Source organism: Neodiprion pinetum, chromosome 4 (assembly GCF_021155775.2).
Source record: "Neodiprion pinetum isolate iyNeoPine1 chromosome 4, iyNeoPine1.2, whole genome shotgun sequence".
Classification (NCBI taxonomy): domain Eukaryota; kingdom Metazoa; phylum Arthropoda; class Insecta; order Hymenoptera; family Diprionidae; genus Neodiprion; species Neodiprion pinetum.
The window spans coordinates 35,244,907-35,493,233 of NC_060235.2; the positions used below are offsets into that span (position 1 = coordinate 35,244,907).

At 40.9% G+C, this 248,327-nt stretch overlaps 3 protein-coding genes and 1 long non-coding RNA gene across 23 annotated transcripts; 1 reads left to right on the plus strand and 3 right to left on the minus strand.

The window, feature by feature from the left end:
• Window positions 1-384: 384 nt before the first annotated feature.
• Window positions 385-76,894, minus strand: LOC124217706 (elastin-like). Of its 5 annotated transcripts, none has more exons than XM_046623680.2 (3): window positions 76,634-76,791; window positions 2,153-2,203; window positions 385-1,420 (listed from the first exon to the last, which is right to left on the minus strand). In XM_046623680.2, exons 2-3 carry the CDS (start codon window positions 2,195-2,197, stop codon window positions 506-508), a joined length of 960 nt encoding a protein of 319 aa, XP_046479636.1. In that variant the 5' UTR covers window positions 2,198-2,203; window positions 76,634-76,791; the 3' UTR covers window positions 385-505. The 5 variants fall into 5 exon arrangements, 3 of the variants coding, with proteins under 3 accessions (XP_046479636.1, XP_046479635.1, XP_046479637.1); XM_046623679.1 differs by lacking the exon at window positions 76,634-76,791 and adding an exon at window positions 49,946-50,011; XR_006882887.2 differs by lacking the exons at window positions 385-1,420; window positions 2,153-2,203 and adding exons at window positions 32,436-32,585; window positions 32,955-33,194 and having other exon boundaries at window positions 76,634-76,894.
• On the plus strand, window positions 24,471-241,042 carry dnc (phosphodiesterase dunce). 16 transcript variants are annotated; one of them, XM_069135689.1, is made up of 14 exons: window positions 24,471-24,713; window positions 25,640-25,826; window positions 44,429-44,854; window positions 162,787-162,975; window positions 166,554-166,586; window positions 167,621-167,641; window positions 184,293-184,394; window positions 185,140-185,204; window positions 186,193-186,305; window positions 231,984-232,077; window positions 233,936-234,165; window positions 235,594-235,857; window positions 235,978-236,077; window positions 236,429-241,042. In XM_069135689.1, exons 3-14 carry the CDS (start codon window positions 44,724-44,726, stop codon window positions 237,172-237,174), a joined length of 2,088 nt encoding a protein of 695 aa, XP_068991790.1. In that variant the 5' UTR covers window positions 24,471-24,713; window positions 25,640-25,826; window positions 44,429-44,723; the 3' UTR covers window positions 237,175-241,042. The 16 variants fall into 16 exon arrangements, with proteins under 16 accessions (XP_068991790.1, XP_046479627.1, XP_046479628.1 ...); XM_046623669.2 differs by lacking the exons at window positions 24,471-24,713; window positions 25,640-25,826; window positions 44,429-44,854 and adding exons at window positions 154,068-154,121; window positions 154,317-154,619; window positions 155,848-156,333; XM_046623671.2 differs by lacking the exon at window positions 24,471-24,713 and having other exon boundaries at window positions 25,621-25,826.
• On the minus strand, window positions 41,726-43,748 carry LOC124217707 (uncharacterized). The gene is made up of 2 exons (XR_011177011.1): window positions 42,281-43,748; window positions 41,726-41,843 (listed from the first exon to the last, which is right to left on the minus strand). It is a non-coding gene; the product is annotated as an uncharacterized lncRNA (long non-coding RNA).
• On the minus strand, window positions 127,971-133,825 carry LOC124217705 (luciferin 4-monooxygenase-like). Its single transcript, XM_069135690.1, has 7 exons — window positions 133,808-133,825; window positions 131,624-131,755; window positions 131,247-131,454; window positions 129,395-129,864; window positions 128,909-129,308; window positions 128,566-128,807; window positions 127,971-128,217 (listed from the first exon to the last, which is right to left on the minus strand). The coding sequence occupies exons 3-7, from the start codon at window positions 131,413-131,415 to the stop codon at window positions 128,056-128,058; spliced, it is 1,443 nt and encodes a 480-aa protein (XP_068991791.1). The 5' UTR covers window positions 131,416-131,454; window positions 131,624-131,755; window positions 133,808-133,825; the 3' UTR covers window positions 127,971-128,055.
• Window positions 241,043-248,327: the final 7,285 nt, after the last annotated feature.

The window sequence follows — 248,327 nt, forward strand, 5'->3', positions numbered from 1 at the left end:
ATGAGCGAAGTGGAAGAAGCCATGATACGCCTACATAGTCGTTATCGGAGCAATAAAACTTTCGATTAATCATCCACATCGTATTCCTTCGACGAAGTATCGCAACTCACTGCGTGTGCATGATTACTCCCATGCTGACAAAGGCTGACAAAGCGAGCTTTTGTGGCTTGATGGTAAAATCATTGTAATAATTTAGGTGTATTACTAACGGTTCCTGCACAATATCGGGCTAATGATTAACCCAAAATAGGTCCAAACCACTGAATGCCGCATTATGCAATGATTAATATATTATGCGTCTAGATCTTGGGAGCAGATGTACGGATTGAGAGTTGATTGGGATCAGGTGAAGGACGGAAAACAGTACCGAGCAGACAGTCGAGATTCATTGAAAAAATAAACATTTATTTAATTCATGTTAAATTGATCCGTAACGATCGACATAGATTCAAGAGCGTTGGTAACCAAGTCTTAAGGTACAGGTGGAAGTGTGTGCGCTGCGTCTTTACCACTTCTTGTGGTGTACGTGGCCCGATCCATAAGATCCAATACCGTACGAAGATGCTCCAATGCCGTACGAGGATCCCAAGGAAGATCCAAGGCCGTACGAGGATCCCAGAGAGGATACTCCAATGCCATAAGGAGATCCGAAAGAAGCTGATCCAATACCGTAACCAGACCTCAAAGCAGCTGACCCAAGACCGTAAGAAGATCCCAGGGAAGAGTATCCAATACCGGAGTTGAGGCCTACTCCAAATCCGGTGCTGATTCCACTGCTGATGCCGACGGGGACTGCGATCGGCTGAGGGACGGAAACCGGGACCGGCACAGCTTGGGGGACCGAAACTGGGACCGGGACTGGTTGGGGCACACGGACCTCGACTGGATGGGGAACGGGAACCGGGTAGGGGCGGTCGACGCGGACCGGGACGGTGCGGGTCACTTCCACGGGGTAGGGCTGCGCAACTGGGACGGGGTAGGGACGGTCGACTCGGACCGGGACGGGGTGAGGGACGGGAACAGCACGCGTCACTTCCACTGGTACTGGGTGAGGTACGGGAACGGGAACCTGGACTTCACGGTTCACGGTAATGCCGGTGATGCGCTCGTTCCTGCCGATATTTGAAACGCCGATGCCGCCGATGCCGCCGATGCCGCTGATGCCGCCAATGCCCACGGAAGAGCCAATGGAACCGACGCCGTAGCCGTAGGAGCTGCCATAGCCGAGAGACGATCCCAGGCCGTTCGAGTAGCCAGAAATGCCGGGAAGACCAGAGATACCAGAATAGCCTGAAATACCGGAGTCCAGAGCACCGTAGCTACCGATACCTGAGCTCAATATTCCACGTTTCGCCGGGTTCTTCTTCGCAGCCGACTTGGCGGTGTCGGCGGCTATGGCGGAAACGGCCAACAAACAGACCTGGAACATTAGGAGGAACGTTAGTTCGATAATCTCGGTGATGCGCTAACAATAACACACACGTGGAGGGTATAATGAAACTTTTCAATGAAGGGATCTCATTGACCGAATGGAAAATAAAGAGAATAAAGTTGGACGATTTGAAGACTTGATTTTCAATCGCTGACGCTGAGGTAGAAGCTGATTACTTACTAGGAAGCACTTCATGTCGCAGATTCGAATGGTGACTGGAGTGTGCTATCCTCTGGTCAACTCACGGTTTTTATATGAAATCTGAACTCTTCAAATACTTTCACCGAAAGTCAGAACACGCCCTGACTTAACTTGCCGTGGATTCACACAAACGTACCGCCCAGTTGATTGGATCATCCGTTATAGACCTGTCGTAACGTCAGCTAACTAATTCCAATCCTAATCAATATTTATGCAGAATTGGGATAGGATTCACTTCGGTGAATCGCTTTTACGCGATATGCTCAGCGGCTGCTAAAATTAATGCTAATTTTCGAAAGGAAATTCGCTACGGTGACCCAAACTGTTGATTGAATCAGGTTAATCTTGAACTTCTGTCACACTATTTTAAGACTTTTTTTTAACAGTTTAAAGGCAACGTGAGATTTTTATCGTTGGTTGAAACCGCTTCGGAGCAGAGAACCTTTACGATGTTCGCATTTGCTGGTAACGTCAATTAGCCTGAACGAGTAAAAAATGGTGGAAATTTATCCCGCTTACCACACTTCCGCTTCTGCTTTCACCGTTCCTTGCTATCCCTGGCATGGTTTCCTATTAAAACGAACAAAAGATTTCAGCTTGTGGGGAGGAAGGAAACATTAAGTAGATGAAATATGACGATGGCTATGAGTTTTCAATGATGTGGGTTGAGCGAAGGAAGAAAATCTCAAACTTTGCTTTGGGATGAGTATTTTAAAATCATTTTTCTGCAATGCCTTTCAATATTTCGGCTGCAACTGAAGAACGTACTTTTAAATTCTTCTCGCGTTCAAAAATTTATTTCAAACCCAAAAAATCTTGCGTCGATTTTTGAATTCTACACATAATTAGGCGTTATTTTTGGGAGCCGTTTATATTTTCATACTACGTGCAAGTTGAACGGACTTCGACTGGTTTTCGAATTGAGCTAAATTTTTATAAAACTATTGAAATAAAGCTTTTCGAAAATATTCACGAAGCGTATACGCTCTCTAAAGAATTATTTTAAAATTGTTCGCGTGATACCCAACCACACTTGAATTACGTAAGAATAAAGAAATAATGTGAACGATCAATTCGCTCCAAGAGTTCGTATAAGGAATTAGTTATTTAGATTATATTCAATGATTTCTCGTGACCATGACGATTCGGGATGATAAATAACGAGATGTCACCAATTCGTATATTTTATTTCAAAACGTTTGAAACATGGCGTAGACGTAAGCATCACGCAACTAACTTCGAATAGAAAACCAGTTCTATTTTATGATACACAACTTTTAGTAAACGAATACATTATCTAAAACTTTTCACCGTCAATTTCGAAACTCCTTACGCCTTCGTGAAACTGGGTGGTCAACTAGAGATTAATTGTTCGCAATTGGGCGTGAGAAAAACCTCAGCGGAGATTCAATCCGCATAGTATGTGTCTCAGTGATTTCACACAAGGTTACAATCCTTGTCAACGTTCGCGAGATGATCTCTGTCGTCTGTGACATTTAGGCCGTGTGTTACGTAAATGCACATTTCCTCAGAAATACGAAATCAGATAGTTTTGCGCCTAATTTTTGTGTCACCAATGTCGTGCATCTGGGACACGATTAACTGGTTTTATTGTGATGTTTATCGTACGAGCCTATTTCGAATATCGCTAAAATAATATGTACCAATAATGATGATATAGTTACTCCAGAGAATGCCGTTTTTCAGTAGCCAAATAAAGCGTCGGATACCTCAGTATCGTAACTTGAAGGTGTTTTTCGAACGCCTTCTAGGATCAGGTGTAAGTTTTGAATGGTATTCTGACGCGAATAAAATTGAAAGCGATTTTGCAGGTGATTTAGGTGATTTAAGTGATTTAGCGAGGAAGCAGAAGCTGTTTGCGGCTCGAGTGTCGGTTGAGCAATAAAATTAATGGGTAATATAACTCATTCTCGTCGATACAAGTTGAAAGCTTCTTTCTGAATTCTTCAAGAGCATTTGAATCTTTGATGGAGAACAATGACTTCCAAGCTTCGATCAAGTCGTACTCAATTATTTCTGTAGCTAGATTTTATCTAGCACGTACGTAATCACACCCATCCGATGAGCCAAAATATCAAAGGTTCATCACTGCAGCCTCCGTTATGAAAACATGTCTGACATTTCTGGTCCTTTGAACTGTTTTGAGATAGATGAATTATTATCACGTAAGACTTCATACCCCGGGAATTGAGATCGACTGTAGTGTCGAATGCCAATGCAATATAATGGCCCGCGTTATGGCGTTGGGTGGAAACAAACGTATCCTCTCGCGTCATTGTGTAACATACCATTCCTAAGCCTTTTACTTTTGCAACCTCGCTAAGGTAGTGGCCTGGGCTATTGGGCCGTCTGGGCTTGGTCCCCTACCATCGGAGAGGTGGAAGCAATATTGGATATCCGACTGGGCTGCCTTAAAAGTTCAGTGCCAAGCGAACCGAGTTTAGTTTACGGTTCGACTCAGAACAGCATGGAACTAATGCGATTTATCAGATCTTGTTTGGTAGAATTTTTAAAACGTCTACACGTTCATGAGGCTTGCGTACCGTTAAACGCATTACACTTTTCTCAAAATATAATTAACGGTACACTCATGACAAAGGGGGTGCACGCATCTGAGGTAGCCGATTTTGATGAAATTTGAACTGGTGAAACTAGATCGAATATTATCAGATCCGTATATTTTTCTCGTCCCATGGGCAACGGTTCCTGAAAAATAACATGAGGTTTGCTCTTAAAATAATCTTTACTCGTGTTTTTATTACTTTCAAGTACATTTTAATGAAATCATTTTCTTTCACCGGAGTGCGTTGGATGAATAATCACTTTAAAAAAAAACCTATATAATGCGGGTGTTATCATTTTATTACACGCTACCAGAAGCTATACAGAGTATCAATCTTCGTCAGAAATAGCATTAGTACACGTGGGTGGGTGGTAATCATCGTAAAAGCATTGAAAACAAACGTACCGGCGGCACCAAGAGCATCTTGCCAAGGCTCGCTCCCTACTTACGCATCTACTTCTTCGTATACCATTTGGAAAACATACTTCGTTGACATTCATCAAGACATTTCTCGATTCGGTTAATTTTGCTGCGAACCAGGCGTACTGCAGCGTGTCAGATAATGGATTTTTAGAGAATCTTTCCATTTGCTCAATTCGCGGTAAGAACCTAGAATAAGAAAAAAAACAAAACTACACACCTCTAGTAACGGAAGACCGCGAATTAAGCAAAAGGAAAGATTCTCTAAAAATCCATTACTCGGTCTATAATCAATTATTATCTGCTTCGGTTTTCCGCGACATGCTGCAATACGCCTGGCTCTCAACAAAATTAGTTGAATCTAGAAATGTTTTCATGAATATCAACGAAGCGTGTTTTTCAAATATCGTAGTACACGAAAAAGTAGATTCGTATGCAGTGAGCGAGCGTTGGTAAGATACTCTTGGTGCCGCTCGTATGTTTGTTTTATATGCTTTCACTGTTTCTGACGAAGATTTATACTTTGTACAGCCTTTGATTTTGATAGCGCATAATAAAATGATAATACTGGTATTGTAGCGGTTTTTTTTTTTTTTTTTAATCATTATTCATCGAACGCATTCCGTTGGAAAAATATAATTTCATTAAACTGTACTCGAAAGTAATAAAAACAAGATCAAAGATTTTTTTAAGAACAAACTACGCAATTTCTCAGGAACCGCTGCCCATGGGACGGGGAAAAAAATACGGGTCAAACGAAATTTGAGCTGGTCTCACCAGTTAAAATTTTATCAAAACCGGTCACCTCGGATGCGTGTACTCTACTTGTTGGTCTCAATTGTGTTTCAAGTTATCTACATTTTCATGTACTTTATGACGCAAAATTTTCTTGATTTTATCATTCAACCCCAGACTAGCGTAACATGTGAATTTCATTGTCAGGGATCCGAGTCACTAATATGGTAGATTTTTGAAAAAGAAGAAAGCACAACCAGAGCGCAGGAAACATTGTTAATACAATGATACAGAATCCCGGGAGGAATGCACCTTCTCGCATCTGTCGTTACTTTTACCGGACCTTGATTCGTACATCGTCAGCACTGTAAAATTTCTAACATAACCGTAAACGTACACGGTGTCAACCAAACAGCGATCTTTCGACAATACAATATATGGATGCCAACACCCGAGGCAATCGTGCGAATTTTCACGCTGAACCTTCTTTAGAGAAGAGTGAGAAGTAAAGTTAATTATAAATCTTGTATCAAATCCATAAGATTTTAAGGGTCAGGTGTGCCCGGTGCGAGGCTCAGTGTTAACACCTATAGGATCAGCCGAAGGATCAGCCCTAGGCAGGATGAAGTAGGGTACTGACTTATAATGCAGGGTATGCTACTAAAAGCTAATATAGTAGTACGGCGATGCCGGGTTCACCAATGGCCGCTCCATGTTTCGCGGCTGCGTGTACGTAGTTTATGGATGCAAAATAGGTACGGGATGCCTTGTCGTCTAGCTGCTTACCGAATCGCCAACTTTTGCAGAATGCGAATAATTTATACAGCATTCAATTTCGTTCGTGTTTTTAAAATTTTGACCTTCCGGACACGAATATGCACAATCCACATCCTATATGAGAGGCGATGCCAAACACTGTCTGTATTGAACTTCCTACGATATTACTGCGTAGATCTAGGATGTGATGCAACGTACTCGATCGATCGTATCGGCATCCGATTCTCCTGAATTGAGGCCACTTGTGTGAAGCGTCGTGCTCATACCCCTGCTATTTATCAATGAGTGTAAATTCTGGGAACACTTTTGCTGAAATATGCGTTCATTGCAAACTATCCGTAATTAAATGTCACAATAATTCTCAATATTAATATTTATGGAATTGCAGGAGAAACATTAACCTGATATACTGTGTCTCGAACGTCTCGAGTATATTATTAATGTATACATAAATTGTTTATCCGACTAATTTAAAAAACAGAGGATTAGTCCAATTCACCTTCAACGTAATAAAGGTCACGACAATTATACGCTGATACAAACTGTTACTCGAGACATATTTATCGGAGTTAATGAGTTTTGAACAAAAAAGAAATCGCTCTGAAACGAATTTACAAATGATGATATTGTTTGTACGATTTAAGTATTTGCGAGTGCCATTTGTTCTCCGAAAGCATCCCAAACAGGGGCAAGGGGTCTAATCCGCTTAACAAATGCCCTGATCCGATTTTATCCTTCATTCAAATCACCCTCAACATTCGGACAGACGGGAATGATTTAAATTGGCTGATCGTGAGCAAAAAATAAATCTCTGTTATCGGGGATTTTTTGCCAAATTCACGATCCACCGAGATGACAAGCCTGAAACATACATAGTTACGTTTTATACGTATGATATAACAGAATCGGATAATCGAAATAGAAACCCAACACTTCTGTCTTTGACCGATGTTTGAATGACTGTGGACGACGACAAGCTGTCTGCGATTTCTATCTGTTGGGATATTCCATTCGGATGCCACCTCCGATTCAATTTCACCAATGTTATATAAAACCGATTAATCGACTTTACATTTTTTAATTCGGCTAGCGGAAATACTACGTATTTTGTTAATCGATACCTACCTGCGCCTCATATAAGTTGTCGCGCGGTTGCGTAAAGAAGAGACAGCGGTAATTCAAAATTTCTTTGACACAAGAGTTTTTTTTTTTATAAACTCTACAGCCACGAGCGGCGAGTCTGTACAATAATATAATCGGCCCGCGCGATTTGTGAGACATGACAAAACCATAAAAATATGAAAAGCGTAATTTAAAATCGAGGAGAAAGCCAGGCGAATAAATCTCTCTCATTCTCCGGCTCTCGCTCCTACGGTCCCTTCCTTAGCTTCCATCAGCTGCGAGTTTTTAACAAGCAGATAGTCAGCCAGCTAAGGAGATGAATTACTCAGCGTCAACTAAATCGTTTCACGTCCTTCCCTGCCGGTTTATTTGCTTGTTAAACTCCTCTGTACATACAAACGTTCCCGTAAGCGCGAATGTGCCAGCAACGCGAATATTCAAACATTACGTGTCTCACCTACTCGGGCTTAATGATTTGTGCAAAGATAGATATGATACGGCAACGTGTTTACAGATTATCGGCAGGGACCTTCGAATGACAACGATAAGCTTTCGTCCATCTGCCTGTCATCGATCCAGCATGCAAGGGTTTATGTGGTTGATGACGAGTGTATCAAATCGCGGAGCAACGCAGTTCTACAGACTTCTAAAATATACACACTTTTCCTTCGTAGCATTGTGAACGTTAGTGAAACTTGTCGAACAAACTTTATTGCAAACAAGCGCTAAACAGCATTTCGTTTATCAACTTAATTTCGTCCCGACTCGTTGAGGACTTGAAGTGTTCCCTGGTCGCAATTTAAAATTCTAATGGGAGTACCAAATGCTTGGTTTTTTTTTTTGTAAACGTTGAGAAGATAAACTTATCTCAGGGGTGAGCTTTTCCGTGGCTGCAATTCTCTCGGAACGACCGCGAAGATTTCACCATACGTAAAACTTGACCCCACCGTTTCTCGGCAAAAAATACGAAAGCATGATGGAAGCATTTTTTTTAAAGAGGTACAATATCTTCATTCTTCCACAGTGAGGTAATATTTCACAATGACAGAACCATATATAACTGGATTCTGAATTCTTCCGATATACTCACGTACTATAGCATTGTTAAATTCGATAAATAGTTGTCATATAGTCAATATTCAATTAGTCATATAATGATATCGAATTCACGATTCAAATTTGTCTTCGTCTCCGCCTAAATGAGTGGCTGCATGATGTCGAACCAGTGGTAAATTCTGATAACGCTGAAGCATCGAGTTGGTAAAAGTGATATGTACGATCTTAAAATGGTTATAGTTGCGGTGCCGAGTAGCGGTTGGCGAATCAGTCAGCTCAGCTTTAGTTGTTCGTTCGTGGAGTGGAACTAACGCAAATCAGCCGGTTTGAAGGCTTTGAGGACCAGCGTGAACGCTCGATGAGTTGGAACGAGAGTTAGCGGCACGCCGGGACCGGAAGTAGCGAAATGGAAGGGATCCATGCTACCTGCTTTCGTCTACCCTGCTGGAGTAATTGGAAATTTTGGTTCACGCAGCTATGTGACGATCAAAGATATCGAATCACGCAAACCTACCAAAGGACCCTTAACGGTCTTGCGCCGGTGCGAAGAAGAGAAGAGAAAAGTTTTTTCACCAGATTCCTGGGTTTCCTCGGGGCTTCGCACTCCTGGATTCGTCTGTTTTACGACCCTCAAGACCTTTGCGATACTATATCATCTCGCCTTGCATTAAATTAGGAAGTTTCTGCGACTTCTGCCATTTCCGCTGGCTATGGAACCTTTTATAGGAGCACGCCTTTCTCTCTCCAGACCTTTCACCAGCAGCCTAATGGTTCCCCTCAATACGCCATTTGTATTAATGTATTCATTTTTTTAGTGAGGCACAATTTCAAATATAGCTATAATTCTCTGCTCAGCTGGTCCGTCGTAAATGGAACGTTTTTCTCTCGTTTCTCTTTCCACCACGCGTATCGGTAACGAACGGATGACAATCTTGAATTGATTAACATTTTCAAATTCCTCGCGAATTTAGGATGAACTAGTGAGACCTTACCAAAACGCGTCTTAGTTGACATCTGCAGCTGTTATCGTTCCTTTTTTATCATATTCTACTACGAAGACAAAGTAAGCATATAGACAGTTTGAACGAAAAATTACGTACAAAACATTTGAATTCGGATGACTTTCAAATATTCACGCAGCTTATGCTAATTTTCGTAGCTCTGACAAACGCCGAATCGACTTATGTATGTATATATTTTGCTTTGAGACAGGTTTTCCGCCTCGTAATCTATAATACGCTTTTTATGCCAGTCAATCCCGGCTATTACTCCGACTACCGGGTCACGGATGTCAATCCAGGCTTTGATACATATTTGATTTCCGTGAAAGATCGCAACCGAAAAACAACGCTGCGAATATACGTGAAAATCCATTCCTACCTCTGGTTGCGACTATCCCGCATTTTTTGCCCTGCACTTTCCGAGATAGCATTAAGAATAACGTTGTCCCGAATTTGGTTCAACCCGGTTGTACCTAGGTCGGAGTAAAAGTATTAGTGTACCTTCTACATATTTCACGGAACAGGCTCTAATCTCGACGATCCAAATGAAACGTCTAAGGCCTGCGATGGTAACCTGGACGGTGAAATGAGAAGAATGTACACGATCGCACGAAGGTCTTTCGAGTCTCCTCACATCTTTACCGAAAGATTCTAAAATTTTTGCGAATCGTACAGAGGGCATGTCTAGCTTACAATTAATCTCAAGTCTTGTCTTGACTACGATGGATTCACGTGTCTTCGCCCAAAAAAGTAGATACGTGCCCTAGAATCACCTTCCGCTATTGTTTCCGAAGGATGGGAAGCCAGCCAGGATTGGGAAGGAGTCTGTATTCTGTCTCGAGGATGACAAGGATGTCGACGATATTAATGCGAATATGAAACTCTGTGTTGGAAAGGTGAATAGCAGGATCGATATTGGTGTCGTAGATTATACCGATGATTTAATCGACATTGGGGGAGACCCTCACCTTTCGGTGAACTCCATATATTTTCCTCTTTCCCCGGAAGAGCTGCTGTTATGGACTGTTGCGCTAAATAGACCAGATGTGATCGCGAGCGTACCCGGAAATTGATCCCTTCGCAAGAACCGGGGAAGAGCATAGTCCATTAAAGTGCAAGTTGTATGAGATCAAAATGAGGCTTTAAACCCTAATATTCGCGAAAATCTTGTTGAATTGCAGTTTCAGCGACAAGAACTACCGCAGCATGCGGCCATTAATACTCTATTTCAACTTGTTGCCCTGCATATTCTCAAAAGATAAATCTCATGCTGTGATATAAGATAGAAGAATACTCGACACTTGCGATTCAGAGTTACGCGTTGACGAAGAATAGTTCTGGTTTTGTGAATTTAGGAACAACCGCTCACGGTATTAGCGAGCTGAAAAAGAAGAACAAAAGTCCCCGAATCGCGACCACCGAGCCAATTGAACCCCAAAAACTGGATATGTAAATCCAAAAATATTATGTCCTTCGTGCAAATACTCATCTCCCAAGTAAGACGGTAGAAAACTAAAATTCAAGATAACAAAGAAATTCATTCGTATTTATGTCTTGGTCTTCTATTATTCATTCGCCTCAACTGGTCAGCGTTTTAAATACGGAAAATGATAAACAACTGATATTCTCATTGGTTATTTTAAAAATTGCTTTCTCAATTGTGTTACCGTCGAGGCGTGAGCACCGTTTCAACTTTACCATGGTTCCGGTTTCGCCTCTTACGGAAAATTGGAGATTAGGAGAGGAGTCGTAACGATCTTTTCTAACTTGGCCGAAGGTTCGTCACCACAGAACAGTAACCCTGCAGAAAAATGGCCCAACCGTTTACAGAGAATGATCAAAAATGCTAAAATTCCTGCGAGACGGATGAATCGCTTTGGTGGTTATTAGAATTAGGTCAGTTTAGATCAACATAACTTCACAGCTGAGACGACTGGTTTTCTAGGAGATCTATGTTGAAAGACTGTTGTATCTTGGAATAAAAACTGGACCACTTCAACACCGTATCACAGTGAACAATGATGAATAAATAGAGGTACGTACTGTTGATTTGAAGCCAAGCAAAAAACGGGCAGTTGTATACTCACAACTTGTATTACTTGAAACGGCGAACGTTCCGTAAAACAGCGTATAAACAGCGTAAAATTCGACATCGTTACCTTGAACACATTCAACGAATATGCATATCAGCAAGCTTCGTTTATATTATAAACGCCTGGTTCTCATCAAAGCTTATAATTAGCCATGTACAAGTCATACCCAAGACACTCGGTTGATCTCATTTCACCGACGTTAAATTTGAAACTTATTGTCGAGTGTTTTTATTCTCCAGCACAATTCCTCTTGGCAGAATAGCCTGAAATTTTACTTTCCGTTCAGATGGATACGTTAAAACGGGTAGTTTTCAATCGACGTTAAACAAATTTAACGCTAAAAGGGGCCATGACATTACCACGTAAAGTATGCTCCACGTTGAGACGGACGGAAAACGGCGTCCGTGAATTGTACTATAGCATAAATTTTGCACAAATTTACTTTTGATACTTTTGACGACGCTCGTCGACGTGCCTGAGAGCACAAAGCCCAGGGTGATGACATTATACAGACTGGATTTTTACCGCTGAAATATATTTACTCACTGGAATACAAGAGCTGAGGCTGATTCATCGTAAACCGAATTCTTGGGTAGGCGCTCACTTATTCTGTACCGATAAATCTCGCACAGGCAAACCTCGAAAATGCCTTAACCTCACGTTACATTCGGGAATTACGATTAGGTCTTGCAGCTTAGAGTTTCGTTACAAGGCTGACGTCGGGTAAGGCGATCGTTCGAATCAGCCATAGTCGTATGCCGCATGAAATTACTAGCGAAACTACCGCAATAACCTCAGCACGTGCCGTTTATGGTTTCAATCCGTACAACCTGATGTGACAATCATACGTTTTGAAGAAGTGTATTTGAACTCGTGTTTGTTACGTAGGATAAATCTTGGACAATCGTACGTACGTACCTTTGCGTAAAAAATAAATAAATGTAAAGAACTACGTTAAGAGTAATTCGGGTCGAGGTCTGGAAGATGTTGCAAAAATATGCTCCGATATTATTTTTTCTCTCAAAGCTTCCCGTCGTGTCGCCGGCTCTTCAGCTCGTAACTTTTGACGCGCAGATCCAACGCACTAACGTATCTAGTCACGTAAGTGTTATCTCCTCGCGGTTGGTGTCCCTTTGCGACGCGAACGCGCGGACGGTAGAATGGCCGGGACGTGAGCTGCTTCCCGAATGCCCACGTGGGCTCCGTCGTCCGATGAGCTTGACTTACCACTTATCTCGCAAGGCGTTCGTTCATTTGCACGTAAACTGACGAACGGACATCCATCCTAGCGTATTGGCATCCACGGCTCGGTGAATGACAGGGTTTCTGGATTACGTTGTATCGACTGCGAACCGATCTTCACCCCTTCGAGATCTGTTCGCTCAATCGTTGCGGCAATTGAGCAGAAGTGCCGAATGGACTGCCAAGTCGGTGCCGTCGAGTCACGGTGGTGACGATTTCCCGATTTGCCGCGGTGCTAAGCACCTCGGCGAGTACTTCGCAAATCAGTGACTTCCCTGCCCACACCTCCTACACTAGTCAACGTCTATCGAATACCCCTTTGCCTAAGGTAAATGTCAAGTGAAGTAAACGCGAGTCCTCGCGAATTCGTACGTTCTGACGGTACCGCGCATTTTCAGCCTAATTTCTCTGCGAGATTATTTACGCGGTTGAATTGCGTCCGGAGTTCCGAGTGTCAGTGAGCTGAGTGCAGCGGTTAAGCTACAAACAACGTTGCTTTATCCGCCTACATTGTGTAATGGTTACATACGATCACTGAAGCCTGATATCACTTTGAAGAAAACATCGCATGACTCGTTTAATTGCACGCGGTTCATCGCGTCTGCCGAAGCTCGTTTATTCGGTAATAAAGATTTCGTGGAGATACTCTATTCGGTTTATCGTGAACACCTCGTAAAAAAACTGTAAAACGCCCCACCAACGAGCGAAACGTATTTTTAGGTCGGCCCGCGTTAATAAATGTATTTTTCCGGCTGATTGACGAGCAGATAGATTTCTCTGACTAGACTAGCTTCACCGAAAATAAGACTCACTACCGCTGCACCGTGGTACAGACTTGATTTACCGCCCGATCTTCGTCAACAGGTTGTCGTAAATATCTTTGAAGTATTCGGGCGGGTTATTTTTCATTTCACTAGATAAAATAATATCTGATTTACCGCGACGCGTACCACACATGCCATTTTTTATATTCAACGAATAAATTGGCCGGTGACCAGCCTTGGACGCAGCTAGGAATTTCGTAACTTTAATATCTTTGCGATAATCTCATCGTCAAAATATTTTTGCGATTCTTCACGCGGCGAAACTAATAGGACGGGACCCTATTTTTATTCACCTATTTTTATTTCTTGCCTACATTCTGTTTTATAAGCAGCGCATGCAAATAGTTATTAATTTTTAAACTTGCCGTTAGTTATAATTGAAAGTACAATTGGACGCTGCTGATGTGCCGTCAATCGGATCAACGTTGAGCCGCTGAAGCTGAGATTCATCTGTCTCATTCTCAATATTCCGATTTCATTTTAATTCAGAAATCAATTTACCGACCGTTAGAGTCCTTTTATTCGTAAGTAAAGACAGTTCTGTGCTTTCCTCGTTACCACCACAACCCCGTATCAATCTTTGAGTAACCTCAAAGGTCACGAAAAAGATTCTTCCAGACGTTTATCTAGACTTCAACGGAGCCGTGATAAAACCCTTGGCATTGTTTTTTGCGACCATATCTCTCTATCTAATAAAAAAGTTTCAAACAAATGAACGTAGAAAAAGATTATAATAACAATAGTAAAAAAAGATTATAATAACAATAGTAAAAAAAGATTATAATAACAATAGTATACGCATGAAGTTGGCGGTGGGGTGAGATACCGAAAACAAAACAAAAAGCATCTAGCAAACCCTTTGACAGCTGTCATCGGCTGTTTATGACAGTCTTTGACAAATATCTTTATAGGTATCTGTTTCTGACGCGCAAAAAATGAACATGCAAACGAAAATTATAACGATGATTCCCGACAGGAATTGTCTTTTTCGCGCGTTGGCGTATTGTGTATACGGCACTCAAGATCGACACGCAGAGGTGAGACTGAGTATCGTTTCAAATATAGTGGATAATTGGTCTACATTTGCGGGTTTTATTACAGGTAATGAGTCAAACGGTGCTGTGATTAGGTGACCTGGTGATTACAAATCACATATGAATAAAAATGCAATATATGCAGCTGCGGAAATTTTTAAGATATGTTAAATCGAGTATCGCGAAGAACAAATTCATCCACACCGGATCGGATCACAAAATGGAACACAATTCTCGCTACTCTTCACCGGTGACGGAGACAGTGGACACTTTGATGTCTTGCAGAACCAAAATAAAATTCAGATAGTGAGTAATAAGTATGAAAAGTAACAATCAAATAATAGTAAATCTAAATATATCACCAAACAGTCAAAAGGACAGCCAAGATTTACGATGACAATGGAGAAAGGAGGAGTTTCAAGCAGCAGACAAGGCGATGAAGATGGTGGATGGTCGGAAGTATCACAAAAGAAAGAGGAAAATAAAATTGTAAGTGCGAAGAACCAAATAAGCCATAGAATAATATCCACCAAATATTCGTATAACCAGGAAAGAGGACGACCAGGATCGATGTTGACCACAAGAGAAAGAGGTGTTTTGCGGAATGAACATCAACGCAAATATAGAGAAAAAAATAATATAAAGAAGGTGATTTTGGAGAATAACCGGCAGAGCGGCAGTAAAAATAATTCAACGGAGGGTGTCGAAGAATTAGAAGAATCGATTGCGATGATTGATTCGGAAAATAAATCGAGAGGACGACCAACCAATGTGATGTACATAGAAGAGCGAAAAATTAGACGACGGGAACAGCAGCGAAAATATAGGGAAGCGAACAAAAAATATCATACTGGCTTTTCAAAGAACGAACAGAAAGGAGGAGTTTCAACCAGCAGACAAGGCGATGAAGATGGTGGATGGTCGGAAGTATCACAAAGGAAAAAGGAAAATAAAATTTTAAGTGCGAAGAACCAAATAAGCCAGAGAATAATAATAAACAAATATTCCTATAACCAGGCAAGAGGACGACCATGATAGATGTTGACCACAAGAAAAAGAGGTGTTTTACGGAGTGAACAGCAACATAAATACAGAGAAAAAAAAAATATAAAGAAGGTGATTTTGGAGAATAACGGGCAGAGCGGTAGCAAAAATAATTCAGCAAGTCAAGGAGATAGACAGATATCAATAGAGAAGGAACACCAATTTTCAACCAACGAATGGAAGCTTAGATTGATGAAAAAAAAAAAGTAAGCACAGAAGGAATTGAAGTGGACAGCAAGTGCAGGACCTGTCATTAAATCAACATGAAGGAATTCGCCTGTCTACTAGACAATGCGTAAGGAAATAGTGAGGCGCGCAGCGCCGAGTGCCCGAGGCGCGTAGCGCCGAGATGGGGTTGGCGCGCGAAGCGCGCAGGGGCGAAGCCCCTAGTACATATAATAATAATTCGCGGTAAAATTCTTGCAGTGGCTTCCTACCTCACTTCAAGTTGTTTCTTGCGCCCTGAATTCTAAAATTGAGAATGATCGTGTGTCAATAGACCAACGTATAAAAACAATTTTGTCTAAGCTGCGACGTTGTTTTAACGACAGGCGAGTTATCTTGTTTGCAAAAATTGTCAATTTAGCTTCGTTATTTCAGGCGATAACCTTCTCGTTACTACACGCATCAAATTTGTTTGTTTTTTCTCACACTGTTTTCAAATTTCACTAGAACATAACACGTATTCATACCAGAGTTTATTTGTAGGCACTCGTGCCTACATCTGAACGTGTATAACACCATGGGTACTAAAATAGGCATGTATTATAGGCTCGAATTTGGCTGATTGCCGAAAGTCGTCTTCGCGTAGGCGTCTCGTTGACAGTTGTTCGCTGAATCTAGTGGACCAAGCCTCTGAAGGAGTTTACGTCTGTGGAAACTGGTCCTCTCTTTTATTTTTCTCTTGTCGAGCAAGTCTCAAGCAGCGAAGCTCAAATTCGTGGAGTGGAAATGGCGTAGCTACCAAGAGACGACATCCGTTAACGCCTGCAGCGTCCTTTGCCATGGTGTCCGACAGCCATAGTTATAAACGGCTGGAAAACATTGAAAGCGTGCAAGCTATTCATTTTTCGAATGCACTTGAAACTTATGGGTGACCGACTTCTACTCGAGAATACTAACGGCACTCTCCGCGATTCGTGACTTATGTTCTACGTGAAAAATGTCGAGCTACGACCGTGACCCGTGCTACGTCGATTGAGCTTGGAAATTTTGCTCCGGGTAAGGAAGAGGCAGCAGTTGGAATGTGAAAATTTTTCAGCAATAATGTGTTTTTCGTCTCCCCCAACCGCGATACCGTATGCAGTGCATGCGATTGCGGTGTAATATTATCCCATGCGATACACTATTGTTAGTAGAGTGGGCAACGTCTCTTTATTCAGCCCTTTTATTTTCCACGACGAAGAACGCGATCAACGTACAGGGATTTTCTCCGCAAGCTCATGCATTTTAGGTGAAACTTTCAGTCTGTGCACCGCATGGTAATGAAATATTCCATAGTCACGTTTCCTAACCACCTAGCAGCCCGATTTGACGGTGAATCTTTTTGCAGGCACGCATGACGTTTGACGGTTTATCATATTTTAATTTCGCTTATTTTTTGCAGTTTGACATTTCCGTGTGGAAGAAGCATAACGTACTTAGCTTAGAAACGTTCAAATCGATTCGGTGCATAAGGTTGAAATTTTTATCTGAGCCCGGGTTTTCAAAATCGTCCTTGCCTGTCAAGTCAGACTTATCTTGGATCCTAGGTCATATCTGTCACAATGTTTTACCACAACTCGACCACTGCTTCTACATCAAGAATTCCGTACTATTGATACGGGATTTATACGCTTCGGAAGTAGTAATCATGTGGATATTTTTAATTCACACGGTGAGGAACGCAGGCATTCAATCGAAAATATTTACCCTGCAACGAGCGCTAATTTCTTACACCCGCCTACCTGTAATATTTATACTTGAAATATAATATTCCGGACACGGCCAACTTCGATCAGATAGTTTCAAGACTCTATACTGAGAGAAAAATTTATTTCAGGCTGATAAATATTATTTTCACTTGGTAAGTGCGGTGAATGATTTATTATCTTTCCGTGACAGATGTGTGATAGATGGGTGAACAAGCACGTAAATGAATTCGTCAATGTTAAACACGCATCATCTAAATTGTTAAGACGTGACCTGCAAGTATACATTCATTCAACCGTAACAAAAAGGCTCGATCTATTAGTATTCGAAGACCTAAGATTGTGCCACGTTGGCGGGTGAGCCTGGACTTTACGATAATCAATTAAATAGTACGGAATATTTGGAGAGATTTCAAGAAGACAGTCTTATCCCCGCTGAACGAAATTATGAATTTTCTTTTTGCGTACGTTCCGTCGAAAGGGAGAAGATTTTCTCAAACAACCTGGTCGATAAATTGTTTATCATTAAAATGTGGAAATATTTTATATATAATTAAACATCTGTATAATTAAACACTCGCTTTAATAAATATTCACGACGAAGTTAATTTTAAATAAAGCAGAAGGTCTAATCGATAAGATTTTGAATCAAGCAAAGCACTATTTCAAAAATAATCTTAGAAAGCGTTGATCAGGTCGTTGTTAAAATTGGTTGCAATCAGTACTTGTTACCGCGTGTGATTAATGCGATTGAAGTAAGCCGCGTCACGAAATTTTTGGCCAAGTATTCAGGGTCGTTATACTTTTCCTCAGTCTCGTTGAAGGCAAAACATTATTAATATAATACTCGACATTACCGCACGCGGGTAGAGCAACACGCCGCAAATTCGCGTCACGTTCACTTTGTTTGACTCTTAATTACAACTCAATGCGCGCGGGGTGTAAAGATGAGAGATCTCAGACTTTTTGCGATTCCGGCTATTTACGCTATTAACAGCTTCGTTAACAAGCGGCGTTGTTCAAACCTGTAATCTAGTCGCCAAATAAAGTGCGGAACGAGCCGACGCTCCTGACGTCAGCAATTACCTACGACTCTTCCGTTCATTAAGCTAGACAATTTAATGTCCCTGTGGCAGACACGCTCAGCCGCGGGTGAAGAATTTAAAAACCGCGTTACTTGGGTGGCCGTAAAATTATTAGGCCCACACTCCGGCGACACCTACACATGCTTGCATCTAATTTATGCCGGTTATGCTTGCTTGTACGTCCACGTATATACCACGATGCAGAAAATTAGGTTCGCATACCGTAATCGGTGACTAATGATACGTAAATCGAGCCTAACCATCCGGCGTTCGCTAAATCAACAATATCCATGTAAAACAAGTATTTCACCTTAAAAGCTTTGAACTTGAAAGCATTCCACCAACTCCAAATTACAGAGGCAAATATCAGGGATTCGCTTAGACACTTCGGACTGGACAAAACACTCGGATTCCCCTGTTCAACTGACATCACACCTGAGAAACTCGTGACTATACGATTTTCTTTGAGAGAAAGAAAATTCAGAATCACATCGGTTATATATCGGCACATGACTCAGGCGAAGATGAGGATTGTTCGCATCGTGACTGTATACCTATACACAGGTATAACAGCAGAGTTTCTCAAGTTTCCGCATTAACCCTGTGCGGGAAATTCTCCGCGTAGTTATATTGCTCGCCATTTGTCACGAGATTATTTTAAACTGAAAACCCGGAAATGTCCGTTACGTTTTCATTTTCTTTTGTTCAAACAAAGCGTCATGTGGGTTGCAGATATGGCAGGTGTATTTACACAGATTTCTCGTGTCGCGAAATTCAAAATACGAACGATCATCGCCGTTGCCAAATTTTCGATTCATGTACGGAAGTAGATTTTGCTATGATCATTTATAATCATTATTAGTCTCTTTCTCTTTTTGCCGTAGTTTCTTTCATTCACACGAGCGTAGCAAAAAGCTCTCAAGGGCAGAAAGGAGGAAGAGGGAATGTCCAAATCGATTTTATCAATATCAACCAAAGTCATGGGCCACATAAAGGGTTTCTCTGCGATGCCGCGAGTCACGCCCAAAATTCCCTAAATTGCTAAAAGATTACGCCCGGCTATGAAACGTTAATAACGTCGCCAGATGTACCCTGCTCTTCTTTCTCCCATGTACGTCAGCCCCAAATCGCCTCGGAGAAAAGTTGGTAAAAACTTGCGGAGGGAACTTCGACCGAAATTATCGAAAGGAGGCTGAGTCGTCGTCTGCGTTAGCTTAAATGCTGACGTGGCGTTTTACCAAACGTTTTCGGTTGACGTTCATGGGAAAGATCTATCCGCGACGAAGATTTTGGGAGAAAAAACGTAAAAAGAAAAGGATCGACGAATCGGCGACAAAATTGCTCCAAATACGTGGAGGAAAACAGTGTCTATTTTTCGAATATCCAGCACTGCGGATCGAAGTAATCTCAGCTGAACCATTGAACTATGATATCGTACGGTTTCCGAAGATACAGTCGTCACATGTATGCAATGACAATCGTCTTTAAAATGTCCGTATACATATAAACATATCACAACGATGCTCGATCGGTTCATTGACTATCTAAATTGTCTGCCATCGCGCTGATAGGGTCCTAAAAGTTAACGACTAGCGACTGGGTCAACTAGACGATGTAATAGAAAGTGATTTCAGAATGATCCCAATACATTTGTGCCGCACGTATGTATCAAAGATATACCTTTCATCGGAACGCGATGCCGTCATGGTTATAATAAATCGGCAACAAGCGAGGCTGATTTTCAGCGGTGGATCGATTTCACGTAGATGTTATCCATACGAACCGCGGAGCGACGACAATCTTTGAGGCGGTATTTCACGACTGGCAACTCATGTGCAGAATGGTAAATGGGAATGCTTCCGAGCCGGTAGGTTTCCCCACCTCGTCTCACACGTCATTCTGCAAACGATTCGCCGCCTCGTGTCCCCGACTGCACGAGAACGACTTTGCGGGCTGTATACCTACCCACACGTACGCTAAAACTGTTTGTCGAAAACTGACACCTTCCGCAGACTGTTTATCTAGCAGCTGCTGCTGGGCGAGGCTGACACTCTTGTAAACCTGGAAGACCGACGCTAACTAACAATAACCCGCCTTCCGTCCACCGGCCGATGCCGCGAGACCTGCGGAGGTTTTACACCTTCGAAAGAGGAAAAGGAAGAGGAGAGGAGAGGAGAGGAGACGAGAGGAGAGAAAAAGAAAATCGCTCGAGGCGAGATTGATTCCCGGTTCGTGCGGCACCTGCCACACGGGCATGGGTCTTGCGCATCCTTCCATGAAATTACTGTCGTATTATAACGTCGCGATATTCGCGTTATATTTTCAACGGTTTTTTTTGTTTGCAAATTGACAAACTGACAAGAACCGTTGGGATTGACCGTATCCTAGACTTTCCGTCACTTTCAACAGAGATCGTTGAACAACAATCCTTTCCAATAATCAGGTTGGAACGGGTGCAACGAATCCGGGATGCGCAGAATCACAACCGACTAAGAATCCTCCGGATTCGTTTGCACTTGGATTTTGTCATGTTTGGAACATAGGTATAATTTGTGATATTTAGAGCGCAGGATTTTTTTGCGGCTAATAATTTCCTTTACCGTCCATGCGAGTCTTTTAATAAGCAGTTTCCAGGTGTTGCAGAATTTTTCTCAATATTCACCATGTCATTGTCAAATAGATAGATAGGATCTCAGGTGTATCTCTTTACGCAAAATTTACTTATCTGTGAAGAGACGGTTCAGTAGCACTCATTTTCCTGCCGCTGAGTAATGCATCTATTTTAACCCGATCACTGTAGTGCCTTTTTTGCACCACTTAAGTGTAGGGGGGTCGAATAGACCCTACGCTCGTAAAGACTCGAAAACGTCTAATTAAAAATCGGAAAAAATTCATGTATCATACTTAAGATTTCTGCTTTACGATAAAATTTTGCTATATAGGTTTTTTTTTAACAATTTACTATAAAAACAACAATAAACACATGAACTCGTGAAGAAACGTGACTTTCTTAAAAAATTCATAACCCTGAGGTAAATGTATGAAATGGAACGGTTAAAAAAGCAAATTAAAGCTCAAGACCGTGTTTTTTGAGAAAAAAATATTGTGAAATCATTTTATGAAATTGTAACCCTTATTTCTTTACACGAACACATAACTCTGTTTAGGTGTGAATGTAGGAGGTTTTTCGTACAGAATACAAACATTTGTTTGAGCTAAAACTATTTATCGAGATACTATACCTAAAAAATCAACGTCGTCTTCGCTCTCATCCTCAAAATAATTCACAGCTTCACGCGAAGTGCTCGACACCTACATCGTCCCCAGAGCGTGTCGCCATTTTTCAATCTAAATCACATACGCACAGGGACATGGTTTTGTAATTTGAGTAATATCAAATAAAATTGTACTCTCGCTAGTACAAAAAAGCGAGAAATGATGAACTTACATCAACTATTGTCTGTTGTAATGTAAAGGTTAACTGTATGGGGGGATCGATTCGACTCGAACCGAGATTCGACCACTCGCTACGGCTAACTGAAGAGGGGTGGAGAGTCGAGACTCTAAGTGAGATTTCTACCCGAGAGTATAATTAGTAATTTTATATACAGTATACAATTGTATATATATTAATTTTTAGGGGGGTAAGCGCTCGTTCCCTTGCTTGGTTTCACAATAGGGGAGGTTTGCGATTTCGGCCCACGATGATCGGGTTAAGACTCTGAAATTTGTAGACCTGTATACATGCATGATCGCCTTGACTTTGACGTTTGGTATTTGAATGTTTAGTTAAATCAGGTTCGGTCTCGCCGTACGATTATACTGGTGCGAATTTGTTTGCTGGCACGAAAATATGTTTATATACATTCCAAATGAAAGAACGCATCGCGTACTTCGATACGTTAAAGTTGATGATATGCTTTCTGAATTTCTCAAGGCTTATTTTTCTGCAATTACCTGTCCGATATTCACCCCGGACGTATGAAAGATTGATTTCGTAACGAACGAAACCAACTGTTAACCAACGCCTCGATAATTAACTACCCTTATATAATCGTTACAGAGCTTGCAATCAGGTTGCGGGAATAATCGAATTCCCGCATGCTCGCGGCAGTGTCGTTTCCTCGTCCTTTCGAAAACCTACGTAGGCAAACAATCCTGATTTAAGGGCAGCTGCTTGAACCGAGGAAATGAAACTTTCCTCGATACTATCGCAGCATTATTTACTTTACATCGCGGCAGAATCTTTCGTCGTATAACAAGAGACCCGAGAGATCGAAATCGGTGAGTTTCATTTGAAACGCAATCATAAATCTATATGTAATATCAATAGTAATCGTGTCGTGACAGCATCGGTATATTACGGAAATTCGACGGAACTACAGTTGCTTATATCTTCGTATTTTTATTACGTTGTATTTTATACTCATATTTATTCCATCGATATTATCTCTGGTCAAACAATGTGCGTTACGTAGTCTTCTAATCGTTCCCGGACATTGTAATTGGGCCCTTAAGTCTGCGACTGCTATAACAATTTATTGAGAGGACGATAACGACGATATGTAACTATCTCAAATGACGAATCCCCGGAAGTGTCGAGGGTTCAACAAACCTATTACGTATAAGCCTTTGTAAGTAGAGTGTGAAATAGAGATATGGAATACACAACGAAGTACAGCGCGGTGAAAAGAACCGAGTCGAGAGTGCTTGACAAGCCTGCAGGGTGTTAGACTAAACTCGCAATTTAATTATTTCATATATTTGGAGTTCAAGGTTGTCTTGGAAGTTTTTTACCATATTTTACAATACATAAGTTTCGAACTAAGTGATATTTTAGAATGTTTTAGAATTTCACGGCTGTACGCTTATTTGTGTGTTTCGAAGCGTAATATTCATCGACACGTCAAAGATTCGTCCGATTACATGACAAAAGTTTACAAAAAAAGAAACAACGAATCAACATGGCGAGGATCGCGATGGCGGGAATCGTCTATTTAAAGATAAACTTGGTCGGGTAGGGGCGGGGTTGAAGTTTTGAATTTCAAATGTTTCGAAAGCGCCTAATTTCGAATTATTTGGTGACGAAAGTGGAAGTAAAGAAATAAAACTTTTACGAAACAACAAAGTTTCGAACGGTCGGAAACCCGACGGCCCAAGGTTCCGAAATGCAAGATTCCAAAAATTCAAATTACAATGGAGCAAAATTTCTAAAAGTAAAGTTTCCATAGAGTAAAATTCCGACAATTAAAATACGCTCACACTGCGTAATTTACTCAGCGAGTGGGTGTAAGAAATCAGAAAAACCAAAACTAGAATGACGAGAATTCCGAACGTAAAAATATCGAAACTCCAAAACACAGAAAGATGAAAGTAATGAAATTCCACCAAGCCAGAAATTTATAGAACTGAAAATCTTGGATCATTCGGAATTTCGATGTTTCAGATTTTTTAATTTCCGCATTTCCACACTTTCGAAACTTTGACTTGTCGGCGTTATGCCCTTTCGGAACTTTGAGCGTCGGATCTCGGACCGTTCGAAACTTTGATGTGTCGTGAAATTTTAATTCCTATACTTGAAGTTTCGCCGTGAAAAAAGTTCGGAATTCGGCGCTTTCGGAACTTTTGAAATTCGGAATTCCTCCCCTGGCCCATCGGGTAGATCTGCATGTATACTATAATACGTACACCGCATCAGGACCTACCGCAACGTGCTTTTGACATTGACTGTAGTCGAGTACCGTACGTAAAACGTAGCTCTACGTAGGTATCGTACCGGTGACGAGGATAGGTAAACCTGCGTTTACAGACGTAAAAAACGAAGGCTCGTATTCGGGAATTTCCGTCGACGGCCGGCAAGCTTCGCGAGCAAAGCTCGAGCTCGGTGGCAGAGCACGCCGCGGCGTCGACGGCCGTCATTCAGTTGCCTTGCCTTAAACGACGCCACAGTCAGAGTTCGGCCGCGTGTACGCGTCTACGCCGCAATCTTGACAACATAAGAAAATAGCATACCGAAGCGGGGAGAAAATAAAAAAAAAAAAAAATCCAAAAACAAGAAAAAAAAAAAAGAAAAAAAAACGACACCAACAAAAACAATCGGAGACGTATAAAAGAGCGGCAAATTTCAGCCCCGCGTGTACATTGCGTATACACGTACGATATAATTCATGATTTCGAGATAGTAATCAAGGATCGTCGTAACATGCTGATAAATTGTTTGACATAAAAATATGCGGTTAATGAAAAGTGTTTCGAGAGAAATGCGTCGTGTGCATCGCATAACGCATTGTTCTACATGTGTAATGCATGTACAACTGTGCGTCCGTGTGCTTTTATAAACACGTGCTTTTTTCACTGAGGGGAAATAAATTTTGTTTAAAAGCCGTTCTTACTTCAGTATAACCTGAAAGCGCACTTCTGTTCGCTATTTATCAAAACCCTGTTATTGTTATTGGTATTATTATTGCTATGGATACTTGAACTTGAAACGGATTTTAAACTCAAATTATTTTTGCACTTTTCCATTAGTAAAGTATTCGTTTCTTTTAACTTATCAATCTCGATCATTCGATAACAAATATTCCAATAAATTAATCAAAACTGTACAGAAGACTGAGAAGAAAAAGACACGATCACTGTACAGATTCACATGCTAAAGTAGTTTGTTTTTTTTTTTATTTTTTATAAATCGAAACGACGTACCAGAAGTATAATCGACAGTTTTGTGTTGCAGTTAACAATATTGCAAGGCTATGGCTGGTTGTCGGCTTTTGTGGATTTTTTTCTTCTTTTTCACACCAGAGTTTGATAATTTAACGCATATTTTCTATTGTAAAAGTATTGAGTGAGTTTTCAGACGTAGTGCTTTTTTCAGTTCAACAATAGCTAATATACATAGATCCCCTGTGTACATAGTAAATATCCGCTACGTGAAGTTTTCACCTAAATTTTCACCAACCCCGTATACATATAATATACGTTTTGCAATGTATACACATATATTTATTTATTATTCCCTCGCTTCTAAACCGTAGTGCTTTGTGCCAATGATACAGTGCTAATTTAATTTGCTTGAAAAGTCACAGTGCCTGCTGCAGCATAATGATAATATAAAAGAAAAAATTGAAGAAAAACAATGAAACGTTAAGGCGTTGAAAAAAACACCCACACCCACACACACACACACACGAAGAAAGGAGAAGAACGGGAAAATGATCAGATTTAAACGGTGCATGTGCGTCGAGGATTTCTGACGAAGAAATCAAGGTAAATATTGTAGCAATGGGTGTAAAACCGTGCTGAATATACACAAGCATACAACCTACAACCCTTCGTTATATCGTCACCGCGTATCCAAGTGCGTTTAAAATTGATCTCCAATAGTTCCGCGTCAGCCGAAAAATTGTAAACCACCCTCTGAAACGAATCCAATGATCTGCGAAAGAGTTTTCAACGCGCGCTTCGTTGAGATGTATAAAGAATGTCGTACAGATACATTACATGTGGGTATAGGTCATTTTATTACATTCTGCGAGTGATGTTGACCTTAAATACGTTCGCTTCGTTGGTCCCGATAGCGGTAGCTGACCGACAGATAATAACGCGCACCGTATTACACATGTGGTGTAGAAATATACGTAACTAGTTTTTCATCTTGTATTTCATAATTTTACCAAAACATCGTTCAGAAGCGCGCGAGATCTGTGCACTCGACGCGCGAGAGTTTGGGAAGGGGGTGGTGGGGAGGGAGGCGATGATTTTACGGATGTCAAAGGTCTGCGATTAATTGTCTTCGTTCAACGTTGACGACCTTGTATACCGTAAAACATTTCGCATCGTATCTTGCTCGCCAGAAGCAGATAGTTGTGATTTTTCACGATGGAATAATTTCGAAATTTTTCGTCAACGTGAGCTTGAATTTTTCTGCAATAACCAATTAGCCGCAAAAGCTCTTCGAACAGAGATTGTAAATTTTCAGTTCCTATGGAGTGAATCGCTACGGAATTTCATAAGAGAAATGTATCGAAAAATATGTTTCATATCAGAGTCATTCGAGAGCGCTTTCGTAGACCAATTTTCGCCCGGGAATATCCGCCTTCTATAATATCATGGTTGAGATTTGGTGAATTCGGGGTGAAATTGCGAACGAGCGAAGAGGGAATCACGGTTCCGCTTGATTGCCGAGACAAAGCCCCGCGGTCTGCGGTGAACTTTGTTGTTCGACGTACGAGTTCTCGCGAATTGCGCGGGTGACGACGTTTCACTCGTGTGTGATATAACTCGCACGAATGTACATGTGTAAGTCGAGTGTCGGTATAAAAAATGAATATTAATTAGCCTGCGGGAGCCGCGCCGCGTCACATATTGCTCGGTAATATCACGGCGCCGAAACTATGCGGAGTATGAAACAATGAGCCGTTAAAACGCCCGGCGTTTTGTTATTAAACGGTTGATTAATCCGTTTATCACCAGGGCAGCCGCACGTATAACTTTCTACCATAGCGCACGCACGTTTCTTTGAAACTAATCGACTTGCGGATCGAAACGGCTCTTCGAACGAAAAATAATTCAGGCTAGCAAAATTGTGCAGATATTTACAAACAACAGGGTGTTGATAGGGTTGATTTTGAATTCCCATCCCCCCAATCTTCGAATGCTTGTAGGTATAGTTATTAATTAAAATAATTAAAAAAAATAAATAAACTCCCCGAAAATTTGAACTCTCTACGTCAACTGTAAAATAGTCCGCTCCGAGATCGAAGTATCTTGTGGAAAAACGTTTTCCCCGTTTAAAATTTCACAAATCGTTAACGAATATATCGCAAATAATGGAAAATAAATATTTTTGCAGAGAATTCAACGCTCTACAAAAAATCTCTGATGCGTAAAATTTGTAAATTAAAACGTTCGCGTGTTAATTGACGAATTTGATTAAACTTTTAACGTCAATTAAAATAAGTCGACGATGGATTCCGGTGCTTCTTGAAATGAACAGTTGTTACGAAGGCGTTATCGCGTAAGAAACTACTATACCGATATCGACTACTTCCATACGTACGTTAGCTCCGGAGCCGCGATTCGTTTGATAGCTGCTGCAGGCAGCTACGTTTTATTTTGCGTTTTCAAGTCGACGAGAGCTCTTTCCTCGCTCACCTTGACAACGAAATTTACATACCACGAACTCTGATGTCTTCGATGATATTTTCAACGGCAGTCAATTGTTTGTGTCAATTTGCAAGTGAGGTTATTGCAGGCGATCGGTCGGCACAGCTACGCATTTATATTTTTATTCTTTTATTATTTTTCCTGTTTTTTTTTTTTCCCCCCCTCCTTTTTTTCTTTCTCACCCGTTTACACCGCAGCGTCTTCCGATGACAATATTTGTACAGTTGGAGTAGGTGGATGACGAATTTCCATCGTACATTGCACAATCCCTTTTACTTTGACTCGAGCTCCGTGCGACGTTTATTTATTTATTTCTTGTATTTTTTCATCCTTCTCAACCACCCTGACGACGTGAGCACTGCGCGAGGAATCCATAGTTGTTGAGGTCGCGTGACAGGTGGTATCGTCGTTTAAAATATTCGACATTCGTTTCTCTCTTCGATCACTTGGAGTTATACCTAGATCTACGCGAAGTTTCCTCCGATCACGCGAAATTGCGCGACGACGTATTTTATTAACGTCGAAACTCGGGCGCTGCTCGTTCTTTAAAGAAAATGAGGATAGAACTTTCGTATCCATTTTCATGACTCACGGAGGCTTTTCGTGCCACAAGCCAGACGTGGAAGCAAAAAGGGTGCCGAATTTTTCCAGGGATAAACATATCACGCGGGGAAAACACGTGCGGCTGGCCGGCTGGCCGCTAATCGTTACTCCCTACGTCACCTGAAACAAATTTATGCCAAGAATATATAGAGCGTCGCAACATCTGGTCGCCGTATAAGATTAGTTGTGTTGTTTTATAGAGTCGCGTTAACTATCAACGAATTTGTGGCTCGAATTTTTATTGCCTGAAAATCGTTAGATAAGAACTATCGATGCGGGAAAAAAAAAACAACAACAAAAAACCACCTTCGCTATTAATTTCATTCCCCCGTTGACAGTCGGTATTTTCGGATAAATCTGTGTTCGTATTTTTATTTTTTTTTTCTTCGTTCTCCCCTAAGCGATACCTGTCGTCTGTGAATTGGCGATTTGCTGCAAAAAGAAGGTGATGGATGTATGTACGTGTCCTGAACCGAACTGGCGTTGTTGTCGCTGTTTTGGCGGCAGCGTCACGTCGCGCTTCACGTTATTAACATAAGTATCAACAATTAAAAAGGACATTAAGCGACTGGTCACGATCTCTTATTATCCGTTTTTAGTTCCGCACTTTACGGTTGCCATTGACGGATAATTATAATTATCCTTGGCTATGCGAAAGTGTAAAAGGCGGTTGAATGTATCTCCAATAATTCTGATTACAGGCTCAGCCTTTTTTTTTTCTTTGCAATTATTAGCTATTGGTACGATAACACTTCCAGTGTCAAGGTGACGATGCTTAGTTTACTTCGAAAATATTTCGTATCTCAAGTACTCGAAATTTTATTGAAAAATTGAATATCACCCTCGTTGCTACTGTTACGTATCACAGTCATATTGCGCCACTCACGACATGCATGTATGATGTATACATAAAATAAACGTACGTATATGTAACGGTTTCTTCTACGTCACTAAAGAAATAGAGCTTGAGTCACCTATATATATTTTTCGGGTGTACACAGGTGATTATTCGTCAATTGAACAGTTACCGTGAATATATGTCGAGATCACATGACGTATGACAATCAACGGGCGTGAAAGAACATTTTACACACATGCCAATCTTACTTCTTTTCCATCATCTTGCGTCAGTTGGGTCTATAATTTTCCACGTACCTATCACGACAACTATTTTCAACTATCGGAAAATTATTCGGGCATAGATAACTGTCCAGGAATTCTTTCGAACCGAGATTGGACCGGAAATTCATCATCCACCGGCATGGTTAGGTCGGATTTGTACATAACGATTACGCGATCAGAGATCTTTTCAATTACCTTGTTAGAAATTGAACGCGAGCTTATGACGCGAGTGAAAGTTGGTGGAATTTGAAACAGCAAAGCCGCTCCTGATTATTACAAACGCGTTTTGGCCTGTCAATGCGAAAAGATCAACGACCCCGATGTTCGGTATTCAGATTCCCTTCAAGTTTCAACCAATTTCACGCTTCTTGGAGGGTCGCTCTCAAGAACTTGGGTATAAAGATGTTTCAGTATAAGGAATTCTATGTATAATGTGCCTACACCGAGTATTTTTTGCTTGTGCGATCTTCGTTCACCTTCTTTATCTCTTAGTCCGTTCCTTTCCGTTCCGTTCCACCAATCTGCAGATAGAACTTGGTAATGAGGGATCCGAAGTAATTTTTTTTTTTCCACCGATTTCGACGGTGAGAAATAAATTCTATAGACTTGTGAGATGTTGGAAGAGAAGAAAAATGAGAACGCACAATTTACGACATAAAAATCTGAAATCTGATCAATATCCGGGAGATCCTCTTAGCATTTCGTGATTCCTGAAAATATTACCATTTGAAATTATTCATATTATACGTCCAGTTTATATAAGTAAATAATTAAGTTGAGGGAAATATCGTCGGAGCCAACCTGCATTGAATTATCGAAATTTGACGCGAAAAATTGACTCAACTAACAAAAGGAACCGTCGAAATATTTTGCGCCGCTCCTATTGATCGACCAAACGATTTTTCCCGTGATTATTTACTTTCGTAAACAATTTCATGACTCCGGATGCTCGATGCGGGGGCGTTATAGCTTCTATCTATACGCTGTACGAGCTTTTCCTGTTGGAAGGTTAAGAAAGGCCGCTTTGAACAAGTTCTGATGAATTTCTGGTACTCCGCAGAAAGGGAAAGGAGAGGGTGTCTTTGTAGGAGTAAATTTTCGAGCCACAAAGGATTTGTGGGTATTTCACACTTCCCTTCCTTTTCCGTTTCCTGCCGATCCGTTTGAAAGTTTTCCACACTTCTGCCGCCTGCAGATCACCCGACGTTCTTGAGAAGATTTTGTCTAAATTGCTCGAGAGCTTTTCACTCAGTCTCCATAGCATTACTTAAGTCGTTCGCCCCCTTCCAACTTCCGTTACAATTTCTCGGTGAGATACACTCCCGATCGAAGAAAGTGGATTATTCCGTTGCGACGTCGGTTCTTCGTCAGCTTCTCAATTTATATATCTCCAACGCCAATGCTGAGTACGGACTCAACGTTATTTCCTTCTTTTAATCGCAGTACGCTGCGATGATAAGGAAATATAAAACGCAGAAAGAGTCGAGTATTCTGTTACGGGAAAGCTCTCACTTAAACGGGAAAATCTTCTATGATTATCCCCAGCTTTTCCGCATTCGGGTAACCTTTGTAATCAGCGGAGGATTTACTTGAAAAACGGAATTTTTCCGCACAGCTTTCGTTCAATTTTCGTCTTTAATTTGCCCTCTTTGCCAATGATCGTTATTCTACGGTCCGATGGCTTCCTCAGATTGTGAAAGGAGATGCAGTCACACGTACGTTTGCGTGTCCAACTCGCCATCTGTGCCTCGTTGATTATCACTGCCAAGATCTTCTCCTTCAAATAGCGTATATTAATGATCTTAGTGTCTTCTAACTACCAAAAACATGAACATGATAAATTAACACGACGTATACCGATTAGCATCCTCGAGCCCGAATTCTTCTATTTCAAGACCTGTGACTACTCCGTGAAAAAAACACAAAGGTCAACGCGTATCTGAGATCAAACTTGGCAAAACCAGCTAGTCCTGTTTCTGTACAAGTCATTCAAATTTTTCCCTTTTTTTCTCGTAAACCGGCTGACTGGACGTCGCAATCTCGTATTCAATACTCCGTAATAGTTGGATGAGTTTCGGCAGAAGCTGCAGTTTTACTCGCGATAAAAATTCACTGTGTTATTCTCATAATATTGTTGTCGAAAATGACTACAATTATTCATAACTGGTGGGTTAATAAGCAATAAAATAGGCGGCCTTAGAAGATTAGAAGAAAAAATAAAGTAATTTCTACAGCTAAAAATTTTTCCGGAGTATTAAGTTTTGAATGGAAAAGTTACTCGAACGTATACAAGTAAAACTTATCCAACAGTTTTTATAGATTTCTTGAAAAATTATTATATTAATGCCTGAAATGAAATCGCGTCCGATCGTTAACGAAAAGTCGTTTCCACTTTTCTTCTCTTTCGGTACACCTAAATGTATGAATGCTAAGAACTTTAAACATTTCCGGATACGCGATGCTGGAATTTCAGCTTAACGACGCCGGGTTATTACACTTTCGAATCGCAGTTCGAAACTGTTCGAGTTGATTTTGCCTGTATCAGGACCGTCGGAATTGAGAATTCCCGTTCCCTCGGCTGCTGCAGGCATGCCAACGAAGTTAACTTCTCGGAAACGATGGCTCCTTGTTAGAGCTGAAAATTTCAACCATCAATGCGACATTCTATAGGAAGGAAAAACGGCTCAATCAGGCCTCTCGTTTTTTTCGTCTCCGGCCCTTTCCGCCCCCCTTCGTTACCGATGGACCGAATATACATATTATTATATATAACACCATCGCGTCGCCTTATCGTGCCACGATTTTCATGCAGAAGCACTCTTGGCCCTCCCCATCGTCGGGGGTTATTTCGGTTCGCCGATGCTCCGCATCGCTGGCAGCGTTTAATCTGTGCTTTAAGGGGGGAGCCTGCTTTAGAGGCTTCAAAAAATCGGTTTTTTCGAGGATTTTTTTGGGAAGGAAAGAAACATCCGATTAAAACGAAACTTTCAGGGTTTATTGTTATGTATTTCAACAGTCTTCTCGAATTTTTTCATTAGGATACATGTCATATTATGCCTGGTACAAGCATTTCACCGAGGTGTCTCGAGTATGCATTTGTCGTGCGGCGGGAAAGGTGCAGGTCGCAATTTCCATCTGAAACAAAGAAACCAAAAAAATTTTTACTTCTCATTAGTATGGCTTCTAGTTAAATCAAGAAAATTCCACAAAAAGTGAAAAATTCAACAATTTTTCGCAAATTAAAAAAAAAATTCATTTTTCTTGGGAAAAGAATTCACTTTAGATTGTTTAAAAAGTGGGTTAATCTTAACTTTATTAAGGTTTTTTAGGTTCAACTAGAAGAGAATTTCATCCCGAGTACAATGCAATTTGTCTCGTTTCGATAGGACGTTTAGTTTCTTCCTTATCTTTTTCGCCGCTTAGGAAAAAGCGTAAAAATGAAAAACGGAGAAATCGTGCGTCAAAGTTTTCGTGCATAAAAAATCGTAATTTTCTTGAACTTACCGCATTAATATGCTAATCAGCGATTCCTGGTCCATAGAGTTGCCCTTCAGACTCTTCAAAAAACTGGTTCAAAACTTCAAAAAACTGGTTCAGACTCTTCAAAAAACTGGTTGAAAACTTCAAAAAACTGGTTCAGACTCTTCAAAAAACTGGTTGAAAACTTCAAAAAACCGCTCGTATACCTGCTCGACGCTTGCTCACTATTTCTTCTGTAACTCCGAAAATATTTCGAATTTGCGTCTGAAATTTTAGGGACACATTCTTGGATAGTTTGGGAAGACATTTATGCAAAAAAAAATAGATTTTTTGAAGCCTCTAAAGCAGGCTCCCCCCTTAAAAGTGAGCTATTGCCGAATCCCTTTATCCCTCCTCCCACCCTGCGTACCGATGTAGCAATCACCTTGGACGATGTAATCGACGCAGGGCGTACATAAGTTGGGCCAATATCGTGCAGGTTACTGCAGACATTACAACAAGCCGGTGAACTTGTCGTTGAGTCGTCAGGAATTAACGGTGTCATCCGTTGACGTATCTGATTGCTCGATTATTCTTTTACGACCTGCAGATTATCTGTGGCTTCGTATATTTCCTGTCAGCGTGTGTGAACGGCAATTGTTTGATTACGGTTAGCTGTGTAAGGTTAGGCGTGATTGAGGTGGGAAATCCAGCTGGCAGGCCGCAAGCCATGGTCCGTGTCCCATGCAAACTTGTGCGAACAACAAACGATACGAGTAGGGTGAAAATTGTACGAGATGATCCGAAACCTCTCGAACAGCCGTCTCAAGAACCAATTTCGCTCTTCCGGCTGAATTTTCGACTGGGAAAATGGATTGGAAACGTCCCGTTCGAGTCCCGATTTTCGTGCAGAGGCGAGGCGAGGGTCGATTTAGTGTATTAGCCTCTCGAGGTGAAAAAGTTGTTCCATATCGTACTTCGGAAGTTGGTTCGATTTGGGTGAAAGAGTATTTTACAGCATCTATGCGGCTCGATGGATAGAAATTGGGATGGTTTTATCAGATTTTCATATGACTTCCTGAAATTCGATACGGTTTCTTCACACGTCATTCTTGACAAAAGAACGGTATAGCTACTCTTTGCATCATCGTCGCGCCAATTATCCCAACTAACCGGGTCAACGAAGCTCCACTTTTGGAATCCATGGTCGCAATCAGGAACCAATCAAGAGATGTGCCCCGCTTTCGTTACCGTTTTGTTTTATTGACACGCAATTTCGGGGGCTAAGAGTGGTCGTAACCCTGAGTAATATGTTGACATTTCGTAAAAATTACTGCGTCGATATGTCGTTTTGTTATACAATTGTTGCATTCGGTCGGTATCTCGATTCCTTCGGGTATTCGCTTTGGCAATTAAATTTTTGCGATCGGATCAGACACACGTAACGTAATTAATTATTGTGCACACAGCTGCTGCTGACAAGATTGGCCGGGGGGCCTTTTAAATCTCCGCAACACCTTGTCGTTCTCGTTACATGTTACACAAAGAGAACCAAGTTCGCAATAGGAGATTCTGTGTTAATGGAGAATTACTCGGTCACCGTAACGGCGATATCTCTGATGTAACCACCGGAAATTAATTATCTTACCACCCTGGCTGGAGGGTACAGAAATTTCGTTGATTGTCGTCAATGCCGTACAAAGGTCTCTCTGCGTAGGAATTTCGCCACCTTTTGTGGCTGCCGTCGATATGATATTATGTCGTGGCTGCTTGACGACACGGTCACTTGACCCATTCTTAACTAAATTTCTCAGTCGTTTCGTCTTGCAAGCAATTCCGTATCTCCTTTGATTACGATTCACCCATACTTTCTCAACAAGCTTATCGTATGCCCTGCAGTTCGAATTACTCCGAGGCGAACCCCTTGTTAATTTACCCCGTAGGCACAACGCCTATTGTCCGGACCCTTGGATTCAACGATATCTAAGTAATATCAGACTACACCGGTGGCCTTGAATGTATCAAAATCAATCGAAGGGTCTTTACGTAACAATCAAACGCAACTAATCAAATAAATTCGAGTTAAATCCAAACGGCAATCGCATCATCTGGCACCAAACTGATATCTTGCTCTGAATCCTGTTGTACACTTTTCTTGTAACTGGTATAAGTGAAAGGTTTGTTTATGCTAACATCCGACCTCAAATTGTGATCATATTTCGACGCCTTTGACGAAAAGTGGTACGCTTCAGATTTCTTACGAAAACTAGCACGTTTTAATTTAGTCATCTCGAATGAGATACAATTTTTTTACACTCTTGTAGAAAGATTACTAGTAGGTTAGGTAAGGACTACTTAATACCCGTACACCCTGTTTTTATAAGAAATCCGAAACATGCTACTTTTCGTAACAGGCGTCGATTTGTTCAATATAAAATGAAAGCGAATATCCCTGGTCTCTCTTATAGTTGCTTCCTGATTGCGTCGGCATGTCAATATTATCCATTCGCGCTCCTTTGTATGTGATAAATTGTTTGCATATCAGCCACGAGATATAACTCTACAGACTCGTTCGATTTGCTTGCCTGCGTTGCATGTTACGAAAGCTTGGAAATAATCTTTTACTCGCCAAATATCCACTTTGCTGTATTTTATAAATGATAACGCAAAACGCAGGAGATAGGAAGGAGAATTCCGTCGGTTCGACATTCGACGCCGCGATCGCGCGTTTATTCGTTGAATATAATTTCGTGTAAATAAATATTATGCAGATTGAAAAACGAACTTCCGATTTTATCACGATTGAATCGACCGTGTAAGTACGCGGTGGTATGCTCACCCCAGAAAGTGCCGAGCACGTTTCCGGTTTCATTTGAATATCTAATCGTGCCACGTTCACGTCTCGCTGATCGACTGAAAACTCGAATTCTTCTACATCCAGTTTAACTTCGATCTATCGCACGAATTCACTCAGGACTTTTGCGATTTTGTAATTTTTAGACCATAGAGTAAATATATTCTGACTCCTAAATATATTCGAATTCGAAGTTGACTTGACATTATTGACACTCGATACTGAGGCAGGTTTAAACGACTGCATAATTTGAATTTCTACAGAATCCTGCGAGACAGTGATAAAACGTCTCGATCCCTTTGATAGAGACCAGATGGAATATCCCTGGATTTTTACTGGATCTACCCAGATTTAAAAATAAAGTCATTGTGATTTATGAACAAGCCGAAGCAAAGGTTACCCAGTTGTAGGCTTTTTATTGTGGATAGTGTCCGCTAGACAAGGCGTAAAATGAAGTTACAGCCTCGTAAATGCGAGCCTAATTGTCGCATGAATCCTTATACATAATACTTTGGAAGACGTACCGGTGTAGCCGAATAACTACGTTTCATTTACACGTCAAGGTTAAGTGATAGCGTCTCGGAGACGAAAAATTCAAGTTTTTTCTTCCCGCGTTTAGAATCACTGGCTAATTTTCCGAAGAACGAACAGCCTCCTTTAGACATGCTTGAATATTTGAAGAGAAAAAACGATCGACACGGTGACTTTTTCCTATTTATACCTCAAAGCGGGGGTTGTCAGTGGTTTTAAAAATAGGTTTAAACAAGATTGCTTATTTCTGGATTCAAACTGAATTCAATGACATGCGTCATCAAGATCCTCGAAATAACTGCTGCTCGGAAATGGCATTGGACTCGCTGCAATCCGTTAGATACTGATCACAAATTACGCCTGATATTTTGCGCGCTTGTTTGCGCGTCAATTAATATTTTGTGATTAAAAAAAGTGATTGACATCTAAATTATTCACTCCAATCACAATTTCGTGACATATCGCATGTCCAACGGTATAAGGACGTGTGCGCCATTATACGAGCTCTTACAATGCGTAAGGATAAAAAAGCATATTTTCTCCCCTTTTTATTTATGCAAAACACATGATGATAGATTAAGAAATTTTTAAATTGAAAAATGAATTAATTAACCGTAAAAGGTCGAAGATACTGTTGGTTATGCCCTTTCATCTCTAACTTTACGAAAAACAATCACGTTCTTTAACGGTGTAAGGTCGCATGTGCCCACAAACCACCTTGTATCCTTATGTTCGGTATAATTTTTTGAGAAAACGTAAAATTTTTTTAATTCTTCCCGATATCGATAAATCCTTATGTTTCGAAGGAAGTTTGCGTCGTTTACGGAAAAAAAAAAAAAATAGCGGCTGCGACCTTATACCATTTATAAATGTGATGAATAAAAATATATTTTGATGCTGAAAGGACGTATCCGCCAAACGCAAGACATTTATTTATTGTTTCGGCTAATTTTAGTATAAATATGAGTTTTCGGTGCTTTAATAATACTTGTTAAAATCAACTTATGAAAAAATAAATTCCTCAGATACGTAAAAACTTATCTTTCATCGATTTTCTTCCGTTCTTAATTCTCCGCTTTCATATTTGTATTGAATAAATGCGCCGATGGGATTGATAAACCTCCTCTATCAAGTATCGTTTAAAATTTATCGACGTGAAGATAATTTGACACTGGTCCTTCGGGTGTAATTCGCGCTTTAACTACACCTCCGATGAAGATAACGTTATTACGTTAATAGCCAGGACTAAACGCAATGCATGCAAGCGTTATCGAATTTTAGATGATACACGCAAATAGTAGGATCGACGCTTGTCACCAGCTTTTGGCTGCTAGCGGTAATTACGTGTGGGCAGCGACCGATAACGCTTCCAATGGCGCTTGATTTACGCAGACGTATTTTCGCATTATTTAAATGCCTGGTAAATTAAAGCTAAGTGGGTTGACGCTTCTTGGCATAAGAAGGTCGATAGGGTTGGTTACGTAAATCTCTTGTAAATAATATCTCAGTTATGTTGGTCAGAAATTGATGACAGAGAGAAAAATAAAAAGAAAAGAATAAATTGGAACGTTGAAAAATTGCAGAAATTCATCAAGTTCTTAAGGATTTTAAGTAGCTAATTTATCTCTTTCACCGTTTACGTAATTTTAGATTCATTTTTTCGCTCTCCTCTTCTCTGTCTCTCTCTCTCGCTCTCTCTCTAACCTTATTTCGCTGATTGTATAACGTACCCACCTACCGTCCTCACCGGACAAATTATTCGAATTAAAGACAATCGTCGCGCGTATAATTGAGCCTAATCACCATTCTCGCCAATTTAGATCGGGGGAAAAATCTGAAATCGGTAATTTATCACAGGATTTGTGTTATCGCTTTACAGGATCCTCTCGCATAAGCGAGCCTTGTCGGTGATACAATTTCTGGCTGAATGCCCACAAAGTCAATTCAGTCATAGCCTGAAAAAGTTAAACTTGGCATTAAGCGTGCGTTGTCTTATTATGTCAGTGGCTCGTAAAATTTGTTGCGAAAATCAAGAACGCGTCAAAGAACTCGCGGAAAGTCGTGCATTCACCAACGGACTCGTCGAATAAATTTATTCTCATGGGTATAACGTTGGATTCACGATGTTCCATAGAGATAGAGAGATAAAGCGAGAAACGCAGAAGGGGGGGGGGGGGGGGGGGGCGAGAAGAAAAAAAAAAAAAGGAAAGAGGCACTGTACAGTATGTAATTCTTTTCAAAGTAAAACTAAATGTCTCTGGGTATACTTCGCAGCTGGGTAGGCGTAATAAATTTCCTCGTTTCACGCGACAAAGTTGCTTCACTTTTTCTCTTCTCTCTTTTCTCTCCCGTTTATTTATGTATTTGTTTTTGCATTAACAGATAAATTCGGGGTCGTTATTTTCTCGACCTTCGTTTAATATATTATACCGCCACCAAAGTAACGACCATTTTATATTTTATTTCTGCTCACCGTATCTGGATTCACATGGTGAAAATTTTCTAGTTATTCGCGGGTGGTAATCGATTCAATTCTGCTTCACGGTACGCAATTTTAGTAGTTTCGGAAGTATCGAGTAAGATAATCGATTTGCCTTTAGGAAAAAATGTGCCCCTGTAAAGGCTGCCACATAATATCTTTTCTTTCACGCCTCCATTCTATCAATTCAATTGGCTAGCCATACTTTTTGTGACACGCTTACTTCAACCGGTTGTTCTACGGGTTACATGGGGTAGAGCTGCCGCTCATTACAGTGTAAGGGGAAAAAAAACTTGATATTCTCTACACGATATTTTATCTTCAGTTTGATCATGCCGTTAATGATGCTGCACGAATCTCGGTATTCCGTTCATACGAGATTTTACCGCAAGTGTTCGCTACAGGAAAATCGAATAAAAGATGTTTATAACCTGCAACGTACGTACATGTTCAAAGCGTCCGTGTCACGTGGTTCAAGGTTAGGAATTCCGTACGGCGACGACGACGACGAGGACGATATATATGTATATATATACAGTGATGATGGTCACGATAACGATGACGGCGATGATTTTATAAATGAGCGATCCAACCGATGTGAGAACAATTGAGCGATTGTGAATGGAGGCGAGAAGAGAAGAGCACCGCTGGTTCGCTTCGGTAAAAAAAAAAGTACGCACACTAATATCGGATAATTGGCGTCTCTTAAAATTCGTACGAAGTATTGTATAATCGCGAATTTGCTATCCTGCGACTCCTCGGCAATGTAACACCGACATATCATATCACATATGCGCATATTCATACGTATTGCGTAAACACGCGGACAGTCGAGTATCTCTGGTTTGTCGACAGATACTTCGTTACACTTTCGGTTTAGACAACGTTCGGTATGGTCGGTTGGCAAGGTGGATAAGCCGCCCGGTTCCGGCAGGAATAACCGGCTTGACGTACACGTTCGCGTTGAGGCTAAGATTGTTTAAAAAACGCGAACAACCGATGAGCAGATACAGGACACGGCTGTACGTCGTAGTTTTTGCGCGACCTTTAACGTGGCTGAAAATTCTGTCTCGATAAGCCCGGACATTCGGGCACAGCACACGATGTGAATACTTCAGTTGTGTAACAATCATCCGTTCTTAACCCTGGTGATTTTAAGTTTCTACAACCTTTTACTCTGATCGAGAATTACGCGTGGAAATTCGATAGGAAAGAAAGCTCTTCCGCAGAATCGAGTAAATTTGTGATATAAATAAAAAGTGTCGAACCCTCACTGAATCCCGATTACATACTATAAGAATATTACAGTCGAACAACAGATCAAATGGAATCGGCAAGCGATGTTAACAGAATGATTAACGGTGTGTTGCGTAGTGTAATTAACAGTTTTCTGTAGTTTGCTTTCCCCCGTTTCTGTTTATCGCAATTTTCAGACGTACGTAACTTGTTCTTTTTTTTCTTTCTTTCTTTCTTTCTTGCCTTTAATCGCACATCATCAACGTGATCCAGATACACTGTAAAAAATTTGGTGTCAAAATCAACACCATTTTAACACCACGCGTAGTCCCGAAAAGTCCACTCCGTTGGTGTGCATGCTTGGTGTTAACAGACGGTGTTAAAAGTTTGGTGTTCCGAAGTAACACCGATTGCAGTAACACCCGAAACCTGACACCTTCAGAATAACACCAGAGTATTGACGCCCAGACAATTATGACACCATAAAAATCAGCACCAAGGAATTTGAACCCTGCGAAATAACAACATCGAAATGGACACCATAAGAATCCGCACCGCTGAATAAGCACCTTGCGAATGAACACCAGCGGATTAACACCCTGGCAATAACACCAAAAAACTGACACCCAGTTGATAACACCAGAAAATTGACATCCGCAATATAGCACTATACAACAACAAAAAACAACTCCAAAAAATTGACACCATGGTAATAACACCAGAGAATTGGCAAACCGACTATTTTTTCTTATATGAATATAGGTATATGCATATATGACACATGAGGTAGGGTTTAAAAATAAAATACAGTGATTCATAAGATAATCCAAGTCAATATATAATTTCTATTACATAGGTAAACACCTTACATGTGCTTTCAAATATATACATATATAAACTTATTTTTGCTTATACATATATATATAACCACATGAACCTTAGAATAATCTTACATATTATATATTTGATATCAAAAGTACAAAACTTATTTTCTCTTTAACAACAAATTGGCTAAATAATAATTAATCATTATTGTTTGTACTTTCCGTTCTGCGGGATAGGAACTTTTAAATACCGTATGCATTTATATGAACATATGAATTGAGTGACACGAAACGGCGTAAAAACTAATAGTACAATATACATATAGATTATAATTATGATAATGATGAAAATAGTAGCATATAGGTACGTTTAAAAAATATGACATCTCGGCACTACGAACGTAGTAGTTTTGTGATAACTTTGATGAAATTCATAGGCATATTTATGATCCAACAGATTGAGATCGATTAAACTATAGGTCTTTATAATTTTGGGTTCGACTACAAAAGCATGGTACTCGTCACTAAAATATTTTGTTTTACATTTGGTACAAATAACGAATGGTACATTGCGATGTACAAAGATATGAGTGATGACCTGAAATACGGGTAGATCCGTCTGTTCATCAATATGGGTTGCAATTGAAAATCCGACTTTATAAAGAAATCCAGAAACTACTTTTTTCACCACGAATATTCTATCGGATGGATTAAATTGAAAATCGCTTCTCGCTAACAAAAATTCAGATATAAAATTGTCATACCTATCAAATTTGCCTCCGCCTGTGCCAATAAAATTTCTTTCTTTTGTGTCTTAGGACAGGCATTGCGGAGGAAGATCAACTGTCCTTGCGCACTTTCCTCATTGTGAGGGTACACATTTTTGGGGGTCGAACGTTTTCTTTCTGCTCAATTTTAACTTCTTTACTTGGCACCTGACGACGTCTATTGAGGGTGCGCAGTCTCCAGGAGATGTAACCTGACCGGCCTTCAGGGTCATAGAATATTTCCTGAAATTTAAATCAGTAAATGCTAGATAGTTTTATTAACACATAAATAATTCGCTACTGTATATGATCCTGTAAAAAATATCGGGCTAAAGTTTCACTTATATATAGATAAAATATGTTAATTCAAAATTTTTTTCAAAGCCAATGCCGACTAGAATGTGGCAGTATTTTATTCCAATTTAATAATTTATTTCCAATAAATTCACCAAATGGAGATAGGTTAGTGTACACCGAGCGTTTTGGTAATTCAGTACGCGGAATGAAATGATAATGCTTGGTTGGTACTCAATTATACAAGTCAGCACCAAATGGTTTAAAATAACACCATAGAGCGTTGAAAGAACCCTAGATACTATTCAAAGAACACCAAATAGTGTTAGATGAACAGAAAATAGCATTTAACGATTTATTGGAAAATATTATTTATTAACACTTACCTGTAATAATAAAATCATTCTATTCCAAGGGCTTGCCATTGGGAGTGAGCACTTTTATCTATTTAGTCTCCCCGTTGTATCGTCCCTTTCGCAACTGGAAAGATGTCCCGGTAACAATGTCACCACTATCCGGTGCATCCTGCACATTTGCTGCTTGCTGCGCACTATCAATCAACACATTTTCCATTTCAGGGCCATCCATATTAAGCAAAGTCACGGTAAAAACATTAACAAAATCTGATTCCGACATAATTAGAACCATACACGAGGCAGACAACACGTTTTACCTGAAATGCGAAGCGACTGCTTGTAAGCGCGCGTGGAGGAAACTGAGCTTCTCTGACTGCGGGCTAAGGACTTGCGGCATGTTAAAACTTGTACGCGTAAGAGCTTTCGACATCAGATTGACACCATCGGTGTCAATTCAACATTATATCGGTGTCAATGCAACACTGTGTCGGTGTACACGCAAATCTGTGACAGACTTGGATTTTGAGGTTGACACCATCGCCGTCAAACCAACACATTGTAAACAATCGACGGTGTGAACTTCTATAAAACTTCTATAGACTGCATTTCGGTTTGGAAGCAACACTATTTGGTGCTTTTTAACTTCCCGTTTCTCCATTTTCGGAGAAAAAAGGAAATTATTGTCATCACCCCGAAAATGAAAAGTTAGGTGTTCACTAAATCTTGACGTTTCAAGATCCAGAGAATCATCTCCGACCGCTTTCGGACGGACGACTGTGTGTGTGTATGTGTGTATGTATATACGTATCTGATCAATTTTTTTATCCGACGATATCTCAAAAACGAGGCACCGCATTTCAATGATTTTGGTCCCAATCGACGCGGCTTTTCAAAACTTAGAACTGATTAGATTTTTGCTTTGATCGGTTCAGTACTTTTTGAATTATTCGAACAACAAATCTCCGAAAAATAAAATAAAAATATCCTGAGAATGGATCAACGGATTTGAATGAAAATTGGTACCATGAGATTTCTGGGGTCGTTGATCACGAATATGGGATCAGATTTGCAAAATCTAAAATGGCGAATCCAATATGGTGGAATAAAATCTAAAAATATTCGGATTTTGGTAGAAATTAGTAGTCGGAGGTTTTTTGGGTCACCGATAACAAATCCAAGGTCAGAATTCCCAAATTCATAATGGTGGATCCATTATAGTGGTTCAAAATAAAAGAAAATCATATTATCTTCATGTAATATGGTATCCAAGGACTTTCGACACATCAATCACGAATCTGAATTTGTAGTTCGAAATTCGAATTGGATATTAATATTTTTTTATTCCGTCAACTTGGAACCTGCAGTGTGATAACGGGAAGATCGAGGGCTGGCTCACGGTCAGCTTGTTAAACACACGCAACTCGTCATTTTCGACACCATATAGTGCTAAATTTTGAATTAGCGAATAAATGTTGCCCATATAATATATACTAATTTATACATACATGCGTATAATCTGATATAATCTTATTGGATCAAATACGAATTGTAATTTGTTTGTTTTTATTTAATTTTATCGTGTTAGGGCGGACTATTTTTTTCCCGAGTAATCTCGCGCACGGTGAGATATAATCACTGAATACAATTCTCAAGTTATGTACGAAGATTTCCGACATCTAGACAGTGAGTATACCTCGTACCACAGACGAGGCTCATTGTGACTATGAGAATTTTTATTTTGAAGATATACTAACTTCTGAAGAGGGTAAATCAACACCTTGATCATTCAAATTGCACCGAAATGTGTCTGTTTGAGTAAAAAACTGCAGATGGTGTTGATTCACGTAAGATGACATCATTTTTAATCCCAACAACATTGCCGGAGTATTTCATAAACTTTATTGGTGTTATTCGTGACACCGAAATTCCCAGCCAATAACACCGAGCTTGCTTACTAACTTCTGAAGAGGCTGAATCAACACCTTAGTCATTTAAATTGCACCAAAAGGTGTCAGTATGAGTTAAACACTGCAGATGGTGTTGATTTAGTTAAGATAACACCATTTTTAATTACAACAACATCGCCGGAGTCTTTCATACACTTTATTGGTGTTGTTTGTGACACCGATATTCCTAAACAACAACTCCGAGCTTGTTTACACCGCAAATTTTTTACAGTGTACATCTGTAACTACAGTGAAGATAATAGGAACATAAATAAATCCAAAACCCATACGAATTCAGCAAGAATAATAGAATAAAAATGAGAAGAAGCGAACTGTCGACGGTGTGATGCGCAATACGGACTGTACCCAGGCATTGTGCGTGTACCTATGATTAGCGATCGACTGATTATGGTTGTTCAGTGGGTGAGTAGTGGCGAGTTAGGGATTATGGTGGGCGGCTCGTCGTCGTGAGTGACGAGCCCTGGAAGTCCTGGACACCCTGGAGTTCCTCCGGCTCGAAATCGAGAATGAACAGCAGTCTTCAGGTACCGGAGCTCCGGCTTCCGGCCGGCGAGGGCGGCGGAATAGCGGGGACCGTTCCTCTGCTGCTCGTGCCTCCCAGCAGCATTCCCAGGAGACGGCATTCCTGGATATGCGGGTGAGTCCATCCTATCCTAGCCTAGCCTAGCCCAGCGTTTTCACTCGGGCTTTTGTTACGGGGCAAAAAGCGTTTGAAGCCTGGGCAGAATTTCACGAGGCCTTATGAGCCGATCTTTTGAATTCCAGATGGTATCGTCGCCGATTCGCCCCCTCAAACACTCTCTTTCTCACTATTAGGAAAATTAATTACCCCAAAACACTTAACATTATTACATGTATAAATATGTATACATGTGTAAGCACACTTGAAATTTGAAGATCTGCAGGGTGAGTCAATTGGAAGGCAAATTTATAGGTGATATCAAACCTGTCGATTTTTCTTCACCGTGTATCGGCGCGATTCGATGTTTGGTTATACTCGTCATTACCGCTTCGAACCAATAAAAGGTCAAGGTTAACTGGCAATTACTTTTCTTTTTTGTTTCATTTGAATTATACCGCCAGCTGTGATATTCGGAGGTTGCACGAAAATCGTATATTTTGGTTATCATTTGTACTTCAAGATAAAATACAGGGTATGAAACGATTAATTGAGAAATTTTACCACGTTCAATCAAATGAAATAATACAATCAATTGGATAATTCCGTTAATATATACACATACTTATATTATACCCGTACACCCTGAACTGTTAAAAGTTCTGTTTTTTTTTATTTGACTGTTTATACCGGAGCATAATTATGTATATATTATAGTAAATGTGTTTGTTTAAACAAAAAGTTGGAAGTGACGTCCGTATAAGAGGCACTTCTAATTTAATTTAAATTAGAATACTCATCTTGCTAGCACCTTGTTTATAACCTTGTAAAACAACCGTTCGACGACTACGAAGTATAATATGAATAAGAAATAAAAACGCAAAGGGAGTTTAAGAGAAAAATAAATAATGCAAGCGCCTACACTTACGGCAAGCATCGATGCCGACAAATGTTGGTGAAACTATCAAGACTAACGCTACATTTTCACAGTCAACCAAATCTGACAGCGGGATGAAATCATCCGAATTCCGATACCTGGATAATTCAAATTCCCGGGGTGAATTGCCTCTGAATAATGGATGTAAGCAGGGTGACAGAAGCCCAAATTTACAAACGAATTTTTGAACAGAGTGTTCGCTCTGCGTAGAACCGATTTGAATATCTTATCCAAGTTGACAAATGATGCCTGAGATTCTGAAAGCCGTAGAGAACCATACGTACCTACGTATGTCTAACTCTGCCCGTAGCTGCTATTACGCAATCACGCAAACAAACCACTGACCAAAGTTTCATTACGGCTGTAACTTTTTTCCGCTTCTTTTTTCACAAACGTAAATTTCTTCCAACCATACGGCTGACTTAACGTGGATATATTTATGTGAATGACGTGCTTTCGAAAACATTTAATGCCCAGTGCGTGTGTACAAAGCAGGCAATAAATGTAATTATTTAATAAAACGTTTTTTTTTTTTCCTTAAGTCATCAAAATGAACGGCGTATGTTATATCAAACAAAAATTGCATCATACGCAATCACGATAACGTCGGAGAGACGTTTCGCGATATTTTCGCAAACCAGAGGATGCGTCGCTACCTCTTTGCCCTCGCTCGTGGATTTCATTCTGATTTATAGCCAGCAACTAAAAATTCTATTTATTGAAATACAGAGTCATAAATTTTTTCCACCACCTATTATAAAACTTTGCTTATTTCCCTTTTTTCTTCACCCTGCATTAATACTTTTCCAAGGCGATAAATCGTCGCCAGTTTTGCGTCAACGCTTTCCATGCAGTGTTACAGGAGATTCAAGACCGGTGCTTTTTCGCACGAGCTACGTAAACCGCAAACGAGGAGTTCGATTTTTTTCTCCTATACCGTATATCGCCGGTACAAACCCACATTCAACCGTGTATAATACGAGCGTATGCACAGGTACACGTAATACTTTTGCGAATAACGGTAGCTCTTTCAACGGAAGCTTTGTCTGGTTCCATCGATGCTGCAGAAGCTTTTCTGCGGTTAGGGGTACAGTCGTTTGTTTCTGCATCTGCATGTGTACACCACGAACTATTTTCTGCTGCTGCGTCCCCTTCAAGAGACGCGATTTATCGATTTGCGTGCATTTTTGTATTTGAAAAAAAAAAAAAAAAAAAAAATTCTTCGCTGTAACTCAAAAGCCGACTATCTTTTCACGCGGTGTATAGAATTTGACAATTTGCCAAATCGGAAATAGCTTACGTGTGATGAATCATTCGTGATTGACAAGAAAAATATTGACACTTGTGAATTATTATAGACACAAAGGTATTGAAAAATTCGACGAGTTACCGTCCAAAACAAGTGTCACGGTATTTTTCTACAGATTTTACTTTTCTTCGAGTGGGAATATCAACGCAATACTTGCGATTCGTACACATCTCCGTGCGCATATATTATCACATACCTATTTTATATTCCAGTGAGCAATGGATTTCTCGAGTTGTTCACACCTCATTATAGCGCCTGCAAGCCATTGTCAGACGATGTGTGAATTGAACGGAATGGTATTTTTTTTCTTTTTCTTTTTTTTTTTTTTTTTTTTTATCCTTAACTAATTCACCCGACACCTCGGTATTGCATGCAACGACATTACAACGATGGCAGAAATTCCGTGTCAAAATGTTTTTGTATCTTGGTAAAAACCTCGACGACCTTTTTAAAAATGAATACAGACCGTAGGTTGAAATCTCGCGAATTCCAATCACCGGCTTATTGTCAGACGTGATTTTCGCCCACTAAACGAGCTGTTAAGTCATAAATTCAAGCGCATACCGCCACCCGGCAAATAGTGATTCGAGCCACCTCAGGTACATGCATCAAATTCAGTGGCCTGAATTTCAAAGCAGTATAAAGTGCAAGCCGCGAGGATATACATGCGGAGCAGCCAGCGTGTGCAAAGGCACAAACAATCGCTTCGATTGATTTTCATTTTTACGTTCCAAGTGCATCGTGTCTTGCAGTCTTATGCGCAGCTGTATTTTTAACTTACAAATAAACGCTGTCGCTTTTCCGCTTGCACCGTAAATGTCGTACGTGTTTTAAACGAGACCGGAAATTTTTCAAGAACACTCGAGTGTTTCGCCGCGTTTTCCCCGGCAAAGTGAGGCTGGTACTAAGACTCGTCGAGTGCACTTCTCGAGGACAAGTCTAGTCCCCTCTACTCTAATCCCTAGACTAATCTCCGCTAATACCTTCTCAACTCATATTTTCGGGTGTACTTTCGAGTGGCTGAAAAGGCGCTTCCGTGCATCTCGAGAGATCCAACAGCGCCATTTTTAGATCCTCACAAGCGTCGAGCTTAACGTATAATTCTTCGATTCGTAGGTACGTGATGCAATCAATAAAATGTTTCTTTTTTTATCGTAAAACTATTTTAGCACTGATTATGCAGCATCTTTCCAACGGTGACTTGTTGCAATGTCATTTTTACAAAGGTAACAACCGCAGTGATTGCCCAAAATAGTTTTACACGCCTAATCGATACGGTAAAACGATGATTTTTCCAGTCCAATGTGTCTTACGGTGGTCAAAAATGCAGAACAAGGTTCTTTGAATCCCGGAGGAAGATACGCGAGATTTCGTCACCCTTGAACAGGCACGATGCTTGTATAACGTACATCCGAACCGGCGAAATCAGCCCGCTGAGTAAACGCGAGTGAACGCTGGTACGGAATGAGAGGAATTAATTGATCACCGTTGAACAATCCGGGGTCGAGGGGAAGCCGCGTGACGGCAGCCAAGGCTGCCCGGATTCCGCGAGTGCCTTGTACTTTTTATCCCGACGGTTAAACGGTCCGCTGCCTCCTCCTGCCGCATCTCATTATTAACCTGGAGAATATCTTTTCTTTTTTCACCCCCAACACAGGGAGCCACGGCTACGTGACGGAGTTCAGGTCCCTGTCCGGTGAACCGTAATTAAAGACGCCGTTTATCCTGGCCAGATCCGTTCTTGTTTTGTTTATTTATTTTTTTCACCCCCTCACACCGAATAAATTCACGGCTTTTGTTTGGATATTTGCTGGTTGGAAATTTTAATTCCGTTAAAAAGTATCTCATTTAGATTATCTTTTTTATTTTATACTTTTTATGCGACGTAAATTTTTCAGTTACGCTGCAGTCGGAGCGTCTCGGGTGATTTCTTATACACCGAAAGAAATTTTATTGTAATATTTGCTTTTCCCCATACACAAAAGTACAATAAAATATACCATTTTTGGGACAATCGCGGTACAGTCGTGAAAAGTACAACAGTGAGTAACGAAATGCACAAAATTTATAACAGTGTTTCAAAGATCATATAGTAATTCTTGCTTGTCAAGATAATATTAATATATGTATAGAAATAGTATAATTTCCTATTATTCTAGGAATGTTTATGATTGTACCTCGTTTGTCCCTAAAATGCTATGCGGAAAACCGAATATTGCAATAAAATTTCTTTCAGTGTAGATTTTGCAAAATCGTCGGTTATAACAACTTGCACATTTTTCTTTCTCTTTTATTTGCGAACTTTATTTTTCTCCGTCCATTCCCATCCTCTCTAGTCCTTGAAACCTTCGCACAATTTTCAATACTGCAGCGTTATAAGTTGTTCGGTACGTGACCTGAATATTGTACTTGTTTGACTACCGTATTTCCAGGTCTTATCGTTGACGCAGTTACCTTAATCTTACTACACACGTTTTGACCATTGTAACGTTAATGGTTATAATCAGCTACACCGCAGTTGCCGTCGTTTCGATATAATTTATCAACGCTGCGGGATAAAAATTTTAAAAATAATCATTTATCTCGGCGTAATGGTCCAAATAAATTCAAACACGTGTATAATTAACTGAGCGTGACCGCAACTTCTCCATTATGTAAAAATTTCCAATCCAATACTGTAATAACGTACAACGTACGCGTACCGACATGTGCAGGTTATTATTCTATCGCGGAAAAGGATTCTGCTTTGAGTTGAATATTCGAGTTTTTGCCTGAATTACTCTTAAATTTTACGAATCCCGAACGTTGTATCTTTTTCATCAATGTTTTCCATCGCGTTGCAAATATATGAGAATGTAGGAACCTGATGCTCGATGCCTGGCCGTTGTCGTAACTTCTGTTGTATTTCTTCCATTATCCGTGATGCTGTACAAACTCGAAGCATCGCCTGGAGCTAGTGTCAACCTTGCAGACTACCTTTTTCCGTAGCCTCCTATAATACAGATAAATTGTTGCCAATTCAGCGTACGTGAGAAGCGGAGATAATTTGTGTCCACGAATCTCCCTAATATCGTTGTTGAAAATCCACTCAAACTCTATGAGTCGTTAATTTACGAGATGTTATCTTTCTTTTTTCTCTTGCCTTGAATTATTTTCTTTTCGTTAGGTGCAAAAAATTTCAAGTTTACGATTAAAGTAATTAATTGGTATCAATGTTTGTGTTTAAATAAATCTTTTTTGTGTGCAGTAATTTTCAGGAAGTATTTCAACTACGTTATTCGACATTATTTAACAAAATGCCAGACGATATAGCATAATAATACTTGTAATTGAGAATAACAAAACGTGTTTTTTTGTTTGTTTCAGGTAAGTTGAATTTGATGATGATACCCGCCTTCACTCTACTCTATGTGAGTAATGTTTAAATATTCGTACAAGCGGATTCGTAAACAGAGGTCCGATGATGGAATGGGTTAATACGATGTCATTTGATCATGTTAAGAAAGTGCAGTTGCGTCAGATTACTTTTTACTCGCGTCACAAAGGAGATTCTACGTCCAAAACTTGGAGTCAAAGAAAAGTGTTGCGGTCACAAATTTTGATACGCTTGTATGTTTGAATCTGTAGATAAGAATGAAAGATTTAGTGGGTTATTCTTCTCTTGCATTCCTATCGTTCTCATTGCCGTTCGTTCTTCGTTAACAATGTAAAGAGAATTTCGAATCCTTGAAACTATGAAAAAGAAGAAACTTATATCTAGGCACGTACGTAACGATCCTGCTCTCAAGGTCATTAAAATAGCAACGTTTGTTAACCAACTGTTATTTAAATATGTCACTCAAGCGTCAGAGTAAATTATATAATTTGAGTTCTCCGCACCCTCGCTGTGATCCATAGATCTTCGCGTACCTGCATTTATATTCATGTATTTATTTCTTCTTTTTCCTTCTGGTCCTTTCACTATCGGTTAAAAATACAGCTGCTTCCTCGCAACGGTGTGCGTATAATCTCTCCGCGATGTGAAATGCTTAATAGAATATATCTGACGAGCTATATATTTCAAAGATAATACGGTGGGCAGAGAGAAGCTTGATTTAATCGCGGCGGAAAGCGAGAGGACAGACTAAATTTTCAGGGGAACGTAAAGTTCGTTATTATTTTCGAGTTTCAACGAATCTCGGTATTATCTCATTTCCCAACCAAACGTCACCGTTGATCTACAAGCCCTCGACCACCCCGCTTGCAAATCAAAGCTGCAGATATAAATTGGCACTGCGCAGTGAATCTGCGGTGAAAACAAAATTGATAGAACAGAAGGGAATGGGCAAAACGGAACTAACGACAAGGGGGAAAGAAAAAAGAAGACTAATCGGTTTAGCGTTATTCGTTTGTTGTGATAATTGGTCCAGCTCGGACGAAACACGGATCGATACTCGCTGACTCTCCCTCTCCTCCCAACTTTCTCTTTCTCTCTCTCTTTTCATCTTCCTGTTCCTGTTCCTGTTCATCTTCCTCATCCTCATCCTACGCTCTCCACTTCACCGTTACGTAGATCACAGCGCCGAACTCGCGTACCGTAGCTTGGGACGCATGCATATTACATACCTACACACGTACGTATACATATGTAGAGATGTAATAATTTTCATATATATACACACACCTATGTACGTAGAAACCGCGCGATGCCTCTAGTTGCGGCACATTGAAAGCTAACGTATCAGATTGCAGTAGCAATATCCCACTAGATTCTGGCCGATACCACGATTATACCTGATCGGTTTATCGGGTCGATTTTGGTCCCTTTTGATAATTTGCCTTCGAATGGGAAACGCAATATTGATAGGGAGCTGAATTTCGAGGCTGGAAAAGCACGTGCTGCTAATGTGTATACTTCTCTTTTTTTGCATTACCATTCAATATCGTTTCCTCCTATATTTTTTCAATTACCAGTAAGAAAATAAAGTTTTCCCCTATGTTAAATATACTTACACGCACGAGAAAATATTCGCCGAATTCTACAAGACGATTGTCGAAAATTGTTGTTGTTGACGCATAGGTTTGAGCGAATATGGTAATGACAGCGTCACGCTTACGGACAGACCGTATAATCGAATACAGTGAGCGGACACGAATTTATTTGCAATCCATGCAGTACCGCGTGTCGCGTATAGACGTACCTTATTCATGATCGATTCATGGATTAACAATCGGTACAATTCCGTTCCATAAGTGTATAGTATAGTAGTATAAAGTCGAGTTTAGATTAACTCAAAATATTGACCCACAGCTCAACGAGAAATGTGGCGTCTGATTTAACGAATGTAGTTAAAACTAAATCTCCAGGTTCTGTAATTGGGTTTGTTTACATATATACATTCTCATTTGCACTGTCAAGCCATCTTGTCGAGATTTACTGCCTCCCGAAAAGAAGTGATTATTTTTCTCAAGATTCCGTGTCATATGGTTAAATACTTGCAGTTCAATGAAAAATAAACTAGAATGTTCGGACCAGCTAGTGCCTTGGCTTCAAGTTTCGACGCCTGGGTGGCAAAAGCAGCGAATGACTCGAAAAAAAGCAGAGAACCATCCGAATATAAGAATCGAATATTTCGTCAATCTAGGATGTGTAGAAAAAGATAACTCCGCAGTCCTCGCTAACGATAAGATAGATAGAAAATATAAGGGGCGAAAATCGCAGACTTTTTATGTAAAAAGAAACAAGTGTCTTTCACCCAGAAAGAGTCGAACCAATAGGAGTTTATATCCGTAAACAGAGCCTGCATGCCGGTTATTCGAAAAAATCTAGCCTGTTAGATTGAAACTAGTATCGGGTCAACTTCAATTATCCACAGCAATCGCATCACGAATTGTATACTTTATACATTTTCTATAAAATTTCCCGTTCAATTCAGATATTCGTTACACATCGAAACATTAAGCAACCATTACGCTTATGCAAATAGTAAAATATCTGTCAATTATAAGGACAACTTAGTACAATGTGGTTTGAAATTTATTAAAAGCCAGTGTGCGCACCTCACGAATACGTTCACACACGAAGCCAGTAATCTCACATAGAACGAACAACTTAAAAAAATGAATAAAACATTTTCTTCTATAGTTCGAAAGCTCCGTAACCAATTACTTGGTCGTTATCATAAGTAATGAGAAATTCTCAAAACTTTACGTCGGTGTTTAATCTCACTTTGTGTAATCCCGGCCGCGCTGCGGAGTATTTCGAAGTTTGTGTTCCACTGGTTGGAAAGTTTTACAGGGAGAGATTTGCGATCAGTCATGGTATATGGCACGGAATTCTTGAATGCTTTCTTACCCATACGGGAATTCATCGATTGAAAAAGACGCGATAGGAAACCTTTCCAAGTATAAATCCCTCCGAAGCGCGGTATCAAAAATCAATCAACATCCGCACTTACCATATCTTGATGAAGTAAAAAAGCCGAAAAAAACCTTTTTGACATGAATTAGCGGTGCAGGGTTCGGTAAATTCGCAATGTTCACCGAAATCTGATGCAAGAATTTCGTGTTATCGAATCATTGAAGGATCCGTGACGATTGGTGTTCACATTCGCAGTGTATCTTGTATTACGCACACCTAATACGTAACATTCTTGCCCGATGATGGATTTGAATTGCGACGCAACTGTAGTGTACAGCAACGTATGTTGTCCTAACACATTAAGGAGATGAATGGATACGTTATAGATCACGTGTGTACGTGCATACACGGTGTCAAGTTCGGGCTTTAACCGAAACTGAACCCTGGAGTTTGATGTGTCGTATGACATCGCGTTCATTTGAACATACACGCGTCGTCTAAGGTAACTACGGTTAATCCAAACCCAAACCGTTGAGTCCTGTTCAAATTTGTTCTGCTGTGTCAGCACGAGAACTCCTCACGTTCCACGGCCCGATATAGTAACCGAGCGTTTGTTTTGCGGCGATGCTCTGCATGCCTGCACGGTTGAATCTCTTTTTACCGTACACGAACTTCCTTGCAGCCAGTTTGTTCCGTATTAACAGTTGCCGTGCCGTTCCGTGTTCGCTGTTCAAACTTCGCGTTGCTTGCCCCACCGATACACGATTGGAAAATCGTGCAGGTGCATCATGCAGGGTGGAATATTTACGAATGCTGCGTTTATAACAAACATTGGAAATAACGCCTCGGTGATTTTGACGTAACGTAAACGACGCCGTACGTGTAGGTACTCGGACAGTTGTGAAACAACGTGGGGGAAAAAAAGTAGAGGTGGCAGTCGACGGATAAACGGAACACAATCTCCGTGCCTCGCGCGTGCGGAGGAAAAGGAAAAAAAAGAAAAAGAATAAAACCAGAGGCGAACCCTTGCGCTTTGCTAAAGTATAATTACCTTATCGACACAGCAGATATGTGTAACCGTTATGTCGATGTATGGGTGCGGGCAAATCTTTGCTCTTATCTAGACGCGGGTACAGCAGCATGACGTCAAGTCCCGCGGATAAATTCCTCGGTTCGCCTTTTGCAGTTTGCAAGTCGCGCGAATGTACCTTGCGCGTTTTGCAAGCGCGTGAAAGCGTCGCCCGCAAGTATAATGCATCTCGGTTAAGTGGATACGAAATGTTTTAATTAAAACGTACGTGATTTGTTTCACACAGACAATATAGTGGTTTTCCTCGACGAGATTTAGGAGAGCCTGCGAGAGCCTGCAAGTTGAGAAAGCCGTTCGTCCCTTTGTTTTCCAAGTATATGTATACACGTATTGAATGAAGTTTTGAAGTGAAAAATGGCCGTCTAGCCCCTGCTTTTAGATCATTTATTACTTCCGAACGAATCGCTGAATTTCCGCAAGATTTATGATCGCGTCGCTTGATCGGAGGATAAAGTACCGATGTGGCTTCTTAATCGGAAATAAGCGCATCTTAGAGACAAATTTTTTCACACGGATCGTATAATCGGCATTGAAATCGAGCGCAATCTGTCGTAGAAAATTGTCGACGACGCCGTCAGTGCGAGCTGACATTGTTGAACTTGAAATCACTTTCTCGAGGGAACGGTCAGCCAATTCTTCGTACTAATTGACCACTCCTCGTCAGGAACAAATCCCGATTACTCCATTTCCACTCTGATACCAGCGCGTGTTCATCCTGATTGGCCATCTTCATTTCGAGGTTCGTGTTGCCCAAAGATCTATCCGAGCCTGTTCTTCACGGTCAAAGACACGCTATCATCCTTCGTCGACGGAAACAGTTTCGTGAAGGATGATCCTGCCCAGAATTCTGGGCGAGGATTTACAGTAACAAAGGAGGCGAACTATAGAACGTATACAGCGATCCATTTACCCGTCAAACTTGAACTACTTTGCCCCGGAGGAAAATCTGATCGGTCCTTTTCCCTCGTATACTTTATCATCGAGTTATATAAAACTCCCGCATAACATTCTTCCGTCTTTCCATCCGTATCAAGAAACGTGCGCGAAACCTTTCATCAGACCTTGGTATTGGTTTGAACTGATTTAGCGATACACTCCAAGTTGTTTGACGCCTCGTGGATCCTTGGTTTCATGACCTCAAACACAAATCGCACATCAAACACCTCGGACGGTGTCGTTGGAAAAGGTCGTCTCCTCAATTTGCTCATTATCCAGCAAAGATCATGCAGCGTCATATTTTCGGTGCATATGTATGTTAATTTTCACTTATCTTATACATCCAAAGTTATCCGTACCGCAGTTATGTATCATGTATGCGTACACAAACATACCGACGTTACAAGTAGTGGTTTGAACATCATTTGCATGCCGGTCTGCGTCTGACATTGCACAACGCACTCGAAACAAGGAAGAGTTTTAAGCTTCGTCAGCTTTTCCAGTAACGTCAGCTTTCCGGTTGTCCGAATAATTCAATATTGCAAAATGAAGAAGAAAAAAAAAATCAATTCGAATTCGCGTCATTTGACTTCTACGAATCTACTTTGAATACAGCGAGCCAGCTGCTCTCGGAAGAAACGATCCATTGGGATTACTCATTACAAGAATTGCTTGAGAGATTTCCTTACAAGCCTAGATTGTATAATCCCTCCTCGTTCGATCAGTCACCCAATCACTCGCTGTGTTCCCGTTACTTCATGCTCTAAGTAAGCCCTCGAACCCGGGTATTACAATGGGATTTACCGACGAGTTGGATAAACTCGGCTGAGTGTATATACCTGTTCAATGAAAATCATCGCAACTCATGAACTATTCAGTATCCAATACTGTCAAGTTATTCACGGAGAAGAGACTGCCTCGGGGGATGGTTAAAAATGACGTGTTTCAACCATGCCCAATATTTCGATAGCAATATACGTACATTATACCCACGCGAAAGTCAGTTCAAAGTAAACAAGTGAACGGAAAAAGTGAGAAGAACGTGTCGAAGAGTAAAGAACGTATAATACAGGGCTTTTCGCGTTTGACGCGAGCATGAGGTACTTGGAGGCGGGATAATGTCAACATGGATTTTCTCAAGGACTTGGCTAAGTAGCCGAGGAAATAAAGAGGAAACTCTTAATCGCAGACACCTCATACGTGGCCTGCAGAGCCGAGGTATAGCGGTGAGTTTGGCGGTCCAGCGGTGGTGTGGCGGTCCCGAAGGATCGATACGGAACGCTGTACCCGCAACCGGGTTGCATCGTCTGGTCTCTCAGCTATTTCCCGAAGTTCGCTTGGCGAGACTTCCGCCGGGTCGCACCAGCTCGCCTTCGGCCCGACCATCGCTTGTAATCCGAGATCCACGACCCGTGACTTACCCGGTGCACAGATTGACCTTCCGGCAAATTTTGCCAGTCAGAAAGTAAAGAGAGAAGGGAAATGGATCGTGGGTCATGTTTATTCATACGCGTGAAGGTACGCGTTAGATACTGTTGGGCCGTTCACCGTTCCGTGAAATTATAGTCACTCTTGGTGATTGCTTCGAATTTGTATCAACGAGAGTGAATGTAAAATCGCGTGCGACTAAATATGAAATATCACTCGATCGTTACTTTTGCTTTGAGAATGAAAATCACTCGAAAAACGAACATTGCAATCCAAGTTTTTCGTCATTTCGATACATACGGGTTCCTTTTCATTTATATTTATTCGTTTCGATAACTCGTCGCTGTTTTCTACGACCTTGCAAAGATTTCCGGGTTTTGATTAATCAAATTTTATGACTCACTTAACCCGGTACGTCAGCGTTAAGTGAGATGTATTATCCTCAGTTAAAAATTCAAGCACCTAACCGCGTTTTGAGTATGGTCGTAAAAGTTCTCATCAAAATGTGAACGATATTTCATTTGGCAATGAGTTGCACTCTCATCCGTTCGCATTTCCGTGTTTTTATTCAATCATCATCTGGCCATGACGTCTATCCTTTTGACAAAATAGATTCTCACTAATACACTCACGTTTTTGCTAAATTTTTCCGCAAGCTCCCAAAGCGCTTACACCTTTCTTAATCAACGGTGCAAGGCTAAGATAAGTTCGGACACGGTCGAGTAACTCCAGAGGATTGTGTGAGGATAAAAGAAGGCTTATACAGTGGTCAGTTCGTGGTTACGCGAGGCAGAGGTTTGTGGTCTGGGGCAGTGATGTTGGGGCCAGCCGGACTTTAGTGTAATCGCTGCGTGAGTCCGAAAACCTCGCTGCTGCAGCCTCGATTAGGCACTATCAGTTCACCGATTACCTCATAAATCTCTCATTTGTTTTCCTCCCTGGTTTCTCAAGCTTCGGAGCATTACCGTTTTACCAAGTGTTTCGTTCCCCGTGTTAAATGAGGTTTCCTCGGGCGAAGCTGAGAGATACTTTGTTTACTATGGCACGGCGCTACGGATACGCTGACGGAACATCACCCGGTTTCCGGACGATTTTTCATTTCCCGAATGCCTAAGTATTTCAACGTTGTAGCAAGGTGTCTGGAAAAGCGAACGGACACAGCAGTGAATAATCTGTTTCACCGCCACCTCCAAGGTATATCTGCTTATACAACTTGTTTTCTCCGCGATCCAGATTGTATCGAAGCTTTGTTCCTTGCGTACCTACGTAACTGCTGTTTCCTTTCAATAATTTAGATTCAACCGTTGGCAGAATTATGGAGTAATAAAGCGTAGAGTTCCGGTGGACTGAACATTCCAGGGGACTGACGGACTTTACGCATCCTACGTGTCCTCATCCTTATACTCGCACACATTCTCACTGCCGTTGCCGTGGTTAATATATCAATTATTTTATTCCAATCGCAAAGCCAATCATTCCGAACACCGCTAAACAATGAACATTGTTCTGGTAACGATGAGTTGATTTAACAAACATCTGATCCGACTTGCACATTTTATTATTCTCGCGGGATCTGTATGTACAAGTAGGTGCAACGTGATGTTCATATATGCAAAGTAACGACCGGCGTCTGCAGTCGTATTATATTATTACGACGTTGACTATGATTACCCCCCGTATCATTACGGTCATAGCTATTATCGTTATGCATTGTGCTGAGCAGCATTAGAGTAAGTTTTCTTCCAAGCAGAACCATTCTCGATGAATATAGATGGCGAAGGTAGCCGGGCAGCAATAAACGGTTAGCTATTCGCGAAAATTAGCCTCATCTACCGTGGCCTGCGGTAGTAGAAATTGTCTAGGGTTACAAATGGAACAAATATCATTAATACTCATCAGCACCACGTACGAAAATTTTTCCACACATTGCTAGTCGTAGCAGGAGGATGAAAGCAGCGTTTATTAACATCTGGACAGTGTAAACATACTTTGCTTGCAATAATCAAAATTAAAATAACCCAACGTACTTTGCAAGAGTTGCTTAGTACGAATTAGCAGCTTTTAATTCCTACCCGCTGCGTTTGCATTAGCTAACGATGATGACTTTCCTATATATAATCGCACGCGATTGCGTGTCAAGTTTGCGCTGGTCGTAAAGCTTAACCTACGGACACACATGCGGAATCAGTTGCTGTTCAATCATTCACATGTTTGCTCATAATCAGTGTAATTGCTCCATTGTAAGTATCTGTATATATGTTGATTTGTGAGGTTTGCGAACATGGAAACAACTTAAATACAGAGAATATAGCAGACGCTTATTTTATGAACACTACAATCGAAAGTTTATGAGACAACATTCACAGTTCTTCCGTAATGTATGTCGTATAAATTTTCCTACGCAACGACGGCACACGAATGTGAAATTTGATTATTAATTTTCTGCACCACTCGCCGCATCATGCAGCCGTAACGGATATACCGCGTTCGTAACTTGGTTAGCTCAAAAAGTTTATCAACGAGTGGTCAGAATTCAGTTTGTGAATAAAAATTCACGCGCAATACAACCATCTATCCACGGATAAGGATACTCTTCGCTCAGGAATATTCTGATCGTGATTACAAATCCGCCAATTCGGAAACTCACGATCGAGTACCTACGGTATTGGCTATAAGGTCAAAGGCAGTTACACTGCGTTGAAACTTTCGAGTAGGTATTCGAAAATTCCGACCAATCGAAAGTGAAGCTTTGCAGTCTGAAACTTGACTTTACGGGTGAAAACTCGATTTAATACTTTTTTGCGATCATCAAGGACCAACCTCGTTGTTAGCTGCGAACCGTAGCCTACGGGTATAGCCTTTAATTAAATAACAACAGCTAAGTGAATTACGGAAGAGAAACGGCCCGGCTAAGACTAGAGTAGAGGTTTAAGTGCCCTACCCAAGACTAAATATAAGTCTGGGGCTCAAGACAGCCTCTCCGTATTTCAGCTTCGATGCATTCAATGAAGAGCTAGGAAAATAGATCACGTACCATATGATATGACTTATAATGTAGCCGTATAATTATATACTAGGTAAGCCGATTGACTGCAGAACCATTAAATCGAACATGCTCGAATGAAGTTACGTCAAGAAAATCTAGAAGTTGTACGCTTCTACTTGAGTACCTGCTGTTGATTTTCGAAAAGCTTGATCGAGTAAAATTAGCCATGCAAAATAATAAACGCAATAATATTCTTGCTTTCATTATTGGGAAGCCCTGAAATCGGTTTATGCCAGGTTTAAATAATATTTACATAAATGTACGAAGTAATTTCGGCTTGCGTTACTTTCTTGACATAATTATCTTCGTAGAAATTGGCACTGGCTCGTTACGATACCACGTTACCATTACTGTTATGGCAGTTATCGTTATTGTTATTACTGCAGGCTAAGGTGGTATACGCGTGAACATACAACTGGCAACAATAAACTGTAAACCTGCAGTTTGAAACTTTGAAAATCTTCGAATTGAGTATTTTCGTTAAACTGCATGAATAAATTTTGTAGTGAATACTTGAATTATGTTTGCCAAATCATATTATGACGTATGAATTATTTTTCGCCGTGAAATATTTTTTATGCCAATGCTTCGGAATCGCTTTATCGACTTCTTCGACAAGTGATTTTTTACTTAAACACCGACACCGAAAGACCACAGACTCACTGCGAGGGAGAAAATTGCGAAATTTATTGAAGAAGTGTGGTCGGGATTACGGAAAAGTATAACTCAAAATCTGGCAGCTGTAGAGAGTCAACGTGCCGGTTCAATCTTTGCAGATCCTAGTTGGCAGGTCTGAACACGGAAGTTCATTTGCCAAGAGGAAATTGGTTTCACCTGGTACAGTAGGAAAACACCCTCGACTTTATTGGATAATTACTGTCGTCCAGTGCGCGTAAACTCCGAGAGATATCCGAGAACCGATTCTGGAGTTCCGGAAGTCCCAAATTTGTTACTGTAATTCTTTGATTCGATAACTCGTGCCGCCTAAGAGCCAAGGAAAAGAGACAAAAAGTGTCTACTCTCGTTAGGTAACACTTGAACTCATGATTGATTATAAGAGGTATCTTTTCAAAATTTGCCGAGTCGGTAAACTCAGTTCGACGGTGGTGATAGTTCATCGAGGGAAAGCAGAGTGTACACGTAAATCAGGCTTACACACAAGCGTATCGTGTGAAAGTTGATCGCTCGAAGTTAATGGAAGTACGAGTAATCGATGTATTCAAAATAGCTTTTTGGCACGAGAATTAGCTTTCCCGATATTCATAAGATCCCGTGAAAGTTTCCGCACATGTTTATCAACATATCTCGTTCCACACTGCGATCCAGCTATTTGCATCTCCAAAATGGCGACAAAAGTACTTCACTGATATCTGAGACACAAACCGGTTTCAATTTATTCAGTAAACTCGTTGTAGACTGTGCAACGAAACCGAAACTAGCGTCACCGCCGATCGTTGAAACGTTTCAGACTTCACCCTCTTTCGTTTAGATCATCCTACCAACTCGAGCTACCTACTCGACACTTTAATTTCGCGAAATGAAACCAAGGAAATTTAAAACCTACGCATATTGCTCGCTCTCTCTGCAGTCACCCCTCCGATAATTAAAGCGTTCAATGTTTACACGCTCGTTTCTTCAACGGCCACGGTGTTCATTCTTGAATATAACGGACCCAAAGGAAAGCCTGACTTTGATTGATGCCAGCGGCCTCTTTGTCATCCTCCAACCGTATTGTCTGATTTCTGAACAGCATCGCCTTCCTCCGTAATATAAGCTTGATCTCCAAAAATAATCGAACGTCGTTAACACCCGAACAATGCTCTGTTGATAACGACGTTCACGTACGAATGACGCACGTAAGTTTTCGCGTTTGCCGGTGAAAGGAGTGTCGATTATTGCAAAAAAGCGTTGAAAGAACAAGTACGGAACTTTGGCGTCTGCAGGAAGCGGTTTGTCCCTCGAAAACAAATCTGATTTCTTGCGACTAATTACCTTAGTACGCGGTTGGTGTCGGATAGATTTATGACCAGCTGGGATCGATCCTCGCCTAGGCCTCAGCCGTTCACCGACGATAAGAACTTGACCTATAAAACCCGTCCGACTATTAGGGTTCTATTATAACTCTATTCGTATACAATGAGGTCTGTACCTCGATAAAAGCGAGACCATAATCGCAGATGACATTCTACACGCGTCGTTGCAATTAATATATTCATGGAATTGTGTTTAAGGTCTGCCGTGAGGGAGTCTTTGGCATTTTTCGTATAGCTGCAATCAACGCCACGTTGCTATTCCCCCAATATTATTGCTCACTGTGTAATCAATTATTCAACTCGTCGTCAAATTCGTTCCGGAAATACCGAGGTGCAATTATTTGTCATGTCGGCCGAAAATTCAATTTATCAACATGATTGACCGCGTTTGCGTAACGCGTTGTCCCGAATTTTGACATTCCTAGTGACTGTGTTCGGGCTCGGATCGTTCAGCGTACCGTCCGGACTTCCCCAAGGATTTTGGATTCCCAGTTTTTAACGAGAACGTTAGTCTGACATGCCAGCGGATAAAATAAGGTATAGAATAATCAAGCTCCCTTGAATCTTTCTGGTGACCTCCTACGTACGTATGTACGTTCGTAATTGTGCCTCCAAGCCTCCGCTGCGCGATGTTCTTGCTTCCAGAAATGCTATTCACAAAAATAATACTTTCATCATGTTTCCGTTGAGTCCTGTATTTATTAGGAGGGCTATACACGTACGGGCAACTCCGGATTACATAAAACTCGGCAAATTACCCTGCTTTAGATGTAAATCAAGCCCTGATGGTAGCGTGGATATCCTTAATTTGCGTACCGGGGTCGACGGTGTATTCGGTATTCAGGAAAAAATATCCCGGAAAAATCTCCATTAGACAAGTTGAGAGATTTTTATTTTCTTAGGTTATACTTGATGCTATGCCGCCTGTAGTTCTGAGACAAACAGGACTGCATTACCGTTCCATTCGGTATCCACAAAGGTCCTGTACGTTGAAACTTTTTGTACCACCGTCGATCGATGCGAGATGAAGAGACGCGATCGTTGCGGAATTATTTGACGATCAAACATCACTGAATCGGTTGAACACGATCTGTGAGTACAAACACTATCCTCTCGCATAAAATGGTATCCTACTTGCGATGCTTTGGTATGTGCCAGCCGTCAAAATCGGTGAAACTTGCATGTCAGCTCTGCCAACACCGGCTGGAAGTGGACCTTCGGAATATAAACGTAACAGAATTTAATCCTTTGAGTCGGTACAAGATAGACTCACAATAAGCACAAACACAGGCGTGGGTACATTCCGATGTGTTTAATTTACGGTTCAATGAATCCAATAATCAGTACCTCGTTAAATTTGCATTGGTCTCCGACGCTATTTGCTTTACTCGTATTTCGGTTAGATAAAATCAGAAGATCAGAGAATCACTTTCGAGCAATTCAATCATTGAGAATCCTGAACTGCCAACTCGCGTTGTTACATCTCAATAAATTGTATCTGTGTAAACGCGCCGGCGCCTCGTCACTGGCTAACACTTGAATAACGTTAACATGTGAAATGATTGGCCAGATTCATTCAATCCTCGTCATATCTCAACTCGAACACTCGCTCTCTACATATCTATGAACGACGATGCCTCGATTCTGAGCGGAAAACGTTCCGCTTCGAAGCAGCTTCGACGTCTTCATCTGCGGGCTTTCGATATTCCGCGAGCGGATCAACGCTGGGAATATGCTGCGGGATCGGAACGACCGGCGAACAATATCGCGCCGGGATATGACAGAGCTGGTCCGGGGCGATCCCACACAGGACGAGAGTCGGCTCGTAGGTTTTTCGATGGTTACTTTTTCGGTTGACGACCGGCAGCCTCGACCTAGACCCCGCGTTCGCGGGTAAATCCAAGGCATAAAGGAGACCCGGATGAATGCAAGGCCGGGCTAGTAGTTGCGCACGGCACGTGGTGGAAGTAGTCCGGGAGGGTTGGTATATCGACCGCCCCTAAAACTCACCCCCGGGCCAGACTGGGTCTCGCATCCTGCCGCGACCATCCCACTTATCCGAGACCAACTTTTCCTCCCTTCTTTCTTCCTTTATATACCTTTCATATGAATAAACCGTTAATTTTCATCAAATAGTGACCACAACCCTGTCGCTGCAATCCGAACGGAAACACGAAACGACGGTTGGATCGCTTCACCCATTTCATCCCTTTTCTATGTCCTTTCCACCCTACACCCACACCAATGGCTCTGAATATTGGTCAGCTTGCCATTTAGTCGGAATTCGGAGACAGCTGTGCTTCTTTACCCAGAAATATACCCTTCCTTGTGTTTTTTTTATTGTATCGTATCGTGGTCGTCACTACTACTCGTACCGGCAACGCCAGATGCCCGTTTGGGTTGATCGGTCCAAATACTTTGCATGAGTTTTTGCTTATCACTATTTTAATATTCCATACTTATGACATACGTTATACGCACTTTTCAACGTCCAGCCGTGAATTTCCTGAGCCATATTTTCCCACATCCACACGTTTCAATGTGCGAAAAACGATCGGTTTCATCAAAGTGCAAGTTCTTTCTACGTGGTGTAACCCATAATAGAACGTCAAACTGTCATTCGCAATGACTACCTATTTATAATGATACCTCTTGCTGATTGACGAATGTGCACAGCTTGATTCAGGGGTTACATATACCTGGGTAGGTAGAAAAAATCGATTGTTTAAAAAGGTGCTCGGTCGAAAATAGTATCATTCGAATTTCTACCGTGAAAATGTCATAAAGAAATTAGCAGTAATGACCAAGTTATAGCGTTTCGTAACCGGCCGGGTAAACAGCGACAAGGGCATCAAAAGAAAGAAGAATCAGGTTGACAACAGCAAAGAAAAAATCTAATGGAAGCATCGACGTCTGAGGAAGATCCGTCATATGGCCCAGGAATCGACGATTTCATAAGTTTGAAATAAACCAGTTATTTTATTGTCAGTGTAAACTGTACTCAAAACTTTAAACGTGATTTTCTCGAAACGGGTTTTTCAAAATTGGTAACAAGAGTATTGCTGTGACTACGGAACGATTGGAATCTAACTTTGCACAGTTACATATCACACAATAATCTAGTACTTTTCGAGCCGTTTTTTCGATACCTGGCATAATTTTTATTTTTTCATCATGTAAATACTCAACAATTTTGAGGTAAAAAATCGCTTGTTTTATTCCAGAGACTGCCATGATCCGAGATAATGGAATTTTTAAATTCTGGCCGGATAAGTACTAGCCAGATATCTATCTACTTTACGACAAAATTATTATTTTTTCAGATAAAAAATGGCGGAGGCACGTCTGGTACCGCAAACGCTGCCAACAATAACACGTCCCAGGAAAACGACTGCAACTTTTGTACCGTTTGAAATTTTTCAAGCAAATTTTCACACAATTTAGATAAAATGTCAGACTTAAAAAGATATATAACGGTTGTTTAATGAAATTCGGTTTTACACACGAAAAAAATTCTTAAACATAACCCTAACTTTAGCCGTCCCAGGTATATGAAAACTCTTAAAGAAACTGCGGTCGTAAATTACTTTGGTGATTTGTCAACACAAACAATGCACTTAGAGTGCGTTCCAATATTAGCTCCCGGTGCTGTCAACAATCTTTTATCTCTTTTGCGCAGCCGGGTTCGTGAGTAGCTCCGGCTCTGTCCTAGGGAGTTTTTAGCGTTGTCAGCTAATTTCGGAACGGACCTTAGCAAGAGAACTCGTTTTCTGCACTCTATTCCCAGTCCATTTTTCAAGACTAGCTGTAATTCATCAAATGCAAGCAAATGAAAAAACGACTTCAAAGAACATCCTACTCGATGGACACTGGGGAAAAATATCTGATGCATCCTGCTGTTTATCTATGTGACTTCGTGCCACCGCATAAACAGCGAGATAACACGGACGCAATTCGTCGTTCAGTGGTAACTTGTAATCAGTACACATGTGCCAATTGGAAATCAGCGAGTGACGTCAATCGAGGCTGAATTTAATGGAGCACATTTAGGGGTGTGTCGAAATCGTATCACGCATGTCGATCAGACGCGAAGTGAAATCTATTGGCATTTGTAGAATCTGGACGTGTTTGATATTTGTATAATAGATGCACTTACTTCAGAATTGGATCGATTGCACCCACATATATATATGTATACATAGGGCCCCAAGAATAACATGATCGAGCAAAAAGGTTTCGTCCTTGTTGAGCTTAACCCGGAAATACTTTTCCATCGAGGTGTTTGTAATGGTGTAGCCACGGAACAGTCTAGCTCCTCCACCTAGCTATCTACTTACCGTGTTGGTAAATTTTAAGGCGTGTATCTCAGCTAGAGAGCAAATTATCCCACCTTGAAGCCAAAAGTTCATAAAAGTACTTAACCCGCTGGCGATAAAAACTTCTTGATGGAAGTAACGCTTCAGAAATTTCTATCACTTTATCTTCACCCTTTTGTTTCACTTTCTTCATCCTACTCCATCTTCCCAGTGTCTATATCAAAAGTTCTAAAAAGATGTATTCCGATTTCTGATGGATGAAATCCTCCATCCGCTCGCGATTCGGGTAACGATTCGGTGCGACGTGGTATGGCTTTGGTGCGACTTAAAAAAGTATTCAAGTTCCGCACCAGTTAACCCTCATTGAATTTCCCACTCGGTAGCGAGGCGAGCTATTGATATGAAAAGCACGTTAAAGATTTTCGGGAAAATCTCAGCAATATTGCGGATCGTGTGCCTGCGAGTTAAACTGGCCGAAACGAAAAGAACTCGAGTAAATTCACGAGTTTCTCTTTCGGGAAGACCTTTTTCTTTTCAAAGTACGTCCTGCTATCAGACGGCGCCATCATTTTTACCTCGCCGATACCCGAACATCCTATAACCATCCATCTCGATCTCTGAGTACTGGTGCATGTATAAAAAGTACGGAATTGGAACTTGGGTGGAAATTCGAAAGACGTTAGGCATTATGGAAAACTTTGTTCTTACAGGAACTCGATTCACCTCATTTGACATTCCTAGCTTTAATGACTGCTGTTGCTAACTCGAATCATTCCATTACTGTTGTTTACTCGAAATTCGTCGAAACTTTGTACACCGGGAAAAGAATCGAAAATTTTTTACGATGTTGAGCAAACTTCGGCAAAGTATCGTCTGCAGGATACTTTTTCATCCGTTTGTCTCCTCTTACGTTAAAGTAAAATACCCACGACTGGATTTACTGGCGTACAATTTCCGCGACACTCTGGGGGACGGGTATTTGGATGACCTTAAGCATACCCTGGTCGTGTCGCAGAGAATGCCTTAGCGCTTGAAAACGTTGCGGGCACTGTGAACGTATACAGCTGCCTTGTCGTATCCACCCAGAAATTTGGGGATAAATTGGATTCGGAGAATACCGAAGAACCTCGAAGAAATGATGTACAAACAAATGTGAAGGGACGAAAATATATGTGCGCAAGTAAACACAACTGCCCCGAAGAGTTCCTGCTCAAGGCGTGAAAATTGTTTCACGCGTACTTTCAAAGTTTTAGCAGCCGGCTTTAAAAATGCAAACTTTTCAAATAATATAATATCCAGGATATATACCTGCGGTGCTAGTAAGAATTTCGGCTCTGGGATTTGGTACCTACTTGGAGAGCAGGTCGGAATTTTTTATTCTCCGCGCACTATATCGGTCATTTGATTATTGTTCGGTTACGCAAGCGGGCTCCGATAGCGTGCGAAACTTTGCGTGGCGAAATGCAATTCCAACGTTCGGGGTGTGTCAGTATCAGAAGAACCAGGTTACGACTTTAACGCAATTTGTACAGCGTCCACTATACAATCGCTAATTTACTTCCGGTTATTCTTGACTCGACTTCATTCACCCCCTTCCCAAGCTTCTGCCGTTAAGATAGAATGTTTTCTAGAGCAAGGCTGCTCGGAGACTTTGATCTTCTATTCAGGAGTGTCAAATAAGTCTACCTTACATGCATACCTAGCTCAGGAACAAAATTCCTCCCTCTGAATACCGTTGGGTGACGGTTTTATTTCAATGTTACCAAGAGCGTTTCCTCCGCCTTGACCCCGTAACCCTGAAATATGAGTCGATATTAAAGCAGGCGATCTTGTTCCCCGAAGGTAAGCTCTTAAAATTGCTCATAAACTATTTAGTTTCCCGGCAGTCAGATGCGAGATAAGGCAACACGAATCCCCGGTCGATTCCTTCCTCAGAATCACCCTTCCGATTCTCTGTTTCACGCAACTTCCCCGAAGCAATTCGACCCTGGGTCTGTATTGCAATAATCCAGAGTATACGTATAAGCCGAAGGTCGGTTAAGGTCAAGCAACGTTTCATGTCTAGGTAGGCACGCACAAACCCCTCCGCAATCTTCATCTCATCGGTCAAAGTTCATTAAACGCTATCATAAAGTCGCGACTCTCGTCTCTCCGTTTCTCTTCTCCTTATTACGGAAACATACTCCGGTGACTAATGAACATCAAATCACTTTGAGATCACTTGAGGTGTAAGTCACGGAGACGCAGAGCAGCCTCTTCCAAGCACTTGAAATTCCGCGGCCTGACATACAGTCAAATCTTCGCGTAATTCCACCCTGCAGTGGTGGAATCAGGGGCTGCTTTACGACTCGCGGGATGGTGACGGCTACAAAGATGTGCCGCGGATGGTGGAAATCAGTCCAATTCCTTTATGTATCTCACCATGCGCGCCTCGCCGCCTGCTGCCTGGTGTAACCCAATAATTCGGAGGAAATATTTAGCGGCTATAGATCCAAACGGATTTTCGGCGCGAGTTACGCTTGCCGCAGATTTATATTACACGTTTGAGTCCACCACGGGTACCTTGCTTCTTCATACCGTCTGCGCCATAGTTCCGATTCGAAGCTTTTGGACTCTATCCAAGAGTGTCTAATATAACCGTTCAACCACAAATGTTTGAATTTCACCTTGAGCGTAGCTAGGTACGGTCCATATTGTTTGCGGCGTGCGTGGGAAATGGTATTTCCACATCGAAAACGGTACGTCGTTCGTATTAGTTTCCTTGATAAGATCTGCCTTGAACTTGAAACGAGTCAGCTGCATCAGGACTGAGGCAAATACGGAAGCCTTGGTGTTGGCTTGAGCGTTTTGAAGGTTAATATGGGAGAACTCCATGTCAAACACTAAGGTAGTCACCAATTAGGTACCGTTTGCAAGATAATCACCACGCAACTCAACCCTGAATTATTTAATTATGCAATTTCATGAATGATATTCCCTTGGATTCAACTCAAATAGTTAAAGCAATTACTCAATAATCAACTGCTGATACCAGCTTTCGCGAAAATGCAGAATGATAAACTTGTATGCGCTTACTAAGAGAATCTTTCGTCCTTTTTAGAAATTCGTAAACATTCGTCTTGCTTTTTGATTGGAAGAAATCCAACATTCATCTTAGTACCGTCTTGCGGTGGATAATTTATGTGAATTCATTTTCAATAGGCGAGACATGAAATAAAAGAAAATCAATAAATATAGTTGAAATGAAGTCGCCGGCAAATCAGAAATAGAAAACAAATTACCAACGTCGAGAAGCGTCGTTAAGCTCGATATCAATCTTCAAATTGACAATTTGCATGTGCCCTCGCGGTCACGGTGTTGGACGACGATTCGTCACGTCACAAACGACACGGGGATTAACTCCGGAGAACGAGCAGTAAAATAACTCTAATTTTGAGGAGCTCATACGACCCTCGTATACATGATGCCTACATGTACGTCCCAGTTTTGTTGCTCACGTGCCAAGCAGTATACGAGACGTGAGCAATTACAGGACCTTCCCAAAGCCCAAGATATCCCAGGGGCTTAGTTTCACGTGGTACACACCCCTATCTGAATTGCTGAAACCAGCAGCCTGGGAACTGGGACAACTAGTATGGAGCTTCTGTAGTTTCACGTACCGTTTCACATGTCTCAGACCAGGAGTTAGTACGTACAGTTTATCGCAGGACCAACGCACGTCTTGGCGTTTCATCACGAGATGAATTTCCACTGCTTCGAAACAACTGCGAAATGCATATAGGTATAGAAGTTTCGGTCGAGGTTCATTTGCCCCTGATTGTTAGTTAGGAAAACGTGATTAGAAACGAACCCTGATTAAACTATGATTCGCGTGATTTTGGCATGTAACGAACTACTCGTGTAAGCACGGAAATTCGCACAACATGCGGTACGCTTACAGTCATCGGTACGTGTTTATTGGCTTTCAAACTATCGCCGGAGAAGAAAGCGGGGCTGCATGTGACAAAACCAATCGTTGATTTACCATTGGCTTCCGTCTGCGCGACATGAAGTTTATTGCCTCGGCTACTGTAATGCTCGACATCCGTTTCACACGGCAGTTAGACGGGATATTCAAAGGAGTCGAAACTTCATGCAAATATCATCTAAACGTGTTTTATCTTCTTCTAATATCAGCTATGCCAATTCCGAACATTAGTTAGTCGATGATTTAACGGCAAGCTGCAGGTCTAGGTCTCTATCTCATACCGGTTGGTGGAAATATCCAGAAGAAATTTGGTGTCAAGATGATCGTTACATAGAATAGGCTGCGAAATAATTTTGGCTTTTTTCTTCATTTTCAAACTCCGCTTCAAACGCACGTCCGCGCAGAAAAAAAATAAACCGCGGAACCGAAGTCGGCGGGAATTGTGAAAGTTCCGGTCCCTAGGAAATTAACCTCGAGTTCAGATCGTTGAATAAACTGTGGCTACTTATCCTCGAGCAATTTGCATAGAACCTACCTGACCCACCCACCTGCGAGTGCATTTTCGCGTAGAGCGCAAGTGTGTTTATCGAAGCGCGAATCTGTCCCGGAATACATTGGAATACTGTACGTCTCGCCCGTCGAATCCGCGTAGCAAATTCCGCTTTCCTCTTCTACGGTGTTCACTCTGTACCGAGGAATTCTAAACACTGTAAGGTTTGACCGAAACCACCAGAAAACGTTGAAAAGAAAATGAATCAATTGAAATGAAATTAAAGTTTAAAGTTTAGCTGAGATTATTGTTCACCTACGGAAGGACAACTTTTCGAAGCGAGGCATGCCAGGGTGAGATAATTTCTAAGATAGGTACTTTGCGAAAGTTACAAACTAAGCTCCTTATAACTTATTCCCATGCGAACCTTATTCTGATCTTCGTGCGAACGTGGTCTGCAATAATCGAATCGGTTATGGTGGTGGAATGACTGGTTCGAATTTTTACATATTTCACGCTTTCAAGGTATTCCGACAACGGTTCGTCGTTAGCAATAGAGACTTAAGTTGAAGTTTGATGAGACCCTAGGGGGACGTTTTCGCGCGATGTTTGCAAATCACGAATTGACCGTGTGGGTCTGGCGTAAGTTATTATCAGTGCACATGCAGGTCTGTCAGAAAAAGCCGCGGATATACGCGGGCGAAAAAAGAACATTGAGCTTTGTGCAATTGTCCGAACAATTGAAAGTTGAGCAACGCACAGCGTTTTACGATTATATACCTACTCGTGCTAATAATTTGACCAATTGTCCATGACGCGAAACGCGAATGGAATATTAGTTATGAAGGTACTTATTTTCGTCGACGAATTATACTTATTCGCGAACCGATGGTGAATAAAAATTGGCACATTATAATTATATTCGATGCTCTGTCGCCAATTGACTGTCTGCGATTGTTTATTTCAAATTCGGCGAATCGTCGGCTGAGAAAACTTACGCAATTACATTACCGTTTCCGCCAAATCACTCGCGACCGTTCCAATTTAGAAAATTAAATTCTCTGCCACGCGTTACCGACGTGAATCGAAACTGCCCGGTACTTCGCACTCTACGTTAGTAACGACGACCTGTAATTCGAATCCACTTCAATCACCGTATCACGGTTCGTAAAGGGGTTAAAAAAATCTGCTTCGCAGAGTGCCCACGGCGGATTGCGAAATGGCACGAATCAGTCTTTTGGCATTTCCAAAATCTCGACATAATCTTCTTACGGTAACCCCACTCTCGTAACCCCGAGTCACGCAGAAGTGCTTCCAAAAATCCCAACTCACCGGCTTTCAGGCTTATTTCGCCCCGCGAGTATAAATTTTTAGGCAGCCCTCGACGATGATATATATATACTCGTACGTGCCACTCATCTAATAAATTTCTTTTCCTTGCGCATCAATCACAATGAAATCTGAGTGGAATGGAAATCCAGATGCTACAGTTGATATTGCGGGTGAAATTGCAAAGCACCGATTGACTTTTTAGTTGGTATGAGAATACCGCTTCCGCCTCTAACCAAACAAAAGCAATTTGCAATTTATCGAAAGTGCAATGGTGGGGCTTAAATCAGATGCTAATCAGTTACATCAGTAACCTAGTATCGTAAATTTCCAAATTAATTCCCTGTAGCGATTGTTTCGACGTTCCCTGAGATGAGCTGGTTCTTTGTTCTTCATCTTTTTTTTTATCACACCTCTAACTGACTGTCGGTAAATTCTGTTCCATCTGCCCAGATACATGCATTTTCTTTGTGTACAAAATCCAAATCCTAATATATAGTAGCAAACTTTGGTGCACATTTAAATGGTTTAATTAGTGAATGGTCAAAGCAGGGCCTTTAATAAAAATTGGGAACAAAATAATAATAATGACAACATGATGAGATAATGGAAATTTTCTGTCACGCTTTGTTCGTATTTACCAATGCTCGTCTGCTGCCGCACGACGCTTCCTTGCGTACCATTCGAGCACCGAGGTTCGCAGCTCTGCTAATACCGACATTCGTTGCCTTACTTTGAGAGTTGAAGAAGGTACGAGTTACCGTTCGAAGGATTCGAGTTACCGACTTATAAACGTATACGCAGTCTCTAATTCAAGGTTGGAAAGCTCCAAAATAGATGTCATTTTTGCCCGCAATGATTAACTGCACTGAATGTATGTTGAAATTGATTTGCAACAATCATTAATCTCTAAAAGTATCGTACTTTCAACATTAGCGTTGCTGTAAAATTGTTAGTATTTTTTAGAGACACGGGGCAATTAATTTAAATCTAAACTACTTCTGATGCTGTGTTTTATAGTCATTATGCGGAGAAACAGTGTTTCGGACACTGTTGAATTTCTTTTTCAAATCTAAAATTATCCGACATCGATCAGTCATGTCATGTCGTTCATTTACGTATCTAAGACACACGGAGTAAACAAACATTCAGTAAAATATTTATTTTAACAAATACTTAATTTAACTTATTTATTTATTTATTTTTCTTCTCGAGTTTCCATTCGGTGAAAATTTCCTATAAACATTTTATACGGTAGAAGCTCAATAAAGAAAGCAATTAACAAAGCCGAAGGAGAAGTTGGACCTGAATAAAGATTGTATTCTCACTTTGCTCACGCTGTTCACTCGTGCTCTGCTATAGCGTGCCCGGCGTAACTATAAAAATTGAAGGGATGGCTGAACCAACGAACTAAAACGATTCGAGCCTTATTTTTATCGCCGTTTCAAACTACCTGTCTCAGCCTTTTCTACATCTCGTATACCAGTGTTGCTATTTTAGATAAACAGTTCGAGGCTAAAAAATAATTGTTTTACACCTACAACTTTTTCAAAGAGACATTCGAACGTCTCTGAAGAAAAATTTCTTTCTCCGATGACGCGCGTATACTCCAGATCTCATTTCCCCCGATTTTATTCAACATCTCGAGTAATTCCATCTTATACGCAATGACTTCGCCGGACGTATTCAAGCGACAAATCATAACGCAGGTCCCAATTACCTTGAACGTTGAATGCATACGATGCGTTTGCCAAGATAGCAATAAATATAGGTATCATCAATTTATTTTCTCAAAATACTTGCCTTCTACATCCTGGCAATTAACCTACCCCGTTAGCTCGCTTTATAACGACACGTGGACCTCGCGGTACCTACATACAAATTTTTTCGACTTTCTAATAAACCGCGCAAAGTTTTCTTTGTTATTTTTGCGGTGGTTTTCGCAGTGTACGTATTCAAGTGTCCGAAACGACTAGAATTCAGATAATAATCCAGGATGTCGATTAGTTATGCGATCTGAGAGCAACACCTTCGGCATTGGCAAAAGTCTGAATATATTACCAGGTATAATAAAGTCGCAACTTGCTACATACGCGCGACAACCTGATACCACCTACCTACCTAGATTCAGAACCGGTGCTAAATATATCGTCATTCCTATAATACGTTACGTACCTAGAGATAGCAGCTGTTAACGTATATTTCTATCTCTCCGTAGCGATGTGAGAATAAATTTACCTGCGTACCTCGAAAATTATATTCGCGAGCGAAGTGAACTGAACTTTTTAAAGTTCACTCGGCGATGCGTTCGTGCCCTATTTCACCTATTCAGCCCTGAACTCAATAGACGTTGCGAACAGTCGAAATTTGACACGATTTACAGAGTTTTCTTATGTAATGAAATGGATGTGCTGAATAATAACGTGAATTGCCGTTTTTTCATCGCATTAATTTCTCTCCTGATAAATATGTATCATCGATTTAGCCTCAAGCCTGCCAATTCGAAGAGTTGTAAAGATCAAACTAAACAGGTCAAACATCTCAATAGAATGTTCTAGATTTATTTGTCGACTACTTCTTTCCTCAATTTTAATTCACCGAGCAATGACCCTGGTTTGCAATTCAATGACAATATCTGGCACTCTTTGGCTGGTCCTAAGGTTTTGTACGAAGGGATTTGAGTTTATTTAACGTTGAAAAAATTCTTCTTTCCCCTCGCTCAAAAGCTGAGCAATGATGTACATTTCGCGCTAACGAACCGAAACGTAGTTAAAATCAGAGTATTTCCTGGCTGCAGGTGGAGCTCCATGGAGTTAATTTTGTCTGGAAAATTGTGCTCGCTGCCAGAAGTCAAAGGACCAGCGGCGATGCGCTATCTTGCCTCGCGCATATCGCCGCACGCAGCTGTATGGCGACGAGAGTATAAAGTTGGGAATGCCATTAGTTGGACCGTGAATTTGAATTCTGGCCAATTTAAATTTCGCATACTAGTAACCAACTCGAAGCCCATTTGCAAAGACATACCTTTTTCATATACGCAATTTGTTAACGCAATCGAAGAATGTCAAAACTGTTTTCCGAACTGCGTGCTTCCATTTGTCTTCCTGTTCGCAGGTCTACCATGCATGATTCCCCCCCTCCCCGAATATTTCTCCGAATTTTGATCTCATTCGAAAAGTGATATAATATTGCAATTAGCCTGAATTACGTCTAATCTAATCTTTCTTAATCCCTACGGCTTACTTCCGAGTCGTTGAAGTACGAAATGGCCTCGATTCGTGATCTTCGTAGTTTCGAAAAACGAAGGCCTTGATATGCAGAGAAAACAAAATGAATAAAAATCGCTCCTCGCATTATTGCGAACGTTGAAATTAACGTAGCATAGAAAAGCCTGTCGCTGAATAGGCATGGAGGAATATTCAAGCGTGCTTGAAAAACTCTTGGTAATGATGCGAACGTTCTTCTTCACCGTCGAGTGAAGTGACAAGTTTGTTGGTGCGTGAATATAACTTTTTTTCTTTTAACTTTTTCCAACAAATGTTCATATTTCGAGGAGCAATTTCGGATTTAAAACTTTGGTGCGCTCGGATGCAGCGGAAAGGAGAGATAAATATACGTCACATGCTGAATCACGCGATTATTACATCACCACGATGGCACTCTCGCCAATTTGAGACACTATTTATCTGTACCGGTTCTAACCGTATGATGGAGAATTTTCGCGATTCGTTGGAGGCTCGACGACATGTGCTTGAATAACGGAAACGGCCAGTAATGCATGTATATATATATGGATATATATATCTGGCGACGGGACTCATGAATAATATTTTTCAACCGACGTCTAATTAGCGCTGAAATTTAATTGGTCTCACCTTTTGCTCCAAGTGCCTGCCTTGTTATAAAGCTGGCAATACACTGAACCGAGCCATCGATGACGGTAGCGACGTAAAAGTTGAACGATTATACGATATAAGTAACTGCCGATGACGTATGTGAATTGAAACAATTTGTCCGACCATCGCGCCAAATATAACGATAAAGGGTTATTTTAACAGTACGTGTGTTACAAGCCACCGCTTTACTAGAAATTCACACTTTCTCGCTCAATTCTTTTTCGCGCTGATACAGAACTAATTTACGATTCGTGATTGCCGATGATATATGGAATATCGTATCGACCCACTTTCCGAGACTTTGTTATCATAGGGTTAAAACATCCTCGGTAACACGCAACAAACCTATTATACGCGTCTGGAAATTTACGATTTCTTCGCAGCATCATACCGATGATCAACTATTTCCAACCGTGCCGCTTGTTTGCGGTATTCGTCTTCGTTTTTAGGCCACAGATATTCGGATAACTTTTGTTGTTCGCATACCAAGTTGAGTCACGTTGAATTCTGCGTAACTTCTTGTCCTTTTGCCAGAATGAAATTCGTCGGTCGCGTTGATACTTCCGCCGCGCAGTCGATAAATTCAGACTTCGCTGAACATATTGTTGAAGTTACTTCGAATGTTCCGATTTAATTACGGGGCTCGGAAATTGATCTGTCAAACCAGTGTGGTCACTTACATTTTATCCCCAAAAGTTGCGTGCCGTTTGAACTCGACCCCCAGCTAGTCCACAATTTTGTCAAACCTTTCTTCTTCTACGCGGTTGCGTAAAAAAGGGAGCCATCGCCGTAAATAAGGCGTGTTCAGCATAACGCTCGGTATAATGCAGGAGAGACTGAGGTAGCGATGGCGTCGAAATTTCTGAAACGTGTCTCGTGTTAGCCGCGTGTTGCCAAAACGAAAATATAAAAAGCTTGTAGGTATACGATAGGTTTATGACAGCGGGGGTTTTCATACTGGCGGCTATGCTACGACTTACGCCGCGCTGCCGTCCCGTGGTGATATGGTTAATCCGTAAGGCTGGCAAAAACACCCGCAATACGATAACTAAATGAATATTCTGTCGGAATTCCATCTTGTCCCGATTGCATTTCGACGGTGTAAACAGGGCTTTAATGACGGAGTAGCTTGCTGTGACTGAAACGGAATATTGTCTTTTCAACAATCCGGTTAGAATGACGGCTGAAATCGTCACCTGCGTCGCGTACGCTGAATAAAATACTACGATTCAACTCTTGGAGTGTGCGCTAATTCAAATCGGACGCATCGTAAGAACTGCCAATCGCATAGTTAAGAAAGAATGAAGAAATCGCGACGAATCGTGAATGAATATATCTCGAAGATTTGCGACGAGTCAATAACAAATTTATTTCTTGTCGTGTAGGCGGGTATTGTCCGCAAGAATGTTTCTCCAAATCAATCGTACAACGAGACGAAGATATTGTATTTTTTATAACACCTAAGACCAAGTTATGTAGCGGAGATGTATAAAAGAAGGTATATAAATTTGTGCCCGAGGAGAGACAGAAATAGTTTATCGAAGTTGTTACGATTCCCTTGGCGAATAAAAAGAGACGGGAAAAAGTTGAAACGCCGACTCAAATCGTTAAGTACGAGTATTACGGGTGACAAGCCAGTTTGACGTTTGCACGTAACTTTGGATGTTGGGGAAAGAAAAAATAAAAGAAGAAACGATACTCTTCGTTTTATTAATATAACTTGTAATATCGTTGTACGTTCGCCAGACTCGGATGATCGGTATCTGCGAATATCAACTTGGCATAAGCTCGTACCTACTTTCGTCGAAACGAAAGTTCAGAACTTGAAGCACTGCACATAAAACTTACGCGAAGAAAAATTATTTTCACGAATTACCGAACGAGTCCGTTGAGAATTTTTTCACAACGCTGTAATACGTGAGCGGACGATGCACGACGAAAGAAAACGAAGTGCAAAGATTAAAAGGAAAAACTTGCCGGGGTGGGATTATGATATACCGAATCGCGGCGGCGAACGAAATTCTCGCTTGGATTTAGTACGCGAGGTGGGACGAGCTCTGGGATAGGAGGGAAAATCGAAAGAGCAAAATTGGTTGGAAAAATCGTCGACATTTGATAAATCTCTGGCGTACGCGTACGTCCAGCAACGACGACTGCAGTAAGATTTCCGCGAAGGAAGGAAGGAAGGGAGAAAATGAGAGAATAAAAGTAACCTAGGTATTAGGTACCGAGGTTGGTACGCGAGGAGAGAGCACCAAAAGAAAATCAAATAAACGTCGTAGGAACGAAAATAGCAACGGTGTTGAAAATAATCTGAGAGATTCTATAAATACAATACGACATTCAGTCTTGAGTGGTGCGTCGTGATGCTCAGATGGCTATCTGCTACGAGCCTTCTCTAAACATCGATTAATTCCTTTATTTATGCAATAAACTATCGACCGCCGATGGTTCTTTTACAAGGTAATATCGAAGCAGTATCGCCACGCGATTGTTTGCCAACCAACTTTGGGCGCAAGTTTATTCGTGCGATAGTTTGCGCTTGTTCGCCGCGTGTTCCGCATTCTGTTTAAGCCGCGTCAATTAATTAATCAGCCAAACTAATATACGACCTTGCGAACTGGCAATCAGTGGAGAATTTACCCAACGAATTTCATTACCCGTCGACAAATATCTGGTTACGTTTTTGGTGTGTGAAGTTTTGTACCGAAATGTGAAAATATAAATCGAGTTTATGCATGGAAAGTGGGTACGATTCACCCGCCGAGCGATCACGCTTACTTGTCAATCGATGAGAACTTGCAAGTTGAAAGTTTCAAGTGAAATTGCCCAATCCCACTGGTGCTGGATTAAAAGATACCACGATACGGATTTACTATCCGGAAATTCGATAGCAGGCATACTCGATCGCGACTGATTTCAACTTTTATGTAAGCTTCGCGTAATCCGTGATATTTCGAGAGTCTGCGGTTTAACGCACCGAGCGAACAAAATCAGAGTTCGCTGAGTAAAAAAATTGAAAATGGAGAAACTCAGCATGGCGGAGGTGGCGCGACGTAAGGATAAGAGACGACGAAGGGGATGGACCGTCGTCGTCGGCCACGAAATTCGGTAATGCCACAATTCTCTTTCATAATCTTTTCTTCTTCCCTATCTCGCTATCTCCCTTACTTTCCTGCAGCGTCTTTTCCGCGTTATTCGGCTTTTACTGGAAAGGACCGTTCGCTTTTCAGGTCAAGTTTGTTTTCACAGTACGCAAAAGCCAAGACTCGCGTCGACATGAAGGTAACTCCTCACCCTGGGAGGCGTGCTGTATTATGTGTTTCTGTGACGTTATTCATTCGATGTAAAACATACAGAAATATACCGATTTATATGCTTACACATGAATAGGAACAAAAAAATCTGCAATACATTCTGCAAACATGTGAAGGGCGCCCCACGTATCAACCCTTTTACTTCCAACCTCAGTCGCACCTCGTCTTCCAGTCGCATTTTATTGAAAAATTGTTCACAAGTCTCTGCATCTCCGTGAAAAATCTTCAAAACTTTTTAATTTTTACGGAAGGTCCGGAAATTGAAAGCGTAGTCTGCGATACGAATGTTTGTGAATAAGGAAGAGCAAATCCGCCAATGAGTTGAGATGCACTGCGACACTTATTTGCAGCTACATCGCAGCGATAAATGATTCCACGAGTCATTCAAAAGTTTATCCTTTTCCATCTCTCTTTATGAGAGATGATATTTCAATTTACTCGAAGTAACTTATCGTAGCGATTAAGAGACCTTCAATGATAATAATAATTAATTACTCCAACGCCGCTTATATTACCCTCTGAATATATGAATCAAAGATTAAAACTTTTCCACTTTCTAATTCTATTTTTTCTCTCCTTCTGTTTCAGGTAAGTTTTTTTCACCTATGCGCAATTTCGGGTTCCTTCGAAGAATTCTGGTCGATGGCATGTAAGTTCTCCGCCGTTTTTTCGTGTTTTTTTTTTCACGTGGTGAGTATTTTAATTACAGCGTGTAATTTCAAAATCTTAAGACAATTTTCTTCCATGTCCTACTGATGTTTTCTAAGTGAACATCAGCTCTCCAAAGACTCACTTTGTCTGGATGATGTAGAAGGGTGATTTACGCCTGGAAATAAAGAGCCGTAATGTGTTAGTAGAAAATACACACATCATTTTTACGACGCGTATCTAGATTTTTATGAGTAAACAGATTAACTTCTTTATTACGGACTTACGCGAGCCGCTATTCTCCAAATATGACCAATTAAATCCCTGCAATTATCTCTGCACACGGTCGAGTATAATGTCGTGCTCTCAGATATTTTTTACTCTACACCGCGGATTCTACTTTATCCACTATATTCCGTAGATATTGGGTAGAAATTATTAGAGTCCCCCCCCCCCCCCCCAAAACGAGAAATTATCAGCGACCATGCTGCCATCTTACCAAAGAACGAGGTATCCCGCTGCCAACAAAACTTTACCCGCAGAGTTATATTTAAGCAATAACGCGGTAACGCGATACATTCGCATTACCGTCTATATGCGCAGGCTGCTTCTAGTTCCGGTGAAAATTTGTGAAATTTTGTGTGAACCGTATCGATTAATTACATGACTCAATTCCACGGAAATCTATTTAACCCAAAAAATGAAAACTCGCTGATCCACTGTTAACGAAGTTATATCTACACTTGCAACCTTGGTAAATTTTAGCCGTTCACTTCATGCTTTGAATCTGATTAAAAATGTGGGATTCCTTGCCGTATTCTAATTAGCTCGCTTGATCAGACTCAGATTTACACAAGCGATCAGCTTGCTTTGGAAAAGTTTCGCGAATTTCCCAACGTTTTTATTCTGCTGATATCTGTGTCAAAATATTATGATCAGTCACGAACTGCTTTTTTTTTTGCGATATCAAACACTGCGGTTGGCCGGTAGCCAAATATTCATGCGCGTACGAATCTGCTCTGCGCTATTAGAGACGGTGGCAATAAACGCGAATCCACGTGTGCAGTAGCGACATTTTTTTATGCGAAAATAATAGAGTGCCGAAACTGACAAGCGATCGCGATTAATGGTATGTGATATATCGGAAAGATTGAAAGATTGTGAGATTTATGATTTTTTGAGTAGAATGATTCATTTTCCAACATTTTATTATGTTTTGAATTTTGTTTTTCATCATATTTACAATTTCATTTTGCTAAATATAACTGATTTGCCTTGAAACATCATAGTTCAAGACTATCCCAGAATTCGTTCAATTTGTTCGGATCGATATCTCCGCTTCTACGAAATGATTGTTGCCGTGGGCTCTCCAACGACCCCGGTTCGACACCAGTATCCTTACACGGCGTAAGGATTGAGAACGAGTAAGTCCATCTTTACAAGCAAAGTTCAAACGACGAATTCGAAGACCCTGTAGAAATATCAATGCGCGTCTACTTATAACTAGTTTTAACCCCGCGGTGGGGCCAGGGATCCATTGCTTATTCCGTCTACTTATTTTTGCTGTGTAAAGATAAAGTTTGAAACTGAAAGAAAAAGAAAGTCTCGGAAAAGATTGGAGACGGATGCTTTTGCTCGCAGGTCTCCTTTTCATCCTTTGCAAAAGTTCCGTACGGTTTAGGAAGCGGAACGAAAAGTTTCGTGAAAATAAGATGAATTGAAAGAAATGAAAAAAATGAAAAAACACCAAGTGACGAGGACTGATATACGTGCATACAACTCCTCGCATAAGCCATACGCGTACGAAGCTTTTTTCGCAACACATCCGAGACCAGATCCCGTCGATTGCGCAGTAAGCCCTCCATTGTGAGGGGGTTATAAATGGTTCCAGCTGGTTCCATCAAGGCCAGAAAAATCTCTGACGAATTCTGCGATCTGGAAAATTTTCCTCTATTTTTTCTCTCCGTTGAGTTTATTTTTGTTTTCCTCGAATTCAAAAGAAATCAAATTAGGTACCCTCCGACCGATTAATCACTTTATGCGTAGACGCCAGAGTTACAAATTACTCTTCTAAACATAGGCGGCCGTTGATGAATTATTTACGACCTACGACGATGTCAAGACGAAACTGCGTATCTACGGTTCAAAGTGTAGGCAACCGAACTCGCCTTGCACGCGGCAGTTCAGACGTACGTCACTGTAAGAATCTTCCCAAGATTCTAGCAAAGTGCAAGAGTTCACTCGACTCGCAAAACCCTGCAGGCTCATTCTTACAGGCGGGCGCTTCGAGGCATGCATGGTACTGTCATGTCGTAAGCGGTTCGCTCTGTTCTTTGAGAACATGCCTGATGACTGCGTTAAAAGATAAATACGTACAGCAACTGCGGGAATATTTGCGCTGCAGTTTTGAAGGCGAGGTAAAAAAGCAGGTAATTAAAGCGAATGAACGACCGTTCCTAAGACGATTCGCTCCGGTATCGCGATATTGCACTTTCAGAGATTGGCAGATGCATTTCATCGATTCCCTGTTGCGCGATGGACTGATAAATTGAATTATTCGCTTATGTAACGCGCTTGACTTCTCTTATTCTCGATTCTTTTAAAAGCAAAAGCTCCTCCAACGATGCAGAATATCTCAACTGTTCCGAAAATACAACCTGCGTGACATATTTTCAAAGTTTAACAATCCAAGTCCGAAAAAAATCTTTTATGTCATAGATCATTGGATGTATGTGAATTTTTTTCAATTTGTCCAGGCACTTTCCGAGACCAAACAGCGCAACTTCATACAACGGCATGTTTCATACAATTTTTTCGTGCATGACAAGCAAACGGCAGATGTTCAAGTCCCACACATATTGAAATACTTTATACACACATAATACGGCCTGTATCCTAGGGTTAAGGGATGTGGGCGCAATCGGATCAAAGGTTCGACACCCTCCCCTATTGCGAAGACATATCGATTTTTCGCAAAGCATTATCGGCCGCGAGTTTTCGTTAATCTGTCTTGTAATGCTCGCAAAAATGTCACAACAACGGTCACACAAACACACTCACCAGTGCGCCACTGGATATCAGCGTATAACTCGTTCCGGTGAATATACACTGGATGTGCATACACCGTACGGAGAGATTAGATACGCACAGCTGGTATTCTCGGCGATGTATTTTTCATCAATTTTCCCTCCCCTCAATTTAGGATGCTTCTCTCATTGTTCTCATCATTTTCAATCAAGTAGAGTGCACACTTGTTAATTTATACTCGTTGCTGTTTGCGCGTAATCAAATATTCGGCCAAGCGAACCCACCGTGCGATGCTCTAATATCTCGAGTTTTAATCGGCAAGCTGCAGATCGAACCCTTTTTTTTATACAAAAAATAACACGGTGCATACTTTTGGCCATGCAGCGGTAAAATTCTTCAAGTTTTCAGTTCGCAGCAAACACGATTGCCTTCACTTGAGCCCATATCGAACTATCGAATGACAACAAAAGCATGCGAGAAATGAAAACAGTACCTACCTAGCTGCGTTGGCAACGTGACCCAGAATTATACACAGCGTCGAGTGGCTGCAAGGAGAATCCCGGTTATCTTGGCTCTCATATACGTCTGGCTATACCGTCCGAGAATTTATTAAATTATCCTCCCCGTCCGTATTATTCTACAACTCAAATTGAATCATTGATCATTCAGAAACGCAACTTTCAAACATAACCCAATCATATTACATCCGGACCTTCGATCGGCCTTCGACAGCGCGATCAAAAGTCTGAAATTAGTGCAAGGTACGAATGTGAAAGACTTTTTATTTCTTTCTTTTCTTTCTATTCGTAACATCATTTCCGACAATCCTGACAGGTTTTAAGATAAGTATTAGAATAAAACAATTCTTTGTAAAAAAGAAAACAAAAAAAAAAAAACTAAAAAATTGCACTCAAAAGTTTCCCGATTCCGGTGAAAAATTACCGCATAACCTAGGCCTGTACAAATGAACTAGTTAGAACGAGGTCAGAACCCGGGGATCTACTTTATCAAATCTCAATCTTGCGCGATCTTTCCACCGAGAAAATGGGGAAGAAAAGAAAACGAGAAAGAAAGAGAGCGAGAGAGAGAGAGAAAGATTCTCGTCGAGTTCTAGGGCGGAAAAATAAACGCCTGTCCGTGGCGGGTAAAATTGGAAGCAGCATTCCTCGGCGAGGGCAGGTCAGGATCTCGCGCAGGATCCGCAGGATCACGTTCGGAATCGTCGAGGCTTAGGCTCGCGGCCTGCACCAGCAGCATCATCATCATCATCATCATCGGCAGCGGCGGCAGCAGCAGCAGCAGCAGCAAAGCCCGACTCTTCACCCACACGGCAGCCTGTATGCGGGAAGCCGATCTGCGACGGTGTGCAAACACGTCGATCCGCCCCGGCCCCCCAGCAGTGCCGTGAAACGCTCAGTTCATGAGAACGCGTCGCGCGGTTCGGGCGCCCTTTTTGCCCCTCTGTGGCGGCAATTGTACACCCTCGAAAAAACGCGAACGGGTTACCAGATTGGAAAAAGAGCTTTGCAAAATTTTTGAGGATCGCGATCGAGCCAACGCGGATGGATATAACGTGCACATAGTGATATTGAAGTGAATAACACGGATGAAAAGCCGCAGCATCCTGCATGGATCTAATTTAACGGAAGAGTGATTTGCAAGCCCATCTAGTACGAGAGAGGTGAGAATTCGCGTAATTTTTACGACGTGTGGTTTGTTCTTTTATTTCGTTTTTTTTTTGATTCTTTGCTACACGCAGAACGAGTGTCCGGAGTCATTTGCGAATTCAGTAAAAACCTAATAAAAATGATTTGACAAAGGTAGCGGAATTTTGTGCGTCGGAAACCACCGATCGATTTGTGTCAAACACAACTCGCTTATTGCGAGAGGTCGTGTAGGAATCGAAACCACGTGGGATCGCGAATAAATTTATTACCCAAATAATCAAGAGTGGCTTTTTCGTGTCGGGCAAGAAAAGGTCGAATATCCGCTAGAAATCTGCGTATCGCATCGCTGGTTATCAGCTCGGTATATATATAGGCCTTTGACAGTTACGTCTCGGCAAATATTATGTAACGGAGAAACACTCGTTGCCCGAACACCGCTGTTTTGTATCACCATACTACGACCAGACGTTTTTAATTGGCGATTTTCAAAAAGGTTATACATGTCCTCTTCGATTGTCAGACCTCAACTGAAATTATTTCCGACGACGAAGTCGCGCTGCGATCATGCTTCTAAATTTAGACGCTTCAGATATTACAAAACACCGCGATTACCTTCGAACATTTTTTTCTTCCCACCAGAATTTTTACGTTTCTCGCGATTGTTCCTCCTCGCTGAATCGCAGGTCGTTACATGAATGAAGCTCAAGCCCAACGCCCTTGATCAAAGAATACGGAAACTGCCTAGAGGTGGTTTATCATAATTCTACAATACATCCGATATTTTAAGAGAAGTCACAGCTGCGAACGTAGTCCTGTACGTAGTCGACGAAATTCTTCCGAATCTTGTTTTAAATTGTATTTTTGACCTGGTGAAAATCATAGCTTTTCACTTGTAGCTCTGCTTACTTACAAGCTTCTCTCCATTGTGGCTACGATAGACTTACAAACGGTATACATGTTTATACGTGCTTAATTACAATCTATAACAGAATGAACTCGGTATGTTTTTGGTAAAGACAAACATACGCGTTACTTTATATAGCAAATATTGCCGTACTGAGTGATACTCCATAATATTTGAAGTGATTTGTTACGCGGTTTTGTTTATACCGTAGTAAAAACAAATTCTCGCAAACAAAAATAACTCAGGAATTATACGGGCTGTGCGAAACGATGGTTTACTCGGTAATTATAACGAGTGAGGAACGCGACACGCGACGAAATAAAAATCAATAAATACTTGACTGTTTTGTTTAACTTTACACTGTGTCCGGAAATCGTTTCAAAAAAAAAAAAATCGTTCTTCAATTCAAATAAGCACGTAACGAGAACAGGGAAAACTGATACGACTTTTCCATTAAAGCAAGATAATTTGAAATCCCTTGGTTTATAACAATTAAAACTTACATTTAATTGATATCTCCAGATCCCGCAGGCTCTTGAAAATTGTTTTACGTTATATCTAAAGTGACTCTTGTTCCGTTCAAATATACTTTCTCTGCAGGCAGATTCCAGATGTACATTTTTTCATCAGAATTACCTTTATACATGCTTGAAACGTCATTTTATTCAAAATTTTGCGTCGTTCTCCAAACATGATCTGACTGCGTGAAGTTTTCATCCACTACTGGGTTTTTCGCACCTCCGCTCTTTACTATTTCACTGTCGGTAAATTCACACTGGGAATGTGGCGTAAACAATCCCGTACCCTCAATGGAATCCAATGGTAGTTTTCACCTCTCTGAGCACGGGTACATAACGTATGTATAACCTACATGCAAATTTGTCCAAATATGTGGATGTTTACCAACGTGGCACGCAACCCGCCTCATTCGTTCTTTTAATATGCAGGCGAACGACCGTCGTAATCGTTTCATTCTTACAATTAGTGCAAAACTTTATCGGTAAGAAAATAGCCAAAGTTCAATGACAAGTATCAGATATAATATTACGTCTTCATTTCTTCGCCAATGAATATATACGTATATATATATCAGGGTGGTTACAAAAATTAACTTTTTTTTCAGTGCCACATTTTTAATAGTTGTAGGAATAGGAAATAAAATGCCGGTTAAAATTTCAGTCCTTAATATTAATATTTAGTGATTCCTGAACACCATTTTTAATTTTCCACTTGATTAGCACGCGAAAATAAATTCACCTTCAGACCTTTTTTTTGTAGAGCATTCAATTCCATACAAAAACTTGCAACGGACATTTATGTACATTGCTTGCTTACTGAGCTACAAAATTCTGAATAAGAGTAAAATTATTTTCGCGTGTTAATCAAATGGAAAATGAAAAATGGCGTTCAGGAACAACTAAATATTATTATTAGAGGCTCAAATTTTAACAGGCATCTTATTTCTTCTTTCTACAACTATCGAAGGTGTGACTTTAAACAAAAAATCGTGATTTTTTTTAACCACCATAATATATACGTATACGATGAACGGAAAATGTTCAGTTAATTGATAGCGGGTTTGAATAGTTCGGTGGGAATAATTTTCACCTTCCGATTCATCGTCATTCCGGATCAAAAATTATCGTCGTTACTTTTGCATCACCTACCGTTCTTCTTTCCGCGTAGCTATCAACGAATTACTCGTGCTGCCGTAATATTGAATAATGAAATGATAGGGAAGTGGTAACTCTTTGATTCATCTTTCATACGCTAGGTATGAAATTTATTGCCCATTACGGAGCAGAGATGGTTTCTCCTCGGAACACAGTAGCTTTTGCATTAGCTTCTGTAACCTCCCTATGATCCAACGAGCTTGATGCGAGTTTGCTTGAATTCAAGGCAAAGCAGTTTTCCATGCTCGACAATTTTCTCTTCTTGACAATTTCGTTGTCCAATTATAACAGCGAGAGTTTTATTTCTTTTACGCGGTAGTCGAGGAGGCGTGTACCTTATGTCTCATGCTTAGAATATGCCCTCGAATATTGCCTTGATTCTTACATTCGCTCGAAAACACGGCGATAAAACTGCCGAGCCGTGTTAATTTGAACGAATCCGGCTATGCGTTGGCGCAGCAAAGTTAAACGATGAGTGAGTCATGTCATGTTTCCAGAAAATTGTCAGATACATATCTTCTGAAAGATTTTCTCACTGGTATTTTAACCGCGTACTCATTTTATCGCGAACATTGAATACTTCCGTGCGAATGATTTCGCTTCCATGCCAGGCTGAGAAGTTGATCACTCTTTAGTGCCTATTTTGACAGGCTGTTTATGACCCGGCTGTAGATAACGACACGCATACAAATGGCATTGAATTACAAGCGGGCGATCGATCGAAGTTACTGCTGAAATTGTGAGACGGAAAATCCTGGAGGATATTTAGGTGCACATGATTATCGTTTCTTTTCATACGCAGTTACATATTAGGCGAGTTAAAGTCGCCGCCGAGCCTGAAAAGGTTTTCATTTGCTGAAGTATCGTTCATGTTTGCCAAAGTGAGGTCGTACGAGATGGGGAAAAATATACGTATATCTCACTTAGGTAGTAAGTGCCACCTGTCAAATGCTCCACATAACCACTCGGGTAAAAAGTCGACAAAACGATACGCGAATAGATGTTCTTTTGTACAACATCCGCGGATAAACGTTGCGGAACGAACGCCACATTCCGCAGCGAAACCTGCGTTATTGATTTGTCCAATTCGTTCCTTCCCCAATCGACCGGACGATCCGGTATCGAACACGGCTTCCGTCATAGTCGGCATTTCGCAATCTCGATATCGAATCCGCGAAAGTAACGTAAGAGTTTCACCAGAGTTACGGTAATTCGTTTTCGAATCGTTGAGCCTACTTTGTTGTTCAGTTAAGATAATACACATTTAATCATGATTATACCTAATGTAAAAGAAGGTGCCGTAGGATACTTTGAATAAAGAAGTTAACATTTATCTAACCACGCGGATCGCGTTTCAGCTACGCTGCGAAGGGTATACTTATTCTTATTCATGTCCACCACCCACAATCTCCGTTATATCGCTACCGGAAAAACATTTTCTCCAATATTTCGCAGCCGTTGAGCCGGTGAATAAATGAATGAATCATTTTGGGACAGGTTCGTATATCTTTTCTGGGGATTGATTGATCAATGGGAATAACATCTTCGAAATATTACGTCACGGGTATTGAAAGGGCATTGCTTCAAGGATCACCCCCGTCAGTATCAAAGTAGGAGCTTTTTTGCCGATTATAATCTCTCCGTCGGTTCAGCGCATCGTTTTGCCTGGGATTCTCCTCTCTCGTTCCTCGAGTATTAATTACATATTAGATCTGAGAAAAGCAGGTCATCCGCCGCCGGTTCAGCTCTCCTATCACTCGTGAGTGTTTTATTTCATACATATCACATATGTATAAACAGAGGCGAGTAGAACTGGGAGCTGACATCGAACGATACCTACGTATATACTGCGTACGGGTTGTTTGTGTCCCATACGCGTGCGTGCATGTGGACAGGCATTTTATAATACACCCACTCAATAATTCATGCGTTTATAAATTTTTCAGCACCCCGTTCCTGTCCGTCCTCGTACAATACGTACTCGTATGCGTATGTACCCACGGTTCGAATCGCTACTCTTTGATACGGATTTATTTTGGCAACGAAGAAGAAAGTAAGCGGAAAAGAGGACGGTAGTCATCCCTTTGCAACAAAAAAAAAAAAATTGACTTCTTCTCAAACTCGCACTTTATGCCCAAGGCAACCAAATGCTCTTGTCTCCGGTCTTGGCAAGAGATAAACTCAACTCTCCCTAATTTCGAGCCTTCTGAAGTGGGCGTTCCATCACCGTGAAAGACTCTTACTTACGTCTTAATCATGATCCCAGCTGGGTGTTGCGTTTTTTAAACTGATATTAATTATCTTTTACACGGAGTAGCTCGGTACCTTGGAAAAGTAAAGCAGAGTACAAGTCCACCTGATAACGACCTTCCGAGAGCAACGAGATATTACGCGGAGTAAATTTTACGTTCTACGTGCGTATCGGTTGAGATAAGAATCGGAATAGACGCTGTGTGTTTCGAGAAAAGAAAACAGAATAAGAAGACGATTCATCTGCAGATCTTCTCAGCTCCTTACATAACTGACGAGTCTCGAAATATCGGTTTGGCAGACACGAGAACACGCGATGTGTTTGGCACGAGGTATGAAATAAGATGAAAGACGGCGTAATGTAATTTCATTTGTCATTCATACATCGGGAGTAATTATTTGCTGAGAAAATTTTCGGACTCTATTAAGCCAGAAGGCAATTTCACTTGCAAAATGACTCCCGAAATCGTATAATATACGTATATTTACAACGGTCGACCTTACAATAATACGAAATAATGAATAACCTTTCATTTTTTCGTTATTCTAATTTTATGCTTTTCGTGTTCTCTCATCCGACGACGAGTAGAACTTTCAATTAACGTGCTAATATTTAATAACACCCTTTTTTCCTGAAATATTCCACCACCTGACCCACGTAATTGTACAGTTCACGATTACAATGCTTTTCCCCTAAGAATTTTATCGTTCCTACCAACGTGCTTTTCTATATAAAGATCGTTATCTTGGAAAAAAAAAAATGTTCAACCTAAGCTGGTTTGTCCTGTTAAACTTTAAAGCACCGGATTTGCTTTGTAAAATTCAATCCCGTTACTTAACGAGTTTATAATACTCTGTAAAACTTATTACATTCTTGAGTGCAGATAATTAACGGTGTCGCCGAGTAGATGATTTATAACCTTTATACAAGAACGGCTCTCAGTTTCCGATGATTTAATTATTCATTCTCCGCTAGCACTGATCAAAATGTGAACTCTGCCGTCGAGTACTGATCACGTATTTCTGAGGACAATTTACGTAATTTCTGTGAGAATCATCAGTGCCTTGAAGTTCTGGAAATTGCGTCGATGGGAAGGCGAGCAACGGGGACCAATACACGTTGGTAAATTGTAACTTCGCAGTAGATTGAGCGCACGTAACACAGCTGTGATTGTAATTGGAACAGAAGCCAGGGTGCAGTAATATCTGTATAATCAAAGCGAGAATTAGACGACAACGGTTGGATAATTTCGTTTAAATTCGTCTACGACGCTGTATGAATTTTTTCTCTCCAGCGCCTCGATCACGATTCCATTTTGAACTTGTACGCAATAGAATTAACAAAGTCTAAGCCAAACTAATTGTAAGCTGTAATCTCGAGAGGTACCGTAATTGATGTAAATTTTTCATTCAACTTTTTCTTTGAACATCAGAGCTGTCGGGCCGATATATTTCAGATTTTAATTATTTTTTTTTTTTTTTTTTTGCCCTCTCGCTTTTTCACTCGTTACTTTTGCACTCTCGTTTCGTTTTGTCCCACCACGGAACCGTTGACGCAATTAGAACGGGGTTTCCGTCCTTTATTTTATCCTGCAAAGACAGTGAAATGGTGAAAATTGAGCAACGCGTTACCTCTGTACGTGCAGATATACGTGTCGAACAATGAGAATAATTTCCGTCTCTTGATTCAAATACGCGCGATGCATTCACGATTTCGGGGTGATGAACCTTCAAGCAGCAAAGCAGCGCGCGCATTGTACGCGACGTGAATATTTTTCGCCACGTATTTCACAGCCTACGTGTAACAAGTCGGGTGATCTGCCTGTCTTGCTTTTCCCATACAAGTATACATATACGTATTAGTACGTATGTATATGTATACATACTCCACTTCGGATTCGCAAAGTATACGACGGACGAATGTTCGATTTTTCACGGTCAATTACTTTTTCAATTGACGCAAAAGTTACGGTAGCAACAAATGAGTTATTCGATCAGATATCAAGGGCAAATTTTGAAGGAAAAATTAACACAGCTCCAACGAGCGAGTCGCTTAGCGTTTGTATGAAAAATTTTTTCAATCGTGTAAATGTTACTTTGCCGCACCTAAAAATATCCTCGTTAACACTCGTATTTATATAACGTGAAAATTCGTTGATGTGCGCAGTTGAAGTCTTACCCGTACCGACGAATAGCGACTCGTAACAAATTTTTACATACTCGTATGCTTCAACACCGTTAGAAGATCAAACCTGCAATTTTATATGCATATCTCGTTTTAGACGCGTGTATTACGTAGGGATTGTAAGAGGAATAGGGGGGATTGGAAGAAAAAATTTCGCTGCGACACCTTTTATCCAGTTATGTACTCTGGAGTACTTGTTGAGTGTGGAGCATCTGAGAGGCGTAGAATTCCTTGATCCCTTCCGACTGACAAGATTCCGGTCCCTAAGTAAACGGTTAAACATGCAGTGGGTTCCTCGGTTTCTGAAGGATCACCCGTCCAACATCGATCAGCGAGCTACACGACAGGAACTGAACGCGTAGTCGTGAGTCAGATTCGTATAAGATCGAAACGATGTAACAATCGTGACGAATTGCGGATAGGGACTGATTTTCTTGAAGGTGCAGCCTCTTGAAAAATCTGAAAAGTAGAATCCGTACGGTCTTTTTGAATTTTCGCAAAACAGTTGATAATGATCGTAGTACGAGAGCTGCAGAGATGTAATGAAAATAGATGAAGAACCTTTCGATGAAAATATTCCTGGCTTAATATTTAAGGGCCGCAAGTCGTCAAGTCGTCTGTTCGAAAAGTTAATTTTATTTATGAATATTGAATATCCGAGGTCGCTAATTTATCTCCCAACGAGCACCTTTGATCTCGGCTATCGATGGAAAAAAATTAAATTTGGTGATGAAAATAAAAAGGTGAAACGAAATTAGCTCCTCCCGAATCGTATCGCCGTAAGCTTGGATCGGCAATAACCACGTTAACAGACGCGTGTCAGTCGATTCTTAATCCATTCAGTGATTAATTATTTCTACGGAGAAGTTGGGTTATAGAAAAGCTAACCTACAGCGTGTGTCTGATTGAATTAAACCCACGGATCAACTCTGTTATAATGCTAATGATGCACGTAGGAGTACGAATAGTTGACAAACAATTTTGCGTTGGTTGTTTCAAACGGATGCATTGTAAAATTAAACAGGTTCATTCGCCGAACGACACAATAATTGGTATACAGTTAAGCAGTAAGGATTATTACCGATCAATTAGAAACGTTTTTGTGTATCGATAGTTTTACCGCATACATTTTATTCAAATCCTGAACTTACGAAGCTCAAGCAACTGCGGGCTTTCAATATTGTCGTCAGGTTTTTCGTTCTCGCGTTTGATTAATACCAAATATGGATCCTCTACGAGATAAGGATCTATTCGCGTGTTCCTTCATATAGGAATTTCCGCGAAGTCGAAACCTTGCTCATCGCAAAATGGAACACTAAGTTCCGTTCAATATTTAACCCCCGATGGTGTTCTCAATTTCCATCGCATGATTCGAACTCATTTGCAAACAACGTTATAGTTGCCGGTCAATACATAGAATAGATACTGCGTTCTATTTTCGTGTTCGAATGCAGTGTTGCGATGCGCTATTTCCACGAAATCACGTCGTTCTCGTGGAATTTAAATTTCTCATACTAAAAATTCGATTTCTACAAAGCGTTCTTGTGAACCCATTACGATTAGATTCAGAAATTCCAGCTGTGTGCCGCAGAACGATTAGATTCATTCCAACCACAAAACAATGCACCCTTCGACTCTGGCTTGCGAAAATACAAATATGGGAAAAACTAGTCGAATGATAAAACACGGCAATTCAAGTGTATTTTCCATCTTCGAATTAAAAACAGTCAACGTTGGCCTTCAGACGCTTGTTGCGAAGCTCGCTTGTCATTTACAATCATCGACTAGATACACGTTTTTGAATATCATTCCGCGCTTACAGAGGAGTCCGAGTTCAACTTCAACGGTATTGCTCGAGCGGCTAAAGTTCTCAATTTTGACAGTGAAAATAATGAATAAATATAATAAATTGAACACGAGTAAATGATGAACACTCTGTATTTGAGGACTGGCTGAATCCATTCTTCTGCTTTTTCTCTCCATACATACAGTATTTAATTTATTTTTCGCGCATGCCAAGTCCTGCCGTTTCGTGTATTTTGATACATAGATTACTGTAGCCCGCGGGCTAACCACGCAGCGACGTATTCTCCCGACCATCGGACGTCCTGGAGAATCCATCCACTGTTGTGGAAAATTCCTGATAATATGATATTAAACTGGCTTCCCAACTACACGAACGTCAATCTCAATGGCCGAGGGAAAGAACAGAAAGAAGAGGAGGGAAAAAAAAAAAAACAGATACGAAAAGGGAGGAAATAAAAGCAAAGTCATAGATCCGGCTTGTGACTTGCCAGTTCTCATATTTGTCGTGTAATAAGTACACGATCATTGAACCGTTGGTCTATCCGTCTCCTGCAGTGAGAAAGCTGTTATTCGAGCTTACGGATTGTTTGGATTAGTTGCAAATTGGCTTCGACGGAGCAAAAAACCGTGACAGGTGAACGACTAATGTAGACAGCAAAGGGAAAACAACCTTGGGTGTTACGTGTCTCTTCGAGATTTTGGTTTCAGCTTACCGAGTTCCTGCAACTGCGAGTGACGCGATTAGCAATTCCGATAGCGGAATCGGTGATCCCGGAGCTCGATGCCGCTAGTCGAGTACGGGATCAATTTTTTTTTTTACAAACGAAAGCTGACAGAGTTAACAAGGGATCCTGCTTACAGGGATATCGATCGACGGGTTATCGAATACGTTGATTATTCAAATGCGGTTTGAGGCGAGATGAAGGCGTAGTCGCTGCTGTGCAATTTAATCGATGATTAAAATTACTCCGTCGTATTTGCTTCCCGGCTTCTTCGCCTCCGATATTTCTATACAACGCAGCTGGCTTTACTCACGCTCCAATTATCAATAAAACCTGACGACATTATTATCTTACCTCAACGTTATAAATAGCTGCACGGCTGCGGTGTTGTACGCAATTATATCATAGCTCAATATGCATCGATCGAGGGGCTGCTGCTCGATAATTTCTACCTATCGCATAGCCTGGAAGTCCGCCGATGACTTTGTCAGGTATTGGAAGAAAAATACGGCATTAATATCTCGTCTTACAAACGCACAATCGTTTACCCGTTTCTCCGTTTCTCCATTCGTTGGAAATATTTCAGTAAAGGATACCGAACCAGCCAAAACTTTACGTCTATTGCACGAACCAATTTTCTCGCCACGTGATTCATTTCATTTTCAGGTGGTTGCGCAGGTATGCTTATCAAATTCCATTAGGTATATTTATCTAATTAAACTTTCTTATTTGACGTGACTCTCGGATTTTAAGGCGTCTTTGGATTTCATTCAAGCACGTTGGTTGAGCTCGTTTCACGTTCTTTCCTTTGACCCGTTCATCGTCGGCTTCAGCGTGGAAGGTGAAGATGTGTTTTGACAACTTGTTGTCGTAACCGTTCAATTACTGTACTGTTTGACTTTTTTCAGATGGCTATGTACTCGTAGCAGCTGAAACTTATGGCGAACAGATGAATCTCGTCCAGCATTTCAACAAGTTGTTTTGTTCTTTATTGATAAAAGATTTGACGTATTTTTAACAGTTTTATACCAATCGGTAGATAAGAGTTTTTTCAGTCGATTGAAAAAAAAAATACAATTATTCAAACTAGAACTTTGTATTTTGGGACGAGCGTGAGAATAGCAGCTTAAATTACCGTTGAAAATGATTTTCCGTCCTTTGGAATATCCTGAAATTTTAGCAAAGCTTCAATTTTCTTCAAGTTTTCCGTCGAAAGTTTCCGGGAGGTTAAAAGCATCCCGTTTGCCTGTGTACAACATTGACTGATCAAAAAGATGCAACGCTGCCGTCGTCTCTCAGTTTTATGATATCCAATTATTCCCCGAAGGCGTCTCTATCTAAAAGTTTACCTCGTGTCAGGTTCAAGACCTCCGAAGGAGATGATGAATTCAACGTTTTCAAGCTGCTGCCAGAAGTTCATAACTTCGAACAGAAATTATAAACGACACGACTAAATGGGTGGCAGTGATTAAATCAGTAATCTCCTTATTCCGGTGTTAATGAAAGTTTATTTTTCTTCTAAATCTTTCAAAAATTATTCGTATATGCGTGATTCCCATGTGTACAAGTCCTGGTCACTTATCATCGCCAAGCTTTCATGTACAGCTGGAATACATATTCGAAGTATCCGCGATGCCGCATTTCTGTTTGTCTTCAGTCACCATACCTGCGCTCGGCAGAATCTAATCAAGTTTTGAATTTGCTTTGAACACTCAAGTTTCGCAATTAGGTTGTTCTCAGTGACTTCGTTGCGGTCATGAAACTAGCTTCTGGATTGGTACCCCACATCTGCCAGCTTTTATACAGTAGACACATATGTAGACTTATATTTCGTACCGAATAAGCAAAGTTGAGAATACAACTTTGCCCTCCCCTGCGGCCTGCAATTAGAGGAAACAGTCTTGTAAAAGCTGTGTATAATAAATGGAAGAAACAAAGAAATGAAATTCCATTGGAAGCTGCTTTTCAAGAAAACATTAAAGGGTGATCAAAGTAAAGGAAACGATAAAATATTTCAAAACTTGTTTTTTCCATCGGATTTTCTCTTGAAATCTTCGAGGTTCGACGAAATGACTCGACATTTGTTGATTAAAGAAAACAAGACGCCTCATTTCTAGTACTGAGATCAGTCATGCAGAGCCGTCGCATGATGATTGGTAAATAAGTAATCATGTGTTAGATACTAAAGCTTCTGCTATTGGGTGGAAATTTGAATGCTCCTCTCACCTTTAACGTCTTATGAGAGTTTGGGATACCTACAGATAAAGTAAAGTCGAAAAAAGTTCACTGTTCTTGATAAAAAATTGATTGTGAGTAAACCTCGCTGCGAAAGAGCACTAAATTATTTTCTGTATAAATCAAACAACGGCGTCACCTGCTCAAATTTCACCCCTTACGCGCTGTTTTTATTTAAAAAAATGTTACCACTTAATCTCATTCGTAATTCCGCTCAAAATCCTGGTGAATTATTATGCAAAGATCCAGGTCAACTCGTTGAAAATATTGAAGAGGATACAGGACGACGAGGAGTGCGTTCCTCGGCAAATTGCGCCTACAAATAATTTATATTTACGCACGCATCGCTGGTAAGATAATGGAAAATAAACACGCGTCAATAATTTTGATTATAACCAGCTTGAATATACGTAAGTCTCTTTCGTCCGAGGATTCTTACAAAGATTAAATATTGCTCGCATACGTAACTATAGTTAAAAATACGAATTTTATGGCAAGTTACACAATGCTTCTCTCACAAGGCATAAATATACATATATTGATAAACAGCGGAAGAGCCATTTCATGCAAACCAGCTGTTAAACGTGAGAATGAGAATTTTATAGTCGGCTAGATATCGGGCACGATAGGGAAGACGATATTAATAATTTTCTACTCATTTTCCTCGACGAGTAAATTTACTGCCGGAATTCATATTGCGCCATACTTGTTTAAAAAGTACCAGGACTCCCAAGTCGCATCCCATCGCGCTCTTACAAAATAACAACAGAAAAAAATTGGACCACTTGGTAAGTTTTCAACGCCGAGAGCAACTACATTTACTCGAAATATATTTCGGCCGTTATCGTTTAAATACTCGAGCAACGCCTGATGGTTGCTCCGTGAATTTTAGACCCTTCGAGAAACACTGCAGGTACTCGTGAACCATTGTTAAGCTTCTTCGGGGTAATGGTCTTAACGGACTCTCGCCGAGACGTTGCGCTAAAATTTTGAATTTCCTACTTCCCATACTGACTTACCCTTACCCTCATGCCCCATTCCTACGATCCTTTCTTCAACATCGCATAAATCTTTTTTTTTTTTTTTTTTTACATAAAACTTGGATTCAGGGACGTCGGATAGGTTGGGATTCAAAAACACGGCGTGATTTCGCTAAAAATGTCAAGTCGGTTCTTGCGTATCACAGCCAATTATTTATGGCGACGCGGACACGAGTCATGCTCAATATTCTACTCTTCAAATTGGATGTGAATGAAAAACGAAAGAGGCTACTGTGCTTTTGCCCCGAAACTGCCGACAGATGATAAGTTAATCGTTCTCCATTTTTCCAATAATTATCAGTCAACAGGAATAGAAAAATTTCCTTCGAACGACTATAATCATGTTATTTCTCCCAGCGCCCCATTTTCACTGTTCTTCCCTACTACCTGAAATTGCGTTGTCATATCTTTTTGAAATCTTGTTGATGCGATGTCGTGTTTGGCATCCCGACGTTTTCATGAGATGTTTTTTCCTTGGTTTTATTCCCAGGCTGAAGCACACCTCCAGAAATCACTTTTATACGAAATCGTGGACGTGAAAGCAAAGGGCAGGCGTCTCTCGAAAATACAGCCTCTTCGACCTTTCAGCTTAACCCCTTTCAAACCAGTCGAAATAAAATTCAAAAAAAAGTTCCTCGAAAGTTCACTTTCACAACTTGAACCCAGTGTTTTACGTGTCTTCCTTTGTACCCTTAACGACCTCATCCGCTCCAGCAGTTCGTCGGCATTCGTCGCGAAGGACTTTACGGATGATATAATATTCGTGAAATATTAATGAAACTCCACGTCATTCTCACACCGCAGGACGCCTTGGGCTTTCGTAGAAATCCATCTTGTTCGATACTACTCGGCTGAACTTTGGTCGTAAAATATTAATGCCATCGACATCGCTGTATCTTCAATTTAATATCGAATCACCTTCTCGTTGACTAATGTGAAATTTTTTCCTCGCCGTCTCTGACAATCTAAAAATTATCGTCATCTCGCACCTTTTTTCATTTCATTATCTTAAAATACGTCCCTCGTCGTTTACCGGTATTTCATTTCTACTTGTTGCAAGAAAACGGGAAAAGCGCTCCCGGTATATTCCAAGTATAACCAACTCCATACATAACCCGCATGGAATGGCGCAGCTCGTTTATTCAAGCGGTAAATGTCATACTTCACATTCACTGGCTCCAACCTGCAACCCATCCTTATAATTCCTTACACAGTTTCCAACGCGTTGTACACCGACTAACGTGTGACGCGGCGGTAGTGACGACACACCGAGTGCAGCCGCAGTCCTATACGCTTGACCCAGAACTTAGCTTAGGCGATATCGCTAAGACAGCTTATGCGCCGGCTATGCTCTGCCAGATCGATAGAGCCGGTTAATAGAACCGTAGGAGACGAGGCTATAGCGTGCCAGGACGAGGCCGTCATATTTTTCCAGAAGGCACCAGGCGCATCTGTGTCAAGTTCAAATACAAAATGGCAAATTGCCTTGGCGTTGGGACGCGTTTTACCAGCGGTAAAAAAAAACAGCACGAATGTTATTTACACAAGCAGACACGAATCCATGGTTGGAAAAAAAATTCGTTTTCACCGTAGATCATTCTCCACGCCGTACATCGGGTATGCCATCGTATCTGTATTGCGCGATTCCGCGGCGTGCCGAATACGATGTAGATTAAATTTAAAACAGATGCGATATTACGCATGGTTAATACGGATATGGCCCTCGCGATACGTCGATAAACGTATACGTAAGTAATACGGGCGCTGCTCAACGTGACGAGAACAATAAATACGGCCCACGGAACACCGCAGCCATTCTACAACGTCATGCGGTCCCGTACCTTGAGCTTTGCGGTGCGCTACTGAAAAACATGGAACAAACACATAGATCCGTGGATTTTTATGGTAGAGAATGGGTTGAGGCGGGTTGCTAACGTCTCGCCGATCTCAACCCCCTCTCGGTCGCACACAATTTACGGCTTCTCCTCGGCACTTTCTCACCTCTCGACACCTGCATGTGGTCAGGTGCCAATTTTTTCCAAGGCCGTTGTTTGATCGAATTTGCGAATCACGCGTGATGTGTGCCCCTGAGGTCGAGCTTGCCACGAGAGAGAGAGAGAGAGAGAAAGGGAGAGAGAGGGAGGGGGGGGGGCCAAGGTGTTGGGGTGTCAGCCAATAACTTTATGTAGGTATCCCGTAGACTTGATGCGGAGTAGCTAGGAGTAACTTTGTGTTAAACACCCTGCACCCAAAGGCAAGTCAAGTCTCGCCTCTCCCCCAGTCCGTTCCACACGCCGCACAGATTAATTAATTTCATCGGATATCACGGCGTTTAATTACCTCAGGTATAAGCGCCGGTAACCGTTCCCTGTCAAATGCATTGATGAATGGCTCTCGTCATTGGCAAGACCTCAAGTCATGTAGCCATCGGTCCAGTCGCACCTGCAGCCTAGCAACGGGAACCCGTGCAAGGGTGGAACGGATAGTGCGGGGTCGGTATAGACGTGCGCCACGATCATCCGGTTTCCAGTTTGGCAAGAGATTACAGAGCGAAGGTGTTGGTTGGGAAACTGAATAGTACACACGGCTGCCGAACGTCGAGAGTCCGGACTTTCCGTTAGTAAATTAGGACGCTGACGTCAGTTGGCTGATTTTCGGAATGATACCAAAACCGTGTCCTATGGTCTTCCTTTTATTTGTAAAAATCATAGGTGTAACGCCCGCGTGCGTAAACTATCACGAGGGATGAATATGACAGGTGTCACAATATTTAAATGATTTATAGTTACAGCATAACGCTGCGAATACAATTCACTGTACGTTATAATTATATTTACCACTAGGTCGATTTTATTATTATTGTTTTTTTTTTTTTTTTGTTTTTTATTTTGTTAAAAAATACTGAACAAATACTACACACATTGTGCAGCCTGAAAAATATCTGAGGCTCACACGTACAAATATCAGGGTATTTTTTTTCCATCTCGTTTCGATCACCCTCCTCGTGTCTCGTGTTTGTTTTTCGTTATGCCGCAGTCCTTTCGCTCTACTGTGTATAAATTCACCGTTTGATATATTTCACGTGTTCTGTCTAGTGACGCGGTTTCGCGGTGAGTTATTCTCGTCTATGATAAAATAATTTCACGATAAATAGAGGATGAAAAATTATGCCCGATGGCCTTAAGCCCGAATGCATTGATCATTAATCCACATTGAAATTTATGCGGCTAGCGTGCAAATATCCGCAGTGACCCGAACGGTGTCTCTATCTTTGAAAACGCTTGCGCTTCCTGGAGGAAAGTTGTGTAATTGAAACAGGTAATCGTACCGCTTTCGACCAGCGTTTTCCACGGGAGGTAAATTTATCGCTCCGTTCTATCTTTTGACGAGAGGATAAATTCCATTTATCTGTACCCGATGCAATGACGGTTGGAAATTATGACGGTAACGAGAATGCTACCCTCTCGTTTCGTCCCTTTCACGAGACAGTAACACGGCACAAGTGGCATTCGAATCGATCCTCTCATAGATATCCACGCGTCCTTGGGTGGGTGGGTGGATTTACCTATCCTCGTTATTTCACCTCGACAGACAAGGACCTTGCGCAAGGGGTTGTTGAAGGTTGTCGTTCGCGGAGTCATAATTTCCCGACTGCTTTTCAAACCGGCGCAACTTTCGCCGACTCGAATTGGTTCTTGAAGCTAATTTAATTACGATTCAAGGTCTCCGATTTCTTCATTACCGCCATCAATCAAGTTGGACGATCGTTTCGTGATGCGCTATTTGTCATAATCAATTGTCGAACGATTCGACCCGATGATTATCGACGTCCATCATGTCTTACGTCCGTAAAAGCCCACATACTAGTTTTCGATCCAAGTATGTCGGTATCGTTGTCGGATTTCGCAAAACTGGTAGCCTCAAGAGACGATGAGCATACCACTGCCACTTGAGCGTTATCTTTTAATTGTATAAAAATTCATCGAGCACCCTTACCTACGACTTAATCCTGGATCTAATGAAGTGTCGGGTAATGATTGAATACCTTTTAAATTAGTCAAGGCATCGGTATGGTCAGTTTGCTGAATTGCTACTCTCAAACATCGTAGTCGGCAACGTTATTAGTTTCGCTCCTAACAGCTTGCAATTAACCCAGTTCAACGCGTGGCTTTAACTGACAATGAGTAAGAGTATTTCTACGTGTTCACAAACGAGTGTTCAGAAGAGTAGGAGAATAGAAGATTAGATTGACACTCCGTAAATATCGTGTGAAAAATTGCCCCACTTTACGCGAAAAAATCAATATCAGTAAGTATACACGACAGTGAAAATCCTGTACGTTAACGATTCAAGAGGCCGAGTATAAGGTGTTTTAGTGGATACTTTCACGATATTTCATCCAAATGAATTAAATCCAGATTCTCAATCTCTTTAATGGAAATCGATTATTTGCACAACCGTAAATGTAATTGGTATATATCTGACAGCCATTTACCCGTATATCTATACCTGTACAGTGTGTACACTTCGGTAAGCGGGCCAATTGCCAATATCGATCGATCCTGATACTCATAACGCGATGCAATCGTGACGTCTTCGTTAAGTTTCGTCACGTTAATTAGCGTTATTCTCTCCGAGGATGGGGAAGTTTATGCGCCCGAGAGCATTCGAGAAAGTCTATATACATACCGCGCCGCGACGCTCGCTACTCGCGGCTTGAAAATCAAAGTTCGCTAAAAGGCGTAATAGATTCTGAAGGCATTCTGCAAATACGTTAATTGGAGTATTTAAGAGTCATATTCCAGTACGCGTTAGAATTTCTGAGGGTTATAACGTATCAAATGCGTGGGAATTACTTGACAACAAAACGGCATGACCGAGTGACAGGAAGCAAATAACAAATACAGCGATGCTTTCGCTCGTATGGAAATAATATAAAAAAATTTCGTAATTGTGGGTATAGCTTTTTTTTCTGACGGCAATTAAATTTGTCGATAATTTCGAAGAAAACGAACAAATTTCGCATTTCAAATCAAAGCATGCTTGTACCATTTAAGGTGGGTTTCTGGGAGGGTAAACCCTCTTCCATTTAGCTAGCTCTTTCCCCAGGCATATAATGCAGTTATAGGAGATGCAGCCGTGGCGGTCTGCAGCAATCGACCGAACGATGCCCGGGTCGCGTTGCATTCAGCATTGCCGTATTTTCAGAGAGCTTGCGAAGGACGAGGCTAATCGAGTGGAATGCGAACAAAGGCGCAAAAAGTACTCGATTACTTGGCGAAAAATCTACCATTCCCTGTCGAATTCAATGCTTTAACTGGTTTGAAATATACGTGGAAGAGAAATACCGGTGCAGCGCTGCTGAGCGCGAGGAAAACCGCGACGAGTGTTTTATATAAGTGAGAATTACTTCGCGGCTTTACTGAGAAAATTAGGATTTACACGGGTCGCAAGTTATGGCGCGTTATGGTCATTCGACACTTCATGCATCGCCACCTTTCGAAGCTTCCGCATATAATAAATAACGGGGCTTCTTCGTTCGCTCATCCCATTTGGACAAGAGTGGATTTATCTTGAGGTTATCTCTTTCGTGGAAGCCTCGAGTCACTACGGCTTCGCTGCTTCACCCTAAAATATTGGGTTACCGTGCAAGGTAGCCTGGATTAGTAGAAGTGAAAAAAATCGAACCGCCCTCGAAGTAATTTACGCATTGCGTGTAGAAAAGCTCGAATCTCTCGCCTCTGTAAAAACACGTCACTCGTCGACGAGATCTAACGCCAGAGTATTTTAGACACTCCAGGCTGTTCGCGGAGCGGTTTTCGGGCGGGAATTTTTCGCGTATGTGAATATTTCAAGAGTGACGGGAAGGTTTTTCAAAATTTGAATCCTCGCTCCGACGGTCGGATGTTTGTCCGATGATACGTAAGAGTCTGCCACCCAGGTTCGAGCAGTCGCGCAGTCTAAATATAGAAAGCCTGCATAGTTGGCGTGCTTGAGCTCCGAGTTGCAAAAGATGCGTCTTTCTCGAGGCCGGGAAATCTTCTTTCCTCAGGTCGCTATACACCTGGATTGTGTAAATAAATCGCAACACCTGTTCCGAGTAACTTCCTTCCGTCATTGTAATCGCAGCCGCTATCATAGGTCGTAAGTTTGAACATGCTTAGAACACGGTTGTTTGTACCAAGCCGAAAAGACAATGGAGTCTCGGAATTAATCGAGAACGATAAAACCGGCAATTAAATCCGAAGCTAAAAAATAATGACGCACTTCCCACGACGTTTTGCTATCGGACTCGGAGATGCACGCGAGCCGTTAATTTCGCTATACGTTACACCGTGCAGAACTGCGCGGCAGGATACTAGATGTTATAGGAATTACGTTTACGTGAACGTTACAAATTAAATTACGCGTTCAACCACGAACCTAATTTACGTGACTCTCGTGGCAAAGTTTATAAAGCCACGCTAAAAGTTCAAACGAATTCCACGCGCCGTTCTTTCATCCGAAATTTAGCCTCGTTAAGAGCTCTGCGGTCGGGAATATTTCGTCACTGACATTAAATACTTTACAAGCAGTATTGAATAGCAAGTGATTTATCATTTACACCCTTCAATTCGTTGTACAGTTGGCAAATTTTCACCGGAATTTCTACCATTATGGGATGCAAACTACCCTCGAAGTGTCACCTTTTCTAACTCGGTGTCACACATTGACAAAATTTTAGGCCGCTTGTTCGTCACTTAATAATAATAAAAAAATTTACGATAATACGAAAAGCGTACCGATCGGAGACCCTATCAGAGAGCGCGTTGAAGGTATGGGAAGCAATTTATTTCGCCGAAGAGTTTTCTTTATTCCGTGATCCACTGGGGAGTGAACGGAATGAAAAGACACTCGATATGTGTATCGAGGGATACACATATCTTCGGCATTATATTAACTCTGCAAATTGAAAGGTATTTGAATTCGAAACCAATCAGCGGGCCGCAGCAGAAAGCTTCAGATATGGATTTAAACAAATCAAGCACTGAAAGTGTAAGGTATTTGAATAAAATTAGCTGATTCTAACACCTGACTTTGCCGCTCGTCGGTGAATCGATGGAAATGCGGGAAGTTGAATGGTTTCCCACGGTATACAAAAGTAGGTCACAGGATAATATAATAACGATAAGATGGCAGAAGCTTTGAGAGTTTTTGCTAAAAAGGGAATTGAATAAATGAACCAAGAAACCATACATGCCGTCCGAACGTACGTGCTACGTTAGATTATTAATCTTGTTGTCGACAATGAAAAAGGTCACCGATAACACACCCGATTAATCATAAAATTGCGTACACCGATTACAGACTAAAATTATCTCTACGAAGTTGAGGTACCTAATGTTTCGCGTTTTCGTTCCAACGCTATATTCACGAGGTCGACAGCCTGGGTCAATAAATTTTTTCCCCCTATAACCGGGACCTGGTGTTATCCCGTCATCCCCAAAGCATAGCTGGGTACGTACCTACTCTTCGTCCACAGTGACACGACACCAGCTCTCTCCGGGCGGCCTGCCACTCGACTATTCATGCCTTCAACTTCGGTGCCGAGAGGTTCTTCAGCCAAGCGATATTTATAAAGATAAAGTTAGCGGGAAAACGTACCCAAAGCAACTTGCAACGAGTTCCGAATTAAAACTGTCGTCCTTGAGGCGGTTACCTCTCTAACCGTAAACAACTGAGATACCTTTGAGATTTTTACCATGTTCAGTTTTTTTTTTTTTTTTTTTATCTCTCATGATCGTTTCTAGAATGGAAGATTTAAATCAAAGAGTTCCACCTTCGTCAAAAGTCGTATTTATATATGATACGGTTACAATTTTCCCTACGTCGCCGTGAATGCCAGAGGAAACTTTCTTGTTTGACTAGTAAACGTTCCGCGCATTCGTTTCAAGCAATGAACCGACTCACCTAACAGCACTTTGAAATATAACCGCCATATTTCTGGCATTTGACAGGCGAAATTGATGGTCCTGATTTTGGACAGCCGGTAATATAGTTTGACTAATACGCGTTCCCCGCATTCATTTTACGCGATCAACTGACTTACCTAACAGCACTTTGAAATGTAACGAACATGTTTCTTGTCTTCGACAGGAAAAATCGATGGTTCTAATTCTGGATAGCAGATTATTTCTCTGGTAAATGCCTTGTAGGTTGTAAAGAAAACCTCACTTCCGCCACCATCCGAGGACTAAATTCTAGAGTTACAGAAAGAGAGCGATTCGACCCGTGGTTCAAAACCTCTTTCTTTTCTTGTTGGTCATGACTCCGGACACGCAGTTTAAGTGAAATGAAAAACTCTGTCTCCACACGGTTAATTAATTTTCAGCTAAAGGTCTACAGGTCGGAGCAAGGAAATTCATCAGTCTCCGAAGGACTAACGAGCCAACATTCCTTAGGTACACAGTTGAAAAGTTCTAAAAAGAAGAATCGAAAAATTTTCCAAGTACAATATAGCGAAATCAAATTAATCGTTGAACGCGAAGCCGAGAGCAAAATTCTCGGGTCTGAGACGCAAACAAAAACTTGCCATCGCAAGGATATTGAGAACGAGATGAAGAGCAACGCTCAGATGGTTTTCTGACGAATTATTCCCTCAAAAGTTGTTCGAATTATCTCACCTAAATTTTCGTATTCCGAACAACACACTACGAGAAAAAAAAATAGCAGTCAAAAAGGTGAACCGATCTTTTCCTTTGAGTTTTGAGTAGCTTCGACAACAATGGAGGAAGACGACGTCGAGGGACGGCAGACGGAAATGACCAGGGTGACGACACACGTCCAAGAGACAATAGCGAGTTCTGCAAAAACGGTGACCTCGAGTTTGCTTCTAAGTCGAATATCCGGGCAGCATAATTCAGCCGACGAGTCCGACACGGTTGAATACGACTCCGAAAGCGAGGTGGAAAATATTCCAAAGGATGAGGAAAGCGTCCCAATCGTTACGGACGAAAAGGGCATCCGGATATCTGGTCCGACGCGAAAATCGCGGGCTGGAAAGTCCGATCCATCAAGGGTGTCGACGGCCACGATTCAAGTGAGCGCCTCCACCTCGAGATCAAAGGCGAAGGCTGTTTCGTCCAAGTTTTGTGGTAACAGGGCTGGGCTCTTTGTCACTTCGACGCAGAGTCCTCAATCGAGCTCAAGTCAGGAAGAATACGAACCGGAAGTAAAGATAATACCGAAGCAGCAGCTACTCACCACAGGGAGCACGAGCCTGGTCGTTGCGAGGTCCATGGAGGGCCTTCGTACCTCGAGGAATTTCTTGAGCGCCGACGAGCGTTACAGCGAGGACCGAAAGTCCTTGGAATCGCTTTCCTCCTCCTCGGAGACCCACACGACGTCCAGGAGTCACCATCGGAGTTTTTTAACATCGTCGGAAAAGGATGTGCGGCGGATCGTGACAATGGAAACGCGAAGCAGCGAGAACTTGCAGAGAGAAGAGAGCTTGAACGCCGAGGTTAGGCGCGGACTGTTTGCCAATACTGGAACGGAACGGAAGATTCCTCAACATCTCAGTCTGCCACCGTCGTCTGGAGTCTTCTCGCTCACCAGTCCCGGTGGAAGTGATCGAAGGATCACGATCCTCAGCCCCCACTCGCCTGCTCAAACTCCGGACCTTCTACAGTTTACGATGCAATCAACGCTGAAGACCAGGAGGAAGAAGGCTGTCGTACTGCCGAGGTTGGTGTTACCTAGAAGCGACTCGGAGGTCTTTTTAGAGTGAGTAGTGTAGACTTTTCAGTACTCGATAGCAAATTGAACTTCACCGCTTTCGTCGAATTTCGAACGAGCTCACGTGTCGCGTCCCTTATCTTTCGCAATTGGCATTTCATCAGCTGGCTAAACCCCTGCCAACAAGTATAAGTACAGTATACAAAGGATTGTTGCTTGATATGAAACACGGTGTGTCGCAATTACCTTTACAGAATTCTTCAACCTTCCATCGAGTATTTACAATTAGATTTGAATCGTGCTTTGGCTGGATGCGTGATCAAATTTCCCTAAAATTAAGTTCACGAATGCTTTTGTATTGTTATAAATTTTTTCTCGCATACGCGAGCCATAATTTTCTCCACTAGAAACTTGAACTAGAAACTTGTATCACGTGTTGCATTTTCTACTTTTTACGTACCTGCTTTATACCCTTATTTCCCATGAAAGCACCACAAGCATACACGCTTTTCAATTATGATCTTTATTATTCATTGCACTCTCTCTCTCTCTCTCTCTCTCTCTCTCTCTCTCTCTCTCTCTCTCTCTCTCTCTCTCTCTCTCTCTCTCTCTCTCTCTCGTTTTATGGATTTACAGCGATATTTTTATTACTCGTAATGAAACAAAAACAAAGAACAACAACTTTTCAAATTACACGCCCATATCGTATCGCCGGCTTACTCGAAGTAATTCAAAATAACAGTTTTGCTTCGTTGAAAAACTTCTTCCCGCAGTGTATTGCCCAAGGCGCTTGGTGAACGCACCAATGGTAATTGCGTTGGAAATGAAATCCAGACACGAGCTTTTTATTTTCAAAGAATTATCTAGAAATACTATTTGAGAATATCATTCTTTGCTCTCGTGTGTTTCATAAGCGCTCGCGCGCATCTGCACGCGGGGGAAATCTCATTATTACAGTTATCACCGAGGTGCATATTCCCCGTAGACAAAACTTTAATGCGGCCATATAGATGTCATCGCACTTGTCGCAAACACGAATTCCATACGGCGCAAATGGATAATATAGATTCTAACTAATTAGCTAATTCGTTGTACAATTCGCTCTCAGCTACTCAGCGTTTGTAATGCTTTCACGATAGAGTTAAAAAAAGAAAAAGAAAAAATTAAGTGTGCATCCCGCATGCCTACACGTAGACGTATTGTTTGATAATTATTATGCATGTATGCACAACAATCACAATATTCCGTTACTGAATTATTTTTTCATGGCCACAGATGTTGGCACGTATTTTATTTATCTTCAGAAACTGCGTCTCATCGGTAAAGTCTGCAATAAAAGGAATCAACCGTCGCTATTTCGCATGTTATGTATGAATATTGTTATATGCGTTCTAAGAAAACTCTCGATTGTAAGCCGCTAATCGCTTCGACTTTGGTCACGTGGTGTGATATTCATATTGCAAGATCGTTAATAGATTTAAAACAAATGTTTACGTTATCCGTTGTGCAGAGATACGTATAACGTGATTATCATTAGCGTCGAAATTCATTGAAATGAAATCCCCGATTCATCCGCCCCTCGGGGAGTCGTCGAAAGGTCAATCCAATCATGATTTAGGTGTCTCTAGTGGATGGCAAAACGAACATGGTGAACTATAGGCGAAAGCTAGAATGAGCAGGCGTACCGTGAATATATCTATAGGTATTTTCACTTCGCGGTTTGAAAACATGTTATTATTTTTAAAGTTTCACCGACATCTTATTTTTCTGAAAGCATAATGCATGACATATATTTTAACGATACGAGGAGCTGTCCCGGTAAATCTGTCATGCTAAAACATTCTAAAAATATGCAAAACATAGGACTTTTGTTTCGTCGCCTGGGCAGCTATAAGCGTGAGTGGACTCATCTGCAGCCCAGCTATAAGCTGACGTATCCAAATTAAATATTATTTTAATATTTCTATTGCAAAAGCAGAAAGTACAACGAAATATTATTACATTGTATAAGTAGCACGAAATTGATAATTTTTCAACCATCTACGGATAACGATGCAATTTGGGGCGGAGATTCAGCGACACCTTGCTTCGGTATATTAACACCTACGAGTGTAATTGTACGGAAATTTAAAACGCCGGACCCCCGTGCAAGAAATTTATACGTTCGATGCGAAACGAAGCGGTTAATCAAACAGGAGCAACGAAAAGGGTGAAAAAAGATTATAACGGATAATTTGTTCAAGACAATTTTTATGCGACGAATCCAGCACATTTTCTACTCTTATGGGGCTAGTGGCTGGCGGGTTCATCAACATACAGACAGCTTGGCACGTTCTCGGGAGTTATCTAACGATCAATCTCGTAGAAAGGTGCGATATCATCTCAATAATGCGCGTCTGAAAAACAGCGAATTTATGACCGCCCTATCCGCATATACCTACCGGTATTTAGTTATAAGCGAGCTGTTTCCAAAGGCAAAAATACATATCGCGTATGCTTATCGACCATTTAGTTACTCACAACTTTACTTTACGTAATGAAGCCGATACGGTAACCGCAGTAGTTTTGCGCCGTGAACATGTGGGTCAAATTATTACGGCCACACTAGAATCTTAATGGAATCTTTATAGTTTCAACGACAAGCGAAGAAACACTTTTGCGGCAAGGTGGTAAATGGAAAAAAAAAAAATCTCAGACTTGTAACGAAAGAGTACAAATCACACTGTTCGGTACTGTAAACCCAGTTTCGGGATCTTTTGGTGTACAGTCCTGAATTAATCATTAGTCCGTTGTGATCCTACGTAATATTATATATTATATATAATATTGTCCTTTGTCTTGATAATGTAGCGATATACCGCGTGTTGGATTAGAAACGCCGCGAGGGTTCTCAAACGCTGTCAATTTGTGTAACGTACAAAGGTAACGAGGAAATATTTATTCGCGTATCCATCGTTGACGAGGTGACCAAAGCCGGTAAAGTTTCCGGCTCGATTAGAAAAATTTCACATAAGGCAATGAGAGAATTCTGCGAGAATTATACCGCTCTTCTTACGATTAATTTTGTTCTGGTTTCAATTCTCTTGCGACAGTCAAGTGGTTCCGTAAGAACGGGCTGATAATGGCTTTAGAGTAGGTATTTACTCTGGCTTACAGCCAGAAACGCGTGAATTAACTGACACGTATTTGATAGTTGGATAACGACGAGGTTGTCGGCCATTTCTATGCGACCGGCGCGGGCGGCGCTAAAATAAGAGACACGCTAAATCTCTATCACTGTATACATCGTGCACGGTCAATACGCGCGACCGTAACTTGAACGCTAAATCGGATGGAATGATTAGAGCTTTCACGCTGGGCCGAAGCCGAGACCTACGGATGTTCGACCTTGTGGTACGATCTATTATTGCAACAAAGCTAAAATCGCCGATGAACCCATCCTACTAACCACGTTTCACGCATATCGCATAAAGCCCGTTCCAATATGATTTTGCCCCATGGAAGCACCGTGGATTTACTATAATTTCAATCTTTCACCTTATACGGCATGATTCTTGCTCGTTGTTAGAATAATTATCGGTAGAATCTGTTGTTTTGCATACTCTTATTTTTTGTTTCTCATTCTTGTGTTTCAGGTAAGTGTGTCTAAATATTGCAGTTCTTGCGAGCACTTTACCTCAACGAAAAAAGTGAGTTATTTCAAACTACAGAAATTAACTTTCAACGAAAAATTTTTGATGATTCGTCCTCTCCACTAACGTTAATTTTTTTTCCTATATACAAGTATATTCGGTTGAAAAATAAGTACGCACATTGCGACGGTAAATATCATGAATACGATCCGATTTCAACCATGCGATAAAACCTTTGCACGCGCCATGGTGAATTTTATACTTGTTTTCAATATTCGTTCGTCATAGAACGAACGGACAGGCCAATTAGTGAACGTTTTACACTTCTGACTGCACTCACCCGATAAATGATTGCTCCAGTGGCTCTGGGTAAAAATTGAGGATATTAATATTATACAGAATAATCAATAGACCTGGGATTTTGGGGAAAATATATTTTATAACTAATTGACGTTTTATTGTAATATTTTAAATACTTGTGCGTCTTGAAAAAATGTGATAGACGAATGGGGCGTGACTGGGAGTTACTTTTGTAACACATTTATATCGCTACGTCGCGTAGTTCTGCAATTTACATCAGCACAGGATTTCAGCGTCGGCGAGTAAGCTTTAACGAGATTCCAAAATCACGGTGCTTTGAGCGGGATACAGAGGAAAATACCACGCATCGGAGACGCAAAATTCCAAGGCGAAGATTACCTCGTCACAAAGAAGCAGCGGCACGCAATTAACTTTGAAAGATGGGTTAAAATGTCGCGAGACTGTTTGAAGCTTCCTAAATAGAGACTGCCGACCCCCGCTAAGGGAAATTCCTCACCGATGTTCTTTGTTGAACGTTACTCTGTCTGTAAATTTCCGCGGCGATGCCGTGTATCTTATTCGACGCGGTGGATAATCCGCAACCAGTTATTCTGTCCTCCGCCGTATCTAAACTTTGCCTAATTAATCTCAGTGAACAGGGTCATCTGCAAAAGAGATTGCGATCTATCGTCCAAAATTTCCTGGGATCCTATGCATACATATTCGATACCGAAGTTGAGACTTTTACGTGATAATTATATTTGCCTTCAGTAAACTCAATTATTGCTCAACGATATTTTGACGGACACTTTTCTAATCGAAAACTGTAATACATGAAGGGACATTGCCGAATTTCAAGCGTCGTACAATTATTCGTTTCGCATAATACAGACAATGAAATATATGCTGAGAATTTATCCGAAACACGTGTATTTTAAATGGGGAAATCAACCTTCTTGGTGGGACGTGTTAGAGTTGAGGTAAGAACCTGAAAAGAATAGGCTATTGTTTTTAAATTATTTGAAGTTGATTTGGAGGGTGAGCGGGAAAAAAATCGTCGATATCCTAAATAAGATACACCCTAATATACATTGATATTGAATCCTATGAAGAAAAATTTACATGCTGCCGATAACACAATAAAATTGTGGCAGACAGAAAAAGCAAAGCGGCGTGAAATGAATATTATACTTTTCTTCAATCGCCTTGAAGAGGATTGATGTTTTGATTCGATATCCCAAAAACGTTTCATGAACCGTCAATTCTCACGGTCAGTGAAAACAAAAAACGAATCAAGCAAAGTGTCAGGATCACGGATAAAGTAAGCTGCTTTCGTTTAAAATGTAGCAATATTTCAAAGCGATACAACATCAATTTCGTATGTGTTGTCAGCTTCATTCACGCTTGTCAAACATTAGGTACGCGCGTTTATTTATCAGTAACGCAAACTGTGCGTTCGCATGTGTAATTCGATCACACACACGCCATATAACGGTGGGATTTTCAAAGTACGTTACACGATTCAATAGATGAGATAGACGGCATTATCTCTGAAATTTATATTCAGACTTATGCACCATTGAAATTTGCTTTGTTTTAAAAAATATTCTCTCACCGAAGATATTTGGAAAAACGGGTGAAAATCCGTAGTCCGTATCAGATCTGCGCTGTATAAAGATCGCGATTGAGGTGATACGGAACCCCGGGAATTGTGGTCGGGACGTAAAACCAAAGCAGAGAAAGAACACGCAGCTTTCCAAAGCTGCTTCTTCACCCTGTACGTCACGCAGAGGGATACGCCCGTGCTTACCCTGTTTTATTAATAGGATCAGAGGACTCAATGTCCTTTGGTCCCGGAGCACGCGAAGAATTCTTGGACTACCTTCCAGAATATCTCCTCCTCTTTCACAGACCCTTCCGTACCTTCTTACGACCGCAAATATGCTCTGACGCGTGCTAAACCACTCGGGGATACGCCAATATGGATTCTGATATCGGAGCTCCGAGCATTCTTATCGGTACTTTACCCGAAACGAAAGAAGTCATTTATTGTCAGTTTTGATATCGCGGTTCGGTCCTGATCCAGACCAGCATTACTATATGGAAATCAAAAATTTCAGGATCAGATTGATTGATATTTTACATTAATTTATATTTCGTGAAGCGATCCTGAGTATTATCAAAATAGAATCATGGAGGTGAGGGAGAACCTCTAGAGTTCTCTGATCGAGTAGGAAGCTCCGATTTTCTATATTTTTGGTCAATTGTCGACAAAAAAGAACAACGTATCTCATAACGCACCCGAGCTAAATTCGACCCTCTCGAATCTGTTGTACCTTATACTGTAATACTCCACTGCGAATATATTATATCCTTCTTCAAGTTTGTTGGAAAACTTGAGGAAACTTATGCCTTTGAGGATGAATTCACCTTCCTATACACTGTTGTACAAAGTAATTGCGACGTCATGCGTCAGTTAATAACATCAAACCAACTACAAACTGTCCGTAAAGTTTATTTCGAAAGACGTTAACACCTCGTCGTTGCAGGTCTCAGTGTTCTTATGAATCAATCGGTCGCTTTCTCAGCTTAGGCGGATATGAGCTAATCCAGAAAACTCTTGTTTCTACATCGAATAAAACCAAAACTCAACGTTAGACGGTTTATTGTTACAAGCGATAGATTCAGACCTACTGAAAATATCAATTCCGTCAAGTTTAAACGAGGTACGTAGCTGGAATATTTTCCTGGACGCAAAGTGCTTATCTAACGATTTGTTTAGACATAGTCTGTATAAGTTTCGTCAGTCTCCTCACGTGTGACGAATTCGCGGAGGCACGTGGTTCTGATTCATCGTTCGGTTGTATTTCGCGGCTACGACATAACCTATCGTGTATAACTGACGTCACTAGCTGGTAATATTATTTCTGGCACATGACGTTGAGCCGTTGCAGGGTACAGCCCACTTGACTAAGCACCCAGGGTACCAGACTGCCAAATGAGCCGTGCTAAAACGTCTATACAAATGCTCGCAATCCGTTGACGTATGACGCGTGATTGATGCCGCTGGAGGGGAAATGGTGCTATAGCGATTGCTAATTATGTGAAAAATCGCGATCAGTGATGAGTGTCGGGAATGTATAGTCATAGACACGACAAATTGAACGCTTACTGTCTTCTACCTTTGCAGGACAGAACTAACGGAGTTTCTGCTTGTTGTATCGTCGAAGAGTACCCGATGTTCTCTTTATATTCGTTCCACCGTCGCGACAAAACCTTCTATTCGGGTTCACCGAAGTTGTATCAGTCCCTGCGGGCTATTCTACCGACCAGATCGCGTCCCATGATTCGAGATCAAAGGGGTTGAAAGACCATGATAACGACCCCAAGGCACCCGAACTGCTTCTGTTAATTAAATGCACGAACTTAATTAACAAACAATTCTTTTCACACATCTCATCCATTTATGATTACAGTTTCAGTAGATTTTTGGCAAAGACATTATCGAGTGCAGAAATGGAAATAATTGGTTAAACAAAAAATACGCAAACGAGCAAAAGTCTATCGTCTCTTCTTCGATTACTTTCTAAAGCGTGCAATATCGTACGGAAATCGACTTACCGTTTCCTCAGTTACATTGTACACATACCCGCTTGGCGCAGGCGTTGAATATACATTATATACCATGTGATAAATACGTGCATATATTGGCTAATTTGTGGCTTGGGCCGACAGGTGATATCGATCCATCGGAAGCATTCAGCATCCGAACGACGTAGCATAAGTGGTAGGTACACATAGTTCCGCGGTGATTTGTAATTCCGATTGCGACGTCTACACTCGTTGGAGCAATCGTTATTTAGGATTGGCATTGGCAGTTCCAGCATTCGGCATTGGCGGAACGGTATAACTAGGTGGGAAAAAAAAAGATAACTTAACCCCAGAGGTCTTTGCAGCTCACAATATCTGCACTTTCGGGTATCCGCAGTGTGATTGTAGACGAGTATAAGTTGAAAAATAGCAGGTGTATGAAAATCTGACAACTTTTACAACGTAATTCTAAGTCTTCTTCTTTCGTGCTTTCTGTTCCTTTTTTCGTCGCGAGTGAAAACCTCTCAACGACCAACGTGACGTCAGTAAAGAATCGCAGGAACTTTTTCCCAATCATTCGAATGCTCGTTATGATCACTGTTATTATATCAGAGGCACATGTATTGATTCGAAACGGCTTTGATTCTCGTTCAGAGGTTTCAATCGGGTGAGATTGTACGGTCGGATGAGGATCGTCACATCGTTAATCACACTGGCTTCGTTCGTTATTGATATTTTTAATCCTTATCACATGTGTATTTTTAATTCCTCGTTTCTCTGTTTTCAGCGAAAAAAAGGAAATTATTGCAATCACCCCGAAAACGAAAAGTTGGCTTTTCACTAGATCTCGACGTTTCAAGGTCTAGAGAATTACCCCTGACGTATGTATGTATGTATGTATGTACGTGATCAATTTTTTTTCCGATGATATCTCGAGAACTAGTTACCGAATTTCAATGATTTAGTCTCAACCGAGGCGGCTTTTCCAAACTTAGAACAGATTAGATTTTGGCTTTGATCGGTTCTGTACTTTTTCAATTATTTAAATAACAAAATTCGAAAAAATGAAATAAAAATGATATCGTAAAGATGGATGACCGATAACGAATCCAAGGTCAGACTTTCAAAATTTTTAATGGTGAAACCGTTATACTGGTTAAGAATTAAAAAAATCATCATATTTTCACGTAATATGGTATCCGAGGGCTTTAAAAGCGTTAATCGCGAAACTGAATCCGTAGTTCGAAATCCGAATTGGATATTATTATTTGAATTTACGAAGGTTGTCAGCTTGTCATTAGCGACGAACCCCCGGAGCCAGAGGGGTCATCGAGTTGTAATTAGAAGACGCGAACGGATTGTTCTACCGAAAGGGTAACCCATTGTCCCTGTTATACGATGGAGACTACCGGGCTTAAAGCACCGTCCAATGCTGTGTCTCCTTGGAAACTACTTCAAACTCGGAAGTTCGAGTCGGAAAATCTGAAATCGGATTTTGCTACCCTGCATCTGCCTACGTGAGCGGAATCTTCCCGCAAAAGAAATAATTCGATAATAATAAGTCCACGTTTCGCGGTGCGTTTTACTTCGAACCCCTGCAGTACGGTCATGGATATTATTAATAATAAAAATTTTCCGCCCTCTCTTCGTCGTGTTTATATACACCACATGGTGCGGCAGGAGTGAAATTTACACAGGCCAAATCCAAAACTGTTCGAAACAAAGCAATGTTGAAATTTCAGTTACTGTATAGCCGGCTTTAAGCCGCCTTGCATCGCACATTCGCACTTCAATTTGATGCCGAATTCAATTTCAGGCCATGGCAAAGAGTAATTGAAAATTGTTCAGCTGAACTAATTGTTTCGGACTGACTGATTTGACAGTGAAGCACAAGGATCTTGGTAAGGGCTCTTCGGCTAAACCTTGAATAAACAATTTTGTACAAATGTGATTTCAAGTCAGAGAGACGAAATAAATAGGAATTGATCCAGTTTTAGTTGCCAATGCTCGCGTATTAATTTGGCAACCAACCGGACGAAGGAAACAGTGTGCATAAGAAGTTTCGTTCGTCGTCTGGGCCTGAACATGCAGAGCCACATTGGAAAGTGATGCTTGGACGAACGAAACTGACTGAATAATTTTCAAATAGTCCTGGGACTGAAATTTCGTGTATGAAGATGCCGAGTTAATTGAAACCTGCAGGGTTGGTATGATGAAGACCGTTCCTGCGTGTGCTTAAAAGCTCTCGAACGTACGGAAGGATATTTCATGTGTTTAATTTGGAACCAACTGTAGTCCTCCTCGTTTCAATTACGACGCAATTGCTATCATTTTGGGGTTCTATATATATCGAGTTAGGTATTCGGATTGAACACGATCAACGAGAATGAAAGAGAACAAATTGTTAATTCAAAACAGAAAAAGCAGGTAATCGAGCAACACGTAACTAAATCTTGATACGTTGAAAAAAATGTTTTTCCAATAATTGAACAAGACTGGACCGCACAGAAGAAGATCATTTGAACAAAAATGCATAAATCCTTGACCTGATTTTTACACATCCGTACGAGTCCTCTACTGATGTTGAAAGTATATCGGTTTGAATGCATGGCGGATTTTTCAGAAAAAAGGAATAGCCGTTTCGTACCGTCGAGTCAAAATAATGACTAATTTCAGTCGAAATAAAAAGAAAAAACATGGAGGTACGCGAGTGTTTTGGAAATAATGTGCAAATCTAACAACGACACAAGTATTTCTAGCGAACTACGTCGTGAACTTTTTCAAGTTTCGCACAAAAGGCAGCCTGCCCTTAATTTGATCTCGTAATAGAAGTTTTTCACTCTCGACATGTTACAAAGAAGCTGCATTCTTTCTCCGGAAGAATTACGTTATTAAAAGTTTAAGACTCTCTGAAAATGTTCTCTGCGCGTCCGCGATATTATATGGGCATCGAATTTAATCACGCTTAGAGATTATACGAGCTTTCGTTCGCGATGAGGAGTTTGCTGCCCTTTTCTCACAACGATTTGTCTTTGCAATGAGTAGCGTGGGTCAAGTTTCTACCCTAATTCTCTGCACAACACGCATACATATTTATCTGCACAGCTGAATAGCTTACGAAGGAGACACGAATGTTTATTCGTGAAACTCGACAATGAGTCGACTAAAAGTTTCACACACAATAGAGCATGTAGGTCGAGTCGTGGCTGAGGTCTGTTAATTAAAAAATCATAAATAATCATCACCTGTACCCATTATTCAAACTCGTTCTCTTGCGCTGGCTAATTAACTCTGGTAATTTAGGGAAATTATTAGATTATTTGGTGAAGGGTTTCAACGCAAATGAGTTAAATATATCGACCACATATTGTTCTTCAGTCCGCGTGATGATAATTAAAAAAGTTTTCGGTCAATATTCTCACTTTAGATGATACGAACGGGTATTATACAAACTGTAACTTGAGCTTAAGACAAAAGTTTGCAGGAACTCGCGCTAGCAGAATCGCAAACAACATTTTTGAATAATTGAAAATACCTGTCCTTCGTGGAATATCCAAGCTTTACGCTCATTACGGATACGTGCGGTCTGCATTGCCGGATGAGATCCAGGGCCCTCCACCTCTACGCCAACGGCTATGATTAAGCTTTGCTGCTTAATTAATTTCTGACGGGTACTGTATGTTTACTAAGACAACGTTCGCCTAATCCTGCGAAGGGTTATATTCTCTGCACGGATGAAACAACGGCATCAACGCAAACTATTCGTTCAGTTTTCTCAACCGACCGCAATAACGTGCGGAAAAATATTACGCCAAATCCGAAAATTGAAAACGGGGAAATCATTTTCTCATCGATGCTCAAATTCTTGTTAAAAAGAGAGAAACAAGACGCATAGACGTATTTTTCTGATACACTCTAGTGAATTCAAAAAAATTGCAAACCCTATCAGTATATGTGCTCATTGTAATCCTTGTATGGAACTATGGACACAGCGTGGTGTTTTATTTTTTTTTTTAACCAACAAAAAACTGGAAACGTAATTGGAGCTCGACATTTGGAAGTTCTTAACGGATTCGAAAGTGATTATCCTTCGTTATAAATTTTCAATCGGAAAAACACTCGAACGCTTTTTCATGCATCCTTTGCAGATACGAGATTGTGGGTGGAACCGAATGAACGGAAGCCTGCAGTCGGTAAGTTACCGACTGTGGAGGTAGGTTTGCTCGCAAAGCACACAGGTATGGCCTATCCTCCTGACAATAACCAGCGGTAGGTGGTGGCCTTGCGAAATGCCGCGGGTATGGAAGCGCGGCCTCATCATCGAGATGATCGTTGGAACGACTGTGGGAATCGATGGAGCGGATTGGATTTGCCGAGAAATAATAAGTGGAATTTCGACGAAAAGAGCTTGCGATGTGCTTCCGAAGAGGGAGCCGTAAATGTTTGGGAAAAATTCGGTGGCTGCTGATCATATTTCGCGAAGAACCACGCGCTCCATCTATTTGCTTTTTATCATGAAACTAATTTTCCCTGGATGTTGGAAGGGTGCGACGATTGAAGTCTGGTGTCTTAAGTTTTAGATTTCACTGAAGGAAGGCGAGAAGCGTGATGAGATTTCGTATTCGGGGATCTTCTCGCTTCCCTCGAGTGGCAAATAATGCGCAGGCTCAAATTCAAATTAAGGGGGAAAGTTTCGATCGCCCACTTTGCTCGGCAGATACTTAAAATATTAATGCACCACGTGGCGCTCACCCCCACTTCTCGAGAAAGCGCGAAAATTGAATTAGGGTTTTTAAATTCTCCATTCACGAGTCGTGACTCAATTCGCAGTGTACGATATCCGAGTCGAACATCCTACCCATGTAACGAGGGACGTCGAACGAAATGACGACAACTTTGTCTGCAGGAAATGAAACAACAAAAGTTCAGCGAATCGCGAGAGCCGCATGTGACACGCATCGCGTAACCGGGCATGTGACGACACACTGGCCGATAATAATTGTCATGTGGTCATTCGTATCACGCGAAAAGACGTCGACGCGCCAGGTACTCGGTCACATGAGCGTTTATACGTCGGTTACTCACCCGTTAGTGGGATCTCGGCGAACTTCTGTTGGTTAAAAATAGGCCTTCTGTTGGGCTGATGCTCTCAAAAATATTAACGAAATCGAAAATCAAAATACCGCATAGCGAAAACGGTTGAATCGAATCGACAAAGAGCCAACTCCCTAAAATGCGGAATATTTATAGAATAAATTGCGGTATTCGCCAAAAATAGACAGCTCTCCTACTTTTCGTCATCTCTGTACACAACTCGTATTTCAACATATGAGATAAAAATGTCTGCGTAATTTTTCTTCTTCTCATATCGAATCTCTACGTTTTAGGTCAGACAAAAAGAAATCTTCCCTCCGATGAAGGACAATCCGAAATTTTTGGAATAGTCTCGTTTTTAGTTTGGGAATCCCTCGTCGTGCGGTGATGTCGTTGAGCCTTTACTTGCTGAGGGTCTAAAGAATCGAGGCGAAGGAGTTCAGCAGTTCGTAAAATACTTGGAGCTTTCTGGCTGAAAGCTCCCTTGAAGTGTTCCGATGAGGTTAGTGGGCGGTATTGACTGGATACAGAAGAAGATGGAGGACAGGCTCTTTGACGACGAGAGCATCAGAAAGATAACGAAGAAGAGACGAAACACGATGCTTTCAGAAATTTATCGAACTATGACAACCGATACTTTTAGTCGTTCTTACGCTATTTCAGTCAATTGAGATTCCGTACAATCGATTCTTTTCTGTAACAATGTCACATTGGTATAATAGGATAGCTAACCGTTGTATACGCAAAGAAAAGCATGTTATCAACTGATGAGTTACGGAGATCCTGAGAAGGAGATATTTTATGCAAGTGCCGAGATAGCACAAAAGGATTTTTTTGTCAAATAAGTCTTTCACGGTACAGTTTATTATTATAGCTATTTTAAGAATAGCCATTCAAGTGAAAAGATTCGCGAAGCTTATTCATCTCACGATCAGGCTTAGTCACGATGAAAAATGTTATTCCAATAAAAAACCTGTTCGATTAACGTATGTAGTTTGCTAGATATATTTTTCCATTTATTCATCTCTCACGCATCTTTTGTGCGCGCAACAATTATATTCTAGCTAACAATTGCTCACGATAAAATTGGCAAACTTTATACATATACATACGTATATATTCTAATTACTTTGACGATAGGTTATTCAACGTAATATTTTTTTCTCCATTTATACTTGAGGCTAAAATAAACATAGTTTCAAATATTGAAACTCATCCGAAATTGGTGTAAGCATATTGCCGGGGGCAGAATATATCGATAAGTTGACTGATCTGTTGACTGAAATTCTGAATATAATTTATCCGTTTGAAATTTGATTCGATTCAATTGAATTCATCGTCAGACTCGTTGATTATATACCTAATTCACGGTGAACGATATCTGCGCCCAACAAAACCGAGAGTTTATCAAATTAAATACACAGATCGAACTCTGCTATCGAAGAACTGAATAATTACGAATTAACCGATCTGCTGTGGGCAAAAAGCACGTTTAGATTGATATTAACACCGGTTGACTTCGACGGAATTGTCGATATTGTCGCACAGAAAAATTGTCCCCGATTTAAATTGCCAGTTTTTAGAATTGTTACACGGCTAGCACCGGGATTTTAGGGGTCTTGAACTCTAGGCGGTGAAGGTACGCTCGGTTAGCTATAGCTAGCTCCACGTCGACGTCGACGTCGACGTCGGCTTGGGCGTCGCGTCGCAGCGCTCGCGTCGATACAGCCATGGACGGTGCGCGTTACGACGCCCGGCTAGAATTCTCTCTAACTCTGACCTACCCTTGACTTCAACTCGAACTCTTAAACGATCTAAATACTAACCGAATCCGCCTCGCTTTCGTCTCTCAAACTCTTCTCTGACGGACAAATATATCGTTCTTGCTTTACGACATAAATAATCCGCAATCGTCTCTTAGATCGGTGAAATTCCGGCGTCGATGTTTAATCAAGTGATCATTCCAGTGACGATCTGTGCAATGTGACCGAAGTATAAGACAATAATCAATAAACGATTACGCCGTTTACTACGGGTTGAAAATTTTCATCTTCTTATCTTCACGTGTTGTGACATATATTATAACAAGTGATCTTGTCTTTCCGGCATGTTTCGCAATACCGTTGTCCACAATTCAACGGCAACGGAACTCTCTATGCTTGCTGTTACATCTTCTATCTAATTTTACTTTAAATAACTTTAAATAACGTGAGTAATAATAATAGTTATAAAAATAACGATAAATCATCTCAGGGATGATGTTATAATTGCGTTTTATTGGTAAAAAAAAATTTTTGCAAGTTTAATAACCGTCTGAAGAACACGGAAGCCTAAAAATTGTACAGCCAATTAATTTTCGTGAAATAAATGTAATTAAAAGCAATTTTCATTAATTAATAGTACAATTATTATAGGATCGGCGCAAGCTGCGTGACGCTTTAAACTCCCGAGTGATTCCGCATATACAGCGATAATCACGTAAGCGGAATAATCACTTGGCAGCGTCTTTAATATCGTACTTGAAACTCGAAAAAAATCATCGCTAAAACCCGGTATGCAATAATTTTGAAATTGAAGAAGTCCGTTTAAGCTCACAGCCTAATACACAAGTGATAACATAATATACTAAAATTACACAACATTTGTAGAGTTAACTTAAACGCTGGTAAATTATCGGGATACATACAAGTTGAGGATTGGAAAAAATCAAAATAATCAATAAATAATAAAGATGCAACGTCAAACGTGATATTGAATTAGTACGAAGCAGAATTCAACGCCGCAACGACAATAAAGAAATCATCGAAAAACTAGAAACAACTATTAAGAATTATTAACGACAGACTGACCACAGCAAAAAGCGAATCGTATAATTCATTGCATGCTTTAACCTTCGATTTCTCGCACATATTGTGTTGTACGCATAATTCTCGATGCATCGGTCGCAGGATCGAGACTCCCGCAACGAAAATTGGCATATTTCTGCCCCTCTGAATTCAAACGTCTTCCACGATCAACCTCCACGGTATTTTTCTCGAATGAAATAGAAATCTCAGAATCAACTGTATTCGTACCGCCAGATCAAGAGTGACGGCACCGAAGGATGGAACTAGGCGTCGTGCCGTCGGCATTCCGAGAAATTCGTGTGTTTGCGGTATATTGAAAATTTGCGAGAGCAAAAATTGCCCTTTGAGAATAAAAAGGTATAAACTTCGGTGCCCGAAAGGCAAAAATGTACTCAAGAGAGAGGAAAAAGATTGAATGATGAGAAGCAATGAAAATTTTGTGAGGCCGTAATCGGGAGCCGGAATGGGCCAGGATTGGTGCGCCCGCAGGAGGAAGCGGTCCAGCAGTGGATGCTGTCCTTGCGGACCGCGTGTACATCCTTCGAACTGGTCAGTTCCAATCACGTATCTTACATGTTATGTCACTTTCACCGTTAGTTTTATCCAACCGGCTCGCTTGCCTTAAGATCGTCGTCTTTGTTCAAGTATTTCTTTATCTTCTTTTCCCACCAGCGCCGCGATGCCTCTGCGAACAACAAAGTCGTCTATTTCTTACGTGTGAAAACTGGCAAACTGCGCCTGAAACTTTCGTGTTCTTATCGAATGAATTTGCGTCAAGTACACAGGCAGAATTTCGAAAGCGTAGTGAGCATTGGTATCGAATTTAGACTAATCGAAAAAGTACAATAAAACCCTGCTGTTTGTAAAATTGTATAAATAGACAATATAACGGTATTAGTCGCAGTTATATTTTTCTAATGCGATTTCACCCCCTGAAATACTTTTCTGCCAGTGATGGAAAGCCTGTGAATTCATACGTTCGCAAATATCTCAAGCGTTCAAACTCGCAAATGTATATAAACGATCTAATTCTTACGCAACAGTATATTCGCTATAAATTTCGAATGTTAGGTACGTAGACGCAATTTCACTCTAAATTTACTCGACAAGGTTTGTATCGTCGATGAGACGTAATCTGGTCTCTGCTCGACAAATTCCATTTGCGACCGTAACCCCGTCCCAGTGAATGTGAAAATTAACCTATTTTGCCAATTTATCGTTTACGTGGAATAACGTTGAGGGGTAAAATGGAATATAATTCTATTGCATGCCTTTGATTAAACGTTGTTCCACATTCAGAACACGGTATAATTCACATGTGAATCGGATTTTGAGGGGGATACACCGTGTTAGGTCAGCTAAAATTCTGTTTTCGACTCTAGAACGGTATTCTGTACGGATATCAATTATGACTGAAGAATAAAATGTAAAGAGGTAGAAACACACAAAAAAAAAAAAACAATTCGGAACTGTTATGAAAAATGTACATTCTACAACCTAATCGCGTTCCCCACACTCAAGCGAATACATAGACGAATCGTCGTGACCGCGACGAGCTATTTTTCTATTACGATATTGGATATTGTGGACGTGACGGTGGGTCATTATTAAATCGGGGATATTTCACCCTCAGGAAATTATTTCGGAAGCGATTTCTTCGTATCACTCGCCTGTCAAAGGTAATATATTTATTAGGGATCGAATTGTTAATTGAATCGAATGCTGTGCCTGTTCCCTAGCACGCGATACCTAGCTGAATAACCACTTATGATTGATGCCAAAATATAGTATGAATATTTTTGTACACTGTATTTCGGCAAAATTGTATGAATTATAGGTGAAGAGGTCTTCTTGTATTCGAAAAAAAAACGTTGTTAATACTCACGGTTTATAGTATAAAGTACGCGTGAATCTTCCATAAAAAAAATCTAATCCAAGGATTAAGTGAAACGAATTTAAGCATCGCGTGACTTTCGCAATCTGTGCCAAATCTAAAGCGATATATTTCGCAATAAAGTGCGCGATAATGTGTCCAATTCGTGTCACGAGTCGTCTCGAGGGACTGTTAAACATGTACTCCCAAGATCCTTGTTCCTTCTCATTTCTTCACTACAGTAAATTCATCTGATTTCCAACAGTCGAGAATTACATTTCAAATTTCAAATTTTCATCAAGCTAATATTTCCGTTGCGGATCCAAAACAACGCTATACGACGGAACGCTGCTACGTAATTATTCAAAACGCTCGTAACAAATTTTCGGCAAGCTACGAAGTTACAATCCAGTGAAGGGAGGAGAATCAAGGAATAATTCTAAGTACTCGCGTATAAAACATAGAAGCGGTGAAGGGACAAATCTTATCCAGGCACGCGACGTCAGAGTCGTTTACGAACGTCACGAGCATTGCCCACGCGTCACGAGCTTCGCAAAACTTAATTAGGTCACATCGACCCGTTCAATTTGGTTTGTAGTTACTCGAACACTTTGCACACGTGTCGGCTAGGCAGATTTACATACACGCGCAAAAACCGAACGACTATCAACGAACCTGTAAAGCACTGCACAGTAATTCGCGTAATCGATATACAATTTATTCGCTCGCTGCCCCCCCACCTCAGTGTCGTTTCACTTTTGTTCTGACTTTTATTTTCACCGCTTGTCGACGACTGTCGATTAAAACCAAATTGAAAGATTATCGCGTCTGCTTTTTGTGGTCCCATAGAAATTTTAATGAAAAAATGGACGATTCAAATTGAACGATTTATTTTATTATATTCCAAATCCCATATTCGAAATCTCAATTTACATTCATAAATCCTTCTTCGCGTGATTAGTCGGAATACGCGCAGTGTTCGAGTTTTATTTTATTTTGTCAGATGCGGAGTACGAATAAAGTCGACGGGGAAAATCTGAAAAGTGTTACGATCTCAGCGATAGGTCCTTACTTCTGTTGTTCACGCAATGATTCCTGATTCAATCGCGTAGACGAACGAAAAGTAGAAAAGTGTTACGAACTTGGCGATAGGTTTTCATTTCTATTGTTCGCGCAGTGATTCCCGATTCAATGGGGTGAACAAATTCGCACTAGCAATAATTTTATCCGCCTTGGATCTTCTTTTGAACGGGAACAAGTAAACCGCATCATGCTATAGCGACTAAAAGTATCTAGAACGATTTATGTAGTACCAATTACGGTACCTACGATTACGTCACACCAAGGATTTAAAATTACTTACGAGGATCTAGATTCACATTACCAATAACGCTAAACAAATACAGTCCTCGGGCAGTTTCTGTAATCAATTCGTGATCGATTTAAGACCACGGTGTTGCAAAACAAAAAATCACCGCCTCCCTCGTTCCTTTCACTTCAACCGCGATCTCGGCTGGCACGTATCTTCACAATACGTTTCAGATCCCGAGTCATCTTTCAACGATAAGACCCTGAAAATATGGTTTCGAATTCAGGCATAGATTTTGACCGTCAGATTATTCGGATAACTCGACCGCGTTCCTGAAAATTAAAACTGCGCTGCGGAAACCGGTCCAATTGAAGAGAGAAGGAACGAAATGAAGAGGGAATAAAAGGTGAACTGACGGTTTCTATTTCCGAGTCCTCAGCCGACTCTTCTAGGTCCGCTTCAACTTGTTCGACCCAAGCCTGACCAACTCGCAACGGCCAATTGACCAAACGTCTGTCCGAAATGCTGCGTCGCTCCTTCGCTCGACGATGGCCATTCGCGAGTTCTTGACTTTCCAGGCCTGAAGATCCGTATAGCGTAGGAACTAGGCTACATCCTTTGTCTAGGTCTCCTCTAGCATTTCCTACGGCAGTTGACCCTTATGATATACGCTCACGCTTCACGGTGTCTGCGATACTTGGCATCGGGCCTAAAAACCTTCGCCACTTTACGACCGAATCTCGACTAGCAAAAATAGTTGACAAGGTAGAATCTCGTTTCCCGATTTCTTGGCAGAATTATGCTTTTCTTCTTCTTCTTCTCCATTTTCTGGTTTGCACATTTTTCTCCAGTCGCTGTATTATACAACCTTGCGGAAAAGTGAGGATCAATACAGTTCATCGAATGTATACATTGGTACGTATTATACTACGCGTACTGTATTCTCCGTTTAAACATTCAACCGCGAAGGATAGGTGGCTGATTTCCGTCGACAAAGTTACGTTTTTTCCACGAAGCAGGAAATTCTTCTTCATCTTTATGTCACTCTCCTCTTCCTTTCGGTTCCCCATATTCTTATAGCTTATCGACTACTTTCTTTACTCGAGATCACCGACGGCCGAGTCTTCTCACATTCATTGAGTATTGACTACCATTCACGGTGAGTCGGACCCAAAGGCTTGTCGCAACAATCAGATCGTAGCAATAAAAATTCACGTTCTTCCCGTTCAATACGTACAACTATCATAAAACGGATACCTTCAATGCGTTGTCTTTGGTCATATCAGAATCACCGATTATCGTTAAACTGACGGAATTGTCTCTCGCACCCGGAAGCCTCCACGTGGTATGGAAACTTGAATTTGTTCATCGATTATTTATAATACATTACCCACATGCCGACGTACCCTCCTGCGTGAAGCGGGCAACGCGGAGGAGGGGCGAAGAAGCTATTAGCGATATTCCCTCTTCCCTTGACTTGCCCTGATCGATGCTGCGGAGGCTGCTGTGGCCTGGGCCAGTGACGTCACGTCGCTTACCTCCCTCCCCCGACTCATCCCCCGGGCTCTGACGTCACTACCCTGGCACCCCGGCTCCCTGGAACGCTCTTCGTTCAGCCAAACCTCTGGCCTATTGTTTCGAGGGGTGGCGGTCCCACCTAGAGGGTTCTTATCATACCCTTTTACCCCACCCCCTCTCCCGACCTTCCCCTCCGATTTTGCTTCCATCTTCCACCCTCTCGTCCTCCCTTTTACGTATTATGTACCGTCTTTCACGGTATTAGAAGAACTGAACTTCGGCTCCCTCTGTTCCACTCTGCGTTGTATTTATTTGAACGCTTTCGTCGCAGGTCAGAAATCATTTCGAGATGCTCCTTCTGTTAACTCGAGCGTAAACCTCAGCGCGGGGATGTGATTTTTATCGCTATAATCGTACTTTATGAAATACAGAGCCTTGTCAAACTATTTTTTCCTTGGTCTTGAAGTTTGAACTAATTATAAGTTGACTTGAACCTTGACAAACAATTTTGTCTTGACCCTGAAAAGGTAAGACGCTCTTTCAAGGAATATTTGTGGAAAATTACGATAAAATGAAACTTCTCAAAGCGTTGAAACATAAAGGGAAATATGTTTACACAGCTTGTACAGTCAGAACTCTTTCGACTCGTATATTTTATTAGCGCCCTTTGATGAACGAAACGAGCTTATACTACAGTTACAACCAACGTCTGATTCTTTACACATTACAAACATTGCAATCGATGTTTTTATGTCAGCGCAATACGTCTTGCTAATTCCCGTAGTTCGCTGCGACGAACTTTGTCGGTTGAGGTTTTCGGTAAGTGCTCCAAAAATCTAACACCACCACGAAGCCGTTTACCATCAGGCAATTTTGCAGCGACAAAGTCAATCAACTCTTGCTCTGTAACCTGAAAATCGAATCGAGGCGTTTTAACAGTTGAAGTTATCGTTGGATAGATGGTAAATATTAAATGGAATTTAAATATAATTCATTCGAAAGAATCTTTGGAATTTCTAATAGTTTCGTGTTCGCTGGAGTGTTCATTTATCGGTGTGCTCACATCCACATCTAGATCCTCACTCTCGGGCAATTAAGTTACAATCCAATCTTATTGTCGGTGACAACTTTAGAGTGTATATAAAATGCGATACTATATCGATGAATCACTGTGCTGGATAGCAGACCGGGGAGTAATTGGCTTTAATGGAGAATATACACCAACATCACCAACGTACGAAAAATAAGTATAAGGTACCTGTTTGTCGACTATTGATGCATCGGTTCTGACCACAAAAGCAATAGGCTGCTCGATATCTACAGGATGCGGCATGGCTACAACTGCTACCTCCTTGACTCCAGGATGAGATAGAAGCACATTTTCGATATCAGCTGGACATACGTTATATTCCGGGCAGCTGATCAAATCTTTCAATCTATCTACGACGAAAATCTCCCCATCCTCGTCATAATAGCCAAGATCCCCCGAGTGCAACCATCCTACGAAAAAAACTCGAATGGTAACGTCTTTGGAATGTAAGCCAGAAGTCAAACCTTACGAATGTCGAAACAATCCCTCGAAAATTTTTAAGCCAACTCACCGTCCTCGTCAAGAACACTAACTGTAGCCTCCGGATTCTTCCAGTAATATTTCATCCTGCTGCAAGTCTTCAACCATAGTTCACCCATTTGATTGGCTCCCAGTACCCGGCCGGTATCAGGATCAACTACTTTCAGTTGGCGATTCGGTAGAATAACACCATTTGATGTAGGTTTCGATTCATTATCCTGAACTGAGAAAGCACCACCGGTTTCGGACATGCCGTATATAACGACGATCAAAGCGTGCGGTACCTTTTTCTTCAAGGCTTTTCGAGACACGACCGACAGAGTGCATCCGCCGGTAATGATGCGTCGAAGACTGGAGAGGTCGTACTTGTCCAAGGCATCTGACCTTACTAATCTATTGATCATGAAGGGGCTCAAGAAAAGGCTCACTGTCTGTAACAAGACATGTAGTACGTATCATTTTACACTCGTGTGACGTCAAGCTATTTCAATTACATTGAATGCATTCCATAACTTACTCTAAGTTTTTCGATGAGTGCGCATGCTGTGTACTCTTCGAAGGTCGGTGCTAAAAACCTGGTCTCATTTGTGACTATAGGTTCGAGCATGCTGAGTACTTCACTCAGCCATCCTAGACTCGTGAAATTTAGCGCATTAGCGCCGTAAACTGCAGGGCCCTTCAAACGCCCCAGGATAGCTGAGTGGGGCAATGCAACACCTTTCGGAACACCCGAGGACCCAGAAGTCCACACGATTACTGCAGTTTCATTAGAACCTTTGATCGGTGTGCATCTGTAGTTCTGGACTTCGTCGATTTTTTGTTCAGTGATTATTTTTTCGAACTGTAAAAAACCCGTACGTCGACCAAACGTAACAAGTTTTATGTCTACCGTCATTTTCTCAATCGCCTCGGCAAAGATGCCAGCTAATTCTTCGTTGACGAATGCCATTTTCGGAGTGGTGATTTTCATCATACGGTAAAGGTCCTCTAGAAGGATAATTTCAGCATTTTTAACGTTGAAGAGCTAGTTGAAATCATGTTTTCGTTACGCGTAGCAGACTTTATTCATCTACAGCCTGAATTCTGTTTTTCTTATTCCACTGCTTTTTTGAACACTCATCAACCCTCCATCGGCCAACATGGACGATATCGTCCACCCTGACTTTCTCACTTATCGGTATCTCGGGAGCAGCGCGAGGGCGTAGCCTCCCCCCCCCCCCCCCCCCGCAAAAAAAAAAAACAAAAAAACTTTCAAGCCTCATAAGTACCTACAAATGCAAAAATGCACCATTTTTTACCGGATCGTTATCAAGTACGGGACGCTAGAAGTTACAGCCAGGACGAAATCTTCCATATTGGCCGGCGGTGTTACTATTTGCCGAAATCGAAGTAGGTCCAAAGTTTGTATTTTCCTATTCATTTTAAAACTTCAATACGTAATCCATAAACCTAACCTAAAAGAAAAAAAGTTTTCAGTGAGCTATCGTATCACAAAGTGGTGTTTTCGGGTGCTTATTTTTCCGATACATTCGGGTTGTTCTGGAATTGTTATTTTCTCACTAGTTTTGACATTTCTAACATATAATCGTAAATCTTACTAAAAAACAATCATTTGCAGTGAAAAATCATCATAAATTCTGGTATAATGCGTAAATAATTTGTAATTATTAATTAAGTACAAATTTTTTAACGAAAACTATTGAAATATTAAGTAAACATCTAAAATAGATTACCTGAATGTTTTTTTTAAATTACTGAATATTTCTAAGTGGGGAAAAAAGAGAGAAATATTTTAATTTTACAGAATATTGCACCTTAAAAAATAGCCCATATCGAGGTGTCGAAATGAATAGAGTTTTTTAAGTGAAGCCCAATGGGAGTAGATTTTATTGAAAAATCATAACATCAGGTTTAACCCTAGAATATCTTTTCTTCATAACTATTTGTTACTGAGATTTTTTTACGAAATGGGCACTATGCAATTTTTCATTTTTTAACAATTTCCACTAATCAACTAATTGAAAATTTTGCAATGCAAACCATTGGAATGTCAAGTAAGCACCCGAAACTGATTACCTGAATTTTTCGGAAACTTTTGAAAAGCCCTATGTGGCGGAAAGTTAAGTTTGTCGGTATTACGTCGCAACTAAACACGCGCGTTCCATGGGTACGTGTACAGCCTTTATAAGTCTTGACTTTGCGTCAAGTGTACTCATAATTATTATGCCATGAAGTTGTATGTGTAACGCGTCCAATTTTACATTGAGATATGAATTAAAGTACGTAATACACACTTTGGTTGCCGCTGTTATTGTTTTAACGAGACTTATCAGCGGTTTCGCCAACCATTCGACCGTTACGAAACTTACCTCCGATCACCTCAACGTGTAAGGGATTGAAGATGGCCCCAAGGTACAGGGCTGCTAAACACGGCATTGCAAGATCCAAATGATGGTGATCGCAAATCATAACAACGTCTCCTGGGAGCAAACCGTTTGCTTTCATCCACAAAGCACATCTCACGCTTCTGTCCCGCATCTTCTCGAAGGTGCATGCTTCATCAGTTACAGCATCAACCTGAAAGCTCGTGTTCCAACGTGTCAAAACAAATACTCGTGTATTTATGACTACAACGAATCTCTTCAAGGCAAACCCTGATCGGTTATTGATACTTCCGCCATAGATTGCAAAATTACAACACGTCCGGCTGGAAGATATGTAAAAATGGCGTATTACGTATATTCACCTGTCCTACGAATTCCGGATGTTTTTCCAATTTATGTAGTACGAGTTCTCCTAAACTGGCGTATTCAGACGGAGATCCGGGAACGACCTTACCCTTGAGTATATTGTTCTCAATTGTGAACCTCGAATCAGTCTGGAAATAATTTTATAACATTTTTTACCAGTTTTCAAACAGTGAATGTAACGTTGGGAAATTCGTGCAGTTTTAAATCCCGTGTGTACTGTGAGCGTCGGAATAGCCGTTACGACGCTCGCCTAATGATCAGAACAAAACATATAGGTATCGAAATGTGTTTACCGCATACCGCGCATTCCGGAGCACGAATCGAGAGATAATTAATAAGACGACAGTTCAACGCGAGACCCCGTGGACGATTCGAGATATTTATTATATACTGCTCGAAATAAAATAATATTTTAAACCGCAACACGCCGTCTCTGTCCTGCCTACTTTATTTAATTCTATTTTTATTGACCCTTCTTACAGTACGTAGGCTGTAAATCTTTTGCTACGAATGCATCGATCGATAAATCAGTACATAATCGTAACGTTTTTCTTAAATGACTCTGCGAAGTGAAGAGTTCGCATCAGGCTGAAGTTTGCATCGTTATTGTAATGATGCATCTTTCGAAAAAGTCGTTATTTTACAACATTAGAATTGCTTGAAATTTAGTAAACTGTCAATACAACATCAACGTACTCAGATTTTGTGAATTCAACTTCTTCAGGTATTTTAAAAGTGGAAAATAGTCATTTTTGTTTCAACGTTTCGATACATTAACGTTACTAATTTCAACCTCGTAAGGTAGCGACATGACCGAATCGATGTAAAAGTCAGATACCATTTTACGTTATCGCCGACAACTAAGTAGATCTCAAGTTATCGAAATGAGGTCGAAATTCAGCTCCCAATCAGTTGAATGGATAAAGATGTAAAACCCAAAGTGTATAAGAAAAATGGAAACCAGTCATCCATCAAGTTGTCTTAAGTTGTGTGTAACTAAATCACTCACCATTTTCACGGTTTGCCGATAAAATTGTTCTTTTTTAATTTAATTTTTCGTCACTGTGCTCTATGAGATCCGTTTAGGTATTTGACGTAAGAAATTCTTTTTCAACTTGACATAAACCGTCTTTCGAATGAATCACGGTAAGAGTAATCACCATCACACTGCAACTACTGATAGTGGGAAATCAACGCGAGCTGTCTATTTATAAAGAATTCTCTACAGTGGAATCACAAATTGGTGTAGCGAAGTTATCTTATCGAAATAGTAACGAACAAGTTTGGATAGCGCACGCAGACGTAATTAGTCCATGGTTACATTTTCGACCGGCAAAGCTTCGCACAGCTAGTAGCTTATACTTCGTGTAAAATCACATCAGTGAATGGAGCTTGCTGCCGTAATTTCGTAATCCAACCTCGGAACACGAAAAGCACCAAGCAACCGAAACCCGAGGCAAGCGGTCCGTAAATGAGCCCTTAATCTGCCATCCATCAACCACTTGCGATCGGCCAAGGTCGTAGCTTTTTGGAACGATCATCAAAGCTTGAAAATTACGGAATTATATCTCATTAAACCTACAGATTATTATTTATTCAATTTTTATTTTTCTAATTTACTCTCCTACCTCTTCCCGTTTGAAACATAGAAACATTACACACCCTATAATACTATTTCTTTATTTAGGGTCTGCTGACATTGGGTTTAATACCATCAATTGATGGTAAGTGGTCGACTGTCATATTATCAGTATGTAATTTGAAAATTAGTATTCCGTCACCTTTTAACATTTGCAACTGGTTCATACGACTTACTAATTGCATGTTTTTTTTTTTTTTTAATTTGACTTAGGTAACCCAAGGTCAATGATCAATTCGGATGCGGACAAGAAAATCGCGATTTGCGATTCGTTCGAAGTAAAGTCTATAACATAGTGTTCGTCTTATGTATTTCCATCATAAATACAAATCCCTAGGTCAAATTAATGTTGTTTCAGATAACTTCACATTGATGTATTCGACAAAACGGGACAGTACGGATTTTCGCAGAATGCACAAAAATGTTTGAAAGTTGACGATTAACGAACATTTAAATTTATTTATAGACCTTGATATCGGTTTTCAAACTCTGCGCAGAAATTTTGAAATGAAACTGACGGAACACATTTTTTTCTTTCTACCTTACAATAAAGTATCTGAAGCTTATCCAAATCCACGTAACATCCAGTGTGGCATCCCGAATATTCTGAGGGTGAATTCGTACAGGTGTAGACGAGTGCGCATGGCTGAGTATTGATCGTATCCTCGGTAAGAACCGTTGGATAAGAGGTGCTTGGCGGTTAGTACCTCAGGAACCTACCTTATCGAGGAATATCGAAAAGCTCCCCTGGGGCAGAACGCAAAAGCTCCCAGTAGGCTGGCACATACGGTCGATAAACCTCGAGCCGATGCACGCAACGAAGCTTTTCATGAGCTTCGAAACTCGGAGATGGAAACCAAACTCCGAAACAAAGCTCGATCCTTCCTCATCACGTCACGGCCGGACACGCAGCATTCAAATCCTCGCGCGCGGATAAGCGCGAGACAAACGGAAAGTAACGTCTACTTTTCGCCCAAGACCTTGGTACCGGAACGTAATTGCGATGGTACGTGTTTTGCCCAGCTGAAAAGGTTCGCAAGCTAAAAAAGCTCTACCGGCGCCAGCGGTTCAGCCTTTGTAATTAAATTTCGAATTATAACACAGTCAGTTTGGCTTAGCAGACAGATTTGAAATATGCGAAACTGCTGGAATCCGCCTGAAGGAACGACGTCCCGTTTCATTATTTTCTAATCGTCCACCCGTGCCCAATTAAAATTTCAAACACAACTGCCCGCTTCGGACTTACCGTCACAAGCGTGGTTAATCCCGTACGTGTAACCTCTTGATGCGAAATCTAAACAAGCTCATTAAAGAGAGATCAAAACGTGATTGAAATAATTAATTTTTTGCCTCCCATTCCCCCTCGCTCCTTGCTTGATTGCCCCAACGCGACATCTTTGTTCGGAAGTTACACAGTCAAAAGTTGAAAGATTGTGTCGCAAATATTGCCTGTTTCTTTTTTTTCTCGTGATCTAAACATGAAAAGAATATCGAGTTTTATAATTGAGTGCTTAGGTAGGATGACAGCGTTGAGTGAAAGTGCGCTCCTGAAAAGAGGTTTGAAGATGGAAATATCTGTGCGGTGTAGCATATATCCGTAAAATATTATGAAACTAACTGTCCAAAGTATAATTATTGCCATGTCAAAGTCATGAACTCCGAGATGTCATATTAAACTAACGATCGTTATACGCACATATCATATGTGTAGGTAGTCGAAGGAAGAACTGCTGTCATAAATAAAAATCAATCAGATTCCGGTCTTCGGGTGACAAAAATGAGAAGTCCTTTCGACAGAAGCATCTTTTCTGAACAATTAGAGGCGAATGATTAAGATCTTTCTGTTCCACATTCCTCTAAACTTATGAGGGAAATGTAGACCGCGCACCTGGCATAAGTAAGAGATACGTCAATACGAAGATTAGAGCGACGCCTTATGTTTCCAATCTCTTAGCGTCTTTGAGGCAACCTCCGTCGCTCTCAGGTTTTGCTGTCTTACATTTGAATAAGATATTCATGAATTCAAAGGCTGGTCTAGCCCCAACGAGAATGTGGGCTCGGGATACACACGTTGTCTATGTATTTACATCGGAGGTGCAGGAAGGAACAATGTGTAAACATCAATCGAGACGTGCTAACTTGCGCCGTCTCTCACGACGTGTGACTGACTGACTGATCGAGAAGACAGACGTTCGTCACCATCGTGATTGCGAGCCAACATGAAAGTTACATCGGAAGTAATTAGTGAATGCATCATTTATTTTATCGTCGCGCTCGCGATTCACCTTCTTGTTTTTAACCATTTCAGTAACCCAAAAAAAAATATAAAAAAAAAAAGAGAGAAAAACAGAGTGTCACTATCGTGGCTTACGTAACTGAAAGGGTTAAACACTGGTACCGAGGTAAATGAAAATGGGAATATCATTTTCACAGTCGTATTCATAGGTAGACTATTCCTTTTGCGCTTAGGTTTTTGTTAATTTGCACGAAATAACAGCAAAAATTAGATTGATATTTAGTATCGCTCTCGTCGGTCTCTCATTTAGGTATGTTTTTCTACAGTGTTGATCGCTATAGAATTCGTGAAGCGTTTGATTAATACTGAAGAAAGAGAAAAGATATAGACCTCAACTTCAACCATTGGCAACGTGTAATTCTTGTAGTTGACTGGGCTAATTCCGCTTCGTTGGAAACTGGCGATGAGACGTGTAATATAACAAAAGGATCTTGAGTACGATGCAGGTTATAATTTTCATTATCAAAGACAGGAAAAACAATTGTCTAGCATTTGCTGAGGAAGAAGATAGTTGAACAAAATTTCCCTCTGGTAACGCCTAGACGAAAATAGTATCTAACAGCTACTTTCACCAGAAATATGATGTTCCATTATTACCGATACATCTATGCGGATAAAAGAAGATGATGGGCTGCAGCCCGATCGAAACGTGGCAATAAAACATTGCTCAAGAAAAAATGTCTCTTCAATTGACCATCACTCGACGAAAATTACCTATCATTAATCCTCCAACGGTCACTAACTTTAAAATATGTTCTATTATTACTGCATTTTCTAGTCTTTTCTCCAACGTATCTAATGAACGTATATTTTTTCTTTCTGCTTTCAGGTAAGTTCCTAGTCACGTGAGCCAATCTACCAAAGGTATCATAGTTCTAATGCTCAGGCGTTAAAGCCGAATACGTACCATTGGGAAACATTCACCCAGGTGAGCTCAGATCAATTAGTATGTGTAAAAATTATTCGAGGGGCGTAGCCTTGGATTCGAACTTTCCCACATTTTTACATACGCTATCCACCTTTACATGCGGTGAACACGTTTTACACAACCGGAATAAATCGATAATCGATTATAGTATACCTATGCGCTAGCAAACAATGGAACGGGATATAGTTTGGTTGGAAGGTGTAAGATTTCTAGGTGTCACAGGTCATTAAGCCAAAAATAAATTTTTACATTTGGGCCCTGAGGGAGGCCCTCTCCAAAAAATATTGAATAGAGTTTATTGATAACAAACATGCTAATTTATGACTACATATTCATTTACAACAATTGTCACGAACTAAAGATTACTTACATTAATTTACGCGGTAAGCCTCGTACTGAGGTGAAATTTTCTATGAGAAAGAAAATTATAACTGCAGCGGCAATAGAATTTAGAATTTTTGAAAAACATAATCGGGACTCCATATCCAAGGTATTATCCGTCAGAGACGAACAATTTCCATGTAAGGTAGGACAGTCATCTTCTAAATAATAACAAATTATAGTTAACCTTCACATCATAATCCATCCACATCAATTGTTAAAAAAAATATAAATGTTTACCAGTATCGAAGGAGGGATGCCAATTATTTGTCCGGTTCTTGCGGTGACATTATTCAACTGGTGTTCGGCAGATTATTTGAACAATAATAGGTGTCAATAGAAGACGCGACGTCACACAGGATCGAGGGACAAAGAAAGGGAATATAGATCCCGCGTCGATAATGATGTGAAGGGAAGGTCAAGCATAATTCTATTTCTAGGGAAACATAGTGTCATCATCGTGGCGCCAACAAATTTTACTAGTTCCAAGTGTTAGATCCTTTGCTGCGAAGAGAGAATTAATTCAAATGTTTGTTGGAAATTATGTTGTAATATCGGCTGCTCAGATTGTCGATGTCAGATCTGAGATTAACACTATTTTGATTGGAAGGTGTCCGTGTCAATGAAGCTGCCTTTATGCACGAGCGTCTGCGATGTTTCGACGATTCTCACCGTGTATCGATACTCACATCGAATATAAAGCGTGAACTGCTTCGGGCGTTTATTGTCCTATTGGTTCAAGGATCATCGATCCGATTGTTCCATACGGGCCTGATTTACATGGTAAGTTATGAGTTCCAACGTACGTCAAGGTGATCGATATCGAAGATATTATCCTTGTTTCTCGTACTTTTGTTGCGAGTCCTGTCGTTTCCACCGTATTCTTCGATCGTCCGAATCTCATCAGGAGTAAATTACAAGTATCGATATTCGCAGCTTCGCGTACTTCGTTGCGCTGTGAGATACGAATACATACGTATGCTACGTGTATCCATCGCAACGCTCAGAATTGATCCGATTCAATTCCAGTGTTGCTATTATATCCTCGTGCGCTTTGAGAATCGGATCGCGGAAAGCAGGATCAGCTCGTGTCTAATCCCCGGAACAAGTATCGATTGATCGGTACCTATTTGCGCGGTCACGGTATCTCCTTAACAGGTCTTCGGATCAGTGCAATTAGGCTTGGATATTGTAAGCTGCTGTCGGCTGTCAGACGTCTTGTACACGTATCACAGATTCCTGATATTATAACGCGTCAATATCACAGCCACGCGAGATTTCTCTGTTGCTCGAGAGTGGCAGGTGAAATGAAAGTAACATTGCCTTATGAGTTCAACTGAGAACGGTAATGGGTCGTTGACTTCTTTGAGCACATATGCCAGGGTGAATTAAACCTTCTTTGACCCGAGCCCCGGAAACATGGAACGACGCTGATATTTTCGTTTTGTTACAAATCGTTGAAAAATTCCGTCCATCGTTTCGACAGAGTTTCAACTAATAATAAAGTCAGTTAATTTCATCGCGTTTCAATGTTACATTGCGACACGCTAGAGGCTTTTTTTGGGCAGCCAACCATGAGTTTCATTTAATGTTCAACCGAAGTATTTCCGGCATTATTTTTGCACTTTTTTCGTCGTCATGGTATCATAGACCAAAGGTTGAACATTTTTTACATACCGTAACGGACAATATTCTTAAACCCCGTTATATGCAGATACGCACAAGAATGAAATATCAAATGAATGTAACGAGGAAGCACGCATTGCAACACTTATCGGTAAAAATCGAACAGGCTAAGCTACTTTAAATAAGCTTTTGGTTAGAGAAAACCGCATATTCAAATATACAGGAATACAATGTATTTCCCAATGACAAGCCACTCTTGCGTGCGGTTCAAATTCATTTCTTTCCTCCTCGCTAAGCGCGCGTAAAAACTTTGCGACCGTATTCTGTTCACCCTTAAGGACTTTCCGCTGTCTGAAACTTTTCGAGCGAGATACTGTTTCTATAATTTACGGAGTCGGAGCCCAAAAGTTATTCTTCTCTTCAACGCGATGCGGTGTAGAGTTGTATCAACTTATCTACTGGGAGTATTCGGTGAACGGTTTCGACACGAACGACGTTCCGCCGGCAGATAGGCAACCTAACTTACTTCTTACATACGGTAAGTACCTAATAGATGTAACTTCGGTTGCCGATATTCTGTCGAAACATCGTCCGCGCCGGGACCTTTCGCCGAAAACTCCTAATATACACGTTCGGTAGAAATATGCAATAAAATTTCTGTCTTAGCCATGAATTACGTCTTACATTTTCAGAGTTTCCTTCAACAGTCCATTCAGTCCCGTCAACCGACATTTAGTGATTCTAGCACGACATACCGTCAACCGAAATTACAATAATTCCAACAAAACGATACCTCACTTGACCCGAGCATACGACAATGAGAGTTTTTGAAACCAACAGAATATATATGATCTTGTATTGATCGAACATTTGTTGGATCAAAAAGTAGGATATTCAGATCGTCAAATTGATTGTTTAATCAACTATGTAATACAGGTCATTGAACTAAATGTTCTGCCGTCTCAACATCCTTGTACTTGATTCAACTAGTTATTCATTTTATAGATGATTGTATTTCATTCGGTTCCTGTAACTCGCAATATTGTTGTATTTAATGAATAGTATTTTCTTTACCTCAGAAGTGTTGAGTTCAAAATGGCTTGCTTGGTTATAGACGTACAAAATCAAAACTTTTTCGGTGTTCCGTTTAATGACCTCTATAACCAAGAAAACCATTTTGAACTTTTGTATTTACCTGATATTCACTTCGCCACCCGTAACCACCGGATTTAGTTTACTGAAACCGATCACGTTTGATTCAATAAATTTTTTTCTCTCACTGCACATGTATATATATATATATATATTATAGGGGAGCCTTCCGAACGATTCCGATTGATAATTATTGCCTGCGGTAGAACAACGCGACAAGACAATCTCGATGAGAAAAAAAAAAGTAAAAAAAAAAAAAAACCGGCAAAAAGTTAATAGCGGCTAAAATTCATTCATCAAATTTCGATACATATACATCAAGCCAAATTATCCCGGATGGCAATCGGTGCTCGTTATAACTCCGCATTTGCAAGGAGCGAGAGAGAGAGAGGGAGAGAGGTCCGTCCACGTGACGACCTCGTCTTCCGTTCCCTCCCCCCTCCTCTTCCCCCTCGATGTTGCGCGTACGCGAAACTAGAAAGTTACCTTCGTGGTCCAGTGGCTCTTCGGAGCGCGGGCGATTTGATTCCCGTTTGCGAAACGGGGGCGCGCGCAGCCGCGTGGAATATCCGGGCTGCGCGGGGCCCGCGAAATGAGCGTTCGTTACGCTCCTGGCACCGGGCGGTAGGAATCGTAAGACAATCGATTTGTTTGTGTTGAACACACACAGGAAACGGCACGCAGTGCCGACACAGCATCGCCGGGCGGCCACTTCCTTACCAGATTTCTCGCTCTTCTCAACCTATGCGTACAAGTATAACGCTTAGTTACGTCTCTCCGGCGTCACGATTAGAGCGGCTCGGGTTGCCGGGATCGAAGCTGCTCCGAACCGCGGTTACACAATTCGAGTCAAGTGTCAAGTGTCAAGTTTGGGGATATTGTGTGTATATAACGAATATACGCGAAACGGGGCAAACCGATCGTTGTGTCTGCGCGACAAATTTTTTATACGATTCGGATCTCCGGTTGGAAGTGGCGCGACACGACCTCATAATTTAAACATCCTAAATCGAATTTACACGCGAATCGGTCACAGATCACATGGGATTCGATTGGTACGGGTGGTATGTCTGTGGATGATAAAAGACAAATATGCAAGTATCTTCTACGAGTGAGTGATATGATAAAGCGATACCGATTTTCATCCAGACATTATACCACTTGAATCTGTTTTTGTGCGGATGAACTGCTGCGGTGTAGGATAATATTTTCAACCGTGGTTATGGCGAGAATTTGTATTTGCGACAGACGTTCAACGTTCGCTAAAAACGGTGCGCGAAGATAACAATGTGAAGAAGAATTCCAAAGTTTGCAATTTTATCGTGTCCTGGAAACGATGAAATTTTCGCCCTGGCGCATGTTGATTAAAAATAAAATTAAGCTGACGCGATGTAAAGCGAATAATGCTGCCTACTGTTGTTTCCACCTCGTGCAGACGGAAAGTGTGATTAATTATTTGTCGGAGAACGTATATATAAAAACGAGGTTTCTTCTTCTTTCGCAAATATCAAAATTTACATTTGATGTATGCGCGAGGGTGCAAAGCTGTTTGGACCGAGTGAAAATAAACACTACATAATGTGAGAAATCGTTCGCTCCGTGTAAAATTGTGAAATTAAAAGTGTGCGGGGTTTTTGTTTCCTTTCATTTTTTTTCTCATCTCTCTAAGCGTCGGTGAAAACGTGTAATTATTATACGCGCCATGACACTGCATTATCGTATGATAATTATCTTCAAAACCTGCGTATGAGTGGAAATTCCAATTGTAAATTTCTACGTGACCGCGTGGATAAAATACGTGAATAGGTATACGAATAGATATATAACGCGAGTAGCATTAATTGAGCGCGGATCAATTAATTTTGACGACACGAACGGATCGGTAATTATTTACTGGCTATGCGATGTGTATAACGATGCTGGATAGCCAGGTGCAGTTATTAACATACACACGTTGACATTACAAATTCTCTGTGGCAGAGATTGACGTCATTATGTAAATTATTTGAACAAGTATAGAAGGAGATTCCTAACCAAATCACAGTGTAATATTAAACGTAATTCAAACATTCAAAGGAATTGATATTGCCGCGTGTTCTAGCGAAATTGATCGTAGATTTGATTCTTCTCTTTATTCCCCCGCCTTGACCTCTTCTTTTTTCAGTTGACCTGCTTTGTCAGGCCTTATGAGAAGGGTTAAGATAAATTAGTGACTTATTGAATTTTGGATGCTACAGACGAGCGACAGTTTAATCCAATTTCGAACAGCGTTAGGGTAAAACTTTACATCTCAAATGTTTATATACATATATAAATATAGAAACCGAGTTCCCGTTGGCGTGAAATTAGCCCTTAAAGACACTCAGGGAATCAAGGAGATTAGCGAAATCGTGAAGATCGTCGGTGCATAAATTAGTCCCGGTCCACTCATATATATATATATATATATATAAAATTATCTAATTGGTTGAAAAACTGTTCAGTATTTTAAATCGATGTGATAAAACCGTACTTTGCTGTTCAAGAATCGCAGGTCATCCTTTCCCCGTTCCGATTACGATTGTAAAAATCGGGGTTAAATATTTTTTTTAATTCCACGCTATTTGACAGTCTCAACAAATTCCTTGAGGGTCTGAAATTTTTGTATAAACGCGTCGTCCGACGCTATCTTCGAGTAATTAATTCGTACCTCCGAGTACACCGTTACTATATACCTATAAATAGGTACGTACAATAGCACTCACCAGTGCAAAGTATTCTAACCTTTCGACACGCTGGAATCGTTTTGCTCATGCACTGTATACGGATTCTTATCTGACTAGTTGTACAAAGGTGTAATATGTGCAATGCAATTCTTACACGGTTGTAAAAATAACCTACACTCGTATCTACACGCAGCTGATTAGAGTCGAGTTGTAAATCCAGATTACATTATATCTTTATACAGTAGGTATATTGTAGATATAATACAAATGACGCGGTCATTCGTCGCCTCGGCGTTTTGATGCTGCAACGCGTTCCGGGAGAAACAAGAAAAAAGAAAAATAAAAAAACAAAATACAGCTTCATCGGTGAGTTGAGAAAGAAAGAAAAAAAAAGGGGGCGAAGAAAGAAAAATAAGAGAAACTAGGACCAGCCGCGAATACAAGCGCCGTTGGAGAGATTTATCTAGCGACTTGACGAATCCCACGTGCTATTCAAATTCCGTACGGCTGTTCCACTAGCTCTGAGTTACACAGCTACGCGTGCATTTGCGGTCGTAAAATTAAAATCGGATATCCATACTGAAAATTGGATGAAAATACGGAGTGTTCTCAGGCGTACGTATATGCCATGTATATAGGTATACAGGTATGTACGTATATACATTACGCCTTGTATCCGCGGGAATCGGTTTTTTTTCCGAAGAAGCTCCCTTGTTATAGAAGCAAGCTGTACTCGAATTGTGTCAATCGATCACTGTCTTCGTACTAAGTGAAACGTACCTATTGCGTTTCGTTTAAATTGAACCGGATTATTATATTTTTTTACGCAAAGGGATGGTGTACGTGTGTATATGTATGTACGTGCATACGTATATACGTATATATATATATATGTATGTATGTGTAAGTAGCGCTGTTGCGCGGAGGGTCGCGATCCCGCCGGGCTGAACTCTACGACGATTTATCACTCCCACGATTTCAGCCTGCTTCTTTTTCTTTCGCATTTCACTTCACTCGTCGCTCTCCTGCAGCAAGTGCTGCGAAGGTGCGTACAGGCCTGCGTGTGCAGGCATATAACAAGATTCGCGGAACGATTGATGGATCTTTGTATTATACCTGACTGCCTGTTGATTATTATCAGCGAAATTTAACATTATTATGCAGTTCTGTTGTACGACATGTACGATACAGAGATCGAGGATAACAGCGTTCCATCACCCGTGAAAATGACACGCGAAATATGATAATCCGAAAGGTCGCGCCGAGTACAATGTAAACTATTTCTTATAACAACATATTCCTGTCAACAAAAGATATCCTGGAGTAAACGGATTTCTAAGCTCCGTCAAGACTCTCGGGCATTCTCTCGTGTAATCGGACGTATATTTACACACATTGCCTGTCCCTATAACGCGTTCCTCGACTTGAGTGTAACAACGACGCATCGTAGGTAGGAGTTTTCGTTTGCTTATCGTTGTACATAGTTTGCATGCCGACGGTGTCAAGCCGCGAAACAATGCTTCTGCACATATACATGCCGGAGTATGGCTTTTGTATCAACTTGCGGGACCGCGATACGGCCTACTTATTTATTTTTATTCTTTTTCTTTCACCACGCAACAATGTGGAATCCAGTTTACACCGTACGGCTGAAAGCTCGAAGCACTGGCTTCCAACTTTGCTTTCTGTTATTCTGACCGAACTATCGATCTCTTATGCACTTGGCACGCGGACAGTAGACGTAAAGTGAGAGAGTCTTATTACACAATTTCAGAATTTGACTGGATGTAATATACGTATAAAGAAGCAATTTATCGGTTTTTTATTTTCTGGATGCCGAACCTCGACCGGTAAAAAAAATCCTCAAGTTCTACCAGCCGACTTTTGATACACGCTTAGTGAATAATTTTTCAATTCTTTCACGTCGTATCTTTTCTTTCGAGTATAACGTTGTTTGGCTGGAAAAACCGGCGAATCACAGTCACGTATTAGAAAGATGAAAATGCTTTCGCAATCGCGGTTGATTTTTCCGATGCATTGCGAGCAGCTAATGATAGCTACTTCTCAGAACTGTCTTGACGCAGTGAACTGCACTCTGTCAAACCACGGTGTGCTCGATCACATATACTTCATATTTACTTCTCATATTATATTTCATATCGCGTTGCAACGTGATATCGCCACTTCGTCTCACGCTAACAAGGCAAGCCCTTAGGGTCTCTCTGGAAGAGCAAAGATCTTTCATATTAGAAGCCAAGCTTAGAAGAGTTACGTACGTCACTGCTTCGGACACAAGATTATTGAGCCGACCTTTTTTCAGTTTATTCACATGCTTGATACGGCTTCGAAATACGCGTGTTCAGGGAAATCGCCTTTGCAATTAGCCAAAACACGAGCTGCATAAATCGTCTTGTCGAGTGTGGGAGCGAAACTTCCGATCTGATGTTACGAACAAGTGACACAAAATGGTAGGCTAGTGTTAATAAATCGGAACACAAGAACAGGCGCATGAATTGTACCGATACAGTTGTGACATGCGGTTTTATGAGTCGTCGGGATCGGGAGGCTTGAATCTTTGGTTATGCCTTATAATTTATGCATCGATAATGTCAGAACGTGGTGGCACTATCGGTAAGAAATATCTCACGATGACTGAAACAAGACGTCATCTCCGATCCGGTTATCCGAACCGACACCCGCAGTCCGCGTATCTCGGGTAACTAAGACGCGTCGGTTTAAACAAATGATTATTTAAAAGCTGACCTCCATTTTGACAGGACTACATGTTATACGCGTTGGTTCTATTGCCCGGCTACCGAAGCTGCTCTGTAAATGAGCTGTGAATCGAAATAAATCAAATCTGATCAACTTATCGCCGTGTCGTTACACCCCCATGCCACGGTACTTACATCTTTAACCGTATAAATATTTCGCAACAATTTCATTTCGAAAAACGTACGTAATCAATTTTAAAAGATCCGCGTCGCGTTCTGTCCCCTGCTATAATCATATCGCATACGACGAAGTCGCTCTTTGTTCGCTGTTCGTTTATCATCGATATTTGTTTAGCACTGATTATACGCGCCATAGGTATGTGCCTCGTTTCGCACCTACGCTCCTGATCAAGCATTCATCGGTTGTTTTTGGAAGAAATAGAAATAGGAGTAAAACAGAAGAAAAAAAATATGCATGAAACCAACAACCAAACAATTATTAGGCGATATTAAAACGTGCGTCTACCGTTTTCGTAATTTGAAATCGTTCCAATTAACGCGTTGTAGCTTATCCACGCGGAATATCGCCGGCCCAGGTTTCATACTAAAATCTGTTTTATTTGCCACAAATGCGGCCAAACGTGGAAGCTGTAAACCTGAATGAATTAACGGACGTTTTTTTATTATTACTATTATTATCATTTTTGTTTTTCACGCTATAAATTTTGGCCCACCGTGATACTTTGACCTCGTTGTTGGAGCTCTGGCCAATGTTCCGTGTACATCAAAGTTAATAACCCACCGTTTATCGTCTGCATTTTTATATTTATGCCAAAATTGTTGCCAGAGGACGAATCGCGACCGCAGCTTCTCTTCGCCAGTTTATCACGGACTTCCAGTTTTCCAAATCGTATAACCATGTTTTATGGTGAACCTCACGCGATGCTCGATCTACCCTGTAGTTCCCACTGGATTTAGATAATATCCTCTGCACTTTGTGGAACAGATTTGACTCTTCACGTTCTCGATAAATATTTCGTGCGGTTGGAATTCGAAATGAAAAATGCGACCCTGGAGAATGACTCGTGGAATCGATTATTCTCATTCCGGCCTTGGAAAAAATAAATTTTTCTACGGAATTGCAATTAATTTTAGTGAAATTTTCACAGTAACCACGGTTAACTAGTCCCAAATTCAATTAAAACAACAGACAGCTAGTATGTAGGTGCGTACTAGTGCTGTACGATTCAGCTTCATTAGCTGAAAGTTAGCTGGCTAAAGTAATTTGCCGGCCAAAATAGTTGACCGGTAAATCGGCTAGGCCGGCCAGGAATAGATAATCAGTTAATTTTAACCGGCTGAGCCTAAAAATTCAGAAAATCAACAAGCAAATGAATGTTTCACCTTTTGGATTCGAAATTTTAACTAAAATACCTCATAAATAACCGTGCTTAGCACTTAGGAATAGAGAAGTTTTTGTGCGAATCCAATTTTAATATTACTGACTACGGTTGGGAAATAATACGCATTAAGTTATTCGAAAATGTGCGGAGCTTAGTGAGTGATTTTGGAAAGTTGACCAAAAACAAGTGTCCCGATTTGACAGACGTTCATTTTTATTTTTAGCTTAGCTGATTATTATTGATTGATCAATTTTTCAGGCGCCTTGGACAATTGGTTGACAATAATTGTGTAAAGTGAATATATTAAAACTTATTGCAACCAGCTGCAAGTTCAAATCTCAAAAGTCAAAAATTCATTTGCTTGTTGATTTTGTAACACTTTTATGTCAAGTTTGTTATCTGGCTAACTAATTTGACCGGCAAAGTTTGAGCTAATTAGTCCGGTCAACTGTCTTGAGCGACTAATCCGGCTAAATCGTACAACACTAGTACATACCCGTAAACCTTAGCAAATGAAACTGACGTTACGCCCTCAAGTTTGAAAAATTTTTCGATTTCCTCGGGGGCCTTTCGGCCTCTCGTATCACTTAGGCGAACCGACGTGGAACTCTTAGAAAAGTTTTACTTCTTTCCCTTTGTTCGATTTTGTCATCGGCATAAACTATAACTCTCGTTCTAGCAAATTACGGTCTAAGCCACTCAACTTTATCACTTCTGCATGCTGCCCATCTTCGTCTTCGAATATCAACTATCGTAACTAAGCGATTAAGATTATAGAGATGTCCGTCATACTTCCACCATAAATAACTTTCTTTGTCTGTCAAATAAAGAAGCCGACTTGACTGCGTCAGATTGGTCATGATTTATGTCACCGGACATCGTGAAACAATACAATATACTAAAAATGGACGACCGTCTCCACCGAGCTTATCAGAGTTGTAATAAACTACCTACACGATTACAGTTTCCTGCGCGTTTTCGCTCACCGTTACGAACTTTTATACGGAAATAAAATTTTATACATCGATGCCGTGCAGCTCGTAACGATACACCCGTCTTCGCTTGTGTACTGTACTTGTTCGAGTTTTTTTTTTTTTATCTCAAGTCACTTTTATTTTTCATATTTTTTATAAGTTTTCAACGAAGGTACAAGCTATCCACTCATCGACACCGTCGTCGTAATTACGAACTCGAGCTTCGTCTCGCGCATTAATTTATTCACGATCAACCTTTACGCACCGTCGCTCGGCGTCGGTCATTCTTGTAGTACACGACACGAACTCTCCTCCTTGGAATATCTCCAGCTCATTGTTCTCAAATTTTAGTCACCATCACGATGTTCTACGAGATAATCGCCACCATTTTATAATCACTGCGGTCGTCGGGCAGGGAAACACGTATTTAGTGTAAACCGACTACGCGGGTTAATCAAGTGCAAATTGATCATGTTTAATATTGGTGAATCGTGTGCGTTTCGAAATACCGAATAAACACCGAGTGTAATGCCCTGATTAAAGACTTGTGGAAAATCAGTGATCAGTATGATCACGGTATCGTTTCTTCTTTGGACACTGCTCAAGACCCATGAGAATGGAGTACCCGGTGATATCGAAAGTGGCGGAATGAGTCGACGCGAATCCCTCGCTAAGGACGCTCGTCGGGACTCGCGGGAAACGTCGGTCAGTCTTCCTGCGGGTCGCCGTCACACCCGTGGTCGACACTCGCGACGATATTACGTGGATCGAAAGAGGAGGTGAGTATTGCTCGTTTAATGAACATCTGAACGGTCATGAATATCCTGCAGTTTATTGGGACCGTTAGACATGTAATTTGGGCGATCGGCATCGCCCTCACAAGTACATTCGTTGATCGTCTTACCGGATGTATTGCGGTTGCGCATAAAAGAGAAAACTGATTAAAACAAATTCTGTAAATTAGTAGGTACCTTATACGTACGCTGCGGGCGAGTTGAGTGAAGAAATTTGAAGTTTAAAACGATCGTTGCATCGGTAGTCTTGACTTTTATTGGTGTTTGTAGGTGACACAGCGAAATACTTGGATTAGCGTCAGCTGTTGGCGATAAGATGAAAAAATAGAAGATAAAACTGCCTGATAATCCGGGAATAATCTCAATTACAGTCGAGGTCGCTGTTATATCAGCCGTTTCGTAAATACCTGAGGCTTCTGACACAGCTCTGTATAACTATCCGACAAATTGTCGCGTGAAAACTATGGTTAATGGTACGTAGTGGTCGATTCATGGGTGATAAGACAGATTCCACGAAAACAGAGATTCTGTCTTATACGTACATCGATGTCTCCTACCGTGTGTTCTATTCTCGGCAGGGAGATGAATTCGTTGCGGTTGTATATTTCTGCTGGTTGTAAAAAACGCAAGAATATTCTGGTTTTCGTCGGTATAAAAAAAAAATGGCATTCGCTAAACGCCGGCCAACCCACAATTTGTTGGTTGACATTAAAAGTTGGCAGCACTCTGAATTTGAGAACAACTCAAAAGTATTGTTCGAACTTTTTATTGAGTAACGCGCTGCTTTGGACTCGACGTATTTACCTGTGTAATTGAATTTCCAAGCCGCGGGACAGTTTTTCAATTTCTTTAACTTTTGAAGTGGAATATATTCTATGGTACGATGTGTAACCGCTTGCCGAATGACGAGAGACTGATGAATATTTAGACAAACGCCGTTTTACATTATAGTTTCGAATTTTTATTACTAGAAGAATCATCGTCTGCGCCTAAAAGATCAAACTTTAGAATTTATTATACATGCGGTATTCAAAGAAGTATATTCAGCTGCGAAGCCTTTTACTTTCGCCCACGAATCTCTTGCGTAACGGGGAGGAGAGAACGAATTAAACCCGCTGACGTCACGCTGATTCTGACACAATTACACTCAACGGTCATTTAAATAATGCGTAGAGTCGGGTGATTAAAATTTTAATTGCAAATTAATCCTCGCTCGGGTCAATGCATCGATGATTATCACAGACATCTTTTCAATTTCAATCGACTTCTGGTAACACTTGACTGAAAGCTATTAAACCCATACCGACATACGACTCCCCGCTGAAGTGCCTAACAGGGTGCGTGTTTTACCATTATCTGGGTAAAATCCGACCCGGTACTAGTTGCAATTAACCCCGTTTGATTACACAGATTTGGTCTACGGGAGATTTAATTATTCGGCAATTATCCAACCAGTTCATGTAGGTACGTGAAAATAAATTCCAAACTGACCGGACAATACCGCAAAGTCCTCGTGGGCGGCGAGTGGTGATATTTTGCACGTATTTAACTTTTGCCATTCGCAATTCCTCGCTCGGTGAACAAATTTTCATCGTTTATTTCATTCGATTTGTTTACCCCCATAACTCAGAGAGTTTAGGGTATCAGGATGCGCCTTTACGTTAATACCGATGATTTATGTTTCCAAATACTTTGCGACAACATATTAATTACCATGCAAATATACTCGACAAACCTTGTCTGCAATAAATTAACAGATAACACTTTCGGGACCAGAACGAACAAAAGATCAGAGCCAAAAAATCCTTGTTCTCGTAAGAATACTGTTGAAATAAAAAAAGAAAGTTGTAAATATTTGTGAAAATTGTTAGAAATAGTTTAGTGTAGCTGTACATTTGCAAATTTTACTTGATCCTAGAATTTACAGCGCAAGGCAGCAATATAGCGTATACTACTGCTTGTTACTTATCACATGTTCGTGTAAAAGTTTTTTTTACACCTTAAAGCGTGAAATTGTTGAAAACTAGTTAAAATTTTCTCGTCTTTTTCTCGAGCGCGTGTAAAAGACGAACGAATACACGTACACGAAGTACCCTGACTTGTTTTTCGCGATGACGTGTATACCCAATTAAATACGGCTCTGGAATTCTCTGTACTTTTTTACTGGCGCCCGAGTGTGATGAACTCGGAAAGTAATAATAGTCATCCGAGCATCAGCCCAGCCCACGAATGCAAACAAAGTCGAGATACAAAGAACCAACCGACACAGCGGCCGAGACAGCCAGTCAAAATTCATAACGTCGGGCTTAATACGCCGCTCGGATAATCCGATCTTTGAGCAAGTTGGAGAGACTCGAGTACTTTGCCGAGATTAATTCAACCATGGTATACAGCGGCGGAAGAAGCCGACCGAATGCCTTAAGGGGGCGTCCTGGTCGATTTCGACGTTTTCGTACGGAGCTTTCCACGCCAACACTTGCTAAACGGTTGACCGTGACATTTTTTAATTTTAGAAAGAATTTTTTCTACGTTGGTACGACCCCTGAAAAGCTTCCAAGACTTTCCTCAAGTTTTTTCAATCACTTGTCTTTACCCTATGATTTTTTAAGCCCGTCTCAAAAACACCCGAATTGATTTTTATGAAACAGGAAATAAAGCATTTGGTTACCGAAATGAAACATTTTTGTGCAAGATTCAGAGTGGGACCTTGTTTTGTTCTTTTTTTTTTTTTTTTTATGTATCGTAACGTTCTGTGACGTTGCAAAAATTAATAAGGATTCGCGAGCTTATTTAATGAGACAAATTAAAGGCGCAAATAAAATGTCGTGAAAAAGCTTTAATAGCAGAGAACGTGTTTCTAGTTTAAAGTCTGAAACAAGACTGTTTTTACAATAATGTTGGTTGACGCAGCAACCTTATTCTTTTTAAAGACATAAGAGGTTTGTAAACTTCTTTCATCTACGATGACTACTAGATCATTAAAAGGGGGGTAAGACGGGTGATTCCACCCTTTGTAACAGTATTTTAATCGTTCCTTTTTCTATTTTCACACCTGTTAAAAATCTATTGTAATACATACCGCATCTCCGATTTGATTACTGATTTTTTAAATAGTACCTCCAGTTCTGAAACACACTCACGATGTTTTCCAACTTTTTTTCCCACACCTTTTGTGCCATTATTTTATAGAAAATGAGTTTTAAACAGAACTTTGAAACAAAATCGTGAATACGTGAACTTCGAAATTTGGAGATACTCGTATATACGTCGACATCGAAATCGACCAAGGCACCGCAGATATTGGAAAGTGAAAATCCTCACCGCACAATCGTACCGAATTTGTACGCACATACGTACGTACATGAAAATTCCAAAAGAGGAAGCGGCTTTTTTACACACGGCAGTGAAACATTATACCGCTGTTCAATCGAATTAAACGATGAAAATCGTCGATCCCAACGTTAATTCTCCCAATCGCCTGCGGATTACGCCTTCGATGGGCGAGCGCGTTATTGCAGGACACCGAGCCACGGTTATCACGTTCCCTGGGATATTATCGTTAAGACGAGCGTTCGAACTTTAAAACTGATAAACGCCGCTCCAATTTTTGCCGCTATATTTCAACGCCTAACAGCTCTAACGGGCTTAGAGGCTCCGCCAATAAGGTTAGGGGTTTACGACGTGGCGTGCCGGCAAGGTAAACTCTCTCTGATCTAGGTATAAGGTAAGTACTTCGACGAGTGCAAGGTCTCGCTCTGCTGCCGTGCTGCACCTGTAAAAGCTACTATCAATCCGATCCTGTTTCGGGGTTTAATTTTGTGCAACGAGGACGCCGGTTCTCTCATTGCAACGTTATTCGCATCCTGCAGGTTTTCGCTGTCGGCTTTGACACTGAAACATATTGTTCAAACTTGGTTTTGTTTACGGAGAATACATCGCGCCTACGACCGTATTTGTTTACTACCCGGAAGCTTTGGGTGTGAAAATAAGTTTTCGAACTGTTGTTTAATTATGCACATATTCATGGTGGTATTGGGGAAGCATAACACTCGGGGAGCTTCGAATCGTGAATTCATGGCGCAAAGGGGTAGTTCTTGACACAAATCCGTTGGCCCTGAAGCCGTTCAAGTGATAAACACCGTTAACAACTGGAAGGCACGCAACTGCCAGCTTGATCGGTGCATCGGATACACGGAGGTGGAAAAAGAGTTTATTTACCGTTAACGAAGTTATATATTATATATTTGACGAAATAAATGTTTCGTTATTATTGTCAGATTTTAGTTGATCCAGATATGATTTGTCATCTATTAACAAATTTTTATTGATCATTTTTTGGCTCGACTAAAATTTTATAATAATAACGAGACATTTGTTTTACCTTATCCAAATATAATTTTGTTAACAGTAAAGAAAACTCTTTTCTCAGTGATAATCGCATATGATTGGAGTACCTAAAATCTACTTGTTTGATCAATCGTTCTCTGGTGCGGTTATGCTGCATATGCTGCGTAGATCAGATTTGCATTTTATTGCAATTACGATGCCGTTAGTTTTTGAATTTCAACGATTTCACCTCGTGAATTTCGAATACTCACTCTCCAGCCTTTCCTCTCGAACGTGATTTACCGAATATATTATATTACGTAAATAAATGTAAGTTTGATTTTCAACGAGGCGTAGATACAAACTTAGGCTTCCTGCTACCTGACGTAATGCCGCCGCGTACGCAAAGTGAGGAAAACGCTTCAACTTCTACGCGCTGTACTCGTTTCAATTGAAGCCAACGAGTTGAAAACTGATATTTACTCGCTTATATCGCAAGCGTTACCGCAACGCGAATGGGTAATTAATTATTGAAAGATCGTCGTCGTGATTAGAAATAATTTTCAATTATGCGGACTTTACATGGATTACGGTGGATTCCGAGAAAACGAGCATCAAAAATGTATAAATTATCTCGTATTAGTAACTAGAGGCTATTTCTTTACTCGTCGTTTACTGTGCCATTCGATCAGAGCTTAAGTACATTAAACATTATCACGACTCGATGAAACGTTTTCAAATTTAATTACGAATGGAACATCGCGTAAGACACTACAGTAAATATTGTAATACTGCCACGGTTAGTAACACTAAATACGTAGTTCCTCTGAATGTGTTTCAGCTGTTTTCCCATTCAAATAAAGTGTCAAATTATAGCTGAGCTGTTTCTCTCGAGTTCTCGAAGTTATACTTTACCGGAACTTCCGACAGGCGAAATTGACGAGGCGACTACTGACGCGAGCATCTTCGTCGAGAAAAACAGACTATTACTCGTAAGGAGGAGCGACGTGAATCGATTACACGCATGTTTCGGTACGGAATTCATCGCGAGATTGCATCGAAAGCGTAGGGACCGTGGAGGGAACAGGTAACATGGGTAATTCCGAAATCGCGTGCCTCTCTGAGAAATCGAGTAGCAAGTAACTAAGTTGTGTTCGGTTACAAGCTCATCACGCCGGACATACGTGCACCTCTTGGTGAAAATAGGCGTGTAACGGATTATACTCACGGTGTAATAACTCGATTCTACAATGAGAGGGGAATTGCAACGGGAACGCATGTATCATAAATTTGTCGAATAACGTTAAGCCAAGTGTCACCAACTTGTTGATTACACCGGATACCTCTGGTCGCTTATCTCCACGTGGTTTCGGTAGCTAGATAATGCAAGTAGATACCGATCATTGAGGAAAACCTCGCGTGGCGGTGCTGGCATTTCAGCGGTTCTGTATCAGCATGGCCGGAGTCAGTTCTCGGTGGGCTCGCGAGTGACGAACATCCGACTTGAACGATGGCCCGTTACCTCGATGACGAGGACAGATCCGAACTTACTCCTGGTAAATTTTATTACTCGGTAAATCCGCAAATGGCCGGCGGGATGTCTTTTTACTTGTGGGATGTGTGTGATACGAGCTGTGTTGTGATATCCGTGCCGGTTTGACGTGAGAAAGAAGATCCGCAATTAAGTCGAACTGCGTAGTTCGCGTACTAAATTTCGCCAAATGTTTTTTTTTTTTTTGTTGTATTTTCAGGTGTTAACATATCGCGTGGAAATTAGTTATGCGCCGTGTCTGTACGTACCATTGACATCGGTGAAGAATATAAAGTACTCCTACAGGCGTGAACAACAGCCTGAAAGAGTGCTCGAGACATTGTTGAAACAAGAGATACACGATGTATCATCGTGTTTCATAACACTTCGGGCTGCCTTCTCAGTATCTCGTTTGATGTCAGTCTTCGTTTGAACAGACTCTTTTTGTTACATTTACTTGTGTACATTTGTCTCCATACCAGGCGGCGCTGCGAAGCTAGTCTCTCACGGGTCGTGTGAAACGGTAAAACTTTTCGAAAATTGTACCCGTACCCCGCAATGTTGGAAAAGGAATTATTGTCGATGATCCGTTTGCCCGTGGTACGAAAGAGAATCTCCAATACTAGGAATTTCCCTCGGGTTTTTTCAAACCCCGTACTATCAGTACTGTCCAAACCCCCTTGATCTCTCCCAAAAATTACTTCTTTCGTAAAAAATTTCCTCTCTTACATTGCTTACACAGCTATCTGTATCTCTCGCGCTCGTAATTATTATATTTTACAACTCAGTATCACGTTCGTTTCCTTACGATCAACAAATATCGATTACGAACGAACCTCTGTTTTCTATGGATAGGTACGTAGGTATGTGTACACCACGCACAGCGTTGTTCACCGTCGTCAAACAGATTTTGAACTTTGGATTCAGTTTTTCTTTCTATTTGCATCTCCGTAAAGTCTCCGCGTTAGCTTGCTTCGGGCGTTAAAGATGATAAAAAATAAAGAAGAAAAAGAAAAAAATGCCAGTCTACGAACCAGATGCCGAGATGCTATATAACGTGGACCACGGGGCTGTACATGAAAGTGCAAAGGCAGTGACGACGCTTAGTTCTAAAAATATCGACAGTAGTGCAAATATTATGTTTCGGACTTTACGGATGTGAACGGAACAATGCTCGTGTCTCCTGCCTTTATCTTATTCTGCTCAAAACGTTGGAGCCTTTAATGTGGTTATCAAAGATGGGTCTGTGTGATTTCTGAGCGTTGTTAACCTCGCGATCAGCAACGGTGGTAATATTTAGATCATTTTCACCGTTGACGTCTTGGTTTTTTTTTTTTTTTATTTTATTTTCGAAAAGATAAAACTTGACGAGTATCGCTCGGATATAAGCATTTATGTGCGATATATACGCGTGAAGTAACTCAATTAACGCAAACTCCGAAAGCCGTACGACCGTTCATAGAACCAATTACTCCACTTAAACCCACTGTAAAGGTCCATCACAGTTTCTAAAAGTTCCTCCGAGTGAGGTGGAGGGAGGAACTCCCTCCAATAGCCGGTAGCTCTTTGGTGCTTCGCAGCTTGGCGATAAATAAAGTCGTGATAACGAAGGTAACGTCGTGGCTCGAGAATCGAAATCATGCAACGGTGACAATGCGATACTGAGTTGTATTCTTAGCGGGAGTCGCTCTATTTATTAATCTATGAGAATCGAATAATTGGATGACGACGAGAATGTTTCACTTGTTCAGATCACACGACGCCTACGCCGCAGTATCATCGTCACAACGGAAGCGGAAAAACGTTAATAACGCAATACGCGTTAGCCGGTATAATAAGTGAGCTTCGGAAGCTGCGTCCAGAGCACTGTAAAGAAAACAAAGTGAAAAAAGTTCAGTGTGTGTTTACGTAATTTAATGGATACGGATCGTTGAAGACTTCGGTAAAGGCCGGAAGTCCAACGACCTGAAATGTGCCCTAAATATACTTAATTTACGTAATTTATATACCAAGGCCGTAAGGATCAAAGGTGTGGAATAAAGAGGAAAAGAAAACGAAGCAAACATGTTGGAATATCCCGTGTTGGCTCCGTACGACTTGAGTACCAGATTTGCCCGAAGAGATTCTGGCACAATGAAGGTCGCCTTGCCGCTTTCCAACTTCCGTAGGCACAGCGGGTGCGTTTCAACTTTGGCTCGCGCCAGGCAACAGGCTAGACCACTCTTCTTTGCCGTTCCGTAAGTCTTTAGCACCTCCCATAAATCTCAGCACCCTCGGTGTTATTGGTAACCGAGTTGCAGCACGTACCCTGATTAACAATAAGTAAAATACTAGCGCCACTACTTGCAAAGACGCGGTGTTTTGCAGAAAGAATTCTCGTGCTTTTTGAATATCTTTCTCGCAATCCAGGGAAACATTAAGGTTTCGGCAAATTTTATTAGTTTATTTTTGAAATACGCTGACTTTATTTTCTATCTAGGTACACCGTAGGCTTCGTCTAGTATTGCGAGGCCTTAGTAGTCCTAATCGTTCCTGCGACTTATCGCAAATGCTGTTAATTTCTTAAGATTGCAAGTAATTTGTACCTGCGAGAGGAACCGACGAGATTCAGCGAGTGCGGAAAGACTAGCGTACCTACACCGGTAATCGCAATTGCAGTAAGGCGTAAGGAAATAGGTCGATTTATTAAAAAAAGATCTTGCTCACGTATTGCCGTGTGTACGGATAACACATGGAATATGTGACGTCCTGATAGCATTTATCTTCGGTTCTCGGTATGATAGCGATTCGTTTATACATAGTAAATCGCTACTTTTATCAGCGATTATAATGAGATTTTTATAATGAAATATCTTGTTGTTAACGTGTCGTTTTTCGAGTGTCGCACGGACAAAGAGAAAAAATATGTATCGTGGGTGGGAAATGGGACATGAAGAAACCCGATCTTGTCGATTTATTAGATACAATTTACAACTGATTCCGTGTCTTCGTGCGGATAACATCCAACAAATATTTTCGAATTCTATTCGTGCGCTATCCGGTTGAAGCACGGTTCGGTAATATCGATTTTACCGCGGAAAGAATCAGTTTTTCATTTTGGCTATGTCAATATTGAACATGTAGGCATGTATGCATGGGCATACGCGTGTGCGCCCACATGCAAATATGGGTGGAAGGCACTTACGGACTATCCTCAATCCTCAAACAGACGCGCCCATTTCATTTTAGCTCGAAACATCAGAGCATGGATTGCGTTACATCCATGGCTGTAAGAAGTAGCGAGCGTTGTTGAAAATGTAAAAAAAAATGCGGAGCGTGTACTGATCTTTTTTTACACCTTTAACTAGCGCAAACACAGTTCAGGGCAACCGCAGAGTAGAACATTGAACTTTGAAGCTCAGGTGATAGTGTCGCTGATAAATTTTCTCCGTTACAAACGTCATGAGAATCTTACATTTTCGTGAATCATCGCGAAACGTCGTATAAGGTTAGTTGTATTATTATTTCACGCTGTACGTATATATTATTACTAAATGCCGTCAGCCAGTTGATAAATAACTGTTGTTTGCCATTCGATCATTGATATCATCTTGGCCATTCCACGGTGTTTCGCAACGCACGAAAATAAATGAGAAAATTTATCTATTCGCCACCTCTGTTCAACACAACATGTCCGTATGATCGGTATACTCACTGGACGGCACAGATAACTCGACAGTGTGACATCTATTCAATCACCCCGATACCAACGAATGTATCATTTCTTCGTAGTTGCGATGACAGCAAGGATGAATTAATCACCCACACGGAGTGCAATTTTCCCACTAGACAGGGACCTTGACAAATAAACTTCCACGATCTGGTAGCAGCGAATAGAAATTTTTATTTGAACTTCAAAAACAATCGTCGTACAGCGTGTGTGGTAAAAAGTATCGTATTGGTTGATACATATGGGGCTTTCCACGTCAGATCGACCTGCCCAAAAGCCTGTCCCTCTTCGAATTTGTTTAAATTTCGTGAAAACTTTCTGTTACTTGTCGAGAGTGTTTGTGATTTTTTTACATTTTTACTCGACGACGTTTAGACGTTAAGTATTACTCGAAAACTGTTGATTGTACAAAAAAAAGTTGCATATGAAAAAGTTTCAGTTTTGAAAGAACTTCAACGCCAAATTATGCAAAAAGTTATTGGGGCCGCTGAAAGCTCGTAAAAGCTCAAAGAATGCTAGTTTTTGAGATTTCTCAAAAGCGGCATAATTTTTCTCGACAAAAATTTCAGAGGATGTTCCTTTCTTACTGTTCAAAAACTTGTGTAAACTTGACCATGGGCCGGGATCTCGTTTGCAAGCAATGAGATTTTTTTCAGAATTAAAAGAAAAAAACATAAATGGAGATGAGCTGCGTACAGTGTGTCTAATGATTGAAAACACCTACCATTTTGACAGATCTGAAAAATGAAACGCTTTAAAAAGTAATTACAACTTGATCAAATCTAGATTTTTTTTTCTCATCTGGCGAATCCAGTCAATCCGGATGTCTGTACGACAATCAAGGGCTCTCTCGTGCCTTGTGCGTAATTCAAGGACCGTGGTCAGGCCAAAATTATAACCGCTCCCAGGGATCAGAAGTTACGTTTGAATAGAAGCATCGCATACGTGCCAAGCTGCCCACTCGTTCGACAATAAACTATTAACCTCTGAATAGCAAGGCTACGAAATTAATTGCAACTTATGTAACAGCCGCGCCGGCGATGCGATGTATGGTGACCAGTCGACCGAGTCGGCGATTATATCAAACAACCGGCAAACAGCCGTCTCCCTAGCTGCTGATACAGACACCCACCTGTCCGTCGAGATGAGCCGCGTTTTCATTCAACGTGGAAATCGTTGTGCTTGCATAATCGAGTTTCCAGGCAAACCGCAATTACCGTGTGCAAAAATAATTAACCGTACGTACACTTAACAACCCCGTGATGACCGTTCGCTGGTCTAGTCTTGGCGCGCGCGATAAGCGCGTGCAGAAAAACTGGCTGACCTTGCAGTTCTAAGGCTGTCTGTACGAACGTATACCTTTACTCGCCAGCTTCTGAAAACGTCGGACAGTGGATTTTTTTCTCTTGGTATTTGCCATCCCTGCACGCATCCCGTGCAGAATATGAAGGGATCAACGAGTTGCGCAGATTTGACAGGAAAATTGCGACACTTTCTTAGAGGAAGATAAAAAAAAGAGAATCGAAACATTTATACCAGTTTTACTACCTTGCTTGGCTAAAGAAAGTATCGCGTAAAGCAGAGCTTTGTTTTATCGAAGGTGATGCTGTGAGCTGCTGTATTTCAATTAACGACTTATTTTCATCATCGTACTGTAGATAATATCCATAAATTTCAGGTATTCGATTAAAAACGAAACCGAGGTTGTTAGGTGTACCTTATGGTGGGTAGCGTGAGAAACAGCTCTGAGCGTTGAGAGAATTACGGACCTTCGAGTTCGTAAACCAACAAATTTGGCACATCTTATGTTACAATTTTTTCCTCTACCAGGTGATAGAAGTACTTCACATTTTCGGTAATGATAGGATTTGTGATCGCGCTTGTGTGGTCACTATAAAAAAAAGTTCGGAACTTTTCAAATTACTCGTCTTATAATTCTAGCCGTACAATATCGGGAGAGGGTTTCTTTGTTGTCAAATTGTATGAACAAAGCTCGCTGAAACCAGTTAACACTAACAGTAAGTTAGGCTTAAATTTGACGTTTAATCTCAGTGACAGAATTGACATTTATGTTGAAACAGCCTGGCGAGTCCTCCACTAATTATTATCGCGTTTGCCAAACTATCGCAAAAGGACGCGACGTCAGAATGAACAGAAATATTAGATTCATTGTCAAGCTCGATGCGACAAGCGATTCTTCTCGAATCAAACCGAGCTTGTCGCGTTCTTAAATTGTAGAGAATAGCTGGCGCGCACGTAATTTGCCGCTTTCAAGTGGTTTTTTCTGCTATCGGAGATTATGAAAAACGCTCCGTATCTCGTACATCGACGCATCATAACAGGAATAAAAATTAACGATACAGCCAAGCGAGAAACGTGTTTCATTGTTATCAGTAAGACCGCGGACAGCTGATCGTCTCGGACCGCATATACATGTACGTACATCCAACAGATTGCCAACATTCCAGAATAAAATATACGAGTCTCTCGGGCAAAACTTTCTTCTTCATCACCTGGCTAATTAATTAACCGTATATATATTACTACCGACGCGTTACTAAACGTCGCGTAACGTGAATTTACGATCGTTTTCGCGCTATGAATCTGCAATTAATCATTACCCCAAGTGTATACATTCGCGCGTTTATACCGCTAACTATTTTTATTCCTCTGGTTTTTTCCCTTTTCTATCTTTCTCACCCGGCAGCTTTATTACGATAGGAAAATTAATCTCTACAGCTTTTAAATTACAAGTCATATTGTACACGCTTGCCAATATGATATCCGAGTTATCTTTCCTAGCACGCACACACGACGTACGCGTCCATAATTATATTGTAACCCGTATGTTCGTGTTCTATAACTAAAGTTATCGTAAATATAAATTTTCATCACGCTATCGTGTAATCCGGGAAATGCCCGTAGATTCTAAATTGATATCTATAACTAGCTGCGTGAGTAAGGAAATTAATTGATAATAAGACCGATTGGAGGAACGTTCTTCCATAAGTGACGTAGCTACCGAAATTCTCGTCGTCGAGTCCGATAACCTACACAGGTTAGCTTCAAACATTGAAATTTGGAATCATCACGTGACACGCGAGATTTTATAGGTTTTTTAGTCCCTCGAATTGGAGGCTACTTCGATACGTGAGATACTTAACTTGAACATTGTATGTGGCATAGGAGTAAAAATTTGGATTGGTTGGTTACACAGGGCGTCAAAATAAAAAGGTATGCTGTGCTGGGGTCGACACCTGTCGATTCCTATGTACTTTGAGTCGCTGAACACGAATCTGGAGTCAAAAGTCGGGGTCGATGGACTATCTTGGCTGCCAAAGCCAAAAAACCAGTTAAATAATCACTTGAAGATGAAAGAACACAATCACCCAAAAGTCCAATACTCCGATAAACTCCGATAATCCCAAAAGCTAAAAACCTCGATAACTCCAAAAGCAAAACTATTATACTCCGATAGCCCCACAAAGCCCGATACCCTGAATACCCCAAGGAAGTTGATACCTAAATATCCTTTAGAGGCCAACATGCTAGTTGCGCAACGAATCCAAAGGCCCCATAGCCTACCAGGGTTAGGCCTTCCGATTTATTTACCCATGAGTTCTTTACGGACTTGTCTACTTATTGGGTTTTTTTCACAATCGGGTATTCCGACTTTTTCGCTTATTGGGTTTTTACAGAGACGAGCATCCGGGGCTATTTTTTATTTTACTTGTCAGGATTTTACGTGGTTGGGCTTCGAGGGATATTCACTTATTGGAATAATAGGGGTTTGGGCTTCCAATGTTATTCAGTTATTGGGTTTTCACAAGGGCTGGAGTTATTGGGGTTTTGGGTGTTGATCTTTCAGGGTTATCTGCATATTGAGCATTTGGACTGTTGGGCTTTGAAGTTTATTGGAATACTGAACTTTTGGCTGATTGTGACACTAGGATATTACATGTATGTGTAAATATAGATTATTGTTATATGAAAAAAATATACCGATGTTTTGCTATTTTGAATATATTTTGATTCACGTAGGAAATGATGGATCTCGACCTCGGCACATTTTTTTTTGTTTTGTCTTGTGAGCCTGCGCTATGTATCGACCGCATTCCGTGGTTCGAAATCAATTATTTTTGGGGGGATTCGAATTTATTTTTAGTTCAAAATCATCGTACATCTGGCATGTATATAAATTTAACATTTATATCGGTGAAACAAAAGTACTGCGTTCCCCCAGTACCGTAATTAGTTATTTGAAAACCTGCACTGAAACAGCAGCTAAGTACTGCAGCCTTTCTGATATTTACCACTCAGATGGATCAATATACAACATTAATGTGAATGAGAACGATATCTGTTGAAACATATAAAAATCAGTTATCACAAAATGACAAAAGGTCGATGTGCAAAAAAAAATTTCAGACATTGAATTGAAACAAAACCTTTACGATATTCAGCCGGAATTTCGACCAATTTTGAGAAATGCTGAAGCCAATTGTTTCGCAGGCTGTATTGATGGTTCTTTTATTTTTTTGAGAAAGACAGAGAGAGAGAGAGCGATTGCGAATAATCCAAAGCTGATCAGCTTACGCATCCGAATATCAGTGCAACGTTACTTATAATTCCAAACATCATCTTGAAGAGAAATCGAAAACACTTGATTTTTTAAAAACTTACCGGAACGAATGGCGTCAAATATTATATAAAAAAATCTGTTGAAACAATTACATACCCTAGAGCTCTTGTGCACAGAAATAATAAATTTTTATAACGATCGATGAATTGCAGAAGTCGCTAAAAAACCGCACGCTTACATCGTTCGATTTTTCGATTCAATCATGTTTGCTCGTTTAATCGTCTTCGTTTTCGGTATTCTCACGTTCACGCAGCCCAATCTACCCTGAGAAAAAAAATACCCTTGATATCGATACCCCTATACGCATCTTATAAATAACGTTTGACTTATTTGTTACAGTTTTGACGTGGAAAATGGCGCCTCACCGTTGGACGGCGGTGCAGGGGGTGGCGGGGGTGCGTCCCCGAGTGCGGGGCTGGTCCTCCAAACGCTACCCCAGAGGAGAGAAAGTTTTCTCTACCGAAGTGACAGCGACTTTGAGATGTCGCCGAAGTCGATGTCGAGGAACAGCTCGATCGCAAGCGAGAGGTGAGGATCCTTTTACACCTGCATGCGAGGCGTTCCCCCTCGGGGACTTTCTTACATGTCGATGTGACGGAATATTATCAATCATAGCTTTATTTTTCGCTTTTTGTTTCTTTTCCACGTTACCGCCGCGTTCTTGTCGTAACTGTAACGTCGAAAGTATGAAAAAGCTCGAGACGCGCCACAGACTGGAAAAAGCTCTTGTTACAGCAATTGATATTTTGACTTTATTGAACGTATTGCGGTATGAAAAGTTGGATTTTTTTTTTTCGTCAATTTTCAACCTGGTACACACGCGACGCAACGACGCGAACCTACGTCATCGCGCCTCGATCGTTCGCTTGGTTAGTGCCGAGTGACTGACAGCGGGATGACGTCATGCTTATACCCGTGTTATCTCACATTAGGCAATCGATCTGGTTCAATGTCTAGAACAAGAGCTTCCCAGAGTCTTTACGTCTGTCTAAGCTTGACGGGACTCGGATACATCGGGAGACTTGATCAAAATTACAAAAGTGTAACTACACAAGTGGTAATAATATCGATATAATCAGCTCGTAAATATTTCCACTTGTGTCGTACGTATATTAAAGCGTAGAAGGAAAAAACTTGGTATATTATTTTCCACCCTGGTGCACCCCCTAAAAGGCTTGTTCGAGTGAAAAGAAAGATTCTGAAAAAGATGAGCGTTCTACCTTATGTATGGAAGAACGCGCTCATTTGAAATTTTTACTTTTTTTAACATAACGTAGAACGCTCATTATTTGACAGTATCTTTCGTTTAACCTAAATAACTTCTTTCAAGAGGATCCAACGGTGGAAAATCGCAACTAATATTTCTTCTCAAACACCCTAGTATCTGTACATATATGGATAGTGCGCAGAAGTATTGGTCTAACATCTGGGCTAAACTAAACAGCATGTGGCCGTCGCGTAGCGAATTCATACTTGTTGAAAAAAAAAAAAAAAAATTCGAGAGATCAAAAATTCAAGGTTTACGATTATCTATTAATCATTGCATATAATATACATAAATAATAGCTTTGTTCCACTGTACCTTACGAGAATTATGTGCATATGGTAATGGTTACATTTGCAAAACTAAAAGGAAAGAAATATATAGATAAGAAAGGAAATTTCGGCTTCGGTAATCACGTGAATCGAATTGCCGTGCATCACAGTGTCGATGCGAAATAGTTGGAAAAAAGTTGTCGTAATTACAGTACAGTGTCGAGTGTGTCCGTCTTCATATGAATCCGTGTATGTGTAACTATGTACGTTTGCATTGAATCCTGAATACGTAAAGAATAAATTTTAGCTAAATGAAATCCCTTTTTCGATTTTGTAAGTGTTGGGTTATCTTATCAAAGTAATTGTTGGTTTCAAATACTCAAGTATGATAGAAAAATTTCAATACTGTGTAATGTGTTGCGATCAAGTAGAATATCCTTTTTTCTCCTAGAATAATATTTCATCCAGATCTCGTAATACGTAGTAGTTTGAAAAAGTAGGTAACTATTGATCGGTTCTCGTTATGGTTGATGCAAATATCATCCTTTGATAAGGTAGGCATCCAACGATAACGTGAGATCATTTGACCGGTAGCCGGTAACTCATCACCAAATGTGACCCGCAGTCGATAATGTAGAAAACACCCTAGCCTGCGTGCATAGTAGCTCCACTCCGCAACTTTGCGGTAGCGTCATTGAACCATCCTGAGTTCAGACCGATCAATTCTTCGAAATTAATTTTCCAACAAAGCCTTTGTTCTCAAGTATTTCGTCCAATGTAAATTTGAAAATTAATTTTGATTTGCTGTATTTCTCCGATATTACATGATTGTTTTCAAATACGCAGATCGTCGCGTATCAGTGAAAATAGAATTCACGGTTATTATTCAAATTTTGAGATCACCTCTTTTCTAACTACTCAACTATACTGAACGCACAAATTAAACAAACCAATGAGCGATAATGAAAATGAATTTAGAACTCGATATAATTAATTTTTGTTGAACCTTGATTTCGAATCACTTGTGACTAAAAAGCCCTTGGCAAATATACTTATGCATATTATGCGTGTTATTCGTTATGTATATATCATGCTCACCTGGGGTGAACGAAGGCCAAGGTAATTCAGCCCAAGACCGCAAACATTCGCGTCTCAATTCCTAACCCGTAGAGACATTTGAATGGTATTTTCAATCATAATTAATGTTCGACTCTCGGTTCTCGTTCTTCCACCCCGTTCTACCGCAGTTTTACCTCTTATGGAAATTATGACGTCACGGCTGACCCTGCGACTACGGTGAAATTATATAACAAAATGAGTATTCATACTTTTCTCGATACCTAACTCGAGTTGTGTCTAAACGTCATAAAGCGCGACTGCAAAAAAAATCCTTAACGATGGTTTGTCACGGGTATTTTTTTCGTATACTTTTTTACTCCACCAAATGAAACGGAGCTGATCCAACATAATTCACGACCAAATTAATCTGGCCATATCTATTTGCAGTTTGGATAATCTCAATAATTATCACTCGTTTCCAGTGAGGTTCCCTGAAATCTGTTTTTGCAACCGCAATGCTCGCTCATTTCAATCTTACGAATGAATTATTGAACTTTGATCAAGAAATTAATTCCTGACCGTGACACGGTTTCTGTAAATAGATTCTTGAGATGCCGAAGGCGTCGGCCCTTTTATCCTTCTTTCTCGATTATTTCCAATATCGATAAATCAATTACTTACCTACTTTTTCGATCGCAAGTATTTTCGATATCGAATGTTTGAAAGGCCCGAAAAAGGATTTAAAAACGGTATTGAATAATTATCATCATTTCTTTATTAAAAAAGATTCTAAGCAACCGTTGTGTCGTATAATTGTCACGGACATATTGACGGTGTTCGTTACATTTTTTTTTTTATTTTAAACAATCAAATTTCTTTTTTACAAAGCCGAATGAAAGGAAAGCAGTTGATTTTTCAAAAATTGTGTATAATATGAAGAAAACAAAAAGAAGTCGTATGGCATGTTACTCGTGTCAATGTAGGCGACTAATTTTATGTTTTTTTGTCATCCATTTGGTAATTATTTCATATCTTTTTGTCGCGTGTTTCAGTCTGTTAAAAATCATTTCTATTTCTACAATGTGTATCTGTGTGTAGTTAGAAGATATACCACATTGTTTTGGTGAGGGTATATGATGCTTGCAAAGAGAGTTGATTTATTTTCTATACTTTGTAACAATTTAATTTTTGTGAGCTTGGGTATTGGAACTGTCCTCTCGGAACGCGGTACCGAGTGACCTACGCTACAATTTACAATTCCCCAGCTTTTCTCCGACGGTACATAACTTGATGTTTTTAAGAATTTTTCATCGAGCTTGAAACCAGATTTTGCCGGTCTTATTTCTTTTATTCATCAGTTCTGAGATACTTGACGAATACATTGCGTAGCATCACTCGTTACTAAAGTCCTCGGAGTTTGTCAAAAGCAATGGTAAAACATAATCAATTAAACGCTTTTAGTGGGTGTGGGATATGATAAAGTCATTGCATTTGTGATCCTTGGGTTACAGGTTCAAAGAGACAGAGCCGCCTGTCGAGCGCGCGTATGTACTCTTTTCTATATTGCATTTACGTTTCTTAGTTCCTTCTTAGACGTTGACTAATGGGTTATAATCCACATAGCTAACACTACTTTCTTCTGTCGTATACAACACATAAAAAATAACAGCTTGTCACTATCAACTATAACGATATACCTACGTATATATTCTCAAAATTCTCGCTTCTGTACTTATATCGCCTAATGTCACAAAGTCTTTATTACTTTACTACGTACAAGTAGTTTGCATGTGTAGCAAAAATTTTCCTGTCGCATAGCAATTTATGTGCCTGTAAAACTTGGGGTGAATTTTCAATACCACGGACAAATATGTACGTCGTCATTTTACACGCTGTTATCTTTCAGTAAAATTAATCGTAAGTGATACTTAAATACGACGACCCTCGCAAGTCGACATCCGAGTTTGAAAATTCACCGTTTTCTTTGACACTCTGTAGCAAGTAACGCTTACCTGCTATTTTACTGACTACTGCTTCTTCAACTATTTCCTGACTCTATTTCTCTGACACCACACTGCACCAGATTTTCTATGAATCTGGGGTATCATTTTTTATACATCATACATTTATTGCCAATTGTTTCACTAATATTAAAATACGTATACTTAACCTAATGTAATTTTGTGACGAGTACACATCCCTTAACCCGAAAAATTTCTCATATGCGAAATTTAGAAAATTGTCATACTTAGATAATCGAGAGTGCGTATTCGTGAAGTTGTGTGGCTGAAATTTTTATTTCACGAGTAGAGTCCGCCTGTAAGATTCAGGTCTGATGTTTCTTATCGTCGAGACAGTTTCACGGTGCAAAATTTTAACCGTGAGTTACATCACGAGGCACAATGATGTAGTTATGACGTGAGATTCGATTGTGTACGTAAATTCCCTCTACCTACGTCGACTCTTCGATAAAGAGGTTGAAATTTTCATTTTACACTAACAAGGAGGGACGTGTATTCGTTGCAGCATGTCAATATAATGGAACTTTGGTGAAATAACAGTAAATTTTTATTTTCAGGATATTTACCGATCAGTACAGGTAAGTCGCTTCAAGTAATTCTAAACCTCCCATTCAGCAATTCAACGCCACAACTCGCAAAACGGAATTCTGTTGTCAATACCACATTTTATCTACACTTTTATGCAATGTTGCAATGATAATATTTCACACTATTTACAAGGCTATGCTAAAAAGTGCTTGAACATTTGTTTCTGACGGTATAATCGAACGGATCGGTCAAGGTTCCCGGATAAACATGATTTTTACCTATCAGTTCTTTTATTGCTGACATAAGACTGGATAGAAAACCCTCGTGGTTACTTTTCCCGTAATTTCCGGCTATTTTCACCGAATCGATTGATGCAAGGAAACAGAAACCTCGGGAAAGGGTTTTCCGTACCTTACATAAGACGATCTTATGTACTGAACGGTATTCAAATGAAAGCCGTTATGTACACATAACAATACATAATACCTATACTATGCTCGCGGTTAGGTTTCAAAGTGCTCAATACTCTCTAAATTTTACACCGTGAAGTGTCGCTTTTTCGCAATGAAAATCGAGTCACTCCAAGAGATTTTCACCCACAAAATATTTGGAGTGCTGTTTAATTCTTTCAAGCTTCTTTCTAAGTTTCCTCGTCCGGAGCGAGATTTCCCTCGAGAAAATTTTCAAGATCTCTCCAATTTTCTGAATATTTTTTCTCGACTCCCCATATAAAGTAAAACCTCGTTGAATTCAGAGTGGCTCAGTTTTCGCTCCACAAAATTTAGAGACTAATTGTGAGTAAGCTGAGAATTAAGCGATCTCTGAAAGTAGCCAATTTCGATCTGAAATTACGCGTGTACTCAACATTTTACTGGTTACTTTATCATTATTGAATCTCTAACGTGTACTGCGAGCTTTCACCCGATCAATTACGAATGAAAGCATTTACGCTCAAGTCGCAAAAGTTCCACAGCAAAATCATCAACGCGCCGTAAATTCGCGGGGGTGGTTTAGTGGTATTACCGTTCCCAGCCAAACCAATCTTCGTGATTGCGACATAGCACTCGAGCCCCCGTATTCATAATCTAACCTGCATTATACATGGCTGAAGGACGGAATACTTAATAACAAGTTGCGTATTAATCTGCAGGGAGTTCGGAATCAAAGCTTTTCACGACCCTAATTAATTTCCGGTTTTCGTGTCGTTTTCCAGCAAATACGAATCGACCAAAAGCTTTTCACTCTTCAATGGAAATTATTCTTCCAGCGTGCCTAACCGACTACCTTATTACACGCCTTCGAACGTTATATCGTACCAAAAGTAATACAGGATCGTCGTACCGAGTTGGCAACTTTGCAACACTTTATCTCGATACCGATAGGCCTTAACTTTTCACTTTACAACGCGTGTAAAAAGTTATTTTCCCGTCACTTATTCTTCCGCCTCGCGATCTCTTCGTTGTGTTGCAAAATTTCGACTGTCACTTATGCTCGGCCTGCAGGACGGGAAGCGATGAGAATTGTTTTATTATTTTTACATTGAAAGCGCCGAATAAATAAAAGTGATCAAATTCGGGTTAAACACCTCAAGAATCGTTTCTGCGTTTGACCGCGTGTTTTCCAAGTCGTCATGAACGAACTTTCACCTTTGCGTGCTTCGCCATGCTATTCGATTTTCGAAGGGCGTTGGCCGATCGTTTTATAATCAAAAAATATTATCCAATTTCACGTTACGTCTATTATACGCATTATAATACGTTCCGTGTTTATAAAAGCCTGTGTTCGCGTAATTGTTCGTGGCCTTTCATTACAACAACATCCCGGGGTATTTCGTAATAATTTGTTACCGTATAAGTAGGAAGCGTTTGCGAATCGACATGCTTTCATACTCGCGCTTTCACTTTCCAAATAAGCATTTTATTTCAATTTAATCGACCTATGAAGCCTGGATAACGTTAACGTGAAAACGTGCGATATGCAATACAACGATATCGCATGAATTGCCGCACGATGGCTCCGAGCAATATGGTCCTTCGGCATTTAATAATCACGAACGTTGTCGCGGAAGAAAAAAAAAAAAAAAAAAATTCACCCACCCGCACGTATATGTACGTATATCTGTACATATATACAGATATATTGGAGTATCGATTGAAGCCAGTTTGCTCGAGAGTTTACTTTTTCCGCAGGAGAAACGACGATGCTGCGGAGAATGAAAAATAATCACCTCGCTATACACCCGGTATAATAACGATTGAAGCTTGGATTTCAATCGTGTCATAGTTTGATACCCTCTCGAGTAATTACAAGTATAGAGTCAATTTTGAGTGTTTGGCTGTTTCATCATTTGAAGTGATACTCGAGGTAGCCATATTTGGAACGAAACAAACTTCATATCGAATGTCTAACAATAAGGGTAGATTGAAGAAAGGCTCGTCATTTCCTGTGTAAGAACCGGTAATGTCGAGACCCTCGAGTATTATGATACCAGAAATGCGTAGAGAATTTCGTTGAATTTAAGACTGAGTGATATCTATACCGGATATCTGGCAATGACGTCTGTCGCTTTTTGATCGCAGCTGCGTTTCTCAGTTTGATTCCAGTCAAAATCCGACCGAGTTGTTCAACCTCTCTCATATTTTAGTCATGAAATATAATTTCTTTATTCCATTCGCTGCTGATCTTAAGTAGCAGTTGATACGATTACTTTCAAATATACGTATACGTTTATATTTCGTGGGAACAGTTTTTCTCCTTACTTACGATGTAATATTTTTTTTTTCTTCTCCAAATATTTACACCATCCACGAGGTTTATCGATTTCGTTAACTTTTTTTTTTTGTGCATGTACAATATCACAGACTGCAGGGATAAGAGAACCTGCTAGAATAACTTAACCGAGCATATGTATAAGATGTGTGCTTACTATAGCCAATCGATAAAGCTGCTTGAGTACACCTCGCAGTCCAAAGTATTTTCGATCGAAAGAGCACGCGCATCGCGTAATTCCCCGTGCCACGTTGGAAGTAAAAATTATTTGTTATTACACGTGCCTTTGAATATAACGAACAAGCAGAAGTAAAAGTAAGAGAATTCCGTTTCGTTTAAACTTCGAATGAATATCGCGAATGTTTTGACTATGATACTCATAACGGAGTTAATTAAAAGTCGTGCCGATGAGACCGCAGTCTGGCAGTGTGTACAAATTAAACGGAACAGTTGAATGGACGCTGATCGAATTGAGCATTGTACGCATTTAACGTGAGAATTGCCTCGAGCTGAAACAAACAAACGGCTTCACGCGATAATATATCTAGATATCGTAAGCATCTAGGTATTGTGCAATTCAGCAGTGATACGTGAGTAGAAGCACATCGCGTGATGCATTCCAGGGTGTCTCGTTTCTCGTCGAATTCAGCAATTTTATACCTAGTCGATGTATCAATCACCGGCCGTGGCAATCCCTGGATGCCGCGTACAAAGCCTGAATTGCGCCTATGATGCAGGTTGTCAGCAACCGTTTTACCGGGAACGCCGCTAATTGTAAGTTGGAGGTGATCAGTCATGTTCTCATTACGGGTCACCCCCTCTGGCTAGTCGTCGCTTCCGAAGCTCGGGTAGTTCATTGAAACCCCAGCAGCAGCGACTCCTCCGCAACTCGCCTACGCTTGGAAGCTTGGAAGGTGAAAAAACGAGGACGTGGGAGTGCGGGGGCGGCGTTGGGTGGGAGGGGAAATTCGAAAATTCAGCACTTGCAGAATTTTCGAAAGCGAGTCGCCCGCACCCGTGCACCCACAACTTGCAGCGCGTTGCGCACTCTTGGCGCGCAGGTTTCCCGCGCAAATCGCTCCACCCTAACCCCCTCGCGTCTGCAGGGTCTCCTTGGATCAGTTGGAGAACACCCTGGCCAGTCTGACACCGCGACAAACGCGACTCGGTGAAGTCCCGTGAGGAACTGACCTGCCGCGAATATCTGCACAGACCCACCAACGTTGGGTTTGCACCCGAACGAACGCAGAACGCATCCTGCTGTTGTTGAGGGGATAGTCGTAGGTATGGTGAAAGTTGATCCAGCTAATGTAATGGACGCGAGGCTGTATCCTCATATATATATCTGCCGACATTTCAGCGAGTTCATTGACATGCTTGTATTCGGCATGCCCTTTGTCTTCCTCTGGTCGAGACTGTAAACCTTGCCGTGAGACGACAACGACTTTGTGTATTTTGAATTTTGCGAACACTCGAGGTTTCAAGTTTCTCGCTTCTCGAGCCCACCTTTCGGAAAACCAATGCTCGATGTTCACCGCGTTGCATCGCTATCTGCTCTGTGATAAGAGGTTCGATGGTGGAGATAGCCTGGCAGAGAAGCCAGTACGTGTATCGTGTCGGTACGTTGGCGTTGAACCGCTTATCCCATCCGCTTCAGAATTTTAAGTTTTTAGAAATATTGCCCGTAGATCGGTGCAGAGTTGCGGCAAGATCAATGGGCTCGTAGATAAGAAAAATTGTTCAACTCTCATCCCCGCTATCACGTTTCTGTTCACTTTCACGCTGGTCTTTCGAACTCGTTTTATTAATGGCCGCACACTTTCGTCTCAGGTTTTATAACTCGTCGAGAAATGTCTGTGACATGCGCTAATTATAATCACCTACAGTTAGCTTGCTTCGGCATCCCTGGGTTTGTCTTTATTGTTTTCAAAGTAACTTCGCGAACAGTTGGTGGCATATACTGCGCTACTTGGAACTCCGTTTTACTTGTTTAAACGTCAACGAGTTCATCTATCATCGTAGCATCAATTTGTCTCTACGTTATAAATTAATATCGCGACGGTACGGGTATGATCGATACACTATCCGACCATTAGATTTTCACGTAAAACTTTAGCCAGTCGTGTACTTTGTACTACGTTCGATATATGGTATAATATATCAGCTTACAATACACAGCCGAAGGAGATTTATTCCGCATGAAAGATGAGGGTTGAAAGGTAACGAGATTGAAATTTTGCCCATGAAACAAGTTAAGCCTCGGTAGAACGGGAATTATTTTCTTCGTACGTATAAAGTGGAACGCATTCGGTCCGTGTTCAAAATTCAATACCCAGGCTCGATTTTCATGAAAGCGAAACTGCGTTTGATGACGATTTCGGAATGATCCGGGCGAGTGAGTTTCCGATGCTTAAACAATGACTAAAGGAATTAATCTTCTCTATCTTCTTCGAAGAGTTTTCTATCCGTTGTAACACCGGGTGTAAGGTTCCTTTGCAAAAATTTAATTCGATAGATACGTTACGTAAGCCTATGGAGTAAGGAATCTCGAACGACTCTTGAACGAATGGCACGATGCACTTATGGTTTCGCAATTCAACGGGATGACTTGTGAATAATTCATGGCTTAGAATTTTCGAGGATTTATTACGCAAATCGTATTCACTGCTCTGCGAGCATGACTTGTAGTAAATTTGTCCACTATGCGGACTAATAACGATTAGATTACGGTATCGCTCATGATGACCTTTCGTCATTTACGACAAAATGTAGCGATGAAATATAAATTTTTCAAAAATTGATTCCACGCGTAGCACTTTTTGCATTATTACGTTTGTTTCGACGTTTGAATTACGGTGGAATTGCGTGGGAAAAATGTCTGAAAATATTTTTCCTCGTTACATAGGGCAACATAACTTTTTATGCAAACTATACTTGGAGTCACAGATCGCGAAATTTCTTAGCCCTCTCTTTCCAATGCGCAAACCTATAAACTCCCATACGACAGCAGCCAGTTTCGACGAGCTTATGAATAATGCGTCAGTACCAGTGACGTTAATCCGGTGAAGGACAAGTTGGGCATCGAACGGAAATAGACGACATATTATACTATACAGGCTAGGTATAACCAATTCGCGAATCTGTGGATGCATTCCCACGTCGGACGGCGCATCCAATATCCACGTACTCGGGATAGTAATGCAGGAGAAATTCTAATTTCATATACCTATTTCATTCGCATTCTGATAAGATGCCGAACGGTTGTGTGACGTCCAACGCTATGTTTCGCAAAATATTTTATCCCTTCACACTCTTCAACCCGCTGCATCGTCTTGAAGTTGATTATTGACGATGTTTTCCTTGCACTTGCGGCTAAGTCTATGGAATTATGCAAAACATTGCGAATTATTATGCAACAAAGTACAAATCAATCACGTCGGAAAAGTAATAACAGAATAGCTGAGAAAACACTCCGTTTATTGAAATTCGATTGTACGGATGCGCGATAAAATATCGAGTACAATCCAATTAGTTCGGTCTTCATTCCTCTTTTTCGTCTTCTGCCAAGTATGGTACTTGCCCCAGTTATGCAAAGAGTAGTCCAACGGAACCTCACCTAGAAGCGAAGGTTACAACGTATCGAAAATGTCGCGTGAAATGTTTATTGGTTGACAATTTCCAAAGAGAATTCACGTTAACGTCAAAGTTGTCTACCGAAATTGGATTGCCGACTTTTCACTTTGCTCCGGACTTTTGAATAACGGGTGATTCCGCTGCGGTGTTGCGAGGAAAAGAATTCGAATCGTGTCGCGGTGAACTTTCGTGGTAAATTTCGTGCGACATTGATTAATTGAGTTTAAGCCGATTACATGATGTGTAATCGTTCGTTCTCTCGGTATCCCAGAGTTCCGCGGGAGGAAACGTTGTAGAACGTTTTAAGAGGCTTAACCATAAAACTATATTGCACGGAGAAACTGGTATAATTTGGCCATCGCGACAATCTTTTCGTATCTTATTTTAAAAGGCGCTAAAGATTTTCATTCCCACAGCCGCGATTCAGAAAAGTATAATAATTTCGACAGGAAGTTCGCACCGAGACTCGAGTGAACTCACCCATACATCGTGCAAATAGGTATACAATAGGTACCCGTATGACGGTATTTTCACGGCGTAGAAGATCTACAAGTATGTCATCTAAATATAGGAGTCAATAAGGAGAAGATATTTTTCCAATTTTCAGCTTCCCCGCGCTTCGAAATAAATCATACAGCACGCTGCTCTAAGTGGCTTCTCTGCTCAGCAATATCAAAACATTGCTTATAGTTCCCGATGCGTATACATATACTATATTTAACCTAATTCAAAACATCGAAGCGATCGCAGGTATTATTCGATCGACAATCTGCGCATTGATTATTTTCATTGAAAGGTAATACCTCACCGGAAATATATGTTTGCTCTAACGGACGTGCATTAATATACATAACATACATATTTATTTTCAAAAGTCTCGCGGCAAGGTTACACCTTATACTTGTATAATATTATAACGCCGCGCAGGAAGGCAGGGAGGCTGTAACGATAATAACGGAGAGAGAGAGAAAAAAAATTTCATTGCAAATCAAGAAAGGAAAAGATTCGGTAAAGGAAAACACGGTCTAGTAAATCAATTACGTACATGACATGTTTCGTTTGCAGAAGTTTGACTGCGCAAATTGATGTAGTGCCGAATGCTCGTGTGGATTTGAAAAAATAACCGTGTATAAAGCCGGATAACATACAACCTTGACCCAAAAGCTGTTTCTCTTCAGTAAAAATCGATCGATCCCTGCACTGTGAGAAACAGCGCCTTCGGTGTTCTGGCTCTTCTCCTCTCGCGATACCGCGTCGTTGAAGAAGAATAAGAATAAAATCAAGAAGGGGAGGAAGAAGAAGAATAAGAAGAACTGCGGTAACCAGTGTCAAACATTCAAAGCCGTGATAATAATTGGAAAAAAGGGCCCTCGAGAGTGAGAGGGCGGGAAAAACAGGCTACAAGGAGAGAAAAAAGAAAGAAACGAATGCCGCAACGAGAAGAGGAAAGTAAAAAGACGCTGAAAAAATGATGGCAGAGAAGCACGTCCTTTGATAGGACTTTCGCGGAAGCGATGTCTGGATGCAGCGACGGGGAGGACGGGGACGGAGGAAGGGGCGAAAGGGGGGCGGGAGGCTTCTCGGAGCTCGCCACCGCGGCCGGGGGTCTGAAGAGGTGCGGAGCCGGAATGAGCTCCCCTTCGTTGGGGGCCGGAGCCAGCGGCGGGGGCGGCTTGCCCAGAACCCTCTCAACGTCAGCCCTTCGAGTTCGCCCGCCCCGCAGGGCACTTTTCTGGGAACAGTGCTTTGCCGCGCAGTCGAAGCGGGATTTGTAAGTGCTCATGACTTTTCTTTACCGGCGTTACCCATACCTGCAGCCTCGTATGTTATCGCCTCCCTCTCTCTCTCTCTCTCTCTCTCTCTCTCTCTCTCTCTCTCTATTTTACTCTCTTACCCTTTTACTTCTTTTACTACAATACCTGTGACGTACCTACACGTCTGTGGCTGAACTACGTCGTCTTTCACTCCGCTGTCATTGATTCAATTTGCACCGATGAAATTCATTCCAGTCTTAATTATTCGCGAAGAAAAGAGTATATGGGTAGGTATAATAAACATACGTGTGTGTGCCGAAGCAAGGGATGAAATTGCCGTTGCAGTACGACGATTATTTCGAGATTGCTCGTCATGCTGCGACGACAAATGCATCTGCTGCTGTACCACATTCAAATTTTTAGTACACACTTTTCTCCTCAGTGATTTATTTAATTTGTATCATTCAATTTTATGTGATTGAAGGTTTATTTCGTTACGACCACATGATTATCCAACGTTGTATATTCAGGCAATACAATCTTATACGAATTTTCGATAATGCAAAATGAACCATGTGAACTTTGTTCAACTCGAAACAGCAGATTCGAGTCGACTGTGTAATCCTGGGTATGATACCTTAGCACTGCAAATTTTGGAGACGATTTATTTGTGGCTAATTATTGACCTTCCTCCTTCACGGGGAGAAGATAAGGAGCAGATTTTACTCAAAACTGTGGAATGAAAGGGACACGTGAAGGTTTTTGGTAAAAAAATAACCATGTCAACTACGTTTTTTACTATAAATGTAGAATAAATTTTACTCCGCATACTTTGGTTCTTACTAATTCTAAAGTGAATTCTGCATTTTACGAAGCATATTGAGCGACGAAACCTGAAGTATCCTGCTTCTCCTGCACTTTTCAGTAAAATCGCCTCTTTTATTCTCCTCGTGATTTTCATTTGAAATCTATTGGATCCGACTATTAATCTTTTCCGCCAGGAGAACCAATCTCTTACGCTTTGAACTTCGTCGTCGTACCCACGTGAAATGCTTTCTTTGCTTGCTACAAAATTCACCGCGCGTCATGGGGTCGGCAACCAAATAATCTTGGGCGTTATCGCGGTAGTCCATTTTCAGAGAGACGTGTAGTCATTCCCGAAGCTTCAGAAGTTATGAAACTGCGATTACAAATTGGGTCTCAGGATATTAAACCACCGAGGCAATCTTTCTGAAAAAGAAAGTCCCCACTTTCCCGTTGGAGAATATCGGATATCAGCTGCAGGATCCGAACGTTGTGACGTGACGTGAAATATCGCGGAAAGTAATTGAGTCTCCGTGCGGAGCATCCGTTTGATCCGAAAATATAAGCATTACGAAAACAATCGGGTCGAAAAGTGTAGAAAAGATAAAAAAGGAAACCAACCTGCCTGCGCCGCGGGCACGAGATCAAGTATAAGATAATTGTATTTCAATCTCGCATAGTTTTGTGCGTCGGAAATTGCAACGATGCAATAAATGTTGTTGGAGTTTACTTTGATTCTCGTTTTACAAGAGTGAAAAAAAAAAAAAACATATTACGTTACAAGTATTCGTTCGACTGCGTGATTCCGGTGATACAAAGTGTTGTTATTTATAGGTAGTGAAAGATAATTTCAGCTTTTCTCTCCGGTATCGAAGAAATATGGAAAAGGAGCGCCGTTAAGGTCGAATTAAATAGTGTTTATAACCTACGCCATGGGATACGTGGCCTTTGAAGTGAAACCGTACGTCGGTACTAAGAAGATCGTTCGGGTTATTCACGCACCACGTAATGTGACGGCCGTGTTCGACGTCACGGAATCACGTTTCATAACGTTCTATATGGGCTGAATCTCTCACACATTCAGAAGAATAAATATACGGGAGAAGGAAATATTAATTCCACATCATGTATAATTCATTCCTGCGCCATTAGTACCTACTACGTTGAAACGAGCTGGTATTTTGCCTCGTCGAAATTTCGCGTCAAATAACGAGGAAGAGGAAAAACAGATGAAAGGACTTGATACTGAGAGTGGAAAAACAGGGAAATTCAGGTCCATGTTCTTACCCTCCGGAAAGTTAATTTACAACGGAAATTTCGACCCTCAATGAAGACAACCACGTTTTTCTAAATATAGGCCTCGACAATTCACGAGATATCGAGATGCTGCTGCTCTCTAACCTCGCAAAGTAAGTTCTCATTTTACAGTGTCGCTGTCGAAATCTCGACAACTCGCAGTCAAAGAAAAATACATCTGTATAATATACCGGCGAAGTGAAAGCAGATGAATTGAATTTTATCGAGAGTGCTGTGTAAGGGTTCATTCTCTTTTCTTTTTTTTTTCTTTATTTTCTTCATTCCTCATCATCTTCACGTAGGTGGATTCCAACTACGTTTCTACATCAGGAAACAAAACTGGGAGAAATTTTCTATTACCCTGCATTACACGCCCCCGCGTTACGATGAGTGAAACGCGAGATGCTGGGGTGTTCGCAAATTTTTATCCCCTTCTACCCACAAGCAGCTGAATTACAGCTTTTCCGGGGATCTCATCGGGCGTGAAAGTCCCGCTAACAACTTACCCGCGTTCATGCCCACCGTATTTGCAAGGGAAACAAACGGATGTGAATTGCGTCGAAGTTCGCCGTCGGTTAACGCTTCGCAAAAGTTTTGCAGACGGTGAGGCTGGCAGAGTTACAATGCGAATCGGAAATCGTATAGCGGTCGTCCGAATTTGGTTCCATTCAGTTCTGCCCGTTTCACCGCGGTCATTCAACGGAATAACAAGCGAAACCAACGAGCTGATCCGAGGCATTTAATTGGCCATCTAGATACGCAGAGCTGGAAATCGACGCCTCGTTCCTTTGTCCAAAGAATTCAAAGTATTTAGCGAACGCCTGAGTGAGACGATTGAGTTTATTGATTCGATCGCACGATCGTGTTCGATACTCGTTTCTTCTGCAAATATCGACCCATCGCATGTACGGAAGGCCTGATTCGGACTTTTGAAGATCGGAACTTCGTGCTGAGGCCGCGATTCGTTCGTTAATTCCGTAGACTTTTTCCAATGCTGCTTGCCTTCGACTGCCGAATCATGATTTTCATCATGAACCTTCGCCGCTCCGCAGCAACAACTTCCAACAACTCAAACTTACCTACGCGCGGGAGGGTGAATACCTACCTTTCTAGGGAATTACAACTTCTCGCTAACTGAATTTCATTGCTCGAGTTCTGTTAGCTTAAGCCGCGCGAATTTGAAGCTTCGTAACGAGTGCTCGCTGTCGGCTCACGGTAATCGCGACAAGTGCGCGAAAAATACACAATACGTAAAACGAACGTGCTTTGAAGCGTTTGAAACATGAGAAATCACGACGAGCGAACCTTTGATTAATTGAAAAGGTTTACGGGAATTTTTCACCATCTTCCGTATCATTATTCTTGTCATTTAGTTTGTTGCGATTCTTTCAACGATCCGCTCTTATGTAACAGCAGATTTGCACGTCGCGTACAACACACGCTTGTATTCAGAACAATGACTTCAAATTTTCGCGGCCAGTCGAGCTGGAAACGTGACAAGAATTCGTACCGCATCAAAGTTCCCGGTAGGTAGCGGAAAATAGTGAATCCTAATATCGCCACGCCAAAATTGGACGACTAATTCTCAGTTTTGGAAATTTTTAATGAACGTGGAAAATTGACTCACTTCCTTGACGACGTGACGTAACTCGACGCAGATACGAAACGATTTCTTTTTACGGTACGAGACTACAACAAATCTGACAGGCGGTGTATTCACGTTTCATTACGGTTGGAAAAACTGAATATTCTTTTTTCTTCATATGAAAATTAATTCTCTTTGAGCGTACCAAACAAATAAATAACGATGAATTGCTGCCCTCATAGTTTCACGGAAATAACTCGCAGTTGTGCAAAATTCCAAGTCAAGATACCCTACTTTTCAAGCATCGATTGAACGTGCTGAGTTCAAATCGATACATCGATGAGTCTATAAAAGAACGAGGTTGCACTCGAGCGATGAACTTTGTTCGTGGTGCGAGGTTGAATAATGAATCTGAAAAACAATTTCAGTATTGTGTATCACAAGTTCAAAATACCTCCACTCAAGGTAACGGACTCCGATCCTTAGACTTGAAATTCGGGTGAATAATTGCGAATGCTCAATGCTTTTCATGCGGGCACTGCGAACGATCAAAAATAGCCTTTCCATGCACCTTGGTATAATTAATTTACGCCGGATCCATGTAATCCCGAGTTTACTTCGATCGCCTGAACTTGCATAAAGCGCGGAGTAATTATAGTAGAAAAATGCAGATATCCGAGGGTGAGATACCGGATGACCCAGTTGAGGAGCTTGTAGTCAAGTCACACTCTGACCCTGGCACAGGGCATCATATTGATCGCGAAAAACAACCATTATACAAACCACTTGTCGCCTGCAGGACGCCGGAAGAGGTTCTCTCCGCAGTGGCTGTTAGACTCGAATCTAGAGTCGTTCGTTAACCCTGCTCTCCCGAATCAGCGGCAGAAACGTCGAAGAAAGTCAACCTCTTGGCGTTATTACGCAACACATGTTTCAGTTACGCGAAAATATTAAATCCCGATTATCGGAATGAAAAAATCAGTCAGTTTTATACACGTAAATTAGTTTGTAAAATCTTACTATTATTCACGTCCGGTTCCAAAGCTCATTTCTGTCAAGACTGATTTTCATTTCTACCTGACGCACGACATTCAAATATTATCGACATAAGATCCCGTGAATACGACATGCTCGTTACCAAGCAAATTTGCAAAGACTCTAATCCGTAATTCTACGCAATTAACTTAATTGCTTAATTCACTGTCTCGGTAGCAAGATGATGTTCTTACGTATGAATACGTCAGTGAGATTTGGTTATATATATATATATATTTATATATTTATATATTTACCTGTTTCTCCCGTACACCTACGTATCTGCTGTTGTTGCTGCCCGATTATTTTAATGCGTATCAAAACACAACGTAGAATTTCCACGTAAAGTTTAAATCAGGTAGCCATTCACGTTTGAACAGGCATTAAGGGTGTGGCCTAGTCGACTTCGACGTTGTCGTATGTATCTCCAAATATGTATGAAAATCCACGTGTTTTAAACGCGAAAAAGGGCTCGACAGCCCCTGAACAAAATAACCTCAATGAATTTTTATTCGACATAGAAATAAAGAAATGGCACTGATTCTACAAAATCGCAGTAGTAAATTCGTAGAATTCATACCATTTCTTTAATTCTGCGTGAAATGAAAATGAGTTGGAGTGTTGTTGTTCAGAATTGCGTAAGGAATAGAGCTGTTAAGCCTTATTTCCTGTTCGAGATACGTGCACTTCGACGTTTGGAGGTAAATGCGTCAACGTCGAAATCGCCATGGCACCCCCTTAACACTTCCAATATCTCTATTCGTTTCGAATTCAAACATAAACGGGATTCATCTATTCCCCATACTTTGGCTCGACTTACCGTGATCTTGAAACGCTTTTAGGTGGTAGAAAAATAATAATATCATACTGGAAGGATAGTCGGAAGCCTCGAAGCTGCGGCACGTGGCTTGACACAATGTTATATATATATACGTTTCGGTAAACTACCATCGTTTCACGTTACTTGTTTGAGATGAGAATCTTGGAGAAAGTGAAATCAATCCCATCACCTCCGAGTAGTCTAATCACTTTCCGGAAATAACCTTATCTCCTGAAGCCTCTCAAGCGACCCCGGATCAGAAGCTTATTGTTAGTGACCTTAGTTACTACCGATGACGCATTGGTCAAGGGTAGGGACCGTATTGGCTTCCCCCGATTGATCCCTTGTTTGTCCTACCGCGCGAGCCAGAACCCTGTGTCATAGGTAATTCCAGGAAATCGACATAGACCAAGTGCTTCGGGCACTTTAGACAAGATGGAAGATCAATGGCGGTGTGAGATCAAGGGAGGCTTCGTGCTCCGGTGCGTCGGTGGGAATATTGACCGCGAACTTGCGCCGTCATTAATTAATTAACCGTCGATCGGAACTGCGTCAAAAACGTAGCTATCCGTCGATACCAGAGGTAGGTCTGAACCTTGTCGCTTGACTCGTCCTCGCAGAAACCAAAGCCACGTGACGTGATTGCGAAGGGCATGAAACGCAAAGCCTAACGGCCAGAGACGCCAACAATGGAACTCGCCATGGTTTGCATCGTTTTTCGACATCTCTGATAGACGTTGTCAAATATTTCCGAGATTTATCGAGTAAGGCCCGTCGGTGGATCGCAGTTCCACTCCGAACGCTCTCTCCTTAAGACGTTCTGTATTTTAAGATGATCAATGAGATCGCGAATTTTATCTCGGTATTCTAAAAATCGCAAAATGTCTACGAGCGCTTATACGGGTATGCACATGTATCGCATATTGTAAATACGCTTTATACCACCCACGCGACGGGTATAAGGTATACCTAAGGGTAACGGATAGATGCAGACAGAGTTCACCTCGAGACACGTAGGAGGATGGATGGATCGCGAACTCATAGACATCAGTGGGCGGATATTCGTCTGATCCAACACAGCGTAAATAATATCGGAGCATAATATCACGGTGAAGAATAACGCGGAGAGACGGAGATTCTGGTGAACTTTGAACTTTGAGAAGTGGGTGCTGCGAAACGGTTATCTGTGATGTCGAATTATATCTATACACCTGAAAGCGAGACACGTACCTGCCCACGTCGATAACATATTAATGCGCATGGCAGGCAGGTTTCATTTATATGTCCGATATCACGGACTTGATTCTCGCTGAGACCAACTTTCGATCGACAGATATGCATCGGAGGCGAGACTCAACCGGGTGACATCTCATTTGAATAAATCGAGGCCGTAATTATTCGGCTTCGGAGATCGCGAATTCGGCGGAACAACCTGAGAGGCCCAAATATCTCTTATACCTAATCAAATTCTCGTTGTACGCGCTACACTCGGATTTGATCCTTTTTTTTTTAGTGCCAAAGGCGTGGGTAGGTTTAAGAATTTGGCAAAATTCTCTATCGGACGAGAGTGAAGGAAACGCCGCTGTTCGTGGTACACAATATTGCCGGAGGAAACAGCTGACGAGTATTACAGGAATATAATAATAAGAGCAGGAATCTCACGATTCATCCTCATTGCAGAATGATGTAAAGAAACTCGACTGTTGCTTGTTGGCTGAGAATTTCATTCTGTGAATATTTTTACCCAAAGAGATGAAGAAAAGGCCGCAAACATAGATGCGATAGATTTGAATAAATCGATTACAATGTCTGGCAATTTTTTTCAAGTCTTGTATCATTTTGCCAAATTGCTTTGTGGAATTTTTAGAAACAACGCCCTGCTGCTTACTCGTATACGAGAGTACAATATTCAAATGTTATGAAAACGGAAAATTTATCTCCCGACAACGCGACTGACAAAAAAAAAAAAAAAAAATCGGTCAAAATAGTGAGGCCAGCCTTATTGTCAGCGTGCTCGAAAATCTCTCACCGCAAGTGTCTTTTAAGAAACAACGGTTTCAATTCAACGTTTTCATGATTGCGTTTCTTTCTTCCTCTCATCTTGCCTTTTTTTCGTCCTTCTCCTTTTTCAATGTTCAGAGAAATTGTTGATATATTAACTTTCGCCCACTCTCACCGTTGGATTGGCCGGTGAGAGAAAATTGTTTTATATTTTCTGCACTTCAATAAACTTTATTATTTTAATAATGTTTGTCCTCCGTAGTTTCAAACCGTACCCAACAGTTGTTTGATACCCTTTGGCAAATATCATCAACCATACGAAATAACGTTCGAAACAACAAATTGTTTGTTTTATCAAATAAATTCTATCCGTTCACCCTGGAATTTCATTGCAGATTTCATCGTGGCTTGTGTTTTCAATATTATTTCTGTCTATCTGGATTTTATTTTTGATATTATTATTATTATTATTATTATTCTTGTTGTTGTTGTTGTTGTTGTTGTTGTTGTTATTGTTATTTTTTCCCATCGGTTTAGATAAACGGGAGATTTTCCCCCTGTAGAAATGTATACGAGTGGAAAGAGTTGTTATCGCAACGTAGGATAAAAGTCTTTCTGTATGAGTTCCACATTGAAAGAACGGATTTATACGTAGGACTGTATAGCGCAATAGACGTATCACTTGAAGGTTGTTTTGAAACAATAATTCAAGAAAATCTTTCACCGGCTTACCGGATCTGTTTCTTCTCCGTACTAAGTTCCGGCACAAAAGTTATACCGAAAGTTAAGACGGTTGTTGAGTTGTGGCGTTATATTGCGATTCATTTTGCACATATATTATAATCGTATCTAGATAACATGTATACAATATTATGTATACACATGATACGCTGACGGAGCGGCTTTGCAAATCGAATTCAAAAGTTATACGACACGATAACAGTTACAAATCGTGGCTGGACTCGTTGAACACGAAATTGAATAATCATGTTTATAATTTTCAGTCATGGGGAGGATCTCATCGTCACACCTTTTGCACAAATTCTTGCCTCGCTGCGTTCAGTCAGGAACAACTTCTTGTCCCTCACGAATGTACCAACAAACAAGTGAGTACACTGAGCAAAATTTTATTTCTATTAGTAGCTAGAAAAATTCAGTATAAAACTGTTTGAATATTGTTGGAATTACGAAAAACGAGGCACGCGTAACCATTTTGCTCTATTGTCGATCCTTTTTTACTAATTGCAGCGCAAAATAAGTTTGTTCGGTTTACTCTGCTTTTTTAGCTAAACAAGGCTTTAACGTCAATTTATTGTTGCAGAAGCATTAAATTTTCGCAACAGTTACAAGAAAATGTAGCAACAGTTATCGTAATGAGAAAGAATAGTAACGGATACTAGACTTTCCGGTGACGGCTAGAAAACTAATTTTCATTTCTTCCTACCTAGAACTATATTTTTCGATTGTAGTAAAAAATGAAGAAAGTAAACGACTGAGCGGTAACCGGAATTGAAAATTTCTCTCAGTGTATAGAGTGAAAAATTTGTATTCAAAACAATAACGCTAAGCGCGGATATTCTATATTCTCTGTCGAACGCAGGCTGAAGTCGATCCCTAAAAATGTGTTTCTCGTAGCAATAACGGATTAACAATGAGAAATGAATATTTTATATTTCAAACCAGAGAAGTAGGTAACAAATTTGATCGCTCAAATCATCCTGCTGTATGTGTATAGATTATATCGCATCAAAGCAACACCAAAAAAAAAAAAAAAATAAATAAATAAAATAGAAACTAGGTAAGAATCGTGCGTCAAACCACCAATCATGACAGACTCGTATAATTTTTCAGATCACGAAGGAGTAGCGGGGCTCAGGGCGGTAGCACGCCACAGCCGCGGAACCTGGCGCCAGGAGGTAAAGTGTTGAATGAAATTGATAGGTATATATATGTGTGTTATATACATATACATATATATATGTATGTATATGTATATGACACACCCTTTCATTTCGAAGCTCATTGCGCTCGGGTCGGAATCTACGGAAAGGGAGTTTGAAACGCAAGCGTATTTCCATCAGACTCTGAAATACGCGTACGAAAAATAGGGGCGAAAGTCGGAATGTCGTAAAGTTGTTAGACGAAGGTGACGAAGGCCACTAACTTTTGTAGACACTGCAAAATTTGCGACTGAAATTGTACGAGAGCTTCATTTCCGTAGGATTTTCTTTTCGCCGCCCCCCGGGAACTTGGCCCCTCCCTCTCCCCCACCCTCAAGTCTCGTCCTGCATATATTCTGTCTTACCTTGTGTCGTCGGACAAATTGCCACAGTTTCTACCCAGAACTTTATACGGACGACTGGCCGCGTTGAAACTTAAAATCGGCTTACTTCTTAACGCGCGTGCTACATCACGCCACCCTTGGATCCGGGCGTGCTTCTTCGGAGATAACCTGCAACCGGAATAAATCGAAAAGTATTTATTTTTTATTTTATTTTCTTACCCAGTGTAAAATTTCTCCGAAATTACAACGCGTTATCATCCTGTTCAGTGGTCGCTGTTTGTGGTTGGAGAACTGAGGCGAACAACTTTCCACATGTTGGTTTCTCCAATGTTTCATTATTTCTTTGTCACTCTCCCTCTCTATCTCTATCTCTATCTCTCTTTCTCCTTTTCTCTCTTTTGCGATTAAGATCCCGCGCTGAGCTTCGGCGGATTTGGCAAGGTAGCTGTTGTCCTAATGTAGAAACTTGTGAAAGGTTCGGGACAAAACAGTCCCCGAGCCTTCAGCTTCCTTTACAAGGTATCAGTCGGATCCTTTGTCCGCATAGTTGGGATTTATGTAACGTCGTCGAATCAACGAGAGATTTAATGTTTTTGTTCAAGTCAAGTTTATTCTTTCAGACGAACCCTACATGAAATTGGCTGTCGAGACGATAGAAGAACTCGACTGGTGTTTGGATCAGCTTGAAACTATACAAACCCATCGCTCCGTATCGGATATGGCGTCTCTCAAGGTATTTGCTCAAATCTTAAATATCATATTTTCACGTACAAGTGTGCGCGACTCGATATGTTACGGTTCACGGGATGAGGAAAAATCTCTATCTCCGAATCGTCTCTATCACCGAATCCGTACTTAATACCTACGGTTAATAATCCGACCTGTATAACATGTATAAGGCTGCGAAATCCTTTTAATACAGCCTCCAAGTTTATCCTTACTTAAATAACAAGGCCGATTGCCTAATCGCAATTATAACACCCTGTTTGAATCCAGTTATTTTGATCAAAAGTTTGGTAACGATCAATTATGACTAATTTTACATCGTAATACCAGAAATTTACAATTCGGAGACAGAAATTACGGAACGCGATAAAATCCCCCCTTCCTTGTATACTCTGCGAAGCCAGAAACAAAGAACACGCGAAATGTTGGTGGTGTATAAAATTCGGAAATTTGCAAAATTTACGATCACTTAATGCATGGGTTATATTGCGTTGTGATACATCTGACAATATACTCAGCCATCGGTGTGTTTAATCAAGGTCTAATTGCACGTCATAAACGTGTAAAGAGCTTTTTACCTATCCTTGCGTCACCGAGATGTCACTCGCAAGCCGCACCATCTGAAAGAGGTGTCACATTTGCATGCGAATACGTGTTATTAATGTTCTTAATACCGTGAATTAGCATTGCAAATTATGGTCAAAACGCATTTCACGACAAACGATAATTCACCATAGGCGGAGAAATTCCCTCTTATACTCGATATAAAACACGGAATGAATAATTAGCAATCTCGTGTGCCGCCAACTGCGAGGAAGCGGAAAGGACAAATTGCAGAACTTTTCGGAAAGGAATAAGAGACGCGCGATGGTAACAAAATTATACCAGGATACATGGCGCCGAGATTCGGCAGCCTGTTCATTAAAAGTCTACAAAAGTAAAGTAAATTAGAATATTGCGTCAGAAGTTTTTCATGTAACTTTTCGCTATTCGTGTCAGATAAATAAAGGCGCGCCTTTACACGTGCAATAGACAAGGAAATGAAAGTCTGCGGTTCAATCTTCAAATATTGCTGAACAACTGGGTCGCAGGAACGATTGCGGCACTTTTTTAATTATCAGAAATCACGATGTGTTTTCAACGACGATCCGTGAAAGTTTCAAGAGTCGTTGAATTGAATTTTCGAGCGACTGTTGACTTGTTTTTTTGAAAATTAATATGCAATAAAATCTGAAATTTCAAAAAAAGTTCTCCGAAGTTCCTGCCAAATATCATTAGCATATAAGACCAAAAAATTTAATTTTTTTTCAGCTGTCGTGAGTAAACAGGGTCCTGTAAAATTATTTAAACAAAAGCTTACCCGTCTCACTATCCAATGGAGGAAAACCGTGAATGTTGAGCTGCCGCTTTGTTCGACCCTAACCTTTTTTTTGTAAAATGTTTTTTTTTAACAAACATTTTGTATAGCGAAAAAGGTGGGTGGAAAATATATTACCGAATATTCCAAGCTCAACCTTTGCAGGTGAAAGTGACAATGCGTCAAGCTTTCAGTTACAGAACGATACTGAAATGGAGGGGAAAAAAAATTCTCAAAAATCAAAATCAATTCTAATAATGAGTAACAAGGTAAAAATATATCAGCACAGAATTTTAAAGCTGTTCAGATATTATTCCTTGTTTTTCATTCGTATTTTAATGCATTACAACTGGACGAAAATTTTGCGTCCAATTAACTCGAATACGTCGCTGGGGGTGAATTTAACCCGAAACATTTTTCGAACTCGTCGTAGAGTAGCTTGGTCGTGGAAACGAGCCTCGTGGCACCATTATTCATGCGAAATAAAGACCTTTTTTCAACATTTTTAGCACTCTCTTTAACTTGCCGATGTTTTACAATACTTAAACAATCAATTTTGGTGAGGAAAACTGAGAGCTTTTTCTGCGATCCTTAAACAATACTTATATATTTTCTTTTTTACATTTTTAGAACTCATTTTTCAAGCAAAATATCACGTTCGGAGTGAATTACATCTCGTGAGACCGTTATGCGATTCTACCGAGGTGTGGCCTACTGGAGTTAAATTACTTTACATGAAACCTTGACGAGTGAATGTATGAAAAAATGTTCAAATTAATTCAATCTCATGAAGCTTGATCGATAACCTCTACGGATAGATCATTAGTGTATAATGATTTTGATAACTGTTACCGCGTGAGTTGCTACGTGGATTAACGGTAAAATCATTTTACTTTTTTACGAGAACTATTAGACAAAATAATCATCCTCCTAAGAGCCTAGTAAACGTATAGATATAAGGTTTGAGTTACAGATATCGGGTATTTAAATATTAATCAGTTTGCTTTCGGAAAAAAAAAATACGCATGGTAATTCACCGTCAACTCTGACGTATAGGAATGTTATAAAAACAATATTATATCTAATCGATCAATTTGATTGAGCGTGATCATATAATACGACGTATGAATGAAAGTAAGATTTGTTGAAGGACCGCCTGCCGTTCATCAATTCGTACGACTTGTGTTTGGATGTTGGTTGCACGTACGTATAGTAGCAGTTGGGAAAGATGAATATTTTAATTTTTCAAATGGCAAGTTCATTGCGGATTTCCGTTGCGAAAGACGCTGTTTTTCGACACGGTGTAACGCGAACTTTTTGATCCGTGGAAAAGCCATCATCGTGGTTTGTCCGTATGACATCTCCGTGGAGTTTGAAGAAAGTATCGCATCACTCGATCACGTGACAAATTCCGGAATAATGTTTGCAGCGAACGAACGAAACTTGGTTGGCTCGTTGGACGCGTGCCAATGCGCGGGGTATTTTCTAACCGCAAGGAAAAAAGATTTAATTAATTCTGAGCGACGACTTGGTGCGGTAATTCCAAATGCGTATCAGATGAAAGGAAACGCGAAAGTTCGAAGAAGAGACTTCGATTTATCATCCCTTCCATACGGGATCTTTGATCCGATTGCAAGGGTAGGAAACTGCCAGGGACCTTCGACATTGGTCATACAAAATCGTTGACTCGTACTTCGTATTCCGAATACGAGTTCAATTAGTTCTGCGAATTCTATCATTTCTCCGTACGTATTGAAGAAAAATTGTATCGCAAGCAGAGTAGTCGGGGAATTGTTACAACTTTCGAATGCCTCGTGCTCAAACGTGTTTTTCCTTCGTTCACGTTTACACCTTGGCAAAAGTATTTCACCTGTAAATTAGCATTTCGTTACGGAATTAGAGAAAAGAGCATCATCTTCGCGCGATGCAAACGCAACGAGACAGACGATGTGACGTCACGACGGTGACGTTGCGAACAAATAGACCTGACTGTTCGTCTAACTGTAGCGATGATTCGGCTCGTCGATGACTCGTTTTTACGATCAATATATATATATATTTTGTTTCCATGCAGGAAATTACGCTAAATTGAACGTTCGGACAAGAATTACGTTGGTGCTCTGTTACACGGAGGGTATTTGAATTGTGTTATTTAACGAAATTGATTAAATTTCAAATTAAATATCAGGCGGTTAACGGTCCCTCGAGGGCCGTAATATCTAATGATCAGTGAACAACGTAGCTTAATGACCTAACTAATGTCTGCATCGAATAACGATAGCCGACTGAAACAGAAAAATTTTGCCGAATTTGACGAATACGAGTCGATTTAGTTTCTACCGATATCGGCCCGCCCTGATAGATATATCGAACAGCTCACCGGGTCGCTTTTCATAAATTCCCACCGACGACTAATTCATACGAAAATCACGAAGCGGCTTCGTCGCGGACGAGGGAACTCATCGCGTGATTATCGTATAAACTTAACCCATCAACGTAACGCGTAACGTGTACGCAAAACGTGAATCCTGCATGACGTTTGCGTCAGTCGCAGGTATAAGGCAACATTCTCGACCGAAATTTGGCGGGTAACAGATAGCTGCTATACTCGTATGTATAGGTATATTAAACCGAGCGTGAGCTGCACTAATTAACCGTTCTATTTCATCAATATTAATTCGTCCGAGCGGCTGACGCAGATGGCCAGCCGATCAGCTGGCCGTCTTTGACTCGTCGTCGTTGCACGTCAGGCGACCAAACGCGTTTCTTATTTCCTGCATCCAAAATCGTCGGCGTTGCGTCACTGAGAATTGGGTCTTTCACACTTTCGTCAAACCTGATTCCCGGCGTAATTTTCTATAACACCGTTAAAAATTCGCTAATTGGTGAATTATACGTGCCGAATTGGACTCCGCATAGAAAGCAGATTCGACAGGTTTGACCATTTTTATCGCCAACTCCGCTTGACTACCTCGAGTCGTCTTAGGTATATATACGAGGAAAAAGTGCAGGGTACTCGTCACCCGTTAATTCGTATACCGATTCTAAATTCCGAACTACTCTGTACAAGCGCCGACTGTGAATCGACACGTGATACTCTATTTTAACATCGCGAATTGATTTGCGGACCCGCAATAATGGAGGTCAACTACCGGCTGTTACGCGGAATTGAATCACGCATATCGGCGCGATCTTTCTCGGGAACATTTTTCACCGATCGAAACGATTATTGGTGTGCATGCGGCGATCGAGTGATCATCGTAGATCACGTGATCATCGTTACACGTGTCAGTCAAACCAGGGTGAAAAGTTGCGACATTTCAAACGGGTTGCGAAAGATATACGTCAAAGTCTAGTTATTACAAGAAAAACCTTACAATCGGGTTATTCGATTTTTTTTTTTTTTTTTTTTTTTTGGGTAATGGAAGTACAATTGTACTTTTCCTGTATATTTTCCGAGACTGAATGTGAATCTGATATCGAAATTGAATGAGATTTATATGAATATTTATTGTGAGGCAGTACGATTTTAGTCGAAGAATAGGCGCAAACCCCAATTCTATCTATATGGAACCCTATGGAGGGTGAAAACTACCCCTACACATTGAATCTTGTAAAATTAATGGCCAGTCTAAGATATCTGTTTGTCAACCAATGAATTTCATGCGTTATTAGTATACGTTTATTATCCTCCGCTAACGAATTATATTCACGAAAATACCGGTCTCTGTTTTGCATATGCTTAAAAATTCTAATCATTTCAAAGTTAAATATTTTTCTACACGAAAATGCACAAAAATGCAGGATTTTACATGGAGCATAAAGAAAAATGACAAAAGAAAAAAAAGAAAAGAAGAAAAGAAGAAAGGGCGCCGCTTATAGTGGCTTCTGTAACTTAAATGATTAATGAGGTAGTTTAACGGAAGAATAATAATTGTACGGTTCAACAATCGTCACTTACGACAGTCTTGCGAGTAAATTCTTCGAAGATGCGAAAGAACGTAGTAAAACCGTACCGCACGTTTGAGTCTGACGTATTGGGGAAACACATAAACGGAGTACCTGCGGTACTCCATTCACAACTGTTGGCTTAAGGATCATGATCGGCGTGTCGCATGCGATAGACTTTTTATTCACAGTACAGATTACACGGATGGATAATGTAGTTATTTGTTACCGCGAGGAGAGATCGTGACGAGGAAACTAATCGCGCGTATAACAGGATACAGGAGACTCGCTGTACCGCATATTTCTGACAATTATTCAAACACTTGAACGGAGTTCCATAAATTCTTACCTTTAACCAACAAACTGATACCCCCCCCCCCCATATAAGTTTCAGTGAGAGATTGTACGTTGAGAAAAAAATTTATATTTATCAAATAAAAATCAAACGGATCGTCATCTTATCTGATGTATCTGATGTATGTATAAGAAACGACTGAACAATCCCAAAATTACCGGCTTATAGTATTTGCCGTTACACGTATATTATTTATAATTTATAGAGAGCTCGTTAAGGAAAAATTAATTCTGTTTTAATTCAATCGAAACACGATTTATTCCCGAATTTTGAAGGTTCCGACCTGACACCTATCAAATTGGCGAGTCAGACGTGGAGGCGAAAAACTTTGATATTTACACGTGAATCTTTTCACCCGTTAGCTCGCTGGTTAAATACAGCGTGATAGGGTAGCTTGGTTCCTGGTAATTAACGTTGCTGGCCTGTCACCGGCAGTCGGCTGCAAATTGACTCCAAATCGTTTTACACGCATCGTCCATCCGGAATAAATGGAAATTTGTATACCCAGGTATACTTCGACTTTATGATTGGGCTTCGGCCATGGAATAAATTGTCAAACAACGTGAGCGTATGTCGTATTATGCGATGCGTTGGCAAAATCTTAACAAACAAGTTCTACGAATTGTTTACAACAATTCCATTCTGCGAGTGATTCCTCTCTATATAATGAAGAAAGTAAATTTCACTCTGTCGACTGAACAAACAATACAATGCCGCGTATTTGGCAGCGTTTATCTTTTCAGTTGTCAGAAATTATTTCAATCAGAGGTGCATATTCCGGTATCAGTCAAACAGCGTTCAACAAATACCGTTGTCGGTCATTAAACGTACACAGAAAAGTATTCATTTCCTTTACTTCCGGTCGATTATCTCGGTTTGGTAATTTAGGTGAAAAACGTATCCGAGTGATTCATGATCGAAAGTGACTCAGTATTGTAAAATTTATGACACCTCATAAAGTCGGCGAGTATCGTATGCGGTGTGTATGATAGGTACATCAACGTGAAAGTACCGTAAAACTATTAGCGTAAAGTCGAACTAATTTTTAACCGACAAACTGACTGTGCTTTCTCCAAAGTCGATAGCGTTTCTGAAATTTCGCGACGACTATTGATAACTGGTTGTTTCTGTCTCTTTTATCAATTTATTTATTCGAGATTTACGAGATTTGCAAAAGTTTCAAACGATTGCGGAACCGGGTCAATGTTTGCCACATCAGCTTATTAATCACGAAGCGTAGCTACGTGGAATTTATGAACTGATATCAGACGGTGGTAGCAAATCCAACCGAAATATCGGCCGTTTTCACGCAAGCTCAAATCCTGCCGCTGTACTTTACGCGACGGTTAAACACAGTTTTCTGAATAAATTTCTATTTATTATAAATAAAGGGGGAGGTTATTATGCGAAAATAGAAACTGTGATGAAATTTATTATAAATATCGTTTTAATATGCAAATTAAGTAAAGTACCGACGCCACATCTGGTCTATAAACATAGATCGAGTTCAATGATATACGAAAGGTGGCTACGTGACTGCTGGCCGATCTACATCCATGTGATAGTTTACTAACTTTATACACGTATGAAAGATTTTTCTCCTTACAACGACTGTACGAGCGTTTCCCTAATTATTGTCCTAATGGATCGCCCACGGCAACGATCGTACCAATTTGGATATTCAACTTCTATAAAACCCCATTATCGCTATGCTGCAAGCCGGATATCGTATTATTAATTTACCATCGTCGGATCTCTAGTGCCAAAAATACGATCGAAAAATAAAAAAGTATGATAATTCACCTCGCATCGGTGATTCAGGTATATACGTAACTATTACCGTCGATTTCTTGACCCCGTCGTATCGTTTAAAAAGGGCAGATGCGCGTTCGATTTCAACAATTCATATCAGCCTTTTCTCACGCAATTTTCACACTTACCTTACCTGCACGCAACGAAACGCGGCTACAAATTTCTTGCGCAAGTTGCGTACCTCGAGACAATGTTTGGGTATAAGCAATGTGTCGAAGAGGTGTGACACAACAGACGAAACGTTACACGAACTGTCGAAAGAATCGAACGATAAATGAAAATAAAAGAAAAATTCGTGTAATACCGGTTGTATCAGCAATTTCCATAACACATTTACCACACTTTGCCGTATACATTCTGCCGTAAAACCAGCCAAAGTCGGAACAAAGAGTCGCGTATAAATGAATAGTGGATAACGGAGTTTATACTTATTTTCTTCCCTCGTTTGTGCGTCAATGACATTGGTGGACAATGTTCTCCGAGATTGTTCTCCCAAGGCCCGACTGCTCGATTCTACTGTAGTCACTTTTACGTTTTTGCATAAAATTACAATGCAAACATACGCGTACATACCTGGTAATATTCGTTGAATCGGACGATGAATCTTTCCTACTATTGCGTAAACCGCAGCATTGTTTTTCGTGTCGTTGTTTATTTATTCGTTTCGTTTTTTTGTTTTGTTTTTTGTACACCCCGGTATAGAAGCGACGCTACAGTTTAGTTTGTAATAACAATAACGAAATTATCAAGTAAAACAACGAAAGAAAGGAAACGAATAACACATGTGATCGAACACACATGTAACAAGTATGTTGAACTGTTACGTCACGTTGCTGAATAAAAAGGCCGTACCAACTACGTCCGATTATCATTTTGACCTACTTATCGTCGAGTTTTCAATAGAACTTAGACCTTTTATCTTATCAGAGCTGTCAGGTGTAACAGAGTATTGAAAAATTTTCAAAACTAAGTAAATATATCAGCTTTGCCGTGATATTACCTGGATTACAACGATTATGTACCGCAACCACTGAACAAGACGATAAATTTTTCTGGCTAGAAAATCTGAGTCCAAAATTAATCGTTTATAAGATGGAAAAAAGTGTCCGTCATACGAACGTCCAGGGATATGCGCATAATATTCACAATGCGGTCTCTCAACTCTGTCCGCATTATTATTAACCATATTATTACAATAAACATTTATGTGCGCCCCCGTTGGCAAGCATATCCAATCGTACGATCTTATATAGAATCTTAAAACGTTTCCATTCGCCAATATGTATATAAATATATCAGCAACACAAAATTTTTCCAAACAAGATCCGTGTATGTTTGCTGTATTATTAGCTTGTCTGCGACCAGTTGGTTGGTAAAAAAAAAAAAAAAATCACACGTACTCAAACTGGCTGAATTACATTTTTCACATCTCACAGCGCAGTTATTATAGATTATATCTACATGTATAGTAAACTGAGAATCTTTTAATTAGCGACATCAGGCTCTATTTTACTTTATCTAATTTACTTTTTTTTCCCCCTTTTCATTTTTTAACTGAACTAAATCTGATTACTGCAAGGCAAGGCTGCGAGAAGGCTGATAAAATCGCTACAGGGTACTCGACGTTGAAACTGTTGGCATGACCTCAAATCGTTGCAAACGGAAAATCTTGCACTGCAGTTTATCAGCCGGTCCTTGATAATGGCCTGAAATCGTGGAAACTTGTAACAGAATTCATCGAAACTGTATGAAAACTGTTGGACGTAAATTATGTTGAATAGATTTTCACCAATACCTTGAATTCGAAAAAGGATCGAGGCGTTAAAATCATTCAGGCTGCACACGAATATCGCCTCGAGTAGAGCAAATATAACCGCTGTCCAGACTTTCGTAAACTAACCGTCACATTTTATCAAGAGGATAGTGAGTTTCTCTGTTCGTTCCCGACGCGATTTCTCATCAACGTTCTCTCGGGTATGTCTTACGGGAAAATTTACCTATTAATTGTAAACAGGGCAAAAATGTTGATAATCATAATGGCAACATGTTCATCCCGTTAACGAAGATTTTCCCTCGCCGGAAATAAGCAAGAGCGTAGCAGATGGCGGATGGTTCACCTTGGGCTAAAAAGTTTCGGAGAGTGATTTAAGGGTGACTTTATGTGTATACCGGTAGACGCGTTCACTCATTTTCGAGGGCACGCTGATCGAAAACAGTCGTCTTCGTGTTGAGACAGCCTCGTTCCTCGGTCGTCAAACTCTTGATTTTCCCTCCAAAGCGTACCCTCAATTTAAAGAAAGCAACGCATGAACTTCGCGTGACGATAATTCACTTATCATGCGGAATTATACGAATTGATGATATTGAAATGATTTTATTCGTCCCCTTGATTTAATTCTGTTCCTTTTTCGTCTCCCGACGGCTGCACGTCGACTTATCGAGTGGCACTGACACTTGTATTAGTCTGACGTTGTATCGAGGCTTCTCGATAATTCATGAACTCTTTTAATTATATGTATGCACGAACGATTTGTGTATCGGTGAAATTCTGCTGAATTGCTCGCGATATCTTACATTGGATGTATCGAAAATATGACGATAAATGAATAATTAATGATAAGTCGTTCAATTTGTCATACCGCTTGCCATTTCATACGCTGGTTACGACACGGGACAATATATCCTTGGGCGTATGAATACACCCGCGATGTTTATTTTCGAATCTAAGCACCTAATAGTATTTTATCCACGTGAAATTAAGCGGAGGAAATTATTTAAGCCTGCAGTTGTTCCGAGTTAATCATCCACGTTGACGCGTATATTATGATACTTCAAAGCAGACTGATATATTTCGATTTATCGATGCCGATTGTGATATGTGTGCAGTTTGTAAATATTATTACCCTGCCGAGATAGTCGATTCTGTTATCTTCGTATATTTATTTCGAAAAGATTCTCGCTTGTGGCAATTTGAAAATTTGATAAAAATAAAAAGAGAAGTAAAAACGAGTAATTTACGATCAAGAAACTTACGTAGCTGTGTGATTAAATCTTTTCGTTTCTTTTTTTCTTTTGGTTTACTGCCGAAATATTTGAGATAGTGAAAGGCCGTTCGAATTTTAAATATTTACATAATGTTTAATGCATAAATATCCGCCTCAATTTTCTTACAACTCTGAATATTCTTAAACTCAGTCACTCCGATTGATGCTTGGCAAGAAAGCAATTCAATTCGAGATTTCAATGGATTTTTGTCCGAGCCGAAACGCATTCGCCTTGCAGCGAGCGTATTTTTTACTTTCCGAATCGCGTCTACGCAGACTGGCCAATTATTGTAGGTTCGATGCCGAGGAAAATAAACATGAGGCTTTTCACGTCTGAATGCCTGCACAGATCGCGTTCCAATCAATTTTTCACATCATGCCTTTCGGAACAGAATCCGTGAAGTCGAACACTCCGAGCGGTGTGGCGGTACATTCTAGTCGAAGGGAAAATGCCTTCGAAGCATGCGCGGAAATGCTTGATTTTTTTACACCCTTTTCATGGGTTTCCCAAGGCAAGCGCTCCGCGATTCCAATTCACGGTCACAATTTATTTCCATTAAGTATCGGCGGAAACATTACGGATCCGTCGCATCTCGACGCGGTTTCAAAGCCGAGCTGCTGCGCGATTTGCGGAATTAGCGCCAAGCCAAGAACGAGCAGCTGTAACCGTTTTACGAAATGTGGCGTATTTATCAAACTTGCCAGCTCCAAAGTGCACCGCTTGTACGAAAGTTTCAAGCTCGAGTTGAGGTCACTTTTCCAACCCTGGGAATAATGTACACGCTTGAAAGTATACAACAACCTAAGTGTATTCTTGGATAGGACTCGTCTCTGGTGGTATATCGACGGTGTGCAGTGGTTGGGTAGCGCATTCGACGAAGAAAATGAATAATCTCTTACTCACTCACTTACTTGTACTAGGTAGAAAGTTCACCGCAGTTGTACGCGTTTAATCGCAAAATGTCAATATTTTTCTTCGCTATTTTCAATTCACTCCAAAAACGACATTCATCCCCTTACAAATATAGTTTTTCGTCTATGGTGTTGAGGATAAATTTCACGTCTCTTGCTCCATCAGGGGAGTTGATTTCGGGGTAAATATACTCCTCAAACCGCGAAGACAAAGCTTTCAGGCTTTCAATTACAATATCTGAGTGCGACAGTATTTCAATGTTTTTTAACCGGTGAAATTTAACCGTTTTAAAAATTCATTGTCCGGTGATCGTTTCGGTGGATGCTTGAAGATTTGCATGTTTGAAAAACGTTTGCTTATATTCAGCATAAAGACACGATGATTATTAATTGTGTTTTACTCGACCCCTCTCACCGTTCTCAGATAATTCTCACTGCGTCGAGAATTATAAACTGAAGAAGCTGATTATTATTACGTATAAGAATTATCACCGCGGATCCTTCGAGCGTTCTAAATCCAACGCGTATTACGCAAGCAAAAAAAGCGATATGTATTGTCTTTCTGCTTTTTGCTGTTACGATGACATTTTCTTTGGGTTACAGTTTGACCTTAAATGAAATTTGAGCCATATTTTTATCTCAGTGTAGGTATATACTTCAAGTGCAAAAGCAAATGATTTGTGTAGCTGAGAAAATATCACACCGTAGTGCAAAAATTTATATTCCTTCAAACCGTGACAGAAGGTGTTTTGACGAGGTAAAAATTGGTGATAAAAAAAAACGTTGGCAATATTATTGAATGGGCAAACAGTGGACGATAACGAATACGACCGATGATTATTGTTGATCAAAGAAATTACAGAGCCTTTATAGAAACATGCTGCGGCAAATTTCATTAATTTCACAAAAGGAGACGGGCGGATTTTTCAAGAGGTTCAAAAATCCGATGTTTTAATTTTGATGTCCGTGACGACTGCGAAGCGAGTTGACCCGTAAGTCTTCGCAAAGTTCGATCAATGGTTGCAGTGTAATCCGCATAATGCTAGCAGCCGTTTATTTCGCTTGTAAAAAAAACATGGGCAGCAAAAAACGACTTTAAAAATACTCAAGGATAGTGAACGCGACAAATTTTCGCCTTTCCGAAATCGACGAATGGCAAAATACCGGGATGCAAACAAATTAGTGTAATCTCTTTGTGCTTCTGAGACTTGTCCCGCAGCCATTTGGTCGAACCGTTCATCGCACCTCGTTACGCAACCATTCGTTCTGCTATTATTGAATGAAAAAGATCTCTCTTTTGCACCATCGCGTGCCGATCGGCCAATACGTCAAATGAGTTAACCTCTTCTTCGTCATTTGGTCAAGCGGGCTAAATCACAAGTATTAACTTCTGTTCGTAGCAAGTGAAAATCACGTGAACAGAACGTGGTTCGTCAACGAGTCGCAAGTTACGATGACACTGTTCTTATCGGTTCTCTCTCCACGTCGTCACGACCATTCGTTTCTTCACAAGTGATCGAGATTGTCCCTATTCCCATCCCGATGAGTTTGGCACTGCGTTTCAATCGGCTTTCGCAATTCGTACGCCTTCTCCTTAAATCAATTTCGCCTCTATATATATTACATATACAACACTGACCGTTATTTTTAGGAGGTTATACAACGATTGTCTCTGGGGGTCAAATTCATCCCAAGAGAATTATATATATATATATATATATATCAATGCGCCAAATCGTATTAGTTACCTATCCAGTGTAATCGTTTTGTTGTTCTGTCCGCAAGAGAAAATTGTCTCGATAATTTTCAAACGTGATCTGTTCAAATACCAAGTATTGATGTGCGTGCGGGTATTGATTGCTTCTTAACGAGCCAATTATCTATAACGCTTCAGACACCCAAAACACAATTGCGTCGCAATATATACAACAATTAAGCGAGAAATCCCGAGTTCTTTGGTACACCATCTCAGTGTATAAATTTTATCGCTTTGTTCAGCCTTGTTCGATAACAGCTATACAGATAGTGATAACGAATTCAGGCTTACGATTTGGGATGGCGTTTGTTAAACATATGCACATACTCTCGTACTACTTATGTCATAATTACACATTAACGTCTACGTAACGAAGTTATGTACTATTGAAAACAGACGCTTTACTTGCTATCACGAATTGCAGGTATGGTCAAACTCTCGTTCTACGATCCCAGCAGTTTCTCAATCACGCGTGATTCCGATTTGTTCAATGAAGATAAACGGGTCTGGAAGCGTCAATCATGTCGGGAACGCCGTTAGCTTCATCTTTCTCGACGATAAAACCGGATCGGATCGGCTTTGTCGTACCGTACAATGCGTGACAACGAATTACGGCCCATCTGAAAATGGAAGGTCAATTGTTCCACGTTGACCCAAGACGGAATCGCCGTATATTCTTGTCTCAGTGACAGAAGCCGCCAGACGTTCGAGCTGCGGCAGAAGCTGCGATTGAAGTCTTCGCTCTTTCGGAGGACAAAGAGGTTCAACGATCTCAATTAAAACCGTGCGCCGTAATGAAAATTGAACAATAAAATGAAAAATTAAATAAAAAGAAAGGAAAAAAGAGGAAAATATCAATTATAAAAATACTCCAAGTATAATAACCACGCGAAATGAGGAGTACAAATTTCTTTACTTTAATAATGCGCTCCGATTACGCATACAAAATACGACCGGTCTTTCATACTTTTCTGAACAGGGTACGCGGAGCACATTCATTTTGTCCGGATCCACGCAGACGAGAGATGATTCACGAAGGTTGAACTGACGGAATTATTTGCATTAAAAATATTTCACGGATATATATATATATATATATATATATATATATATATATATATATATATATATATATATACGTATGTATAAGGCAGCTACGCCGCATGTCTCGCAAAGCCGAATCAAATTTCGGGAACATAATAAATAGCTTTCAAAAGCTCTCGTTCCGAAACTCGATGTACTATATGTACATATATATCGTCGGATACCAATCTCTGAATTCTTTGAATTCTCGATGATCCTTCGAATGTATTATATACATATATACATATAAGACACGCGATGTTCGACAGGCATTATCAGTTTTCAAATAATATATATGTACGTGTATATAATGTATTCCCCGCATCGAACGTGATTGAATGTCGACGGTTGTTAAATCGGCATGGTTGGTATAATTATAAACGTTTTAAGCCTGAATCAACAGGCTTGGATTCGAAGAATATATTAGACAAAGAGCTGGCATCGATTTTGTAATGCTCGATCAATCGTGTACTAACGTTATTGTATTATCATAACCTTGATTGAACTTAAACGGGTCTCTTTGCCCAAACTGATTGTGAGATCACGCAGAAATCAGGTTTCGCGCTCAAATGTAACCCGACAAATAAGAGCTGTCGAAAAAATTTCGTGTCTGATGATAATGCGGAAAGTCGCGGCGTTCCATGTTTCTGGTCACGTAGGCAAGTCAACGTGATGTAACTAAATATTTCCACTCTATTTTCATCCAGCCACTCCAGCGCAAGATTATCATCGGCGATTCCGCGACGCGGAATTCCTCCGAGTTATTATAAATACCGATTTGGCGAAATTTTAGCGCGGAAACGTTACCGCTGATTGTACGAAAATCACGCCTGCGGATCAAGCAAACAGTTCCTCCTCCACCACCACCACCGTTTTCGGTACATCGACCTCACGAATTGCGGAAACGGGTTCGAAAGGCGATTTCAACTTTCTACACATCGCGATATCTCACGCGGCTTGTCCAATTAAGCAGGACTATCCGCGGCTTACTCGTTAACAACGTCACTGTCATCGTCAGGGTCATCGAGCACCACTGCGGGAGATAATATCGGAAACTCTACACACGATCGGGATACATCCGTCTTCGGACAAGCCTCCGGCCTTTGCCTTTACACCTTTTTTCATCCCGTCTTCATCTCTCCCTACGTCTGGTCTCGGAGGATATTAGACGGCGCTTTAATTCTGTCCCTCGACGCTGGACGATCACAATTCCCTGACCTTCGTCGAGTCTTCTTCTTCCTCTTCTTCTCCAGCTTCCTGTCAGCGTCCGAGTTGTTCTGTCTGAAATTAGCGGTGTCGGCGGTACTGATTTCGGGCTGATCGATACAAGGTCGTCGGAACGACGACACGCGCCTAAACCAATCCCTGGTGATAAAAGGAAGATGCGATGGGGGGAATCCCGGGATTAATAGATTACAAATTTGACCCTGGAATCGCCGGCTCTTCTCCCATGAGTGAGATAACATTCAACGACCGAATGTGACTCGGGCACAGACTACGGAATTAAGCCTCCGCGGCGTTTATTTCGACGTCAGCTATATTTCATACCCATTCCGAAAGGTCAACCACCCTCGACCTTTACCCTTTCTACAAATTTTACAATCTCAGGATCAACCCTGCAGTTGTGCGTCATCCCCTTTTGGACACACTCTTTGTTATGGTCTTGCACGAAACCACGCGAGTCATGTTTCAACGAATGTAATTAGCAACGGGAGGTATTTCTGTTTGTACACAGGGGGTAAACATGGCAGTGTGAAATTAAAACGCCATGGGAATACAGGTCGGATTTTCGCTGCCTACGTAACGCGAGAGGCGCCTTTATCTCTGTGTTTACACGACGCTGCACGAAACATGCGTGATGATTGTCTCCCAAACCGACGACTCGGGAAGCACGAAATTCTCGGGATGAGTAGAAAAAGACGTTGCAGGCGGACTGCGTGTTCGTATTCGGGCGTTCTGGATACACAAATTGTGTCACGTATGCAGGTCACTCGGTATGAATTTTCTTCACGTCGCCACGGGGGTCAACCGGATTAAAAACTACCGAGGTCGCATCGTCTCGCGACCCGTGAGTCTGCTACTTTGATGAATTCACTCTCCGTGAAACGGAGCACGGATAAAATATAATAAATTGAGGTATTTTTCGGAGAATTTTCTGCTCTCGAGGGAATTTTCTTGCAGTAAATCAATTTCATTATTATACGCTATTCCGTTGCTATTTCGCAGTGAAATCAGTGACACGTCGTGAACGCTTTTACCAGTCAGACACGGCCCCAGTAAAAGCAGCTACTTCTCATGAGACAAATTACATCTGCTACTCTGATTAGACTTCAAATCTGTTTATGTTCGACTACTTAACCGGATCTTCTTATCAAACGAACGCGTAGAAACGTCCAACACGTCACACGATTTGCTTCAGATAATTTAACACGAGCGATATAAATCTACTAGTTTCGATACATTGTGGGTAAAAAATTGCTGCAACTTTTATTTTGATCGTGAAAGATATCTTTTTTCGTTAATTTCACACGACGAAGTTTTGAATGATGACACTGACACAACGATCCTTTCGGTTCACTTCGACGACATTTATTTTCAAATTGAATAATCCATCTCCAAAATTGCCCAATTCCTTTAAAACGTGCAAAGACGCACTCCCCAGGTCTGAAACGTTCTACCCCTTAGTTTATTTTCTTACGCAATTGCTTGTACCGGGCGACAGGTTGTCAGTTGAACTGATCTGCGCTTGGCAGCAAAATTTTATCGCCCGTTGGGATCGTTTCGAATGAAATTTGAAGCACAGGTATTTAGGTGAAAATCGTTTGCGCGGCGTTCTCGTTCTTTCATTGTGTAATAAATTAAGGTAGTTATATGACTCGACTGATTTCAAACGAGTCGAGTTGACATTGAACCTATTTCTGCCGGCTGAAATTTGCTCCCCAACCTTCGGTCTTGGCGAAAGATTGCGGTTGTGACACCAACGTCGAAACGCGCTGATAAGCGGACTCGCCGTAAAACCGGCCGGATTTACATTTATTTCACAGATTTCCCAAACCCTAGACTATTCGGAGAAGTGGGTGAAGGCTGGGTGCCTTAAGCCAACCAACGAGACCGTCAATATCGCGGTATAATTATGCCTGCGCAAACCGTGCAAAGATCGCCCACCTTCTCCCTTACGATCCACCTGTCCCTCAGTCCTATTTCACCTACAAGCCAAGGCCCAATTGTCCGCTGATCGTAGAAAATAGCGATTCAACTTGCGTAAAATGAATATGTACGTATATGCCTGAACGCAACAAAATCCCGACACCTCGGCTCGAGGAACGTAAATACGTTAACCTAAATGGAGGCAACCGCGAGGGTGAATCCAGCGAGTGATCCTGGCGTTGCGTTGCTGGATACACGTTCCAGGGTTCAGGGAAAACGGGATGAAAATGTGTTTCCCGGCTCGGGATTATATGCAGAGGTGGTTGCTTTACTTTCCTGACAGGGGAACCAGACGGGGAGATATTTTGCACCGCGTACGAGGTCCGGGTCACGGGATTGGGGTGCTCTCACCTAGATTACAATTCAAGCTCGCCTCACTTTCGCGGAGTTAGAAAATTTCTTTGAATTTCAACTGAGAGAAGTGAACTAGACTTTGACACGTTCCACTCGAAGATTAATCTGCACGACGATGTCTGATGCCATAATCTTGCCAAACTTTTTATTTTCCTTTTTTTTTTTTTTTTCTTAAACTTCTTTTAACCTCCTCAAGTTCCTAGACATATTCGAACCTAAATAAGAAAGAAGATGTGCAAAGTAATCATCATATAGATCTCGTTCAATTCTTCACCGTCTTCGATTAGAAAATTTCAATAGATATTTTTCGCAGCTATTTTGCCATGCCAATGCCTCGCAGAAAAATCTTTGTACCGCCTACACCGATCCATCCCATTGGTGGAACGCGTGCAAATAAAGGTTAGAGTGTTTGTGTTTCGCGAAGCTTCGAATAACTGAAGGAATAATGGGAAAACAAACGTCAAAGGAAAACGAAACAAAACATGGGATACGGGGAGGGTCCGCCGGGGGTGGTGAATCGGAATTCGACATTTCCGTGGAATTGAAACGCGTTCACATTGTGCGAGTGCAAACTTTGACCTGTTTCCGGAATCGAGTAACACGAGACGACAGCTCAGCGTATCTCGTTTAAACATACGCGCATTCCTCAAAAAAAAAAAAAAAAGCTGCAAACAAAATACTGTTTCGCATGTTTTTAGGCGGGTTGTACGATGAAATTTTTCCACAGGCCAATATTTTCTCGAAGCATGTACTTTCCCTTCTTACTTACAAATTCGAATCACTCTCTCAGAGGTCCACGTGAAATACGGATCGAAACCCTCTGTTTAACATAAAGATTGACTGAACAGACGGCGGGGTAAAAGAGAAACGCAACGTCGACATGCGGACATAATAAACAAGTGAGGGAATGAAATTTTTCGATGGTTTTTAATATCTGAAGAGTAAAGGAAATACGACGGCCAACTACGGTGTGATTATTTATTGGGTGACGGAAGTTTTTTTGTTTTTAGACCAACGAATATGAAATCAGTGTCATGACCGACCAATTTCTCAAACAATACTCAATTCACTAAGTGGATCACATTTTTTACGAAAATAACTCGCTTGTCGCCAGACTCCGAACCGATCACAAGATCGTTGCCAATCGATTGCTCGTCTGGCAAGTAGAGAAGAAGAGTAATACTGGAAAAACTGAAATTATCAAACTATTCAGTATACGTGTATGAAACGCGCTTTCAATTTGAAGAGCTTTCAAACGCCAACATTCGGAAACGAATAAAATCAATTTTTGAAGTCTGTGTGAAAATCGAGTCGTGCTACAGCTAAAATAAATAAATTTCATCATTTTTTACACACGTATAATTACCATGAATTTCTGACGATCAAAGCTCGGATGGAATTGTAAAAATATAACTTCACCGCGCAAATGGATAGGTGGGTAGGTACGTATATTTATCTCCTGAATTTTGTAGAAAAGTCGACTCATAAGTCGATCTTCAGCTTAGGATAAAATCATCCAGTTTCCCCGGAAGCAAGGTCAGCTCCGTTGTTAAGAACTAAAATTCCTTGGCGAGTAGAAGTGGCACTTCTCGGCTCTTCGAAATTCATAACTTTGGCACCCGGCCAGCAGACAAACGGCGCCCGGCGTCGCGACGCCTGCACGCTCTGCCATACGACGAATGGTGCGTGTGGCCTGTAGTACGTCGTTCCTTCCAAACATCCAGTGTAACTCCCTGAACCGAGCCTGCTACGTAGCTCGCGGATTTTTGCGCATATGTATGTAGAGTTGGAAACGTAAAGCTGGTTTTTAGTATATCTGGATAGGCTTCAATACCCAGCTGTTTATGCCTCGAACGACTGTGAAAACATCACCGACCCGGTTGTAACTCGGGGTTTTCGTTACTCGGTAGATTCTAGTTGACGAGTTGCGTTGATTTCGTTCCCTTTATACTTGAGATTCGGCCGATTGCTATTCCACACAGAGTTTCGGGTTACAGTCGATGGAGCAAAAGGTGAACGCTGAACTGAATGTTGAGTAGCATTAACGCGTTATCGCAATACAGGTACATATATGTAGTACGGTTGAAAGGTTTCGACGTTTCACAATTATCGAACAAAACAAATGATTCTACGTGTATTTTAACCCCGCGTGTAATTTATTACGTCGCGTGCTGTGAGAATACACTCAATTATTGCTCATCGGAACTCTTTCAGTACGGAATTTTTTCAGTACGTGTACAATATGTTTGGATTTGATTCAGACTCGTCGTCCGATACCCATCTGTATACGTCAATTTTCTCGCAGCGCAAGCTGAGAAGATCGTGGAACGTTGTACGTTTCTTTGGTAGTTTATCTTCGTGCTGGAATTTATTTCAATACCGCAGATATCGGCGAGGAATTCGTCGTCAAGAATCTATTCATACGATATGCGCGTCGAAAAGTTGGACCCTCCCCGTTTCGTTGCTGCATAACCGACTGACCCACTCAATTGAGTAATTTCGCGGTAATTCAAGTGATTCATGTAACAGAACTGCCAGCATCGTACACGTGGAGGATGTCGTCGTAGGATATAATAATAATCGTACTCTCCGGCTGTATCCGGTTTTTTTCGGCAGCGCGAACCAATTTTTACTGCTTTTCGAATCAACGGAACGGATGTTCGGACAATTCGTTTTGGACGTTTTTATTCTAGCGCTTCCCCGACAATTACGAGATATATCTAAACGAAATTACAATCGATAGGTACTTGTATTATTATTATATGTATAAGTATAATTTAGATCCTACCTTCGATTTCATCGATGCTGCGATACGGATCTATACACACGTCGTACATCCATAATCTACCCTAGGAATCATGGATTCTTAGGAAAACAGCCGCATGGCGACACACGCTTTATTTATACACATACACGTGTAATGTTTGCGAGAAAGCGTATAATAACATCACGCGAATACAACGAACGATATCTTATTTTGATGAAAAATATATCGATCGTAAATTTTTTTTTGTTTTCCGTTTCGCTTCTCTTTATTTTTCCCTCCGTGTCACAGCAGTGATTCAAAGTTCCAATGAATCATTCATTTTCTCCGCATCGCTGCACCTGCTCCGTGCGATTTCTTGATACTTGTGTTTCAGGTATGCAGAATTCGATATTTGGAAATCTATACGTCAACGTCGAAATCGACCGCGACACGTCCCTCAATAATGAAGCTAATAAAGCAAGTGTAAAATACTCTTCGTAGCACGAAACGACGAACGTGTTGGGTGATGCGAATCAATTTTCAAATCTCTTGTGCGATACGAACCTCTGAAAACGGACATACGGTAATAAAAAATGATAACGAGGTGGAATTCCTCTCGAAGAGAAATTCAGAATCACTTTATAGCCGCGGTATGACAAGCTGTTTTTCTCCGGGTCTAAAATACCTCCGTGATAATTATGTTTAGCGACGGTGGAAGAATTTGTGCCCGCAGCCGGAAACCGAAATAGAACGCATGGAACCAACTCTGCGAATGCTGGTTGAACGTTCGCGGATTTAATAACACGGATACCTTACTCGCTGCAACGGTTTTACGAATATACACACCTCGACAATGAATTGGCGATGCACCAGAAACCCGGAGATACGCGTGACAAGGCGACCATACACGACAATGTCGCAAATCTCCGTCATTCGCGTGCCGCACGTACGCCGAACCGAACAGCTGACTTTTGCAAAGCTGTTACGATCGTTTAATAACGCGTCCAGCCTTCGACACCCGGTCTCGTTATTATTAGGCGGTATGAAAATGAAACGGATCGTTGCATCAGTGTCCTATAGAAGTGCAGCGAGTTATTCAACAGCTGCCTGACCTTCCTTCATTCGATCACGTCCGACCGAGAGTCGGCAACGCAATACAGCAGATAATGCTGTTTCTCGAATAAAATGGTGCAAGGAAATAGCTGTGCGGCGCATAAATTTAAATGCCGATTTAATTTAGTTGTAATTTCGACCGTAACACGTGTGATATTGATTTTATGTTGATAACTTGATAATGACGTCAGGTCTGAAAACGCGGCAGATGCCGATTTATTTGTGGAACGCGGAAGGCTGGCCTCGATCTGAAAAACAAAATGCAGATCGAATACCTTATACGCCGTTTGTCGAAACGTCGTTAGGAATTAATCGCTTTATACGAGTTAAGATTCAGCAGCGATCACGATCATGGCCGGAATTTATATCAACGATGATTTATACAACCGTTTCACGCACCGTTGAAAGTATTTTAGCGACCATTCGACGAGAGAATAATCGAAGAGGAGAATTAAGATTAAAAAAGTCTGTAATTGCCATTTTATTCTTCGAAAATATACGTACATTTTTCTTTTCAGAACATTGGCCTTTGCGCATAAGTACATATGTATTATACTTTCTAAAGAGAAATCAAAGCTTTTATCAATTCGCCACTTCAATTAGCTGATTCTTGAATCCGTTACGGGTAGATAGAATGCAGACGGAAAAATACATGCAGAATACAGAGAGTCTGAAGCAGAAAAAAATTATTGCAATTAAATCCGTGGGATGAAAATATATACCTTGTGTCAAAGAGAATTATACATTACAGGAAACTGAGACGGCGGATACGAAAAACGAAAATTCCGTCACCGTTCTGTGAAAAAATTCGTTTTCTTCTTCCCACGCGATTGAATCGTATAAAATGTTTGCTTGTTGCAAAAATACGAAAGACAACCACGTTGGGAAAATCACTTGCAATCGTAACTGGAAACTTTGTCAGCTCTGGTGTCACTGCTTATTATAACGATATTCAGTGTCGATTAGCGTATCGGTCGCGTAATTTGGCACCTGGTCAATATCTTGAGTAACCAGACTAACGGTGCGCGACTTTCGCACCCTTCGCCATCAATCGCCGCCGCCGCAAAGTAACCTGGAGTTTTTCACACTCTCGTAACGATCTCAATTTGACCCGCAATTAGCTTACATAGGCACCTGAAATTCGCTCACCCACGGATCGCTGCTCGATCCTCGTTTCTTCGTTCCACCAAAGTCGCCGCATCGAGGGATCCGGCACATCCGTGTATAAAAAGTATAACGATTCACGTCCGCATGGCCATCAACCGAAACTTTCTAACGAGTTAAAATTTTAAATGCCAATTTTTAAAACCCCGTAACCCCGAGCCAAATATATACATACGTATGGAAATCAACGTCATTCTCACGTATTTTCGCTCATAACTCCAGAACTACCGAACCTATTTTCGTCGTTTTTTTTTTTTTTCTTCTGTGAACAGCTGCAACGTCTCGTCAGGTTTTAGGCTATATTTCGTTACTACCAGACCAACACTTTTGGTAATATAACGATATTTATCAGCCGAATCTAAATATGTATATTCGTGATTTTTGCGGCGTTTACTTTCGAGTACTTCCCGTGTGTCTTTCTCTCTCTCTCTCTCTCTCTCTCTCGTTAAACGTGAAACGAAATTCCGGCACATCGGCGACGTCGCAATTTCACCCCAAAGTTCCGACGGTGTCGCGGTGTTATTTACATTTTTTTATTATTTAAACAGCGACGTCGCAATTTCACCCCAAAGTTCCGACGGTGTCGCGGTGTGATTTAAATTTCTATTTTATTTTGTTTAGTTTATTTTCCCGCCCCCTCGACGAGCCGTCGCGCAGTCCTCGCCGAGAGAGGTTATTGATTGCGATACCGTGACGTAAGAATTATTATTTATCAAGGAATTATTATTAAAGCCGCGTATTACGGCGGCCTTCGCCGTTATACACGAACCGTAATGCAGTTACACATGCCGCTAATCTCCAGATTCAAATCGCGGACCGTACAACCTAGTGGACTATACATATTTAGGTGTTCAGATGGCTATCAGACCTGTTATACGAAGTACGGCAGCACCTGGATAAGGAGCGAACCTCGAAATGGAACATTATTTTTCACCAGACATCCCGGCGACGCGGTTCTCCTTGAGAGCTTTTGCAGCCCTCCCTCCCTCCCTCATCCTCGGCTATAATCGCTTGCACTGCAACTCAAGGGCTCTCGGCAACCTCTCGATTCGATTAGCCGGCCCTTCGAATCTCGCACCTCGCCTTTGTATGTACACACGTATAACAACCGAATCCATTATGCATAAAGCGTCGAATAAATTAACGCCACGTGACTCGCCGCCCGAATGCGCAATCGGTCGCACCGTGAATAATTCACCGATATATCTATGGATCGCATCTCACAGATCGTATCGTTCGACTTATAATCGTAGCTACTTAACGAGGTGTTAACGATAATATCCGGATTGTGTTATTATTACACATATACACGCTTATACGCATCCTGAGAGCAAAGAAAAAATCCAAATCTAACAGTCATTCGGCCATGCGACTTGCGGGCGTAAGGAGATCATCGCCAAGGCCGCTTTATCGCTCGCTGCGCAACAACTGGTGACAAGTTTTTTTTCTCTTTGTATCCATGCCTCTGCATGCACCGATTTAAAAGAAACGAGACCGAGTTGGAGAAGATCAATCGCGCCGCCGATCCGCTCGCTCTAAGCTGTCCAAAGTCATGTAGCAGCTATCGGTAGTGTACCTAATTAGCGAAATTGATTCGATCGTCCGATTTTGGCAAGCAGGCTCGTTTTTCTCCTCTTCGTCTCATTTTTTCCGCAATCGACGAACAACTTGGTATTTTATGATTTTCAACGGGCCGGTACTTACTTGTACTCGTACGATCGTTAACGCGGGCAAGTGCGTTGTACCGCCAGCGGAAATACGGAAACATTAACCGCGTGACTAATGAAGCTCAACGCTCGAAAGTGCGCGAATCGGTACGGAGATACGAAATACGGAGCTAGAGACAAAGTGATAAAGAAATTAATAAAAAAAACAAAAACAAAAAAACAAATAACAATGCAGAGCTAATTCTTTTATTTTTCTCATCAAACGCCGGAGCTCGGCTTGGCATATACGCGCGCGTATCGTACCTACCTACGTTATACGCATCGTATAACTGCGTGAGGCTTATTTTTCAAATTATTATCAGTTCTGTCGGTTGTGGAAATTTACCGATGTAAACAAGAAGTCAGGGTATCGAGTGAAACATCTCGATTTGGAAAAATTTCTCATTCGTCAAACTTTATCAGAGCTTCCTTCCATTCCGGACCAGACTTAGGCGACAGTCCGGACCGAATTTTAATTCTAAGTTCAGAATATTTAGCCGCAGATCCGTAGTGAGATTGTTATTAATTGCGATACTAATTTACAATTAACGGTGTTTCCAAATTGTTTCAACAACCGATCGCCACACTTTTTATACACGAAACGTCCGATACGATACATCGTGTTCAATCGACAAAGAAATGTTTGCGAACCATATCGTATGTAAACAAAAAAGAAAGAATTTATTTAATGCCTCCATAATATCGTAATAATCACTCCACGATAGCCAACTAAATTAGGTACGTCACTGCGGCAAGGGGGCGGAAAAAATGTTTCGTCTTAATGATATCTGTGTCGCGGTGTATAAGAATTTATCTGAACACGTGGATCGCGCTTCACCTTAATTCGAGCCGTCAAACGCAGAGTTAATCACCCGTTTGTTGTCCGCATTGTTTACGAAAGACGCGAGTGATTACATGCGCGTTATTACACGCGGCCGCACTTGCGAAATTTCTGTAACTCTGCGCGTACGCGTCGCAGGTATTCCGTACACATATGTTGTCGTATGTGTGCCTCCTCCATGCTTATCCGTGACCACCCAGCTACCTGAAGCAATACCGCTGACAGCCTCGAGTGCTTTGTCAACGTACTTGGGTAAATAAACAAATCGATGCGGTGCTCCGCACAGTCATGTGCGCCTTACTCCGTGCAGGAGATTGCAATTATGGGTGTGTGTCAGCTCGACAGTCATCGGCCGGGTCTTTGGTTGATAAAAGTGAGAGGAAAAAAATTACACGCAATATTTATAGGCATGTATGATGTTTATTCGAGAATGTAAGCGTAAAAACAAATTTTCAAAACCAATTCCAAATGTGACGTATGTAGTGTAATTACATGTACACATATCTACATACCTACCGAGTACATCTGTGTTTATTACTTGTTTATTTGCACATGGATAGGAAAGGTTTCCATTATACCCGAATCCGTTGAACGGGGCTCACACTTCACAGCCAATATTTGATGTTTCGGCTAATGCATGAATTTCACTCATCAAACAGCTTTACGACGCGACGGTCTAACGTGTGTCTTCGAAGCTACGACGAGTCGCGGAGAGAAGCTCAAACGTTGTTATTATATGCGTAATATACAGCTGTGTGTAATTGCGATCAGCCGCGCAATCTCATTGTTGGTACGTTTTGTTTCTGTCAGGCTTCTCGTGATTCACCTTGAATTTTGAAAAATAAAGCAGAGCCCGGAGTATCGTCACCGTCGCATTTCGTCGACGTAGTCGAATGGAAGAGTGATTTTTGAGGGCGAATAAATTTTCGCCTATAGAAACGCACGTCTGAACACCGAAAATACCCAAGTTTCAACCTTCGCCTTGGGGTGGATTCGAAGGGTGTGTAGATATAGGGTGCGTTGCTCACAGGGTGGCCAGTCGAAAGTGTTCGTGTGTCAAAATTTAATAACCATCAGCAAGCGTGAACATGATAGGTAAAAGGAATCACGTAATTTACGGGTAGGCATTGTTGCCGCAGGAAATGGACTACCGTACGTGTGACGAGAGAAGAATTACTCCGTCCGGTTTGAAAAAGTCGATAGATTTTTCCACGAACCTATTCGCTAACTCCTGGATGAAATTATCCGAGAATCGAAAGCGATTAATTATCTGAGCTTGCACAGAGCCGTTGGTCAAGTCGAAATCTATAAATATCGAATTCTAGCCAGATCGTGCTGGCGGTCTGAAAAATGTTCCGCATACCTGGATTCCAGTTGATCGCTAGGGGTAAAAAAAACTAAAACCGTCGATTGATAGAAGGACCAGAATATCGAATTTTCATAGACGCGAAAATGTTATTCACAAAATTTAAAAATGTGGAAAGTCCAAGTATAGAAGTAAATATAGAAAGTCGAAATACAGAACGACAGAATGTAGAAAGGTCAAAGCACAGTACTGCAAAATCGAGAATCTGTATACGATTCTATATTATCGAGAGGAATTCTGACGATTCTACGGTTGGGCGTTTGATATTCTGACCTTCCTATTCTTCTACTTTGAATATTTTTAAATGCTATAAATTAAGCTTTCGCTTCTTTAAAAATTCGATATTGTTCCCCTTCAATTTTTTGATCTTTCTGTATTTTTACACCCAGCCCAGCTGCCGTTGCAGGTACGTTTTGAAACGTCGATCTGGCGTTCTCGTTTTTTTCTTTCAACGTCGTAACGCGCAACTTTATAATAATAATTAAACGCAAATGCGCGTTGTCATCAGTCTCGTAGAGATCACTCCGTTTCCCACAATCAGGTGATTATGGTACCTTTAAACGTGTTACGCGAAAAGTATATGGGCTATTCCGCGTCAACCGGATCAGTCATCTCTCAGATATTTTTTTAATTTGGCATGTGGATTGTGTGGGACGAGTTAGATTTTTGTGCCAAAGCGCGAATCTCATAATGCAAAATTCGATTTTTTATTAACAATAACAAATTAGACTCCCATTTTTTTCAAAAATTCATAACTTCGGCAAAAAATTAGATACAATATATTTTTTTTTTTCAAATTACGCGGAAAGCTCCATAGAATTTAAAAAAAAATACGAAATGGTAAAAACAAGTTGTTATCAATTGTTTATTTAACAATTAATTTTTCAAAGATTTTCAAAACAGTGACTGACACGATCAAAAAATTTTTTTAAAATTCTGACATGTTCCTTGAACTGTACTACAACCTGTGAATTAATTCCAGAGGGGTGTTTTTCTTCGTTTTCGAGTAAAAAATCATTAAAGGTGTCGATGCGCATGAAATTGCGGCCCGCCGAGTCTCTACGTCATGGCGGGCGGCCGGTTGCCGTCCACCGCTACACCGCGGTGGCGTCGCAGCGTTATTTTAGAGTCATTTTCACGATGTAGGACATGATTGAAGAATCTGAAAAAAATACTGTACCTTCACAAGGCCTGCTCAAAGCGATAAGTGAAGTTTCAGGAATGTGTTTTTCACCGTTTTTTTATTACAGAGATTCAAAATAACGGTTACACACCATGAGAGTGCACATAAATGATAATAATTACATAACTTGCTACTTATTTTAAAATAAAAACACATTCTTGAAACTTCACTTATCGCTTTGAGCAGGCCTTGTGAAGGTACAGTATTTTTTTCAGATTCTTCAATCATGTCCTACATCGTGAAAATGACTCTAAAATAACGCTGCGACGCCACCGCGGTGTAGCGGTGGACGGCAACCGGCCGCCCGCCATTACGTAGAGACTCGGCGGGCCGCAATTTCATGCGCATCGACACCTTTAATGATTTTTTACTCGAAAACGAAGAAAAACACCCCTCTGGAATTAATTCACAGGTTGTAGTACAGTTCAAGGAACATGTCAGAATTTTAAAAAAATTTTTTGATCGTGTCAGTCACTGTTTTGAAAATCTTTGAAAAATTAATTGTTAAATAAACAATTGATAACAACTTGTTTTTACCATTTCGTATTTTTTTTAAAATTCTATGGAGCTTTCCGCGTAATTTGAAAAAAAAAAATATATTGTATCTAATTTTTTGCCGAAGTTATGAATTTTTGAAAAAAATGGGAGTCTAATTTGTTATTGTTAATAAAAAATCGAATTTTGCATTATGAGATTCGCGCTTTGGCACAAAAATCTAACTCGTCCCACACAATCCACATGCCAAATTAAAAAAATATCTGAGAGATGACTGATCCGGTTGACGCGGAATAGCCCATATATACGAAAGGCATCGCATGATGCTTAGATAATTGCTTGATTTCAGGAAATTCAAGTTTCCAGAAAAATTTGCGGTGAGTACATATGTATTTTACGTCAACGTTAAAAGCGTGAATCAACAATGTTAACGTATATCCATCTATATCACTTTCATGTCTTTACAATACATACACTTGGAACCTACTTATACTCACGTCGCAATTTTCGCTAGCCACCTTGTTTCGCTAGAAATTTCGCTTCACGGTCACCGTCGCCAAGCAAGCAAGCTTCTTCCTACAATAATAGTCATTATTTATAGATTCGCCAGAAACCAAAAATTCCCCGAAGAAAGCTATTCGTTATCTCATCCGCCTTTTAATGTTACCTTTGCTTATTTTAAAAAATCTTTTTTACTACTTTATACAACAATTTCTTCTGTCCTAAGTAACCGAATTAGCTAACAGATTTCAATATTTCAGACAGACATTACACCGATACAGAAAGTCGGGATAAGTTCAAAAATTTTCCGATTCTTACGTCTCGTAAGTATCATACTCGTCGTATGCAGACAACGCTTGTAAAGACTTCGTCGATCTTCATCGCCTGTCGGCTACTTAATTATGAAACTTGTGTAATTTATCCCCAGTGTTCACATTCTGCCACTCGAGCGTTATTCAGTTTTTCCAATTTGCGGATAACTTGTAACGCAAACGATTGCGTTGCAGGACATTCCGGTGATCAACATTCGGTGCCGTACAGCATTCGAGTGATTGTTTCAACGAATTTTGACTGCAAAACCAAAAAACTGCAACTAATTCCTATGAAATTTAGACGGAAACTCATTTCCGAGAATGAAATTGTAATCATAATTCTCTATTAGTCGTTCAGGTTCGATGATGTATACAGTTAGCGATAATTATTCGAGCACCGACGTGAAATAAATGCCAACGGGTCTCATCGGAATAATTGTCTTAACGCTTCTTCGAGGAAGAGAACATTAAAAGCAGCTTCCGTTTCTTCGTTACAACTGCTTATGGAAAGTCTAATGACTAATTAGATAGGCAATATCAAGAGCCCTACGGGTACACGTATATAATATGTATATATATATATATATATTGTTACAAAGGGTGAAATCACCCGTTTTGTCCCCTTTTAAATGATCTAGTAGTCATCATAGATAAAAGACGTTTATAAACCTCTTATGTCTTTAAAAAGAATAAGGTTGCTGCGTCAACCGATATTATTGTAAAAACAGTCAGTCTCTAGACTTTAAAAAGAGAGCTTGTGTTAAAATACATCCATTTTCTGTCTAATATTCCTTGTTCGTGAGACTTCTTTGGCTCGGCGTTCACTTAAATCGCACAGAGAACTCTTTGATTCTCTTAGATCTTTCGTAATTTCCCCCCCGTTGTAACATTGGTGTCAGAACCGGGATCTCTTCTGTGCCATTTGAGTGGATTTTGAGTGTAAAGAAGTATTCAAAATAATGCAACGAACTCCTACGTTGAGAGCATCGCGCGCGGAGCGACGAGCTGCCGGACGCGTTTCATCGTGCCAGCGTTCTCCTGAACCAGCGTTTCCTTCCATTTCTCGTCGTTCGGAAGCTGAGGTTCAGCCCCAGCCCCAATTAGCTCTCTTGGCAGAGCTCATCCAGGGAAACCAAGATTTGCTGATGCGTCAGATTCAGCAGCAGGAACAACATCAACAGCAGCAGCAACAGCATCAGCAGCAGCAGCAACAACATCAACAACTGCTACAACAGCAGCAACAAGAACAGCAGAATCTTCTGCACGAACTCCTCTCGCAACAGCGTCAACAACAAGAAATCGTGTCTCAGGCGCTGATCGGGATCCTGCAAGGTTTGCAGAAGCTTCAGGAGCGGCCGCAGGAATTCCCGATACGCCCAGTTCCATCCCCAGGTAGAAGGACTTCTCTTCCTTCAGTCCCGGTCCCGGCAAGGAGGACCTCCATTCATTCAATTCCGGATCAATCAAGGTCTGACGCTATTTATGGGGGAGGCGAAATTCCCCCTGTTGCTAAAAATTTTCCACCTGTTCATGTCTCGCGACAAGCTCAGGTTAGCTCTTTTCCGCGATGCCACGATGTTCCGTCACGTGATATTTCGGAAGTAGTTGAGCCTCCTGTCGCGTCGTCTCATCCTAGCGTAGATATTCAGGCAGAGTTCCTGGCCTTTTTAAAATCGCGCGGAACTGTCAATGTTCTCCCTCCGCAGACTCAGAGCTCGTTCGGACTCAATCAGGTCTCTGTTCCTCCCGCGAGTATTGTAGAGTTGCCCTCGAAACAATCGAATTTGAAGCCCGGTTCGTATGACGGTTCGTCTGCTTGGAGTCTATACGAACGTCAGTTTAACATGATTAGTAAGGTTAATGGTTGGAATCCGTCCCAGAAAGCAGCTAATTTGACAGCGTCTTTGTCTGGTCCGGCTTTGGTAGTTCTTGGATCGCTTTCAGATTCGGATTCTGAAAATTTCGACAGCATTTGTGCGGCTCTTAAACTCCGGTTTGGCGAAGAACATCTTTCCAAACTTTATTTTACTCAGTTCGAAAATAGACGTCAAGGGCCCAAGGAAGATTTAGCCTCTCTCGGAAATGACATCGAACGTCTCGCTCGACATTCTCTTACTGATTGTGCAGAAAAAGCTAGAGATCAGATAGCTCGGGCGAAATTCATTAATGCGATTCGGAATCCGGAGCTTCGGTATCATCTGAGGCTCGCAGCTCCAACTTCTCTACATGAAGCAATTATTAAAGGCTTAGAATTAGAAGCCATAAACGAGGCGGATTTAGGTTCGCGTCAACTTCATCGTTTGAGCCAAGCTGAACCTTCAGAAAATTCTTCGTCCCGTCCTTCAGTCAATCAGCCTAGCTCAGATTCTCTTCTAGGAAGGAAAAATAGTGGTTTCTCTCGTTACAATAGATCAAACTCCAATCGGCCTGTCTCAGAGTGCCAGTTTTGCGGCGCAAGAGGACATATCGCGAAGAATTGTTTTAAACTCGACCGTCAGTTGAAGACTGCGGAAGATTCGTGGCGCAAAAATGCCTCCAAGAGGGCTCCCTCTAATCCGGTTTGGGCAGCACAACCTTCTGTTCCTCAGAATTCGGGAAACTAGCTACCGATGTTTCGAAAGGGCGGATATCATCGGTTTCTTCCAAGTTCCTTAGCCCTATTGCTTCACAGTTCGTGGTTAGAGGCCTGCGACGTACCGGCCTATATGCTAAAGGTTCCGTTAACGGACTAAGTTGTTTGTGGGTGATAGATACTGGAGCCGAAATTTCCGTTGTTCGTCCTGATATGATTTCGTCTCTTGCTTCAATTATTCCTTCTGTGTCTATTCGCACTGCTACCGGAGCAACTACCCCTGTAGTAGGTAAGATGGTCGTGCAGGTAACAGTAGCAGATTGTGTTCAATCCCCACATGAAGTTCTAGTAGCTGATATAGAAGATGAAGGCATTTTAGGCGTAGATTTTCTTTCCGCTCACAACTGCGTCATTTCTACCGGGGATTCGACTCTCTGTTCTGGTTACCGTAAAATCAACCTCGAAACGTCTAGGTTTATTAACTCTTCTGAACAGAAAGAAACCCTCTCGTCTTTGCGCGTTTTAGAACATGTGTCGGACTCTTTAGTCGTTCCTTCTTATCTCACGGAACTCTTTACTAGGTCTTCTAAAGATTTAGATATCGCTCAGACTAACAGTCTCGTTTGCCTTTTTAACGATTTTAAAGAGACTTTTGCTAAAGACTCTGCCGACATCGGGAGATGTACCATAGCTAAGCATTCGATAGATGTAGGGAATAACGCTCCGATTAAACAGGCAGCTAGACGGCTTCCTTTAAATGGTCGCAGGGAAGTTGAAAAATTAGTAGAGGATATGAGAACAGCAGATGTTATTGAGCCGTCTTCTAGTCCGTGGGCTTCTCCCATTGTCTTAGTCAATAAAAAAGATGGTTCCAAGAGGTTTTGTATAGATTATAGGAAGTTGAACGAGATCACCAAGAAAGATGCATATCCGCTTCCTCAGATAGGAGATACCCTTGATTTAATTTCTGGTGCCCGTTGGTTCTCTACGATTGATTTACAGAGTGGTTATTGGCAAGTCGAAATGAATCCGTTAGACAAAGCGAAAACAGCTTTTGTCACAGGGTTAGGTGGACTTTGGCAATTTAAAGTTATGCCTTTTGGCCTTTGTAATGCACCAGCTACCTTCGAAAGAGTGATGGAATTCGCCCTTCAAGGTCTGACTGGCAAGATTTGTTTAGTTTATCTCGATGACATCATTGTGTTTGGTAAGACTTTTGATGAGGAATTGGAAAATCTTAAGCAGGTTTTTAGTCGTTTATTCCAAGCTGGTCTAAAAATGAGTCCCAAAAAATGTCATTTTTTCAAAAAGGAAGTATCTTTTCTCGGACACGTCGTTTCAGCGGAAGGTGTTAAGACAGATCCTTCTAAAATAGAAAAGGTCTTGAATTGGCCTCGTCCCGATTCAAAAGCAAAGGTTCAAAGTTTCTTAGGACTTTGTACTTATTACAGACGTTTCGTTAAGGGCTTTGCTTCTATAGCGAGACCTCTCCATGCTCTTACAGGAATTAAAGTTGTTTTCGATTGGACTCCCGAATGCGAAGGAGCCTTTGTTCTTCTTAAAAAATTATTAACTTCGTCACCGATATTAGCTTATCCCATCACCGATTCTCAATTCATCGTAGATTCTGACGCTTCTCTCTGTGGTATAGGTGGGGTTTTATCTCAAATTCAGGATAACCAAGAGCGCGTTATTAGTTATTTCAGTCGGGTCTTGTCTAAACCGGAACGCAATTATTGTGTTACCCGTAGAGAATTATTGGCGATGGTAAAATCTATTTGCCATTTCCATCATTATCTTTATGGAAGGAAATTTTTGATTCGAACAGATAATGCTTCCTTAACTTGGCTTCTTTCGTTCAAATCACCTGAAGGCCAAGTAGCTCGATGGTTGGAGAGGTTAGGTCAATATGACTTCGAAATTAAACACCGTCCCGGAGTTCTGCATGGTAATGCTGATGCACTTTCTCGTCGTCCGTGCGGGGACGATTGCAAACAGTGCTCTCGTTTAAATAAACAGCTAGATTCCTCGCTTAACGTTCGTCAAATTTTTCTCGTTGAAAATAAAGAAGACTGGATCATCGCCCAGGGGAAAGATTCAGATCTCCTCCTAGTTCGGAATTGGAAATCCACAGGAGTCAGGCCTCAGTGGGAAGAAATATCTTCTATGAGTCAGTCTTTGAAAATTTACTGGGCGCAGTGGGACTCCTTGTTTCTCCTTGATCAGTTGCTTTATAGGAAATGGGAATCACCTGACTCCAGGTCGGTTCGTTGGCAGCTTCTGGTTCCTAGAGAAAAGATAACCGAGATTTTGTCAAGCTTTCATGATTCACCTGTCGGTGGCCATTTCGCTTCTAATAAGACTTTAGGTAGGATCAGAGAAAGGTATTTTTGGGCTCACTGCCGAGCTGACGTTGAAAATTGGTGTAGAACTTGCACGGTTTGTTTAGCCAAGAAGGGACCTCGTGAAAAAGGGAAGAGCTCTCTTCAAATATATAACGTAGGAGCTCCATTTGAAAGAGTCGCAATCGATATCCTAGGCCCTCTTCCTCTTTCTAGGTCAGGAAATCGGTATGCCCTGGTGATAGCAGATTATTTTACAAAGTGGTTAGAAGTAGTCCCAATTCCGAATCAAGAAGCTAGCACCGTTGCTCGAGCTTTCGTTCGAGAATTCGTCTGTCGTTACGGAGCTCCTCTTGAATTACACACAGATCAGGGTCGAAATTTTGAGTCGAATTTGATGAAGGAGTTCCTTCAAATTTTAGGGATTAGAAAAACTCGTACCACCGCTTTGCATCCGCAGTCTAATGGAATGGTAGAAAGATTGAATAGGACGCTTCTTCGTTATCTTTCTTCTTTCGTTGATCGGGATCAGAAAGATTGGGATGAGTGGATTCCCTTATTTCTTTTATCGTATCGCTCTGCAATTCACGACACTACCGGTTTTTCTCCAGCTATGATGTTGACAGGTCGGGATCTTCGACTTCCGTCAGATTTAGAAAAGGGTGTCAATCCTTCCGTGGCTTCGTCCCAGGTGTATTTTAATTCCGTTTTCCGTCAAAAATTGGACGAGGTTCATGAATTTGCTAGGGAAAGAATTCGTATGGTCTCCGATAAGACTAAGGATCGTTATGATATTAGAGCTAGAAATTTAAAATTTGAGAAGGGAGATTCAGTTTGGTTATTTCAACCTCGTCGGCAACAAGGGCGTTGTCCCAAACTCCAAAGCAATTGGGAAGGTCCTTATTTTATTGTTGACCGGATTAACGACGTTGTTTTTAGAATTAGACGTTCCCCTCGTTCGAAATCTAAAGTCGTTCATCTGGATCGTTTAGCTCCTTATCAGTCAAGAGCATCGTTTCAGTAGCTCTCTGAAGGTTAGAAAGTTCGTTGACAGGTTAAGGTTAGTTCGATGTTGTTCGATTCGAGAAATTTTGATACATCGATTTCTTTGGCTTGAAGAGTGTTTCGGTTCTGCGCTTGAATGAAGTAGTGAACGTTTGGTCGATCCTCTCTTATTTTTTCTAATCCATATGTCAGTTTTTGTGAGTACTTTTCAGGTTACTTGACACAGCCTTTTCCCATCCAATCTTTTCCCGATTCCTGAAGATGACTGGTGGTCTTATTTTGAAGAAGGATGCAGAAATGATTCAGATAAGATCGTTTCTTTTCTTTTGAATACATATTTCATTTATTTTATTCGTGTATTCTCCCGAATTCACTTAGTGAATTTGAATTGTCATACCATCACTCACATTTGTCCTTCCAAAACTCTAGGGTGAGCTGTTTCTTAAGAAGATTAGGATCAGTCACCCATCTATTCCCCTATTTCCTGTGAAAAGGAGTCTGTTTCTATCCTGTTTGGTCCTGGAATTTTTGGTTCTCGCCTCGATGTTTTCACCCGAACCTGTTTCGTTTGGACAATCCTTCATGAAGAGGATTGGATTTCTTTTCGACATCGATCTCGACCGTTGCTGTTAACTTTGAATTCATGAAGCCACATAACACTCAATAACACTAACCTTTATAAAACATGGTACATAAATTTTTGAGATTATTTAATGCTCAACTATCTGCTCAAGGTTTTCTGTGGTTTACCTTGAGACTGTGGGCAAATGCCAGATAGTAAAAAAGGGAGTTCTTTAATTTTTAGAGCCACAGCTCCAACTCACCTTCGAGCACTGACTGCTAGATCACATTTTTTTGTAATTGTTTATCTTTTCCGAGTCGGGTCGACTCTTTTCCTCGAGGGGGAGTAATGTTACAAAGGGTGAAATCACCCGTTTTGTCCCCTTTTAAATGATCTAGTAGTCATCATAGATAAAAGACGTTTATAAACCTCTTATGTCTTTAAAAAGAATAAGGTTGCTGCGTCAACCGATATTATTGTAAAAACAGTCAGTCTCTAGACTTTAAAAAGAGAGCTTGTGTTAAAATACATCCATTTTCTGTCTAATATTCCTTGTTCGTGAGACTTCTTTGGCTCGGCGTTCACTTAAATCGCACAGAGAACTCTTTGATTCTCTTAGATCTTTCGTAATTTCCCCCCCGTTGTAACAATATATATATTTGCTCGGAAATGCAAAGTTGTCGCAAGTCTTTTAAGCCGATTTATCAATAGAATTCTTCTTTTATAATTCCGCAACATTGAAACGGAAGGTAGAAATAGCCGCCTGTTAATTGGTCTTTCCTGACCGGATCACGTCCGCGATTTATCTAAAGTTGATTAACCAGAGGCCGGAAAAAAGGCCAGGCTAGGCTAGGTTACGGCGAATATGTCCCGAGGAAAAATCGTCCGACTTTCTCGCGTGAATAAAACTGCACCCATAATTGTTAACCAGAGTGGGAGAAAATTCCTGCACGTGTCTGACATAAGACACGAAGAAAAGCGATTTATGAATGACGAACGGAGCCGCCGTAAATATGACCTACAGGAAATTCTATGTCCGATAGTAAGTTGCCGATTTGCGTGCGACGCAGGTGACGAGCTTCGTTGAATTTACAGACTTTTTTCCGGGCCAACATGGTTTACCGTCAGGGATACGGTAAGCTTGTAATTATTATCACATCGCTGACTGTGAATAGTTAGAGCGCGCGATTGTTCTAAAAATGATTGTCAACCGGAATTTTATAGTTGAAAAAAACGCATCGTCGATGCAGCGTTGTTTCACAATTTTTCAAAATACACGTAGTGTTCATTTTTTTTTTCCAGCAATTTTTTTGCAAAATCACAGTTTTATTTAGAGAAACAAAATTTTGCAGCTAATTTCTGTGTCGTTTCGATTACGTAACCCAGAGCGGCGTAGGCGTTGGCTCGGAGTGTTTATCGATCTTTTCGAAAACATTTGTACTAATTAGAAATATTTGTATGGATTTTCTTCCAAATTACATCTCGCTTCCGCAAATTGACAAGCCGGATTTATTGTTTTGGGAAAAATACCTGGGAAAAGGAACCGAGGGATTTTTTTCGGGGAAAACAAAAACGACCTCACTCTTAATTAATGATGTAATGACTCGGTTAGTTGAACCACGTATAGTCACATTCACACCATTCTACCTTTCGATGACTCAATTTGTTTCCGACATCAATCGATGACCGTGAAAAGTAGTTGACCTCAATTCGTGTGATTACGTATCGACAAAAAGGCGATAATTATCGTCAACGATGCCGTGCTCTTGAAGTTATATCGAGTTAGTCCGGTGAAAGTAAAAGAGTGTCTCCCCAATTAGGCATATTGATCTTAAAAAATATCGCGTGATATTAGAGCAACCGGAAACTCTGCGGTTATTTTCATTTCGTTTCTCATATTCTTGGCGTGTTAGAGATTGGAGCAAACAAACTGACGTCTGGATACTGACAGGTTGTTAAGGGATGAATTCGCCGATTATAACGCGATCGGCGCCACGCGTAGGTCAAAATAAATATCTCTGATGTCGAATTGTACGAAAAGCGTATTTTCTCGGGACTATATTTGTTACTCGTGAATCGGAGATAAACAAAAATAACCATAATTTCAGTCTAATAACTTCTGGAAGAACGTGTTTTTTGTGTACCGTTTGGCCGAATGACACTTGGAGCTTGCTTTGCGTATCGAAAAAGTTCACATCTGCTGCGGAGTTTGATGCTGGTGTGATTCTTGTGTAGATAAACGTTGCCAAGGTTGATTTTGAGTCATTAACATTTTCTCTGTTGACGTATGGCGTTCGAATTTTTAGTTCTATGTATAGCTGTGTAAATTATGCATTGAAAATATATTATTTTTTTTTTTTTTAATGACGTTCATCGAGCGGAAGGTAATATACTGTTTATTCATGCACCGTATGACTTTCCAATTATTTTTCGCGCGGCTGACCATTTTCTTCGAAGAAAATATTATTCAAACCTTTTACGAGACCGGAGCAATTACAGGCCTCGGGCAAATTGCGTTAGCTATTGCGTTAGAAACAAAATCTAGCCGTAAGTTGCGTGAAATTCGTAAATTGATCTCCTCTCTCGGCTCTGCCTCTTTTATTATAAACAATCGGTGTTGCTGGCGATGAGCGAAATTTCATTCATCCATGATCGAAAAATAGTCGGATCAAATCGTGAATCGGTAGTGCAAAAAAGGATACGCGTATCCTGCTTATCGAGACTTGTAGCATTAATCCGTACCTGCGGCAGGAGGTTATCGATTTATCTTGCATCAAGGAAAGACTGTAATAACCGTGAAAAACTGAGAAACACGGCGCGCTGTAAAGATATAATATTCCAGCGTTTTTTTCTTTTTTTTTTCATTCTCACAAAAGAATGATATCACAGTCAATGGGCATGATGTAATTACTTATCTTACGAAGTGTCCTCCATCGCCCGCAAAGTTAACCGACACGACATTGCATCCTTTCACTGCCACGCCGTTTCGAATCGGCGACGTTGCAGCAGCGATCAGAGAGACGCGGAATCGCGACTCATCCCTCATCCAAAGCTGCTGCAAAGCCAAGGCCGACCACATATTCGGCGGATAATTAAAATGCAATGACAATGACAATGTCACTGTCACGAAGTATGGATGGTGCACCTAGTAATAAAACATACTCTACTCCTAGACGTGCGCTAAGGCGCGAACGAGTGGTTCACTTGCGGTTTGGACGCTCGCTGGAGACGGCAGCGGTGGAGTGCTATCTTAGACAAAAATAAAGAAGTTGCAGAAGAAACAGAAATCATATTTATTCTCCTGGAACCACCTTCCAACAAAAACACATTAAACATCTTTCTGGCCATTGATCTTGCGAGGAAACTATAGTTTTTATCACCCGCTCGCTACTTGCGGTAGCCTGCTCTTGGCTCTATAAATGCGGCGATGTTGATCCAGACTGCTCTGCAGGGAATTGAATCGAACGGCTGTGCGGCAATGAGACGTGGACATTTTTCTAACTTCTTCAACATAACGTATACACATGGTGAGAGTTCTCGGTCGGACTCGGCAAACGACGATCCCGGTGCAACTGAGTCAACCTTAGCAAACCTGACGAATACCGGGAATGCTGGTACATTCGAACCTATGCCTGCACATTGCCTAGACGTCTGGTCACGGTCGCGGTACGCGATTCTAGAAAATTTAACACGACCTGCCCGCGCGAGACAAAATCTGTAACTGATATGCAGATACCTTGAGTGTAGGAGTAAACAGCGCCGGCTGTTCTCTTGCGATTAGCGCGAATTTGAGTTACGGATGGGAATGGCATGTGCTCCTTGTACGGCGGGCGTTTCCTTTACAGGAGCAAACTTGGTCGATCGTCTCTTGCGGTTCTGCAAAGGCGACAGCGAGGGAGAGAGATGACGTAAAAAGAGAATTATTTTAGGTATGTCGACCGAACACTTATGCGTACGGTCTATACCGATAGTGATATCACCGCGTTAATTTATTACACCTTACGCCCAGGCTTTGTTTCAGAGCGTGTAACGTATAACACGCAATGAGACTTCCTTGCGAGATGACATGAGTTGACTTTTCGTCATCCAAAACATCGGCTCAAGCGCCGGCGTGTTTCCATTTAGGAGAATTTCTCTTTTCGTTTTTCAACCATCGTCACGGAATTGGTGAGAAATTTTATTTTCCCCACTCCCGCGAACGAAATAATACGAACGACGCGGTAAATAAACATGGATTGATAAGATAAGAACGAGGTTTACAATATATAGGAATAACGATAATGGCCGCGTGTGTATAATTGTGAGAATTTATGTACGGCTTTTACCGCGGGTTGTAACGTCACGCCGCGGAAAGCAGACCCGTCGAGTATACATACACGTTTGTAAATTGTGCAGTAACGCGTATATCGGTACGTATAACGTGCGCCGCCTGTGATTGTGTGAGTATATTTTTTTACATCTGTATAATGATCCGACGATGATCCTTATTTAACTTTGCGCAATTGCTAACGCGCTCAAGTGCAGAATTATCGGGAAACAACAATCGTAACAATAAATTGAAGAAACACTCGCTCGCGTGCGTATATTATTATAGGTATGTTTTTTCGAATGGTTGCCAAGAACGAATGTTTTGGCTCAAAACTATAACAAGCTCCTTGAATAACGGTATAATGTACACATTTTTCTGATATTCATTTTTCTTAATTAACGATATCGTAACAACATACACCGTCACTGTCATCTCTGCTCGGCTAAAATCCGAGGATCGACGATGATCTATTTCTCTTTTCTCTCGCTCTCTCTCTCTCTCTCTCTCTCCCTCTCTATCGACGGTGCGGTGTACGGTGTAATGTACATACCGCGAAGAAAAATAAGAATCGTGAATCGCAAACCGCGATCAGTAACTACGGCGAATAAATAATGGAATAGAAAAGAAATCCACATACTCGGAAAGATCCGTATTAGGCTATGTCATGTAAACAGTTTGAGACCTTTATGATCTTTCGGTAAAACAAGGAACCGACTCCCTAGACAAACCTGCAGGAGTGAAAAACAGTCCAAAAATATCCAAACTGTAATATCGAGGAACTTAGCGAATTTAGGCACTCATCGGTACTTTGAGATTTGTCAGTTTTGGCAATCGCTTCATCTTCTTCTCGTCTATAACTTCTCTGCGAAATACTACAATTTCGTATTACGACCTCGGTTTACATCTGAAAGACAATTTCTGAGTTTACTCGGAACAATGACAAACGAACCCAATTTCACAAGGAACCTTCGATATAAATTGACGATTTTTCATCAAAAATCAGGTCAAGTACGTATTTTTTCGTTCCTTTTTTTTCGAATCTTCAACACGAGTTTTTCGCATATACAAACCATTGGCAGAATTATATTTGCCGACGCGAGATAATTACGTCATAATATAATTGAGAATCAAATTATACGAGCATTTGAAGATGGATAAGGTTTGAATGAAATCGCTAATCCCACTTGTATACAAAGACTAATTACATGTTGTATACGCTACCGTGATGTTTGGCTGTTGAAACGTTTACTTCGGCGATAAACCGAATGGCGGAACGTTCGCAAAACTGGCCTTTGAATATCTTGGCTACCTATAGATTTCGTCTGAACAGGCGTTACGAGAGTTTCCGAACTCGCGAGGCATAATTTCGCGGATGAAGGGGGGAGGGAGCTTCATCAGCCAGACGAGAAATTACAGAGTAACCTTCTCTTTGGACGGAATGACGTTACGTACGTCAAAATAAGCGAACCCTCTTCGCCGGCACTTCAAAGAGATCCCCGTTCGCTGAACGCCTACCAGTCTAACAACGGATAATACGAATTTCACCCGATCGTAGAAATTTGATCCTCAGTTTCGCCGTGTAATTAGAACCGTTTTGTCCATCCCTGGCGCGATATTATTCGTTTCGCGATATGAAAATTGAGCTAGAACAAACGCCGATGAGAATCCCCGCGATCATCTGGTTGCAGAAATTCTCGAGTTACGATGCAAACGCTTCTAATCGCGGTGATAATAATTTCGGAATCCACCGCATGACTGAAAGGAGATAAAGAAATCCCCGAAAAATTTTACCGCACGTGTAACTCGATACTAATATTTATAAAAATTAAATCTGGAGCTTTTACGAAAACTCAAGGCTGCGGTTCATTTACTGGATCACGGCCGTGCCTTCCTAAAATTTCAATTCTCTAAATTCGTTGAAGAATAATACTCTGCTATAACGCGAAACAATGCAAACTGAGTATGATACACAAAGTTTAGCGTAAGATCCACACATCATGTTTCTCTTGGAAGGTGTTCACCCACGCTCGCGAAGACGATGACGTTGAGCACGTTAGCGGCTGCTTCTCGGCAGTATCCCCTCCTCCGAATACCAGAACATCGGTCACATGTACGGGAATGTGACTGGTAGCTGATATAAGCGGCTAGTGTCGAGGCTGAAACGTACAGACCACGCCAGGCAGTCGATCGAGAAGCATTTCGTGAAGCGATTCTCTTGTTTCGAGGCTAAAGTGGCTAACTAAGCAAAAAGTGACCTTCACACGTGAGACAACCGGTTACGTGCAAGTTTTTATTTGAGGAAAAAAGAGAGAAAACGGTTTTTATTTTCTTTTTCAACTTCTTTTTATAGTCACCGGTTGACGCGAAAATAATTGTGTTGTGAAAATCGCGGTGCGGTAAAAAAAAAACGTGCACTGAAACTGAATCGATGTTGTTAAAAAAGAAAAACTTTTAACATCCGAAAGACTGCTTCAAAGGGTTTATACCTTGGACATACGCACCACGGGTATTCGCCCAAAAAGTTACTTCTCGTCGAACGCGTCTCGTGAATTTTTACGATTCCGGCGAGCGCAAACCCGGTGAACCGTTATAGGCAGATTTTTTTTTCACTCATTTTACGGTGCAGTGATATTTTGTGTTATATAATATAGCATCCGAGTGAAAGTTTTGTCTGTCGTTTACCTTTAAACATTGTCAGTACGCGTACAGTACACGATAAATAAAAAATGGTGCGCCAAGCAAGCAGTCGGGTTGAAACTGGAAACGTGAAGGACTCTTCGAGATATTTGAACTATCTCAGAACATTGGCAGACCTCGCAGCCATGGCTGGGATCGTCGCTGTTCAGGTGAATGAAACATAAATTATAAAAAGGGGAAAGAAATTGAAGAATCGATACATGTCGGCTTGCGATTCGCGCCTTCGAACGTGCTTGTCGGAATTATGCCGAGAACCTTGTACTACGGTAAATTGGGTAACCTTCACACTCAATTGAAACGGGGATATTGTAGACACAAGCGGTTGGTTTGGAGGTGAAAATAATTACCTACATTTTCAAGAACCAAAGACGGAGACGGAGAAGTTGCGTTACGAGCGAGACTCGGACAAGTATTTCAAATCACTCTATTATGGTCCCTGGGATTTCGCCACCTTTGGATCAAGGATGATTAGCAATAATTCGCGTTGCGGTGAAAAACGCGAGCGCAGTAGGGAAAATAATTGGTACAGAAACTTGTAGTGTACGTATCTGTAAGCCGCATGTTTCTCCCACGTACGTGATATCGAATCTATACGCACGTTTACAAAATCAATCTTCGATCAATGTTTGATCGATCACAATTCTTGCTTGTAAAATTGTGTAAACACTAAGTCAAATAAACTCGCGCTCGTTTATCGTTTATTGACTTATCTATTATTAGTGGTATCAGGCCTAGCAGACGTTCGTATCGATTGTGCATATAGTACTTATCGATAATTGATGTCGGTCAATTCGTTGAACTCGCTGTGCGATCGGGGAGCGAAATAAGATTACGATTGTTGAAATACAACCGCCGAACTTTCGCAGAAGTCAAACTATGTAATGTTTCCCAAGTCTGTATACAGATCGTGTATCAAAGTCTAACCGTAACAAAGGATTTCTTTCGCTCTTCTTTTTTTTTTTTCTTTTTTTTTTGGGTTCCTCATCTCGAAATAAGCTTCGACATGTCTCGTAGATTTTTCTTTTAAAATAAATTTTTCGCAATACCGAATTTAGCGAAGCTCAGCGACGTTCAGAGGCGCAAATTAATTGTCGAAAGTTCGAACGAGCCTTGCAGGTGTTGTACGACGGGAAAAAACATCCTTCGCAACCGCAAGCGAATCCCCTACGCCGCAGCATCCCCTTCCGCAAACCCGTCGACGCAATCAGTTTTGCGGTAATATCCAATATGCCCCAACGTAAACGGTGCTGAAAGGATGTAACCCGTAGCTGTGGTATAATTTCCGATTAATTTCAACGGTATAACTTCGGAAGATAGAGATCGTCGCGATTGCATGCGGCGACCAAACGGAGCCTGCTTCGATTTCGCAAAGGCGAAAGTTGAATTTCACCCGTTTTAACGCGACGCATATTGCATACGTACCTAAACGTATTACGTATCGTATGTGCAAATCTACTCGGTTTTACGACCCAGCATCAAATCCAATTCGCGTAGCCTCGTCGCGGAAAATGTATAGAAAAGAATGGGGGACGGGAGGGCGGATAAAAAAAAAAAAAAAAAAATGACAAGAAATAAGCAAAACGCACAAGCGTGTCCGCGAATCGCGACCGTCTGATCAAAGTCCGCGCATTAATTATTGTCGGCAAGCGGTTCGGAGCGGCTTGTACTCGCTTTTCCCGGGTTATCGATAATATTGTTAACGGCACGCGCCCTTGGCGCACGCATCGCAGTTTAAGCTCTGCCAAAGCTCCTCCTAAGCGGCTGTTGCGCAATGACGCGTACGGTTATTCCCACATAATCGGCACACGCGCCCCGGATCCAATGAACCGTGAATCTCGTGGATAAGATATGCTAAGATGGAGGGAAACTTTTTGCCGCCTATTTTGAAGAACACTTCACACGTATCGCGTATACATCCACCGTTCTAAATCCCACATATTACGATATTCGCGGTAGATAAATAATATGGTATTATACTTCAGGAAGAAATTAATTCGCTGCGGCCTAGAGCTCAAGGTGGAATGGGTACAGGAGAGGATTTTAGATTTGCGCAGAATTGATACGCGCCTCGATCGAATCGCGGAGGAATTCCTGGCAATTTTTTCTTTTTGTTTTTTTTTCTCCGTTTTTTATTTTTGCAGTTTTTTCGCCGCTTGACGTCGGCGGGAAAGAGTCGAAACACGACGGAAAAAAAAAAAAAAAAAAACCGAAATGAGAAAAAACAAATGCGGAAAGACTGTGTAGGAGAAGATAAAAAATAAATAAGCACCTCGTATAATGTCGGGTTAACGCGTTATTGTGTCGAGATAAATTTTCGATCGGTAAGCGGCTGACGCGATTGCCGAATAGTTTCACTGACAACGAGGTGAGGTGTTTTGTGGAAACGTACCGAGCTGGTAGTTTTCCTGGCATCACCTTGACTCACAAACTATCTATCAATTCCCACCCGTATTGTCCATAATATGGAAACTGCCTTCTTCCCTGCGGCTTGCTTCGTCGAAATCGTTTTGTCGGCTATCGTCGCTCCGTCCCGCAACCGAATTAGTACTAATAAGAAATAACACTTAATGCACGGAAGAATTGGATTATTGTTTAGTATAGCGGGACGAGGTCAGTCAGCGGCAAATAAACTGTCCCCGTGGCGTGCATTAGAAGGCGTAAATAGTAGTTGGAGAGACGATTGATCGTTTAGGATAATATCTCAATATACGTATTTGTATATACCTATGTACATTCCGCATATGTCTACGGTATATTAAATCTGCTACAAGCGTATCCACTCAATAATTGAGGAATGATGATGATTGTTGTTATTGAGAAGCGAATATGGTCCTGCTTGGCGATCGTATATTTCCTTCGTTTTTCACCCCTTTGCAATGTTTACAATATCTGGTGTATTGTTGCAATTTTCTAACGAGTACGATTTCGTATTTTTTTGTTACAGTTCAAGAGGATGCTGAACAAGGAGTTGTCACATTTTTCGGAATCTTCAAAGTCCGGAAATCAAATTTCCGAATACATCTGCTCCACCTTCTTAGGTGAGTTTCTTAATCACCGACCGCACGACGGGATGTTGCGCAAAATTGACATTTTATCGTTGTGACTATGCTACGGGTTTAACTTTCGTTCGTAGACAAACGCGATTCGACGGTAATTCCGACGTTGGAGATAACTTTGCGAAACCATTTTGACAATTATTTTACTCGGTTACGCAAGCAGCTAGCTCGATTATTCAATTTTTTACAAGTGTATGTGTGTACTCTCTTAATGCCAACGTCTTATTATTGTAACCGTAAATTATAAATTTTTCACCTTTATCGCGCCACATACGCACGTACGCAACTGTTTGTCTACATTTTTTTCACGTTTATTCAAGATGCCCCGGCCGTGATTCGCTGTAATTACGAGAGAGAGCGTGCAATACGTTGCACAAAATAAAAAAAAAAAAAAAATGAGAAAAACATGGCTGACCCCCTTGGGATCAATGAAAGGAAATAGAACCCCACTTTGATATATCTTTATCAGAAACTGTTTAATCTTACGTAAAACAGAAACCATCGACACGCATATGTTTGCAATACGGGTATATCCATTTCGTCAAAGTTAAATATAACAATATGCACGTGATCCAGAGTTACATGTCGTGGCGAAAACAAAGTGGTGATAATCTCTTCGAATTCGGGATGCGAAGAAGAAAAATAAATCCAAGTTGATGAAATTACTCGCTAAACACCAATGGTAGGAAAAAGAATTTACGATTTTGCACTTGATCGCGGCTGTATTTCTATCAATCTCATCTCATGCAGTATACTTCGCCAAACTAGGGCAAAAAAACTAGCCAAGGTTAATTCGAAAGACAGGTGCAGGCAAATCACGCCAAGTCGTGGATATACGTGCAACGTCGCTTCGCAAATATTATTCAGGTCGGGAAATATCGCGAACTCCATTATACATTTCTCAATATATAATGCATAATATAATCATACTATGTACGCGCCTTAAAAACCTTCAGGCATACAAGCGGGAGATAACAAATGAAAAGAAAATTCAAATACGTCCCAGTTAAATCAGCTCTATTCTGACTAACGGTGATTTTCGACCTTTGCGCGTACGTATTTTATAATAAAAAAAAAAGAGATAAAAAATGTAGAAAAAAAAAAAAATATACAAGAAAAAGAAATCACAATGCAGATTACGTCCCGCATAGCGCCGTGTTTCGTGTTTATTCGCACGTAGAACGTTTACTATACACGAATGTCACGTGTGGCTTAACATATGCATACAGTATCTGTAATTGTACACTTGTACAGAAAAAGTTCATCATTCTCTCCCAAGATAATGCGGCACGAATTCTTTTTCATATATAAACACAGGCATCGCGCACATACACATTAATTAATATATTATGTACCTCCGGAGAATAGTTCGTATTTATCTAGGTGTACAATGGGCCGTAAAAATGCCCCGAGGTGGGTTACGTAAAACGCGTTCCACAGTTCCGTCGTAACTAGTCGTAACTTATGACACATGGAACGCGTTCCTCCGAGGAATTACCGCAACACAACAGCGGTTTACCTTTTCCGTAGAGGCCACGTGCCTCGCCTTAGTCAGGATCGTTTTTGACAGCCACTGCAATTGATAATCGGCAACGAGAGGATATGTAAATATAACTAGGCGAGCGACAAAGAGCAGCTGTAACTTCCATCGCGTGATTTCGTGCCCTCGGCGATAGCCAAATACAATGATCCAGACTCGACGCTAGATCGTAACAATAAACAATATCCCCCTATCGATTACTCACGTTCGATTGATTATCCCAGCGTTGACCGAATTACATTTATATAATTTAACGCTCCTCCAATTCTCATATGCGCCCCTTTTTTTTTCTCGCCACAGACAAGCAGCAGGAGCTGGACCTCCCGTCTTTGCGAATCGAAGATGCGGTCGCAGCCACAGCAAACGTCGATGTCCGAGCCGTCAAGAAGAAGGATCGCGTCCAGAGGGGACCGGCGGCAATGTCACACATCAGCGGCGTAAAGAGACCGCTGACACACACGAACAGCTTTACCGGGGAGCGCGTCCCCCTTCACGGCGTCGAGACGCCCCACGAGGAGCAGCTTGGAAAGGTAATTTGAAAAATTTTTATAAAAAATCAGTGATACAGGTATACCTGACCGCGGTGGTAATACAAGTGCGCGTTACGTCGATTCGCGTGGTCCGGATCGTTTCGATAATCCATCCCGAAATCTGATATTACACGCGATCGTCGACTAATAAGACGTTTGATCGCTAAGAAGGAAGGTTGTGTTGACCGGGTACGAAGAGAGGCGTGTGTGCCTCGACAACTTTGGGAACTGCTCAACCCACGAACGGTTTGCTAAATTGCCTCTGGAGAGATAATTAATTACTCGTCATCTCTGCTTGTATTCATTTCAAAAGATATGTATGTAACGGCGTAGTTTTGCATAGGTTGAGATACAGGCGTTTCTTACACATAACTATGTATACATATACATAGCTTCGGTGATGAGATCTTTCTTTTTGTTACAATTTTTTTTCCATCTTATTTATTCAAGAAGCGATAGCTACTTTGTCTGACAACCTCCGAAGATCAGTTTTACCTCGTACCATCCGCCCGCTAAGATCAGTTTATGTAAACAGTGACGTTCGATCACCCTATATTTGATTATATTCTTTATCTCCTCTCAATTCTAAGCCACACAATCCATTGTAATGTATTCCAAGAGAAGAGACGTAAAAAAGTAATTAATTATTGCGACGTCAGTTGTGTATTACAACAACAGAACGCACCCATTGCACTTTTATGGTAACTGGATCTAGCTTTTCTGGAATGTCGATTGACACCTACATGTTTTTGTCATACTCGTAACGCGAATGAATCAACCGGTTTTTATCGAGTTACTTATTGTGACGAACAATGTTTTTTAAATATATTTCTTTCTATTTTGTCCAACTTTTGGGTTACGCTTTGTAGTAATATAAAGCCTGTGTATCAAACCTTGGTGAAGATTGTCGCACATACTATGATTTTTTGTTCAATTAACAAACGACATGTGATTCACATATTTTGTCCGACATGTCTTGCGTCTCGTTTGCTTATAATCTTCGATGATCTAATTATTATTTGTCATTATTATGTTTTTCTCCTCAATAAGCCGATTGTTTTATACGATTTCCCTGAATTCGCTTAATTTCGACGAACCGATGACGATGTGCTAATTTCACAACATCAAATTCGTCCGTACTTACAAGCTGCCATTATGAGCAGCCGAAATCAAATTTATTTTATTTTTATTTATCAATAATATTGAGACAACACGTTCGAACTCGCATGGCACCTTGCGATCCTTATTCAGGTTTCTGAGAAAGAAGTGTCTAAATATTTTTCTATTTGACGTTCCGACAATACGTATGTTGACGCGCAGCCAATGAAAGTTTGTACAATTTTTCCACGCATCAAAATCGAGTCAGGATAGTTAACGAGGTAACCGAGGAGGTAATTCTAACGATTTTTTGCTGTTTTCACGTTTCAGCTACTATCCGACATCGACAAGTGGGGCATTGACATCTTCAGGATAGGCGAACTCAGCAACAACCGTCCCTTAACCTGCGTAGCCTACACCGCTTTCCAAAGCCGTGATTTGCTCAAATCCCTCGCCATACCCCCCAAGACGTTCGTCACATTCATGATGACGCTTGAGGACCACTACGTGAAGGACAATCCCTTCCATAACAGCCTCCATGCAGCCGATGTCACTCAATCCACCCACACTTTACTCAACACACCGGCGCTTGAGGTGAGAAAATATGTAAAAAACAAAAGTTTTCCTCCTTTTTCTTTTCTCGCCAAGCTGCGAATAACGGCAACATTTTATCAGGACTCCGACTAATTTATGTACTTTTTATATTGGTTACAGTCAGTTTTCACACCTCTTGAAATCACCGCAGCTCTCTTCGCCGCGACGATTCACGACGTGGACCATCCCGGATTGACGAACCAGTTTCTCATCAATTCGAGTAAGTGTAGTATATTATTCATAGTTGTATATATACATGTACCCTCTAATTTCCTAAAGAACTTATCGTTCAAAGATCAGAACTACGAACGGAAAAGTTGTGAAAGTGACTACTAATTGCCGGGTCCGACGCGACTATGCTTATGTATATCTATATACAATATTTCAAAAGCATATCGCTGAGCGGAAAATTTCTTGTACGTTCTAAAATACCCGTGGCCTGTGCATAATATACGTAATCGATATTATACGGGACGTCATTTCCGACCCTACTCGATAATGGTATGGCACTTTCTCAATGAAAACAATATTTTCCTATTCCTAACAAATTCTTGATAATTTTTGATTACAGGTTCGGAGTTGGCTCTGATGTACAACGACGAATCGGTCCTGGAGAACCATCATTTGGCGGTCGCGTTCAAGCTACTTCAGAACGAGGGCTGTGACATATTCGTTAACATGACAAAGAAGCAGCGACAAACGTTGAGGAAGATGGTAATCGACATGGTCCTGTCGACGGACATGTCTAAGCACATGTCGTTGTTGGCTGACCTGAAGACCATGGTCGAAACGAAGAAGGTGGCCGGTTCCGGAGTGCTGCTGCTCGATAACTACACGGACAGGATCCAAGTCCTGGAGAACCTCGTGCACTGCGCAGACCTCTCGAACCCCACGAAGCCGTTGCCGCTGTACCGGAAGTGGGTCGGTCTTCTTATGGAGGAGTTCTTCCTCCAGGGCGACAGGGAACGCGATCAAAACATGGACATCAGCCCGATGTGCGACCGGCACAGCGCAACGATCGAGAAGTCGCAAGTCGGTTTCATCGACTACATAGTACATCCGCTCTGGGAAACGTGGGCGGACCTCGTTCATCCCGATGCCCAGGACATCCTCGACACCCTGGAGGAGAACCGCGATTGGTATCAGTCTATGATACCTCCCAGTCCGCCACCCGCCGAACAGCAACAACTCGCCTCCGAGCAGCAATCCGACGATAGGATACGGTTTCAAGTGACCCTGGAGGAGGGCGACGAGTCAGGAGAGACGGGCGAGGGTGGCGGTGAGACGGACGAGAACGCCGGCGAAGCTGGAATGTGACGGAGGCTGGCTGGCATTTGCAGAAAGCTTCACGTTAAGGTGCAGCAGACTTGGTGGCGGGTGCGCCAGTGACGTCATCTATTCCACAAGAACGTTTCAACGAACATCGAGGTCGCCAAACGCCGCGGTACTTCTGTATGATACTGCGTACTGTGCGTCTGAGTACCTGCTAAGGTGCCGACTCTACCGAGGATATACTTTTCGTACCGCTAATTGCGCGGTATAACCGTCCTCTGACAACTTGCCACCGATCAGTGGCGAGAAGAATTTTTTTGATTGTTTTGCTCGGTTTGTTTTGTTTGTTAGTTTGTTTGTTACTTTGTTTATTTCATTTTATTATCCTGTACGGCGAAAATCGACGGCAAGGATTATTGCGATGAATTCGAGTTCGGGGGGGAGCAATTTTTTTTGTCTCTTTCTGACAAGTGAAACAAGAGGAAGAAATCCAACGCTCGAATATGTACAATGACGACACGTCCAATGGATCGGGCAAAGTTCAAGGCTTATTATTTGAGAATGCGAACCGCAACGTGAACAATTTCTATCGAGTCTCTATACACGGGATGGGAATTGAAGGAGCTGTGGCCGGTGTTTTATTCTATCGCTGCCGAGAGCACGCGGAATTTTATTTCTCGCACAATTTTCGCACTCCGCGGTAAAACAGAGGAGGAGTAAACGAATCTCGAAACGTATGGAAATCTTGAAAGATACGGGTATACGAGGAATGCCGTGAGATTCGTCACACAGTCGAGTGATGGCGGAGATGGGATTGTCGTCACGTCGACGAAGGAACAAGAAGAAACAAGATGAAGGAGAAGAAAGAGACTCGGCAAATAAAATCTTGAGCAAGTTTTTGAAACCTGGGAAAACTTCATAAATAGTTGTGAGTCTAATCCAAATTTGCGGTACACGCAACGAAAATGTACCGTGAGAAAAAATCATGGAAGATTTTCCTCGTGTTATGTCAGGCTGAAAGAAGAGGATTGGAAAAAGGAAATTGAATGAAAGTGGAACGCAGCCGGCAGTTGTCATTGGACATGGAGGAAGATAGTTTCGTTGGACAGAGACAGGATTTCCAAGAACATATCAATCAACAACAGTATAACAATTTCGGTAGATCGTCAGATCAGAGGGGACGATGATTTGAGATGTTTTTCGCTGAGCTTAGTAAGAGCGCAATATTGAAATTACCGGCAGCTTGCAGAAATATGATAATTACGATGTTAATTATGCAGAAATTAAGTGCAAGCGCCTGATTTTACGAGGATACGTAAATCGCAACAATGTAAGGGTTAGAGAAAAAAAGAGTTGAAAAAAGAAAAAAATGATAGGCAACTATTGCAAGAATCGTGTTAATTGTAAAAGAATAGGATTGAAAATTCTACCATGAGCTTACTATTACTCTGACTGTTTCTTAAGAAATCTTATAGATAGGCATGGTAGATGTCAGTGAAAATATAGGAAATCCGATTCGCAGTCATTATTTCAAGTATTAGGTGTCGCGTTGAAAAAAATCAAACTTTATATGTGAAACGAGTGAACCAGCAAATGGGTAGTTTTAAATTGTTCAAGTCTCCGTGGGTAACAAAGAATTAATGAAGAATTGTTTGAAAAAGATGAACGAATAATACATCGTATCCGACTTGCAGAGAAACGAGTCAGATTCAAGAATGATCGATGGAACGATGCGGCCGCGTATGTTTTTTAAAACGCACATCAAATGCATATGACGAAAAAAGTCATAAGTAAAAAATTGAAGAAAAAAGAAATACACGAAGAAAATAGACTTATTGGTTCGTCCTTTGTTTTTCTGATTCTCTAATAATACCCTAACAGTAGACAACAAAGATAACTATCTTCAAAGTAAGATTTTGTCTCCATTGCTTATTAGAGTTTAGAATTGTAATAAAACAAAGAAAAAAAGTATATAAAGAAAGAAAAAAAAAAAAAAAATTCAAAACTAGAAAGACCTAGTAATAAAATACTAGTAACTAGGAGGGTATGTTATATATACTATTCATTGAGATGAAAAGGTTGAAATGAAACAAAAAGAAAATTAATTTTAATATACAACTATATGAGAGCTGGTCTTTTGGGTTTATATTGAAATTAATTGGTATCAGATGACGCTTTTTCTTGCGATACATGAAGTATGAATAAAAATGAAAAGAAAACCTAAATAATAATTGTTTCTAGCCAAAGAGTAATGTTAATTAATGTATCGGTATAGTACATGTATGTATATATATATGCACGTAATATTGTGTATGTGTATGCTTGTGTGTATATATATATATATATACATACATGTACAGGCATACATTGCGGGCGCCCCACCAATACGTTTTACAATCACACTCAACTTCTCAGCTTTTGTAGTTAAACGGTAGCAGTAGATATAAATTAGGAGATGAAAATAAAAACTTATCGATGTGAAAACTCCACTCGCTTAAATGTCTATGAATCGCTCAACTTATAGAAAAACTCGTTCATGAATTAGCTTTCTAAAGCACGCTTGACTGTCTCCTGGCCTAAGGGTACGACATCTCTCTTATATCACTCGCTTCTATCAATTTGACAATTCGCACTGAAACTGAAACGATTCGCGTCATACGGACAAGAGGTATTTTAAATACCACTTCTGAATGCCGTTAGTCCGTGTGGTCAAACCTTGGGCCGAAAAGATGTTCAATCGTCACTTTGAATGAATATATAGTAATGAAGCAACGTGCCGTATTGGTGGAATCGCCGGACGTAAGTTAACGAATGATAAAAGAGCAGAATGCTAACAGCTTGTTTAAAAAAAATCAGTCGTTAAGACAACCTATATTAAGAGTAAGTTAAGTCTGTCGTTAAATATGAAGGAAGAAACGAGATTTCAGTATGTACCTAAATCGTAATGTAATCAATCCTACTATTAATGCGAGAAATCTGTATCTGTGTTGTGTAGGCATTGAAATAATAAGTGTTTGGTGCTGGTCACCAAGTTCACATCGTCATTAGTCTTACGGCTAATTATTATTATTATTATTATTATTATTATTATTATTATTATTATTATTATTAATTATTTTTAACGCCATGGCTATCATTGATCTTATTATTGTTATCTGTTATCATAACAATAATTATTATTACCGTCTTGATGGTGATGATAATAATGTTATTTTTATTATGCTATCGATTTGGTTGTACTAGATGGCAAAGCCCGCAGTTGTTATTTATTATTAGTTGTAAACTAATTATCAATATAATTATTATGAAAATTTTAATTACGATCATCCATTATCACATTTAACGAAAGTTTACGAAATAAATTAATTAAGATAGAGATAAACAAGAAACAAAAAAAATCTTGAACGCGATTTAATTCTTTGCTATGTAACAAAGTATAACATCGTATGTACAAATGAAAGAATATCAAGTAAATCTATATATACCTTCGCATTGACTCAGTACGGTGAATATTCAGTTAATATTAAAATATCGAGGGGAAGTATTTCGTCGTTGCAAAAACGAAGTACGGAAAATAATAAAAGGTACATCGCATGCGCGGGCACTATGCGAGATACCTTGTTACCTATACAATCACCCCGTCTTCAATCCTCACAATACCATGCAGATCGTGAATTGTTTGGTAAATCGTAACCAATTATTGGCGAAACAATATTATAGTTTTCGATTTATTGTAATTCGAAATTGCTCTAACAACAATCCTTTGACAGGTATGATGATTACGATGATCTAATGAAAAATGTGTAATAAGAACAATGTGTTTGATTGCTGGACAGTTAAATAAACATGTATTAATATCATGTAACCCACGTATGAAGATATATGTGTAATAAAACATATTTATTGTCGGAAATTCTCTATCTCAATTAGATCACCCTTATTCCCTTTGATTACGTGACTGATCTTGGAATCGATAAGAGTTTCAACACAGTTTTCTCAAGTTGGACAGTACTCTCGGTCTCACTTTTCAACTGCAATCTGCTCTAAACTCTCGGACCACACAAGCAGCCCCAGCGTCAGCGGGAGACAAAAACTGTTGAGAGACGGAAGAGGCATGAACCACTTTAATCGAAAATGGTTAATCGATGGCGATCGAACGGTAGAAACAGCAGATTCATGCAGGTTTCACGTGTCTTTACTTTATTTGACTTAATACTTATCGCAGGAGCTTGATCAATGCCCAGGGTAACCGTGCTGTAATGATTCTATCACATCACATTTATAGTTCCTCGCTGAAATAAGGCAGCTATACTTATAACTAGGTATACGAGATGAGTGTAAATACACGTGGAGCGTTGCATGATGATGGCGACGTCAATGTGTTAAATCTACTTAACAAGGAGGTGATTTTATCGTTAGTCAAATTCAAGCGCTAATGGAGGACGATATTTGTACAGTATTTTTGCACAATATGAATTGATTTAATTTATGACCGTGATATACGGTTTGGAAGTTACGTTCAGCAGCGAAACGCAGGCATTTATTTAATCGTATTTTCTTAAATGATGATTCTACGATGATCGAGATTCAGGATGTCTTACTTGAATTCATAAGATGCCGATTAGTATGTACAAGGCTTCCATGAAACGATGCTGAGAATAGAGAGACTTACCTCGACTGAATCTAATGCAATTTCAAATTTTGAAAAACCTCGAAACGCTTAGCTTCTAGGAGTTTAGACGTGCAAATACGTGATTTTGAAATGGAGTGGAGGAAGACGAAAAACTATAGCCCAAAATTTGCATAGAAATTGACATTATTTAATTAACAGCAAGTCGGTCGCGTTGCTCAACTCGCTGTTATGACTTTTCGAGTTTTAGAATTTTATCGAGGCTCATGTGATCTCATCGTCAGCTAGCACAGCAGGCTCAATTTGACCCGCCTACTAAAGTAAGCCGGCGCGGCGGGCGTATCAGCTCTGTTATTCCATATTTCATCAAGCCAATTTATTACTCATTCTTTACTTAGTTTATACATCCGACACTACATTATCTATCTGAACACATGCACGTGAAGGTAACATTAGATCTTGTAGTTATTACGTACTGATCGTTTACCGACTTGAGTTGTGCGACGAAAAGCGCCTCGTTTGACGCTGAATTTATCTTGCCCATTTTCGTTTACGAAACGCCGCATTAAGCTGAGATTTCAGGGGCAGCAAAAAGCAGCGGCAGTTGAGTAACTTACTAGTCGCTACTAACATCTTAGAACATGTATATGCTCTAAGACTAATATCTGCCTAGTGATTTGACGCAGCAGCAGCGCTGCTACATAATGTCTTGACGTTTGCTCCTCTGCTGTTCGGACCATGTTCTGACGAGCTTTGAACCGTTGACTGAAGAACATAAAGACGTTTTCCTCCACAGAGCAAATGAAAAGTTGTTGAAATAATTATGAATACTAATGTTATGGAATACATCGAGCGCGTGTCGAATAGAATCCCATTTCGAAATGAATAATTCTTCTATTTTCATATTATAGACTTATTATTGTAGATAATCTAGTTTGTCTTCTGGAAAATTATAAAATTTGTAGTATGCATCACGTATTAATCGTAAATGGATCACATATATTAATATCGTCATGGACCGCATATACAAATATACTTTTTGGTCTCCGCATTATTATTACATCTGATCTATTATTATTTATTATCTATGTATACATTCTTCTCTCGGGTATTTATACTTTAATTAAATCACTGTTTTGCTGCGAATTTTGGAAGAAATTTATTCACATTATTAATTTCTTGTATCGCCGACAAGTCGGAAAGTACAGACAGGCTAAGTACTGGCTTGAGCTTAGCATTGCGAAGACTGTGTTATTCGGTAGGTGAATGCAGCCAGCATCATGTCGAAATCGGTAACTCTGATGTTCTGCAGTAAATTCACAACTCTACCCTTGGAACATCTCAGAGGGCGCAAGCGCAGGACGATTTTCGCTTGGATTTTCGATTGTCACACCAAAGCCCATTAGGGCTACTGTCCTTATATTCTTCGGTCAAGGCTTGGACTAATCACTGAAATGTATGTAGAGCATACATAGACATACATTTCGGTGGGATGAATGAACTTCATGCAGCAAAAACTTCCGCCGGAAGTGCTAGTTATTTTCAGTGAATTATTGCTGCTGCTGTTGCTACTTTTTGCTGCCCTTAATTACTTTGAAACTGACTTTAGTGAACTTTTCATGCTTTATAAAAATGTTGTGATAATAGCATATTACTATATAGTGTTAGTTATGTAGCGTTTGAATTATTATGTCGTTCTAGTTGTTAATCATTATTTCTGCTTGCATTAAAAAATTATGTATTTTGTTTATGTAAGGCCCCTCGGGAGCTTCGGCTTCAGGGCCTAAAAATTTGAATAATAATAATAATAATACCAATGATGATATATTATACCACTAATATTATAATATCATTCTGAGTGATATAATTAGTACAATATTTCCAATAGTATTGGAGTTCAGGATAAAAAAAAATGTAATGCGACGGATGAATAATACATAAGAAGACTTACTGCTACATAAGACAAAAAAACTGTGATGTACATTGCATTAAGCAGAATATGAACAATGTTGTATGAGATAATTATTATTGTAGTTTGTGAGCGCAGTTTAAGTTCCGGCCTGCGTACAGGTGCAATGCACCTCTGCAGGCTACGAGGTGTATAATATAGTATTGTACTGTTACTGTTTTACGTCACCTGGAATAAAATGAATAATAACTACGTCAATTTCTCCGTATTTTCTTCGTATCTTGTCAGTTGCTGGTTCGACGATGCGCTGAATACCTTTTTTGCAATCCTTGCGGTCCAATTAGTCCAATTAGAAAGGGTCATAAAAATCGAATCTGAGACCAAAAATATTCGGCTCCAAAAATGAAAAAAAAGTAAGGCATGTTGTTGGACAACAACATGGACCTTTGCATTTTTGGCGAAAATTTTCGCGATTTTGAAAAGTGCTAGAATAAATTCTTTCATGCAAAATTCAGACGCAATTTTGCGAGAAAAATCTATTGGGCGCAGTCCCAATGCGCTGCGATCAACGCATCGAAAGTTGGAGCCGAAAAACGAGAACCTGTTTTTTCGACATTTTCCAGCAGGTGGTTTTTCCGTCGTAATTTCTCTCCAGTTGATTCCACGCTCTTTTCGCTGCGTTTTCTGAGTTCCTGGGGGTCCAATTAGTCAGGAAAGGATCGTACGAATCGAATCTGAGACCAAAAATATTCGGCTCCAAAAATGAAAAAAAAGTAAGGCTAACCCCTTTGCATTTTTGGCGAAAATTTTCGCGATTTTGAAAAGTGCTAGAATAAATTCTTTCATGCACTATTCAGACGCAATTTTGCGAGAAAAATCTATTGGGCGCAGTCCCAATGCGCTGCGATCAACGCATCGAAAGTTGGAGCCGAAAAACGAGAACCTGTTTTTTCGACATTTTCCAGCAGGTGGTTTTTCCGTCGTAATTTCTCTCCTGTTGATTCCACGCTCTTTTCGCTGCGTTTTCTGAGTTCCTGGGGTCCAATTAGTCAGGAAAGGGTCGTACGAATCGAATCTGAGACCAAAAATATTCGGCTCCAAAAATGAAAAAAAAGTAAGGCTAACCCCTTTGCATTTTTGGCGAAAATTTTCGCGATTTTGAAAAGTGCTAGAATAAATTCTTTCATGCACTATTCAGACGCAATTTTGCGAGAAAAATCTATTGGGCGCAGTCCCAATGCGCTGCGATCAACGCATCGAAAGTTGGAGCCGAAAAACGAGAACCTGTTTTTTCGACATTTTCCAGCAGGTGGTTTTTCCGTCGTAATTTCTCTCCTGTTGATTCCACGCTCTTTTCGCTGCGTTTTCTGAGTTCCTGGGGGTCCAATTAGTCAGGAAAGGGTCGTACGAATCGAATCTGAGACCAAAAATATTCGGCTCCAAAAATGAAAAAAAAGTAAGGCTAACCCCTTTGCATTTTTGGCGAAAATTTTCGCGATTTTGAAAAGTGCTAGAATAAATTCTTTCATGCACTATTCAGACGCAATTTTGCGAGAAAAATCTATTGGGCGCAGTCCCAATGCGCTGCGATCAACGCATCGAAAGTTGGAGCCGAAAAACGAGAACCTGTTTTTTCGACATTTTCCAGCAGGTGGTTTTTCCGTCGTAATTTCTCTCCTGTTGATTCCACGCTCTTTTCGCTGCGTTTTCTGAGTTCCTGGGGTCCAATTAGTCAGGAAAGGGTCGTACGAATCGAATCTGAGACCAAAAATATTCGGCTCCAAAAATGAAAAAAAAGTAAGGCTAACCCCTTTGCATTTTTGGCGAAAATTTTCGCGATTTTGAAAAGTGCTAGAATAAATTCTTTCATGCACTATTCAGACGCAATTTTGCGAGAAAAATCTATTGGGCGCAGTCCCAATGCGCTGCGATCAACGCATCGAAAGTTGGAGCCGAAAAACGAGAACCTGTTTTTTCGACATTTTGCAGTAGGTGGTTTTTCCGTCGTAATTTCTCTCCTGTTGATTCCACGCTTTTTTCGCTGCGTTTTCTGAGTTCCTGGGGGTCCAATTAGTCAGGAAAGGGTCGTACGAATCGAATCTGAGACCAAAAATATTCGGCTCCAAAAATGAAAAAAAAGTAAGGCTAACCCCTTTGCATTTTTGGCGAAAATTTTCGCGATTTTGAAAAGTGCTAGAATAAATTCTTTCATGCACTATTCAGACGCAATTTTGCGAGAAAAATCTATTGGGCGCAGTCCCAATGCGCTGCGATCAACGCATCGAAAGTTGGAGCCGAAAAACGAGAACCTGTTTTTTCGACATTTTCCAGCAGGTGGTTTTTCCGTCGTAATTTCTCTCCTGTTGATTCCACGCTCTTTTCGCTGCGTTTTCTGAGTTCCTGGGGTCCAATTAGTCAGGAAAGGGTCGTACGAATCGAATCTGAGACCAAAAATATTCGGCTCCAAAAATGAAAAAAAAGTAAGGCTAACCCCTTTGCATTTTTGGCGAAAATTTTCGCGATTTTGAAAAGTGCTAGAATAAATTCTTTCATGCACTATTCAGACGCAATTTTGCGAGAAAAATCTATTGGGCGCAGTCCCAATGCGCTGCGATCAACGCATCGAAAGTTGGAGCCGAAAAACGAGAACCTGTTTTTTCGACATTTTCCAGCAGGTGGTTTTTCCGTCGTAATTTCTCTCCTGTTGATTCCACGCTCTTTTCGCTGCGTTTTCTGAGTTCCTGGGGTCCAATTAGTCAGGAAAGGGTCGTACGAATCGAATCTGAGACCAAAAATATTCGGCTCCAAAAATGAAAAAAAAGTAAGGCTAACCCCTTTGCATTTTTGGCGAAAATTTTCGCGATTTTGAAAAGTGCTAGAATAAATTCTTTCATGCACTATTCAGACGCAATTTTGCGAGAAAAATCTATTGGGCGCAGTCCCAATGCGCTGCGATCAACGCATCGAAAGTTGGAGCCGAAAAACGAGAACCTGTTTTTTCGACATTTTCCAGCAGGTGGTTTTTCCGTCGTAATTTCTCTCCTGTTGATTCTACGCTCTTTTCGCTGCGTTTTCTGAGTTCCTGGGGGTCCAATTAGTCAGGAAAGGGTCGTACGAATCGAATCTGAGACCAAAAATATTTGGCTCCAAAAATGAAAAAAAAGTAAGGCTAACCCCTTTAAATTTTTGGCGAAAATTTTCGCGATTTTGAAAAGTGCTAGAATAAATTCTTTCATGCACTATTCAGACGCAATTTTGCGAGAAAAATCTATTGGGCGCAGTCCTAATGCGCTGCGATCAACGCATCGAAAGTTGGAGCCGAAAAACGAGAACCTGTTTTTTCGACATTTTCCAGCAGGTGGTTTTTCCGTCGTAATTTCTCTCCAGTTGATTCCACGCTCTTTTCGCTGCGTTTTCTGAGTTCCTGGGGGTCCAATTAGTCAGGAAAGGATCGTACGAATCGAATCTGAGACCAAAAATATTCGGCTCCAAAAATGAAAAAAAAGTAAGGCTAACCCCTTTGCATTTTTGGCGAAAATTTTCGCGATTTTGAAAAGTGCTAGAATAAATTCTTTCATGCACTATTCAGACGCAATTTTGCGAGAAAAATCTATTGGGCGCAGTCCCAATGCGCTGCGATCAACGCATCGAAAGTTGGAGCCGAAAAACGAGAACCTGTTTTTTCGACATTTTCCAGCAGGTGGTTTTTCCGTCGTAATTTCTCTCCTGTTGATTCCACGCTCTTTTCGCTGCGTTTTCTGAGTTCCTGGGGTCCAATTAGTCAGGAAAGGATCGTACGAATCGAATCTGAGACCAAAAATATTCGGCTCCAAAAATGAAAAAAAAGTAAGGCTAACCCCTTTGCATTTTTGGCGAAAATTTTCGCGATTTTGAAAAGTGCTAGAATAAATTCTTTCATGCACTATTCAGACGCAATTTTGCGAGAAAAATCTATTGGGCGCAGTCCCAATGCGCTGCGATCAACGCATCGAAAGTTGGAGCCGAAAAACGAGAACCTGTTTTTTCGACATTTTGCAGTAGGTGGTTTTTCCGTCGTAATTTCTCTCCTGTTGATTCCACGCTCTTTTCTCTGCGTTTTCTGAGTTCCTGGGGGTCCAATTAGTCAGGAAAGGGTCGTACGAATCGAATCTGAGACCAAAAATATTCGGCTCCAAAAATAAAAAAAAGTAAGGCTAACCCCTTTGCATTTTTGGCGAAAATTTTCGCGATTTTGAAAAGTGCTAGAATAAATTCTTTCATGCACTATTCAGACGCAATTTTGCGAGAAAAATCTATTGGGCGCAGTCCCAATGCGCTGCGATCAACGCATCGAAAGTTGGAGCCGAAAAACGAGAACCTGTTTTTTCGACACTTTGCAGTAGGTGGTTTTTCCGTCGTAATTTCTCTCCTGTTGATTCCACGCTCTTTTCGCTGCGTTTTCTGAGTTCCTGGGGTCCAATTAGTCAGGAAAGGGTCGTACGAATCGAATCTGAGACCAAAAATATTCGGCTCCAAAAATGAAAAAAAAGTAAGGCTAACCCCTTTGCATTTTTGGCGAAAATTTTCGCGATTTTGAAAAGTGCTAGAATAAATTCTTTCATGCACTATTCAGACGCAATTTTGCGAGAAAAATCTATTGGGCGCAGTCCCAATGCGCTG

Bases quoted from the DNA above. Each gene is read 5' to 3' on its own strand.
- LOC124217706 (XM_046623679.1), bottom strand. From the start codon at position 49,996: ATGGAAGAAATACAACAGAAGTTACGACAACGGCCAGGCATCGAGCAT. The intron at 2,204-49,945 runs GTTCCTACATTC...TCGTTTTAATAG, and splicing joins GGCCAGGCATCGAGCATCAG to GAAACCATGCCAGGGATAGC. The intron at 1,421-2,152 runs GTAAGCGGGATA...CTAATGTTCCAG, and splicing joins AAAGCAGAAGCGGAAGTGTG to GTCTGTTTGTTGGCCGTTTC.
- dnc (XM_046623661.2), top strand. From the start codon at position 106,192: ATGGAGGAAGACGACGTCGAGGGACGGCAGACGGAAATGACCAGGGTG. The intron at 107,193-162,786 runs GTGAGTAGTGTA...TATTTGTTACAG, and splicing joins GACTCGGAGGTCTTTTTAGA to TTTTGACGTGGAAAATGGCG. The intron at 184,395-185,139 runs GTGAGTACACTG...ATAATTTTTCAG, and splicing joins ACGAATGTACCAACAAACAA to ATCACGAAGGAGTAGCGGGG.
- LOC124217705 (XM_069135690.1), bottom strand. From the start codon at position 131,415: ATGCGGGACAGAAGCGTGAGATGTGCTTTGTGGATGAAAGCAAACGGT. The intron at 128,808-128,908 runs GTGAGTTGGCTT...TTTTTTTCGTAG, and splicing joins TAGTGTTCTTGACGAGGACG to GATGGTTGCACTCGGGGGAT. The intron at 128,218-128,565 runs GTACCTTATACT...TTCGATTTTCAG, and splicing joins CATCAATAGTCGACAAACAG to GTTACAGAGCAAGAGTTGAT.